Here is a 288,358-nt window from a genome sequence, read left to right as displayed (position 1 = left end):
GCCGACGCCACTGCTGTATTGCTACAATCAACAGGAACATGAGGCCAAGTATGTACTACCTCTTCTGAAGTACTAAATACGTATATACCGCAGGATTGGGAAGCAGGAAGCCATCAGCACCTTTGCATTTTATTACAGAATAAAATGATCTTCATTTGACTAAAAACTACAAAAAATGCTGCAGGTAAGATTTCATGGGGTGTAAAGTGAGTCTACAGTTTCTTTCAATGCCATGAACATAAAGTTTCAATGACTCATAAATACTCCAATGGTAAATATTCAACAACAATAATAATATAGTTAACAAAGTTTAATGTATAATGGGGGAATACCAAAAAATAATTGCACCGAGACTTCAAAACACGCAAGGTTAAGATAAGTATATGTTAATCTAGGAATTCTAGTGCAAAGTCTGAAAGCCTGGCCTTACCACCATAGCAACCAGTGGAATGTTCCTGCACACTTGACAATTCCATTGGTTACTATGGTGATAAGATTTTTACATATTGCATAGTATAACTCGGCTATCGCAGTACATGCTGAAAGAGACATTCATCCCACGAAAATCTGTGCAATAAGTGTAGTGGCACAAGTTCCACAGATGTATTGATCAGAATGCATGGCACAGTTTTCTTTTAGACTTTTGAAATTGTCCATCAGATGCAGCAGTGGTATTTTTAAAATGTAAAAGTAGTCAGAGGGAAACTAGAATGTGCCTGAGAAATACCTGACATAGATCTCTGCGCTAATGCTCACTCACTCACTGTGTTGAGTATGTCAATGCCTTTTTCTTTTTCGAGGGTTGACCTTACTTCACAGTCACTGTGGTTGTCAGAGTAAGTCTGTGTTAGTCTGTGTAGTGTGTGTTGGCGTTTATGTGTGCATGTTTTTTATAGTGGGGCTGGTGGGACTCTTTGATTGGCATACCTCTTGGTCCAAAAAAGTGGCAGCCCTCCCCTATAGGTAGCCTTGCGTGTACCACCGCCACTTTGAGACCCTTGGTTTGGAATGCTTAGTATGAGAGGTGTACTGAGCAATAGTGATAACCAGTAAAATTTGGGTAGTTATTTACATTTCCAAAGGTGTAATAAAGCAGCAAGACCAATGCATATCCCAGTGGTTAATTAACACATCAATGGTATGCACCCTTGTGTAATTATTCATCAACCTACCTTTAATAAATCATTACAGAGTAAAACCGTTACTCACCAAAGCTTACATTTTGAGACTTGAGTTTGATGTTGAACGGATCGCGAGAATAACTTGTATTGAAATCAGGAATGCCCGTTTCATACTGAAAAAACATGTTAGGTGCTACAATAAAACTTTTATCTATAAGAAGCCAGTCACAGAACTATGAGTGCCGCATACATATGCTGTAACTCACAACCTTTATAAACACAGCAGGCACTGTAAACCTAATGTAAAGCTCTTTTTAGCTCTTAGGGAAGCTAGATGTCAAGCTCAATCAAACAATCAAACCTCCTTACTACTGACATTAAGATTGTTACTTGGTCAACAATTGTTTCAAGCTTTTTTACATGTATTTCCTACATGACGTTTGCACATGTTTAGTAGACCAATGTTAGCATTTTAACACAAAATGAATTGCCCCACCAGATAGTCTGCTTCATTACAAGACCTCTTTTGATCAACATGTATAGAACCACTGAAGCTTATTTATAATGTCTGGATGTTATTACACTTTGGATACGGTATATTAGGACCTATGCTTTTTCATACAGGTTTGGGCTGCATAAAACATTATTAGTTATTATTATTTATCGTTTTATATAGCGCCTTCATATTACGCAGCACTGTACATTGGTGGCATTAAAGAGGCAAAAGGGATCATGCAGAAGTAGAATATTTCACACAAAGTAAGGATACTTCAAACTTTGCCTGTTATGTCATCATTGCAGTATTCAGTCAAAATCACTCCATCATATATCAACTTTGAGATGTAACTATTAAACAGAAAGCCCCCACAAACATTTCTTGTACTTACCTGTCTAAAATCGTGAAGCTTTGGGTCTTTGTATTTGTCTTTAGGGTATTGGCCATTTTTAACAAACATCAAGGTGTCCTCGAACTGTCCAACATGTTTAAATTTTGTTTGGAATTTTGGGAACTTCTCTTTTCTCATAATATTAGGAAGCTGGTCATCCAGTATCACTTGTAGACTGTTCACTTGCTTAGGTGCTTCCATTTTGTTTGTGTTTTTTTTGCCCCTTTTATCTACTTCTACCAATTTTCTTGGCAAATTTAAAGATTTGTATAGCTTGACACTGAAGTCTGGAGGCCGTTTCTTCCAGATAACTTGCTCCAGTATGAATCTTGGTTTCACAAAATGGTCACTTCTTTCAACTGCCAAATTTTCATTTGCAGTAAATTGCAATTGTCTTGCAAACAAGCAATGATGCTCATTTGTGGTATGAAGTTCAACGTTGGCACACATCTTACTGTCTATTCAAGAATACTAATGGGAGGACAGAAACAGAAGTTTGGAAAAATGGCATTATGTTTAGTTATATATCGCCAGCAGATTCCATATCAACTATTACAATAGAGGATAGTGAATATATTCCAAAAAACATTAACACATTGAAACATACTGGTACAGGAGAAGAGGGTCCTGCTTTTGCACACTTTACAATCTATTGGCAAGAAGTATCATTGGAGCTTTTCTTTGGATTGTAGCATTTAATATGATATGGATTATTGCTTGATAACTACCCCCTTGCATTGGCAAATACATTAAAAGCTGGTTGTAGGTCGGTTTCACATTTATATTCTGATTTTGTAGACTACTATATGAAAACAACTAAACTTCATGCTGCACGAGCAAGGAATGCATTTCACAGTTCTCGTCAGATAAAACATATTAATAATCAATTAACTGTTATTATATAAAAAGATCAAAAGCATTACAACTAACATATTACAAGGATGTATATTATGTAGGCACAACACTATAGGCAACTGCTAACTAGTTGTTAACTTTCTCTTGCTTACACATATAATAATATTCTAATAATTTTATTATTACATGAATAATATCACTTACCTCTTAGAATAAAAAATCCTCATGTTTATTGTAATTGACTAGTCTTTAGTCTTTAAAAGTTTGATAAATTACCAGGCGAAAGATGGAACACTCTCCTTTTTTGGCAATGAGACTAAAGAAATTTGCTCTTCAAAACTGAGTTGCTATGAGACAAGGTCATTTGCCTTATCCACCTTGTAGAAAGGTAAACTGGAAATGGTGTCTTGTGTTGACTGTAAAATGAGCATTGACTGACTCCTAGCAACAGGCCAATAGTATTGTTGCAGTTTTTAAAGTCTAAGAAAAGAATGAAACAATGTTAAGAATAACAGGGTGGCTGTTAACCGTTTCTCCATATATATGGCAAAACACATTTTTCAACTTGTACGTGTTGCGAACAATAAATAATAACATAAAGAAATGTACCCAGCATGTTAAATTATAACGATTTAGACATTTTGGGTTATATGTAGCACGTTTTGAATTGAAGCAGGAGTCTACAACTGAATTGTCAAATTTAATGCAAGTATAGACAACAGGTTTGGCCTATAGCCATGTAACAACACAAAAAACCCAATGCCTTACACAATAAACACACACATACACCGAATTGTGGGCACTCCAAACATCACTCCAAGCCTGCCTGGACCAGCAGTTCTTCACTATATTGGTTGGCCTGGGACAGAAAAAGACTTTGAAAGCCATTTGGACCATCTAGTCTGCCCTGTTTTCCTGTTTAAAGACACAAACATTAGCTTCTGGCACTTCTGCTGGGTTGCTGTTCCACTTATCTACTACCCTCTTAGTACAGTAAAACTTTCTTACATTATAGCTAAACCTCAGACCTGCTAGTTTTAGATTATGGCGTCTTGTTCTAACATTTCTCCTCTTTTGAAATAAACATTTCTTTGGTACTTTGTTAAATTCCTTTATATATTTAAATGTTTCTATCACATCTCCCCTCTCCCTTTACATAAATTGCAACTAACAACCTTTACGTATACTAAAACTTTTAGTAGCAGTATCAATGTTCTTAAAGTCGAAACAATATCAACATAATTCTTGGTATTTCAAGTTAATTCAGTATGTTTCATTTGTCTGTCCATGGCATTAGTAAGCAGACTCCCGTGTGTTTTGACCTGCATTTGTGTACTTACTGTAATTATCAATCAGTGACTAATAAATGGCTAGACCTTTTTATCAGGTATAGGTAGCAGACAGCTCCTTGCAGACAGAGTTCAGACACAGTTTGAAAGTCTACTAGTCTGCACAGTGGAATATGATACTTTCGAGTAGGGGGACTTTGGTGTAGAGGCATAGCTTATTATATTTTCCTATACAGGACTTACTAGATCAGTAGGACCCCAATTTAGTTTTCTATTATTGAGTTACTCGCTAGACAGGCATTTTAGGTAGGACTGTTCTAATATTTAAGTAAGGCAGAGTTGTTGAGTCTGTTGACAGCTATAGCACTGATATGTTTTGGAAACTAGGGATTCTTTCTTCAAACAACCAATCACTATTTTGATTTTTAATAGGTTAATTAGTTCATTAGTTTCTCAGACTTTTAATAAAAGTTATGTTTTTATTTTTTATATTCTGATGACCAAACATTCTATGTATTTGAGAAGTAAGATGACTTCTGTACTGAACGTTATAATATATATTTGCAATACTAATAAGTGAGTTTATTTAAAAGACTGCTTTGCTTTAATTTTAAATGTGCAGACATGTGCCAGAAAAAGGCTCTGAGACAAGCTATTTCATTTCATACCCGGGGTTAGTGTGCCAACTTGTTTCACATGCCTGCAAGTTGTACTATGTTATCACTTGTTTAGAGAGTGTTATGGTGAGTTACAATATACAATACATCTACAATCATAGGAACAAGGCTTATATAATATTTCAATTTAGAGCATACAACAGAACTGGATAAAAAGTTATTTTATCAATCATTAGTTTAGGTGTCAGGGTTCAAATTAAGTTGATGCAACCTACAGTTGGAATTGACTTCGTCGCCATCTAGTGGTTCAACGCATTTCCTACATCTACTATTTTCATCATAGAAAATAAATAAATGTGCTGAAAAAGAGAATAAACAGTAGATGGCAGAATAGCACCAAGTAAATTATCATGTACAAAGAGGGATTTACATTTTTACTGTTGTAGGGCCTTGCACAAACAGATAATTGGAATTTCAAATTAATATATTTAACCCCTTCTATGTCTCAATCAGCTGCAGGATCTTTTGTTTTTTTTCTGGTCTAGGGACCCTTTAAACGGTCTACGAGCATTGAAACTGTAACCACAAGATGGGCTAATATTTAAGTAAGTGCCCTACATTTTGTCTGTCAGAAATTCATCATATATGAATTCAACATTTGTGTGATGAGGTTGTTTTGAAGGAACCAGGTGAACACTTGCTTGACAGGTTATATTATATCCTCCCAATACTACATCTATAAGAAAAGCAATCCTGTTACTAGATCAATATATGATGGTCCTATATAAAACAATAAATAATAATTTAAGTGAAAATGTATAAACAATATAAAGTTAAGTGATATAAAACTTGCAGGTTATGTTATGTTGTATTAATGCTATCCTATTTGATGTGTTTATCTTACACTTACATAGGGACTTCCCAGGGCTGGCACCGAGTGGTTTCCCTCAAGTGCTCCTTATTGGAGAGACACGGCTAGCCACACATGAGGCAGGCTAGCACTAAACAGAGGGGTTATGAACGGGCAGAACTCATCTATTTTATACAATTTACAACTTAGAATGAGAATACATCACATATTTAAGTGCATATGATCCATAACATGAGAAGCTGAACTGAGCTTGTTACATTTTTCTGAAAAAAATGCTGCATCAAATTGCCTCTTGAGTGTCAAGAAAAAAAAAGCTAAAAAAATCACCACTACACCATTCATGGTGTATATGATATGGAGTTTATTTCCTGTTGTTTTATCCAGGTCAAGTTATCCACGACTAAGCATTTTAATCAGCATATCTACACACGCATAACCCATCCTGAGAGAGCTATTTAAGGTAATTGAATGTTAATTAATCTGGAACACATGAGAAAACACAAGATCTTCTAGCCCTTCTCTAAACTATCTAGGATTTTCCCATTTCTAAGATTATTCATTTGTAGTTGCTAAGAAACATGTACAATAAACAGTAGAATAAACCAATGGTTGGCCCAATGTTCCCTTGAAGCTGTTTGTGTGTGCATGCACATATGTGCGCACATTGCTGCCAATGGAGGAGCAGAGCTTGTTGGGAAGATCATGGATCTTCATCTAATTGTCCCAAAATAAAGGAAGCATGATATGGGATATGATGTCACATCTGGTGCTCTGTATCACTTGCCAGCAGCATCTCGAGAGACCAGTAAAAAGATGGGGTCTGTATGAACAGACGTGGACTTCCTTGCTCACTTGTGTCTCGAAGGATACCAACTGATGATGCCCTGCTGGGCACATGCCACCAGAAGCGAAGCTGTGCTGGTTATATAGTGCACTTCTTGGTTTTGATACTGCTGTTCAGCACACCCTACACCACTGGATACTTCCAAGCACATATCTGTCAGTAGTTCCAGCCTTTTGGCTATGTGGTGGAGGAGACAATTTTATGCTACCAGCATAAAGGGTAGACCTATAAATGTACTGTTTTTGTTTGCACTGTGCACATTTGATTGTCTTTTTATTGAAATATTTAATTAAAGTACATGGATTTTTTGAACACTGGAAAAAGCCTCAGATGCTCCAGTGGTCATTCTCTATATAGAAGCACCAAAAAGATCCAGCCCTCCTTTAAGAAGGGACGAGAAGAGGTTGCATATCCCTTCAGGGAGTGCAGCCTCTGAAGATGAAATTGGGAGATTTGGTGTCCATCATGGCCCTTAACAGACATTTTGGCACAGTCCACATTTTTTTTTCATCAAATCGAAACACTGAACCCCAATGTTTCAGAAAAAGAAACGTACAGGATCTGACTAATATGTTGATGGACATTTTTCCTCTTAACTGGCACAATAAAATTAAAGCTCAAGACACTCCTGCGTGAGAATGCACTACAAGGCAGGCTATTAAGCTGCTGTCCAAACTCAGTCCAAGCTGCTGTCCAAACTCAGTTGAGGTTTTTTTTGGTTTTTTTTACTATAGCCACACAGGAAACAAACATTCTTTTTTTGCCATAAGATAAAGTAAAATAACACAATTCATTGAAAATACGGCAACAGCTTATTAAATTAATATATAATTGTACTGTAGTTATTATATCATTTTATATAGTGAGCATAATTTAGTCCTAGTAAACACCTTGGACTGCTAAGAACACTACTTATAGTTATACTTCCTGGCATCTGATTAACATGATAAAATATGGTGGTCATTTCACTATGTAAATCAAATAGGAATATAGTAACCAGGAACTTAAGGAAATATTGTAGCTGGAATATTCTGGTGTCATCTGTTACTTATATCCACCACTTCATTATCTTTTACATAGCATCAAATTCCCAAGCTAACAGTCAAATTCATATGCAAACAGTTTTATTACAAAAAGATTCAGGGGAAAACAGGACAATATATTGCTTGCTCACACCTGTACACATTACTACAAATGTAAATAAATATAAATTGTAGTTTGGGAATCATACATCTGGGTATCATACAATAAAATTACATATATAAAAAAATTTATTATATAGCACTTGCTTTATATTTAATGTGGGAATATAATCCTGCAAATATTCTTGTATAAAAGTCCCATGCTTTATCAGAGGCATTTATTGATTTGTCAGAGGCATTTATAATTATAACCTGATTTGAGACCATCCGCAAAATACTGTATGTATGCAGGTGTTTTCAAGGAGAGACTGAAGCCTATAGGCTAATAAAATGATATATACAAGTCAAGGCCAAAAACATAATAATAGGTTTTGGACTAGATGCTGAATATTTCTCAAAGACTACAAACAGAACTGTGGTAATGGACGACTGAGACTTCCTAACGAAAGCCAATAAAAACATGTAAGTTAGGAACAGCCATGGACAACTTGTTAATACAACATGCATTTCCCAACACTATGACTAGAGAGCATTAACATACATTATTCATATTACAAAACGCAATTGTATGCCACATGACCACCCCATGTCAACCATGGTGAACTGTGGGCATGTGTCCGATGTCTGTAATCTCTATTTCATACGATCGGACTGATCAGCAAGATAACATCATAAACAATATAGCAATCGGAAGAAGAAAACAGAAAAGAGAGAACCCTTCCAGACAGGGACGTAGAAACCATGGGGGCCTGGTGCGAAACATTGGCCCGGGACCCCCAACTTCAACAGCTGGTCTGTGTCATCATTGCCCCCACACAACTGGTCTGTCCCTTCGTTGCCCCCTCCTTCCAACATACAACATATGTAAACACACTTACACAAATTACACACACTTACTCATACTAACACATGCTCCATCTCACCCCACGTACACAATTACACATCCATGCTCACACACACGTACACATCCATGGTCACACACATACACATCCATGCTCAAACACACACACACGTACATATACATACATAAATATACATATATATATATATATATATCCCACCTCCTGTCCCCGCCTACCTTTCACCGCTCCTGCAGCTTCTCTTTTGGCTGCGGGCAGCCTTGGTTTCACCGTGTGGTCATGTGACCCAATGTGACCCCGATACGTTTCTGTCTCCCCATGCCGGTTTCTAAATAGTTTAGAAAGGGCCCTTCCAGCCTGGATTAGTGTGGTCCAGGTCAGAAAGGCCCTTTCTAAACTATTTTGAACCGGTACAAGGAGACAGGAAGAAGGGGTCGCACCGGGCCCCCTAAAGGCATGACCCCTGTAGTTACCCCAGTGCTTCCAGACCATACCTATCTCACTAACTTCCCATCCTGCCCCCCGTCTTGAGTCCTATTCCTGACTTTCTGTGCCCCTTTATACCCATGATCCTCACATTCTGAAAACAAATTATAAAATAAGTTATCAACATTATTACAAACTCTGGATGTGAAATTTTGATCTTAACATCTAACTAGAATATGTAGATTTTGATGTATACAGCAATCACTATGTCGAAAAGATTGATTTAGTAAGTTCTAGGCCACCAAAATGTGGGAAATATATATATATATATATATATATATATACGCTGTACATAGCTGTTGTTCATTTTTAATTTGTGTATTTTTGTCTTTACCTTTTTTTACTTATATGACATCAAAACAGAAGCTATGCATGGAGAACTCATACATTCCCTATAATTGTAACCCGAATCAAAGTAATTGTGCCTTTTTGACAAACAGTGATTGTCATAGCAACTGTCTGTTTTATAGTTTAGTCTACAAAATAATTACACCAATTTTATGAAATTACTGTTTTTGGACTGCAGAAGGCTGTTTCTAGAAAGCTTTTTCTTTACTTAAAAAATCCATAAAAGATATCACACTATCCCCAATAATCCACTCTTACATTTCTGGTAAATTACTTGCTTTTGTTATTTTTAACTATATCTGTGCCAGAGGCACTAACAATGCTGAAATTTAATTTATTGTAAGAAACATAACATATGTAAAATTACAAAAATATCACATTACTGTTTACTAACTAAGCAAGGATGTAAACCTACAATAATCACTCAGTAGTCTGATCCATCATTATTACCCATATCTGCTCATCTGGCAAATTAGGCAAGTGACGCAGGTCACTACCTTAGTGTTCCTCGTGCAGCAAATGTGATCCTTCAGTGTGCAGCCGTATGCTGTGTGACTGTAAATTACAGTCTGCCACTGCCCTTAATGTGCCAATTTTACTTTAACTGAAAGATATTGTATAGATAGAGAATGGAGTATTTAGTAAGAGTTGATACCTTTTATTTGACCAATATATTTATATAATAATAATAATAATAATAATATTTGACCAAGAAAAACTTCTGAGGTTATCATCAGTTATCAAAGTTAGTTTATTAACATTTCCTGGCGCACAGTTTATTGTCAGGATACCTGGTTAAAATCCTATAGCGGCTTATTCTCTATGGGTTTGAATTGTGTGGGTTTGAGTCCATTGGATGACTCTCACAATTCAAGGATGGTGATGTCCTCTAAGGACATATTTTTCTATGTTGGCTTAATGAAAGGTGAGATTAACTAAAGACTCCCATTCATTATTAGGGTCAATATGACTTCCAAATTAGTTAAATAGAGACAGACTCAATACGATGGAATGTGTTCTACTGAATTTATAAAACATCATCCTTTTAGGAATATGCTTTATGGGCCTGGTGCTTGGTAGCATACAATTTCCTTTCATGACCCTCATGGACAAAAATATAATTCATTTCTCTTTAGAGAAGAAAGAACACTGTAAACTATCTTTATGTGACCTGGAAATCAACTTATTGTCAACTACAGCACTTCAAATATAAATAATTTATGTTAAGGTCAAGAACTACATTTTTAGAAGATCAATCAAAGGACTAAAATCTAATAAATGATATCTATTGATAAATAAACCTTTCTTTGGTCTAGTCCTGGCACCATCCTGATGTGGGGATCATGTTGTACACAAATGAACAAAAATATTCTCTATAATTTAAACTCATAGGGGTTTAGACACCACACAACAACCTTTCTACCAGGAGTCCTAGCAATGTGTTGTGCCCCTCAGAGAACATTAATGGGCTATTTTATACCTAGGGTACAAGTGTATGGACCAAGTTGGTTCTTTACATAAGGCATGTCTGTGGGGGCAGAGTGGCAAATAGGGGGTGAAAATGCATGTTAGGGAGGCAGAGTGGCATATATGGGTGTATAAGGCATATCTGGGAGGCAGAGTGCCAAATAGGGGGTTAAAGGCATATCTGGGGGCAGAGTGGCTTATTAGGAGGCAGTGTGGCATATAGGGGGTATAAGGCATTTCTTGGGTCAGAGTGGCAAATAGGGGGTTAAAAGGCATATCTGGAACAGAGTGGCTTATTAGGGAGGCAGATTGGCATATAGGGGTATAAGGCATATCTGGGGAGCAGATGTGCATAACTGGGGGCAGAGTGGCAAATAAAAGGTAATAAAAACAAAAAAATCATTTATCTCAATCATAGTTTTTATTAAATATGAAAAAATAGCATTAATATTTACTAGTAAAACTTTTTTTTCCTATAGGGTAGTCTTATATTCAGGCTTTTTTTTCCAAAATTAATAATCAAATTTTGGGGGGTCGTCTTATAATTGAGCAAATACGGTAATACGTTATTTGCGTTTTTTGTGGTTTAGCAAACACAAACCCCACATAACTACATCCTTACAACAAAATACAGCATTAAGCATCATTCTTAGTAATGTGAATGTAGGGAATGCTTTTTTGTCCCACAGAAGCATCCATTGATGAACTTGTTGCCATAGAACTTAAAATAACAAATCATCTGCAGATTACATACTTATGGTGCTAAAAAGAGCAATTCATGTTTTGTCTGTGTAGAACGGCACAGACATTTTTTTAAAACATCAAGTCTTCCGTATGTATAATAATAATCTGACACAGAAAACAACAATATAATTGTATGATTTTGTTATTATTGCTTTAAAGGAAATTAATTCAGAATTTTTAAACTGCAGTTATTGTGACAAAATCTAGTTGAAAAAAAACTATTACAATATAATTAAGAACAAAGAATTTCCGTCGGTGAACTAACCTTTTTTGTCTCCTGGGATCAAAGAGAATCCCACTCAAATCAAGCACACATTTTCAAACAGTATGATACTTCCTCTCTGGAGTATGCTTCAATCTAACTGATTAGACATATAACCTATCTCTGGTCTTAGACATGTCAACATCTAGAAACCTTGATAGATCTGTAAACCACACATTGTTCTTATATGTGTATGTGTTGATAGGATTCCTGGTATGACCTTAATTCCATCAAGATGTCGAGAACTTACAGCACTAGACAAGACACGTTCTTATTCATTGTTAGTAGTCTTTTATTGAATGTTAAACTGCCACTATTGATTATTATTAATAATAGTACATTATTAATCATATCTTTTTTTTTTAGCTCTATATATATATATATATATATATATATATATACCGTATTGGCTCGAATATAGGCCGCACTTTTCCCCCCCACTTTAAGTCTTTAAAGTGGGGGTGCGGCCTATATTCGGGGTCTAGCGCCCGACGCCCGGGACATGCAGTTCCAGGCGCCGGGCAGGCAGCAGGGTTAGGATACAGATCCCCCGCAGCGGTGCAGGGGACCTGCATCCTACTCTCCGATAAGCTCAGACAGCCTCCCCTGCCAGCACTTTCAATGGGGGGAGTGCCGGCACAGACGTTCACCAGCAGTGGCGATGTGCGTAAACAGCCCCCGCTGCCGGCACATCTGCACAATGTGATTTAACAATCTCCCTTGCCGGGAATTCCCACAGGGGGAGTCCCGGCAAGGGAGATTGTTAAAGCACATTGTGCAGACATGCCAGCAGCGAGAGGTTGTTAACGCTTGCATCGCCGCAGCCGGTGAACGTCTGCGCGATGTACGCTAACAATCTTCCTTGCCGGCACTTCCCAGGCGGAAATGCCAGCACCGGAAGTTAAATACGCGTACTGCGTAGCTGTCCCCCGCCGGCCCTGCAAGACCCCGGGGAGTCTGCACCGGTAAGTCTAGGGGGGGACCTCTTGGGGGCAGAGTGGCAGCATATCTCAGGGGGGGGATAGAGTGGCAGCATATCTCGGGGGGGCACATCTCGGGGGCAGAGTGCATATCTCAGGGGGGGATAGAGTGGCAACATATCTCGTGGGGGCAGAGTGGCAGCATATCTGGGGAGGGCAGAGTGGCAGCATATCTGTTCCAATAAGTGTTTTTTTTGTTACTAAAAAAATTTCTTCTTTTAAAAAGCACCTAACTCACTTGTATCTGTGTATTTCTTGTAATTTACAGGTATAAAGAGACCCCTGGAGATGTATAGAAGGAAGGGGTTATACACATGGTAGTAGGGGAAGTTTTGAACTTGGTTGGAAAAGGAAAGAAAAATACACAATTGGGTATTTTTCATGACCTGAAATCAGAAGATTCCTGCCCCCTTCCTTTTTCTTTGAAGGACTGAATGTTTTGTTTTTTGGCCAAGAGGTCCCACTTGTTAAGGTTACGGTTTGAAGTGAATATTTGACTAGGTAGGCAGAGACCATATGACCATATGGGCTCGATGGTGGTGAGATGTGTTAGAGGTTAGAATCTTGCACAATAGGAGATGGGGTGGTTTATCAGGACAGTTAGTGTCCTGACCCACCGAGTTAAGGAAGACCTTGTGACAGGTGGTATCGGGCAGGTGCATAGGTCAAGTTAATTTCCAGACAATACATTTTTATTTATACTACTTCTAGGTTCATAATGTAAAGAAGAACAGTATCTGCTTTAGATGGCCTAGACAGGAAGCTCACAAACTTGTATTACAGGGTCATGCTTTTTGTCTTCTATTAGAGATGTCTATCAAATGGTCTTGGGGGGCTGTTATGAGAATCACAAAGGTAATTCTTAAAGTAGCTTTCACTTCTTTTCTAACACCAGTTTCACACACCTCAGCTTTCTGCATCTGACCTCTAAATGCTCTTGTTAGTTTGTCTCCATTGAGCTGGGTGAAGAAAGAACAGGACATGTTCTATATTGTTTGAAAAATGTTTTATTGTATCAAAAGATGAACATTAAAATAAAAGTATATAGATACTCAGTCTGACCCTTACCTGCTGGCAGTTTTTCAAAAGCTGAAAGGTGGTTAAACCGGGTTACTTAAATCAGTCGGATTTAATAAATCCCGTTATTATCTGTTGTTTGTATATCTGCATATTCATTGTTTAAGTTAAAAGCCTTATTCTCATATAATTTCAATAAAATTACATTCTCGCTGCTTTATATAAAAGATTTTTTTAATCTAAGCACAGTGTATTACCATTTCATACTGACATAATGTACTACTGTTTCATAATAGCTTATGACTCTCACTTTGACCAATATACTTTACTTAAATTATGTATGCGCAAACCTGCTGGTTTTTTGGGGCCTGAAATGTAATTTAATGTGCTGCTAATGTTAACTGCCTGCAACTCATTAAATGTATCTCTTTGCTACTTAATCATGAAAGAGGATTTGTGGTGAAGAACCATTTCCTTTCCCAGTTCCTTTTTACCTAGAACCATCAAAGATCCTGTCATTTGCTGTCTGTACCTTATTTATCTTACTTTCATGTATTTTCTAATCCTGCTTGCTCTTAATTTTTTTAATTTAACTTAGGTTTATTTGTAGCATAAATACTTTTTGTTTAGACTTGCAAGCTTAGAGAGGTTTTAAATAATTATGTAATCTATTGTGGGGCTTTGTGAGTCAACGTTTTTGACTTTTAGTGCTGCTTGGAGCCTTGCATTAAATCATCCACTAAAAAGAAAATAGCTGTAAATAAAGAAATGGTAGCCCTTTTTTAGCTATAAAAAAAATAAGAAAAACCTCCCAATATACAGGTTTTTGTTCTCTTCAGGCAATTGTTCGACATTAAACATGCTCTCATTTAAAATTATGGACAAGCCAAGCATAGTGAGGCTCCCAACTCATTCTTCTCCAGCACAGTGGTGCCCCAAATGTGTCAATGGCACACTTGTCTGCTAGACAAGACAGGCTAATCTACAGGTAAATGGAAAATGAGGCCGCTGTGTCAAATTGTTCAATTTTAAGTAATGTGGGCTGCACTAAGTAGGGTCGATGGATCTTAAAGACAAATTACTCTGCCCCTAATATCCTACTCTCCCACAATGTTCTACACCAAAAAGGCCACAATAATACTGTCAATGTAAACAGTAAAGAATATCTATGAACGAAACTGCAAAAATAAAATACACTTTTCTTCTAAATGCCTTACTCAGTTCAATTTGATGCAAAATCACATAAAATGTCTTGGTAAAGCCCCACCGCTAGCCACACTGCCTAAAATAAAAATTCTCCTTCTTAGACATTTCAAATGTTGGTGATATGTGAAATGACAACTAAGCATCACCGTAGTAATTGACATTCTTAAGTCCTGCTCCATGGCCCTACATGATTACTATCTAGAAATGAAGAGCTTTTAAATGATCTGTAGCAGATGTTTTCTCTTATTTCTGTTATTTACCATAAATTCCAAGTGGGATTCTGTTCTGGCAGGAATGAAAACATCTGTATAATTGTAAACCACACTTTGTCTTGCTTTTGGATTCCTCGGCTTATCCGACTCTCTTCTTGCCTTCAGTCCTTTAAAGAAATCCCTAAAAACCCACCTCTTTAGGATCCCTAAACTAACTCCCTTCCTCCCAACCACCTCTAGCTCATCGTTCTCTCTTCTGCAATAGAAATATATTTATGTCCAGCAATTATTTATTGAACTAATGTGTGCACTGGGCTACACTTAGGGGGAGTACCACTTTTAGATGTTAAGGTTGTTTGAGCAGACCCTTTTTTTTTGTAAGTAAATATTGTTATGTTATGCATTCATTGTTATGTCTTGCCAGAGGAGGTCTGGTACCTTCTGACCTAAAGGGGACATAAAGCCAGGCAGCCCCATCAGCCCCAGGTAACTCATATAAACAATGGCACACATGTAAACACATGCTATCACACTTACACAAGCTTACACACTCAAACTAACACACATTTATACACTCATGCTAACACACTCTGGCTAACACACACTTGCACATTCATGCTAACACACATACACTTTAGCATACACACACACACACGCTCTCTCCTCTTACATTACCCACTTTCTTTCTGGCTGCTCACGTATATTGTATGACCAGCTCTTTTTTTACCTCCGCTTTGTGGAACAGCGTAAAATAGTTTTAACACCACACAAACCATTGTTGGTCAGTGTGTGCATGAACACAATGAAACAAAAAGTTATTATGAAAGGAACATAACCACATTTTTGTAAAACAAGAAATAAATCAAACTTTGTTTTGGACTCGTTCATTGCAGTGTTGTTTATGGCATTTCTAAGATAAAGAATGGATATTTAATCTCTATTTAATTTCATGTGACTCATGTAAGTCAAATTTAAATTCACTTACTAATTGGGAATTTTCAGTAAAATCACTTCAGCCCTAAAATATCCTTTGTGAGCTTTAATGCTAAATGTTCTAACATTATGTGGACATTTGCATTTGACTATATTGAGACTGACTATATCATTCTTCAACATTGGATCTGTTGACACTATATAAGTAAAAGATATACTAATATATCTAGCAGTTCATACTCCATATGCTACCATAACACCATGTTGATTCATGTTCCACTGAAATCCGGTAGTAAGGGTAACTTATTGAAAGTATGTAGGTCTTCATACCAGAGGAAAGCAGCAAAGTCTTTAGACAGCATGGGATCATTGCTCATAATCAAGATATACAACCATCACAGTATACAGAGAAATTCAAATAGATTTTCATTTTTGTCTATCTATTTATCCATCTATCTATCTATCTATCTATCTATCTATCTATCTATCTATCTATCTATAATATTTTACAATGGTGAGCAAAGTATGATCAGGAAACCACAAACCCTGCAGCAACATTTTGCGCTTTTCATCAATTTCTTAAGCTTTCATTACTGTTTGAGAGCCCTCATTATTGTTGTCCATCTGCATCCTCTTCAAGACAAGGCATGTTTTATTCCTGCAGCACATGTAATTACATGTTGAGCTTGAACCCATAATCTGAACAATAACATATAAAGAAAACTCATGATCACAGATGTATACCACACATTAACTGCTTTAACAACCAGACGATTGCTGAGTTATTTGAAGAAACAGAAACGCACCTTCAATCGTCATACCCAGTTACTTATTTTTAACTACCAGAAAGCTTTTTCCTCTGTTAAGTCAGAGTGGACCTTTTCTAGCTGTATAAATTAAATTCTCGTAGTTGTTCCAGTTTTCCTGTAAATTTCATATTCTTTTTCAACGTCTTATTGCAAAAGATAACATATACTCTAGTTCTATAAAACATGTCATTATAATTACCTTTTAGGTTGATTTAGTAGCTTTGTTTTTTTTATTATTTAGCAAATATATCTATATATGTTATATAACAAAGTATTTGTTTTAAAGCATTGCATCTGGAAGATTCACTAAAGCACCACTGTAATTTTTGCATGTTTCCTGACCTGTTACATTTTACTATTTTGTCCCCCTAGGGATACACCATCTTTTGACCATTTTATAGCCAATTAATGTAGTAATAAAAAAGACAGATCTAATAAATGCGTTCTTACCCACAATTTAAAATGAGCATTATTGTGCCTTACAAAGCAGATGACACAAAAAAGTGTCTTTATCTTTATTATTATTATTATTATTATTATTATTATTATTATTATTATGATACTACCAGCAGTTTTGTACAGCTGCCTCATTCCATAACCCATGCTGCATCTTAACCTAGATCACTGGGAGTGGAAATTCAAAGGGTTGTATCCCTAGTTCGATTCAAGTGGCTTGACCATTGGTGCAACTCACTGAAACTTGGGAATACTTTGCTCTACTGATGATGACAAGTTTGGTGGGAAAACTAGAACTTTAGTGAATGTAATTATAGAAAACTGAGCTCACACTTGAGTGACCCTTGGTATCTGGTTTCGCATTTCTTATTATCATTTCAGTTTTTGCTTTCAAATATATTTAGGTTTCTTGGGATTGCACTAAACAATTAAGTAATATAGATTACACAATTGTCTGGCAAAAATGTCCTTTATACAATGGTTGATCGGTTTTAACACACATTTGCACTTCTACTGCACAAAAATAATATTTACCAGCGTAAACCAGGCTTCATTTAATATTTCATGATTGGCTGCTCTCTTGTATCTTTAACATTCTAAGACTGGTGAAGAAAATATGAATGTGGAGGTGTGTTAGACGAGTGTCCAATACTACATACCTTACAAAATTACAAATAGCGAAAGAGGGATGCATTTGTTTGGGGGGAAGCTAGGGGACCAGGCTTTATCAATACTTTTTTATGTGCACTTGCTACTTACTGGTGGTAACTTAATAAATATTATTGTGAGATTTAGAACTGTGGAACACCATGATGGATCCATGTGCACCAAGCATACTGAGCTCCAAGAAAAGAGGGATGTTGGGTAAGGGAAGAGGGACAGTAGGATTTATCTCCAAAAAGAGACCAATCTTCATAAAGAGGGACAAATTGGGACATAACAAAACTAATTAACAACTAACATAACAAAAATGTGAACTGCCAGGTTTTAATTTAACACTTTTTACGTATATTTGTCTTATGAGTTGTTTTTAATAATATTAACGGTACATCTACAGTCTACATCTTACCATATCAGTATATCTACATTATCCTGGACAAAAAATCCTGTAACATGTATTTTCTGACGAGCATTATAAAAATCATGGCATGCTTCCAGATGGTGTTTGGAATGTGTGACTGGCTTGTGCTGTTTAAAAACAGATGTTTACGTATGACTAACAAATGGTAATCAGCACTGTAAATGTTCAAGAAGCTTTGAAGCCGAGAACGAAGCATTTTATTTGAGGTCTTTTTCCACAAACCTCTATAGGCACTTGCACATTAAATAAATTGCCTCTAATTTATCTACTAATTTTTGCTATTTCCGTAATATGGAATGCTTTTACTGTGTGAACTTTACATTTAAATGGTAGAGCTACTGAGCATAAAGTTGGGTTTGAATATATTAAAAATGCAGTTACAGATGAGTTTTCTTTTTTTTGCTGCTTTTTTAAACTAATATGTATGAAATTTCATTTTATGCATCTGATTCTTACATTTGTCCGTGGAATAGAAGTGTTTACCCTGGCTGCGTCCTTCTTCATCTGTTAGCTGTATTTGTTTATACACAATCCCGCATGCATGAAATGGGGAAAAATGTCTGCCGTGCTTGTACGATTTTAATCTGTTTGGTGCAGCAACTGTGGGAACCTGGAACAGGCATTAGCCTATAAGGCCTATATCATTTACACACCAAGATACTGTGGACAACTCTGTTTTTGGACACATCTGGCAATGATGTATTCCAGTACCAGTCTTACCAAAGCAAATACAACTACATAGTAGCTGGCGAGTAAACTGGTAGTCTAGTGCTCCCATGCAGTCTAACCAATGAAGAAATGCATGTTAAAGTCCTTTCTAAATAAATAAAGGGCTCCTGCAACTCTTTTGCAAGCCAACAATACTGTTAAATGGGCTGGCTGCCAGTTGGCTACAGGGGCCCCCCTATGGAGTCTCGTAACCCAGTTATAAAAGAAGTAATGTCAATATGTCTAATCAGATTCCCTTTGAGTGTAAGGTTTTATTTTTATGAGTTTTTTAAATGTGAAATATTTTGTTTTATAAAATGAAGAAAACGATGAGGTTGAGTTTGTTGGCAAATCATGGAATTTCATTGCCATATGGTTATTTTCATTAACTGGAACACCGTGTTTAGATTCATTAAGTCAAGGCTTGAAAAATATGAAAACAAATACATTTTGTTCTGTTCTCTATTTTTATTCATTCTCTATTCTTAAGGAGTATAATTTGTGTTTGTAAGGATATTTATTTAGTTGAAATATTGGATAACATGTTCTCACCAATGCTTTAGAGAGGCAATAATTCCAAATTTCTAAAGAGGAAGTAAGTTTTGACTTTTATGCCCTTCCCAGCACAAAAAATGCTGTTACCACTAATTATCAGAGACAAGGGATACATTTTGGTTGTTTAAGTAGCTGTCTAACCCACCAACAGCTATTCAAAGACTATCAGATGTTATCACATCACAGAGGCACCAAAGCTAAGGAAGTAAATATATCATTAGTGCCTTCTCATCTATATGAGTTAGGGTCATTAATTTTCTCACAAAGGAGAGATAATCTGAAACATGCTGCCTTGATCTGCCTGAACTGCGGGGTTGCCAATTATGTATTTAACTGTTTATTGAGTAAACAAGAATGAGGCGGACAGTGGTGAGTGCTTTATGATTCTGTAGTACTGTTAGGATAGGGGACGATGAAAATATTTAACAAAGTCAATTTAAAATTGACAATAGCATTAACGTACTTTAAGACATATCGGTACAGAAGAGAACTATGGTCTTGCAAGCTTAAAACCTATTGGCTAGTTTAGGGGGGGGGGGTGAAACAGTTTTAAAGGAACTACTTGGGCGAGGTAACAGAAGTGATTTGGAGAAATTTAGGATGAAGATTTGAGGATGTCAGGGGGCTACATTGTATGCTTCTCTGAATAGGTTGATTTTTAGTGAACCTTAAACCAATCATTATCATTAGTCGGAAGGACAATAATGTAAGAATGGAATATACCATAACAATAAACAATTGATTTGCCCAAAGACTGCTTTGTTACTGCAACATGTCCATGTTTCTTTTTCAATATTATATTACCTTAGATTATTTGCAAATAGGGTAAAATTATGAAGCCTATTCTATTAATACTAGAATAGCTGCTAAGCACTAGTGAGTTAATGTGGGGACTCAGATTTCCCAGTCTTGCATGTAGTGCGCACAACCATAGACTGTACAGAGTCTGCGAACAGCCAGTTCACATAGGGTCACTGTGTGGCCCAGTAGTGTTGATTTAGTAAACAATTATACATGTCCCATATATACCACTACATGTATGGATTGAAAATGTAATTTTATGAATTATGACATACTAGCATTTAATCTCAAATTTATGATTGTGTTTGTGAATTCAGTCTAATGAAAAACAATATTTTTGAGTTGATTTAGCTACAGATGTTGATGGGCTGTGGCTCTTATATATTATGTTTGTTGTTTGCTGATGGAAGTCAAATTTCACAAAGATGAACTGATCTTCTAAGGTACTGTCCAAAACGATTCACATTTTTGTGTTTTGGAAATCCACTTTAAAAAATCTAGATTTTAATAAAAAGTTATCTAAACAGAAGAGGCGGATGTGGTGTTAAAACACATGGTATGATATCAGACATTCTCACAGAGTGAACAAGTAGATGAATCACACCATGTTACTGTCCAGCCTTGAAAGAAAGTTGGCTGTACCTTCCATTACACTATGTTGCTAAGTGGTTCTTCACATAGTGATCCATTTTAAGAGTGACTATGGTGGGAATGAAATATTTTGTCTTTGAAAAAGACATTTGAGTACATCTAACCCAAAGGAAACTTCAACAAGTTGTTGAATTATATAAACATTCTGTCAATCTTTGGGGTTTCTATATACCGTATTTGCTTGATTATAAGACAAGGTTTTTTTCAGAGCAAATAGGTCTGACTATGAGACGACTAAGATCCAGATCCCCTGCAGCTGCGATGTTATAATCGAGCAAATACGGTACTTCTAGATATTGGCTCTCCAAAGCTGCACATAGTTATAGATGAGGTCTGACTGGAGATCTGGAAAGTGGCCTCTTTCTGCTACTAATGCCTCTAGCCTTACAATCCAGCACCCTGTTTGTATTTCTGCCAGTTTGTTTCATTGTCTGCCTACCTTTAAGTTCTCTGAAAAAAATTATTCCCTCTCTTTTGTTACCTAACCAGCTTTTCCCCATGCACTATAGACTATTAATTTTACCAGAAACATAGAATTTGATGACAGAGAAGAACCATTCAGCCCACCAAGTCCTTTTTTCTTGCTGGAAAACCATAATCAAATATTGGGCTCGTTGTATATTCAGGATAAACATATGTCTATCTCATGCATGTTTACATTCCATAACAAAGGACAGTTTAGTAGATGAATGCTCTAAATTACACAAATTAACCATTAGAGGTTTTTTTATCAAATGCATGTGAGCTTAAAAGACAGTTTCTCAAAAGACACAGCAAAACTATAAAATGTATGCAATTTGGCTCTTTAAATGTCTAAAGGGAAATGAGATATGCTTGTTCAGGATAACATCCAAAAATAAGGTATTATTATTCAGCTCACAACTTTTAAATGTGTTGGCTGTAAACAATGTGAATAGATGTTTTTTTTATATTTTTCAAAAACAGTTTTTAAAACTTGAGCTTAATTAGTGATAGAGCTGTAAAATGCTTAATTTAGAAAAATGATAAATCCACTGTAAATATGATTAGACCAAGGATAAGCTGCTCCTTGAATCAGTCTATATTTTTCAAAGGCCATTCCAAATGGGTGGACCGCTCACGGAAGATGGGATCTGTGACACATGACCCCATGTAAGTACACGCTACAAGCTGTTCTGAATACAGGCTCCTTGCAAGTTAAGTGATGGTATTAGAATGTGGCACTTGCCCCCCCCCAGCCCTCTGCTGAATTAAACATAACAAAAGAAGATAACATTTATAACATGCATCTTATGTTTAAGCTGTGACTGAATACATTTAGAAGACTGAGGTATGAAAGTAAAATTAAGAATACCTAGTACCCAACATAAATGTCATTGGTAAGAAATATTGAGAAGGAAAGTATTAAGCCAATCGGATATAAGATGAAATTCTTGTATCATATAAAGTTTATTCACTGTAGAATAAACATATTTATGTAGCAGTAGATAATGACTCAACAACAGTAAGTAAATTAGAAGAATGTGGCAGCTGCAACTTAATATAATAAATAAATCATCGGAAAGTGAAGCAGTTCTATAGCTAGAGATATTAGCAGCAGAAGGAGAGAGGTGGTTCTGCCACATTACAAATCTTTGCTCAGACCTCACAGTTCTGGAGACCCCATCTCTTCTGAACACCCCATCTCTAGCAAGGAAGACTCGGCCAACTACAGACCAATTAATCTTAGGTCAGTAGCTGGCTAATTAATGTAAGCCATGCAAAATTATAGAATTGTTAAATACCTGAAAATAAAGGCATGATCAGAAACAGCATGTGTTTACTACATGGGTAACTAAGATAATAGACCAGGGAGGAACTGTTTCTCTAGATTTCAGCAAGTTATTCAACACTGTCCCCATAGAAAACATATAAATAAATTGCAGTCTTTGGAAGAATAAGGCAACGGTTGAGTGGTAGGAGGCAGAAGGTTATAGCTAATGGTGTATATTCAGTCCACGGATGTTACCAGTGGGGTACCTCAGGGATCCGTATTGGGACCCGTACTTTTTGCAGAGGATACAAAGATCTGTAACAGGGTAGACCTTCCAGGTGGAGCAAATCAAATGGCAAAAGTAAATTAGAAGAATGGTGGTGGGTGTGGCCGCTGCTCCTTAATGTTGATGTAAAATAATGAACTTGGATCATAAAAATCCCAAGGCAGAATATAGCATTGGGGATGCTGTTTTGTCAGTGACGATGGAAGAGAGGGACTTAGGAGTAGTTATTTCTGATTACTTAAAGGTAAGCAGACAATGCAATAAACATCTAAAAAAGTAACGTAGTCAAGCTTATTTGAAAGGAGGCGCAATGTTAGAACAAGAGGTCATAGTCTAGAGGTTCAGAGGCTCAGAGGTAATGTAAAGAAGTTCTACTTTACTCAGGGAAGTAGAGAGAAACAGTGTCCCAGCAGAAGTGGGTTATACAGTGAGGCAATTAAAACAGGCAGGGGGTAGACATAAAAACTCTCCTCGCTATGGGAACAGATGAAGGACTGATAGGGGATTGAATACCTAACATCAGGCAAAATGGGCAGACTAGATGGGCCAAATGGTTCTTATCTGCCATCACATTCTTTGTTTCTATGTTTCTTTTTTTCAGAAAAATATTAACATTTTGAGAGGAGTTCATAGGAGCGCTACTAAAATGGTAAATGGTTTACAGGAAAAAAAATATCAAGAAAGACTTAAGACTCTTAATATGTATAGCTTGGAGGAAAGAAGAGACGGGATATATGATAGAAACATTTACATACTTAACAGGATTTCACAAACTATAGGGGGCCAAGTGGTTCTTACCTGCCATCAAATGTTTCTATTTAAAATAAGAGAATGCATGACAGGTCAAAAGCAAACCAAGGTCAGTAAATTTTACCTAGCTATACATTTTCCAAGTATGCTGACCCAGAGTTCTCCTTTTCCATAGATCAGTCTATGAGGAGAAGCTAGTTGTACATAAGGGATCAATTTGTTGAATAGACAGGGAGCATGAAGACTCAGACCTTGAGTAGGAAGAGCACCACCATTCGCACATTAAAGGAGCCCCCTAAAGGCCAGGTAACAAGGTACGATGCCAGAAGTCGCTAGGTATAGCAATAAAAGATTTGTGGAAGAATGGCCATTCAGGTGTATACTGCTGCAAACCTTTTACAGAAGCAGGGATTAATGGCCACTATGAATTAATCATTGTATTGGAGTATACATCCACTTTGTAAAATTTACTCTATAAGTGCACATCACAAGAAATAGTAATGTATTTATGGAGGTCGCTACCCTTGACCGGACCAAGGAGCATGCAGTTCTTTTTTCTTTGTGCAGAGAGTGCAGGGGGAAATTGTGGAGACCCAACAGGTCCATGGAGTGTTATTGTGCATTAGTGACGACAAATGACCCAATAGAGTCCTAGTAAAGTAGATCAACCCCACCTTTATTTGGGACCACACTGTGACAAACAAATATATTGTTTCTCTCTTGGCTTAATGTCTTTTCAAAGGTACAGTGTAATTAGAGACAGCGAGCCTTTGTTTAGGAGTCAGAGGTTCAAATGTGGCCCTAGGGCATCATGTTTGACATACCTGGATTTCAGCACAAAGGAATAATGATATAGACGTTCCTAAAATATTGGAACCTTAAGTTCCAGGAGGAACCAGATTTTGTCACAACCATTAATTTTTTTTTTTTATTATTACTTTTATTTGTAACTTGACACTCTTAAAAAAGTGTTATAACAATAGGGGTCACAAAGAGTGCACAGACAGTTTTCATCACATCTAATCATATTCATAAAGATTTGTTTTCATGTAAGAAAGTTGTTGTAGAGCTAAAAAGTACAGTCAGCCGGAGGGTTTTTGTAGTAGTAAAGAAAATGTGCTTCGTAACTGAATCAAATTCTATATTTCATAGTCACATGGAGTTTTGTTTCAGAAGCTCAGTGAGGCTTACCCTGCATTTTACATAGTTATATGAGAGAGTTAAAATGTTAACTCTATCTTTGGGGAATAGATCAAGACCATGAACCTTTTACTGACCAAATGCTCAAAGGCAGGACGGGTCTCTCCAGTGAAAAAAATCTTTCTGAAGAAAATTTTATTCTGAGAAGCTTCTCTTTCATATTTTCATAGAAACCAAGTGCAAAGAGTCCACATGATATCAAAAGAAACAAGAAAGCTTCTCCTTATACCATAGAATTCTTTCAGCAGAGTGCATTAAGGGCAGAGACATGGACCAATAACTATGCCCACACTTACATCTTCATATCGAGAGTAAAACATTCAAGAACCTTTAAAAAGATTAACACATACTTTACTAACAAGTTGGCTGACATCTTGTCAAAAGGCCATTCGATTTACATTATAACAGTTTCTACGTAAAAAGCTCCAAATAGATCACTACATTTATCGTGAACTTTTTCTGCAAACGTGAAACAGACAATGTAGTCAAAAGTGAAATAAAGCAAAGCTTAACATCCTTCTAGAAATGAAGGATTCTAGGTTCATGAAAATATTTTCCACGTCACACAGAAATGCATCGTAATAACACTGAAGCCTGCCTATGCGACTCTATAATAAAACGTTTTACTAAAACATACATCAGTGACACAAAACAGTCTTGTTCTAGACAGTACAATAAACTGAAGCAACTTTGACCTCTCACAAAGGCGTAAAATTATCCAGAGTTAAACTATTGTAAATTCCAGCGACGTGATAATGACTTATTTTGCTTTACTCTGGAACATTGAAATATTCCTTGCTGATAATGTTCAGTTTGTCTTTTTTTTTTATTTTCCCCTCCGGGTCCCTTTGTTTTTTCCAGAAAATTTAAACTATAAAAAGTTCAGAATTCTGTGAGATCTCAGTGTGACATTAAGCATATCTTTGTTCTCAATGAGTAGAACGTAAGCTCACAAGAGTAAGGCCTATTTCCCCGTCCATGGGCTACAGAATATTCTGGGGCTATATAAATAAAATGTAATAATAATAATAATAATAATCACCTAGCTCCCACATGCCGTTCGGTAAAGTCAGCTGGGTCAGCCACATTCCAAAGCTCCAACATTGAATGTCACCCTAGCAGGCCATCCCAACTTGGACTTGAATTCCTCATTGAGATTATGAAGATTGTTAAAAGACTAAAGGAAATCTGTTATCTATAAGCTTTTCGGAAAATGTATTTCTCTTTGTTCCTAAACAATGCATGTCTGTGATATAATACTTGATACTAATATTTATTTTTCAGGGATAAGCTACTTTGTTAATACCTCTAACGTCTGCAGGTAGTTGCTTAATATAGGAAGGGTCATAGTTGAGTGTTATGGGAGACCACTTTTAACAGTAAAGCAAATAAAACATTTAGACTTGGTTACAAATATTCTGTCTAATCATTGATACTGCAGTATTTTCTTAGTTTTTTTTAAATTAAATTTTTTTAAAATCTTTGTAAATGCATCACAATCAATAAAGAGTATTTAAGGAAAAAAATTGCAAAGGTACGTAGTTTACATCTACACTGTATATGTCTATTGAATGAAATAAAAATAATAAAATAGATAGTAAACATAAACCAGAGTAAGGCTCTATTTTATGGACTAACAAGTTTTCATACTTTTTTAGAATTTACAAAATCAGGAAATAATTAATACTTTGTATTAAATACAATATTTATTTATTCTCAAAGGCAGTATTATTTACTAAGAAAGCAAATAAGGCAAAGTAAGTAAATTACAACATACCATGACTTCTCAGAGTTGATTAACTCTAGCAACTGCTTGCCAATTACATTCAAGGAATGCATGGCCAATTCTTTAACAAGAGATCACTCAGTGTAAGAAAAAACAGTGGTTCCACAGCAGGTGTTCAGGAATAACATTGCCAGTTACATTAACTACATGCAAGGAAAATCCATTTTATGAAAGCCAACCTTGGATTTCATTATTAAAAAATCTAATGTTAGGAAAAGATGCTGCATTTGACTAAAAAAAGTCTATAGGATCACCTTAGAGCTTATCCACTAGACAAGTTATATTTTTAACAATCATGTTAACTACAAATGGTAACGTGCTCAGAAGGGCCGACCCAATAAAGCCAACAAATAATAAAGAACCTCTTGGAAAAGTGCAGTTTTTAGAAATATCTATGATTCATTGTCAACAGCTCTAAAAAAGACTACATGTCTCTATAAGCACAGTTAACCTGATGTATAAACACATTTTATTCCCACGATTGTGCTTCTGTGTAACTTGTAGTAAGTTGCAGGACACTGAGATGTTTTGTTCTATCCAATAACCTACATTAACTACTGCTGTGTGTCAGCAACATCTCATAATTAAGTGACCTTGTACTGTGTGTTATAAAAAAAACACCAATTTGTCAACTTTGCCATCATAAAGTCTACAATCAAATGTATGGTCGTAGACATTAATACAAAGCTCTAGAAGATCTGAGTATTATTAGTAGTGTGAGTATGAAGTATCCACTGCCATTATGCAGGACACTTATAATAAATATTAAAAAAAAGGTATGTGTTGGGACTGACACTTAAACCCGTATTTCCCCATGTATAAGACGCACCTTTTTTAGAAAGAATTGTGGTCTAAAAATTGGGTGCGTCTTGTACAGTGATGGTACCTGCTGCTTACCTCTGTGTTGTTAAGCAGCGTCTCTTGATCCGTTGCAGCGACACAGGAATCCAGTGGAGTCACGTGAACAGGGCCGGCCCAAGGCAAAATGCCGCCTGGGGCGAATTTTAAAATGCCGCCCCCCCCCCTTATCTACCCTTCCTCTCCCTCCGTCCCCCCCCCTTGTACTTACCTTTCAGCAGTCCTGCGGCGAGTCTCCCTGTTCGGTCTCGGTGCCGGCTTGTAATGCTGAGCGCCGGAAATCTTCCGGCACTCAGCATTACAAGCCGGCACCAAGACCGAACAGGGAGACTCGCCGCAGAGGAGAGAGAGAGAGGGGCGCCGAGCGGGTACTGACAGCTTGGGAAGCGAAAACCACTCTGTGCCCCTTTCTCTCTTTCGCTTTAAAAAAAAAAAAAAAAAGGGCTTGGGGCGGCAAAGTGCGGTTGTCCCACTTGGCTCCATTGTCGGGCCGGCCCTGCACGTGAATGTACATCACATCACATGACTCCACTCCGTTCCTGTTCGAGCAACGCAGAGGGAAACAGCGGCCCCCACGGAAGTCTGCGAGCGGCACCAGAAGATCTGCAGTTTAGGGTGGGGGAGTAAATTAATGAACATATGTGTGTGTGATAGCATGGATCCGTGTGTAGGGGGCACAGGGAGGCTGAAAGTTATGTGCATGTACTGGCTGCCTGAGCATGATAGGAGTGTGATTGCTAACAATTGCTAGCAGCAAACATCAATCAATCTCATATCATTCCCAGGCAGCCAGTACAATAACTTTATGTAATATATATATTTTTTAAATTTCGGGCCCCAAAATTAAGGTGCGTCTTATACATGGGAGCGTATTATACTTGGATTTATTCTCTTATGCAACAAAGAGTAGTGAAGAGAATAATCCTACATAAATCTTTATTGACTACGATGCATTTACTGCAATGATAAAATATTGATAGATTATTGCAGATTATTTGAAACCAGTTCTACATTTTTCCTTTGCATTACTGTTAAAAGTGGTCTCCCAAAACACTTAACTATGACCCTACCTATATCAAACAACTACCTGCAGAGGTTAGAGGTCTTAACAAAGTAGTTTATCCCTGAAAAATAAATATTAGGATCAAGTGTTAGATCACACTGCATTGGTTAGGAAAAAAGAGAAATACATTTTCAGAAAAGTTTATAGATAACAGATTTCCTTTAGTCTTTTAACAATCTTATAATGTCTTTGCAGTAATGTAAATGCCAGTAAGAAGAACCTTACATCAAGTGAAGATGTATTGAAGAAATCCTCTAACCTGGAGAAGGAGTATTTAAAAATGTAATAAGATCATGACTATGCAAGAATTATTATTATTATTAGTAGCTTTTATGTTTATAGCGCCAACAATTTATGCAATTTACATATATTCAAGGGGTATGACAAAATGAAAATTGACAGACTAAGACAAACCGATACATTAGGTGGAAAGGGCCCTGCTCGCAAGCTAAGGATCTATAGTATATTAAATGAAAATCTCAAGGTTTTAAAACTAAGTTTTAAACTTTGCAATATTTTTTTGGGGGGTGGGGTAAAAACCATAGGAGAAATCTACTTAGTCATTGGAAAACCAATAACTTGCATACACCTTACTGAAGAGTCTAAAACAGAGACCAGTGTGCAAGGTGTTTCCAATCATTTTTAACTTCATACAGACAGCTTCAGAGTAATTTATTTTCAGAAGAGAGACAGAGAGAAGACTCTTCAGTGGTCATATTGACTAGGACATTATATACAGCTTGTAAACAAACAAGAGGGCCTTCTTATAGTCAATTTGTGGAGTTTCAACACAATGTCTTTATGATTCTCTCTCTCTCTCTTATTGATGAATTAACAATTATACATCCGGAGGAATGGAACATATGGTGTCCTGCTCTTCACCAATGCATATTTTATAATTTCAGTTTTTTTAATTGAATTATATAAAGTCAGTCCAAGTCAGACCATTTTGTGAACAATTTTGGACCAGCCCAGTGAAGCAGGAAGGCCGCAGGGTCACATAATGTCAGGTTACGTGACCATGCAGTTAAACGTGAAGCTATGTGAGCATGGATGTGTATGTGTAAGTGTGTCTGTTTATTTATGTGGAAATGTTTGTGTGTGAGCATGAATGTGTGTGTGTGTTAGTTTGAGGGTTCAAGTGTATGTTAGTGAGTATGTGTGTATGCATGTGTGTTGGCATAAGTGTGTAAGCCTGTGCAAATATGAGAGTGTGTGTAAAAATGTGTGTCAGTGCATATGTGAGTTAGCTGGGGGGGGGGATAAATACTCTAAATACACCCCGTGTCTTTTTTAGGTTTAGGCAAAGACAGTTTAGTCAGACAACCTGCCTTTTCTTCTCCACCTCTTGTTCATATTGCAAAGAAAACATGTTTAAATACAAAAACCTCCTGTGCTTGGCACTCTATTATCTTTTATCAGCTACTTAATGAACTGGCAAGATTTAGTATAAAACCTATTCATTCCGAACTATATATTTCAGCTGCATTACATTTCTTTACATAGCGCCTGCAGATTCTATAACATGTTACAATAAGGAATAGTGAAAATATTTAACAATTTAAAATTGACAATCACATTAACAAATCCCCATCATGCTTAGCTAACCCATACTTTTTGGTTAAAGGGAGAGGGCAAACATTGACTATTTAACCTCTTTCATACCAGTTGTTGATGACTCCCACTCCCATCATGCTCAATCACACTCAGATAAATGTAGTGAAAACTGCTATTCTGGGGTAGTACTGCTGAATTTTTGGTATCACAGTTACTAGGGGCTCTGAATTTCTATTATAGATCTGAGTATGATAGGAGTTGTATTCTCGTGCAGCCAAGTGTGCTGGAGGTTTCCAATTTCTAAACACATTTTCTTTCCAGGATAGTAATTCACCAACTCAGCTTGGGGCGTTTCAATACAGATGAATCCATCTCAGATCTTCCAAAAGCCTTGTAAAGGTTGGTGTGACATGTTTCTGGAGGCGTGTCTGGCTAATATTACAGCCCTGGACACACAGTCCCTACATTCTGACTTCACTAGCCTTGGTCAGTACTTGGAGAGTCTTTACTCGCAGGAGTGTGAGTATCTGATCCAGCTCTTCTCAAAAGTGAAGGAGGATCCCTGTCATCAGCTAACAAACAGGACTTTCTTTCTGCTCTACAGGCTGCTTATTGCAGATCAAGGATTTTTTTTACTGCACTTTTAATACCCTGGAGGGGGCTCAGCAATGACTTCACTGCAGCCATGCCCCATAGCCTGGATACTGTTAATCATTCTGCAACTAACCCACAGTCAGCAAGGTAAGAATGACACGATTTTAGATGATTTAGAATATAATTTTCAAACTTGTAATGCAAAGTTTCTTTTTACTCTGCAAACTAGTTTTTATAACCAAATAAACCCATTCAGCTGTTATAATGTAATCACTTAAAGGTGGTGATATTAACAATATTTGAAAGATGTGATCTTTAATATAGTTATGTTGCAATTGGGTTATTCTTTTGCCTTATATGATAAATTATTGTGACCCATAGATCTGATTACTGTTATTATTGTTTATATTAACAACAGTGTATCAATGATAAATATGGACAGGATACCTGATAAAGTGATTTAGTAGGGTAGTCATTTAATGATAATGGGAGTGAGTATTGCTCAAATTAGTTTGCATGGACTGGAGTAGAGTGGATGTTTATTGCTCTTTAAACATAATGGTGGTGTATGCTCTCTTATCTCAGCATTTATCTAACACTTTGAAGTCATCTGGGATGTTTTGACTTGTTACAGATTTAGGTGAAACATCTGTTTTTACTACTGTGATAAGAGATCTATATTGCTCTTGGAACCACACACTTAAGTATCAATATTTTTCAGTGACATTTTGCAGGTATAAACATACTGGCTGACAAGTTCCTATTCATTATCAAAATATTTTGAAAAAAATAAACAGTATGGATTATTATTTATTAATCCTTAAAGTGACAGAGAACATGATAATCGTTGATGCAACTTTGTTCTTCCAGATTGTTAGCTCATTTGAGCAGGGCCTTCCTGGACATTTTTGTCAATATTGTTAGGTGATGCACTACTTGTTATGTCTGGTTTACCCCTTGTACAATGCAGGGGGGTATGATGACGCTATATGAATCAATACATAATTATAGTAATCATTTTCCACTAGGTTAGGCCAGGTTGATGTGAAGGGTTTCTTTAGGAACCAGCAGGAAAAGGGTGACAGTGGGAAATATTACCATGTTATCAAGCAGGGAGCCAGATCCTAGCCTAATGCTGAATGAAAATTAAGTGACCAAAAATCAGGAAACCTGCTACTATTTGTTACTGCCCACCAAGCTCCAATCTCCTTACTACAGTAGTCTAGATGGCTACCTCTGCCATGTCACAAGTGGTAGTGAGGCAGCTTTATTATCACATAAAACACTGGGTGGCCAACAAAGCTTGTGTGCAGACCCCTAGTCACAACCCTAGAGTGCATAATAGATACTTGAGTGAGGAATGTATTGCTTTGTAATAGTGCATCATGTAAAAATAAGACACTTGGTTTTACATAAACAATTTCTTATAGAGTTGAGTAGGCAACAAACCAAGATAGTTTCATACAATAGTGTGTTACTAGATATGATACACAGTAGTATACAAAGCCATAGCTAGCTCAATTTGCACCCAAGACAAGAACAGAAAAATGTGCCCCCCCCCACTGTATTTTTACAGAGGTTATATTGAGGAAGGTAGATAAATACAAAGATAATTGATATTAGAACTGCAGTTAATTTAAAAAATAGACAAATTTCCCCAAACCTAGTGATTTATTCTCATTTTATGCTGGTCTTGGGATATTAAGGACATTTGGATGCTATAGTATCTGTTTACACTCTAGAGGCTGTGTACTATAATCCCCATTATGTATATGCAGGTGTTTGTATTATCCTCATAAGCATACAGTTAGCCTGACATAGATATGATACAGTGCAGCATATAGTGAGCATAAGCACATTGTGAGCCTGGCATATGTTATGCAGCATAAATCCCATTACTATATATTGAGCCAGACACTGACAAAGGTACAGCATAACTCCCATTATTATATAGTAAGCAGGACACCGAAGGTGTCATTATATACTGAGCCTGACGGTGGTAGACCACAACTTTAATTATATAGTAAGCAAGATCCAGACTGTGATACAGCATAACTCCCATGATTTTATAGTGAGTCAGACACTAACACGACTCTTCTTCTGTATTTTGTTTCAAAAGGGCAGAGCTTTCTTGTCCTAAGCAACCCTGTCTCCCGATTGGAGGAACAAGGGAGAGGGTATTCACGTGGTGCACACCATGGCTTCACACTTTTGCGCCCCACGTGGACTTCCTATCCCCCTGTACCTCCAATTGGAGAGGCTTCACCGTTTTCAGGACCTGCTTTCTGCTCCCCCTCACAGCTGTGCTTAAGGCGTGTGCATCACTCACCTTACACCTCCTACCGCTCTGTTCGTAGATCACATATTAACACAACATAGCTGATAAGATAAATCCCCCCAGAAAATGAGAGACTGTTTACCTAGGGTGTCTGTGTAATTTAGAAAATAGTGAATATTGAATGTATGGACATTTCTGCCCATGCTATGCTAGTTATATAGGCCAACACACAGCTTTTAATAAATTGTTTACTCATTTGACCAAAAAAACCCAAACAAACATATAAATGAAAGAGATCCACAAAGGGTTCCAGGGGAGTAAAAAAAACGGCCAATAAAACCTTAACGTATGTTATATATATCTCCACTCCATAGACTGGGATTACAATATGTTTCTACTTCAAATGAACAATTCTATTTCTTATAGTCTTGTAGCTGACATTGCTATGTCAGTAACCTTATAAACCTATAATCATTAAATTGATTTCAATAAGAGTGAATTCCTGCGACTGATTGGCTGCTGAAGTGTGTACAGTAGCTGCACCCTGTGTGTGTATGAAAATGTAACGTGCAGCCACACTTATGTCATTTGGCAGCCACTGGCCTTAAAGTGCCATGGCCACCTCATCTTCCACAGGCCAGGCCTGAACAGAGCTATGATTCTCTAACACTAATAACTAAAGAATACTTTCTCCAATTTGCATGCAGCAAATGCATTGGGGTCCAAGCAAAACATGCATCAAAAATAAAAATAAAATTTTTATCACATTTGTTTAATATGTGCAAATGCAACATTGCCTGGGTATATAGTGATTGCTTGGCAATTGAACCAGACTTTACATGTCCAAAGATAATTTGATTGCCTTTTCAAAGAAGTACCTACATACCTTACCAGGGCCAGCCGAAGACTTAACGCCGCCTGGGGCGAAGTTTAAAATGCCGCCCCCCGCCGACGCGGGGGGGGCGGCATTATCTACCCCCCCCACACCGGTACTTACCCTTAAACAGTCCTGCGGCGAGTCTCCCTGTGCTGCCACGGTGCCGGCTTGTAATGCTGAGCGCCGAAAATTCACGTCACTTCCGGCGCTCTGCATTACAAGCCGGCACAGAGACCGAACAGGGAAACTCGCCGCAGAGGAGAGAGAGAGGGGCGCCGAGCGGGTAAGCGAAAGCCACTCGGTGCCCCTCTCTCTCTCCTCCGCTTCAAAAAAAACAAAAAAAAAAACCCTTGGGGCGGCAAAGTGCCGCCCCTTCTGAAGTGCCGCCTGGGGCAATTGCCCCAGTCGGCTCCATTGTAGGGCCGGCCCTGTACCTTACTTTGAAATAGTAAGGACACCACAGAGTGGCTATTAAACTCAAACGGTTTGTTAAGGGAACTCATGATCCTACCTGGAAACTTCCCGGGTTGGGCTGACATAGAATTTGATGGCAGATAAGGCCCATCTATTCTGCCCATTTTTCCTGATGCAAAGTCTTTATTAAGTCCTTGTTCTTGTCTTAGATTGGGGATAACTTTATGCCTATCCCATGCATGTTTACATTTCCTCACTGTATTAGCCTCTGCAACTTCTTATGGGAGGCTGTTCCATTTATCTACCAACTGAATAAAGTTAAACTTCTTTACTTCTCTCTCTTTATGAGAGTGCTTTATTGCATTGCCTGCTAACTATTAATCTCTCAGAAATAATTATAATAATAAAATTACAGAAATACAGAACTAATCAATTACTAAGGACTAACAGTTTTTTCTTCTTTTGGGGAGTGGCTTTGTATAGGTGTGGAGCTAGCCATGTGTAGGAGCAGATTAGCCCCAGATGGTGGGAAACTGGGTAGGGGGATAGCCAAACTAAACTGAAGGCTCTGGGAAGCAGAGTTTTACCTGGAGATGCTGTGTCAAACCTGGAGAGTTTCCAGTTATGCTTATGATTTTTTTGATATCTTGTTTTGGACACAGCATTATAATCTGTTTCCCAAATCATTGGTTGTTTGAAAAACACTGATAAACAGTTTAGTTTCTTTTAACCCAATAAAAAGAAAAACACATACTATACCCTGACTTGACATATGACTGGCACCTGTTTGTCATACACTGACTCCTTGCTTTTATCATGTTTACCCAATGTGCAACTCTTCATAATATGATGGTGCTGTATAAATCAATAATAATAAGATAAAATGATATACGTGATAATGCTTAGGAGTTAACATGTTGATGATAACAATTGATGTTTTGTGTAAGAAGACCAGCACCTTCAAGTGACTACTCATTTCGCTGACAGAAGGATATTGGTGTGGCATACCCTTCCCTGATCCCTGTGGAAACAAAGGTAATGTTTCATGTCCCCAGTGTATATTCACATCCAAACCACTTTACAAGTACATCAGGTGAAGCTACCCGCCAGAAAGTTGGTAGCAGCTGCTGGTGAAAGTGAACAAGTGGTGTAACTGAGTGAAACATTGCTAATTCCATGAAAGAGGTTCAATGAGGCAGTTTTTGCCCTGCCTCTGCACAGGAGAGGCTGTCTATTGACAGTTCGGACTTGCTGGCTTGCTGCTGACCGATCGTGTGTTAGCACCGGTTCAACACTATATACGTAATGCCCGATCATGAGATCAGGCATTCCCTTCTGATATGCATCACTCCTGACACCCATGCGAAGGACATTGAAGAAAGGAGACACTTAGCAGGGTTAGACCCTGCAAGGATCTCCATTTTCTCCCCCTGATTGCACACTTTGTGATCAGTAATGCAAGTCTATGGAACCCTGCTTGCTAATCAGTGTGATCAGTGCAGGGGAGATCAGAGAGAAGATAGTGAGAAACAAAGTTCCCCCCTCTTCTCTCAAAGGGAAAAGTAAAAAAAAAAAAAATAATACTATAAAAATGAGAAATATAGTGAATTCAGTGATGTCATTGTGACATTAGTGGCATTTATAACATGTGTATTGAGTTGATAACAGTGCAAAAGATAATGAAAAATGTAAGGGATGTATGTGGACCTCTAGGACATCAAAAGTATGTCTGTAATCATGGGATGTTGCTGAACATAAATTGGGTCATTATTCATCAGTGGCATGTACTGTGTAGTAGAAATTTTAAGCAAAATTGCAAAAAAAAAGGTTTTATTTTGGTAAAGACTTCTACAAATAGCACTGATCTTTTTTTTTTGCATGTATCTATGGTTTCAAATGAAAGCCCTATTTTTCCTGCACAAAAGGAATTTGTGTGGATACATCAAACATGGAAAAGGAGAATCTTGATTAAACCCACATATGGTAAAAATAGCAAAAACGTACGGCATGTATGGCACTAAATAATCTTGGTAAGAAAATAGTTAAGGGCTGTTGAAATTGTAATAGGAAAAATTTGGTTTGATGTGTTTTTTAAAGAACATTTTAAAGAACCTCTTAGAGATCAGATGATGTCTGGTTAACTTCTTGGATAAGCAAATACAGATAAAATTGTCACATTGCAGACTTATTTATTCAAGCAGCGATAAAAGGGTCTGGAAAGTAACTTAACATTGTTTTTACCTGTCTTGAAAAAAAGATATGTGGTAGATGATAAACCCTGAATGAAAACAATTTCCTCATAACTTACCTGCACGTATAGATTGAAAGTGGTCTTAGGCTACTTTAACTTTTGAACTGTAAATGTGACTATATATGTGAGAGTATTAAAAAAATAACAATTAAAAAAACGCTAAACAATCAAAACTAATGTAACAATTTACAAAATGACACAAGAGGTACAGAAATATTAATGTTAAAGCAGTTTTGTAAAAAATGGTAAATATTGGTGTTTCCAGGTAAAGATTATATATAATATATAATACATATAAATATATAATATATCTCATCTGCTATCGTTTAGAAAAACAACACATGCAAGCTATTGGTAGTTTAAATATATGAAGTCTGTAATGTAAAAAAAACCATGCAGGCAATAGTATGAAAAGTATGAAAAAGTCAAAGATTTGGGAAATGCTGTATGGTTAGCTCCGATCTGTTCAATAATAAACAGCTGGGTGTTCTCCATAAGAGAAAAAAGTCTGAAAACTTTACATCTTGCCAGTATTATAACACAGCTGGATTAGTCTGGACAATACTTTGGCAGGATCAAAGTGGCCCTAAAAGGACTAGTAAGACAAAGTATTATCTTGTATTATCTTACAATCATCTTTCTGGTTACAGTTCAAAAAAAATATTTATATTAGCTCGCCAGAATTACAATTACTTTAGTTCAGTTTGGGTGACCATGCTGTAATACAGTTATTGGCACCATCTGTAAAGCTGCTTCACTAACACTTTCTTGACACAGTCTATAAAGGAAGCCTTTTGATGACCAGGTACTGCATATCTCTCAACCATCCTGTTTTCCACAGTACAGTCAGGATTTGGACACCATCTTGCAGTCCTGTTAAGCTGCCCCACCGGCCTGCTTTGCAGGCAATGGGGCTCATGGGCTGATTGGGGCGATCCCCTGATCTTCCCTGACTGGCCAGTTGTTGCAGGACGCTCCTCATTGACATGATGACTTTTCTTTCTAACCTTATATCCTTAGACCCTTGAAGTAATAATTCCCTCGTAGCCTCAACTGTTTTACCTTCTCTGTACTTTCTAATTCTTGAATCTCTTTCTGCGCTCTGTAATACTTTAGGACCTGTCTTCTACTGCTCCTGTAAGCTTACCCCTCTTCTTAAGTTAAGATGATCATCTATTTTTACCTGAACTGTTTTCCCACTTTCTCTAGACACATATGTAGAGACATGGAGTTTAATATGATCTGCTCCCTTATGGTCCTTTGCTCTGCTTTACTGTGCAGAAAGCTAATCACGATGTTTCTTGCAAAATACCACTATACCAATCCTAGGCCCTAATTCCGTGCTATCATCAATGGCCTTATTTTGAGCAAGACACAACATCACAAATAGTAATCACTGACAAAAATGTTACAGATGCTAACATAACACATATCTCGCAAAAATACTCAATTGTATGTTTGTCTCTTCTTCCTATGTATATCCTGTTAAAAATGATAGATAAGTAAAATAAAAGGATTGCCCTGAGGACAATTATTGAACATATAAAGCTCCAGTACATCCAACATGCGCCTGGGTGTATTTAAAATAGATGATCTTTATTCTTGTGATTTGTCATAAAAATGTGTTACTTGAATTGTTATATAGGGTGCACAATATATTCCTTTACATGCAGTGTCTTTATACGTTCTATTTTGTCGTTATTAAGGATTACAGGAATTCACATAACAAGGTTTTATAGTTAATTTTATATTCACAAAAAATATATTTTTAAGAAGATAAAAGATCCAGACACTTCCAATATGTGACCTTTGCCCAAGTCAATTTATCTTTGAGACCTGGCCTTAGAGCCCATCATTTGTAAATAGTTTGCTAGAGCTGTAAACTATCTGCTGTTAGTTTACATTTTTGTATATACTGTCCCGTGTTTTGTCGGTATGTGTCCTGTGTGTTTTCATTTGGGCTCTTACATTTCATTCTTCATCATTAAATACCTCCCAAGTGTCATTCTTTATGAGGGATAATATTTTTTGCACATTATACTGAATAATATGATCATCCTTTTTCAGTTTCGATGTGCAAGTGGTCATTTCAACTGTGATATTGGTTGTGCATATACCTATTGTCAAACCTGTATAGAAGGTAAGACCAATAGCATTATGTTTTATACGATTATCGTGTGATTATCCCCTTGATGACAATTGCCGGTCCGGGCACGTCTTTAAACGAGTGCAGAAAGCGATCTATTTTTGCTTTCTGCACCGAAACGGCGTTGCTGTAATGCCTCGACCTTGAAGCATTCAGCAACGCCATCATCGGCACAAAGGGGCCATCTCTGGCCCCTCCCCGGGGGGTCAACATCCGCCATTTGTATGGTGGCGGACGCCCGTTTTAAAAGCGTTTAGGAGGGCTGAGTTCAGCCCTGATCAAGCTCAAACATAACCTGATCCAGTTCTGCAGTGCTCTACTGACACCAATTTCCAATTAGTCAATTAACTTGTGTGATGAATTAATATGATTTTTTTTTTTAAATGTTGTTAACAAGAACTTTTACCCTTGTCTGGGTTGGAGGTGTCAGATCGTTGTCTCTGGTAATACCGCTTGTTTAATATGTTCCATGTGTAACCCCACACCCAAGGGTAACATTCCCTGAGGTCCTCTGACCTCAGACATTTTGGAGTTTACTCATTAAAAGTAAAGTTGACAGCAGGCTTTGTATGGAAAGTGGGGGTTCAACTCCTTGACTTCAATATTCATTATAAAGATCCAATCCCATGGAGCTCTGCAAAGTCTCAGTCGGACACAGCTCCTCCATGGAAAATAGCTGGGGGAGTGAGTTAAGGAGAAATGCATATGGGGGGATTCTTCAGAGAATAACCACCTTTGATATACAAGGGTCACTGAAAGAATCATTTACGCCGTAAAAGAAATCTGCCTTTCACAAGAACACCCACAAATAGAGCTTAATGATTTTAGTTCATGACCTTGGTAGGCTGGAAACGTTTATAGTAAACAAGGATCCCAGAAACATAGGAGCCTGAAGCACATTTGGTGGGCAGGATATACCAAATAACAGAGGTGAGCCCCTCTCTCCATTTATGTACCTCTTTTGTTGTGTCTGATAACATGGTAAAATTGGTATTCATGTGCATGTGCATTCTTGCTAATAAATAACTAACTGAAGCTCATGTCTCTGCTAGGCACCATCAAGAAACATTTGGGGCCTCTAAAACCTGGGGTAAAAACCTAAAAATTGGGGCCCCTAAAACTGTATACCCCCTACCTTACTTAAACGGGGACATTGCAGCGCTCATGCTTAGAATGCTTAGAGGGGGCCACATGGCAGCTTCTATGGAGGTTTGTGCAGCAACAGCAGAGACCTCCACTGATTTTACAGCCCCGTCAGAGAACATCAGGGACCCCAAATGTTTCCATACACATGACAGTTTTTGCCAGAGCACAGTTATGATCACTAACCAGGAGTGCGATGAAAACAACTATAAGGCGCACATATTGTAAAATAACCAGTCAATTTACAAATACTGCTAAAAATCATTGCTGCAAAGAAACATGTGGATTTGCATGTTCAGAGAAAATAATGTCTTATATTTGCACAATTCACATTACAAACACAATTGTTGCTGCTTGTATAGTATTATTGTAAGTTTTAGGCTTCTAGAACACTTATACCCACCAAACACCTTGCATTCTAAAAGAGAGAGACACATGTGGAGCAAAGAGGGGCAAAGGGATTTAGGTCTCAAAGAACACAGGGGTATAAAGTTAGTTTTCCAAAAACAGATGTTGGCACATAATATAAAAACCTGTAGACATCAAACTAGTAAAAGTTAAATTTGGTGCCCTGTGCTATAACAATGACTTTTGTAAACTTGCCTTCAAAAAAATTACATTTATAAGAGGAAAAAGTGATGCATGGGAATTAGTCACACACTCTGGTTCCAGTTTCTTCTTCGGTTTATTAAAAACAGATTTCATTCTACTATTGTTATTAAATTAAGTTATAAGAAGGATTGTGTTGTAAACTCCAGTACTGGAAATTAGGCTTGATTATTTGTTCAAAACGCAGAATGGGAAGTAAACCTTTGATTTTGATGCATATTATACCTGCCGTGAAACTAACCAGAATACATAAAAACATATTAGTTGGATTGTGGCTATATTTTTCCTTTAGAATAAGTTTTGCATTTATTTTTCCTTTTCTGTGTTTCCCATCAGTTAACTGATCTAACTAAAGAATGTTGCTAAAAGCATGAAATGAAACAGGCGCAGATTTGAAATGAATGCTCATGCACTGATAGCATCCTTTTTTTAAAATGTTATCATCAAAAACTATGATGCAATATTAAAGCATTTCACTGCTACATTTCAAGATTCTAAAATGTATATAATACGCTCTCAAAATAATCAGCGTTTCCTAATTACCTACTGTAAAACAAAGAGAACATTTTCTTCTGCACGCAGATTGGACCCCCAGAGACATTGGTTAGGAACAAAATTGTCTACAAATTGTCATGTACAGTGGTAATAAGTGTGAAGCCACTCTAAAAGGGGGGAGAATACATTTAAAAATATTGGGTAAAACATAAATAAATGAGTCGAATTACACTCCACATCACCTGAGGCTCTAGCTCCAGAGGTAAGCCAGAAACTTCCCAGGAATGCTTAGTATTTTACATAATGGCAATTTCACCTTTAAAAACAGGTGGTGAATTATAGTCATTATCCACCTAGTTCTATGGATGTCAACTCGTTTATTATTCAAGTGTGTCATATTTCTGAAATTACTAATTATTATTTGTGTCTTGGCAGCTCCAGAATGCTCTTCTAGTGGACACCAGATCCTACAGAATCCCTACCGAAGTCTAGACTTTGACTCAATGAAGCTCCAGCAATCTGCTATTCATGACTTAATTTGTGATCACTCATTGGCTCCAGGATGGTACCGCTTCATGATCTTTGATAAACCAGCTGAGATGCCAACCAAGTGCGTGGAGGTATTGGTGCAATTAGTCTTGACTATGTATTAACAAATATTAGATATGGCAAAAACATTATGTCCGTAAGATGTCCATGAGATAAGTTGGGCTATGTCTTATAGAATGGGACAAGACAGAATAATTCTAAAGATACTGTGACAATGGAATAACTTGTGGAGTTGGGTTGCCTTGGGCTGTCTAGTATATTGGTGTTTTGTCTTGGGGAAAAAAATCGAGTGGAAAATAGAAGCCTTCAGCAATGAGTGATAGTCTCCTTCACCTAAATGTAGAAATACTGTTATATTTTAATTCAACATAAACTACATTATACAAACAGTTCTTCAAATAGATTCAATTACATTTACAACGGGTACATGGACAAAGAGTATAGTGCTTTTCTATCAATATCAATGAATAATGTTGCTAATTGCTATTTTGTACTTAAATATAATTAAAATAATAGTTGAATAAATGTACTAGTTAGAGATAATTTTCTAGTTCACATTGGTCAAGAACAAGCTTTAACATTGGAGGTTATGTATAAAAAGAAGTTTTTTGGTGTAATATTTGTTCTATACCCCATAGCTCAGTTGCTATGATGTATAGAACAAATACTACACAAAAGACACTTTTTATACATAACTCGAAATTATATCAATGCTGCCTCTCGAAGTGAACTAGAAAATGACCTAGGAATGTGACGTGTTGCTGCTGTTACGGTTAAATGACAACTAATATTCCACATTGTCACCTACTAATTGGCGAGTGAATCCATTTGCTTAGTGGAACCGTATAGCCGGGTTATGCTGCCAGCTACTGCCACTAAACCCCAAATTAAAAAAATCCAAAACCGCAAAAAATATATTAAACACACAAGAATATCTGTAGGATTCAAGTGCCAATATCTCTGAATTAAAGTATACACAAATACAACACATGTTCTTTCTTTAATGCCTTTTATTGATGTAATAATGCAATTGAGTCTCAGTTAAATATAAGAAATAAAAGGCAATGATAATAGAAAGCCAGTTTAAGGAATCTATATAAGCACTTTAACAAAACCTTTTCAGTGAACATAAGCGTAACAGAATGTAACAATAAAACTTTAGCACGGTATATAGATATGTGGGGGAAGTAAGCTATAGCTGATATATATATATTAATAATATTATTTCCCAACAGATGAATCATTGTGGTACCCAAGCTCCTGTTTGGTTGTCTTTACGCGACTCAGAATCTCTCCCTCCACCTGGGGAAATCAGACAACTCACGGCCTGCGCAACATGGCAGTTTTTCTTCAGTAGCACCAAGGACTGTTGCCTTTTCCGCATCCCAGTGACAGTCAGAAATTGTGGGGATTTCTTTGTGTATCTGTTACAGCCTACACAAGGATGTATGGGTTACTGTGCGGAGGGTTAGTAACCATTACTTTCTTGTACAGTTTAGTGCAGCTACAAATGACAGATGGACGTGTTTCTACTGAGTATCTGGAAGATTGTATTTCCTTTGACCAACGCAGCTTTTAGTCAGTGTAATTGTTTTGTGAATGTTTGTATTAGTAGAAAGGTACTACTTTTGTGTAATGGAATCTGTGGCAAACCGCTATTGCCGGTGGGTGACGCCGGTAAGGGATTCCTACTTTTCTTTTGTGTGTGACCAAAGAGTCACAGTAATAAAAATAATACAAAATGTTAAATTGTGAACTACACACGAGGGACTGTATATTCTTAATACTATTTTAATGATGTACTGACATCTGACGTCTCTAGTGAGAAATATTATTTTTCATTTAGTGTGACTAATGCAGGCCCCATATAATGGTCACAAGTGATCATAAAACATACAGAATTTTAAATTGTAAATATATATTTGTATATTTTGACCTATACCTAACCCTTACCATACTCTGTCTCTTTTTTTCAGCTGTCCCTGACAACAAATCAAAATGCAATGAGGGGGAAACTGAAGTTAACGGTGTGTGTATAAGTAAGTAACACATTCTAATAGGTTACATATTTAATTACATTTTTATATAAGAGATTATGCGCAGGACCGCTATCAGAAATATTGCAGAAGCATTTTCACACAGACTAACATACTTCCACACACTATGACACACATGAACTAGCATACTTACACACGCACACACATAGTGACATACTGGTTGGGTAGGAGTCTCTGTGCAAGGACAGGCTGGGGTGCCCTGTGTGGGGCAGGCAGGTGTAGATGCACATGGATGAAGACTACTTTCTGCTTCAGCTCTAGACTTCTTCCTTGGCACCATCTACAGGAACAGGACCGACACTGCTTGGGAAACTGGCAGCAGACAGACTCAGGATACGGGCAGACGGAAGTGGAGTCTCGGGAGACTGGCAGATGGTACTGCAGTCTAGGGATACTGTCAGACGGCAGCTGGGTCTTCAGCGCTGTCCCTCCTGTCTGTGACACACAATGAGGGGCAGGACAAGCTCAGCACTGGATTTAAAAACCTGGAACTGCTGACCTGATCTGCGTACCGTACCTGACTGTCCTGACTACCTCCTCTGTGTACCGACCTTGGCTCTGTCTGACTACTCATTTTGTGTACCAAACCAAGTACTGGCTGTTTACCTGTCCTGGGTACCTGAACTGGCTTTGGCTGGCTACCTGTCCCGAGCAACTACTTGTGGCATCACTTATCTACATGTATTCGGCACTCCAGCAAGTGTTTTACGTTCAGTTTCTGTAGTAGTTGCCTTTCTCTGAGCCTCCACACTGTTGGGATCCTGGTTTCCTCCATTAGTACTCAATCCTTTGATAGGTTATCCAGGGTGGATAACTCTTGTGGTGTGTGATTCTGGAGCTGGCATTGTGATACATACAATAACATACTTATACAGACTAACATTCTTACTTACACACACACATACACACATACCAACATACACACATACAGCAACATATCTATTTACACTTACACACAGGTGAGAAAGCAGGGTGGCTGAGTCTACTACACCAGTACCAGTTGTACCTCCCTGATGGCGGCCCTGATTGTACATTACAGTGTTGTAGTGGTTTCGTTTTACTAGAGTGCCTTCTAAACGGTATTTCTTTCTTTGTTTAGATATAGTGAACAAAGAAACTGTATTGCCAGACCCCCCAAGGAACCCAGAAATTGCAGCTGAATTGGTTGGCAACAATGTTTACCTCAAGTGTTCCTTTGATGCCCCTGATACCAACCTCTCCATGGGATTTTTAATAAAGTGGTCTAGACTCTCGGCTGAAGGAGTAAAGCTAGAACTGAGGCAGGAGGCTGTTATCCAGACAGTTTCTACTGTAGAACTTGATGGGATAAGTGTGAGACTCGGAGACAGGGTAAGAACAACCTGAAGTAGTCCTAATACTTAGACGGCTTCCAATCTCGCACGGCGTGAACAACGAGTAAATCACAAGTGGGAACACTTCCCAATTATACAGGCCTTAAAACTGCTTGCTATTAATGGGATTCAGTTTAGCGTTTTTTAACCTGAAAAATTAATAAACAACAAAAAAAAAGTGGTCTGAGATCACTGCTGTTTAGTTTGTTTTCCATACAGCTATGTAATATATGAGATTTTCAAGCAATTATAAACAAGTCAAGTTATATAATTTTTTCTATTTTGAAAAATCCCCACCGTTTTATTATTTTTATTTGTTTACGCTGCTTTAACGTTATATAGTTTAGTTTTTTTCCCTTTCAAAAGTAGATAGGGGTATTTCTACTTGATTAAGTGACCTGCATTTAATCATCCACATGTAATCTTGATTAGCACCTTACCATCCTTTACACTTTCTAAAGACTGGTGCTAATTGACTGGACCTCCATTATCAACTAAATCGCTGTAACTGGTCAAATGGAATGTGACATTTGCCTAAAGCTAATTTGCCCTTATTTAAAACTTTATTGTGATTAAATATATTGTCCTTTTTTATATTAGATTGATTTAAACATTTAAACAGATAAATAGATAACGGTGGTTTATTGTAGGGTTTAGAAATTAATCGTTTTTATTTCGGGGGTAATAATGATTATTTAAGAAAATAATGTGTACACCTTTCCTGTGATGTGATGTGTTTGCAACTGTGCAACTTTTAAGCACAATTCTGGTGCAAAATTTTACAATTTAGTAGGTAACGATCCCATCAGCAGTAAGATTACATTGTTTGCTGTGACAATTAGGTCACTTTTCAAACTTTCCACCAAAATGGTTCTTTCTATAGCAAAAAACAGCTTTGGTGTCACATGACAATTTAGTGTCCTGAGCAAAATAATACTAAAGAAATAAAAGTTTACATGATTAAATATTTTTTTCTTGCTGGGGCATTCAACAGTACCAGGAAAGATGCTTCTAATGATGTTACAAAAGAGTTAGTAAGTGGGACAATACCTTTAAATCCGTTCTCGGAACTTGACCGAATCTACAAGAACACCTTTTTAATAGAAAGAAAACATCAAAATATTTGTTAGGAATGTTTACATTACCTTAGGCTGTTCTAGAAGCACATAGATGATTATTATTTCTACTAATTACGTCCCAACTGCATTTATTATTTTACACCAACAGATATATTGCAGTGTTTCCAGCTTTTTACTAGAACAACCAGATGTTCACAGCACCATACAAGAAAGCAAGGAATTTTTCGCTGGCATTCAGGTATATTGTATACACTTTTACTGTCTATTATTACTGAAGTACACCCTTCTGAATACAGCCTTTGTACTTGAATAATGACATAGCCAAGGTTGCATTCCTGATTCCCCTACATCTACAGAGCTTAATTAATGGTCCTTCAAATTCTGTTTAAGTACTTATGTATAGTACTCACAATATGTCACTCATTCTAAGAAGGCTTGAATTGTGGGTTTCTATTACGTATGCACAAAATTGCTGCACCCTTCTAGAATTTGGGAACACACAATGCACATATTTTAAGAAAATGGGAAAATGTTGCACATTGCACAAGGTTACAAAATGAGTGTGAATGTTTTTTTGAAATTAGATTTAAATATTTCCATATTTGGTCTGTCCTAGATCCACCCAGAAGCCCTCACCATATCAGAAGATGGAAGAAGATACCGTTTGACTGTAGAAAGTACAGTACCGATTTCATGCTCTGGGACAACTGAATTGCAGAATGAATGTAAAATAACCCTGAAACTCCATACTGCAAATGAAGGTATGAGAATCTGCAGCATTCTGTCACATATGTTCTGCATTTAGGGGTCTTTCTCATGAGTTACGCGCATTTAGCACTGTGTCATGGCTAGACCAAAGCTTTCATGCCTTATACATTTTACAGGGCCAGCTAAGACCTCAATACAGGGAGAACATTGCTTGTGTTGGGCCTTCGTAATGATGTGTGGAGTAGAGTGATTCATGGGATATGGTGTGCCATTATAAAGTACACTGACCTTCATATCTGATGTTTTTTTCATTGTGAACTTCATTCTTTATTAAAAAAGAGCCTTTAATTAAAATAGTTTGATTCTCTAATTAAACAGATAAATATTGGGTTTAGTGATCTTGAGTTGTCTCTTTACCAGCAAACACATGGGATATTGTTTACAATCATTGACAAAAATATATTTTCCAAATCATGTTATTGAATTTTCAGATTTAACCAGGCTCAAAAAAATATATGCCGTATAATAAAATCAACTTTTCGTGCAAGAAAAACATATTTTATTTTCTTTGGATTACCCTGTGTAACAAAAGTTATCTTGTAGTCGTGAACTATGTTGTAAGCCTTATGTTTCTGTTTTGGATTTAACAGATGAAGAAAAACATGACTCTGATTTGGCACTTTCTTCCTGCCAAGTCGACCTCCCGCAGTCCGCCTGCCATAGTGGAAAGTGCAGTCAAGCAGTTCTTCATTACACTGCAGTGACGGACTTTGTAGCTGATGGAGACAAAGTTGCAAACATTGTGGTTGACGCCATAATTAGCTCAAGCTTTCTATGGAATGGTTATTCTCCATTAAGCACACAGGTAAAACAATCCATAATCCTTATTCATTGTGTATACTTATTACAAAACCAGCGCTAATCAGATACAACTCTACACACTTACAATTTTCTGTAGACTGGTCAGAGTCCAAGACATTTATTAATGACCTTACTGTTGAAATGGTACAAGCTGGTCAGAGTCCAAGACATATATTAATGACCCTAGTGTTGAAATAGTACAAGCTCCTAGGACTGTAATGTCTGGGAGATAGCCGTGTTGGCCTGCATGTGTGTGGGAATGCAAAGAAATATATCAGTGAGAATGTAAAGTATTAAAAAGGCAATATGAGATTTTAATAACGTCATATTATATATACAGAATATATACAATAAGTATTATAACTATGAAAGCACATTTCTGTGTGCTCTTCAGAATAGATTATAAATGAGGCTTTAGTATTCATTAAGAAGTTGAGTGGTCAGTCAAGTTAAGAGTATACTTGACTTATCAGACTCCGTCCCTTTTTCCTGATGTGAAGACTCAGTTCATCTGTCCTTGGTCTCTTCTTTGATTCAGGATAGCCATATGCCTACCTCATGCATGTTTAAACCCCCATAATGTATTAGCCTTTACCACTTCTGCTGGGGGTTGTTTCACCCTCTCAGACTCAATGGAGTATACATACTCTTCCAAAACAACTTGCTTATTCACTGATAATGTGAGTTTGTGAGTGCATGCAAATGAAAAATACACACCCCTTACACATACGTGTGTGTGGGTACGTGTGTCCACTGTACAAGACAGCCTTTAGACAAAACTTTGGAAGAGGTGCAACAGCCAGATCACCACTCATGGATAGCTTTTTGTATTTAAGTTTAAGTCCACTCATGGACAGCTTTGGTGCGTGCTCCTGGGTGCTGCAACTGTGCTGTGGGCAGCAGAAGCCAGAATACGATACTGAGTTCCCTTACGGGAAACCCAGACAAATTCCTCTCCCCGCCCATAGGAGGGTCGGATCTTGAGTCTCACCCCGAAGGGTGAGACTCCTTTGCTGGCCTTCTTTGAAGAGAGGAAGGGGCCAGAAGGCTCCCAATCCTCCTCTAGCAAAGTCCAGGCTTCACTGCCTCTAAAAAGAAAACAGTGTCCAAAAACAAGGTGACCGAATCATGTGCCAAATCATGGTGAGGGCCTCACCGTGAATTCAAACAAAACGTGAAATCAAATAAAGGGGAAATTAGTTGGCACTCATGAAAAACAAAGTGATATATAAATGAAAGAAGTGAAGGAAGACCGCCAGTGAGATCGTGTGCTCACCGTGTGACTCCAGCGCTTCTGCAGGGGCAAATCAGCACCTCAGGCTCCTTGGCTTGGCTTGGCTTCCCCCCCCGGGATTACACTTGATCTTAGCTAAAAGGCCAAGAATCAATGGACAGCTTCCTCATCCTTAACGGGACCTGTCAGCATGAGGCTGTGATACTGATTTAATACTTGAGGCTTCGGGTAGCCAAGAAATACCATTACATAAGTTATGGTGGGTAAAGGTGATGGAAATCCTTCCACTTAAATTCAAAGGATAGTAGAAGTATTATTAAACACTCATCCACAGACACCAGACAAGCCAGAAGGCTTGTTTTTTCCTGAGAAATCTCATGGTGCTTCCACAATCACAGGGGATTCTGGGTAGGCGCATGCAAATAAGGCTAACAATTATCACCTTTTGCCTCTATATTAATTTTATACATGGATCCCTTGAAAGTAATTGCCCGCTGTACAAGACAGCCTTTAGACAAAACTCGGGAAGAGGTGCAATAGCCAGATCACCGCTCATGGACAGCAGTTTCAGGTTGTGATACTGGCTTAATACTTATCTACAAAAGTAATTTTCATATTTCAACTTTCCGGCATAAGTGCGATTTAAAGGGAAATGTTTCTGTATTTTAAGTTATTTTTGCTTAGATTACAGTAAAGGACCTCCCCACTGCCTACTGCTATTCATTTACGGATCCTCATGTCATCACATTTGATGGAAGGTAATAGTAAAAATATACGTTTCTTTTTGTTTCAAAGGCTATGATTACACCTTATCCCACCTGAAATTGCTCAGGTGCAATATGATTTCTCACAAAGCAAAGAAATAATTTTATTGTATTTATTCTTATTGTGTGGATTCAGGGTTTATGATAATTTCAACACTGGGACCTTTGTGTTATACAAGAGCGTGTCTCGCGATTTTGAGGTGCATGTCCGGCAGTGGGATTGCGGAAGTGTTCACCACCCAGCCTCGTGCAACTGTGGCTTTGTTGCTAAAGAAGAAGGAGACATTATTACATTTGATATGTGTAGTGGACAGCTCCATGAATCCCAGCCACATCTGTCAGTGAAGAGTCAGGATTCCTCAACAACTAATTTCAGAATTACTGAACATTATCTTGGAAGAAAGATCACAGTATGTATTACACTTTATTATTGGGAACTATTTGCATATTACAGTTGAGGAAAAGTGGGTTTTATTTTATAGTGTTTCAATAAATGTCCTTTATCTGCTGACCAGTAGAAAGTCAAATTGTTTTAAGAATGTCCTTGACATCCAATACAGGTAGTAGAATATTTTCAAAGAACACGTCTCCTTAACTGGGGGTGGCAAAAAGGGGGCACATTTCAGAATCCCCCCATCATGTAAGTTTAAAGGGATCTCTCAGGTATCACAGGCATTAAAGTGCATATGATGGCTGTAGTGTCCTTTTAATATTGGTAGAACTGAACATTCAGTGCTAGGTTAGAATTCTTAGAACTTTCTTCCATGTTTTACTTTGTTACAAGTGATTTTTTTAAGCAATTTGTGGGGGGGGTATGTAAAGTTTTGTACATATTCATTCCCCATCAGGTATTTAAAAGAGAAACAAAAATGTTCTCTCTGATCAGGCCATCAATAAACTAAAATGTTAAAATAGGAGGCGATAACAACAAAACCTACTATTATATGTTCGGAATCAGACTTATTAGAAATCTTGTGTTGAATACATAAACTATTAATCACTCAATTCTAAATTAATTTCTAAACCACTGCAAGGATAAGTGGAAACTGTCAAAAAGGAAGTCATAACATGAGTATCGGCAAGTGATTTATTACTGCAATATGGTGCTGGAGGGCTCTATAACTCTCTCTAATATGATTCATGACTTCCACCTATTAAGGGGTTAATTTAATGGCCTGTGGGAAAGTATTAATCTATATGCCAGAAAACAGATGTTTTCAGCGTGTCCTAGAGGAGAGCCTTCCTGGAAGCTGGTCAAGAGAGAGCATTGTTATATTAAATCAGCAAATATATGTTTCAGCAAATGGCTTTTCTATCACAAAGAACTAATAAGAGACTCATTCAAATTGTTGCTTTCCAGTTTTTATTGCATAATAAGTCTAAGACACCGTCTGAATATAAATCATTAGATAACTGCTCTGGTATTATTTCAGTATGTCTGCTAAATATGATCAGATATATACCGGTATTTTAGTAATCCAGTGATTACTTAACAAAAACTACATAGTGGTAGACAAATCTACACTAATACTATTCAATTAAGAAGTAGCTTTGTTTAAAGGGGAACTCACTAAATGTAAAAAAAAAAAGTCTTCATAAATATTGGGTTGTTTTCTTTTTTAAAACAGCTCTAACTGCATAATATAATGTTTATATGGCGATACATTTTAGCCATTTGTGTATATTTTAATCTTAGCCCAATCTGCAAGGCTCCATAATCATACAGCATGTGCTATAGAATGTAATGGGTTCGCTCACTCAGCCTGATACTCTCTCTTATAAACGTCTACGGCGGAACATACTTCATTAGCGTTGCTGTAAAGAATCAGTTCAGGGAAATCCACCCAAAATATCTGCAGTTTGATAAATCACTGTATACAGCACTGTACAGTGATATTGTACTCAAAGAATTAATTATTTTCCCCATAAAAGCTATAAGGTATTCTGGGAAATGTTGCATATTTGCTTTTTGAGCATGGGCACCAAAACAGATATAAACAATATTAAGGCATTTAAAGCAGTTTGAGTATAGGCCTAGGCAGTATAACCATCTCCTTTATGTCTCAGTATGTTTCTAGCTATAACCATCTTGTAGTACCAGCTGGGCTGATAAAAGATTTTGGCACTGAAAAGGAAATTACATATGCCTGGATATGGGTTTATGAGTAAATATTATCTCGCTATCTTTTTCTAGATCACTTTCTCATCTGGAGCCTTTATCCGAGCAGATGTGAGTGAATGGGGGATGAGTTTGACTCTCCGGGCTCCTGGCTTAGATTTTAACAATACCCTTGGTCTTTGTGGTACCTTTGATGGGAACGCAGAAAATGATTTTCATAACCGAAAAGGAATTGAACTTGAAGACACTTCACTCAGCCACCTTCATTTCATCAGTCAATGGAAGTAAGTTTTCTGCTTCCAGAAGTTTTTGGTATAAAAAATGGATTTAGCAGAACAAAAATGTGATTTCCCACCTTTTTCTACTCTTACAGATATGTACAATCATTACTTTACCTGAATCCTACACAGTATGAGAGAGAGTTGTATCCAATTCCTTATTAACCACAAGCAATGAAATGTAGTTCATACAATAATTTCATAATTAACAATTATTATGAATACATTATTGTGTAATAATAGCTTTTTTATATTTTCTCCCTTTGAGAATGAATTGAGATACTAAATAGTATGTTTAAACAATAAATTGTGTCTACTAAATACTCACTTAGTGTTTGGTCGCCAACTGGATAAATGCGGCCTCATAAGTGTAAGAGCAAAATGTGCGGCCGTGTTTATCCAGCCAGCGGATATACCGGTATGTACATAGTTCATTGACTACATAGTCATTCGTATGTAAACATAATAAAAGTATATTTTGATTTACTGATATAAGATATACTGATGTTTTTTGGACACATGAGAAAAAAATCACCAATTCAAACAGAACAATGTGAAATCCTTCTATCAAAGAGTTTCAAAAGCAGTTATGTTATCTCCATATCAGATAAGACTATATGGCATTCAATATACTTCAAAGGAAAATAATTTAACACTGATTGCAGAAAACAAGATATCATTTAATGGTGGATGGAAATGGTTTGAAAATTCAGCTCAATTTAAATTAAACTTACTATAGATATGATAAAAGTGTTTAACCAATTTAGTCATTTAACGAAGGACCAGGGCCGGCCTTTGGGGTGTGCGACCTGTGCGACCGCACAGGGCGCCACACTCCAGGGGCGCCGCCGCCACCGTAGCGTACCGCTGCCGCCAGCAGCGTACCTAGCGGGGGGGCGAGCGGCACCCGGTGCTGCTCATCAGGGGGGCACCCGGCACCCCTCCAGAGACGGACAGTAATGTCCGCCGCTGGAGGAGCAGGCTCGCAAGGGAGCGGTATCGGAGGTCTTTAACAGACCTCCGGCTCCCTTGAGTGATTTTAAGCCGGTTCAAGGATCTCCCTTGAACCCGGCTTAACATCACTCAAGGGAGCCGGAGGTCTGTTAAAGACCTCCGATACCGCTTCCTTGTGATCCGCGCGGCAACAGCTGCTGTGCGCCGGGGTTTGTTGTCAGATCCCGGCGCACAGCACTGAAGCCGCGCCCACCGCTGTCCGTGCCCTCTGACCCGGAAGAAGACAGAAGAACTGAAGAAGAAGAACGAAGAGGAGGAAAAGGAGCTGTAAGGAGAAAAGAGGAAAGGTAGGAAAGCATTCAGTGAGAGTGGATTGGTATGTGTGTGGATTAGTGTATATGTGTGGATTGGTATATATGTGTGGATTGGTATATATGTGGATTGGTATACATGTGGATTGGTATACGTCTGGATTGGTATGTGTGTGGATTGGTATATATGTGTGGATTGGTATATATGTGCGGATTGGTATACGTGTGGATTGGTATACATGTGTGGATTGGTAAGTGTGGATTGGTATATATGTGTGGATTAGTGTATACGTGTGGATTGGTATACGTGTGGATTGGCATACGTGTGGATTGGTATGCGTGTGGATTGGTATGCGTGTGGATTAGTATATGTGTGGATTGGTATATATGTGTGGATTGGTATATATGTGGATTGGTATACATGTGGATTGGTATACGTCTGGATTGGTATGTGTGTGGATTGGTATATATGTGTGGATTGGTATATATGTGCGGATTGGTATACGTGTGGATTGGTATACATGTGTGGATTGGTAAGTGTGGATTGGTATATATGTGTGGATTAGTGTATACGTGTGGATTGGTATACGTGTGGATTGGCATACGTGTGGATTGGTATGCGTGTGGATTGGTATGCGTGTGGATTAGTATATGTGCGGATTGGTAAGTGTGTGAGAGTGATGGGTGTTATGCTGTACCATTTCCAATGTCTTTTTCATGATCTAATTATGCTCTAAAAGTACATCATAACTCCCATCACTCTATACTGTTCCATACAGTGGCAGAGCTGGGAGGCAGAGGCTTTGCACCCCCACCGCAGGACTCCTGAAAGGTAAGTGAACTTCAAAGAGGGAAAGGGTAGATAGTTAGGAGGCCGTATATAGGGAGAAGGGAGTGAGACAGGGGAAAGGGGGTAGATAGGGAGAAGGGAGTGAGAAGGGGTAGATACGGCAGAAGAGAGTGAGAAGGGGGAGATAGGGCAATCATACTCCTATCATGCCAAGTCTGCGAGTAAATCCTGGAATCTGGGTATGCCTGGGCATGATAGGAATGTGATTGCTGTTAATCATATATATATATGATATATATAGACTTGAAAACCGAAGTTGTTTGTGTGGTTATTTGGAAAGTCCCTGGAGTGCCGGTAACTATTTTTGGACTTTATATATATATCATGTCCTGATGAAAGTCAGTAATGACTGAAACGTCGACTTGACTTTGAATAAAATGAAATTGTCAATTTAAAGACCTGGAGTGCTGACCATCTTTTTGAAAGTGTTTTATATATATATATATATATATATATATATAATATTATTTAATTGTTTTCTCCTATTTTGGTGTGTTACTTACTTTAAATAAAAGTGTTAGATTTTTTACGGTGTTGGGGGGGTCATATTCGGTTTTGGCCAGGTAAATGCTGCACTTTCGGTTTCAGTCCAGAATTTGTTTCGGTGCATCCCTACTACTAAGCCAGACAATTAAGTGGTAGGCCTAGACCACATCAATGTTTGGCGTAGTATATAGTGATTGGGGTTTTGTTACAAGTTTTTATTCCTTTCTTTTTTTGGGATGGGGGGGCGCCAGAGGAGTAGTCCGCACAGGGCGCCAGAACACCTAAGGCCGGCTCTGCGAAGGACTGTATTCTTATTGATATAAATTATAAAATTTGGAAAATTACTAAATCTTAGAGTAGAAAATGTGGATTATTAGATGTATGCAGCAAAAGTTTAAAGTAACTTCAACACAAATAAAGCTCCTGTCTATTGGTATACTGTTATAGGTATATATTATACAACATAGTATACAACTGAAAAATAATTTTGAAAAAACATAAAATCAGTGTTTGATTTGTTTAAACAATTTGTTTTCATTATATATCTGTTTCAAAAAGTTTAGTTTAGCCAAGGATATTTTCACCAATAATTAGACAAACTAGAAAATCAAATTGCCTTTAGTGGACCGAACTTAATAAATGCAGTTTGATCAAATAATTTGAAACGCTATCTATCAGGATCTATCTGGAAAGAGAAAATCTTTTTCAGAGACATTCAGAGTCCAGGATTGTTGTCTACTGAGCGTTGGATCCCTTTAGGTTTTTGCGTTCAACTCAACAGGATCCAACCAATCAAATGATCTTGTCAGTTCTTTTTATGGTTATCAAAGTCAGAAAAACTACAGGGTCATTAGTAACTTCAAAACTTAGCAAGATAACCCTCTGGAGCTCACATGTTTTTCATTTCTCTTCAGCACATAATTATCCAAACATGTTTTAAATTATGCAATATGCGAGATATTACCATGTTAACCATCGCTGTTACCATTTTGTCATTACAGGATTTCTGCGGGAGAAAGTTTTTTTGATAAAGTGCCATCTTTTTCACAGTCCTCAAACAATGTGAAGTATTGTAGATGCAAAGAGAGGAATCAGATGTATCAACCTCCTAACACACTCTATACAACTTCTCACACTGAGTCCAGTCTTTGTAAAGAAAATGATAATGTTCTGTTTCCAATACTGATACCCGGTCTGGACATTACCACTGAGTACGTCAACACACCAGATACTCTCCGGAACCTTAATAAGCGTTCTGTTGTAGATAGTTCTCTTAAGACAACAACATTTAATGATGTGGAGAATTCTACTGGACAAATACGTAAAACAAAGGAACACACCATAGGGAAAACAAAAATAACATATGTAAAAAAGAACACTCAACACAGCCATATTTCTACAGAGAAATTTGTTAGAAACAGAATGAAACGTCAGAATTATTATGAATATCTTTCTACATTCCCATATCAAAGCCTAAGCCAAACTGACTTGGAAGGATTCAGCTACTTCTTCCCTGAAGACCACTCTACATATACCCACCAGGACTTTTTGCCTTCCTGGCCTACCCCATCAGGCCTAAGTCATTCATATGTTTTAGAATTTTGCCAGCACTCTGTTTTGAACTCCAGCATAGGGAAACTGTGTGTTGATTTCCTTGGAACACATCCTAAAGAAGTAGTCGATATGTGCATCACAGATGTATTATTGAAGGATGACCTAAGCTGGGCAGAAGCTGGTGTGGCGCTGTTGGAAAATGAATGTGAAAGAAAACTCTTAGAATTAAGAAGTCACAATACAGGATATATGGAACAAATGGTGGACCACATTCTCTTGGCCTTAAAATGTCCGAATCACTGTAGTGGCAATGGGCAGTGTATGGATTGGGGATGTTCCTGTTTTCAAGGTTATGGGTCCTATGATTGTAGCATTTTGATTGGTAAGTACTTAAATTATAGGAATATAAATACAATCAAAGGAAATGTAAGAATGTTTTCTGTCATTGGTTATGGCTTTGTTGTACTGACTGTGCTTTAACTCTTTTGAAGACCAGGTGCCTGAGATTTTGGAGCTGGAAAATTCTGGACTCTGTGATGTTCGGACATATGACTGTACTACTGTGAGGGTGTTTGGACAAGGGTTTAAAGAGGTGCTTAATCTCAAGTGTGAATTTACCAAGATGCAGGTATGTGATTGTACAAGTTCAGTTGAAAACGTTATGCTATATTATTTTTCTCTATGTTCATAATCATACTGAGAATGTTATTCAGACCTTTTTCTATCCATATGATGTCTTAATTGGATTAATCAGCTAAGCTATACTATATGACCAAACATATGTGGAAACCCATTTCATAAAGCTTCTGATGCACGGTGCTTGCACTGATGTTGCTCCAGTTTGGAACTGTAGTGTGTGATGCTACATAGGAGGTTGATTTTTTTGTGTGCTTCGGCACTCAGGAGCCCCACTTGTGAGTGTGTGGTCTACTGCTTTGAGGCTGAGCTAATGCTGTTTTTAGACGCTTACACTTCACAAGGCTTGCGCTTACAGTGGAACGGGGCGGAATTCACAAACTCACTTGTGGCAAAGGTGGTTTTCTTTGACAGCCAGAAACACCTAAACTTAATAATTAGAATTAGTAAACCAAACATAATTATTTGGAGAATTTATATAAAAATAAATATGAAAGTGTGCCTGTGACGGAAGCCTCCATCACTGGGACCACTGGAGAAGCCTGACTGCCAGCCTCCTCCCTATTGACTATGGGCCCTGGGTTTGTAAAGGCTTCTGTGGCTACCCCCAGCAGTATCCTCTCATCACTGGCTGAGGGGATTATCTCCAGCAGACAGCCAGGATCTGCCACCAGGGAGTGACCACCATTCTTTGATGTTTAATGTTGTATAAATCAGTCTCCCCCCACCTATTGTATTGTTAATCCCGTTACTGCCCCTGTTGTCTCTGAGAGGCAGATTAAGGGGGCGGTTTGTGTCCCAATATCTTGTTTTATGTTAATGTGTGTTTTGCTGGATATATCCAGCTCTGTGTGTGAGAAATAAATCAGTCTTCGTTTGGTTTTACCCTACACTGAGTCTCGGCTAGTGACTGGGGAACCGGGGAAAGTGTGGTGTCCCAGGCTAAGGGAGCACAAGACAGCGGAGGTAGTCGGCCGGACTAGCCAGCTCCGTGACAGTGCCTTAATGTTGCTTTACATATTGTTTACAATTCAACTATTCTTTACAACTAAACTGTTGTTATATCTTTGTATTGTCTTGCCTTTCTCCCAGTATAGTGGTGGCAAATGGATCCTTACTGAACCAGTCCTGATGGATGCTGCTTTCAGGAATACTAGAACCATTGATTGTCAGGTTCCTGTAGATGCCCATCAGTCTGAGGGCATTGGCCTGGTGGATGATAAGCCAATTGCCAAGTGGCAAGTAAAGGTATTACTCTTATGTTTTGTAATTATGCTCCAACTAAACAATGGGACACATAGAAATGATTACACATACCCATTTACCTTGATAATTTTGTGATTGCGTGCTTTATTCGCAGGAAATTAGCAAAATATTATGCGTTATCCATATGTATATAGTCTGATGATTTGTCCAGCTATAAATACTCAGATCTTAATCAGTCCTTGGCCTTGTCTTATATTCAGGATAGCCATATGTCTATCCCATGCATGTTTAAATTTCCTCACTGTATTAGCCTCTATGACTTCTGATGGGAGGATGTTCCGCTTATGTACTACCTTCTCACTAAAGTAAAACTTCCTTATATTACATCATCTAAACCTCTGACCCTCTAGTGTAAGATTGAAATCTTGTTGTAATATTTGTACTCCCCTGTAGACTTCCCTCCTGTAGTTTGTGAAATCCTTTTAATATTTAAATGTTTCTATCACATCTCCTCTCCTTTCTTCCAATCTATACCCTATTATGACCCCTTAGTCTTTCCTGGTACGTTCTAATGTGTATTCCAAATTTATTAATCCACAGGTATCTAATGATGGTTATACCTTTAGTAATGTTAAAGTAATTACTTTATATGATGGAGCATGCCAAACCTGTGACCCAGGGTCGGATGGACTATGTACGTTAAAGGTACAGTGTGTATTACATGGGTCTTTACTTTGTTGACAAAAAGATTTTTCTGCACTGGTTTATTGTTTTTTTGCACAGTCAGAATCATATCTGGTTACAGCGTGTAAGTCTGTATAACAATACTGGATAATAAATCCCGCGGTAACGCGGACACATTGGATGGGATGATAATTCTTACGCATCGAAAATCTCTTGGTAAACAACATTTGGGGTATAAACTGTGCTAACATTATTTGTTTTTAGTACAGATTTGATGTAAAATGGATGTATATAATGGCCAAGGTTGCTTTTATGTAGGAGGTAGTGGGCATTTTAATTATCTGCATTTGTGGATTATATGTAAACGAGGAGAAGGTCTACTTAATGCAGCTGTTTTTTTCCCATTTTAATATTTATAAATAAGCCATACAGGCAAAACACGTATGGCAGCGATTGCTGTGATTGCTTTTATCTTCTGCACCCCAATATATTTATATTTCCACCTGGAGTATTTTTTATTTGAGTTCCGATATCAGTCTCATCAGAAGCATCATTTGTTTTTCTGATTTGCTTAGTCTGACCCTGACTTTTGTTTATGCTCATTGCAAAACTTAAATGTACTGTTTCAAAATGAAAGGACCATTTCATAAGTTATGGTGGGTAAAGGTGATGGAAAACCATTCCACTAAAATTAACTCATCTACATTCACCAAACACCAAACAAGCCAGAAGGCTTGTTTTCCCTCAGAAATCTCATGGTGCTGCCACAACCACAGGGATTCTGGGTAGGCGCATGCAAATAAGGTCAATAATTATCACCTTTGCCTCTATATCCACTTTATACATGGATTCCTTGGAAGTAATTGTCCGCTGTACAGGACAGCCTTTAGACAAAACTTGGGAAGAGGTGTTTTGCCGTTAATTTAGCTTGGAAAGGCTGTTACTGAGCTCTGCCGTTTGCAAACAGCACGATGATGTACTGTGTTCCTCGTCTAGTTAGTTAACCATGTCTGTCTTACAATAGAGATACAGTATAGTGTGGATGTGGACAAAACAGGAGTAGGGGTGAACAGAGTATCCATACAGGAACAGCAGAGTCATTTGTTCTAAATGTGGCTTTTACCGTTACTGCCTACCCTGAGCAATGACTAAGAACGGCATAGCAATTCTCACAAAACATGGTCGAACATAGAAAAAAATACACGTATATATATATATATATAAACAAATTTATTCCTAATGAATATTTAGATGAATATATATATATATATATATATATATATATATATATATATATATATATATAATGCAAATGTCTCTGTTAAGCTACTGAGCCATTGAGGTGCATTTCTTTGAAATAATAGGATAATATATTCATCTAAATATTCATTAGGAATAAATTTGTTGTTTTTGCAATAAATCTCTTAATATCCACCTTGACTTTTTATTTGTTTTTTCAGGAGAAAACATGTAATATAGATGGACTTTGTTATGGCGAGGGGGACCCCAATCCTACCAGCCCATGTTTAGTCTGCAGGCCAGACATCTCAAAACTAACATGGTCAATTGCCGAAAGTAAGATTTTTTTTTTTTCTAACGTAGACTGCATTTCTTTTTTTGTTTTCAGACAATATATTTGGCTATTTCAAATTCTTGAATTATTATTATATCTTATTTATATACATTGACAATGATTTACACAGCATTTCTTACGATACATATTTCCAGGGGTATGACAAAACTAGAAAAAATGACAAGATACGGCAAACCAATACAAGCTTACACTCTAATTTAAATCTGAATTAGATTTTTAAATATATTATATTACTGTAGTATATAGTGCTATATTATTATTATTCCGTAGTGCTGTACAATGGTTAAACCGGACATAACAAGTACTGTATAATAAAACAATTTGACTTACAGGAACAAGAGGTAAGGGCCCTGCTCAAACAAGCTTACAAGCTAAATAAAAAATACAACAAAATACATTACCCTAAAACAATCCTATGACATTTTATTAGTCTTATTTGACATTAAATAACAGCAAAAGGCTTTGTCAGAAATCATTTTGAGTGTATGGTCATTCTAAATTGCAACATAATGGGTTTAGTTTGTCTCTACTTGAGGCAAATTGACAGCTAATGGCATTCTACATATAAGTAAGAATAAAAATGGGTGTCTTCAGAGGATTGTGAACATAGTATCGGTAGAATGTAATCAATATATGTGCAGCTAGGCAGGTCTGCAGTTTAACCCTTTTTGACATAATAGCATAATGGTCCTATAGTGTGATGGAATCCACAATATCTCCACCGTAGATGTGTTTTTTGAATGGTATCTACTGGGTATGCGCTGAATTCTTGCTTTGTTTTGTGTACTTATTGGTCATTATTATTCGGCAGCAACCCGGGAATCTGAACGTGTATGCCTTTTATACTTTTGTGCGTTACCCTTTCTATTTATTTTTTCTGCAGTTTAACCTTATTGCCTTCCACAAAAAGTTAATCCTGAAGGGGGGTTTTGCCTTCAAATACCCAGGTCCCGAGTAAAGTTAATTTAGCATTTTTTACACTAATATGAAATAAATACATTTTGTGAATATGAAAATGGCTGACCACAGTCTCATAATGTCTTATTTCAGATAACAAACCTCCTGTGGTTCATTCCTTGCCTGTTACACTGCAGACCTTCTACAGTGAAAACTTTGTATACCAGTTCATGGGCTCCGACCCGGAAGGCTCTGCCGTCCTCTTTACATTAGACTCAGGTCCGGAGGATGCCAGTTTATCACCGGCAGGGCTGCTAATATGGAAAGTAATGTCTCAGAGTACGCAGAAATTTGTATTTTCCGTAGCCGATGATTGCAATGCCAAGACCAACGCAACAGTAGACGTAAGTTTTTATTTCAATAAGCTTTTATAATTACATTATGAAGTTTATTACCTGCAGGGAATATTATTAGCTTGCTAGCTACTTAAAAGCTTTATTGTATGAATGTGTCCTCTCGTATTTATTTCTGACATCTAAAGTAGAATGTCCAAAAGGAGAGCAACATCTTGAAAAGGAGATTTTTTCCATCATTCACTGGCATTACATTATATTTCTTTTGACATTTCCTGAACATTACAGGCCAGACACTCCAGATAACTGCTTGGTAATTGGCAAGATTGTTATATATCCTTATCGACATCCTTTAGGAGAGAATTATACATGCCGTATTTTTTATGCAGCATTGCTTCTGAAGTGGCACAAATATTATCAAATGGCAAAAGTAAAATAATCCGGTAGATGAACACTGTATTGATTTTAATCTAGAGTCTATATTCAATGATGGGAATATGGCAGCTAAGTATTGAGCATGCTGCAGTTTTTTTTAATGAATATATGCAATTTCCCTTATTACTCTCTCCATTTTTTAAACCTCACATTCAAAATGTGGACAACATACAAGTGTTTTGTGTTTGCATGTGAACAGTGAGTAGAGCACCTTCATGTTTCATGTTGCTCCTATTGAAATATTGCTAAAACTACCCATATATTATTTAGGCATGGGGAATGGGTTCTCGTTTTGACATCTTGTAAATAGCCCAGCAATGCCATGACAAGATCAGGCAAAGTGAGATAGCCCCACTAAGGAAATTCACAGGTCCCTTGGAGCTCTCCCCTTTATTCTTTTTATTGGTGATGGGGACAAAGCTGGGAAAGATCCAACAGTGTAGAGATTGGGCAGATTTGGTACCAGGCCTCACCAAGATATCACAAGTTTAGCTGGAGATCTGAAAATCAGCCGTGATTTCATACCCTGAAGGCCAAAGCCAGAGATGTCACAGTTATGGAAACAGCATGAAAACATCCAGTATTAAACATGTGTGTAACAGGGAAAGGTATTTTATTCAAACTTATCAGTGCTGTGGGTGACACCGTGACACCCCAGCCATGATAGCCACTTTAATGCATATAAAAGCTATTCCCCTCTCCCCACCTCCGAAGGAGATGTGCAGGAGATGTGTTTAGCCAAATAAACCTCCCTGCACATGATATACTCACCTCCACTCAGCCCCAGCACTAGCTAGGGGTATGCTGTGGTTGGGGGCATATTCAATGGGAGAACTTGTACATTACATTACATTACATATAGTAATACATTAATATAGTACTTTCAATGTTACATTACTGTTTTTATGTATTCTTTTCCATGAAGGTTGTTGTGAAACCCTGCGGTTGCTTTAACGGTGGGTCATGTGTAGCAAATGTCAACTATCCACCAGGAAAAGGGGAATACCTATGTGTTTGCCCTCAAGGTTTCAATGGTGAATATTGCCAATTGGATATAGATGAATGCCAGTCTAATCCGTGTGGTCCTGGAAAATGTGTGGATGAAATAAACAGTTACCACTGTGAATGCCCTCTAGGTCTTAAAGGTAAGAAACCAACTCAAAAGCTTATTATTATAGGTTTTTATAGTCTCTATAAAATAAATTAACTCACTGACATGAATATTCTTGGTTAAGCAGGTGCAAGGCAAAACCGGATGACGTCTGTAAGGGATAAAATCTTATTTCTAGAAATGGGTTTACATTTTAGGCACCTTAAGGAAGCTACAATAGGCTTCCTCTGATTTAATCCAAGAAACCTATTACTAAAGTCCTTGGAGATATTACATCAATGGACTGAACATGTGCGGGTTAAGATGGGTGTGATTAACATTAGTCTACATCCCACTCGGGAGTTTGTAGTGAGTTGAACGAAACTTGCCGGCTTGCCAACCCCAGCAAGCTTCTCTTGTAAAAAGGGCTGAGCTGGCCCTGTATACTGTATAGTTCATCCAGGGAGATTTCTTGAACGTCAGCGCTCATATTCAAGCATTGTGCATGGCCGCTTTAGACCTACTTAGCAAGACAAGCTCACTGAGGGTGTTCTTTCAAGCTGCATAGGGGAGTCAGAGGATTGAAATGTTCATCTCTCCTGTAAACCCCTAGTTTAATGAATAGAGCCCCTTATGAAAAATTGATTTTTATCCATGTACGTAGTACAAAAGGGGTACATTTATCCATCTACATACAGTCTATGCATATCTATAAAAAATCTTTAGATAAAACACTGATATTGCCAATGTTACTTGTTCATTTATTAATATGTTGATGTTTGTTTGTAGGAGTTACTTGCCAAGAGGATATTGATGAGTGCTCATCTAATCCCTGTTTTCCTAGTGTTCCTTGTACTAATACATTGGGTTCATATACATGCGCTCTGTGTCCACAAGGATATGAAGGGGATGGAGCCATATGTGGTAATTATTTGCTGTTAATGTTCTTTAAGTGAAAACTGTAAAGCTTTGGTAAAATAAATGTCATATAATCTACAGTTTGTGGATGTGTTGTCCTAGGTCAGTGATGGCGAACCTTTTTGAGCCCAAGTGCCCAAACTGCAAACCAAAACGACTTATTTTTTTCAAAGTGCCAACACTGCAATTAAACCTGAATAACGAGGTTTTAGTTTAGAAAAAAACGCACATATACACAGCTGCCCTATACACACACACATATGCCTGCCCAAGTGCCCATACATATGCCTTACCATATGTATATGCACACACAAATCTACCATCAGACCCCCCCACCCACCTTCATTCTCCACATCAGACCCCCCAACCCACCTTTGTTCTCCACATCAGACCCCCCCACAACCTTTGTTCTCCACATCAGACCCCCCACAACCTTTGTTCTCCACATCAGACCCCCCCACAACCTTTGTTCTCCACATCAGACCCCCCCCAATAATCAACCACCCACCCACCTTGGTTCTCCACAAATCTTACCTTTTCTTCCTCCTTTCTGCTTCCTCCTTTCTGCTTCTTCCTGTCTGCTTCTTCCGTTCTAACTTTCCTTGCCGCTCGCAGTCTGTGCAGTGCGGCTGCGCACAGCTGTTTATGCTGAGCGCCGGGGCTGGATATAAACGTCATATCCAGTCGCCCGGCGCTCAGCACTGAGAACTGTGGGAGATGTAGTCCGCGGGACGCCGTGACTACAGTGTATGACTGTAGTCACGGCGTGCCCACAGAGACGGCTCGGCGTGCCAACAGCGGCACGCGTGCAACGCGTTCGCCATCACTGTCCTAGGTTGTGGATAGTGGATGTCAATGGAAAATACGTGTTTATAAGATATGTAACATGAATGCATACTATAAATAGTGAATATATATAGTGTATGTATGATGTTCTGCTGTGGCTTTAGTGGTCTCACTCTGTAACCTTTGAAGAGTATAAGGAGTGGCAATTGGCGTTATGTACTGCGACATGACTGCTCCGAAACAATGTAGTCAGTTTTACAGGTAAAAGAAGGGAGATAAAATGGTATTTTTTTCCGTTTACTTTTTTATTAATTTTTGGGCATGATGAGCGTAATAATTGCCACAGGATAGACAAAATCGTTTTAGGCGATGTTCCAGAATATTATTTGCACTTTTTAGTATGTTCAGCAAAAAAAAAAAAATCCCTAGCAGATCTGTCATTTTATTCTTTCACCTTAAGGTTTAATTACATAAAAACATCACAAAAGCTTTTCAGGAGCTTTTTCAATTTTTATTACAAAAATAAATTAGTTCCAGCTTTTGGGTAACATTATAAGTGTTCCTAGCGAAAATTATTAACAAGGTACATTTTTACATGATTACAAAATTATTTCTAGGAAAGGTTTGGGTATTTAGTACTAGGAATAATGTTTCTAATGGTGCAATTGGTTACAAAGGTGGAACAGAACTATATATATGTCAAATCAAGTTCTTTTGTTTTCTAACTAGTCTTTTTCATCTTTATTTCTTTATTTTATACAGTCCAAATGGTTTTGACAACTCAGATACCTTCAACTGTACTCCCTGTAGTCTTTACAGAATATTATGATTATAAAGGCAATGACAAGGTTGATGTTGGACATGATAAATACAACAACCAAGGGGTTGTTCAAACCGTTCTAAAACCAAATACGTCTGGTAAGTATTCTTTAAAGTTCTTAATAATAGAATATTTGAATAATACATTGTTTGGATGTGGTAAAATATACATGAAAGCATATTCTTTTTAAAGTTCTAATGGTTCTTTGGAGTTCTAATGGTTATTATATGGAGATTTTTTTCCATTGTCCCTCAACCTATAAATGATTTTCCAAAATGTTATGTTGAATATATGAATATGTGAATACTACTGGCCTTCAACATTTTGTTATAGGACATTTCCTAAGGAATTCTTCCTGTCCTTTATATCTAAGGCAATGGGACTTCTTATGATACCGAATGGATGTGGCAGGAAGTAATGTTCTTCACAACCCAACATTTTTATTACACAATGTTATTTCACAGCTGTTTGCTGTCCAGTTATTAAATGCGATACAGATATCTGCTGAAAACAAGCTTAATCAGCAACCACAGAGGATATTTCATTAAAGTATAGTTCACGGTCTTTAAGTATGATGTACATTTTGTAAAGTTTGAAATAAGAAAGCATAGTGACATATATATATATATATATATATATATTTGCCTTTTGTGTTAACAAACTGTAAGCAATACAGAGATAGCATTTGCCATAATCCTGTCTTGATCTGAGATATTTCTAATCTTCAAAGAGGATTATCACAGGCGGTATGTTTCGGACAAGACATTTACTGATGTCTTTGAAGTCAAGTAAAACAGTTCCATGCTGTCTTGGATGGAGCAGAACAAATTGTAATAACAATGCTTGCCGTATGCAGGATACTCACAGGGTTTCAGTAATTGGCTGTTTTACTGCACATGCTATGAAGAATACATATTGCATTTACATGATCTCAGTGGTGTACTGCTTCCTTTTATTTAAATCCTTGTATCTCATATTTCCATTTAATTGGTCATAAATGTCTGACCCTTTCTCTTTAGCTCTTGCTTTGTCACTATATGTGTGTGTGTATGTATGTGTGTCTGCATGTGCTGTTTTGTCCTTGAACATCATTTCACCACCTAGAATTGTAGAATGCTTAAAGTTCTAAGCTGGCTAACCTATGCGCCGAGACATACCATACACCCATCTTTCCTAGTTTATATAGTTTTAAACTGCATTGCTATTCACCCCAGCTTTCAACATTTTGTGTAATGTGTAATATTTATCAGTTACCAAACTTCATGGGTAAAAAAGGATTTATAATAAAGGTTTATGTGCACGACACAGAGCACATCTTGTGTCTCCCATAAATCTATATAATTACCATGTGTAATGTATCTGATTGTGACCTCCTTGATCTTTCATTAAAACACTTACAACTTTCACAATTGCACTTCCAAACATTTTGCATCTACTACATAATTTTCATACCGAATTACACAACATTAATACCTTTAATAACTGGGTTTTATTGGCACATATTTCAGGTTCTTCAATGAAGCCCATCAATCAGCCAACAATCTCTGTAGACCCCAATCCAGCAGCTAATAGCAGAAGTACGGGAAGTGTTACTGTAAACACTTCTATGTCACTATTGTCGGATGCTCGTCAGACAACTGTTTATCAACCTCGTACGGCTTGGTTCAAAAGTCACTTATCAAGGTCCAGTTACACAGGAACTAATACAAACTTACACCCCAGTGCAAAGAGTGGGATAAGCCTCTCTCGGTACAGGACAGCATTGATGGAGAGGACAAAGGATGCTATAACAAAAAAGACTGAAGATAATATTGTTCAAGACAGAGTTAATGATTTCAAATTCAATGAGACTTTTGCAACACATAAAAATGGAACAGACCACAGAGGAGAGTTGAGGAGTGCATATACAGTGGCCCCAGTGAAATTAACTTGCGCTGATTCTCCTTGTTTCGCTGGTGTCACTTGTGAACCAAGCCAAGATGGAGGCTATAAGTGTGGGCGATGTCCTTTTGGCTACTATGGAGATGGTGTTACGTGCAAAGGTACGATATGGTGGATTTTTCACTACTAATGTTTGCCCACTGTCAAATATTCCATATGGAGCTTCTGTATATATGCCAAGTTTAACAGTAAGCCACTTATAGATTATTAACATTAAAGAAACTGTGGCAGAGATTGGTCATTATCTTTCTTTCTTGGGGAAGAGGAGAAAGAGACGGTTAAGGATATAGATTATAAGATGAAAGTGGATGAAGTCCTAGGGGGGCCGAGAGTGAGTCGGTGGGTTAGAGTATGACACAAAATCAAAGAAGTACGTGTTTTAATTCAAATCTCTTTGTACATTGTTCACTCATTCGTCATTTTTTTCTGGAAACACTTATGTGACACTTAAGCAGACACTGATTTGGCAATGCCATGGAAACTGAAATGGACATTTTAAATGTTTCTGTATTGTGTTTAGGTGATTAAACCTTCAAAGGAAGGAATAAATGACATGTCTCCTAAGGTCTTTTTGCTTAACATGCTCGTAAACACAGTTGATATTTTGTGTAAAACACTATTAAGTTCTAGTTCTGCTGATCTTTGTGTCATGTGCTAGAATGTTTAAAATGTGGCTTTATCACCATAGAAACCAATGGAATGGTGGGAGAGTTCCCACATTGTCACCCCCCACTCTTACTCCCCAAAATGTCCAAAATAGCCTTTTGCCTACACTATGCATTTAATCCTAAATACATCCTTGAATTAACCTTACTAGGAGGCTGTTATTGACTACTCCTTTAGCAATATTTACTGGCATTAAAATGTATCTCTGCCCCTCTTGTTTCACAATATCACATTTTGTCTTAGCCTCCTTTATTCAGTGCTGTCTTTACGCTATGGCAAACCCAGCGTACCTCCCTAATTAACCGCATTAACGTCTGTACTGCTGGCTTTTACTGTAGCTTTAAATGTCACATTAATAATCTGCCTTTTCTTTAGCAATATGCCGGCACCCGTGTGGACGAAACTTGGAATGTACAGCGCCGAATGTGTGTAGATGTAAGCCTGGCTATTCTGGATATAACTGTCAGACTGGTAAGCTCTCCCGCATAGTAATTTGAGTAAATGTTTACAGCTGAAAATAACATACTTCCTAATAATTACATTTGATCCCCTCCAGCTGTTTGTCGTCCAGATTGCAAGAATCGTGGGAAGTGTGTCAAACCCAGTGTCTGTGAATGTGCCCCAGGGTATGGTGGAAGCACTTGTAATGAAGGTGATAACACTTTAATGATGATAATGCATTCCACAACATTAACGTTTATAATACTTGGGAACATGTGATGTCACTGCCTCTGGGTTATGGATTTAATGAGAAACGCTTCTAAGTTTGTTCATTCAAATTTACGTTTCATATCATGTCCTGTTGTTTAATATTAACCCCTTTGCATCTGGTGATGTACCAGGTACGCCATGCCCAAGTGGGCTCATGAGTTCTGTGACGTACCTGGTATGTTATCCAAAAAATGACCCCACATCGCCAAAATCGTGGTAATCGCGGGTGCACTGCTGCTGCTTCTGTCTGCCCAGGTGTCTGAGCAGACCAGCACAGCCCCCCCCGAGCCTTTGATCACTCCTACGGGAGCGATTCTGAGGCCTCAACATGCAATCGCTGGTGAACCAGTGATCGCGTTTTAATCTCCATTGTCAATTTCAAGGCAGTTTTGGCTATTTGAGGCAGCCAATCACTGGCAGAAATAGGGCTAGCATTCTTGGAACTCTTGGTAAGCCAGCTATGAGTATAGCAATCATGTAATCACAAGCCATCGATGTGTCCGGCCAAACACATCTACTGCAGGCCAAGGAGCTGGGGGTTGGTGGATGGATGTAATTGTACAGGAGGAATTCTTATGAAGCCTTCATGTACTTGCAAGGGAGGGGAAACAATTGTTTAAAGGGAACACTCTAGTATCATATGCATGATGTCCCATTAATAACTATAAGCTAATCACACAAATAATAGAGGTTTTTAGGCATATACTGCATATTAAGAGTGTAATTGGCAATCAAGCAGTAAGCTGTGTCTTCCAACAGTGTATTTAATTATTTGCAGCTTATTGTGATCCTCCCTGTGAACATGGTGGGTTTTGCCAGGCTAGAAATGTCTGTACTTGCCCGTTTGGCTACGTTGGACCAAGATGTGAAACAAGTAAGTCGTCTGTGTACCTTAACACAAATAAAACTGCCATGCACACAAGACAATGATTTATTATGTTACATTGCTAATGCGTATAATTTTCCACTGACGGATCTACTTATTATACTTAAATGGATTTGTGCTGACCCTTTAAAAAAGCCCAAGGTGTGTGGCACTGAAAGGGTTAGTTTCCCTACCCCCACAGTTATCGTTTTATGGTTTTTCAGGGAACAGTGAATTTTGAAAGCATTTTTCTGTGTATTTGAAATTCATGAATGACCTATTTTAAGGTGTTGAAAAGGCAAAAAAGTAATTTGCTGTACAGAGATCAAAGCTAAAGAAAAAAACGAATCTATATGCAGGTAAAATATATATTAAGTACTGGGTCTATTCACTGGTACCTTGGTTACATCATGTATATTTTTGCTGTTCATGTTCACATTTAGACGTGCATTTGATATTTGATAGTTAAGCTTATGTTATTTTCCTATCCTTGGTGTAGTGGTTTGCAATCGGCATTGTGAAAACGGCGGAGAGTGTGTTGCTCCAGATGAATGCAAGTGCAAACCTGGTTGGTCTGGACCCACGTGTAGCACAGGTATCTGCTCCATTTTCCGAAATGAATACAATATAAAGCATGTTTTTAGAACGCTGCAAACATTGCTGCATTATGACCCACGGTTTTCTGTTTCCAATATTACTAAATGTTTCGTGCTTTGAGGACCACTTTTTGGGAGAATAACTTGAGACAATGAGATGTATTCATTAAACTTTGAGTTTAAAGGGGGTCTGAACATTTGAATTCACATACGTTTTTCATTTACATTATGAAGAACTAACCCCAGCAATCTCCTCTTTCCATGAAAACAACTCCACAACACCTGTTGTTCCCATGGCTAGGTGGTGGACATCTGTAGTTGACATTTAGTTAAAGCAGATGTAGTCAGCCTGAGGCTCTTGCTGCTTCTGACCTACAACTTAGATGAGTAGCTCGGAGACTACCTGGCTGTACTTGCCATATAGCCAGCCTAAACCTGACCTGGGACTTCTCTACAGGTCCCAGGAACTACAGTCCCATGAAGAGCCAATGTACACAATGTAATGTATAGTACCTACAAAACTTACCTCAAAGTGCAAAAAGCATTTACTACTTTTATCTCATAAGACCCCAGGATTTTAGATTTATATTTATCATAATTATAAGTAATTTCCAAAGTTAGATTAATTTTGTTTCATGTATTTCTTTTTCGGCTAGCTGCTTGTCACCCGGTCTGCCTTAACGGTGGTACTTGTATGAAGTCAAATATTTGCCTTTGCCCAAATGGATTCTTTGGTGCTCAGTGCCAAAATGGTAAGTTGACTATTACTTCTAAAACAGTTTTCTTAATATTTTAATTCACAGTGCAGCGGTATTGGACTGCGGCAATAATGTCAGCCCTGGTACTTTAAGGCCAGTGGCCAATATATCACTTGTGTGTAGCCACCTCCTGAATAAGCATGGATGCAGGGAAAAATAAGTGAAATGTTGGAAACCAGCCCACCTGGGATTTGCTCGATGTGCCAGATGGCCAGTCTGGACTTGATGTAGAGTGAAATAAACTGATACTATTCTGCTAAATAATGTTGTACAGTTTAGTGTGGGCTGAAAGTCTTTTTTAGATTTTAAATAACAATACGTACTGTCTGCTGCTACATGTATTTTTGCATTTTTTTATTTTATTGTAGCTGTCTGCAGCCCTCCGTGCAAGAATGGTGGTCAGTGCATAAGAAATAATGTGTGCGGCTGTCTAGAAGGCTACACTGGGAAAAGATGCCAGAGAAGTAAGTGATATTGGCCAACATTTTGTATGATTAAAAAAAACAATAGAGTAAGTATGTAGTATAGCAATCACAATACATCACTGTATGAATAAATTGCAGTAAATCATTTAGTCCCAACAATAATAACTATTGACAATGGTTCAGTAGTCTGAGATAGTCCGTCAGCAAAAACTTGGACTGAGTTCCAAAAAAAAGCTTCCTCTGATATTGTGAAGACAGAAATGATTGGCACCCAATGCGAAAAAAGAGAGTAGCACACACGCACAAACTGCAGATTGACACAAATTGAAGGTATCACAACAATATTTTGTACATAGCTTCCAAATGTAAGAAACTAAACACAATATCTCTTTCATCTAGGTGTTTGTGACCCCATGTGTGTGAATGGAGGCAAATGTGTGGGGCCTGATATTTGTTCTTGCCCATCTGGATGGAAAGGAAAATGGTGCAACACACGTAAGAGCTTATTACTTTTTTTTTAATTCTCCATTTATTGAGCAGTGTAAAAAATACAGAGATCATGAACAACAAGCATACACAACAATGATATGGCAGGTGAGTAGCGTAACAGACATGGCTCAGATACAAAAAGTATACATAAGCAGTCCAAATCAGAAAATGGTTAATAAAGACAACCTGCTATCACGTAAACGACGGGTCAGACGATGTGACATGAATCTCCGAACATGTAGTAAAAAGGAAAGGCGCCACCCGGCAGACTAGCGCAGCGACAATACGCAGAGAGTTGCGCAGGAGTAAATCCGTGGAAGGAGGCAGCGACATAAATCGAGTATAAATGAACAACGGAGCTCAAAACGGAAAACTTTAAACAATGGAAACGAAAAACAAATAACGAACAAAAAGCTCCTACAGTGGTTGCTCCAGGTAAGTATTAATACTATGAGACATCAGAATGCCATCACGACAATGGATAAAGGTGGAAGACATCAGACAAAATTTACCCTGCTGATGTATAGTGCCGAAAAAGAAAAGGCCGAATATAGGGAGAAAAATCATAACAAAAAAGGAACAGAAAACAGAAGCCCAAAATGTGAACTGTCGATCGTCCCTACCGGTCCCAAGCGTAGTATGTAGAGCAGTCCCTGGGAGGACTCGGACTGGGGGGGATCCGGAAGGAAGAGCTTATTACTTAACTCTCACAAATACAGTGTTTTATATATATACTATATATTGTTTATTAAAAAAACATTTAAATACACTTTACATGCTCTGGTTTTATCCATAACTCAGAAAAAGCCTACATGGTTTTGCATAATGTTTCATGGAACTTAAAAATTTCCGTCCAAGGAAAGTACCAAGTCACCATCCAGTCTTGTGATTTATGTTCAGAATTTCCAGTTTTAGTTGTTATATATTTGTTTTCACCTCAACAGCTGTATGCCTTCAAAAGTGTAAGAATGGTGGTGAGTGTATAGGTCCAAACACATGCCATTGCCCGCCAGAATGGGAGGGGAGTCAGTGCCAAACACGTAAGTGAAACGCTTTGTCTTGGCAGTTCTTCAGCTAATTGAGCTGTTTATACATATTTGTACAGTAACAGAGAAAGCTATTCCGTTTTCCAGCTCAATTAATTCTTAATTCTTTCAGCTGTTTGCAATTACAAGTGTTTATATGGAGGAAGATGTACGTCGCCAAATGTATGCTCCTGCCGTCCTGGGTACACTGGAATTACGTGCAGCCAGAGATTACAGGTAAGAAAAATAAATATAATTCCAGTGATTAATTAATGCTATACATATGTTCATGCCTGCTACCTAGAAATGGCCCTTAAAAGATCGGACCTTCCTAATGCTACATTTTATTGATCCATTTGCATATTAAAATAATGTATATAGTACGTTATAATAAATATGTTTTACAAACTTATTTTAACTGTATTGCTCCCAGTTAAGTTACTGTTTTCTTTGAGTTGATCGTGATTGTTTCTGGTAGGCTTTGAAAGATAATGCAGTAAAAGGGATGTGGAGAAAAGTATAGTTAAAATGATACCATTTATTGGCTAACTGAGAGTTTAATTGCGAGCTTTCGAGACCAAGTTGTTAGGTCTCTTCCTCAGGCATTAAAAGGGATGTGAATTCAGGAAATGGAAGACAAGTAATAGGCATACCAGGGAACTACCAAACTCTAGTCCCCAAGAGTTCTCCCTCTCTTTATGTGAGGTGGCAGGGTCCTAGTTGGCAACAAGGCCCCCAAATACACTTGAAAAAGGGGTTGGATGGACAGAACCCAGAGACCAAACACTGCCCCAGAACCCTGGTAATCAGGGTTGCACTCCAGTATGTCTGATGTATAGACTCATGGAACAAAATCAGTTTCACAGTTATACATTTCACACTGCAGAGCATAATTTTAAGTGTGCCGGCAAGTGTCCTGGAAAACATGGTTGATGTGGTCATCCTAAGCCGTGACACAGAACAATATTTCTGGACCCACCAGCCTACTTTATAACACTGAAGTTTGACATCACTGTTTTAGGGTTTTATCATTTTAACAACATCTTACAATAGTTTGCATTTCATTTACAGGTACTGCGTGGTTGAACATGAACTTGATTGTGTGAAATGGACACTGATAGTTGGAACAAGCAATGCTGGCATAGGATGCCATTCACATGGAACATCGAAAATCAAATACAAATTTAGGAAGCCAGATTTTTTTTTAAAAGTAAGCATTATGTGCAAATATAACACTGAAGCAATGTTTTGCTCATTTTTTGTTAAACATGAGATTTTTTTTACATGACATAGGAAGCTGTTAATTTACCCTTCTTTCCTTGTTGTGATTGTGTAGTTTTGATATGAAAATTATTCATGTTTGCTACATATGTTTGCTACATATGCAACTGATCATCTGTACTATTTTAGCACATTTGATTTCCACCAACTATTTTCAAATACCATTATTTATTATTTATCTGGCCTGCACTTATCTAAAAAATGTAGAGCTTTTTAACTTCCATCTTGAAAATATGAATGTCAATTACCGGTCTATGTCAATATGTGTATAATTTAAATATGCATTTTACTTATCTTGTAAAGTATAATGAGCTGCAAAGTCATTTTGATTGGATGATATGATCTGTTATGAATATACATATTTGGTGATTGTCATCTCTCTAACACATTTTTTTTTTTTTAGAAAATGGTTTACATAGCAATTTTGTATACATAGCTGTATTTTTCCTGAATAAACATACCAATTTAAATTTACATGAACTAACATTGTTTAACTATGCTTTGGTATGATAATTTTGTATATTAAAAGAAAACAATTTTTTATTTAAATAAAATGTTATAGGAAGCTAAAGAGTTTTTTTAAAGAAAATATGAAAGTAAATATGTTTCAGAGGCAAGAATATGTGAGGGGCTGAGCCTTATCAGTAAACATGATATTTCTTCATTAAATACTTTAAATATAGACGTTATTATTGTTTTCACTGCTTTCATTGTCACATAATAAGTTTCAATTCTAAGAATATCCATTCTAAGATCAGTATATTTTAGCAAATACTGTATATTTAGATAATTATGATATTATTACAGTTAATGATTATTGCAGCATCTTCTCTCTTCTTATGTCTGAATAATATCTCCATACCTTCCATTCTGTGGACTGGTAATTCTGGATCAACGTGGGGCCATCATAGCATTTGTTGCCAGGGAGGTTATTATTACACTTTTATAACTTTGTAGCCCAGTTGTTCTATATTTAACTTCCTCCTTATACTTCATGAAGATTGTAGTGGCTTGGCATACATTGGCTATCCACTTTATTCATCTGCTACTACTAATAATAGTGTTTCATTTATTTCAACCTTTTATTTTACCTTTTGCCATTAAAAAAGTATAGTTAGGTCAGAATGAGTGGACCAGATATATAATGTCATCATGAATTAAAATGTTGTGTATTTATTTACTATTTAGTTCCTATTAATAGGACTTTTGGATTGTGTTCCCGTCTTGTTACTTTTAAGGAAAAGGAAGAGTGAAGTTTATACTCGCATTTCACTCATCATTGCTTCCATGGGATGCGGATGAAAAAAACTTTTCACTATAAATCCCCTGGATGTGATTTTAAATATTTCGCTCAGTTCTACTTATAGTCTAGATCTTTCCATCTAGTGTAATAAGGTGCAGGAAAGGCGATGTGTGTGTATCTATTTACAATGCAAAAAAACCAACAAACATCATAAAAGAAAAAAAATCTTAGCTCCCACTTTCCTTATTCAAGAAATGATTTACTGGTCCAGACTAGCTTCTGGAAAACCTCCTCCCTAATTCACTCTGCAATCCAGATGGGTAAAGTGTAACACTTGGGATCTTTACAGAAACGAGCCTTGTGGCCCTGGAATCACAGCGGGATATTTAGGGCGTTTTAATATTCATGCCCTGACCCTGGTTGCTACTTGATCAAAATGTTCCAGATCTTTAACGTGGTGTGGACTTCCAGAGATTACTGTAATCTGCTCTTTGTTAATTCAACCCCAGTTACTGAAATTCCTTCTTCTGAATATCAAAATGTTCTTTTTAATGCTTATGGATAATTAAATATTGTAAATATTCCTGATATTAATGTTATGCATAGAGTTTTATAGGAAAAGCCTATTATAACTCTGGCTACATGAGTTATATTTACAGTTCTCATTGTAATTGTTTCCATGGAATATCTGAAGTGTTTACCATGTGAAATTTACTTCATTTGAAAATGTTATACTTAATTTTATGAGGTCTACTTTTTCATTAGAATTCTTTGTTAAATACGCAGTGACTGTATTATTTAAAAAATAAAACACACTGAACTGTGTATAGTTCCTTCTGCGAATTACCTGCCAGCCACCTAAGCAACTATCTATTGACGTTAGTGAAGGAGTAATATTTTCTTGTTTCTAACTACCAGTCCTCAAGACTCACGGGAGCACCTGATTGTTTTCTGATTAACAATTAATTGAGCATTTAATAAGTAATGTTTTTGTATGTATAATTGTGCGTATGTTAACATGAATGTGTTAAGTGTTTGTGTGTTAGCATAGATGTGTATGGGAGGAGGGAAAGATGGCAAGGGCAGGCTGTTTGGGGACAATGATGTTTGGGGTACTAACAGAACTGGCAATCTGGGGGCAAAGATGGCACAGGCAAACGGGGGTCAAAGATGGCATTGACAAGCTATTTTGGGCGCAAAGGTGGCACTGTGGGACATATTGCTTGTGAAGTAAAAAACAAAGGATGTGTATAGAGATGATGAGAAGTTATTGGGGCATGATTGTGGTGCAACATGGGGTGAAAATGGTAGGGGATGGAAATGACGGTGGGGAGGAATATGATAATGAAGGTATGAATAAACTGGGGGGAAATTATTGTGGTTCGGTATTTTGAAATTAAATAAGATGTTGGAGGTATGATGACAGTCAGGGCAGCTTTACACTAACAAATACGTACACACAGCCACTTTAACACCATAAACATTCATATATACACACATACCCAAAAACACTTTACACATACATGCATATACACACTCTTACAACATACACATACATAAAAAACTAACAGCCACTCTAACACCATACACGTACATATACATACACACACAGCACATCCAACATTATGCACCCAAACATAAATACATGTAGCCACTTTAACACCATGCACTAACACATATAAACATACACATGCAAAAACACTAACACCATACACTTAAACATAAATGCATACACACTCTAAACCATACACTTACATATACATACACAGCCACTCTAACAATGCACACGTACACATATATACATACACACATTTACCCCTCTGATAATTCCTGCAGCTCACACATGTCCCCTTCCCTCAGCCTCCCTCTTACATTTTTAACTTTTTAGGAGAGCCAGTTTATTTGCGCCATTTTTTTTACCTACTGTGAAAGTAATGTGTTTTAAATTACTGTGGTTTTGTAATTTCAATACATTTGAAAACTGTTAATGGGGCTGGACTATGTGTTTTCATAGGTATCTTATTTAATACCACTGTTTTTCATATTAGAGTTTGTCCTTGTTCTGAACAAAAATGTGCCCAAAAGCCTGGACCAGCCCCTAACCTACCTATAGTCATTCCTGCTTATACCTCAATCCCTGCCTGCCTTTGAATACACTCCCCGTAAAGGTGTCCCAGTTTGGCCAACTGGTATGCTGGTAGGTAGGCTGTTGTAACCTTTGTGGCTGAGATATCTTTTGGAACTTCCTATTTAAATTGTAGCCCAATGAGTAAATCATTAAACATAGAGATATGTTTGCTCCTAGTAATTTATCTCTGTAAATGAAAAGATAGCTAGACACTGCGTAATTTGACATCATGCAGGTCATTTCAGTTGCTTATCACTGGCAGCAAAGTGAATAAGAACTCTGCCATAAATGATTCTTGTATTTAATTAACCAAAGGCAGCAATGGAAAGAAGGAGTATTAATGCTGGATTTAAGGCTATGAAATTAATTAGAAAGCAACGTAATAACAATTCATCTCTCTGATTAAACAAATGCATTACGCAGGGCTAAATAAAGAAGTTGCCCTAATTCGCAATTCATAATGCATAGTTAAGTTAGTGAGATGATGTTTTTGTTCCTATCAACTAATCTTTAAAAATTGGCACAGAAAAACACCTACCTCTTCATAGAAACATCTATCTGTGCATGGCTTTCAATAATATGCTTGCACCAAATGACATTAAAAAAACACTCGCACAAAACATTGCATTTCCTGCTTGAACATGTTTGCTTTCAAACAAAAATTACTGCTTTCAATTGGGTTTCTCATTGTCCATCAAGAACATCATGCTGCGTTACCACATCTGTTTGATCAGTTGGATTTATTTAATGCTAGAAACTGTATCATATTTAAAATTTGCTGTCCGAGGAAAACAACAGTAATATCTGGTATTCACATGCTTTTTTTGAGTAAATTATTGTTCTGTGTAGTTATGAATATATGTGCTGTAATGCATTGAGAGACGGGTTTCATTTAACTCGGGCTGGCTCTTACCCTCCAAAGTCATGTAAGTATATAAACAGGGACGTATTAAACTTTCATGCAGACCTACAGCAGTGGCCCCAGCGGCCCTCTCGTCGTCAGCTTCTGCACTGCATTAAAAGGCGCCCTTGACCCCATCTTCTAACTTCTTTTTCCAGAGTACTAACAACTACCCTAATGGAACATGTTATTGAACATTCTAAACACAATTTTGGGTAAAATGCGAGCCGGTGATTTGTTAGCAATCACCATGATGACATTTACAACAGATGGGAAATAGCATCAAAAGGCCCATTGACAAAGCAAGAAGCTTTGGGCCCTCTCACCTGCACCAGCTGCAGGAGTCTGTGTTATATCCATGAAATTGTCTCTAGTAGTCCTTTCTTACCATCACATCCAGTTACTCGCCAAATCCAGCTGTTTCTCCTGTTCAGAGAAGAATACATTCTATCATTCTAATACGCCTGTACTCTGGAAGAAACATTAGAGCACTTGACCTGCATGTAACATTTGTACAGGTTTGTAACTTTGCAGAAGCAAACTACTCCTCGCTTTCTCTATTAGTATGTGTTATGTTTGTTCATGTTATTGCAAATTTTGTGTATTTTTTTTATGCTAATGTTAACTTGGTTTTCTCCAATCATACTAATAACGATATGGAATCTGATTGGGCTCTAGAAATAATAATAATGCAAGTGATGTCTTTCAGAGAAGTATACCATTTTATTTATATTAAAACTATCTTTCACAGGTTCTGTCAATTACTCTGGCTTCAAAATCTAATACACAATATTTTAAGCAAACAGCATACAGACACACAATGAGTAAATAATCAGAGGCAGAAACATGTTGATTTTTTTATATCCCGTATTAGAGTAGGCTATGAAGGTTTCATTTCCTGCAGCTGTGTGTGTTGTAGCTTTACAGGATATTTTGCTTTCAACAGCATCAAAATTCAATTTTACTTGCGATCTGGATGAATAACAAAAGATACCATCAGTCTTTCTAGTTTAAGGAGAGTATTCAACAGAAAAGGAGAACTGAAAGGCCCACATGAATGAAATCTTGCAACATAACCACTCTAGAGTGCAGAATCTCTCTATACGTATTTGACGCTTGCCCCACCTGTCAGCTATTTGCCTGCAGGAGATGTGTTAAGCCAAACACGTCCTTAGTCATGTGATATGCTTGCCTCTATTCATCTCAAGCATTGTGCTGCGACGGGGGTAAATGTGCGAACGTACACCATTGATTTCAATAGGATCACTTTCCTGCCATGGATTGGCTGCAGACAGGAAACTAACCAGTGGTAAACGTGTTAAAAAAACATAGCCAATAGTTAGGAGAAGAGCAACAATCATGAAAATTCCCAAAACAGTGCTTAGGCTCGGCAAAGAGGAAGCCAAAACAACATGGAACTCGGAACAAATAGTAGAACTGGATTGGGAAACCCAGAATGGTATCAATGGGCCTGAGGTGGAAGAAACTGCTTTGCTCTACATGTCTTTTTATGTGACAGGACCAGACTTTGTAAGTTAAGTATCTTCTCGACTTCATCATAAGCTATTAACGACCAGGATTTGGTATTGGTGCAAACACAACTTGAAATCAATGTTTAAATGTATTAAAAATACTAGCTAGGGTTACAAGAGAAAACGTATATGCTTTGAGATAACAAGTCTATTTTTAAATTATATGGCAAGACTTAAAAAACAATATATATATATATATATATATATATATACACACATTTTAAAGCAACCTTCCCAATGTCATCATGTACAATGCATTACATCATGTGCTATCTTGTTGATCTTGTTGATCCTTGACATGCTGCATCATGTTAATTATATTCTAGGAAAATAGTTTTTAAATGGCATAATTCCCTGCAATGCATTTGACTGTTTATTTTGGAGTACCTTGTGGCCTTATCCTTCAAACACAAATTTCAGAAAAACAAAATTAGGCTAATTTTGCAGCAGACATAAGTAGTTTGTTGAATATATTTGTTACATTGCATAGTCCAGAACTGGCTTATAGTTATACAATCAGGTGCAGCTTGTGAATTTTCACTTGAAACCCTTACAAAGGGCATGATCAAAAAATACTGTATATAGGCAAGTATTGTGAGAAAAAAAAATGGCCAAAGGGGGACACAGGTTTTTTTTTGGTGGGGGGTGTACAAATGGCTGATTTTTCTTTTAACCTATTAACTATTTATATAACTAAGATCTTTTTTAAAGTGTTTAAAATTGTATTTCCTGTTGTTTAACATTTATTATGGTCTTTAAAACTGCAGAATACTCATACCCACCAAATATGTATTCCCCGAGAAAAGAACTACAGATGATTTAGGTCACAGAGGTACTGTCCCTAACAAAAAAAAAATGAGGTATGTATTAGGCTGAATTATTTCAGGAATGGTGGTAAGCGAGTCTGGGAAGGAGGGCGCTTTCAGCAGTGGGGTCTTCCTTCCAGAGGTGTGTGGTTACCTGTGCCCACTGATGGGAAGTGAAACTGGTCTGGCTCAAGCCCTGCTCATCCACTTCTACTTAAAAATACAAAATGATTAGTCTATACACAACCGATGAACATTTTTCACAATACAAGTGAGCTGTAAAATAAAACCAGGGTATCGATTTAAAAAAATCTTTAATGGTGTTAATTTCATGTAACTGCACAAACACAGAAGCCTTTTGGTGTTAGATTCAACAAGATGTCACAAAGTACATAACAATTTTGAAATGCATAAACCATCAAATAGTACCTAATTGCACACATCCTCAATGATGGTTTGTGAACAATATAGATGGAACATCACTTTGCTGCATATCAAAGTTGAACCAAGATGGATGACATTTCTTCTAAAAATCAAACATTTTAGCATATATACACAGATCGGAATCATTATCTAAACACCCTATAGAGTGCACAGGTTATTAATAGCAGCTATGTTACTCGGGTACAAACCAAGTGGTTTTCTTTTATGCAAAAATAAGTTGTCACAAATAATTTCCTGAATATCATCAGAGTATGGCAATTTGTAGCTAAAATACTAAATATAAATTAGCTCATTTTGAGCTAGTCTACTGATCTTTCATCACAAGCTTGCCTAAAAATATAGGCAAATCAGTTTAAAAAGCTAAAATGTTAATCAGAAGTGATTAATGGTGATCGTGCAATATTTTAATGCAAAAACAAAAATATAAACCAACTCACAAGTTCTCATTGCACTGGCATCGGGAAAAAAAACAAACATTTCAATCTATATGGTTTCAAGTTTCTTTACAGAATGCTATCAATCTATATTAATGGGTTTGGTGGGGTTTAAGATGGAGATTACTATGAAGATTATGTAAATGGTTGATGGGGTGTGAGATTACCCTAATGGTGCTAAAGAGGGTAAGAAAAGTGATGGGGCTGCATAAAAGTATAGGACTGATAGGTCATTATCACCCTGCTTATCTGCCCTATCACCCTCTCACTTATCTGCCCAGGTATGAGAGGGCTTGTTTCATACAGAAGCAATCATGGGTAAATTCTACCCGGTAGAGACAGTTCCGGTATCCGTCACGGTAACAAGGGGGCTTTCTGCACAGCAGTGTCTGTGGGCATCTCACACAGGAATGTTTAACAAAGGGCTCTTCAAGTTTGATTTGCTATAAATTTAATCTAAGTGATATATATTTGGCAATTAAAATACATAGGTGGCAGTGGAGGAATCTCGTGATTCTTCAGCGATTCCTTGTGTGTCTTATGTAATGACTGTCTAAGGATTCTTTCTCTAGGCTCCTCTAGGAGACCAGATCTGAAAAGTGCTTAATTGTGCATGTCTTGGCAGCTTTTTAAGGGTGGCAGGGGGGTGCTTCATCTTTCATTAATCTCAAAATGTCAGGGAGGGTTAGAAAATCCAGAATGTCCCAGAATTACCTAATAAAATCTAGAATACTAAACTGGTAGCTATCATAAAACTAAACAATAGAAAAAGGAAAAAAAAAGGAAAGCAGCTTGTGCTAATAAGCAATCTTTTCCATTGTTTTTATTTAAATATGCCCAAGAATTATGTCCTGTTCATAATGCCCTTTTCCATGCATTTCACCGTATAAATGAGAACATTTGATACCGGGGGTTGAAAATGTTTTAAACTTGAACTGTATAATGTGTTAAATACATAAGGTTTTTCACTATAATTAAACCATTACTGTTTTACATCTGCCTGTACATTTTGAGTAAAATATACTTATTCAATACCTTCTACTACTGACTGCTGATCATTCATACAATGAATGCACTGTTTCCACCGATCACGGTCTAGCAGTATCACATCTACAGTAAGTACTCTATATAAAGCATGTTTGCTTAGCCAGTTGTAAATGACTGACTAAAAATCTGGGTCCCATCAGATGTAAAAGACGAGCTGTAAAAGTCTGCTTACAGGAAGACAAAATACTCCTAATGTTTAGTAACAAAGGATGCACTTGTTCGCACTACTGTATCCATACTGGGAGTTGAATTGGGGAGGTTCCCAGCAGACAGAGGATTCAATTAAGAGACATTATGGGCAATACCTGTACTGGGAAAGCGACTCAAACTTACTGGGAGATAGACATACAAAGTGGAGAACATGGTCACTCAAAGTGAACAGACCTAGAATAAATAGGTATCTATGACGAACTCTCAATAACCAATGACTAATTTAAAAAAGGGTAGTAAACAGATATTTTGTACTTATTGATATTTTTTTAGAAAGGAAACAAAACCCCAGCTAGTAGCGTCATTTTAGTGGCCTCAGGAAGAGTGATCAGTAGCATTAAATAATCCTACTGTAAAAGGGGGGGCGTTGTAGAGTATGTTTCCTGTACATATGGCGATTGAAAGTGCAAACTATAATATAAATAACAAAATAATGATATTTTTTAAAATTCACACTTTTGGTATATTTGCATTTTCTTAACACCTTTTCAATTCGCTATAGATGGTATGGGGTGCAAAGAAAAAAAACCCTCCAAATTTCTTTAAAATTCACCGTTTGGTACGTATGGATTTTCCCACAGAAATCCAGGCCTAATAGTATTTAAAGCCAAATTAAATTACTTTTACAGTTTATTTACAGCGGTAAATGTGACGTATTCTCTAACAATTTTTTAGCAATAAACAAAAGACAATTTTGCTAAATTGTAAAATTATGCATTGCACAATTATTAGTAAAGGGAACAAAAACATACCTAAAAAGATTAACATAAAACATAGTCAAAGAACACAATAGCAACTTATTAAAATCAAACAAAATCCTACTTAAAACATGTTATATTAATCATTCGTTATCTAACCTACGGAGAACAGATCAACTGCATTCCTAAACATACATGGAAACATTTCCTATTTACAGGTGTATTTACATATACTGTAATTACTAAAGTAACAAGCCCCACACATTTGTGTTTGTGCACTCAAAGCTTAAATATCTTTTATACAGAATTATAACGCAGACTACCTCTATCAATACCTCTGGTTACAGCAGCAACCTCCTAAACTGTATACAAAGCAAGCCTCAATGCAAAGGCCACATTGGAATTTTGGCCTAAACATGCCAAAAAACAACTGTTTTTTTCCCCTCAACATTTGATATTTCACGGCTGTTTGAAAATAGTAAGACCTGATTGGACAAGATTGTGAGTTACGTTTCCTCCGCAGTCTACATACTGGTAAACTTCTTGGGATAATTGCTCTGGGTGTCCTAGGTAGGAAATAGTCACCGTAACTCTGAGAATAAGATAATTTGTAGATTAGATTCCGAAAGCATGCTCATTCACATATCAACCTCTACACACTGTGCCTCTAAAAGCTGTTGTAGAACGGATAAACGTTCCCAATTAATAGCTATACCTCCAAAACGATTCAGTTTAATGGTTAATGTGCATATGTGTATTTTTAGTATTTATATGTGCCAGTATTGTACACAATATTTACAATGTAAATAATAATTTCCCCATTATGGATAGTTTTAATTAAAAAAAAATATATATACATTACATGCTTCTGCTATGCAATAAGACATCTGACATACATGTGCATGCTTGGCCAGGATATTTGCCTTTCTCGAGCAGTGTTAAAACAAAGTCCTATATTTGGCACTAAACACAGGGCATAGGGTATGGTTATACATAATTATTATGTTTCAGTCTAACCCTCTTAAACCCTAATGCAAACATTGATTTTTTTTCCTTTCTTTGGCTTAACACACATAACAAGTTAGGATTTACTCACATTCTTACTTATGGCTCAATAATCCACATAAATTTGTTTGCCATGCTTACATACTACAAAAACAGTATATCCCTGTTTTCGGTATAAACATACTGTGTTACATGAGAGACAGCTATATCACTAGTGCATTGGAGGCGTCAGGGAGAAATACACTAAAAGAGTAATATTAAAAAAGACGATGTTTATATTGTCATACAGAAGTTACAAAACCTATAGCATACTGACTGGAGACTTGTATATTGAACAAGAATACTTACTGCATGTTTACCACAATGTTATGAACTTTTATACTTGGAAGGGTACAGTAGGTGCTGTTAAGAAAATGAGAAAAATAAGTGAGCATTCTGGAAATAAATTTATCGCATTTTATGTTGTTTAGCACATAACAAGTCACCTGACATACGCATAAATGTATATATTTTTATTGTTCTACTGCATGTTTTGTGCAACTTAAAAAAGATGTAATGGAAAGCCTAAATCCGGCATTTCAACAAACAGGGTTCAGTGCTACAGTGAAAACTTGTGTCCAGACAGGCCTCTCCAATCTTATCTAAGTGCACCATATTGTGGTACTGGGCTTATGAAGAAAGTCTGAAAGTGAATTTTGAGAAATCTAATTATTGAAGCTCTTGAAATAGGGGACCATGAAGTCGATAGAATAAGTCTTGGATTCAGTCAGCACTGCAAGGATAATCTATAAAAAGAATTCCTTCTGCAAAAACAGAGCAATCCGCAGCAACATTGGTTATGATGATTGCAGCACAATTACCATCAGAAATGTTTGAAATAGTGTTGTCAGTACAGGCTAAATCTTGGATATGAAAGTCAAGGCTGTCTGAATGCTATATGGAAAGTAGAAGATCTATTTCTATTTCAAATTATTGTCAGTATAATCGGGAAGATATGATGGCCTTCCCAGTGCCATTAATAATTATGTAAGGGAATGAACATAGTCCCAAGCTTTCCACTGCCACTTTGCATGGATGACAGGGCTTTAATCTTCCAATTTGTGTTTGACTCACTTTCAGCCTATACTAGGTTTACCTGTAAAATAATAATAATAATAATTCCAGATTCGCAAGATTCTAAAAGTACTGTGAGGTTAGGCAGCCATGTGGTACATTCTATAACCTCACCTAAAATATTGCAACGCTCATTGCTCAACGTTGATACGTATGAATGGTGAAGAAATTATGATAGATGGGGGAAAATAAAATAAACGAAGATTGTGCTAGTGGCAAAATTTATGGCTGGACGATGAAGCCTATCTCACAATAAACCGTACCAAATTAAAGATGTTTAACGGACATCTCTTCTTGCGCATCTTTTTTCTCAGTCTCACTTCCCTTTAATTGTTTTGTTTCTTCTATTATGCCACCCACAAAGATATTAAACTACATCTTTGTCATACATATACAGTGTAAATGATTTCTTTACCGACTATTGTGTTTCTTAATATCAGAAGGTTGCACAATACTTCTTATTTTTAGGATTTTTAACTAGTAAATGCACTTTGATATCACAGTAACATTTTCCTTAAAAGTGTGTTTGATGGCATTAGCAGAGAATGTTGCAATACATTACTTACTACATATAGTCAAAATCTTTTCCTATTTTGGCAGGCACCATATAGTCAATCTGCCAACAGAAGAACACAAAAACATGTTTAGGGGTTACATTAACAGAAAAGAAAAAATATCTGCTTTAAAATGGTCTGCCTTTTATTTACCTGTTTCATGTCAAGAGGTCCAATCCTGGTAACATTGTTTAGTTTTGCTTTTCCAATAACCGTTTTGAAGTACTGAACTTGTCCTGTAACATTATCCACTTCAATGGAATAAAAATTGTTGTTTGTTATATTAAGAGTACTCTGGGGAAAAAAGAAAAAAAACATCAAGACGTCAGTCAGCAGGGATTTGAGAAATCCAGCTCACAAAAGAGCCCACATTAGATCAATAATATTAAAAAGATAAAGTACCAGGACATTGACAGGTTGTTTTAAAAATTGAGTATTTTCATTTAAAAAAAAAAAAGGTATACATTTTTTTCTTTCATTCCTGTTTTAACTTAATACCCAGCTAATACACTTCTGGGTTATTCTGGTTATCTTGAGGTGCAAAATATGGAACATGCTTATCCAATTAACAGCTATTGCTACATAAAAAGCAAGTCAGAAACCTGGAAACCAAGAAACGTTTGACTGATAAATGTATTTTTACTTCTTCATTTCTCGTGGATCAATGAAATTAAAGATAGTATCTATTCTTGGCTGAATTGAATTATTTAGATTTTTCTAACTTATAACGGCCATCACTCCTGGAAGACTCATGCAAAAAGTCAAATGAAGCAAGACAAACATACATACATACATTTAAATAGCTATAAACCAACTCAGATTATAAGAATTTATATATTTTATTATAGTTGATTTGTAGACAAAACTTACAGTGATGTTCAAATATACCGAAGAGCCACTTTCATCGTAGCCAACATAAACAGACTTGACTCCAATGTACTGTATATCAACAGAACGCGGAAAAAGAAAAAATAAAGCCAGGCCAGAGAGGAGTAAACAGACTATGACAGAAACCATGACATAGAGTTTTCTAGGAGAAGAGAAAAAAAAAAACCAAACAGAAAATATTCAGTTTCAATACATTTTTCAGAAACCAAGCAATGTCAAAAATGTAAAAAAAAACTTTTTAAAATTAAATTACTATAGATATATAAATATTTAGTTACAAAAAAAGTCAGATCTACACAGTTGATCACCATTTAAAAGCACAATTGTGCTCCAAAAATGTTATTTACTTACGTCCGTCTGGGGCGCAGTCTCTGATCACTGTATGGAATCAATGCTACCAGCTGGTTTTCTCGACCTACAAAATTGAGGAGCGATGTAACTTCAGCCAAAAAAAAAAAAAGACAAATAAATGTAATCCCTCAATGTATCTTGTCTTGTTTTTTTATATTTTCTTTCTTACCTTTGCATATCAACAGTGACTAAGGTACTACAAGAAAAAAAACTACCATTGTCATATTTAAGCTGCACTGTTATATGAGTTTACCGGGGTTATAGGAACGACACATTGGGTTTTGCAGACAAGTGCTATTCGCCAAGTAATTTTATTGATCAGCAGATTGCTAACACTTTAACAATCAGGGAGAATACAAAACAACACTATAACAATACATCAATCAAAAATAAAATGAACAAACATAACACATATTTCTACAGAAGATGACGATGGCCTCACTGAAGACCTATTAGGAGCTTGACTGCAAATAAAAAAAAATATCTGCTCTAATTCTATTGGCTCCTATCCCAAAATGTTTTGGTTTTCTGAATTAAATATGGCTAGAAATTAAAGTCTAAGAAACACACATGTACCAGGTGAACTTAGTTCTTCACAGTGCACAAAAAAAAAAAAAAAGGGATCGATCCAGCATTTGGAAAAAAAAAAAAAACTTCCAGCTTTATTTTACTTAATGATTAAAAAGCATAGTTCACACCTGTGCATCCAGTACACAGGAAACCCCAAATCTGACGCGTTTCAAGCGGTACCCCGCTCTTTATCACAGATAACTCACCACTGAATTTGTTTCCCTTAAGTAAGGCAACAAAAAGGGGGGAGTGGTGAGATTACTCGTCATCAACACATGTGCAATTAAAATCCAATTACAAAACAATTAGATGCAATAAGATGAAAAAGACTAATGTAAACAGCGTGAGCACAGCAACACAACCTACAGCAAATATATAAACACTATTGATCCACAAATAATATGTATATATGTCAATGAGGCTATTACATGTATATTGTGTGTTTTTTAACCTGCTCACAGTGCTTTAGTATCACAGGGAGGTGCATAAACATATAGGTAATATTTACCACTTGCATAAGGATCTTAAATAATTTTTGAATAAAAATACCTGATTTGACCAAGACAAAATTGTATCAAATAAATCTTAATCATAATGTAACAATAATTCCTGTTTAATGTTAAGTCCCATTGGTATACAGTACAGGTACGCAAGCTGACCATTGGATAGATTAAGCACACATACAATGGTACCGGAGACCCTAAATCAACAGGAGCGTACACTCAAAGAATAACTAAATGATAAAAAAACAAACTTAGAAATAATTCAAGTATTGCCAGAAAATCGCATTACATGCATAGCAAAATGATTACATTTTCCATTTAAGATATGAAAACGATTCATGCCTTTGATACAGACATGAAATGTGAATGCATGTGATGTAACACAAATTATATCCGATTAGTAGTTTGACCTCTGCGGTTTCATGCAGTGTGGAGCTACTGAAATCAAGTTAGCCATTTCTAATCACTTTATTTTCATTAAACACAATCTTCACAGCATGTTGCTTTCAATAAAATGCTACACGAGTAGATTTGATAAAGTTGTCAGAAGTGGCTGCAATATTAGCAGATTACACGCTACTGATAATTGTAAATCTTACAAGCTTTTTGTGACATACATAACCCATAAAAACAGACACATTTTGATAAAGCAAAAACATGGGGGGGGGGGTTAATATGAATCTGACATCCCCTCATGTGCATTAATGAAGATTTAGGTTGAGTACTGTAGGGTGTTAAAGCTAACAAAAATATATCAATCAGATGGGAATGCGGGGAACTCATGCGTGCACATGCTCTTTAGGTGTTTGCTCCCAATGCACCCTCACATAGTGGCTAGGCTCAGGACAGAACCCAATGGCACCCTATGATGTCACTGGCATAAAAAAAAAAAAACAGCTTGACAGATTGATGCGCATTCCATGGCAAGGGGAAGGTCTGCCACATACAGGCAGGTTATTTCGCCGTTTTACCTAAGAATTAATGAAAGGAATGAAATGACATCAGTTAAAAGAACTTAACAAATTGTGAAAATTGTTTCCATTCCTACTGTTTCACTTCCCCCCTCAACCAAGCTAAAAAGAGCAGGGCCCTCTTCTCCTTTTGTTCCGGTTTGTTATTGTTTGTGATTTTAACCCCTTAAGAACAATGGACAGTCCCTAAACCCATTGAAAACCATGCATTTTGAGCCCGTACATGTACGGGCTTTGTCATTAAGGGGTTAGATTTAACCTGCCGAATGATTAGAAAGCGCTATGTGATCTGCTGGCGCTATATAAATGAATGGAATGAGAAATAATAGTCACTTGTTAAGGTTAGTTAAAATAAAATGAAATGGTTCAAAGAAACTTCTCTGCCATAAAACCACCAACAACTTAGCTTTGCATGGTTTGCAGAACTGTGATGTACAAACAGACACAAAATGAATCAATGAACGTTACAAAGACTTCCGTTATTAATATAATTCCCCTTTTCAGCTTAAAAAACTGCAGTAAGCGCACAAAAGGCATGAAATGTAATGTTTAGGTGCTACAGAACTAAACCTATAATGACTTATGCCACCTAAGCAGGTCAGTGCCGTTTATATACGCCAAGAAACAGCTATACGTTGATGAGCTGGAACAGCTGAACTCTAATATCATTAATAAAGGACATCCGATTCTCAGGAGAACTTGTTAGCCATAAATGGACCACAAACATGGAGGTTATTCTAATGGTCCATTTAAAGAAACACACCATCAATATGCTATATGAGAGAGTTTAAAAAAAATAAAAACAGCAAGAGGTGGGGGTGGCTTCAATGAACCAACGGCACTGCATAAGGTGACAAATTGCACATTAAGTAAACGTTTTAGCAGTGTGAAGGATGCCATGCATTGCTTTGCCCCAGTAACACAAAATGTTTAATGATTGTTATGAAAGTCCAACTATGAGCATGACGATTTGTATGCAAAGTTATAGTAACTTTATTTGGCCTCCAACACACAACAGCCTGAGCCTGCTCATCTAAGTAGTTTGATTGTGAGGACATTATTGGTCTGCTGACCCCACTGAGCTGAGCTAAATTAACATAGAAAACAAGATGACACCTTGAGTATTCTTTGTTTGTTATTTTATATATTTTAACAGATAAGCCACCCAGTGGAAGTAGTAGAGGTAATACAGTGAGGGGATTTAAACATGCATGAGATATATAAAGATGTCCTGAATCTAAGATAAGACCAAAGACATTAAGAGTATAAAGAGTTTTTACATCAAGAATAAATGGGCAGACTAGATAAGCCGAATGTCATCAAATTATATGTTTCTTTGAATGTAAGCAGGACCTCCCATGATACAGGAGGTAGAAGCAGAAAGAATCCTAAACGATTGCAGTAAGAACTATCAGAAAACTTACATGTGCAGGAAAAAAAAACAGGCATTATTTTAAGCATCAAAAGCGAACATCATTTTATGAGCAAAGTAATTATAGGTGTACTCACCTCTTGGTATTCGACCAGTTCCTTGGCAAGTGGCACAAGTTACACTGTCTTTTCCAGTGAACTCCACGTATGGGAAATGGGATACATCACCATTCTTGTTCTCCTCACTGGCTTCTGGATTCATCAGCCTATTTCTATCTTCAGATGGTGAATTTCCTTCAGTAAGCCCGTCTTTTAAAGTTTGGGGCGGATTGCGAGAGAATGACTTCCCCATGGCAGAAACTGCAAGACATGAAAATACTATGATTTGAGGGCTTGTAACATTCAGCCCAGTAGACAACCTTAGCAGCCCAGCATCATAATATTTTAGCAGGAAAAAAAACATTATGCAAAACATAAGAAAGAGAGAGCGTGTGTGTGAGAGAGTGTTAGAGCGTGAGTGGGACAGTGAGTGAGAGTTAAAAAGCAATGAAATGTCAAAATGAAAATGAGGATGGGAGTTATGATGTATCACTGTCAATCTCTGACTCAGTATTTAGTGATGGAACCAGCTGTACCAGCATCTGTTCTGCATCACTATATAATGGTAGGAGTCATGCTGTACTACCATCCAGGTAGGGCTTGCTATGTAATGACAGGACTCACGACATAATTAAAGGTGTCATGCTGTATATTTTCGGTCAATAAAAAGTGAGCGTGGCCCACGCACACATACATTTCTGATGAAGTTGCCCACTGCAGAAAATACTTGGACACCCTTGCTTTAATCATGAGCAGCTCAGGGCACAAAAAGCCCTGCTTCTTTTTTCTATAGCTCCCTGAACTGGCTTCAACGCTAAACATTAGTTAAATAAAGAAGGCTGCATGAAGACAGGTAACTGTCTATCACTGATGGTAATGAAACTCATTGCACGCAGTAAAACAGCAGAAAATAGCTCAGCCGTTAAACAGAACAATGAATTTGCTGTTACCTGCATGTTATCATCCCAATAACTAAAAACAACCTCTTTATCTCAGTTTCAATTGCCCTTTAGATAAGCAAGTTGTCTCTCATACTTACAACCCTAACCCCCGATACTTAAAATAAAAACTTAAGTTAGGTGTGAAAACAAAAAATAAGCCTTGTACAGAGCTATATATCAGTGAAAGAGGTCACAGGGCAGCAACGGCACAATAAAAAAAATTATTATCGTATTACTATTGCACAACATTATTTTAACCAGCCAATGGTCGCTAGTTCCGGAATAAACTGAATAAAACAGGATCACGGACGATGTGGCAGTTAGTAAGAATACCTATTAAATATTTCTTACCAGCGGATATAATAAAATCTAAACCGAAGTTGAGTATCGCGCAAATCCCATAAATCCTAAAATATGAATTTATCAATGATTTCCATGCTGGACAAACAGATATAAGAAAAACAGCCACATAAAAGGTCCGTACCCCACGCACGGTTAGATTCTTTTACTGTGCTAACCACTACCAGCCTGTTCCACGTATCCACCAACTGCTTTTATACCATGTGCTCATGTACAAGAAAACATAAACAATCAATGCGTCTTGCTGACGACCGAATTTGTGGCCAAACAGAACGAATTGATCCCTAAGAATGCAGCCTGATTTATAGCAGGATATAATTTTGCGTCATCAGAGATTATTAAGTAAAACACAGCTATTGTATTAGAGCTTTTCGTCGTCATCGTCATTTTATTTCATAACATGGAAACGATTGTGCTTAGGTTACCCGACCCAGGCCAAAACTACAACTACCTGTATTTCACAGAATGACAACATAAAGGCAAAACATATGTCAAAGAAAGTGCTGTACACGGCTGTAAAATCGGGGTGACAAAGTCACCTTGCGCTATTAAAGCCTTAAACCAGCAATTAATGAAATCATGGACACTCACGATATGAAGGCAGCTGCAAAATCGAATCAAGTAAACACTCGAAACCAGCCTCTCTTTTCCTCTGTTGCCAGTGCTCGACAGAGAGACGCAACCAATCATGTCCCTCGGTTTAAGTCACATGACAATGACATCATGTTGTTACAGGAAGAGGTCTAGGACAAATCTATTCGCCCGCTTTATTCTGACTAATACTCCGGATGGTTAGCCGGCGTTCGGAATATGTATATGATATAATACGATATCGCTTTGAGGCAATATGCGCCGTAAGTTAGTGAATAACACTATAAAATAACTAACAGTGAACGTGAGGTATTCAATATGCTTTAACGTGTTAATGAGCAGGCCAAATGATATTAAGCATGGCTACCTGCAAAATATTCAGAATTCAAGGTAAAGTTCCTAGGTTTTGGACAATTGCCTCATATAGTAATTGTGTACATACCTCCAAATTGCCCCTCTTTAGGTGCCCTGATCTTCACATTCTCTTTAAATTTGTGAAGGTGCTGTAAACATGAGCAGTTAGGGTTTGCCTGTCGAGATTTGCACAACATTTCAACATAACTAGTCATGACTAATATGTGTGTTACGGTGGTAAAAACTGAGCAACCAACTGGATGCTAAAGTTTATAAAGACATCTGCGACACGACACATGAATAACAATGATACGCTTGCGTACATTTAGATGAGCCGAATGGTTATCTGTCATCACTTTCTATGTAACTTTTGGCCCTGCTAGGGTGTAATGCATATTAAAGTATTCTGATTAGGGGTTGTTTTCTGGCCCGAAACTGAAAATTCAGCATTCACTTAGCCGAAACCAAACATGACCCCCCCACACACCTTAAAAAAAATGCCAATACATGCTGAAACCTGGTAGCTGCCCCCTTTGTGTAGCGCTGCCAGCAGTATGGGGTCTGCACATGACTTACAGCCTCCCTATGCCGTGCCCCCCGCCGCTTACACATCCATGCTATCACACACAATCATTCATTCCCTCATTCACAAATACTAATCATTCACAGATACTTATTCACTCAATCACGCATGCTCGTTCATAGACCCTCCCCCACCCCCTTACCTGAACTGCAGATCTCGGTGTCGCTCACAGACTTCTGCAGAGGCCCTGCTGCTTCCTTCTGTGTTGCGCACAGTTGTCTTGCCCTGCCCAGGGAAAGCAGGAACGGAGCAGGGTCATGGGACGTGCATTCAAGCGACTCCGTGTACACTTTTTTGGTATGATAATAGATATATATTTGTCGTATATTTTTCACTTCACTTTCAGATTTAGTCAGGCTTTGAATATAATACTTATCTATATATACACATTGGCTATTTTTGCACTTATATATATATAGACTGGTCAGCTTGCACTGTCACTTTAAATTATGTAGGATCGGGAGTGTCCGACCCCTTAATCACTTGTTTTGCATAAATATTTGAGCGTGTGCACTTATGTTTCTAAGGCTTGAGAAAGACCTGTGTGTCAAAACGTTGCCTGTGTGAAATAAACTCACCTTACCATTTGAGTGCTGAGCCTCTGCTTCTTTATTTTGGATTTATTGAAGGACTTGGTGGTACCCTGGCTCGTGCACCATCTCACTACTGAGTGCTGTATACCAATCTTTTTTTCTTTAATCCCTGTGATGCAACCCTCCATCACTGGGACCACTGGAGAAGCCTGAGAGCCAGCCTCCTCCCTATTGACTATGGGCCCTGGGTTTCTAAAGACTTCTGTGGCTATCCCCAGAAGTATATCTTGCTGAGGGGATTATCTCTGACAGACAGCCAAGATCTGCCACCAGGGAGTGACCGCCATTGTTTTAGTTTACTGTTGTATAAGTCAGTTCCCCCCACCCCTAGTACCACTACTACAGACATTTACCCCGGCCATCCCTGGAACTGATTTTGGCCATGATAGATAGTGGAGGTTGGGACCCCTATTGTATTGGTAATCCCGTTACTGCCCCTGTTGTCTCTGGGAGGCAGATTAAGGGGGCCGTTTGTGTTCCAATATCTTGTTTTTTGTTAATATGTGTTTTGCTGGATATAACCAGCCCTGTATGTCTAAAATAAATCAGTCTTTGTTTTGGTTTCACCCTACACTGAGTCTCGGCTAGTGACTGGGGAACCAGGGAAATTGTGTCGTCCCAGGCTAAGGGAGCCCAAGGTAGAGGAGGTAGTCAAGATTAGCCAGCTCCGTGACCAGTGGCGGAACTACCGGGGTCGCAGGGGTTGCGACCGGGCCCTGGAGTTCTGCCAGTCAGGGGGGCCCAAGGGGTGCCGAGCGGTTGCTGAAAACCGCTCGGCAACTCTTGGGCCCCCCTGACTGACAGAAATCCAGGATGCCTCTGCTCCCCGCCGCTGCCACTGCTGCCGACGTCGCCGCCGCCTGCCTCAGCGCTGCCCAGAGTACAGTGTTGGGAGCGTGAGGCGTTTGTCTCGGGTGCCGGCGCTTCACGCTCAGCAGTGAAGCGCCGGCACCCGAGACAAACGCCTCACTCTCCCAACACAGGAGTTGATGGTAAGTGACCTACAAAGGGAGGGAGTGGGTAAATCGTGAGAAGGGGGGGTAGGGAGAGAGAGGGTAGATCGTGAGAAGGGGGAGTAGGGAGAGAGAGGGTAGATTGTGAGAAGTAGGGTTTGGAGGGAGAGGGTAGATTGTGAGAAGTAGGGTAGGGAGGGAGAAGGTAGATTGTGAGAAGGGGGGGTTTGGAGGGAGAGGGTAGATCGTGAGAGGGGGGTTAGGGAGGGAGATCGTGAGAAGGGGGGTAGGGAGGGAGATTGGGAGAAGGGGGGGTAGGGAGGGAGAGGGGAAACTGTGAGAAGGGGGTAGGGAGGGAGAGGGTAGATCGTGAGAAGGGGGGTTAGGGAGGGAGAGGGGAGATTGTGAGAAGGGAGGGAGAGGGTAGATCGTGAGAAGGGGGGTTAGGGAGGGAGAGGGGAGATCGTGAGAAGGGGGTTAGGGAGGGAGAGGAGAGATTGTGAGAAGGGGGGAGGGAGGGAGAGGATAGATCATGAGAAGGGGGTTAGGGAGGAAGAGGGGAGATCGTGAGGGAGGGAGAGGGTAGATAGGGTGTGGGGGGGCCCTTAACAGATTCTCGCACCGGGGCCCTGAGGTTTCTAGTTACGCCCCTGTCCGTGACAATCCTTATGTAGCAGTGTGCCTTGTTTCTCTGCTCTGTGTTTCTGTGTAAAACACCTTTCGGAGCTGCTTGGCTTTGGCATAACTGCGCATGTATATGCAACATTGTGCGTTTATACAGAGTGTAACTTGGGGGGCTTCTGTCAAGAGTGGGGCAAAAATTGTCAAACTGCACAGGTAATAGAAAATGACCGTACTTGTTAATGAAATATTGTCCAGAGTATGTTACAAGGCTTAAACTACGGGGATGTGCAGTTTTGATAAACGCAAACAGTATTTTGTAGTAAATCTTTACCCACCATCTACAGTTAGCTCCCCACAAACACCTTTCACAGCATTTACCAATCTGTACTTGTCAGCAGAAAAAAAGTGCTTTGACATCACAGAGTAATAAGCCATTTGTATTTACTTTTGGTTGTGAAAGTTGTTCCTAAAATTAAATAAACCATAACTCAGGACATGATAATATATAATCAGAGGCCAGTCCATTAAAGGTCAACTCACACAAAGGTGTTTAGTGAGGTTTCCTGTTAGTTACACAATATTAAGGATTCAGTGATAAGTTCTAGCTTTGACAAATCTTTACTAAACAATACATTCACATTCGAGAGTGTGGGAAGAGTAACCACTGACTAGGGTGACTTTCCAAGACACATATACGTTTCACTTGTTGCTGACTAGTGTGTACAAAGTACTATCCATCTTTATGAGACAGAATGGTTTTTATATGCTAGTCTTAAATGAAGGAAATGTGTCATGGCAATTATTAAACAAGAATTTAATTGTTATGAGAAATATACCATATTAATAGAGGTTTTCAGTATTATACCTTATCCACATAAAACAATTTTACCACTGCTGTTTTTTAAAAAAAATTAAAAAAGTTAAAACCACTGTTTTAACTTTTTTCATTTTTTAAATGTTCTTTTCAGATGGATGGCCAGCCTGTATGTGTGCTGTTTGGCATATGTACTGTATGTGTGCTGAAGAAGCTACATAACCATGAATTAAACCAGATATCTATCAGCAAGAAGTACCAGTATTTCATCTACTTGTTCCTGCTTACAAAAAATCAGCAACGCTTTGATACCTAAATTGTGAAGGTTTCCAGTACATAATTTTGACTGATAAAGCACATGGCACATTTTCCATGATATCTGCATACTATTGATAAAGTACTTTACATCTGCACATCACAAGGGATAGCTTTGGATGAGTTAATAGAATTACATTGTTCCATAAAATATTAAAAATAGGCTCCAGTAATATCAGGATGCTATTTGGAATCTAGATGGTGGCAGATTGGGGGCCACTGCCAAATTTAGTTTTAGAATATTAAAATAACAAGCCAATAATACAGATTGGATAGACAGTATGCTTGTGTGCATTATTCAGTCCGACCTAACACAATTGCCAAATGGAACTGCATAGAATGGATGAAAATAACCTGGAAGGGATCTAGTATACATGCTGCCTAAGTTCCTTGTTACCCTGGACCCTAATAGCTACATGTGAAATTGCAAGTCAGATACATAAAAATGTTTTTTTCCTTACATCTCAGCAGACCAGGGGACAATCGTCTTCATTGCCAGTTGTTCCCTACTAACAAATGAGGGATGAAGTTCAAGAAGGAATCACTGATTTTGTCAGAGAACCAAACATAAGGTTCATTTAAATGCACTCACTTTCCCAAATGTTATTTTTATATAGCAGTGGTTGTTTTTTCTGCTCTACCAGCTGAGCTATTGAAGAATTGGTTATTGCTTTAATCCAAGAGCATACCATCAACGCTATGTCACAAATGGGTTACCTCTATTTACCACTTACCACAGAAGGAAACAAAGCAATATAAGCATCCATAAGTCAGTCAATGAGTAAGCAATCTATGCTGACATAATATTGTAATTAGCACATTAGAGCTGCGGTGCAGTGTAACTAAGATTTAAGAAAGCGCTTTGTCGCATCTCAGTGTTTATGTAATATTATATACATTATATATATATATATATATATATATATATATATATATATATATATAAGGGGTAGTAGAAGTATTATTAAACACTCATCTACAGACACCAGACAAGCCAGAAGGCTTGTTTTTCCCTCAGAAATCTCATGGTGTTTTGACAACCACAAAGGATTCTGGGTAGGCGCATGCAAATAAGGTTAAATTTAAGTGGAAGGGTTTCCATCACCTTTTACCAACCATAACTTATGTAATGGTATTTCTTAGCTACCCCAAGCCTCAACTTTTAAGCCAGTATCACAACCTCATGCTGACGAGTCCCATGAAAGACGAAACAGCTGTCCATGAGCGGTGATCTGGCTATTGTACCTCTTCCCGAGTTTTGTCTAAAGGCTGTCTTGTACAGCGGGCAATTACTTTCAAGGGATCCATGTATAAAGTGGATATAGAGGCAAAGATGATAATTGTTAACCTTATTTGCATGCGCCTACCCAGAATCCTTTGTGGTTGTCAAAACACCATGAGATTTCTGAGGGAAAAACAAGCCTTCTGGCTTGTCTGGTGTCTGTAGATGAGTGTTTAATAATACTTCTACTACCCCTTAAATTTAAGTGGAAGGGTTTCCATCACCTTTTACCCACCATAACTTATGTAATGGTATATATATATATATATATATATATATATATATATATATATATATATATATATATATATATATACCGTATTTGATCGAATTTGTGGAAAAAACACACAAAAATCACTACCACAAACCTTGGCAAAGGCTGATGGGGTGTTTGGTTTGATGGGGGTAAATTGAATTGGCTGGCTTCAAAGATGTCCCAAATAAGACACTGGGGAAGATTAGGGGAAAAATGGTTTTGAAATAGCAATACTCTACTCCTACTTATTACCCTATAACTTGCAAAAAATAAATAAAAAACATTGGGTATTTCTAAATACAGGATAAATATTAAAATCTATTTAGCTGGGTTTTTTTTATTAGCTTTAGTAGATAAGTAAAAGATCTTTCAAATAAAAGTCACAAAAAGATTTTCACCATATTTTAATATGTTTTTTTAAAAAATATATGGTATCTGAAGGAAGCCCTTCTTGCCCTAAAAAAAACAGTACATAAATGAGAAGAAAATTACAGCTAAAAATGAGCACCGCAAAAATGTTGAAAGAGCCTCGGTTACGAAGGGTACAAGAAGGAAAAAACAGCTCAGTCCTTAAGGTGTTAAGTCACATGTTTATGTTTGAGTATTGCTGTGAACGTAATACAGTAATTATGCATCATGCTTGCATTTCTTTTATTTCATTATTTGATGACAAACGTTATCAAGTTTAAATGAGATCTTATTTTGTAGCACCCCATAAATATGAACTTTTATAATGACAAAAATGTTAAAAAATATTGGAAACATATACCATAACACATATTTCCATTTGCAATACGTATTTAAGGAATACAGCTTTAAACTCACCATATGACAAGGTCTGTCCTGTTTTTTTCAGGAACCAAAAATGCAGACTTAAGGAACCAGATGGTTAGGATAGTTAAAAAAGAGAATACCGCCAACAAACAGCATTTGCACCGATCCCCTTTTTCAAAGTAAATAGTGAACTCCTGTAGATCGTGAGGTCCTTTGATTGTCCAGTCTTGTCAGTTCCCATAGAAAGTCTTACAATAACTGCTTCCCTTAAGTTAAATACTTAACTAGCATATAATTATGCTTAAAAAACAAGTAAAAGCTGCAGAGAACATGACTTGCCTTTTGGCCACTCTTTTGTGGCAATGTGCCCTGCATTGGTTTCCTCACTGTAAACACTTCCCTATAATTATGCAATACATAACACAATGATATATATTGTCTATCATCTAGGAATGTTTTTATTTAATCAAATCCATAACTGCAAATATATAATCAAAATATTTATTAGTTAGTACAGTATTTTGCCCAAAGTACACAAGCTCAACTGCCATGTCAAGTCACTCCATGAGAGGATAGGAAACTGTATGATTTAGATGATATAAAATGACTGAACTTCCTAATCAATGAGTATTTGTGATAAAGTGGGTAGGTTTTATATGCCTCAACCAGTTAACCCTTAGGGGGCTCAAACCAAAAAAGGTTTAATTTTGAAGTTTAGTGACAGGAGGGTATACAATCGAGTTGTAGTTTTAACTCTCTCGACTATACTACACAGTCCTGGCACCCATATTTCACACATAGGACATGCCCAGCACCAAGATTGCATCCACAGAACTGCCCAGCACCCAGATTGCGCACAAAGGACTGGCCCCAGCACCTACATTGCACACATATGATTTGCCCCAGCACCCTGATCTCCTCCCATCTCTCTTTATCTCTCCCCTTTCTCCTTCTCTCCCTCTTTCTCTTTATTTTTCCCTCTTCTCTTTGATCCCTTCTCTTTATCTCTTCTTTCTCCCTCTTCCGTTCCTCTTGATTTCTCCTCCTCTAACTGGTATGTTGACTTTGTTTGTGCACCATGAATTCTTAAAGCTTTTTTGAGCAGAGAACTGTTTACAAAAGTAGTTGACAGTTTGAACAGCGATATATTATTGATAAGGAAAGCAGATTATTGCCATTGACATAATCAGATGCATTTAGGTCATTCCTTGATCAACTTGGAGCAAAGACTAGTCCTGAATATGCTGATTAAAATTATATTCTTTCTTCATACCATATTTAATTATAAAGTTTAAATATAACAGTAAATTATGTTTATTTTTCAGATGTACTATTCTATCAACATTTTTCTGTCAAAAGAATATCAGAATATTAATGATCTTAAAATACCGTAATTTGTTTTCACATAAAACTGCACAAATCTGTATACATTTAATAAATGGTTCTGTAGCTTTATTGTATCAGTAGCCATTTCCATGAAGATTCTGAAAATCCGGCCTAGTGAATTCTGCCAGAAATAAAGCCGTCTCTATAATAAGCTTCCATTGTTTATTATAAAGCTTTTTAAGCCGTCATGAATGTGATTTACAGTCTCACTTGTATTTACCTACTTACATAATTAAACATAATTCCCTTTTAAAGTAAGATAAATGCCTTCTGTTTGCTGATATTTTGTTTGCATTAAACAAATGAAGGGCACATTTGTAATGTGCATGTTTTGTATCAAAGAGTGCTGATATCATGCTTAGTTTTTACTGTTTTATTGAACAATCCTTGATCTTAAAAACTTTTGCTTTTACGAAAAATTGTATGTTTGTGTATCTATTTCTCAATAGCTACAATTGTTTTAGCGGTGGAAGGATTAAAGGTGTATGTATATTGATTAGACCTGACCAACAATACCATTGTTACCAACAGTCCCGAATTTACAGAACCAACAGCTGGCTCATTACTGGGTGTCCCAAAAAAAAATTAGGACAATGTGGGCACTGTGCATACATAAAAAAGCACACCACATGAATTAATGTCATCACCCACATTTTAGTCCCAGAAGAGGATACTCTAACATTGCTAAAGTTATGGGACTACTTAAAAAGCATTTACAAGAAGTAAAAGATACAACTGCATTTTGGTGTTACTTAATGTAATGGACACCTAGTGACCAGCTCTTTGTGAAGATTATTTTTGGAATATCATTTAAAAAAAGTAAAATGATGGACCTTCACATTATTTGGAGTGATCTGTAATCCATATGGCTCAACATTTTAGTTGTAGTGGTTTAGTTTGAGAAAATACCTGTGTCCATGAAGCTCAACCCTTTTTCTATTCCTTTGTTGTTTATATTTCTATATGCATATATACTGATACATACCTATTTATAGATTTGACATTAAAATATCTATTTTTATATTTACTTTATGTTTATACTAGATAGATACATTTTGGGCATAATCTTAATGATGCTGTTCTTTAAAGTGTAGTCCCAGCACTCGTGCTTGGATCCTTCCCTCTTGTCCTTACACCTGGCTGAGTAAATAACAGTAGAAATGTTCATAGCCATTTGCATTTCAAACAATGCACATTTCAGTTCTTTGTGTATATGAGAAGCACATAAAATCACAGTTTAAGCACCAGGCATTAGGCTGATGATTGGCATTTACACAGCAGGTCATTCAAGGTTTTAGTGACTTTGCTAACACAATGAAGGAGCTGTGCTTTGAGTTCCCTGAACTGTGCTAATTTATCTCCTCTTCACAACATGAAATTATGCAAGCAAGGAGCTTATATGGTTGTAGTTACAGTAAGGATTAGTGGAGGATAAATTACTCTTCCCTTATGAGATGTTCTCAATGCCTTTTAATTCCTAATTTGATATTTCATGCTTTTTACAATTGAACAGATATGAACAAATGAAAAGTAATTATTTTAATCGTGGTTTCTGAGCTCATAACAATACAAAGTATTTATAAAGTAAAAAAAGATAAAATCTTTTTTAAATTCACTGCAAGTTTCACACATTCTTAGTAAGTTTATCTGAAAACATTAATAAATGATGGTTGGAAATCTTTTTGTGAGCGTGTGGAAGATTAGGTCACCCATTGACTCTTTTCAACTATAATATAAAATAGAAATAAAGCCATTAAGGACAGGGTTCTGCATTTGTGCACAGTTTTCTGATGTAAAGCTACAAACCTAAAGCTTTATCATATTGTAGGAAATAGATAACCCCATACGGTGCCAGCTACATACAGCCTACATAGCAATCGAAATAATTGATCAATAAAGCACATTTCTGTAATGTAGCGGGGATTCCATCCAGCTGCTGAGCTGCTGAGCTGATAAGCAGTACTAACTCTCACCTCCAGTTTTACTATACACCTGAAACTTCTTTTATACGCTGCTGGTCAGGGTTCAAAATGGGATGGTGATAGCTGGTACCATTAAAGCCATTAAATGCCGTTAGTGAGAAAATAAGTATTCCTTTGACCATTGGTGGGTATCTTGATTATTCCATGACACGTTGCAGTGTGGTAGGAGATCCAAGAAATGTTAAACTAGTTTATAGCTTGGTATAAACTCATCAATGAGCTGTTTAACACAGACCATTTTTTTAAAACTCATTGATCATGTCAAAAGTAGTAAATGTTATTTCACCAAAATGATGCAAATCTTATATTTTAAGATCTACAAAATGTGTTATTTCTTTATGTTTTTGCCTGATCCATGTTTATCCCATTAACCCTTTGAATCGCAGGTGCCCCACCCCTAGGGAAGCCAGGCCACTTTTCATATTTATATTTAAGTGACAATCTTAAAAACAGCTCACATTTTACCTAGGGAAGCCTTGATAGGACAAGTTAAGCTACTAATGGGTGCCTAGTTGAATGCAAACTTTATGTAACATATTATGATATGAAAATAATGGTAGCAAAAACCAAATCGTTTTCATAAAATACCCAAGTCAGCTTGTTAAGTTTATCATAAACCCCAAAATTGACAGGACACAACACATCGTAGTATATATATACTAAAACACACTTAAATGTTCACTGATAAATTCAGTTCACTTTGAAAATGTTACATACATTACATTCAGTATAAAACTGAACACAGGAGAAACGTGTTTGTAATAAATAATTGGGTCTTTCACCATATTAAAATTCTGTGACAGTTGTGTCTCCATGTACTGATACATTCCATAGAGGGCACTGTTCTCCTTTATGAAGAATGGATAAGCTTTCCTGCAGCCCTCCCCATTACTATTCAAACCTCAGTTCATACCATTCATTATTTAATGCATTGTTCAGCTCAAATTTCTGCAGTGCATTGTAAGAAAATGCGAAAATGTTTGTTACTACAGTAAGTGCTTAGAATATCGCAAACATATACCTGCGCACAGAGAATCAAATACTTTTACAGAAATCAGCATTTAAATGGAAAAAATGACCAGAACAAAATCACATTATAATCAAAACAAAGACCAAACAAGACAAAGAATATCTGACCTGTTTGGTCTATTAGTAACAAAAGATTCAACCATAGTTACCAAAGAGTTTATGGTTTCTGCTTATAGGGGATCCATGAACCTTACTAAATAGCATAAACAAGAGAACAGGGAATCCACTAGTATTATGTTTGCAATACCTTCTCTACAGTAACACAAATGGGCACTCACTGGAGAAAACTCTTAGTAAGGTTATTGCTTATGGAGATACAACCAAAAAACAGCAAATTAATATATTCTTCCATATAGGTGAACTCTGCAAGGACTTCTCAATCCCAAAAGAATATAAAGCAGAAAATGACGCCATCCACTGGGTCACAGGATATGGGCTTGGATGTCTCCTCCTAGACTCTGTTATACATGTGAGGACGTAAAGGAACAAATATAGCATGTAAGTGTGTTAAATAAACTAACAAAATAAACTCACAAATAAAAACAGCTCAAGTGCAATAAATACTTTGGATGCCGGTTACCACTAGCTAATATGATAATGAAGTTCAGACACAGCCACCTCCAGCCAGGGACGCCACAAAGTAACAGCTTCAAAAGCAAACTGAACCCTGGAACCAGCATCCGCATTAAAATGAAATAATCTTTGCCACCTGCACCCTATGCATTTCATCTGAGCTCTTTTGACTTTCTCAGGGGATAAGCAAATGGCACATTAACCTTGAGAAAGCAGACCCATTTTAGCTGCTATAAAATATTTACATTTATTTATATATGTATAATTATATACATTGCTAGTGACTGGTAACCCACATCCAAAGGGTTTATTGCATGTCAGCTGGTTCTCAATGCACACCTCATTTGTGAGTTTATTTTAATAAATTGAGAGAGTTACGCTATATTTGTTCCTCCCCACCTTACGTGTATACCTCAGTCTGGTAGGAGACGGCCATTTCTAAGCTCATATCCTATGATTCAGTGAATGGTGACATTTTCTGTTTTTGTTTTATAAGATGCATTGAATGCATCCTGAGATACAAAAGAATGTTTTATACATAATTGTAGTTTCCATCATTGTTTCTATATTACTGTCTTGATCAGAAACCTTAGCACATTTATGTCCTGCAGTTCTAAATGACAGAGTAATTCTTGGCTAAAGAGACAATGGACAGATTGCTCAGGGTTCTTATAAAGCAATAAAGAGACATGTATTGAAGGTTAATCAAACATTTGTAAAGGACAAAAAATTAACGAAACACTTGACAGCCAGTGGAGTGAGTACTTCATTAACTTTGCAAATATATGAAAAATAATATACGGAGCACTGCAAAAAAACCAATCATCATATTAAAACTGTAGGACAAATATTACTTTTTTACTTCCTATAACTAGAAATAAAATTATGATTATTTAAATGATTGTAATTAGCCCAGTTGGATAACATTATTAAGGGAAATATATCCACCAATATTATGTAATATAAATGTGTGATTGGATTTTTACCATTAAATATTTGTATAGTTATTTTAGAGGGATGACCTTCATTTAAAGCAGATCTGTCACATTACTAAACAATTCTATTTTGTAGTTCAAGACCCTAAACTTACCTATATATCAGAAACCCACATGAACAACATATTAGTAACCATCCTAAACTCTTACATCACCTAAACAACTATTTCTTCCATTAGGTTTTATCTCTGTCTTTAACCCATCTATGTAAGGATGTAAGAAGGCGAAAACAAGAGAAGACATGAAATTAATGGATACGTTAATCTTGGCTTCCAATGTAAAATAACCACTTAAATCAAACATCTTGAAAATAGGTAGTTTTTATAGATGAATGTGTAATATATACAGTACTTTATATGACAAAAAAGGCATTTTCAGAAAGCATATTTAAAATCGTTTCCTTGGAAAGCTGTTTATCTAGATCATCACATAGCACAGGCATCAAATATAGGTCTTAGGAGCCACAACTTCAAAGACAGTTCTATAGCTATAGACTAAGAGATAAAAAACCTCTTCACTTGCAATATTCACAGAAGGGAAGCAGCAGGGGGTGGGTAATTGCCACTTCTACTGCAAAACCATTTTCTCAATATGTCCAGTCAATAAAAAGACTGCATTCACACTTTTTTTCGATCATGCTACATTAGGTTTTGTTCTTAGCACTGTGCTGCTATCATCAAACTTATAAACAGTACTTTTAGTATTATTCAGCATACATTTGATTAAGTACTTTTAGTATTATTCAGCATACATTTGATTAAGTACTTTTAGTATTATTCAGCATACATTTGATTAAGATAGCAGTAAGCCCATTTAAATTCACAGACGGAGCCATAAATAAGAAGTGGTTATTACATGGTTTATATACATTCTGGTGAATCCCAAGAACCATTATAAAATAGTCATTCTCTTTTAAATATATTTCTTATTGTACCAAAATAGTAATAGTTTTGGTTAAGGAAAATACCAGAGAAGATAGCCTTTATCAGGCCAATATAGATAGAAATGAGTCACTCCTAGTGGTGTATTGAGGTCATTGCCCTAGTTTTGACTCGAGGTTGTGCCCCCTGCGGCGTCCAAGACAAACCTTGAGGAGGTTTGTGCTGAGAGCCCATACGTGATATCATTTCCTAGCATTCTGCTTCAGACGGATGCATGTGTGAAGAGATAATATTCAGGCCAGAATAAACAGTAGATTTTACACACAAGCAGATTGAGAAAATATTTAGTTCTTTAACCCCTTCGAGACAAAGGCTGATTTTACTTTTTGTACCCTTTGTGACAATGGCCTTTTTAACATTTCTGCGCTGCTTGTGTTTAGCTGTAATTTTCTTCTTTCCCGTTTACTGAACCCACACACATTAGATATTGTTTTTTTCAGGACAAGAAGGGCTTTCTTTAGATGACATTGTTTTGATTGTATCATATTATTTACTATTAAAAAAATTATAAAATATGGTGAAAAATTTAGAAAAAAATGACTGTTTCTAACTTTTAGTTGAAAAATCTTTTACTCATCTATAAAAGGTAATGAAAAAACCTGCTAAATAGATTCTACTATTTGTCCTGAGTTTAGAAATACCCAATGTTTTTATGTTTTTTTGCTTTTTTCTACCCATTATGGGGCAATAAGTACAGGTAGCGTTTTGCTATTTCAAAGCCATTTTTTCCAAATCTGGTAATTCTTCCCCCCATGTGCCATTTCGGGTATCTTTGAACCCGGCCAATGCAATTTACCCCATCAAGTCATATATTTTTGAAAACTAGACAGCCCAGGGTATTCCAAATGCTAGTATTTTAACTCTTTCCATGCACCATATCTACCACCAGTCTTTGTCAAACTTTATGGTAGTCATTTTTTTGCATTTGTTTTGTCATACACATTTTACTTCAGGTATGAATTAAAATGTTCTAGTTTATGTCACTATCACAAAACACCCCAATATGTGTTCAGCAACATCTCCTGAGCGCAGCGATACCCCACATGAATGATTTTGCCTGGCTGTTTGGGGGCAAAAGGGCCACATTTGGGGCATGCGCATTTTTCAATGTTGAACTTTGGCATTTGGGGATCCACTGCCCATGCCCTATTTGGTACATCTTTGAGCCGGGCCATTTCAGTGTGCCCAATAAACCCATATATTTTTGAAAACTAGACACCCCAGGGTATTTCAAATGCTAGTATTTTAACTCTTTCCATGCACCATATCTACCACCAGTCTTTGTCAAACTTTGTGGTAGTCATTTTTTTGCATTTGGTTTTCCACACACATTTTAATTCAGGTATGAATTAAAATGTTCTCGTATATGTCACTATCACAAAACACCCCAATATGTGTTCAGCAACATCTCCTGAGTACAGCGATACCTCACATGAATGATTTTGCCTGGCTATTTTGGGGCAAAAGGGCCACATTTGGGGCATGCGCTTTTTTCAATGTTGAACTTTGGCATTTGGGATCCACTGCCCATGCCCTATTTGGTACATCTTTGAGCCAGGCCATTTCAGTGTGCCCAACAAAACCATATATTTTTCAAAACTAGACACCACAGGGTATTTTAAATGCTGGTATTTTAACTCTTTGCATGCACATATTTTACCACCAGCATTTTTTCAAAGTTTGCAGTAATATTTTTGTGTGTGTATTTTTCCCACACACACCTACTTTATGTATGAATTTACAGCTCCTGGTATATGCCGCTGTCACACGACACCCCATAATGTGTTCAGCAACATCTCCTGAGTGCAGTGATACCCCACATGCATGGGTGTGTCATTTTTTGGGGGAACTAAAAGGCCACATTTGGTACGTGTGCATTTTTCTAATTGGAAATTAGATGTGTGGCCATCCTTCCCCCCGTGTTAATTGGGACGTTGTTGAACCTGGCCCATTCAATTTACCCCATCAAATCATACATTTTTTAAAAGTAGACACCCCACGGGCATTTAATATGCCAGTATTTTAACTCTTTCCATGCGAGAATTGTTTTAAGCTAATATGCTAATTTTAGGACTTGCTCACAAAAATATATTTTTTATATATATATTTTTTTTATTTTTTTTTTAAAAAAATTTAACATTTTTTTTCAACTTGGAGGTTCCCCTGATAGTGACATCAGTGGGAAATGATTTTTACATTTTACTGTTTTTTTACTATTTTTTTCTAATTATTATTAATTTTATTTTATTTTTTAATTTATTTTTACTAATCACACTGTGATTAGAAAGCTGGGCTCCATTGACTTGCATGGTGAATGCAGTACCTGTATTCAACCTGCAAGTGGAGCCAAAGTTCTCTAGATGGTCTGGACTATCTAGCGAACTTTTAAAATTTGTGGTTCCTGTTACAGGACGGCGGCCATCTTCCTTGATGGCGAAGATTGCCGGCAGCTGCGGCTGTGACCGCTCTCCGGAGCGGTCACAGCCCATCAAAAGGTTAGTGTTTGGTGTCGCTGGATGCCTCCTGATCGAGGCATTCCAGCGACACCATTTAAGTTTAGGAGGCGATCGTCGATCGCCTCCTAAACGCTTTTAAAACGGGCGTCCGCCGCCATACAAAGTATGGCGGATGTTGACGCCCCGTGGAGGGGCCAGAGATGGCCCCTTCGTGCCGATCGCGGCGTTGCTGAATGCCTCGAGGTCGAGGCATTCAGCAACGCTTTTTGGGTGCAGAAAGCGATAGTAGATCGCTTTCTGCACCCGTTTAAAGACGTGCCGGTCCTGGCACGTCAATTGTCGTAAAGCACATGCTTTTCCGTGCCGTGCCAGGACCGGCAATTGTCATTAAGGGGTTAAATATCAATCCCTTGTTTACATCAGTTATGTTTGTAGCACCCCACGCAATATTTATTCAATGTACCTCATTGGAAACCCATTTCATGAAGCTCCTGGCATTAAATCCAACTCATTGAGTTATTGCTTGAGTTAAAACTACTTTGGGAACTGACAAAGTTTTATCGCTGTGTTTATGTTGTATACTGAAGCGTTATCCACAGGCTTTTTTAGGGGTGTAAAATTATTGGGAACAGCAGGTTATACTGAACATGCATTTTGTTCTCTGCACTAACCAAAACTGCGGTTTGTCCTGTCTGTCCATGCATACTTAGCCAAAAGTGTGTTCTTGTTTATACATGAAGTTGGCACACATACAACTTAGCATACTGGCCAATACACATTAGTATTCATCAAACTGCCCATCTAGTATAAAATATATTTTTTTCAAATAGCTAAAACTGTCCATATTTAACGTTGATCGGTATACCAATTCGGTGCACAAGTAGTTACTGAACATATGTGGTTTCTGTGGCAAAGCCCTATGGTGCCTAAAAAATCTAATCATTGTAATTACTACACTTCTATTAGTATTACAGTTGTAAGTATAAAGGAGTAGGAACAATAAAAAGCCACAATCTTAATCTAATTTATAGTCATAAACTGTAGTATTAGTGGGGGTTTTTTTTTTAAAGCAAATTGATATAATGGTCTCTTTGTAACAGATAAAGTTATTAAAATGCATTCAGTAAAATTATTTAATTAAATTAAACAGAAACAATTTAATAATTATGGTTCAAAAAGTTGAATCTGGTGGAAACAAAAACTATATCTTTATCTTAACTATGGAACCTAGAGCCCAATGAGCAATTAATTCATGGGGAAATGGACATCCCCTATGTCTCTACTCATATCTAAATACACTCCTAACTGCCTTCTTTGTTCCTCCCATGACTTTTGTCTCTGCACCACTTCTCTGGAACGTCCTACTCCATTCTCTCAGACTTTCTCCCTTGTACTCTAATTTCAGTTGCTCTTTGTGAAACCTACTCCTAACACTCTCAACCAGCATTCTAAATAAGCCTAATGCAAGATAAACAGACCTCTCCATATCAACCTTGCTTCGATCAAATCCTCATCCAAGCTTTCCTCTCTTACTGTCTCACTTCCCTTGTCAACCACCAAAGTAGATTGTAAGCTTCCAAGATGGGGCCAAAGGGGCCAGTATTTAATTTGGGCAACACCCTTGATCATGAAGGGGTTGAAATGACATCTTTCTGTACATTCTCTATTTACCAATTTCATAACACATTTAAAATCTAACCTGATAAGACATTTTTGTATTTTAAAGTTGTGAGTCAACCAGCCAAAGAGTATCTGCCACGATGGAATGAAGATAGATAGAACTCTGAAAACAGTGATAAGTGATAGCAGGGGATGAAAAAGGCTGAAATAGGCTGAAATCTCAAAGACATGTCCATTATTGGGGATTCAGCAATAGAATATATATTGGCATATGCCTTTTTTACATAATATGTTTATATTTTTAAAGGTCCTTGTCTTCTTCCAAACAATTTCATTGTACATATACAGAAATTCATACTGTATTTTAAAACATAAATATATTTTGGTTGGGCTGTTTTATCAGCACACTTGTTTGGAGATATTTAGTATAAAGTTAGGGTAGAGTTGGTAGGTGACTGTACTCATTTTCTGATGACCTTGCTGTCCAGAAGTTCTTCTACCCAACCCATCTCTCTTCCTCAACCCTTACAAAGGTTGCTTGAACTAACATCAATCTGCAACTTAATAGTATGGGAGAGATAATGTAATATGGAGGAATAATGCAATTTTGAAAAATTTAGTTTTATTTGAATGGTAATAGGCATTTTGTATGTCTTAAAAATCAACTAGATCACATATAATGTGTTACCTTTGGTTCCCATTTGTTAAACTATATGCTGATCTCACATTAGAAACCCCATCAAATCATGAAGTACATCACCTGTATTTAAAAATAGGCTTCCTTTATAATTGCCAAGTAGAAAACCACAATATGACCGCAGCTTTTACTACAGGTTCAGTATGCCTTAGAAATCCTTATCCGAAATCTGAATTTCCCTGCAGTGACTCTGTGCACCATGCAACTGGCCAGAAAGTGAAGAACGAGGATAATAAATCCACTCCAGATAGACAACAATTGAATGTACAACCTAATAAGTAAAACCTGGGAAAGCCGTCATGTTTTTCTTAAGATACATTTGTCCTCTTTTTTTAAAATCCTCTTAATTAATGCTATTAATTAGATGAATGTTCTGCACTCTTGATAAAAAATATGGTATGATCATCCTACCTTCTGTCTAGACTGTAAGGATAATTTAAATGTCCCCCATTATATTTTTCTTCCCCTTCCTCTGTCCTCTTATACTGACTCCCTTGTTCTTTATTCAGCCCTCCCTCCTCTGCCAGCTTTCAGTCCTGCTCTGCCTTGCAGTCGCACTGCAGAAGGTCTCCTCTAGACTTGTCCTTGGCATCAGCTATTTCACAGTCACATTATAAACAGTGTTTGTTGGACAGCTCCAGAGATGCTACATTATCAGTAATCATCTGATCTGACAGTGGGAAATATCGTCTTAAAACCACAGACCACTAAGAGTTACAACTGTTCTTCCTGTGTGAGGGCCTTGCATTGTCTGATTTAATCTTGGATGAGAACAGGTAAGGAAAACTTTGAAAGTTACTTTTCTTTGTATGTTATGGGCATACACGTGCCATTTCTCATTGAAAACACCTACAAAATAGTTTCAAGCACAAGCTTAGTTTCTGTACCCAAATTTAACTCTAGTTACCTTAACTTTGTGTATAACTGGTATTTGTTGTAAGAGATTGACCCATCGACTGCATGTTGGTTGAGGAAACACAAAAATCCACTTGACATCCTAGGTTGCTCAGCTAATTTAATGAGGTGATAGATTTTTATTATCCCAGCGGGTACTACTGAAGGGTTGCCAGACTGTCAGGTGCATGCTTTTATTTCAGAAATGGTTTTCACATTACTAGGATTTTATATTGATTGTTGGATATGTGACTTTATTGATTTTGCTGTTCTGGCAGAATGAAGTTTATTTTTGGGAGGGTAATACCCTTGGGATGTTTGAAATGCATCATCATAAGCTCACTGACTGCCTCTTATTAGTTAACCTTTTAAGCAGCATAGAGGTGAGAATTGAACATTTAAAGGGAGCAAGGTTATCACCTATTGGGATCAGAGGTAGTCACTACTGTATAGAATTGTAGTGTGTATACCCTGCGTTACGAAGTAGCACAAGGTTATAAAAGCTCCATCTGCTATTGATCCATTAACAGAGCAAAGCTTTAGGTGGCCTAAACGTTTACCAGCTCTGGGGTACCTTCATTGATGAACACCCCCTACATAACATTGTGTAGGGGGGAAGGGTAACAGAATGTCATTGTAGATCTCTTGACAGGCACACACTATGCGGCCCATAGGCTCGCTAGCCATGTCGCAAACACACCCATTAAAACCTCTATGTGGATGCCACATAGGCAAGGTCATTTATATTCTAGATGCTGTCTCTTGCTTAGAGATTGTATGTCAGAGTCTTGCAGTTACTGCAGATAAATGGTTAACGCTTCAGAATGTGGCTAATTATTTATGTAGTATAGAAAAAAATTGTCTTTAGTCAAAGTTAATAACTTTTATTGGGACAAAATATGTAAAGTTACATAAGCTTTTGGCACCCCGGAGGCCTCTTCCTCAGAGTCAATGTTTAAGTTGTACATTTTAGAGAATTTTGCCTAATTTGTGCATTCATATGAACCTCTGAAATCGAGGAGGGACCCCAGATGAAACAAACCAAAAAATTTTGGTTTTGGCTGGTGTCCCCTTTACTTTGTTTATCTTAACCGCTTGGAACCTCCAACAGTTAATTACCACTTGTTACATTGTTTTGGAGTCATAAAGGGTATGAAGTGGTAATGAACTTTTGGAAGCGTCCCCTGGAAATCTGGGCAGGGTTCCACCTGTCAGCCTCACTAACGTCATCAGGCAGCCGCCGCCTAAAAGTGCCAGGGATGCCTGACCATCCCCAGTCCAGCCCCGGACAGAGGGATTTGAATCACAAATAAAGACTATGAGAGGCACATTATGAAGGGTAATCATTTTACCTAAGTACATTTGGTCTGTAATATTTTTTTTATAGTGTATATCAGTTGTGGAGCCTTTTTGTCACCTTCATGTTTCTCACTAATGAGATACTCCACAGGCAGAGAAATGCTGCTGTCTCTAATGGAGAGAGAAAACTACATTTTTCTATCCATGGCAGCTTATTTGGAAAAAATGAATGCCTGATGTAATTGAAAGAAGGAAAATTCCATTGTTAATATAACTGCAAATATCAATATGTTACCAGGAGAATGTTTCACATGCATCTAGATATATTTTCAGTAATATAATAGTCTATTACATTATGTTTACTTAAAATAGAAAAATAACAAAAAAATGAACAATAAAAAGTACACAAGGAACAGTTATGTAATTATTTTTGTCATGACGGTTTCTTTAGTTTGATCTGCAGAGTGTTTCTTAGTGAAACACTAGGCAGGACCTATTGGCATACCTGAGAACTTCTGAGCTCCGGCTACCCGGAGCCTTCACTTGTGGGATGCAGCCAGAACTGCTCACTGACGTTAGTGGCTGGTCCCACTGAGGTCGGTGGGCAGTCCCACTGGTGTTGGGGGTGTTCCAGCGGATGTCGGCAGGCGTTCCTGCTGATGTCAGTGGGTGTTCCCGCTGACATCACGGAAAATACCCCCACTTTAAGGGGAAATGGGCGGTGAGCGGGGCGCATCAAGACCCCCGCTCCCGCGACCCGGAGGATTCGGGTGTTGCCCCGGAGAACTGGAGAAGTGGTGCTTCACCCGGAGAATTCACAAGTATGGCTTTTGGCTCTGCACCATTAGGCTTGTTGGTATGCAAGCTCATTTTTTTTCTGCATTCCAGGTGGCACGTAGTGAAAAAGCTGTGTTTCAGGGTAAAACCCTGTATTCTTTGTTAGATTTCAAAAAGGGTGCCTTAAGAAAAAGAAAAAAGGTTACTGTCCCCGACAGATACACCAAAAAAATGCATATTAAAGCGACTATGCTATCATTGTATGCACCTTAATATACTTGCCCTTCTCCTGCCCCTAGCTATTTTCCATGGGGAAGATGTGTTTGATTAAGCACATTTCCTTGCCCGTGACATACTTACTGCCAGTCAGCTCAAGAGCTGGATTGGTCTATTGGTGTACGCGGTATCTTTGAGCTCATGCTTGGAAATATGAAAGATGAAAGGTGTTGGACGAGAAGGCCTCCGTTCCAGTTCATCTTAAAGGTGTTCGATAGGGTTATGGTCAGAGCTCTGTGTAGGCCAGTCAAACTCATCCAACCATGTCTTGGTTTGATGCACCTTGCCACAGAAACAATCTAAAATCTTGTGAAAAGCCTTCCTAGAAGTGGAAGCTGTTATATCTGCAAAAGAGGGGGGGTTATATTAATGTTTATGTATTTAGAATGCGATGTCATCAAAGTCCCTGTTGGTATAAGGGTCAGGTATCCAAATACTTTTGTGCATATCATGTTTGGCATTGAAAAAAGGTGGGGGTGGGAAAAGGGGCTAAGGCAAATGAAAGGATTCTGTAAAATCCCTTATGCATTTTTAAAGAAAACTCAACAGTGTCCTTTTGGGGAGACTTGACCTCACAAGTTGTTAATACATAACTTGTTGCAGAAAATAATAGTTAAGTCAATGATACAGGTATGTATACCAACCCATTACACGTTTCATGCCTAGGGAAATATTCATTTTGTTTCATGTTAGTTTGCTTCACTGATATCTGTACATACTACCAACTACAGAATATAGTTGAAAGGTTTAGAAGTGATTTTAAAAGCTATATTCCTATATTATACCAAAATGCTTCTAAACTGGTGGACACTGGCGCCAAACTCCATAAATGCTAATGCTTATACCGGACAATCCAATATGACCCCTGTGGCTGCTTTTGGCCGTCATACATTCTTCTCTCTATATATTTTTCCCTTTCACCAGCCAACGCATTAGTTCTGGCCACAGAAAAAAAAGAACATATTTACACAGAGTTGTTCAGGTGCATCATCGTGCTTTGTGTTCCCCTATTTAATGGCCTGTTAATGGATCATTGTTATCTGCATTCATTATGCATCCACTCAGGTTGCAAATATGAAATGCTGAGTGCACCTGCTGGTACTTCTGTTTCGAGCTAATTGACAGTAGCTGTTGCGGAAGTTTCTACATGGTAATATATATAAGCATTTATAGCCCTGTCTGCTTGTCATGTTACACTTTGTTCTAAATAACCAATTTCATTGTTGTCTTCTGAAAATAACCTTTGCATTTTGAGACCTGATAAACGATTTGCAGGAGGATAAACTACTTTTTTTAAATTATAATTTCTGTATTTTAATGTAGATTAAAGATTCTTAAATGGGTATTGGGAAAATATCTAAGGATACTAAATTATCTGGTACATACAGTGTGTATATATATATATATATATATATATATATATATATATGTATATGTATATATGTGTGTGTGTGTGTGTGTATGTGTTCTAACATCATCTTTGACCAAGGGCATCTACTGAGGCATTTATCTGGGCTGCTCCTGTAGGCCTGACCAATACCCCAGGGACTCACCTGCAGGGCCACTGGCCTTACTCCCTGCCGCTTTTAAGAACATACAGTGTATGCTACAACATACTATGGGGACTCTGTCAGACAAGGCACAGCCCTCCCCTCTTTGGGGGAGACCAGAGATCTCTTTCATAGCTGGCCTATTGAGCAGCAGTGCACCAAAAAGCATGACTGAACCATAGGATGATCTCCTCTCCCCTGTTGGCTTAAGTCAGAATACAAAGCTTCTCCCATACCAAGATACCTCCTATGCAGTAAGCACCCTAGACCTGACCTAGGGCAGCGCCCCAGTCACCTCTTCATCCATGGTGGATGTACAGACCTCTGTTGACTGTACAGGGAGCTGTGATTAAATTGATTGCTTTCTGAGTATATAAATCCCATGTATTGCACTGTAGTTCTTCACATAGGCAGCATGTATGTTCTGGGTAAAATGTGCCATGTGGCAACCCATTCAACCACATTTGTGGATGCCGGTTGCACTTTTAAATCTCATGCTTTACTAGTCTTCTCTGTGTGTGTCAGCCAAACCAGGACATAAGGTTCAACTAGTATTTTTTTGTAGTAGGAATAAAAATACAGTTATTATTAAAGCACAACATTACATTCCTACAGCAACTAGTCTCATGTTTGAAAACAGGCAAGAGAAAAGCTGCTGAATTTTTACATGATACCACATACTGTATTATATATTAATCCACACTATAAACGGTTTTGTTTTGTGAAACTGTCTACATTTGCAAAAAAAAGTCCATCTTAACAAATGTGAATTTTAGAGAGACAATATTTCTAAAGTGCATCTCAGCTATTGCTGTCTGGTGGGTCTTTTAGTCGATAACATACTTAAATAAATATTGATAGTTTCACTGTAAACATGTGTTTTGCCATAGCTAAGCAGTATGTCTCTGAAGTTGATTTTGTGTTAGTCAGGCATTGCCTACATCAGCAGGGCTGTTTCACCGATGTCAACCTCTGTATTTTCTTATGATTTCATAAAATGTCGACATTCAAATACGAAAATAGCGTTATTGGTTTTATATCAGTTTTTAATGCTTTACAAGCAGTTGAAATCACTCATTGTATAGTTTTGCTTATGTTGGCGTTCTAGAAAACTGCACATACCTTCAGATGAAATTACATTGTTTTCAATGCTTATAAAACATTTTAAAGTAAATATTTTAATAGCCAAGACCATATGGAGAATGTCTTGCAACTTAAGGGTTGTGGGACTTTTTCTGCTTCATTGCATGGCTCACATACAGTAGCAACAGGGAAGGGGTGTCTATTCTGGCCTGGGAGGATGGTAGCCTAAACATATTTACTAATACATGAAAAACTCAGATTGCAAATATTCCAGAAAGACTCTAAATGTTGTATCAAGTCTTGGTTTGCCTCAACATGGAGCCATCTGCAATAACTAGTAATAAATATTAGCAATAATTAGTGAAATAAACACAAACACCTGCTCATCCTTGCCAACCCTCCACAGATGGAACAGCACCCTCAAATGTTGCTCTACAGCATTGATACCATCTTAAATAACTAGTATATTCTCCAGTGCACCAGATACTAATAATGAAAAGTGAATAAAATAGCCTAATCCTGATTAATTTATTGATGCCACATGCTTGCTTCTGATGTTGTATGGGTTTATTTCATATATAGATTTGTAAAGTGTTGGTAAGGTGATGCAAATCATTGTTTACTGTGCTTTCTCTATAAATTTATGCATTCACTATTCGTTTAACTGTTTGTCATAGTTTTTATAAGGTTAATTGTCCTTTTCAAGCTAATGGAGTTTAGTTTTTGGAAATGAAAGGTATGGATTTACCCCAAGCACCACAGCCAATGCATACTTGTAAAAAACCAAAAGAAGCTATATGTACTCTCTTTTCAGACATATATTTGCTGCCGTCTCCCGCGGCGTATTACTTATTTACATAGTTGAGCTGCATTATTTACCAGCTATATATCCATCACAGTCTGCTGGAAGTTCAAAGCATGCCGTTAATGATAAAATGGTAATGCACACTAGTGTCTGGGCACAGGTAGTTCATTATATCGTACTTTATGCTCTTAAACAAATGTGTTCTGTAGTCTGAATTTTTGGATTGACAGTTGTTATTTAGATGTAGATGAGGAAGAGGTGTTCCTGCAAAACAGGATCAGTCATGTAGACTGTAACTTGACATAAAATTTTATACAAAGTGAATATTACTACAGGCCTTACATCCATGTTCTATGAATAAAAATAATACAAGATTACTCAAGCAAGTAAAATAAATCATTGCTGGCAGATTCACTTCAAGGAAGACCATCAGTACATGACTGGAAAAAAATGGGCCTAAAAATATAGTTATAGTGGATGAAGAATGTACTGAAATTTTTTCATGTTTAATGTCTCCATTGTATGAATTATATTTATTGTTACAAAGGTCACTCTTCAATGAGGCAACATGATTGATGGATCTGTACTTCTGTTCAACCTTTTCAATCATCAAGCATGTAAATATGTAAAAGACACATTTTTACACACTTGGAAAAGGGAGATTTTTCCCAAACCTACAACTATTCTATATTATATTACTATCTGGGACGTAACTCAGAATTCAACAGGCCTCCCTTTCCTGATTGGATGCTCATGTTACAATTTATTTATTTTTAACTATTTGTACAAAGTTTTATAAGAACCACAGAAAGCATGGATGAAGTCTGATAAGTACCCAAAGGATTTGTATTACAAATAGAACCCTTCAATACAAGGATGTTAAAAAAAAAACACCATACAAACATTTTGTCGCCATTCATGACATTTTTAGGTGTCAAAGCCAAATTTATTTTCAAGTAATAAGCAAAGATTTTGCACAAAATTAAAATTGCCAACCAATTTCATATTCCTCTTTTCAGTCTTTATATATTTTAACACTTATTATAAACAGCACATCCACATACGTCCCAAATGTTTTTGTGGGACAATATAGATTTTTGGACTTTTTTTTTTTTGTTTTATTAGGCATCTTCTGGTTAACGTTATATTACGTGATTCCAGACGTTATATTACGTAAGTGCATGTTGAAATACGAACTTGTGCGTTGACATGAAATGTATGTTATTAGACAGGAATCTTTTAACCAATATTATGGTTGCTTAATTAGACATTGCAGCCACTCCATATTCTTTAGCAAGTCATTAATTAGAACTTGTTTCCATCAGAGACAATTATGGCTGCCTTCACACCATCTCAATAAAGTATTTATGAATTAGCTCTGCAAAAGGGGGAAAACTGGTTCAGAGGACATAAAATCAATCTCTGCGTTGTGAATGGGTTCAAGGTTTTTAATTCATTACACTACCTAAAACATTATTCATTACACTTCCTAAACATGCAGAATCATGAAGAAAGGGCACAACAAGCTAAAATACAAAAGTTTATCTAGCTTGCGTGATGTGTGACATGTTTATGGTGCTGGGTGACATGAATTATAAAAGCTCTGGTTTTAAAAAAAAAACGGATCCAGGAAAAGTTTTCCTGCTTGGTCAAAATCCATGCAATCAGCAAAATTTCTTAATAAAGTATGGTGGAGAAAAGCAAAGAAAGAAAAGTTTCAGAGGATTTTATTTATTCCATTATTGTCAGGGGCTGATTACCTGAATTTCACTAAAGCCTTTAAACAGCATTTACATAATATCTGGATTACTTATTTGCTTATTTAATGCTTTTCATATTCAATCCCTTTTTGTAAATGTGTATTGGACAGACCAGGGAGCTTGTTGTCTGCCTATTGTATTTTGGGGTGTTTTATTATGGGGCTGAACTTACTACTTGGGCTTATCATTACTAGCCCTCTTCCTCCTCCTATCTCCTACACGATGAGTTGATTACTAGGAGCAGTTTTGAAAAGGCAATTTTACTTAAAATAACTTGAGCTGGGTTAAGAGGCATCATAAATGCAGATGTTGCCATGGCTGGTATTAATGCGTAGTTTGAAATTACTCCTTTATTAATAAAATGTAAAATAAAAAGCACAATTTCCATCTGATGGTTAAATCTTGTAAATCTCCCCCAAAATTTCCCCCCAAAAATATACAATTATATTACCAATGTTTTCCCTAAATGGAGGTCTATTAACAGTTTGCCATCACAAGATAGAGTTCTTGAGTTTCTTAAAATGACTGCATATTAAAGAGGCTGCAGCAATTAACAGTAACGTAATTACATGTTCCACAAAATAATGTAAATGTAAAATAAGTGTAAATAGCTCTGCTAAAGTAATAAGCAAATGTGCTGCTAATTAATTGTTAATTAAAAGCTATTTACTCCCCTCTAGAATGAGCCTATACTGCACCATTTAGCACCGAGACTGCTAAATTAGTTAGAATTAAGAAACGGTTATCCCACACATGTACATTAATGTAATGTGCGCTATATCTCATGTGAGAGTCTTTGCTTTTCTACTAACATCAAAAGACTATCAAAAATAACTCTTTATGAAGGACAAAAAATGATACCACAGTGACCATAGCACATTTCGAGGAAAATAGATACGGGCAATGTTTTTTAAGCTAGCTCTGTTTATGAATAATTGTTACAGCAATTCTACATGCAAGACTTAAACAGATAGATTATTACCTGATCTGACAATTTTAGGGTGGTGGTGCATTTAGCTGTAACATGACCACTGGGATCATGTGGTTAAGGGAAAACAGAATGGGTAGAGGGGAAAAATGTTAATAAAATGGCAATGCTATGTTAAATAAGGAGGGGAGAATGGGCAAGGAGTGGTCAGTATGGGTTGTTAAAAGTAATGGTTGTCGAAACAAGAGTATCTTCCTTATAACTTTCAAACAGAGAGGTATGAGAGAACTGAACGAGATTGGGTAACGGCATTATTTTGGGGTGTTGCAACACCTACGGGATTTGGCAGAGAAGCATGCAAATAGGGAATGAAACGGGAAGGCAAAGAACCAATATTATCAATATTAATGGGGGGCCATCCCTCAGCATATCAAACTTAAACACCATAGGTTACTGGGGTTCCTACTTTTATCTGTTAAAGTAATGATTGCAAGAAACAGAGACAGACTAATCCACTTGCTATTCGGTAAGTATTGGTGACAATCAAACATATTTATTAGATGGAAAGGATGATCCCGTCTATAAACGATACAATGGTTCAAATTCGATAAAATATGGCATTGTCGTGGCACTTACTGGCACTTAGCATTTTCTTATATGTTTCAAATCTATACTTTGATTACATTGTGTATGCTATACTGAACAAAACATAAGTTACAAATTATGTGACATGTTTCATCTGGAATACACACAGTGGACATTATCTCATAACAAGATTCTTGCAACAACAAAACTCAACAAAAAAATAAACAAAAACAATGAGTAAAAGAAGTGAAATGCAAAACAGAGGATAATGGGAATAGGAGGAATATAATGATAGAGGATAGGCTAGAAGATTAAAAGATACAGACCTTGGGAAAAGGGATGGAGGTAAGAGAAAAAAAACACAAACTGCAATTCAGAAGCTAAAACTATTTATATCTCTACATGTAAAGAAGCAACACAATTCTCTGAATAAAACTATGAGACAGGAGATTTTGAACTTACCATTGTAGATAAGCATAATGCAGGCTCAGCTCTGTCCATAGTGGGCGATTAAGTTACCCGGTTTAGTTCAACATAGAAATCCAGGTGCTCCTCTCACCTACACATCCATGGGTTAAGGGGAAAAGCAAAGATAAATAGATGGGCTGGAAACCTACCATGTACAACACCGGGGTCTGTTCAGTAAAGGGCAAGTTTGTTGGGGTCTGTGGTTTGATATACCCAGAAGAATATTGACATATTGGAGAGAGTTCAAAAGAGGACTACTAAAATGACCAACAGTTTGCAGCATAAAAATGATCAGGAAAGACAAAGGAATCTCAATATGTATAAGTTTGGAGGAAATACTTCAAATCCTTAAAGGTATTTGACAAATCCCAGGAGGGATGCTTGTTTCAAAAGAGGAGAAATGCTTAAACAAAGTCATAAGATTACACTAAAGGGTCAGCAGCTTAGAGGCTTTACTTTGAGAGTGGTAGAGAAATGGAACAGCTCCCCAGCAGAAGCGGTAGAGGCTAATGAAGTGAGGGCTGACTCCAGCAACCAATCAGCAGCCAGCCCTGACTCACTTCTCTCTGATTGGCCAATGCTGGTCAGGTGACACCACCCACCAATCAGGAGGCTAGGACTCAGGGCCAGCTGCTGATTGGCTGAGCCTAGTCAGCTGACTCCAGCAACCAATCAGCAGCTGCCCCTGACTCACTTCTCTCTGATTGGTCAAACCTGGTCAGGTGATACCACCCACCAATCAGGAGCCTAGGATTCAGGTGCAGATGCTGATTGGCTGAGCCTATTCAGCTGACTCCAGCAACCAATCAGCAGCCAGCCCTGACTCACTTCTCTCTGATTGGCCAATGCTGGTCAGGTGACACCACCCACCAATCAGGAGGCTAGGACTCAGGGCCAGCTGCTGATTGGCTGAGCCTAGTCAGCTGACTCAAGCAACCAATCAGCAGCTGGCCCTGACTCACTTCTCTCTGATTGGCCAATGCTGGTCAGGTGACTTCACCCACCAATCAGGAGCCTAGGACTCAGGGTCAGCTAGAATGGGAGCTGATCCTGTATAGTGCGTAAGTAAAAGGTCAGGGATTTTCCAGTGAAATCTCATTGACTAAGCTATGCATTATGCATGGCAGGCCAAGCTCTTTCAGCAGCAGGAATGTATCAAGAAATAGCCCCATATAACGTAGAGCAAAGTCAAGGCATTTAAGCCACGCCTCTGCACCAGACTTGCTTAAGACAGAGGGCAAGAGCACACTCTAGGTTTCTGATATTGAGGTGGTCGGATTATAGTAACAATTCATACATTTCCAAGACTGTTTCGCCCAGAGCAGCAAATTCGCAAAGCTGGTTCACTAACCAAATTAGCATTTTCTATAGCCTCACTCTAAAGGTGCAGAAGCTAACGCTTCCTCCAAGCTCTAGGTACAACTTCAAACCAAAGGAATATAAAAAATAAAATAAAATACACAAAGTGAAATTTTATTTCCATAAAAGATTAAAAATGTGAGAAGTTCCTTCATGTACCGCTCCAAATCGCTTCCTAGCTGGAAGGTGCGTCTCTATTGGCTCAGCAAGATTTCATTTGAAGTTGGGTGTAGCCGTTTCCACAGCAAATAATGCCACTCCACCGAGCTGTTAGTGTGACAAAATAGACGGGGCAATTCAAATCTAGCCTTTTAGCATTTGTAAAATTTTTACTCAAGATACATAGACTGTGGGGGACCAACTTATAACATGCTGTTCTGACAAGCGTAACGCGGTTCATAGATCCTTTTCTCATCCAGCTCCTCATCAATCTGTACGTTGCCAAAGGATTTTGTGCAGGTTCTCCAAGGCACAACAGTTCCAAATCGACGTAGCGAGCATCCTCCATTGACCCGCGAAAGAGGAAAAAGAAAAAAGTTAACAAGAAAGGGAAGCCCTATTCCAGTAAGATTTAAATACCCCCAACCACCCTGAAGGGGGTGCTGGCAGAGGGACCCACATCCCTTTGACTAAATCATGCAATTCAAATGCATGAACTGGCTATCACACCTGCACTACTGAATACTTAAGAAATGTTTAATATTGTATAATTATAGATTCTAAAGAACATAGCAGTAGCGTACACAAAGGGGGACAGGGCAGAACGGCCCGGGTGCAACTAATTAGGGGGGCTGCCCGGTGGCCCGACGACCCCCTAACACAAGCCCTCAGCTTACCGCTGTGGAGCTCGCCCACAGTTTTCATCTCCCCCTGGGCGGGGAAAGAGTTTACTCACACAGTGCGTGGGCGCCAAAGCTGTAAGCTGCAGGCCCGCGTTGGACAGCTTTCGGGCCTCATAGACGTCATAGCACCGGTCGGGGCAGAGGTGGCACCGGGCGGCTGCTTCAGGGGCAGGGGTGACACCGGCCGACTGCTTTGGGGGTAGAGGTGGCACCGGCCAGCTGCTTCGGGGGCAGAGGTGGCACCGGCCGGCTGCTTCAGGGCAAAGTTGGCACAGGAAGGCTGCCTCAGGGGCAAAGTTGGCACAGGGAGGCTGTTTCAGGGGCAAAGTTGGAACAGGCAGGCTGTTTTATTGGCAGAGTTGGCAGGCTGCTTCAGGGGCAGAGGAGACAGCAGGCTGCTAAAGGTGCTGAGAAGGCACAGCAGGCTGCTAAAGGGGCAAAGGAGGCACAACAGGCTGCTAAAGGGACAGAGGAGGCACAGCAGGCTGCTAAAGGGACAGAGGAGGCACAGCAGGCTGCTAAAGGGACCAAGGAGATACGTGGAGATAAGTGGTACGCGAGGTACGCGAGGCCGGGGATGCGGCCTAGGACGCGGTGGTGCTGACCCCCGTCCCGAGACCTAGAGGACGCGGGGTCCTCATGGAAGGTAGGGACCCCCTGCGTGACACGGCTGCGGGACCAGGTGCCTGACACCCTGGTTTCCTTCTCTCGATTGGTCAACCCTGGTCAGGTGACACCACCCTCAATCAGTAGGCTAGGTCCCAAGGCCAGCTGCTGATTGGCTGAGCCTAGTCAGCTGATTCCAGTAACTAATCAGCAGCTGGCCCTTGCTCACCTCTCTCTGGTCATCCCTAGTCAGGTGACACCCCCCCACCAATCAGGAGGCTAGGGCTCAGGGTCACCTGCTGATTGGCTGAGCAACCAATCAGCATGTGGCACTGAATCACTTGTCTGTGAGTGATGGGAGTTATGCTGTACCACTCTCTGTCTTTTCACTTTTTTAGTATATAGGGATGGGAGTTATGCTACACTACCGTCAATGCCTGGCTCGGTAAATACTGATGGGAGTTATTCTGTACCACAATCAGTGTCTCAATCACTATATAATGTTATGAGTTAAACTGTACCCTGTGATGATGGGAGTTATGCTGTACCACTCTCTGCGTTTGGCTCACTATATAATGATGGAAGTTGCGGTGTACCACTGTCAGGCTGAATATATATTGATGGGGAATTATACTGAACCACCGCACTGAAACTTCAGTTTCAATATCATTATTGAGGCTCTGTAGTTGCTCTAATTCCTGTCTCCCCCAAGTCCCCTGTCATGCTTGTTTCAGGTTTCTGACATAACTTGCGGCTCATCCAATAATGAGAGGTATATATACCTTTGGTACTTTGCTTGCTTGTTCTGGATCCTCTGGAATTTGACATTCGGCCCCAACTTTAATTATCCATATTAGTTAGTGTTCTGTACTTTGTCTCAGTCCCCTGCTACCTGCCAGACCCCACCTCTGTATCCTGCTGTCTTTCAGACCCCGCCTCAGTCTCCTGCCATCTGCCATACCTTGCATCAGTTAATCCTGTGCTTCTAGTAGATACCTCCCAAAGGAGGCTAAGGCTGCTGCCTGTTCTCAGAGATGCTTGTCCCTTCTCAGAGACTCACAATAAAAGGCATCACCTGCAACCAGGCCCGGACTGGCCATCGGGCACACCGGGCGTTTGCCCGGTGGGCCGGGCCATGGCAGGGCCGCATTGACTTAGGGGCTGATGGAGCTGCAGCTCCAGGCCCCTATCCTACCTACGGCCGCATTAACGCAGGGCATAAGGGGCACCTGCCCCTTAAGCCCGCCGCAACTGCGACCGGGTCCGCCACTCTAAGGGGCCGGGAAGTCCCCACCAAGGCCGACCTTACGGGTCTGCGGCCGCACAGGGTTTAAATTAAAACATCGGGGTTTTTTTAACTTTATTTAACATCCTCCATGTTAAATAAAGTTTTTTTTAACTTTATTTAACATGGAGGATGTTAAATAAAGTTGAAAAAAACCCCCGATGTTTTAATTTAAACCCTGTGCGGCCGCAGACCCGTAAGGCCGGCCCTGGTGGGGGCTTCCCGGCCCCTTAGAGCAGGACCGGCCTTTGGGGTGTGCGACCGCACAGGGCGCCGGAGGTCTGCTAAAGACCTCCGATACCGCTCCCTTGTGATCCGCGCGGCAACAGCTGCTGTGCGCCGGGGTTTGTTGTTAGATCCCGGCGCACAACACTGAAGCCGTGCCCACCGCTGTCCGTGCCCTCTGAACCGGAAGAAGACAGAGAAGACAGAAGAACTGAAGAAGAGGAGGAAAAGGAGCTGTAAGGAGAAAAGAGGAAAGGTAGGAAAATATTCAGTGAGAGTGGATTAGTATATATGTGTGGATTAGTATATATGTGTGGATTGGTATATATGTGTGGATTGGTGTATGTGTGGATTGGTATATATGTGTGGATTGGTATATATGTGTGTGGATTGGTATATATGTGTGTGGATTGGTATATATGTGTGTGGATTGGTATATATGTGTGTGGATTGGTATATATGTGTGGATTAGTATATACGTGTGGATTGGTATATACGTGTGGATTGGTATATACGTGTGGATTGGTATATACGTGTGGATTGGTATATAGGTGTGGACAGGGCCGGCCGAAGACTTAACGCCGCCTGGGGCGAAGTTTAAAATGCCGCCCCCCGCCGACGCCGGGGGGGCGGCATTATCTACCCCCCCCGGTACTTACTCTTAAACAGTCCTGCGGCGAGTCTCCCTGTGCTGCCACGGTGCCGGCTTGTAATGCTGAGCACCGGAAATTCGCGTCACTTCCGGCGCTCTGCATTACAAGCCGGCACCGAGACCGAACAGGGAAACTCGCCGCAGAGGAGAGAGAGAGGGGCGCCGAGCGGGTAAGCGAAAATCACTCGGTGCCCCTCTCTCCTCCGCTTCAAAAAAAAAACGCTTGGGGCGGCAAAGTGCCGCCCCTTCTGAAGTGCCGCCTGGGGCAATTGCCCCAGTCGGCCCCATTGTAGGGCCGGCCCTGGGTGTGGATTGGTATATATGTGTGGATTGGTATATATGTGTGGATTGGTAAGTGTGTGAGAGTGATGGGTGTTATGCTGTACCATTTCCAATGTCTTTTTCATGATCTAATTATGCTCTAAAAGTACATCATAACTCCCATCACTCTATACTGTTCCATACAGTGGCAGAGCTGGGAGGCAGAGGCCTTGCACCCTCACCGCAGGACTCCTGAAAGGTAAGTGAACTTCAAAGAGGGAGAGGGTAGATAGGAGGGGGTAGATAGGGAGAAGGGCGTGAGACGGGGGAAAGGGGGTAGATAGGGGGAAAGGGGGTAGATAGGGGAGAAGGGAGTGCGAAGGGGTAGATGGGGCATAAGGGAGTGAGAAGGGGTAGATAGGGCAATCATACTCCTATCATGCCAAGTCTGCGAGTACATCCTGGAATCTGGGTATGCCTGGGCATGATAGGAATGTGATTGCTGTTAACAATCATATATATATACATATAATATTGTTTTTTAATTGTTTTGTCCTATTTTGGTGTGTTACTTACTTTAAATAAAAGGGTTTTTTTTATGGTGTGGGGAGGTCATATTCGGTTTCGGACAGGTAAATGCTGCATTTTCGGTTTCAGTCCAGAATTCGTTTCGGTGCATCCCTACTACTAAGCCAGACAATGAAGTGGTAGGCCTACACCACAACAATGTTTGGCGTAGTATATAGTGATTGGGGTTATGCTGCACTATTGTCAATGTCTGGCTCAATGTATAGTGATAGGGATTACGCTGTACCACTGTCAATGTGTGCCTCAGTATATAGTGATAGGTGTTATGCTGTACCACCGTCATTGTCTGCCTCAGTATATAGTGGTAGGTGTTATGCTGTACCACCGTAAATTTCTGCCTCAGTATATAGTGATAAGTATTATGCTGTACCACCGTCAATGTCTGCCTCAGTATATAATGATAACAGTGAGAAGAGGCAGAGGTGGTAGATAGTGATACAGGGGGATAGATAGTGAGAAAGGGGAGTTTTGTTACAAGTTTTTATTCCTTTCTTTTTTTGGGATGGGGGGGCACCAGAGGAGTAGTCCGCACAGGGCGCCAGAACACCTAAGGCCGGCTCTGCCTTAGAGTGGCGGACCCGGTTGCAGTTGCGGCGGGCTTAAGGGGCTCTGCCTTAATGCGGCCATATAGGCCCAGTCAGTCCGGTCCTGACTGGGCCTATTTTAAGGTAGGAGCCTGGAGCTGCAGCTCCATCAGCCCCTAAGTCAATCCTGCCCTGCCACAGGCGCGGTCGCAGTTGCTGCTTGCTCTGGCAACAAGGTAAATAGGGTGAGGGAAGGGGCTGCAGTGAGAAGGGGCAGAGGGGGGTTAGGTAGTGAGAAAGGGGGAGAGGGGATAGATAGAGGCGGTACATATTGAGAAGTGGGGAAGGGGGTTACATAGTGAAAAGGGGGAACATAGTGAGAAGGGGCAGATAAGATGATGAGAGGGGGTAGTGTGAATGCGTATGAGAATGAATGAATAAATGTGTGGATGAATTGTGTGAATGCGTATGACAATTAATGAATTCATGTGTGGATGAATTGCTTGAATGATTTGTGAGACTGCATTAATGAATGTGTTAATGATTTGTGTGAATGATTAAATGCAAAGATGGTACATGAAGGGTGGGCTTTAACAATAAATAAATAAATATGGGCTGCTCAGGCTTAAATGCCCGGGCCTATTTTTTGTCCCAGTCCGGGCCTGCCTGCAACTAAAGACAACACCCTCTCTTCACCGCTATGGGTCTATCCATTTTCCTTATTATACCCTTTAGGGAAAAGCTATTAACCACCAGAGCTCTCTATATTTTCACAAAAAAAGATATTTGCCTGTCAACAATGCCTCTCTGATCTTGGACATCTGCACATCATATGCAAACTTGCCTAAGGGCTTGACAAGTTCATGGTCAAGTAATTAACAGCAAAATCATCATCCATTCAACATACAACATTTGCTAATGATTTTTATTAGGCACCCAAAGATGAATTATTTGACAAAACTTAACAATATGTCAGAGCCACCAGTACCTCTCTGTGACTTTACATTAAATTAAAAATCTGTTTTTCTATTTCATATTTTTCTGATTATTCCTTAAATATATGCTATTTCATAATCACTAACATTTTTGATTTTAGGTAAAATATAATGCAATATGCCTTTGCAGTTTATGTTTTATAGTATCTTCCATAATAGTTTCCCAGCTGGGCAGTTTTCCTGAAATATCATCTCCTTAAATGCCTATGGTTGCTTAAGTCTCTAAACTATCACTCTGGGACCGTATTATAAATAGTAATAAGATTGCATTCCGGGTTCAAAGTCTCCAGTGTGAGTACAGTAGACCAATAATTCACACTCATTACCTTATTAATTATAGCATGATGTGAACAAACATGAATCCCAAACCACTGATGAAAATGTCAGTTTTTAGAGGCTGGTTCTTCTTTGGATTATTACCCAAACTTTAACACTTCTATGGCACTGACATCTACAAGGGTTCTATCAGATAGTATGTGGTTGCCTTTTCTGTGTATTTTTTCCATCTATGCCTCATGTTAGACCCAAGTGCCTAGTGCCTAGTGATCCTCACACAAGAGGTGTGCAATAAAGTGGGGATCTCTAAATGTTCATTTCAAAGTCATAATTAACATGCAACCAAACTGTACCCATAATAAATCGGTGCATTCCTTCTCTCAGTGACTGAAAGCGGGGAGCATTCGTCAGTACACTTCTTGAACATGCTCAGTAGCAAATGTATCTCATCTGATCACTGATGTTTTGCTAGCATCTACGTGATTGATGCTGCTTCATTTACTTTAATTGAAGTGTTACTGAGTATGTACAAAAAGTGTACATAACTGGTTTAAGTAAAGGCAGCCAGGGGAGTTGAATGAAATAGATGTCTCAAGGACATAACTAAAGAATACCTGCACCAAATCGTATCCAGTAAAATGCAATGCTGCAGAACCAATCTAAAGTGGGCTGATGATGATCATCATGGCAGCCCCTGGATGACCCTTCTCTAGAAAGAGAGAGAGGGGTCATCTAAGGTAATATTAATAAAAATAATACATAATTATTCTTACCGGATCACTGTTCAGGTCACTGATTATTAATCAGTCTCCTGGATCAATGTCAGTGGCCTAAACTTGTCACTTACAAGTGATCTGATACATATAAATATATATATAAAAATACAATATATATTTAACCTAATAAAATACTATGTGAACATTGATTAATGACCTTTTTGGTCGCTAATTATTGATCTGTCTCACTTTAGCATACCACATTTAAAAAAAAAATCTTGTTTATAAACAGCAATATGCATCATTCATATTTAACCCTGTAAGTGCAGGCATTTGAGGTGTTTCCAAAAACAGGACAAATACCTATATTCACTTTTGAAGCTTTTTTTCCCATTTGCACTGGTCATATATAGTTTTTACAGGCAAAACTGTGAAAATGTTTTTAATTTTTTCCCTTATTTTCCCCATATTTTTAGATATTTTTCATACTAAATTATGATTTATATATTCAGTGGCGGATCTACCGGGGTCGCAGGGGTCGCCACTGCGACCGGGCCCCGGCGGCAGGGGGGCCCAAGCCAAGGGGCCGCCCGAAATCTTTTTTACGTTTTTTGTTTTTAAATAAGGCAGGGGCATCCAACATGCGGCCCGCGAGACCTCGAGGTGCGGCCCGCGTAAGATCGGCAGCGAGGGCAACCGATCTTACACGAGCTGCACCTCAAGCCCTGCTACTTACTTGTGGGAGGGTCTTCTGGACAGCACAGAGGAAGCGGAGTTCACGTGACTTCCTCCTTCCTCTGTGCTTTAGCAGAGAAGGCAGAGGGAGGCCGCGCCCCCTGGTGAAGTCTGTGAGCGGCATCGAGGGAGCTGCAGTACAGGTAAGGGGGTGGGGAGGGTGTTTGAATGAGTGTGTGTGATTGAGGGAATGAATCTGTGAATTAATGATTATATGAATAAATGAGTGTGTGTGTGTGATAGCATGGATGTGTAAGTGCTGGAACCTAGGCATGATGGGACTGTGATTGCTGTTAGCAATCACACTCCTATCATGCCAAGTCAGCCAGTACATGCTGAAACCTGGCCAGCTGCCCCCCTTGTGTAGTGATAATGCCAGCAGTATGGGGTCTGCACTTACAGCCACCCTGTACCAGCATGTACTGGCTGACTTGGCATGATAGGAGTGTGATTGCTAACAGCAATCAGAGTCCCATCATGCCTAGGTTCCAGCATTTACTGGATGGATGTGTAAGTGCTGGAACCTAGGCATGATGGGACTGTGACTACTGTTAGCAATCACACTCCTATCATGCCAAGTCAGCCAGTACATGCTGAAACCTAGCTAGCTGCCCCCTTGTGTAGTGATGCTGCCAGCAGTATGGGGTCTGCACATCACTTACAGCCACCCTGTACCAGCATGTACTGGCTGACTTGGCATGATAGGAGTGTGATTGCTAACAGCAATCACAGCGAGCACAGTCCCATCATGCCTAGGTACCAGCATTTACTGGTTGCCTAGGCTAACAGCAATCACACTCCTATCATGCCAAGTCATATTGCTAATTTTGTCCAATTGCGTGTTACCTACTTTTATTAAACATGTGAGTTTTTATTAGTATTTTTAAAGGTGGGGGTCATTTTCGGTTTTGGCTAAGTGAACCCTGAATGTTTTGGTCCAGAATTTTCATTTTAGTTCATCCCTAGAATAAATCTAGGGAATCCTGAATTTGTAGTCGCAAAACTTTCAAGGCCCAGAAATCAGTGAGAGGAAGAGTAAAGGTTTTGTGTCATTTTACTTTATTTTAATCTGCATATTTTATTAAAGGCCATATTTTTTGTCACAGTGAAAAATGAGTGCGGCCCGCACACGTATACAATTCTGATGAAGTGGCCCGCTGCAGAAAAAACTTGGACACCCCTGGATTATGCCCTTTGTACATGCGCCCCTTTTTCTTTGATTATGATTCAATATGTAAATTGAATTTGTTGAATTAGTTGAAAAAAAATTGTTGGGTAAAAATCATGTTTTTTTGGGGGGGGTGAGGGGGTGAGGGGGCCCTTAACAGATTCTCGCACCCGGGCCCATGAGGCGTCTAGTTACGCCCCTGTATATATTATTATTATTTCAAAAGAAAGCCCTACTTGTGATGTGTGGGGTGCACTAAATAATTACAGTTGAATAAAGACATAGCAAAAACACAAAAACTGCTCTGATCATTTGATGCAAACATGGTAAAAAAAAACAAAAAAACTTTTTTTTAACTCCAGAATAATTTGATAAATAGTAAATTATGTTAATGATCAGGCAATTATTCTTTTGCCTTCAATCAAAATGTAAAGCTTCATCATTTGCTGTAAAATATATATTTTGGTTCAACTGGTTCAATTGCAATATCATTTTTTGTGGACTACTGGAAAACAAAAGTTATTCAAGAAACCGTTTAACAACAATGTTGTGTATGCCTTAGACATTGAAGGGTTTAAGTGGCTTAGTGAAATGAGGTAAGGGCAAGTGGACAAGTGGGATTTTGTAAATTCAAAATGCTCATAACCTTTAAACCCCTACAATCAGAAAAAAATATTTAAGCCTTTCTATCATTTAGCAGATTTAAAAACACACATTGAGGGGCAGGTTACAAAACATAGTTAAAGCAAGGTTGTGACATGTGTGTCACCATCGCAATAAAAAATACAAACCTGTTTACCAAGGCTTATTGAGTAGGTAAACAGAAAATAGAAGCTATCACCATCTGCTGTATACATTTTCAGAGTGCAAGACCTTGTTTAATCTTGAAACATGGCTTTTGTCATCCCTGGTTTTCGTGGGTTTGAATTTAATTCCAATTACACCTACAAGTTCCATTTCACATATAAATAATTAAATTATAAAATATGTTTTATGTTGTGATATAATGGGCATAATGATTTCATGCAATTTTTTGTGTCATCCCTTCAGGACCAAGGCTTTTTCATATCCTAAAGATGTTTTGTCATTTTTACCATATGTTTGTTAAACCATGATTTCCCTTTTTCAATATTTGATGTACCCACATAAATCAGAAATACATACATCTTAATAATTATTAGTGCTAATATGTAAAGACCTATACTAAAATAGACAAGTTTACAATTTCACTTAGTATTTCCTCTACACAGTAGATGTCTCTGCTGAACAATGACACATCCCCTACATAATACCCTATGTTTTATGTTTTTTTTTATTTCTTTGTTATTTCTATTTTTTTGCTATGTTCCCAGTGCAATATGAATAGAGATACCTCTGGGATCCCTTTTATATCTTACTAATGCCAGTGATGTCATGGTGACATCAATGGGCTCCCTATGAATTCTATTCTATTTGCTTTTCTTTTTAAAAAAAACAAAACCAAAAGGAAAGATTTTTTAAATGTTGTTCCTTTATCTCCTTCCTCTGATCTCTCTTTTTGCTGATCACACTGTGATCAGCGCAGCAGAGATCAGAGTGAGAAGAGGAGACTGATTGCAAGGTGACAAGTCACAAATCCCAGAAGGGTCTTGACAGGCCACCCTAGGTCTCTCTCTTCTCTCAAGTCCTTCTGGCACACACAAAAAAAATGAGATGCTCAACCAAGAACAGACAGTCACTTTATAGCCTGTCCTATAGTGTGTCACCGCTTGGGAGCACCTCACGTTTTAGCTCTTTTGTTCCATTACTAAGAAAAAATCTCTATCACCATATAAGTTTGATCATGCCCAAAGGGAAATAAAAAAACTAAAATGTGAGGGAACCAACAAACCACAGACTTACGTTTCTGCCTACATTTGCCTCATCAATGGGGCACGGTTGGTATCCCTCTAGTCATTAGAAAGCAAGAAGGTCCATGTCTTCACTTAAGGTGACCTCCAAGAAACCCCCAAAAAGGGTGAAATATCACACAAATCAAATATGAGATTCTCAACCAAGAATGGACATCTGCTTCATAGCCTGTCCTACGTTTGTGTCCCTGCTTGGGAGCATCTCAAGTTTTAGCTCTCTTGTGCCATTACACAGGACAAATCTCTATCATCATATCAGGCATTCATATTGTAACAATGTATCGGCGCTTGCACTAAGCTCCGCTACATGCGATCTGTCAACAGTGAGCCGGTAATTCTGGCTTCTGCTAACAGGGTAGAGTCCAGGCTGTCACTAGAGATTTTCCTGCAAAAAAGAGCATTCTGTCACTTTTTTGTGGACTTACCTGTACATCCTTAGGGGAGTTGAGAGGTTAATAAAACAATATTTTGGGGTGGGCTCTTGCAAGACATCATAAGCAATTATCAAAGAAATATCTAGTTAAATAGATAATTCCAGACTATGACACTCAGTAATAATTTATCCTATTTTAAGTAAATCACATGTATGTGCTGCCAAATTGCCCCTGGATCATATTTCAGCTGGTGCCTCGCCATCTTGTTCAAATCTTATAGGTCATTAAATGTAATCATTGAATACAGCTATAAATCGAATGACATAGAGGCACAAAGAACCTATAATTAAAATCCTTCATGAGTTGGGTGTTGTCACGGTCAGGACTACTTGCCAAGCCATGACTGTGTGGAGGGCGTGGGCCTGAGGGGGTTAATAGCACCAGGCCTCTGGATTTACAAACTTCACCCCTTAACAAGGCATAAGTTATACCAAATTAACCCCCAAATCCTGCCTGTATCCCCCCAGGTAGTCTGCCACCACTCACGATTTTGATACCGGATTTGTGAGAAATCCGAATTAGAACCTTTATCTCTATATATATATCAACCCCCCTGGGCAACCAACATATATATATACCCTGTAGAACTTAATAACAATATGGTAACGTGTTATCCTCTCTTAGGGTTCGTGGATATCAATACTAGAGCCCAAAGACAGACTTAGATTTTGAATATTTTAATAACAAAAAGACAAAGATTACACAGTGCTAGAATTACAAAAAACAAGACATACAAAAGAAAAATAAAACGGCAAACAGTTCTTAAAAACAATAGGACTTAAACACAGGACCCTCACTCACGAGTTTCTCCAATAAGTAGGCCTGTGGGAACTCCTTAAGTCCAGATGGATTCTTACGATGTTGTTCCGATCAGAGTATATATGGAGTTCTGCTTTGAGGTCGTAACATTGTCCCTAAATCAGACTTTTGCAAGCAAACGCCCCTCTGACCACATGACTGATTATATGACACCATCCCCAAGAATCGGGTCCCATCTTTGATGTGCCAATAAGTTATGGTGGGGTAAAGGTGATGGAAACCCCTCCACTTAAGATAGGAATGGAATTCCTATAACTCAGGGTCCTTATCTGTTAGGCCATGAATCACCACAGGGGTCCTTTGGGAAGATGACACCTCTATCCAGAACAGATACAGAGGGCATGCACAAAAACACATTTAAATCAACCTCACATTAACTAATTGAATGCTTAAGCAAAGAAACGAACCACCTCTGCTGGGTTACCCTTCCATGCATCCACTACATTATATGAGTTAATCATGACAGGTGTATCTATAACACTTTTGTCTTTCAGATTTAAAAGGTATTTTTACGCATATAGTGTTAAGGGCATATCTGTTACCCTGGCCTCTATTCTCTCCCTCACCATGTGGGAGACAAGAGGAGGCAGAGCCAAGCAGGCTATGATAAGGATAAATGCAAGTGGACATTGCTAGTCAGATGATGGACATAAAAAGGGTGCGGACATTTGGAAAAAAAGGAAACACGGAAGAGTGCATTGGCACAGTAAAACACAACCCCTTCACATGAGATCAAAAGTCTATCTGGAGGCCCAGTAATCAGCTGCCATTGCTAGAGCATCCACTTCAGAATTTTAGATGTGACCATAATTGATTAAATAAGTATCTTTAACTTTAAAAATGTGTTTTTAAATAGGAATGAAACACCAAGTTTATTATCATTATTCATATTCTTTTTTTTTTTCTTATTGTGTTTATTGGTGGGATGGACTATATAAAAATATCACAGAACATAGCATGTCTTGCTTTCATATAATTTTATTATAATATGATTGAAAGCAAGTCGACGCAGAAAACAACGCACTTTTTCTGATTTTAATGTTCCTATATACTAATGCCACATACTGTATATTGAAAGCATTTCATTTATGTTAGGTTATGCACAATGGAAGGTTGGTAGATGAGTTTGTGGGATACTTGTGTTTTAGTTACTTGACGCCAGCATACATTACAGAGCCAACCCGAGTTAGCTTGTTCTGCAATAACTGCTTGACTGGGCCTGTATAATATAGAAGAAGAATTGTAGGAAGTGAAGTACCAGACAGCATTAAGCAAGGCAGACTGCCATGCAGGAGAATTCCAACAGCTGGGTTTATTCAATATAGTTTGAATGTGCACTAACATTTGAACTTTTTGACAGTAGTATGCCTTACTTATGGTGAACCCTTGCATGGTTTCCCTAAAAGAACACATTGAATGCCCTGTCCCATGTAAAATAAACCAGTGAGAGTTCCTAAAAACCCCCGTGATTGGTTTAAGTATGCATCATAGAGGACAGCTTAGTCCCTGAAATGTCAGAACTCAGTTTAATGAATAAGTCCAATAGCTCTTATTTTCTAACCATCCCTTTAATTACTTCTATCCCTGCAATTGTGGGTTCTGGGCAGAACGATCAATAATAAGATACCCTTTTGCCTAAGGTAGGGTAAAAAAAAAGATGATGGCGTTAAAAGGAGATATATATATATATATATATATATATATATATATATATATATATATAATATATATATATATATATATATATATGATGTGCTCCGGATCATCGCTGGTAAGAAGATTGAAATCTAGTTTCTACAGTCTGAGATAATTATAAAGATAATTGAGATATTGAGATAATTGTCAAAATAAAACATTTCTTGGAAAAAAAAAAAAGGTTAATGCTGCTATAGCGTAAATGTCCTATTTGTTCATTGTATAGTATTTCCCTGCCTTATATTATCCTGGCTTTTAACAGTTCTACCTCAGCTAGAGTGTGTTGGGAAAAAAAGTGAAAAGGCACACAAAGTAGATAGGGTGCAAGTCATCCTGTTACTATACTTTTTATATTGATATAGACTGCTCTTGGTTTTACTTGCCGTCATCCATCAGGAAGTTCAATCATTGTGGGACCTCATAATATTAATTACTCTTCAGCATATATGTGACAGAGTATTTTGGTTTTATACAAATGCAAAAGTACTTGATTTGATTATATAACTGTTTTACTCATACATATGGTAAGGTACTTCAGTTCTTCCAATTATGCATATCAATTCTAAGGAGATATAAGCATATTTACAATTAGTGTTCTGAAAACCATCTGCACTCAATTAAATCAGGCAATTGCGTGAGTGAATGTAATAGTGTTGTGTACTGTTTTTGTTTAATGAGGCTTAAATTCAGTGGCTGATTAGGTTAACTAATGGATGTGGCTTGAGAATTCCTAATGTTGTATAGCAGAAGAGTAGCAGGCAATACTGATGGCTACTTTGTTCTAAGTGAAATGAATGTAAGGACAGGTCTGTGTAAAAGGTGTTATTATCAAGGTTTCATTTTATAAAGATATCAGTAGATCGTTGTTTGCCAATTGTCCCATGATCTGCACGCTGACTGTAACTCTGCAGATACTAATCGACCACCAACATAGGTGAATAGGACCCATTCCTATTTTAAAACATATTTTCACATCTTAACAATAGGTGGGTTAAAAACTTGAAGCCACTTGAGAAACCAGCTGTTTAGAATATTTACTTCAACATGACTATAAAAACCTTCTTGTTACTCTATAAGCAATGTTCATATCAGGCTTATTGTCATTCCTGGGAAATTACTCCAAATTTTTCCAAAGTTAAAATAGTCTAGCTGTTGCTGGACTATAATTCCTAGTATCCTCAACCGCATAACCATTAGGCAGAGCATGACAGGGAAATGGAAAGCAAACCAGAACCTCTACTGTGAAGTTTCATATAAACACCCATACTGTGAAGTTTCATATAAAAAACAACTTTTCTAGACTAGATGGTGCTGAAATATTTAATTATACTCAAACACCATGGGCACCTACCTCAAAAATGTCAGAGAGCAAAAACAAGTTCCTTACACTTTCACAATTTATAATTTGTTTGTACAACCCCTTCTAACACACACTTCACTCAACAAATTATAAATGTGAAAGTTCATTACAGACCAACAATTTTCTCAGGCTGTGTGAAAGACCAACGGTACACTAATGTGATATTTTGTTAGCAAATTATTTGTTTAAAGTTTTTAAGACAATGTATCTACTTATTACATTTCTGTATGTACATACTACTGGAAATTTGGCCAAACTTCATTTCCTTGCATGAGCTCAGGATTTATTTTGTTTTTTTTCTGTTATTGTAAGTTTTCTATTCATTGTGTGTCCTCTTTTATAATATATAATTGTACTTCATAAGAAAGATTTTTATTTGTCTTACTTTAGGAGCCAAACAATACCATAAGTGTTATTAGCATATTGAATGCATTGTTAAGGATAATGCTAAAGTTCATGGGTGATTAATGGTATAATATATATGCAAATAATTCCATTGTATGGTGATATTTTACCAGGACACCACATTTGTAGCTCCCATTGACCGCCTTATAATTTTTTTTCTATAGAAATATAGAATTTGACTGCAGATAAGAATCATTTTGCCTGCCTAGTCTTCCCAATTTGGTCCTACTATAAAAACTCAAACCTTAATCCTTGGTCTCGTCTTCAGGGTAGCAATAGGTTTATCCCATGCACATTCAAATCTCTTACTGTTAACCTATGCCAATTCAGTTAAGGAGACTCATCAGCTCTAGCACATATATATATATATTTAACCAAGATACTTGAGATATTTTACCTATCATCAATGAGACCAATTACACGGTAAGGAATATATTTGGTTGCAAGAATTTGAGCTGCTTCAGCTACTCCCATGCAAAGAAAATTGTTGACCTATTGGTATCACAAGCACAATGCATTACCATAAAGGATAAATAAAAAACAATAAATGCCAACAATTAACACTTAGTAACATTTGCATAAGTCACAATATCTAACACCACTGATAATTCAAGTTCTAGAATTGCTATTGGTTTATGCTTGTTCACATCTGCTAACTAGTTCCTTAAAAGAAGGATACCCTCAAAGTGTGAACATGTGCCAGATATGTCCCACACATTAGTGTTCACCATATGGGACTGAATAGGAAGGCCACACAGGGAGCAAATATATTATGCATCCAGATTGCTACATTGTGTGGCGACAGTCCTATTGAAAACTTGTAGGTTTCTTCTTCTTGTGCTTAACTCAAAGGCGTACCAAACCAAAGCACACCAAGGGATGTACAAGTGACCTAATAAAAATCGGATTTTACCATTTTGTAAGAACAGAAGTTCAAAAAGTAAATGCAGATTTATTTCTAAAATATATCATATAAATAAACATGTTTTAAAACACACCTGCCAATATGTGAATAATATTTAATAGGCTCAATTGTTAAACATAAATGTGGAGTTGTGGACACCTCAAAATGTTTATTAAACTTCATTTAAAACAAATTGGGTCTGCAACAGGACAGGTCTTATGCAAATGGAGGAGGTGATAAAACAGTGTATAAGGAATCGGTAAGTGACATACCTAGTTTCAGCCACTGGCCTAATGGAGACCCCTGGAGCACCTTCACTTTGATGGGCCACCTGTCAACTTGGAGCCCCCAACACCAGCTCCTCCACCCCCCTGCCTAGACATAGGGTGTGTGTGTGAGGACCTTGAGGGGACAGAAGAGCTGTCACCAGCCTCCCCATCTTGAGCTGAAAAGGTGTGTGCATGTAAATAAGTATGTTTGTGGGTGTAAGTATGTTACAGTATGTGTGTGTGTGTAGGGATATTAGTCTGTGTAAGTATTTTACTGTATGTATGTGTATGTTAGTTTGTGTGTATCTTACATACAAACTAACATACACATACATACAGTATGTGTATGTGTATGTATATGTTAGTGTATGTTAGTTTGTGTGTATCTTACATAGTACATATGTTACTGTATGTTACTGTATGTGTGTGTTTAGTATGTTACTATATGTGTGTGTTAGTATGTTAGTGTGTGTTTGTGTGTATGTTAGTATGTGTCTGTAAATATGTTAGTGTGCAAGTATGCTATAATGTTAGTATGTGTGTTTAAGTATGTTAGTGTATACATGTGTCAATATATATGTCAGTATGCCAGTATTTTACTGGGTGTAGGAGGAGCTTCGGGCCCTGGAAATTTTTGTAACGCCACTGGTCTCAGACAGAAATCGTTTGTGAAATCAGAGCAGGATTGTTTTTACAAGTGTATATTATTTCGCTTGTCTGTTCTTGCCGTAGGATAAGGAGTTTGTTTTCTGTCACCATAAATATACAAAATCTGTGGTAAGAGTAGTAAAAGAGAATGCAACAAGTGACTATACAACTACAGTAAAAACCAATATACTTCACCTTATAGAGCAAACCAGTTATTTATTGAATCCATTAAATCTTATTAAAGTTTATTGATTTTTACGGAGACTGTCACTGTGTATTCCTAGCCAGGGCCACTGAAAATAATTTTTCCTGCTCAGGAAATTTCTCCCCTAAGCATTTTCTGAGCCCCTTCCTGTGGAACAGGGCGGGGGTCATTCCCAGTGATAATCTGAGAATGAGGCGGAGATCTGTGCCTCCATCTGCGGTCTCTGGAGCTTTACTTTAGGACTGCTTGAATCTGCAGGATGGAGGACAATGGTCATGATGTCATTCCTCTATTTCTTTAGACCTTCTCTGAAGTGGGGGAGGTAGCAACAATGGGCACAATTCAATGACCCCTCTAAACCTTAATTGGTTTTACCAACGAAAAATATTTAATGTTTTTTTCAATTAAACTTGTCTTAACTAAAGTAATTTCAGGTGAGCTCACATTAACTTGCCCACATTTTTCTTTAACAAAGCATTCAATGTTTAAGTACTATCATTTACGTTTTTAATAATTTTTTTTTTTTTTTAAATGTCATCAGGATGTCACCACCCCATTGGTCTGTAGTCTCGCTTAAGTGCTGTGAAACAGCCTGCACACTTAAAGGCAACCAGGCAGCAGGGACACTCATAGGAAACTTCAGGTACCATTACCTTAGCAGCTCCTATGTAAAGCAGCTCCCTCTTATCCCTATTGCTTCCTTGATTCCTATTGTTGCTTGAACCAGCCAATCAGTGTCAGGAACACACTGCCTGAGTGTATATGTAAGTGCTGGAGTCAGTCTGTGAGTGTGTGTTTACTGTAGTATTAGTGTGTATGTGTGTATATGTATAGTGCCAACATAAGTGTATGTGTAAATGTATAGTGTGAGTCAGTAGGTCTACTGTATTGCGGTGCGAGATTCAGTATGTATGTCTGCATAGCTTTAAAGTGTATCTTTAAAATACCCCTTGTCATGAAGGGGTTAACTGCAGAACTGCAGTGCAGCACTGAAGAAGGGTCTGTTTCATGTTGTATTGTCCCAGTAAAACCTTTAACTGCAGACCAGCGGGTAATAAATGAAAATAAAAACATTATTGGGGAAGAAAAAAAAAAGTTGGTTCCTAAATTTTTTGGCCTGCTCCTAGATCCAAACCAAATTATAAAGGCTGTATTTGTCTTGTATCAGTTTTAGTTCATACCAAGGGGATACGGACATTTTTATGGCTGGTTTAACATAATTGAACCTATTTGTTCTCCGATAGCCGCACAGGATTTTGTTTTTCATCTGCTTAGACGGGCAGTGATTAAAAAGAGAAAAATAACATTGAGGAGTTTCACAGATAAATGTGTGGCACTTATAACTTGACTATGCATCCTGGGAGTTGTAACATTTACTAATCATTATAGCAACTTTTTTTCTGCCATTAGTCTGGATGCCAATACCTGTCAGTGATAGGGTTAAATATATTTAACTTTCCTTATATTTTTCCAGCACAGGCATAGTTGCAGTTCGTGCCTTCATGTAATTCTGGTTCTGTGGATTTTATGATATTGTATCGGATAACTGTCAGGATTAGATTGAAGCCTCATACAGACTGTGAATTTGTGAGGTCTTAATGTTCCAGCTTCAGCACTTTGACTTTTTTTCTGTTGTTTGTTTTTATGGGTCACGATAGTATTTCTTTTGGGTAGGATTTCCCAAGAATATGTGCCTAGGGTTGTGTGTGACACAAAACAGTCCCTTTCGCAAATGATCTGTGATAAGCTATTTTGTTGCCTTGGTCAGTTCATATTGTCATTATAAAAAAAAACTTAAAAAGAAAAGCTATGTGCAAATTTTTTATTTATGAATGCATTTCATCTGTTTATAGAAATGCGGAAACAAAACAAAATTGTATGCATTTACCCAATAAATAAGCACAGATTCTAAGGTATAGTAACACTTGGTAGTTCCCCTATTTGATTCCCAGTGCTCCCTAAAACCATTCCTGCTCCATAATTTTACTTTCTTGTGTTTAAGAACGCTATGTCCTGTCTCTCTTGGTTTAGCTGTTAAAAGTGTGTATTTCTAAAACAGAGTGTACATCGTGGCTGTTTTCCAAATCAATTCACCCAAAGTGGAACATTTTGGCCCGGCGGATGAAATGATTTGTAATCCTAACCACAAGTGACTAGCGTACTTACACTTTTAGTGATAAGCAAAAAAAATGTACTTCCCTAGCCTGATGGAAAATATATTTTTTTGCTAATGCTGTAATCATTTCTATATATTTTTATGAATGTTTCAAAATGTTCTCAAATAAAGGTGCTGTTCTACCTATTCTTCTAAATATGCAGTATTTTGGTTTGATCGTTCTTTACTATGTGTAAATTTTGATTGATATTTAAAGTTCAACCAGGGCAATTGTAATTCTTAAATACATTTTGGCTATGTACTGTTTATGCACTACCTGTTATAGTTACATTGTTTTTACTCTTTATTGTTCAAGATTAAGTATTTTTATTGCTTTAATTTGCTAATTAACGCCTACTTTTGGCATTCTCCAGGACTCTTACAATTATTTGTTACTTCATTGTTACAGAGTTCGTGAAAAGGCCAAAGGATTTAAAAAGAGCTTAGAATAGCAGTACAAGGAAAAAAACAAGATTTGGATTAATCTTGTCACATTATAAGGATTTGTAAGAGAAGAGCACGACACTAAAAGCCTCATTTGGAGATAGCGGCAGAATGTAATGCATCATTCTAATTGCTTAAAGCTGTAGACCTGATTGTTAAAATATATTTCAGTTGTATTGAAGGTGCTTAATTTAAGAATGCAAATAAATGAGTTACTGTTTAATTTTGACTTACATCTCTGATGAAATATTTAAGGGTATACACAAGACCCAAACCAGGTTTTGGGTGATTAACCCAATATCAATCACTAAATTCAAATCTTTACTCTTGCTATGTTTAACTTGCAATCTACTATGTGCTTTAACTTGACAAAGTTCGGTAGGATACCAACGGTTTGTACAAGTTGCAAAGTTATCTTAGTAAGACTAGTCAATGAGTATAACCCAACCAAGAAAAAAATGATCACACCAACAAGACAATTAGATTCAGACTAATTGAAGATTAAAGTTATAAGTTATCTATCTATATTACATGGATGGATATATAGATAGCTACTATGTATATTTCGTAGCTTGAGTAAAACTGCTTTGCAGCCAACATAAAATAAATACCTAAAAATCATAGCAATCCATGACAACTTTACACCATGTAACAGTGTTGATTTATTGCAGAGTAGGGCAATCCTTATAACCTAGCCTTATCTTGAACCAGAAAGCTTTGTCAACGATTATATACCGTATTTGCTCGATTATAAGACGACCCTGATTATAAGACGACCCCCCAAAATCTGAATATTAACTTAGGAAAAAAGAAAAAGCCTGAATATAAGACGACCCTAAAGGAAAAAAGTTTTACCAGTAAATGTTAATTCATGTAAACTATTTTTTTTAATAAAAGCTATGATTGAGAAAAATATTTTTTTTGTTTTTATTTCTTGTATTTTCCAGCCTGTCCCCCAGTTACGCACATCTGCCCCCAGGCTTGCCACACCAATATGGCACTGTGGCCCATGATATGCCTTTTAACCCTCTATATGCCACTGTGCCCCATGGTATGCCTTTTGACCCCCTATATGCCACTCTGCCTCCAGAAATGCCTTATACCCCTATATCCCATTCTGGCATTTAGGGGGTTAAAATGCATATTATGGGGCAGAGTGGCATATAGGGAGGTATAAGGCATTTCAGGAGGCAGAGTGGCATTAAGGGAGTTAAAAGGCATTGTATAGAGCACTCTGCCTCCAGAAATGCCTTATACCCCTATATGCCACTCTGGCATTTAGGGGGTTAAAAGGCATATTATGGGGCAGAGTGGCATATAGGGAGGTATAAGGCATTTCAGGAGGCAGAGTGCTCTATTAAATGCCCCCTTAACGCCACTCCAGAAATGCCCTATGCCCCCATTTAACTAACACACACACACACACACTCTCTCCCCCCCCCTCCCCTCCCCTCTCCTCTCTCCTCTCTCCTCTCTCCCCTCTCTCCCCTCTCAGCCCTCTCTTACCGGTGCTTCCAGCCGGGGCAGCGGGTTGACGTCGCCTTCTGCTGCAGCCGGAAGGAGGTGGAGTTGGCAGCGGGGGTTTGTATGCGTCCGTCGCGTATACTTTCCCCGGCTGTCAGAGATCAGAGATCTCTGACAGTCGGGGAAGGTCTACGCGACGGACGCAGACAACCCCCGCTGCTAGCCACACCTCCTTCCGGCTGCAGCGGACGTTGTCTACGCGGATCGCGTAGACGTCAACCCGCTGCCCCGGCAATACAGCAGGAAGCACCGGTAAGTGTGTGTATGATGGGGGGGGGGGTGAGACAGGAGGATCCAGGTCCCCTGCAGCGGTGCGGGGGATCTGGATCTTAGTCTCCTAATCAGACTCTATTTGAGGTCTGATTAGAAGACGACCCCGATTAGAAGACGAGGGGTATTTTTCAGAGCATTTGCTCTGAAAAAACCTCGTCTTATAATCGAGCAAATACGGTAATTTATTGATATACCATTTCAGGGTAGTTGAAATGTAACATCCAGAGACTCAGAAATAAGCAAGGCATAAGCAAGGCATTAATGTTATTGTTAGGGTTGTTATCATTAGGGTTGTTATTGTTAATATTGTTAGTATTTTTCTTATTTGACAAAGTAGATTTTGTAGTACTTTGGGATTATAACCTAAGTGGAATTAGGCTTGTTTGACCACATATTCCTAAAAACCCTGTTTCGCCCTCTGGTACCTTGGCAATGGTATTTCCTTGTTTGACACATTGGCTTCTCCTTACTACACTTCTGTCTCCTATTGGGTTTCAAATGTTAATAAGGAAACCAGTATGTTACCAGTAAGAAAATGTATTGTATATGAGCTATTTTAGTTGTCCCCAGCTGTTATACCACAGTGACCATTACTCAGAACATTCTCTAAGCATAGGATGGTTTAAGTCCCATTGGGAAAAATGTATGAGAATATTGATGAGTGAATATTACCAATGAACTCATATTTGTATACATTAATTATTAATATGACCATTACATAACATTAGATGAAACACCATGAATAAAATAAAGTAACCCTATGCTATTTAACAATTTTGTAATAATGTATTATAAATGTTATCTTTATATGATGCCTGGGGCAAGCAAACCATTGGTGCAGCTGAGTATCATTTCTGTAGTCCTATAGTCTCAAGAGGTTGTCTTGGCGCTGCTAAACTTATTCCGATCATTTTTCAGCGAGGTTATCTTATGTCAAACAGGAAAGCTTTTGCACCTGAGCCCTACTATTAATGTTCTCTGCCCCACACCTTTATCATGCATCAGGAAATTAATGGGCATATTCACATAGGTCATCTGCAGATCACCACCATAAAAAATATACTGGTAAATTTGAAATGAGATTTTCATACATAATGATTAAGGAATAAGAAATATGCAGAAGTAGGATTATTATTCTCATAATTATTATTAGTATTAGTACAGTATTTTTCAAAGCTGGTATTAGCCCTCTTGATAAAAAAAAACTCATTACTCATTTATTTTCTTAATAAATACAGATAAAGCAGGAGAATATTTTATATTTATGTTTCTAGTATCATATTTGTATTGGTACATATAGTGAATATTTTCCTTAAAAAAACATGTTTCTCCTGCTAATGTTGTTTTCTGCATTCCTATCAAAATATGTCCATTTTTGTTTGAGCTTATCATTATAAACCCTGAAGAAAAAGTCTTACACTAAAAACAGAACATAAAATGAATATGGTCTGTGAAAATGTTATGTATTATGTAATACATAATTAATTATATAGTTTTCTATAACTTTTCTGTTAAGGTGCTAAACTTAAACATAGTGAAAGCTATACCACTGAAAGGTGCTCTTTCACACAAAATATTAATTGCACTCTCAAGAATTCTAATCGAATAAACCTGTCCTTGCAAAAATAAGAATGACAAAATGTAATTTAAGTATTTTATTTAAAAAATTTGATACTTTTAAAAGCTATTCAGCAGTGTCAGGATTGATTTTTAAAATGCTACATTAATTTAAGCATTAAACTACATAGGGTAATTGGCACACTAAACAAGGGACCCATTAGGCTAGGTTTCCACTTGGGTTTTTGTCCTGCGTTATTTTCTTGAAAACGCCAGAAAAAACGCCAAGAAAACTGCCACTGCATTTACCTGTGTTTTAGCATTTTTTTCTGGAGTTTTTTCTGGCGTTTTAGCCTTTCTGTGGAAATTGCTTTTTTTTGACCTTAGGCAGTTTTTCCAGCCTTTACAAGTTAGAAGTTTCACCCAGCTAAAAGGGATTCGGATAAATGGCAAGTATCTGCCCCCTCCTGATGTCATTTCCACGGTAGAGTTCTACTTAAACTCGCCCCGTCGGACCCTTTTGTCTCTTTTCTGTGGTTTGTAAGGCATGCTTTATTCCGAATGTCTGCTCCTCTAGGAAGATTGGCCCCAAATGATGGTGCAAATTGTTTGCTGTTGCTTTTGGCACGCAGGATCCAGTTGATGCGTCGGGTATGTTTGTTTGTAATGGCATGTTTGTTCCAAATGTTGTAAAATTCAATATGAACTTTGTTTTGTGTGAAGCTGTTTGTTTCCAGCCTATTTCTCGTAGGACACACAGATACTGGGTCCATCCTCTGCATTGTAACTGTGGAAAAAAAACGCCATAAAAAACGCCAAGGCAAAAAACCCACATGACTTTTTCATGGTGTTTTTTCTCTCCCATAGACTTCTATTGGAGAAAAACGCCAAGATTTCCTTGTCAACATGCTGCGATTTTTAAAAACTGCCACAGAGCCCAAAAAAGCAGAAAAACGCCAAAGAGGACTGAAAAAACGCCAAACAGAAAAACGCCAAGTGGATATGGCATTGTGCGATTTCCTATTGAAGAACAGCTAACATCTGGCTGCAGCGTTTTTTCACAAAAAAAAACGCCGTGTGGCTGAATTGGCGTTTTTATGGGCGTTTTTAGCAAAAAAAATCCCAAGTGGAAACCTAGCCTTAGGATATCACTTTCAGGAATGCACAAAAGAAACAGAAAACGAATGTGCACAATCTTCTAAGTTTGTTGCAATAGCCACCAATTTAACTACACTTGTAGCCATTTTTTTTTCTTGTTTCCATGGCAATCCAGACAGATGAATGGGATTTCTGAAAACGAAAATAGTGGACAAGTTCATGAATACGAAGAATCCCCCCCCCCCAAAAAAAGGAATAAAAACCTTTAACCGGCTTCTATATATTGTAGCATATATTTCATGTAGGTATTTGTTCCGCATTGTTTATCATTGTTTTGTTGGTACAATAATTACCACATGGCTAATTTTGCAGCTCTCTACATCTTGACAGTACATATGTTAAGTACAATTTGCAATGATTGTTAGAAAGGGGTTTGTGTCTCTTTCAACAGAAAATGCTGATATTTGCAAGTACAAATGTGAATTTATGTGTTGACGTAAGGTCACATTGCTCAGGGCTGCATTGAGTTAAGGTGTCAAACCAATTGACGTTAGTCTCTACTCAGCCCAAGGTAACACTTTGGCTAAATTGCTTATTTTTGTGTGAATTATTAGAATGTATCTGTCTCTTTATATATCCTGCGAAATATGGATCAACAATGACCCATGCTTGTCCAACAAATGTATTATTAACTTTCATCATCAACAAATTAGTGTCGACTATGCAAATAAGTTATGTCTTCTTGTTTTATGTCAAGATCCTATGCCTATTTTTAAAGATAAATAGGAAAATTTTTTTAAAGACAAATAGGAAAATTAGTTTCAGTCTTTTAGCATGTGTTTGTTATCAGAAATCCTAGCAATGTCCTTAGTATATGTCTGCAAAATAACTGATATTATAATTAAAGATGTCTTTTAGACACATTTGTTATACTAAGTCTCCACAGACTGTGAGACATTCAAAGTCTTAGCCTTAATACCCCTAGGAAATGTCTGCTATACACTCATATTAAAATTGTAGCGTTTATATGGACACCATGGAATACCAAATGTCTAGATTATTGTTTAGTTAATAAAACCGAGATAAATGTTAGCCGTAAACTGGCCACCTCTCGATTAAATCTAATAGACTATGCTTTAAAACAAACAGACAACATTAATATATTTAAGGATTCTGCGAAAACAACCCTAAGCTTTCACACTAGAAAAGCTTTAAAATAATTTGGAGCTTTCAAACTTGGTAGATTTGTTTTAATAGCTTGTATAAAAACCAAATCAAAGACATCCTAAACATTTCTGTTAATGAAGCTTTTATTTACAGTATCGCCTTACAAAGGTTTGACATCAGAACTGAGCCACTTGGAGAGCTACTCTACTACTGATGGCCATGCCTCAATCTGCTCTTTTTGCAGCCTACATTAAATAATATTAAAGGTATTCTTGAGTACCTACACATATACCTGGGAACTTCTCCAGTCTAATCATTCAGAACAACTGTTTATGATCTGGCTTGGGGTAATCATAATTCTCTTTACAAGTTGATTTTTTTCATATACAATATATTTAACTTTTCATGAAAGTACCAAACAGACCACCTGACACCTGAATCTATGAGTGGTACACATTATTGTTGGAGACATGGGTGAGTTCTGTGTGCCTCCATCCACAATGCATTTTCAGAATGCATGGTGTGCCACTGTTTTCTGTGAAGGTATAAATCCATTTCTCTTCATAGGTGTAAGCCAACCACAAGTTCTATAAATGGGTTACATGCTGAATTGTATTTACCATGATGAAGAAATGACTATTATTATTATTATTATTACAACTTTTTACTTATTAAGTGCCAACAAATTATGCAGCGCTGTACTATTTAAATGGGGCAGTTAACACATACATGATAAATATACATTCATAGATAGAGACACATCAGGAGTTCAGAACCCTGCCCGGGAGCTGGCATCTAGCCCTATGGTACTTTAACACCTGGCAGAAATGTTGGGCTTTGAGGGCACTGCTCGTGAGTTTACAATCTATGTCAATCTTTGCTTTATTACTTTGCATTATTTCAGGATTAGTACCTTGCATACAGTGATACCCTCTTCTATCGAATATCTCCCCCATGATGATACCAGTAACCCTTAAACCTCTTGAATTGAATTTAACCCAATCTTTGGTTAAGAGTGTAAATTCTCACGTTTATGTAGTCTTGAGCTGACTCCTTCGTATTCTGTTCCCAGTCAGTGCATAAGTATTTTACAATTGAAATCCCTGCTTCACTACAGGTGACTTCAGAATATGTTTATCTACTGACAAGTTATGGTTTTCAGAACATTATTAGACCCATTTTGTTGCCACCATTAGTGAGTCACTGCAACAGAATATTTGATGGATTAATAGATGCTTTATGTTTCAGACCTGGGTCAGCTCATATATACAGTTTCAGGCTATACCCATCATAAGCGAAACCCAGACTGTGTATCCCTTATTAAAAGTTATATTTCTGAAATACTATTGTGTTGTTTTGTATAATGTATTATCATTAGTTTTGGTCATTAGTGGAGTAAAATGTTTCAAACTAGATTGGAGACGAGCAAAACACAAGTCATTAGTTGCAAGTTACCACCTGCCTTATATCCTGATAATAATGAAATATGTTTAAACCTATTACAATCAGTGCCAGTCTCTGCCTTACTGTCAGCCAATTATAGACAATTACTGTATATATATCAGTAATAGATGTGGAATACCCCAGTGTTCTGTATACTAATAGAACAAAAGCTATTTGTACTGTACTGACCATCTATCTGTAGAGATTGGCAATACTAGCAAAACATCTCAGTAGCTCTATTAAAGTTTCTTATTACATCACTCAACTTTATGGGGTTTTATTCATTAACATTATTTCTACATGTTTTTTTTTTAGAAACCTAATATGCTGGTTATGTGATTATAAAATAAAATCAAATAAATTGACTCTGTTAACCTCTTGGGAGACATCTTGATGCTGTATCACATGATTAAACCTGACCCTCCCACTATTTGTTTATATATATATATATATATATATATATATATATATATATATATATATATATGTATACATTACATTTATTTATAAAGCACCGGCAGATTCCGCAGCGCTGTTAGTAGAACAAATTTCACATACAATATATATATATATATATATATATATATATATATATATATATATATATTACTGTGCAAAAGTTTTAGGAAGGTGTGAAAAAATGTTAGAGTAAACTTTATTAAACCAATATATGGTGTGACCACCCTTTGCCCTCTAATCAGCGTTAATTGATATAGGTACACTTGCTCAGCAGGTAGGCTGTTCCAAGCACAAGCATCTTGAAGAATTAACCACAGTTCATATTTTAATTTAGGCAGTCTCAGTTTTTTATCTCTTCACGTAATCCCAGATAAACTCAATGATGTTGAGATGGCCTCCAGGACTCCTTGTTCTTCTTTATGCTAAAGGTAGTTTTTGTCTGTTTGGTGTCATTGTCATGCTGCAGAATACATGTGGCGCCAATCGATGCCTCCCTAATGGTATTGCATGATGTATCTGCCTGTACTTTTCAGTATTGAGGAGACCATTTATTCTATCCATATCCCCAACTCTATTTGAAGAAATGCAGCCCCAAACATGCAAGGAACCTACACCATGCTTCACTGTTGCCTGAACTCATACTTCTACCGCTCTCCAGCCCTTCAGCAAGCAAACTGCCTTCTGCTACGGCCAAATATTTAAAATTTTGAGTCCAGATAACCTGCTGCCATATTTCTGCACCCCAGTTTCTGCGTTTTCATGAAAAGTAGCTTGACCTTGTTTCATTGTCAGAGGCTTTTTGGCCACAAGTCTTCCATGAAGACCACTTCTGACCAGACTTCTCTTGAGACAAGTGGAGTTTGAATGATACCTTTATTGGCTAACTCAGTAAATGACTTCTCTGGACAGCAGATGATCATACCGGGATCCCCATCTTCAGATTGTGAAAGGAAGTAAGCATGATGTGTCTTTCATTTGCTCCACTAAGTTTTCATGGCCGACCACTGCATGTACAGTCAGCAACATGGTCTGTTTTTTTGTGTTTCTTCAAAAGAGCTTAGACAGAACATCTAGAAAGTTCTGTCTGCCTTGAAATATCTACCTGGGAGAAACCTTGCTGATGCAGTATAACTTCCTAGTGCCTTCTTGTTGTTGTGCCTAGTCTTGCCATGGTTTATGACTTTTGACAATAAACTGACTCCAGCAACCTCACCTTGTTAGTAAGTTTGGCTGTTCCTCATATAGTTGTATCCCCCTATACAGCTGTTTCCATTTCAGTTAATGATTGTGTTTCAACTAACATTATCACCTAACTGTATAACTACAAAATCCCTGACTTACCTTACAGCATTTTAACTAATATATTTTTACATGCATGCTGGTAATTCCTAAAGTACTGTATATACTCTGTTGAAATTATGATGAGCTGCTAACAGTGAAAATCATCAAGTGTTAGAAAAAAACAGGATACATCATAACAGTAGTTTGTTGTTTCAAGCACAATAATGTGTTGTAAATTAACAAGTAAATACTTGTTAAAACTGCTGAAACCTAGTAAGGTTGTTAATGAAGGTGTCTGTGGGAATTATAGTCTTAATAGTACTTGCTTGGTCCAAAGTAGAGTCCAGAACCTGTTTTAAAACAATAGAATGCAATGTAACATTTATTGCATTAGTATGGGATTGGTGATGCTCCTACGTATGAGTCACCCATACCCCCTATAGATTTTAATCAGTATCTCAGGAGGAGACAAACATCAAAAGCCTTTACTTAGCTTCCTATAAATGAACTCCTGCTGGCTTGCGAACACATTCCAATTTTAAGAAAGTTAGTGATGTTGGGAGTCTAATGTCTCCCACTTTTAGCCATTTGATAACTTCATAGCTGGCAATTACACAGCAAGATCCTTTTTTTATCTATGCCAAAAAAGTAGTTTATACTTTATACCATGATTAACTTCATTTAAAATTGGAATTTAAAAAATGAGTGTAGGAGCTATACAGAAGATTTTATTGCTGATTTATGTCACACATTCACGAAAGTGGAGTCCCCCTAGCTTCACTATACCCTGAGTGGAACACTCTACAGATTTTTGCTAATAACATTGTTCTTCCCCATGAATCCCTGAATATTATCCCTTAATAGCCCTTTAAATACTTTCCCAGCCCCAGAAGTTAAGCTTGCAGGTCTATAATTTCCAGGCAAAGAGTTTGAACCCTTTTTGAATATAGGAACCGCATCTGCCTTCTTCCAATCCTCTGGTACAATTCCTGAAAGAAAAGAATCCCGGAAGATTAGAAACAGAGGTTCACCTTTTTCCAGACTCAGCCCCTTAAGTACTCGTGACTATATACTGAGCCTTATCATAAGCTTCCACATCTGGTAAGATGACTATTCATAGTTAAGTTTTATAAGCATTTTTCTATTTTCTCACTGAATAGAGTTGAGCCTGAAGGCAAAAAAAAATCATTGATCTTAGGAAATGTAAGTAGCGTTCACAAGTATAATAAATGCAATAAGAGTCTTATTTCCAGCTAAGATAGAGACTCCAGTTAGAATGTGTCTGTGGTTTTGACACATTGACCTTTGCATTGACAATTGTAATATAATAAGCTAGTTGGACAAAAAAAATGTTAAGAGTGTAATTTTCCACATTATATTGTTATTAGAAAGGGATGGCTAAGGGTCATAGCACTATTTTATATTTAGTCAGTTGACTCTACAAATTTATCTAGGGGGAATGAGAACTCTACAGTTATAGTTTACACATATTATTTTATAGTAGTTAAGGGATTTATATTATGAGGAAAAAATAGTTTTTCAACACTGGCCTTTTGGTTTTTAAGGAAGAAAAATGACCACTTTCCCCTTTGATCTATAGTTAAAATGTTAGATGTATACTGAAAAAAATTCACCGATATTCTAAATAATGTGATGACCGGATTTTGACTGACACTGGAATATCTCTATTCATTCTTTCATAATCAAGCTCCTATGTGTCTTGTAAGACTTTCTGATTGTGGCATTATCAGTCTCTTAATCAGATATAACCAGATAAAGCCTGTGATATTTGTTATTATTTTTGAAATAAAGGTTTCCTTGCTGGCTACAAGGGAAGACCATAACAATGATACTCATGGTTATCTAAACATAAATGCAATAATGAGTAATTATTTATATAATTTTAAATTGAACTAATAATAAATAGGTTGATATGAGCTACAGTAAATAGCTGTACTTGTGTATAGCAGCATGTTGGAAACACTTGGAAACACTTGAAAACACATTTTAGGCTATATCTTTTGGGATGTTTTTTAGCTGTTGGTTTATAGTGGTGCAGTTACTTGAAACTGAACTTTAGATTTTATTTTTCAGTATACTATATAAACTTGTGCTTCCAATAGGGCAATAAGATTGACAAAGGCCTAATTTTTTTTTGCTTAAGAGGAATAGTCCTTTTTAGTATAGTTGCAAGGCAGGCAGTTATTTCTTGGTAGGCATTTTCATTTCTACCTGTCACTGTTTCCACACTGATACTGTTAATAATTGCTATTATTAAATCAGTGTAAAATACTCATCCATTGATAAATACTTTGTGTTGTTTTTCTAGTTATTGGTGACACTAGTTTACTGTATCTCTCCTATGGTTATGGTTATTATATACACTATACATACAAATCACTCAATTTGCTTCTGTATTAATTATATATATATATATATATATATATATATATATGTTTATTTTAAATCATGTTACATAATGTGGTACAATGATTATTTTTCATCTGTCTTCTGCAATATGTGTAATGATTTTGATGTTTGAATAGTGAAATTGATGCTCCATCTTCTGTAACAAGAACCTGAATTCTGAAATGATTGTGAAATTGCCTACATCTCAGCACAGAGCAAATGTGAGGTCCTTGGGGAAGAATAACGCTGACGACCGTTGTTGTCTCATTATACTGGTTAGATACACAAATGCACAGCACATATCCCACTGCTAAAACAGACAATAGAATCACAAATTGGAAACAAATACCTATTAACGCATAATGCCATGGGAAATTTAACATTGTCGTAGTATTTTCCAAACAATATTGCATTTTAATTATTTCTACATTATTTCAACTCTCAAGGAAACAAGTAAACAAGGTAATCATTTATTAAGTCTCACTTTCCAATCTGAAAATTCACAAATTTGTTGGTATAATGATTTTGATTAAATTAAGAATATAATATGGTGGACAGGGCATCTTTATACCTTGCAACCCTCCAAGCCTAATAGTATCTAAAGGCCAGGTGGAGCTCTGTGCAACCATCTCCACAGACCTCTCCATCTGCATGCCACCTGGGGGTTTATTTCCAATATGTTATATATAAAGAAATATGCAACCTTAGATATCACACTATATTCTCTATATAATCAATAATAAAAAAACAGTTCACCTAATAACTTCACACTTATACGTCTTTAAGTACTGACACAACACAAACAATTGTACACTGACATAACTCATAGTACATAGAAGCAACAACCATGACAAAAAAACAATACATATAGAAGAGCTGTTAGGAATGCAATCTATGTAATGTTTGTAAGTTTATATATATACATAGTGCACTTGTATTTTTTATATTACACATTTTTCTGTATTACAAGTCTTGTTGCTTTTGTTTGGAGGTCTTATGACCCTTGTTCTTGCATTTTGCATTTTATTGGAACATTGGAAGTATCTACTGTCAGCACCATATTACCTTAAAGGGAGTACTTTTGTTAGGATGTTTTGTTTGCTGCAATGATGTTAGTGACATCATCACTGTGATCAGAAGGACAAGCCAAACGAGGAAGAGGACTCTCTATTTAAGGTATTTAAGGTCTGTCGAGTGGCTACAGGTGCTGCTGTAACTCAGGCCAAAACTAGGCAAGAATTGAGTGTGGTCACGTAACGCAAAATCACATGACCCCACAGGTAAAGTGAAGAAAATCTGCAGCTGAGCTGCAGTTGAGACGTGTGCAAAGGAGGACCTGATGGAGAACTTTGTGTGGCTTGTTGTGTCTATTGAAATGGAAGAGATAAAGAAAGGGTTGGATTAAGAGGCGACTCAGAGGAGACTACTGAGGCTGCAATCTAGGTGTGGGGTAAATCCTTTGTATGAAATCTGGGCAAATTGTGTGGACGCAAGCTGGGTGCTGGGGCAAACCTTGTGAGTGCCATCCCAGTGCTGGGGCAAGTCCATATGTACATATTACATATTCTAAGATAGACTTGGTTGCATATTTCACAGAGGTTGCTGGAAATGAAGAAATTAATTTTGTTGATGTATTATTTTTTATAAATACGTGTGTGTATTATATGTGCAGTGTGCGCAGCGACCACTACCAAATCGCCTTTTGGAGACCTAGCAATGCCCCTGCTGGTTGACATCCTCTAGAACTACAGATTTCAGTTCCCTTGCAAAATAATTACAAATACAGTATCTTAGACAGAGCCCAGTTTATAACATGTGAAGAGATTTTTATGAAGAGGAAATAGTTAATATGTTTTATATATGTTTAAGAACTGGTGACAAAATGTCACAGTTCCCTTTTAATACTACACGATTTGCATACACTTCTTTCATCTTTCTACCGCAATATTTTATAACCGTTATAAATATCATATCCTAATTATAATACATTTTACAAAATATTATCCTTAAAATTATGTATCTGGATTTTAGCAAAGAACTTGAGAATAACATGGATTCATCTGAGCAGATCTACTAATTTATTCCGTATTTTACTTGATGCAGTATTAGAAATTGTGGTTATGCAACTGAACTCTTCCTGAACTGATCAAGTACCCAGGTAGAATTAATCATTTAAAGATAAAATGGGCTTACAGGAAAGTATAATTTAGTGATGAGAAAACAGGGAATCTTAAGAAACCTTCCGTTTAAGCACAGCAGCACTGTCTGTTTGAAATGTTCTTTCCCCCCACCAGATAAAAGCTGGTGAAGCAAAAACACTAAAACCCAAAACTGGCTTTAATTGCCCATCAGCACCAAGGACAGTGGCTGGAATATACTTTTCCTTTTCATATACTTTTTATATTGTTTATTGCATATGGCAATGTATTATCTCTTATCGAGAATACCAGTGCACTGCTGGTGCTGAAAGCACATAAATAAATAATTCAATTATGATAATATAAATTATTAAATTGCTTGACTGAATTAATAATTTTAAGAATTTGTGATAAAACTCTCAGTAAAAAATATAAAAAATATAATTTATTCTGATCAGATACACATAAAAAAAACAAGATCAGAAAGGATTGGTTTTTCTTAAATATAAATATAAAAGGGGGATATATCCTGTTTTGAGTATTATATAGTACATTCTTTCTAGAACTCATCTAAATTTTCATTGCTGTGCTTTTTTCAATACTGATAGACATGCAGTTTTTTGTGTATGTTCAATAACTGATTAAAATATTCCCAGCGAGTTAAAAATGTTTACAAAATAAATGCAGATATACAAATCATTTCTGTTTGTGTTAAAAATAGACCAATTATTTTATTGCTAAATCCTATATTCAGAAATGGCATTATTCACAAAATATATTATCTTCTTTTCTCACCTATAAAAATGATTTAAAAAATCATGACTGCACATTTTTATGTTGTTGTAACCAACATACATTATTGTTTCTAGCCTCAGGCCAGTAATATCTGTTTCCTAACAACTAGACTTTACCACCCTCTGATTCTGCATCTTGTTCTAAGCCTTGAGCTAAGACTCTTGCACAGTAACTGCTGCAATTGTCTCAGCGTGATGAGCATAAAACCCTCCTCGCTACATAGCATGTGACCTGGAGCACTAGTGAGCACGAGTGAGCTCTATTTTATCTATTATTTATTTGTTTTAAAAAAATATATAGCAAAATTTTCCTTACTGTTGAGATTCTGATATGATGGTGTGAGTTGTGTGTACGCTTATACATGTCATGTTCAACATTCCTTAACTATATTTCTTCCTATGTGTGACCACGTAGTATTTGTTGATAACTGATGAGTTAAAATATAATTGTAAGAGCTAAGTACATCTGTTGAGACCTAATAAATAAAAATACATGTATAAACTCATAAATGCGTGTGCTAAGCAGGAATTATCACACAGGACAACATTATAAATCAATTAACACATGTACCTAAGTGCTTATCCCGTTGTTATTTATAATTGCAATGTCTTTTATGTCATCCCTAAAAAATGAACAGGCATACTGCAGTTTTAGGATAAGTGACATCATTATTCATAAGGAAATGTTATTGTGACAAAACAAAAAATAAAGAATATCATCTTTTATGTCATTTTAAATGAATGTATGACATAGGCTATATATGAACCCCTGGGGAAGAAAATTGGAAAGTAGAAACATCATTGCTAACAATTAATTAGAAAGCTTTCTCTAAACTTTAGCGGGGGGGGGGTGTGTGTAATGGAGGTCGGAATCTAGAAATGTTCTTTAATGATGTGTTGTCACCGCAGGGAAGTAGAAAAGCTACTGCCAATTTCTTATGCATCCTCATAGCCTCACTCTTATATCCACACATTATTTGTCTTCTTTCAAGGTAATTTAAAGGATGAAAACATAATATATTGTTATAGAATGTTTCTCCCACAATATTATTATACCTTCAGTTGTTCATTATTCCAGAACCAATTATATATATAATGCAAATAGGTTAACTTTGCATAGTGAAGAGAAATGTTCATAATTCATTTCATAAAGATATTATTATTATTATTATTTCATGAACAATGGGAGTTTATTTTGGGTTTTTTTCTATTAATTAAATATTTAAATTATTTGCTTTCATTTGGGAACCCTAGGTACTATATCTAACTAGATTTTGGTGAAGAATTAACTTACAGAAACTTCATAGTGATCACAAAAATAAATAAATAAAAGTTGTCAGACCTGCTCCAATTTTTAAATTAATTCAATCCAAGCGCTCTAATTTTTATTTCTGTAAAGTGCAGTATTAAATGCTTCTTTTTAAGAAAGGGTAGGTTAAAGTTTACTTTAGAAGAAGAACCTACATAAAAAGGATATTTTGTCTTTTTTGAATCAAATATATTAAAAAAACATGTCACTACAATTGAGCTTTTGCACGTCAGTTTATGCTCTCGTTGGGTTACCCTCTAAATCAGGTTGAGGGGGCACTTTCTCCATTGTCTCCTTGTTAGAGCTTTACCCCACTACCCCCCAAAGACTGGACACATGATCTGGACATTCATTACAAAGGGTCTATGTGCCAGGGAAAATATACATAAACCAAGCCCCACAGATGCACTTTTTTTTTCTTCTTGTTTGTTCCACTTTCAACTGCCCCTCTGATTTTGCCAATGTTTGCTTCACAGGTTTCTGCACAGTACCATAACAAACACCTGTCATAACAAAGCTAACCTCTCTAAAATTCTCATTTGAAATTTGTCAGCCAAACATGTGAATACCTGTGCAGCAACCTAGGGTCTCGGAACAATTACCATTTATCTCCCCTGGAGCAACAAACTTTACTTTGACTTTTGTTCCCAGAGAAAACAAATTGTTCCTATGCCATTAAATGCATGGGCTGACGCAGAGCTGTTATTTTCAAATTTACAAACTTCTTAGACCAACTTAAAATCCTTGCAGGATTTAGATTGAGACACTTGTCAGAATCAAAACATACACTCCTTTTTGTCAAGAAGAAATAATCAACAAATCCTAAAGATCAAAACCGATTTAGAAGTGTTGCTGTTGATACATTAAATATCCAGGGGAAAAAGTTTAAAACGTAACTTTTTGGGGGTTAAAAAAAGAGAAACAAAATTATAAAATAATGGTTGACCTTAAAATATTTAGCTTGTTTCTGAATTAATCATTAGTATATCTTAATTGGCACTACATTAGTCTTAAAGAAATGTATAGCTAACCATGAATTTGTAGCCTACCTAAAATACCTACTGTTGTGTGGACCACAAAAGGTGTAATGTGGTCCATACACAGTGGTAAGCCCCCGAAACATCACTAAGTATGCCTACTTCTGAACACAATAAAAGTTAAGATTTAAAATGCTCCAGTTTCTTTCTTATTAGTCATTGGGACTTAACTGTAAATATCACAAGCATAAGGTACCCCAGGACAAGACAAAAAGAGTGGTCTGTGTCATAAACCACAGGTCTGTAAATAAGGATTTTATATCAAAGTGAGGTTGGCAATAACCCGGATCAAGAATAGCTGGGTCTAGCAACAAAGCATAAGGAAAAGCTCCACCAGAGTAGGTATACTCCTTGAAAGGTCAAGAACTGAATGAAGAGGCAGATATAAATAGGATGCTAACAACCTAGACAGTCTTCAGATTAGGCTACAAGGATAAAAAATGTAAATCACATTCTCATGAATTCTATAAGATACAACAACTTCCAGCAGAAGTGGCAGAGCAGACAGATATACACTACAGGACCCTAACAGGCACCATCCTACTGAGCATTGCCTAGTTTTCAGATGGTCAGTCCAGGCTTGGTCAGTTGCTGTGAGTGGCAAATAAGTCTAGAGCTATTGAAGGCTTTCGAGTTACTTTTGGAACAAACAATATATAGGCTACTCATACAAACACACAATACTTATAAATAGACATTGTATTTGTAGGTCATGTATATATTATTATTATTATTATTATTAAACAAATATAAAAATAAAAATTATTGCATATTTTTTATTTACATAATGCCAACAATTTACACAGCATCTTTACCTCTCCACTTTCTTATTTTATACTGTCTATCGCTCTCCTTTCTCCTCATCTCTTACCTTACCTTTCCAGAATGGAAAGCTCTGTTATTGTGTTTTTCTTTTTAAACAAAAGCTGTTAATTAGTTTGAAAAACTGTACGAATTGTTTTTTCTAAACTAAAACCTCGTTATTCAGGTTTAATTGCAGTGTTGGCACTTTGAAAAAAATAAGTCGTTTTGGTTTGCAGTTTGGGCACTTGGGCTCAAAAAGGTTTGCCATCACTGGGTTAGACGGCGATCCATGATATCCCCAACCAGCCCTGCTCTTCCAGCTGCGGGCAATCCAGTCCTCCGGAGAGAGCTGACAGGGTGGTGAACACCAGTGTACAGCTGCCTTCCCCCGCAGAGAAAGGGATTGAGCAGAGTCGCAGAGGAGGCGCCCTCTGATGTGTTGCCCCTAACGTCAGCCCTGGTGGCCCCCCTGATGACTGGAACTCAGGGCAGACCCCCCCAAGTATGCCAATGGGCAAATGCCTTAGTCTATAATGTGATATCCTGAAATGAGAGCATTGATCTATGTTTTATATTTTGGTGCCTCAGTGGCCATTTCAGTTTTGTGACCACATGCAAAAATATACAAAACTTGCCTTGCATGGCCATCATTGTCACGAGGAGCATGAGGATAAATAATAGAGCCAGTTCCGTCTATATCCTGCTTCCTTCCCCACCGCAAATGCATTTAATTGCTTGAACATTACCTGAAGTGCCTGTGCATCAGTTCACCTAAGATGTTAACCCTATTCTTGAAAGGGTCAGAATATGTGGTAAAAGGCAGTGTGGTAGGCATTTCACTAAATGTCCTATAGCCACCTAGCCTTGTAACAGATGCTGACATTGAGGTAAATTCCTTGAGAAAACGAGTCGTATTAGTCTTTCTTTTGTCATGTACTACACCTCTCACTGTCTAGACATTTTCTCTCCACTACAGTATATTTATAATGTATGTCATTAGGAAGCCCAACTATAAATAAAAAAAAGGACCACTAGTAAGTAAAAATCCTCTTCAGTGGTTGCTGGAGGAATCTACCCATTTGTTAAGATTGTGACTTTCTATGGATCCCTTATCAACATATAATCTTCTGATTGCTGCCTGCCTTTCAACAACTGAAGCACAGTAATCCACACTTGCTTATCGCTCTTAATCACAACCTCACATTGCTAGCAATGCCCTGAGCCTTTAATTCCCTCTTAAATGTGTAAGAGAGTGGAAAGTAAACACAAAGGGAAGTTTGCAACCTTGAACATCGCTAATTTGCCCTGATTTCAGAATATTTTAACAGGATAGTGCTTGGGAATCATTTGATCAAGGCTGTTCCTCATCTATTGCATGCGAAAAGGCATGATATGTGCAGGTTCTGCAGTACGACAACCATCCCAAGAGAGATTACTGATGGTTTCCCTTTTTTTTCATATTTAGCTCACAAAAAGGTATGTCATTGAAGCTATTTGATTTTTATGATTCTATGAGAAGAACCACTAATGAGAAGACATCTTTTGTCTTGCGTATCAGATATAACATGTAATGAATACACACTGAAACAATTATTTCATTATGGTTACAGTATAAATAGGCTGAATAACATTTCCAGGCAAGTGTGATGCATTGCTCTGCTTCACAATGTATTGCACCCTCCTCAGATAACAAAGTGGTAAATAATGTTTTTATAATTCTAGAATATATAGTCACGGCTTGTACATGTAAAAATCCGCAATTCATAAGCATAATATATAATAGGGGATTCTGGGGCAATCCCATGGAAACCTATGGAAAAAACACTTGTTGCTATGGTGATTAGACCACTTCTCAATCTTTGCGCATGAAATTACACAATTATTCTAGACTCGATGACCGAATAATTGGAATTTTAATAAAGACAGGAGGCGAATATTTGCTTGACTTTCTTTACTGTCACCCTAGCAGCAAAGTAAAAATAGAACATTGGTAACCAATCATAAAAAAGTCCAACAGTATAAGCTTGGATGCAGCCCCTCCTACTTCCTCTTTCTGCAATCTGCGAACCATGGAACGGAAGACGAAACAGTTAAGAAACCTCTGAAGAAACTTGATCGGAGCATCAAATTGAAGCCCTGGACATCAGGTAAAACTGGAACCAGGAGATCCCACAGAAATGTTTAGACTGAAAAAGAAGAGAGACACGTGACAGCATCTGAATGCCATAAGCATCAAATAATCAATATACCAAGAAAAATAAAATATATATGTATATATATATAGATATAGCGAAGGTAGAAACCTTTCACCAAAAGGCAATAATACAGGCAAAATATATATAAGAAAAAGGGTGGGAGGGAGGGAAATATTCGCCTCCTGTCTTTATTAAAATTCCAATTATTCGGTCATCGAGTCTAGAATAATTGTGTAATTTTATTGCAAGACAGGAGGCTCATATTTGCTTTTTTAACGTCGGGTCAATAAAGGCAATACAGCCGAAGATAAGGGCTGAAAATAAAAGGACCGAAAAGTGGATGCGCGTGACCAATCAGCTGTGTGGAGAATGTCGGAGAGAGAAGCTCCAGCGAAGAAAGCACCCGAGGCCGCTGCACCTCGGACAGAATGAGCCCCAAAATGAAGATCAATACCCGCTAGCGTGAGAAGCCAACGAATCCATCTCGCCAAAGTAGGAGAAGAAACCGGAAGAAAAGGATTAGAATAAGAAATTAAAAGTTGAGAAGCTGAAACTGGACGCAGAGGACGAGTAACAGCAAGGTAAGTCTGAAGACATCTAGCGATACAAAGTTTGGGATCCTCGGAGAGGTAAGGATAAGAAATAGAAGTCGAAGAAGTTTTCGTACGTCTATGAATAGAAAAAATGACTCCTTCAGGAGAAAAGGAAATTGCTCCAACCTCCAAAGCCCTAACATCTGACACACGACGAAAAGAGAGTAAACAAAGTAACAAGGTAAGTTTTGCCGATAATTGACGTAAAGTCAAAGAATCATTATCGGGCCATTGACGCAAAAAATCAAGGAGAATGGAAACATCCCAGAAGGAATCGTATTTAGCAGTCGGAGGTCGTCGTAACCGAATACCTCTGAGAAGACGACAAACTAAAGGATCCTTTCCAATGGGCCCTTCCTTGGATCCGACATGACCACTGGAAATGGCCGAACGGGACAAATTAATAGAACTATAAGATTTACCAGAAGAAAACATGTCTGCCAAAAAATTTAATACGAAAGCTACAGGGGCAGAATGGGGATCAGTCTGTCGTCCCACACACCAAGCAGACCAGGACTTCCATGCGGCTCTATAAGCCTGGTGTGTACCCGGAGCCCAAGAGTCTCTGAGCAAGTCTCTAGCGTCCTGCGATAATCCCTGGACAGGGTGAAATCCCCGGAAATCGTCCAAGCAACCAAGGAGAGACGGCCTTCGATAATCAGAGGATGGGATTGACCTTCTGGTCCCCTGAGAAGAGATGGGAAAAGAGGGAGAGCTAGAGGATCCTGGATCGACATTTCCAGAAGAGCTGGAAACCAAGGCTGGGAGCGCCACAATGGAGTCACTAGGACGAGAGATATTCGCGTCCTGAGGAGGTGTTGGATGACTCTGGGAATGAGAGAAAAAGGAGGGAAAGCATAAGCTCCCGATGGTGGCCAAATTTGTAAGAAAGCATCCGTAGCTAGAGCCTCCGGATCTGGAAGCCAACTGAAAAAATTTGGAGTCTGATGGTTTATGCGGGATGCAAATAGATCCAGCGTAAGAGGACCTCGGAGGGAATCGAGGGAACGAAAGACACTTCTGTGGAGCATCCAATCGCTGGCATCTCGCCAATTCCTGGAAAACCAATCCGCGGTTTGGTTCTCCACTCCCGGAACATATTCTGCCAACAGGGATATGTTTCTTTCGAAACAAAATTGATAAATTTGTTTCGTAATCTCCGTCAGACCTTTGGAACGAGTTCCTCCCAAACGATTTATGTAGCGGACTGCTGAAAAAAGGTAAAGACGCAGACGCACGAGGAAAAAAACACAATGCAGAGGAGCCAGGGCAAGCTCCCAGCTAAGTAAAAAGGTAAATAAGAACCGGAGAGGGGCAAATAAGAAAAGAAAAAACGAAGGAGAAATAACGGAAATATACAAATATAAGTACCTCACAAAATATGAGAAAATGGGTACAAAAGGACCAAACACAATAATATATACAGACAAAAAACTATATATATCAATTAGAGTGCAATAAACACGGAATATATATAATTATGCAATATATCTGCATAACACAGAAATTACAATGTAATAGGGCTGACCTGACTTCATGGTGAGCAGCAAAGAAAGAGGAAGTAGGAGGGGCTGCATCCAAGCTTATACTGTTGGACTTTTTTATGATTGGTTACCAATGTTCTATTTTTACTTTGCTGCTAGGGTGACAGTAAAGAAAGTCAAGCAAATATGAGCCTCCTGTCTTGCAATAAAATTAGTTTTTATACAAACCTTCTATTTTTTTGAATCCTCCAATTGTAGGATTAAATGCAATTTTATTACTTGTGAGATTTATATGTTTTAATATAAATGAATACTTCAAAGCTATTTTTTATTTTATGCTGTAAGGTGAAAATATTGTACACACAATGTTGCTCTCTCACTGCCTCATAAAGAGTTAAATCTTATTTGTTACCCACTTACTCCTGGCACTGCCCCCACCTAGAAAGTTCTTAAATGTTTCCTTTTCCACAATTATTCTACAATTTCTTTGTAAACATGGCATTGTTCTGAGTTTATGTGCTCAATTTCAGCTCATTATCTTTTCGGCTGGTACAAATTTCACAGCAGAGAATATTTAACCTTTTGAGCACTGGGGCAGAGCATTGTACAAAACATTGACACTTAAATGGTCATAAGAGAAATAAGGACTTTTTTTAGTTCAACGCAAATTTTAGTGAAGGTTAAAGTAACCCAATATCCTCTTCGACCAAAGATTCAGATGAAAAAGGGATCTTTGCATTTAAACAATTTCAAGCAGTCAACAGTATACATTTTTTATAACTCCAGTTAACCTTTCTTAGCAGCCAAATTACCATATTACATACATCTGTTAGTTTTTGGTTATATGTGCAATATAAGGGGCTGCTTGGGTTGGTGATGCATGAGAAATATGACTCCAACTCATTTTTTATTATCTCTTCAATTGACACAGAGGAACGCCAACCAAAAAGGTTTTGCAATTGTAAAGATGAGAGGTAATAAGATAATAAACCATTTTTTAGCTTCTTGTTTTTTTGATATGCAAGGGTCAGGATATTGCAAAGGATTGAATGTGTGGGATAAAGAAGAGGTTTGGTCTAAAATGACCCCAAGCCATTGGGCCTGGTTAGTAGGAGAGATAGTGGTGTTCTTAATGGTGCTTAAGAATTCAGGTACTGGTGTGGAGATGGAAAGGTGGGAAGATAATGAATTAAGTTTTAGATAGATTCCAGGTGGTGTTGTGAGAACCAGGTAAAAAAAAAAAAGGAGACAAGCAGTTGGTGATAAAGGACATGAGAGAACGAGAGAGGTCAGGGGCAGACAGGTAGATTTGAGTATCATCCGCATATAGTTTGTACTAGAAGTCAGATTAGTAGATTCGTGTTCCAAGAGACAAACTGTAAAGCAAGAAGAGCATAAGGCCAAGGACTGATATATAGAGTCTCCTCTAGACTTGTGCATTCGTCTTCGGGCAAACATGAAAACAAAGACGAAGAGTGCGTTTTCGTGTGCGTTCCGAAGACACGAAGAAGAGAAGACAGCGGCGGTAAAACGTAGACGAAGACGAAGACACACACCACGAAGATCTTCCGGATCTTCTTCGTCTACTAATCTCCCCATTCCCTTCCCCATATAGCCTACCTTATCTTCGCAGCATCGCGGTAGTTGACGGAAGCGGAAATCCGTAGGTTTGCCGTCAGGGGTTACAGGGCAGTGCGACCAATAGAGTTGCTCATACGGACATTTAAACTCCTGGTGCCAGAGCTGCTGCTGTACGCGTTAACTCCGTATTAACCCCTCATAAAAAACGGAAAAAAAAACCGAACACGAAGAATGTCCACGAATATTCGCCCGAAGAGAAGACAGGAACGGGCGAATATTCGCGGAATACGAAGATTTTTTTTTTGCCGAAGACGAGCATGAAGACGAACACGAAGAGCCCCATGGTGCCCAAGTCTAGTCTCCTCTTTAGTTCTACCCCATGTTAAAAACACTTTTGTTCAACTGTATTTTATCTCTAAAAACTGGGATCCTTGTGATCAGCACTTGACCTGACACCATACCGGAAAGCTGTTTGATCACATATAACTGTATCTGTGTAAGGAAAAGCCCTGCATAGGATGGAAGGGTAAAGGCCTCAATCTATAAAGCGATATCCTAAAACTAGAGTGTTGACTTATGTTTTACATTTTGATGCCTCAGTTGACGTTTCAATTTTCCTACCACATGCAAAACACGCAAAACTTGCCTTGACTGAGTACCATTGTTGTTATTGTCATGAGGACTATGCAGCTATGTATAAGTAATAAAGCCACCCAGTTCTGTCCATGACCTGCTTCCTTCCCTCTGCAGCCCCACCGCAAAATGCATTTCTTTGCTTGAACATTACCTGCCTGTGCATCAAATCACCTAGGATGAAATTTCAGATCTCTAGAGAGGGCCCGGATACGTGGTATGGTGAACAGTTCACTAAATGTCTTACAAAAAGCAATAATGTCCACGAGCCTTCTCACCAATGCTGGCATTCAGGTATAGTCCCTGAGAGAGAGTCATATTAATCTCACTTTTTGTCATGGACTATACATCTCACTGTCTAAATATTTTTTCTCCACTACATATACAATGTATGCTATTAGAAAGCCCAACTATAGAAAAAAAACCTGAACCACCAGTAAGTAAAATAATCGTATCTGATTTTATTAAGATTGTGGCTTTCTATGGATCCCTTATCAACATTTAATCTTCTGATTGCTGTCTGCCTTTCAACAGCTAAAGTACAGTAATCCACACTTTCTTAATGCTCGTAATCACAACCTCACATTGCTAGCAATGCCCTGAGCCTTTCATTCACTCTTAAATGCATAAGAGAGTGGAAAGTAAACACAAAGGCAAGTTTGCAACCTTGAACATTGCTAATTTGCCCTGATTTCAGAATATTTAAACAGGATAGTGCTTGGGAATTATTTGATCAAGGCTGTTGCTCATCTATTACATGTGAAAAGGCATGATATGTGCAGGTTTCACAGGATGACAACCATCCCAAAATAAATTACTGATGTATTTTTTCAATAAAAGGTGCCTCATCACTTTAAGCTCACAAATGCTGTTGAAGCTATTTGATACTCTCTATTTTTGGGCCCTCCAAATCTACGTTTTAAATGCTTATTAAGTTATTAAATATTTCCTTTCCCACAATTATTCTTTAATTCTATTGTAAACATAGCATTGTTCTGAGTTCCTGAGCTCAATGTCAGCTCATTATCTTCTGGCTGGTACAACGCAGGGAATATTTAACCTTTTGAGCACTGGAGCAGAGCATTGTACAACACATCGACACGTAAATGATCATAAGAAGAATTAGGCCTTTTTTAGTGCAATGCACTATTTAGTGAAAACACTAGAAATGAAACAGTCCTTCAGTATACATTTTTCATAACTGGTCAACCTGTCTCAGCAGACAAATTCAATGTTTTCCACCTTAGAAAAGCAAAATTACCTGTTTTCTCTGAACCACATACATGCATCTCTCAGTTTTTGGTTATGTGTGCAAGGTTATGGATTGATAGGGTTAGTGTCGCTTATGATGAATGATAACTATGTCTTCAAATGTATTTTTTTAATTCTGTTCTAACATTATTGCTATGTTTAGAGGCAGAAAAATCTTGTAACCCCTTCAGTGACATACAGGAATGCGTATTTCATTTAATTGTGTTGATCACTCTCTTGGCACTGAATAGGTTAAGAGACTTAGTGGGGGGGAAATAAAAGGAGATTGTGGAAAATGTGATAATGTTATATTAATCACTATACAACATTCACATTTAATTGTGATCAGTATGAGACAATCCACTTGCCTTTTTGTTTTTTAAAAAAAATATATAACTTACATTTTAAAATATAGCTCATCATTGAAGTGTGGCATTTTTCGTGTCTTAATAGACTGTATAATTTGTAGGTCTTTGCGGGCAATAACAGCTCCATTCAGTATTCTTTAGAAATGAAATCAATGTGTACATAATTATGTGACTATAATAACAACGGTCTTTGTAAAAGGAAAGTGTATATAATTACATTAAACTGGATTAATAACACTTGAACTCCTAATTCTTCACTGATAATGCTTGTCTTTTCTTTTGACGTATTGTTTTAGATAAGAGGCATCTGGGGTCTTCAATTATATGCAACTGAGTTTTTTTTTTTTTCTTTTCCTCTCTCAGAATGTTTCTTTCTTTTTTCCCCCTTTTCTCCAGCTGGTATAATTTATTCGCACTACCTCCCAGACCAAGATAACCTGCTCAGTCAGCTGGAGCCCCCTGTGGACAGCTGTCTCTCTTTTAGCTGATGGAAAACTGCCACTAGCCAGTGAATGGGAAGTGCGAGGTACAGCATCTTCAATACATGCAGAAGCAGCACAAGCAGGAGCCCTGGGCTCTATTGTTCCTGGGTGTCAAATGGTTTTTCCTTCTCGACTGGCATGCACAATAGCTGGAAAGAGGCTTCTCTTGCCTGTTACCTAAAAAGAAAAACAGGGGAGAAAAGCACAATTTGAAGTGGGCTATTCATTGTGTTCTCACGGTGTAAAACATATATCTGCCTTTCGCAAGGCATGGGGCTGGCAGAGAGACACACAGGATTTTCTGTTGTTCCTGTTCGGTGTATTGGAGTGATTGTGGTTGTTCTTGCTGGGATCTGGAGAGCTGATTCGCAGGGTGAACCAGAAAGCCAAACCATATACATATGGAAGACTGGTAAGTCAATTGAGAAGCTTATATATTACCATATTTATTTTTTAATATTGATGAATAGTAGTTAATCTGCTCATAAAAATTATTTTTTTTATTAGATAGCAGGTCTTTAATAGATGCTTACTATTTTAATAGCATGTCCTGTGTGTGTGTCTTAAATAGACTAAATCATAATCAAATAATAGATCGACCGATCTATCTATCTATCTATCTATCTATCTATCTATCTATCTATCACACAGCACAATGTGTTGCCCCAATACATTTGGCTGTAAAGATGCATTGTCTAAGGGATGCCAGGTTATGTAACCCAAGGGTCAACGGCAAGTATCATTACTGCTGTAGCAAGGAGTGGGCAGTTTTTTTAGGCATAGTCCTGTAACTTTACAGATGACCTGATTTACAATAGAAAATGGGATGTGCATGCATCAGCAGTGACATATATTGGGAAAATGAGAATGTTCACCGGCACAGGTATTGGCGAAATCTCATAGCGGTAATGTTTTATTTATTATGGAAAGAAATTTCTACTTTTAAAGAATTAAGGGTTAAATGTGACTACCAATGGTATTTTTCAAGTACTCCATACCAGTACCAATTGATTTCCGTTCATTCACAAACCAGTATTCCAGTTCTGGATAAATCCAAATCTAATTGTTGATTTCATTTGTACAACCTCAAATAAGAAAACAGAATCTTTCTGGATGCCAACTTCCTCTGGCTGAATGCCATGAAGACAGATCAATGTACAATTACACTGATATCCGGAATTTTTTAAGAGCCTGCCGCATTTATCCGGAAGCTCAGCGGAGAGATTAAAGGCAAATTCATTTAAACCAAAGAACGCATTCTGTCCAAATAATGCCAAGCTAAATGGATTTGGTTTGAGGGAGGCATATTACGATGCTTTGTGCAGTCTGGCTGTGAAGATTTTCAGATGATGGCCATAGAAAGTGAAATATTAACATTGTTCACAACTATAAAAAGTTAATTATTATTACAAATTACAAACAATACATCTGTTCCCTGGGTAAGTTAAATTTAACCTACCATCCAAACAATTGAAAGTGAAACAGTGGTCATCAGATACTAGGCTAAATGAATCTGCTTCTTGTGTTATAAAATACGCCAAGAATGAATCGTTTCTGTAGTTGTTGTTGTGATTAATAGTATGTTCAAACCCAAATAGATACAGAATATACATGTGTGTCTATAAATTACACATAACCCTGACAGCTGAGATTCTGGAAACTGGGTTAGTTTTCCATCTCACTGATAGCTTAGCTTATCACAGTAATGGAAGGAACTGTTTCTTTCATTTGTCTTCACAAAGATGCCTGGAGGAGACAGACTTGTTTTATATGAGATGTGATTCCGATTATGAAGTTCATATGAGAATTAAATAATAGCTAGAATATATACCCGATATGTTTACAAAGGTACATGTCTATAAAAGATTCAGGGCTTGTGCCACAGACCATGACTGTTTATGAGATTTATTTGATTTTTATATTCCATGGCTGTGTCTGGCGGTGCTTGGCTCCATTATTCTTCACTTTCTCCAGTATTCTCTCTTAATCAGATCAGTCCACTTTACACCCATAAGATGACTTGCTTAACCATAGTTACCGCTATTACCTCATCCAAATCTGGTTGACCTCAGCAAGCATGATTATATTGATTGGCTTGTTTCTTTCTAATGGTACGTTTCAGGCCTGGAATGGCCATCTGGCACACCAGGCAAATGTCTAGTGGGCCAGTGACCATTAGAACCTGATACTCACCAAAAGTGTCGCTCCAGAGACTGATCAGGAAGTGCAGTGGAGGGCCAGTGGCTGGATACGTGTGGCTGCACCCTGCGAAAGTATAAAAATGTTATGTGAATCTGCACATACGCTATTTGACTACCGCTAGTCCTGCCCTGGCAAGGATTTTGTGTTGTATAGAGTGAATTTCAACAAATATCTGCATATTAGGGTCAGGAGTTTTATGTATATTGTCTCTTTAAACACTTAAAAGCACACCTGTCTGAAAGAGCCCCTAGCCACTTTAGGGCCCTGATGCCCCATATGTACTATGGATAATGTCTATCATTGGCGACAGAACAATAGGAATATTTGTTGACAGGCTGTACCAAGAAGAGTTCCAAAAGTGAGTTTTTAACCTTTGCAATAAGGGTGGGTCCGAAGAATTACACAGGAGAAAAATGACTTAACATTTTACTGCAATGTTGATGGAGATGCTGAGACATCACAACACTGCCACATTTCATAATTTGTCCTGACAGAAAGGGATATAATGTTCGTACTTTGCCAGCATACAACCTAGATAAAAAACTGACTCCCATGCCCACAGCCTGGGACACGACAAATCCATACTGGTATATAGCTGTAAGCTATATTCAAAGTTTTCTCATCTCTTTGTAAAGTTTATCAGGTGCTTGATAAATGTATTTAATTATTTTTTTGGTTTGATGATTGAGTATTTATAATGTCCACTCTCTTGATTATTTGCTACATACGTACACAATATTTGTACCATATACCGCTAACAGAAATCCATGTCATGTTCTGGACAGACACATCATTAGTACTTTAGTGAATAACATCTTTTACGCCATATTTTCTCATTGTCCTTTATTTGAATGTGTCTAAGGTGCAAGCTGAAAACCCAATTATACTTGCTTTGTTTTCTCACAAGATACCGGGCAGCCGATCTATAACCATCTGTCACTGTTTAATCAATTTAGAAGGTCTTGTGACCACCAGATATCTAAGTGTGTTACTATGGGTTATGCTCTCTGCACTTTAACTCAAGGGTCATCAAGCTTTTTCAAACAAAATACTTAACAGTTTTGTTGAAGACAGCTGTGTGTAGGTAAAAATGCTTGTTTGAATCCATTATCAGTTCTAGGTAATATTGTTAAGCAAAAAAGGTATGACTGAGGGGATTGTGATGGACTGGAATGGGGGGCAAGATGCAGTAGTAGGATGTCCTAAGATGGAACCTGCAAATATGGGAAACGGCCATGACAACACTCATGGGTTTGAACAAATCAATGGAATATTAATTTATTCTGACATAAAGTTCAAGAACAATTTATAAACAATACAAAGTAAATTAGTTCTAAGGAAATCAAGTGGGTAACCTTGATTGTTTTGCAAAAATTCTATGTTAATCTAATGACTTTATTATACATTTTATATTAGTTTAAATACCAAATTTTATGTTTGTTTTTAATAGTCCCAAGGTTCTTGTTCTAGAATGAATGTGGGGTGGAATACGGTACCATTTATTGTTGCTCTACGCGTGCAATGAACTGAGCAGAATAACAAAAGGCTATTTTAGGCACAACAAATTGTGACTTCAGTGCAGCAAGAAAAGCCCTTCTACTGTTTTGCCAACATAACAAATGGTTGTTATCCCGAGAATAAATATTTTATTGTTTGTTATTAGGGACAAGCTGTCACTTATTGGCATGTGCAGCTTCTTATTCTTACGGAGTATTTTCTTTAGACTGGGTAGAAAAAAAATCTGTATGTTAAATTATAGAATTAAGGGTGTTTTTCCACTTAGACAAAACATCAATTGCAATGTCATTATGTGAAGCAAATACATCTTTGTCGATTTGTTGTCTTATTCCTCCTTATTAAGGTTTAATCACATAAAAAGAACAAACATTAGAAGAATTTTTAAGTTTCCATGGCAACAGCCTATAAGTGCCTGCTTTTGTGTCACATGACAATTAAGTCTTACTAACAGAAATTATCAATGGAGAACATTTTTACATAATTAATTGGTTTTGGAAATAGTTTGGACATCTAATGGTGCTAGTAATGATGTTTCTATTACAAGAATATGTCATTGTAAAATAAAAGCTATAGTGCACAATATTTGTGTTGCAGCAGTTTGTTTCCAACAGGGTTGGATGGGCCAAAGGGGCAGCTGTCATGGGAGCAGGCATATTTTAGGGGTCTACGGCATCTACTACTTAAACAGTCACTGTCCTGATGAAAGTCTACAATAAATAGACTGAAACGTTGATTGGAAAACTGGAGTTTCTCAAGTAGTTATTTAAAGAAGTCCCTGGAGTGCCGGTAACTATTGTTGGATATTGTATGATTTACTGTTACAGCTACTTGGCACCGGGCAGAAAAAGTGGTGATTGGAGTACAATTGTTAATTTTGGACTTTATATATATATATATATATATATATATATATATATATATATATATTAATATCTAAACACGTTTATATGATAAATTAGGAAACACTATTCATTTTTAGATAAAATTTAGGCAGGTAGAAAGTCCAAAATAACAATTTGCGATGAAATCGATTCGTTTTTGTATAAGCAATATCTCCTGGCTATGTACATGCATGATTGTGAAAGTGTATTTTATGACTTGTTTATACAATTGAAATGCTGAACAAAACATTCAAAGGTGCCACATTTTCTCGTTTTTTGACTTTGTACAGATGTGAACAAGTAATAATTTGGAAATGTGTTGCATGATGCATATATATTACATAAAGCTCATTAGTTATTTGGTACTTTGAGGATCTTTTTAAGTGATTTATTTTATTGGATTTTTTTCATAACTCATATTCATTCAGGTTATTATTGAAGTTTGAAGAGAGAATGTGGAATTTAGATTAACACACTAAATAGTTAATAATGCATTTCCAGTAATAAATGATTTAGGAATACTGTACAATGTAGAGTTGTACTGTGGATTCTTGCCTAAAGACCATTCAATAAACAACATAGGCTGCAGCAGGTGCAACAGTGACCTGTCCCCAATTCTCTTTTGCCTGTTCAATACTTCCTATACCTTTGTTCATGGTTGTCTAGTGTTAAGCAAAGAGCTATTTTTGTCTTTCTTATGGCTTCGATAGAGGGTGTCAGGGTGTCACAGGTGTGACATCATTATACCTGAGACTTCTCTAAACTTGCCTTGTCTATAGGTACAGCAGCCTATTATGAAGCCTCTGAGAATGATTTTGATCTCTGGGTTTGGGGGATGTTGGTTTTTATCTCCACCTGCTATATATCTAGTGAGACAACCTAAGCACAAGCATCTTGCCATTGATTGCCATCAGAGGGGAGTGTGTGTGTTTCAGCTTCTCCTAAAGGTAAGTATGTTGTTTACTTCTACAGGTAACAAATGCAAATCAACGTAATTAGATACTAGACTGCCAATTTTTTTTATATTTTTAATGGTAACTTAAAGGATATTCATGGTTACGTCTGAATGTAGTTTCGTGTCTGATCTTACCTGCTGATGCAATCAAGATAACTGAATATGAATTGATGTCTAAATGTAACTATAGGGCTTAGGATACACATTTGTAACAGAACTTAGAGCCTAAAATGTTCTAAGATCCCACTCATGATGATCTAGCAGCAGAACACAATAAGATCTAGAAGATCGCTTATCATTTCTCCCTCAAACTGATAACTTAGACCGTGGCACACTGCGCTGGTATGTTCAGAGCCCCGTGCTTTCTCTCCTGCGATTGATTTGCTGCTTCAAGCGGCCAATCAGTGACCAGAATTATCAGAACATAGATAAAGGGGACAGCTTCTGGTTTGTTTTTGTTTATATATTTTATTTTTTTTAAGAATGTTTACTAAAGTACTTACAGTGTAGTTTAATATGCTTTCTTCTGGTGGGGCTGTCAGGTAGGGTAGGAAGTGTGGCCAAAGCTAAGATGGATAAAATGCCATCTTTTGCAAAAGAAAAATTGTACTGTAGGTAGAAAATGTAATGCAGTTTCTAAGTTCTTGGCAGGCAGTAATTGAAAGAAATGGCCAGGGTACATATTTTCTGAATCAATTTATTAAGTGTTTATCTCAGATTACAACACAAGCAGTTTCCAGTTCTAATAAGGCTTAATATAGCCAGTAACTCATTGTCATCTTGAATAAAGTCTGAGGGTTCTCTCTGTCCAGCTAAGTTTACATTGATTCACTAATGGATGTTTCATATGTTTTTTTTTCCTCTATAAAAGTCATAGATAAAATGTATTTCTATCCAAAAGAATGCTGTACAGTTAGGTAATTTAAAATATTTATTGTTTAGTGCTGTTCTTTGTACAGAAGAAAATGAAGATAAATGAAAGTGGTCTTTGACATTAGCTACTTGGTAGTAAGGAAATAATGACAGAGACCGCAGTGAATAATTAAATATAGTGCAACACAAATTCTTTATGACACCAAATGCTTAGAATATGGTATAGATTTTGCAATGACTATGTCAGGTCGAATTTTAATGCCAGGGCTTTGTTGACCTATGGGTTTTGATGACAACATTGGCCAGTATAGTTGAATACTGTCTAGCATTAGAGGCTGCTGTATGTGCTATAGTAACATTTAAGTTATGTGCAAGTATGTTAGCCAGGCACCCTAGCTCTTTAATCAGCACTGGTAGTGGCGCGTAGGTATGGTCGTGCCAGGTGCAAATCTGCCTCCTCTTTGGCTCCCTGCAGGTGCTGAGAAAATATGTGACAAAATTGTTGATCAATAAGGGAAAAGATTAAGTTGACCCAATTGTACGTAATGAACACATCATCAAAGTTTGTTTTAAAACCATACATAGTAATATAACATACTTCACAATACCTGTTTCACAATTCTTATACCCTCTCAATGGCTGGCTTAGACCAATGAGGAGCCTAAGCATTTATTTATTTATATTGTAGATCTACCTGTGCTGACATGTTTTTCCAATATCAATACTTTAAACAGACATCAGTACAATCCAGACGACCTGTCTACTTAATCATATATTTCCTTTATTGAGGCCTCAGCCCTGCTAGCTGTTTAATCTTAATTCTTCTTAAATGTATTTGAAGTCAATCTAAAACCCTGGCTACATCATCCTACACTATTTAACCCCTTCGTGACAAAGGCTGATTTTACTTTTTGTACCCTTCGTGACAATGGCCTTTTTAACATTTCTGCGCTGCTTGTGTTTAGCTGTAATTTTCTTCTTTCCCGTTTACTGAACCCACACACATTAGATATTGTTTTTTTCAGGACAAGAAGGGCTTTCTTTAGATGACATTGTTTCATATTATTTACTACTAAAAAAAGTATAAAATATGGTGAAAATTTTATAAAAAAAATGACTGTTTCTAACTTTTAGTTGAAAAATCTTTTACTCATCTATAAAAGGTAATGAAAAAACCTGCTTGCTTTTTTCTACCCATTATGGGGCAATAAGTACAGGTAGCGTTTTGCTATTTCAAAGCCATTTTTTCCAAATCTGGTAATTCTTCCCCCCATGTGCCATTTCGGGTATCTTTGAACCCGGCCAATGCAATTTACCCCATCAAATCATATATTTTTGAAAACTAGACAGCCCAGGGTATTCCAAATGCTAGTATTTTAACTCTTTCCATGCACCATATCTACCACCAGTTTTTGTCAAACTTTGTGGTAGTCATTTTTTTGCATTTGTTTTGTCACACACATTTTACTTCAGGTATGAATTAAAAGGTTCTCGTATATGTCACTATCACAAAACACCCCAATATGTGTTCAGCAACATCTCCTGAGTACAGCGATACCTCACATGAATGATTTGGCCTGGCTGTTTGGGGGCAAAAGGGCCACATTTGGGGCATGCGCATTTTTCAATGTTGAACTTTGGCATTTGGGGATTCACTGCCCATGCCCTATTTGGTACATCTTTGAGCCGGGCCATTTCAGTGTGCCCAACAAAACCATATATTTTTCAAAACTAGACACCACAGGGTATTTTAAATGCTGGTATTTTAACTCTTTGCATGCACACATTTTACCACCAGCATGTTTTCAAAGTTTGCAGTAGTATTTTTGTGTGTGTATTTTTCCCACACACACCTACTTTATGTATGAATATACAGCTCCTGGTATATGCCGCTGTCACACGACACCCCATAATGTGTTCAGCAACATCTCCTGAGTGCAGTGATACCCCACATGCATGGGTTTGTCATTTTTGTGGGAACTAAAAGGCCACATTTGGTACGTGTGCATTTTTCTAATTGGAAATTAGGTGTGTGGCCATCCTTCCCCCGGTGTTAATTGGGACGTTGTTGAACCTGGCCAATTCAATTTACCCCATCAAATCATACCTTTTTTAAAAGTAGACACCCCACGGGCATTTAATATGCCAGTATTTTAACTCTTTCCATGCGAGAATTGTTTTAAGCTAATATGCTAATTTTAGGACTTGCTCACAAAAATATATTTTTTATATATATATATTTTTTGTTGTCTTTTTAAAAAAAAAATTTTAACATTTTTTTTCAACTTGGAGGTTCCCCTGATAGTGACATCAGTGGGAAATGATTTTTACATTTTACTAGTTTTTTACTATTTTTTTTCTAATTATTATTAATTTTATTTTAGTTTTTAATTTATTTTTACTAATCACACTGTGATTAGAAAGCTGGGTTCCATTGACTTGCATGGTGAATGCAGTACCTGTATTCAACCTGCAAGTGGAGCCAAAGTTCTCTAGATGGTCTGGACCATCTAGCGAACTTTTAAAATTTGTTGGTTCCTGTTACAGGGCAGCGGCCATCTTGCTTGATGGCGAAGATCACTGGCAGCTGCGGCTGTGGCCGCTCTCCGGAGCGGTCACAGCCCATCGAAAGGTAAGTGTTTGGTGTCGCTGGATGCCTCCTGATTGAGGCATTCCAGCGACACCATTTAAGTTTAGGAGGCGATCGTCGATCGCCTCCTAAATGCTTTTAAAACGGGCGTCCGCCGCCATACAAAGTATGGCGGATGTTGACGCCCCGTGGAGGGGCCAGAGATGGCCCCTTCGTTCCGATCGCGGCGTTGCTGAATGCCTCGAGGTCGAGGCATTCAGCAACGTTTTTTGGGTGCAGAAAGCGAAAACAGATCGCTTTCTGCACCCGTTTAAAGACGTGCCGGTCCTGGCACGTCAATTGTCGTAAAGCACATGCTTTTCCGTGTCGTGCCAGGACCGGCAATTGTCGTTAAGGGGTTAAATTTCACAGCACATTTCTAGCACAGAGACAACCATGAGAAATATCTCTGATGACATAACTGGCAATAGAAGCAAAAGACATCATTTGATTTTGTAATTATAAGATAGATGCCATAAACAGAAGAGCTGACAATAACCTTGACTTTTCCATTACGTAGATATTATTGATGTCTGTGCTGAGCTCCTCAGTACGACCCATTCTACTGCCAATGTTTGTCTATGGAGATGGCTGCCTATGTGCTTGATTTTATACACCTGTTAGTAATGGGTGTGGCTGAATATTTATAATTGTGTCCATTAAAATAACATGAAATGGGCCAGAAATACTGTGTTAGATGTTGTTAATGTTGTAAATGACTATTGTAGCAGGAAACAAGTGATTTTTATTGGAATATCTTCATTGGCGTACATGGGCTCTTTATCACTCCCATCACTCCCAAGTTCCAGTGGCAAGTTGTGATCGCTAATCCAAGTTTAAGTTTAAAAGACTAATTCATAATTAGAAAACTAGAAATGTGCTTGTTTTCATTGAAAACAGCTAAGTGACCCCAAACATTTGAATGGTAATGTAATGTGCTGGGACACTGACACATTTATACATATATAGATAAGTTTTCTTCTAGGAAATTCTAATTCCTAATTACATTCTACATAACTACCTCCTTACATGTTCATGCCTATCTCACTCTATAGCTGAAGTGAAAGCCCCAGAGATGTCATAAAATGTATGTTTTCTATTCCCCCACATCTGACAGTTGTCAAGACCAACACAAGAATTTGGTCTGTGACATTAATACAGTGTGTAGAGCTTTACAAATACATTGTCTTATGCGCTTTCTGTAGTAAAACATATAATAACATATATACTATACATAGTAATAACACTACTATTTGGTTTAATTTTCAGTCTGTCATCAAAATAATCAATAAAATATTTTATCTTCATTGTGTATTTTTAGTATACATATAAAAAAAAAAAAACTAGGACAAAAAAATAGCCTGTATTTATTGATAATTGCTGTCTATGCACTTGATAATCATGAAGTGGTTCACTATTATTCTGTACACTGTCTCTAATGAAATATGACCTTTTACCACATCCCCCATCTCAGTTCCGATGGAATTTACTGCTTCAAAATGCTTTTCTCATTTTAGTTTATTTATAGTTATCATAACATCTGACTTCTCCTGATATATGCAATTATATTTAATAGTGAGGAACATAGCAATCAAAGCTCACTATATATATATATATATATATGTATACCGTATTTGCCCGAATATAGGCCGCACTTTCCCCCCCCACTTTAAGTCTTTAAAGTGGGGGTGCGGCCTATATTCGGGGTTTAGCGCAGGAATGCAGTTCCGGGCGCCGGGCAGGCAGCAGGGTTAGGATACAGATCCCCCGCAGCGGTGCAGGGGACCTGCATCCTACTCTCCGATACGCTCAGACAGCCTCCCCTGCCGGCACTTTCCACGTGGGGGGTGCCGGCACGAGAGATTGTCTAAGTGCATCGCGCAGACGTTCACCGGCAGCGGCGATGCGCGTAAACAACCTCCGCTGCCGGCACGTCTGCTTGGTGTGCTTTAACAATCTCCCTTGCCGGGAATTCCCACTTATTGAAAATAAACCCATTAAGTTACTGATCGGAAGTACTTTGCAAATACCATACCAAAGGCAGTCCACACCGTGATTCCATAAAGCAGTGAAACCAACAAAACCATTAACCGGTATGAAGAAGAGGAGAACTGATTAATTGTTTGGGTGTTACTGAAATCTGTTTAATATCACATAATTTAATAAAAGATTAATAAAATATACTTCCCACTTTACTGTAATGTAATAGATTGAGACTTTTTGTTTTAACTGTAAGCATGAATTGTTGTAGCAATATGCGAATGACATTACACATTGGAAACCATACAAAATGACATTTATATGTGGTATGAACTAGGTAGTGCACTTTTAAACTCACTTTTGCATTGTTTAATCAGCAAATAAAAGAATTATTATACTTGTAACCAGGAACACCACACTTAATACAACACTTTTGAGGAGGATACAATTTAAGCAGTTCTTTGTAATATATTAATAACATGGGACACTTGCATTTTGACTGCATAACATCTTTTAAAATCATTTTTCCTTGGGGCTTTGAGTTAAATTGTTACACTGCACAATATGGTGGACAAGTAACACAAAATAAGGCATCTCGAGATAACAGTATTGTAGAATAATGACCGAGCCATCTGTCCTGTCAGTAAAACTTAACATCATTGTGTGGCTTCAACTGCGTATCTATCTTCATGTGTTTCCCGTTGTTCATGTGGAGTTAGTATAATAACATGCCCCAAACATCCTTCAGGAAATAACGCTATTGTTTCTGTTCTTGTATCTCTTGTGATCAAGCTATTATTTTTTGTCTTTATTTTGGTTGTTGTCATTGAAGTTTGGACTTTAGAGTTTAATCATTAGCAGCAGTCAGGGTCTATAGCAGATGGTCTGAGCCTCTTTAATCAGGAACCAGAAGCACAGGGCCCCTTTTAGTCCAATGTATATTGAGTGACATCTGGGCAGATAGTTGTCCCTCTCCGAGAAAAAGTTACATTACACCTTCTTGATTTCTCTCCTCAACCATAAATGTCACATGAATTTATTTCTGCTGCTGCCATAGCCCTATGAATCACACGCTAAGAGCATCATGAAGTTATTCTTGTGTTAATGGAAATAGCATGGAGACACATGTGCTAATGGAAATAAGTGTCACTGTTTGTGAAGTATAAACATCTTAATGTAGAGGATGGCAGAACACCGCATTGCCTATTGTATGGAGTCTTGAAGCAGTTAAGAGGAGCATCAGGAGCCAACTGCGTTCATAGATTAATCCATCAGCTTCCGTAGCCATGCATCATCCGCTGAAAAATAATGTAAATCTCATTAGGGGGTTTCTTATTTCAAGACAAGGGAAGACAGCAGTTACAAATGGAAGCCTTAATGCTTTGTGTTAAACTATATCATGGTTCAAACCTCTGTCACGCACGGCAGTATGTAAATGGAGACTCGAGAAATTATTCAGTGCTTTAACATGAAATCTGCAAATGGAATCCAATTCGTGTCACTTAACCACTGTAACTCTAAAATATATATATTGTTTGTCTGAGCATATTTGCATCTGGCTAATAGTCTATATGCGTACATAAATATTTCTTTTATCTTGTGTGCGTATGTGAGTGCATATGAAATATGCATACTTGCAACCTATGCCTACCATTTATTATTTTTATTTTATGTGAGAAAGATAATGTTATCATAAAGCACTGTCATATAAAGATATGTTGCAATACCTTAGCAGGAAAAACTACTTGGTTATAAAATGTTGTCATCTGCTGTAAACATAACCATTCTCTGCCTTCTTGTAAGCAAAATCAGTTTTATAATAAATATGCATCAATTTTAACATCCTATTTTACACACACACACACACACAAAGCATGCTGTTCCTCCCAGGCATATTGTGAGGAAAGCACAATGAATGCAATTACTAGAGCTGATTGTTCATGTGCAGATTAACTCCCAGGGGCCAAATTTCATCTGTGAGGTCTGGTAGCAGTTTCTGTTACTGAATTTAATATTGCCTTAAGGAGAAACCGTACTCCAGAGCTTCCGACATAGTGGCTGCTTTGCCACAGTGCCCCCCAAAAAATAAATTCCAGTTATCTTTATTAGTCATTAATGATAAAGGATATGGCATATAATATTTTAATATATATATATATGTATATATATTGTAAACGATATTAATAAATAAATGGATTTGAGTAGATTTGATATGTTACTTTGGAGTGGTGGAATCGTGGAATCTGAGGTTTTTTGGTCACTAATCTCTTTTTGAATGCTATTAACAAATCAGTATTTAAGGTTTAGAGTTCAAAGCGGCAGCTATTTCATTAGCAGGCACTGAAAAGGTTAAATATAGGTAGCTCAAGAACTGGATGTTGGTACCTGTGTTTAGACAAGAGGATTATTTCCAAGGGTTATTATTGTTATCTTTAATCGTAATAGTGCTAACATAAATAGCAGCACGGTACAGTTCCTTATAAATTTACCAACGCCCAGCATTTTATTTGGGAGACATAATGCCTTTCTATATGAAATTCATTAATAGCAATGGCTATGCACAATGGAAGCATATAGGTTACAGCATTTTAAATACATTACAATATTCAGTCCAAAGCACCACGATGTATTTATCTGATGAACCTGGTTCATAGCGTTATGCAGGTACTGGGGAAAAATGTGAATGCCTTATTTTATTTGTTAGCCAAAAAAGCAAAATAATTCTGTCTTTGTTTTTTCTACGTTGGCAACCACATTGTGCTCTTCTTCCTCTTAAAATTATAGCCTGGAATGCATCTCTTTATTAATTCATGTGCTTAATTTCCTTCAACCTCATGGGGATGGAAATAAAACTTAATTGCATGAATGTTGTTAGCGGGTAAATAGGTGTCATGTAATGTTATTATGCTAAACAATGGATTCTAAATAAATTAAGTTTGCATTTTCAGCATAATTTAGTAAATTACCTACCCTTAAACAATTTCAGTGTTTTGTTCACTATAGTCATACAATCTAACACTATATTATATATATTATTTTATATAACAAATAAGAGTCCTTAATTGGGAGGTTAGAAGTCAAAACAGAAAATTAATCCAATTCCCTCTTGAGGTGTATGAGGTACAGTTGGTACATGCGTATCTGCCATATATACATCTAAAATCTTGTCGCGTTAACTGTTTGTTATAAAGGTCCATCCCAGGTAAGCCTCCTCTGTAGTAAATAGTTAAAGGTGTAGTTCAACTTAAATTTTATTTCAACCAGTGTTACAAACTAATAGCTATAATATGTGCCTCTCATTTTTCAATAAACTGTTCCTCAGTTCTAGAATTCTTCACCTTTGTACTGTAATCTTTTCTCCTGAGAACACTCACTTCTGTCATTAAAATCCCTCTACTCCCATAAACCCCCCCCATTTTATAGACAGTGTCATTGCAGTAATTGTAGCAAGGTTGTATGAGGTCTCAATACAGCGATGAAACAAACAGGGAAAGCTAGGGTTGAAAGACAAGGGTCTGTTGCTAAGCAGCACAAGTGTCTTGGCAGGACCTCCAATGATGGTTTTATGTAATTTCTTACATAATTTCTGAGCAGTTGAGGAGGAAATCTTAAAATCATAAATATTAATAAAAAGTCTTTTACATAAAGCAGTACATATCTGTTAAGATTCAGCTTAACAGTACCTTTAATACAATAATGTTTTAGCACACAGCTCCCCAAACATTTTAGACCTGGAGACCACCTTAGGAATGTGTTTGATCTTTACACATCGATGGCTCAAAATATACATATAGATTGCCTAAAATACTACTAAATGAACTACTCCCTTTAATTACCATGTTTTGCCCTGTGCTCATTAACTCATTTACCCATTTTCTTTAATGATAAATACATACCAAGCTTTTGGCAGCTGCCAAGGAATAGCTCGTGAGAGAACAGTGCACTCCATGTCTTCATATCAACAACTAGCCATTAGAATGAAATACAATTAGACAAATAAATGCAAAATATAATACAATAAATAAACTCAGTATAGAAAATATATAATTAATCCCTAAAGTACACTTTTTAGGACAGTTTCATAAAATGTCGTTATATCCTTGTTAAAAAATTGTTTGTTAATTTCAAGCAGCTCTCATTAAATAAAAAGCTGGAGACCTCTGGTTTACATATCTTACACAGTTTATTAATACCAATAGTGTGATTTTTGTTTAATAAAATGTTGAACATTTTAGTATATTTCTATGTTTAGCAATATGCCCATGGAAATATCAAAATTCTAACATATTTAAATTTATGGAAGATCAAAATATGCCTGTGGCATACTTAGTGGGTCATGAGACATAACTTTCATCTCAGTAATTATTTCTGGTTCTTTATTAAACATAGTTGGCAGCAAAACTACTTTGCACAAGCTTGTATAATTAAGTATATATGGATATGGTGTTCATTTGTCAAAAGTGTTCACAAAAAGCATGAGTGGAAGATATATAATCTAACATCTAGTAATGGCACTTCTTTTAATGAAAACTCTGATCGCCAGCACTTCCTACATATTTATTAAGAGAGCCGTGGTTCCAGAATTACTATATGTTTTGTATGTTTTCTACGACACATTATTATGAAAGATTAACTAAAACATGAATCTAGGGGTTCCTATTCTGTTCCCTTTTTAAACGGAGAAATCACATGGGAAAAATGTTGACAAAACAGGGTGTTATCTCATTGTATCCAAATAAACTTCCTTTATCTGCAGACCTTGAAGCTCCTACTGTTGTGATATTGTGAGTGCATTTTCCTGCTCAAACATCGCATTGAACTCATTCTTTATGTCAATGATAATGAGTCCATTCCTCCATAGACTTTCATTATTCAGAGTATCCAGAGTGATTAAGACTGAACCATTCTATTATTTACTGTACAGTATGATAAGGAAATAGGGTGTTTGCGTAGTACATTGATAAGAGCGCCAATACATACAAATGGCTAATATGTAACTGCCCGAGAACATTATATTATGCAAAAGCTACAGCTGCTTTATAAACAGAAAGCAGCACAATATTCTTAAAGAGACTTATTTTTAATCTGACACTAGTAATAATAAAACTCACCTGTACACATAATAGTCCTAGCCACAAGCAGTAACTTCCCCATGTGCTTGAATCCAATCAGGTAAACAGTCTATGGGTTCAACCACCCAACTTCAGCCCGCATACCAGTTTCTCTCCAAAGAGAGGATTAATTTATATGGAAAGAACTCATGGGTTCAAAAACAGGTCTATACGAGCTTTAATCAGACATTACATGTAATAAATGAAACAGGAATAATCCTTTGCATACATTTCGATAAATTAAAATTGTTCCCAGATAGCTTAAAATGATAAAATATAAAATATATAAAATATTATAAAATAGCCTATCGGCCTACACAATATTTATATATACATTTTTTTATGTGTATGCAATGACAATTGTACTGTGCAGCATTTAGAACAAACTCTCTCTCACAAAATAATCATAGCATAATACTACTATAAGTATTTAAATAGCAAAAAATCAGTAGTAGTAAGGAATGTAATCCCAGTATGAAATAAAAATGTTGCCATATTTTATTTCAGGATCAAAATGAATTATCCCAACACACAGATGTATGAGGCAGATGATTTTATAGAACCAAACATGCCAGAGGAGTTATTAAGGCAATGCTTTGCCAACCCACTTTGCGATTCAATCCATCAAACACTAATGAACTTATATGTTTACTAGTACGACTTCTATTTGAACACAAGGTTTCTGTTCCCAGCATACTCTGACAAAGCGATTATACTGTCAGGTATGATGGTCATGCCCCATGTGTACTCATAAGGCACAGAGACTCCCTAGAGCTTCCAAAATTACCTTTGTTTGTGGGACACAATACATCTTTTTTTATAGAATACAAGATATTATGCCTGTCATTCAATTGTATGTTTGGGTGACTACAAATTCATCTTCTACTGATGGGGAGGTCCATGTTAGTGGATAGAAAAGTGGATTTTAATCAAAATAGACCACATCTTTTATTAAACTGGATGCCACAAAACATCATACAAGAAGGATCTTCACAAGAACAGACCAAAAGGACAAACAAATCCCGTCCCATCAATGTAAACCAGATAGTGGGCCACTAGTAGTGTTAACAATCTAGCAAAAATGCTGAATTTCATAATTGATTGAAAGGTTTTTTTCTTCTCAGTCTGATTTGTTATGCTACTTATGTTCTGTGATTTTCTCCTAGAAGATGAAATTGTTGCTGATATTATACTTGAAATGTATATATTATGTTGAAATATTTTGTGTCAGTCCATCTATTGCTGTGCAGCAGCCCTCACTATCTACCATAATTCAAGAACCAAATGATACAAATGTACTAATAATATAATGTAATAGGTTATAGTGTCGATATATATATATATATTTTTTTTTTTCAGAACCCTCAACATTTCAATGGTTACTCAATTTATCAATGGTATGACGCCTTAATAAGAGGTCATACTTAGAAGGCTCCCCTCATTTATCAAGATAAGGTCCACTGGACACTGGCAATAGGAAAAGCTCACAGGCCATTTGTTTTAATAACTGTTTTATTGTGAGCGTTATTGTTAAATTCCAGCCTTTTAGATCAATATTTACTATTCTGATTAACCCTTTCAATGACAGAGAGGTAATTGGAGAGTGGACCCATCTGGCACCCAAAGGGCTAAAGTAACACCTTTGCATATACTTTATATAGTTCTGGATGCCAGTGATTTCTATGGCACTTCGGGGAAGCCTCAGTCAGTGGCTTTGGCATATCATGATCTACTATTCTAGAAGAAATATTGGTTTATTTATTTGTTAATTCATGATCAACGATCAATCAATCTATGTATTAAGAGGAGTATCTGCCTACTATTTGTTAACGCAAGCGTGGAAACTCCCTTCATCATCATCATTATTATTATTATTATTATGCTTAATATCTTTATAAGACATTAACATTTGTAGCCAGAGAACCATTGGTAGTATTGGCCTTAAAAACAGTAATAGTAATAGTGTTAAGCAAATGTAGATACCATGTTTTCATTACTTTTGGATATATCTTTCTTCCTAACAGTACTAGTAAAGTAATACTATCCCCACAATTATATGATGATTTATATGTTAATTACACGTGTAAGGTCATTTTCAACACAGAACAGAATAATTTGCTTACATTTTTTATTAACATTTGCTAATCATAATATCACTTATTGCAGCAAAGCCTTGACTAGACGCAAACTAATTAGATTTTATTGCCACTAGAAATATTAAGGTAATTTGCCCTTTAGATTAATTAGTTGATTTTGTGTTTGTGGTTTTTCCTATAAATTAACATAATAAAATGCGGAGTACTGTGTTACCGTCTTAGAGAGTGAGCTTTATCAATGAAGAGTTATTTATATTTGTGATGGTAATCTAGTCATTGAGCACATGGGTAATAAAGAAGCCTGGTTGACTCTATGCAATCAAGCTTGTTGAAGTCATACTATAGTATTGGTTATATTCTTGTTATATTTTACACTATGGAGAACAGAGAGATAGGACATGTAAGGAGGGCATAACCAGGGCAGTGTTATACATATGGATATTCAAAGGCGGACAAAATATCTATATACCGAGCTGACATCGTAAAATCAAATTGGTGGAATTTCTAACATGTAATTTTCTCATATTTATTGTTGATGACATCATTTGACGGTTTGTTCTATCTATTAAAAAGGTTGGTTGGTTGGACATTTGTGTACATTATGTAAACATACCATTAATAATTAAAATATACATGTACTCTATTGTAAAACAGCATGTCATCCGTCTTCTGGAACATAGTGTATTAATATGGAAGAACGTCATTCCCAGCCTAAAATCATCTGCATCTTGCTTAGTGATATATGCTCTTTTTGAAAATGGCGCAGTTAATGAACATGCAAAATCTCCCATCTGTTTCCTTTATGTCAATATTAATGATATGTAATCAGATGAAAAAGATGTGTAGGTATATGTAACTGTCTTCAAAGTAGGGTCCTGTGAAGATTTGATCATTAGAATTAAATTGAAAAGCTACTGCAGATTTTAAATCGATTCAAACAAAAAACTGAGATTCACAGGGCCTTACTGGAAACGAAAACTTAAAAACAAAAAATTGTGTGTTCATAGGTCTTAATATATCTGTATGCCATTACCTTTGGGGTAAAATATGCACTGTTTATGGTACATATACAGTATATATACTTGTAATATATTTGCTGGTAAACATTATTGAAATGTTTATAGCAATCTTTAGGTTCTGGACACAGAAACACAGAATTTGTACTGGATATTAACTATTTTTGTAACACAATTGTCCACAGATATATCAAAGGAACTGCAGCTTCTGGTCAGGACAAATGCTTTGATATAATTAACTAATTACATTTCAGTAAACCCAGGCACATTAAGATAAAGTAGGCAGCTCAAGGTCACATTGAATAAACTGCACAAAGCCATGGCAAGTGTTCATCGAGCCTTGACTTTCAGACTGTTTGGCCCTCACCTTGTCACTAGAGATAAAGGACACCAATTTGTTAAGCTTTTTTTTTCCAGATGTAGACACTTTAATCTTATACAGGATTAAGCAAAGTAAAATTATAATAAAATATTATATATATGCACACACTGGCATTTGTGCTTGTCATTAAAACGACGTGCAGTTCTTTCTCCCCTCTCCTCTTTTCTTCCCTTCCTTTTTTATCTCACTCCTTTATTATTTCCATTTCTTTATTATCTCTCAACCCTTAACTTTTTTCTATCTTCTTATTTTTTCACTTCCTCTGTCTTCCCTCCTTCTCTGTTTATTTTCCTTTAGTTCTCTCTCTCTCTCTCTCCATATATCTTTCTTTTTGTTTTTCTCATTCTGTCTTTCTCCTCTCTTCTCTTTACTCTCTTTCTCTTTCTTTTTCTCTTCTTTTTTTCATTCTCCCTCTCTTTTTATAACTCGCATTTTCCACTCTGTCACTCTTTCTTCCATCCTTTCTCCCTAATTTCCCTCTTTTTCACTCTCCTCCGCTGTTTCTTTGTTCTGTCTCTTCCCTTTTCTCCATCATATCTCATACCACCTGGCACACAAACATATTTTGATTACAGTTAGGTGCAATGATGTCTTATGCCTATAGCAAGCACACACACAGACACATTCTTTGTCCACTCCTCACCCTCTCTGTTCCCCTCTACTGATGTGCTGTTGGCTACTCTCCTGTCCTCTTCTCCCCCTCCTTTCCCTCCATCTTCTCCCCTCCCCCTTTCTACTTGTTACCTTGAGCAGAACTATTTCTTCACACACACACAAGTACACATACACCAGCTCTCTCTGTTCACTCCTCTCCCTGTCTAATCCCCTCTACTGCCTGCTGCTGCCCTCCCTCTCCTTCACCTTACCTTGAGGAGAACTATGATGTCCTGTGCACCAGGTGTTAAAGGGGCAGGCTAAAACAGAGGGGATCGTAAAGGGTGGGAAGCAACAGGGAAGAGGAAATGTGCAGGTCAGAGCAGAGAGATACTGGAGGGAGCAGGTAAGAACATGGTGCAGGAAGTGTTTTGAGGATAAGAGGGGTGCTAAAGAGGCTGCGGGGAGGTTGCTGGGAGCAGAGAGTCAGGGAAGCCACCAGCAGACACTTGTACTTTAGGGAATTGTAACGCTGGACAGAACAGGGACCAAACAGCATGTGCACTCTGACTTGACCATACTTTAAGCCCAGTCCAGTGTCAATGACATTTCTGACACTCTGTCACCTCCAGCATACCAAGACAACTTTGTGGAAACAGTTTGGGGAAGGCCATTTTCTATGCCAGCAGGACTGTGCCCCAGTGAGTTTGGTGCGGAAGAACCTGACTAGCCCACGCAAAGCCTTGACCTCAACTCCATCGAACACCTTTGGGATAAACTGGAATGGAGATTGAGAGCCAGGCCTTCTCATCCAAATCAGTTGCCGTCCTCACAAATGCTCTACTAGATGAGTGGGCAAAAATTCCCACAGAACCACTCAAAATCTTGCGGAAAGCCTTCCCAGAAGAGTGGAAGCTGTTGTAGCTGCAAAGGGGGACCAACTACATATTAATGTCTATGTATTTAGAATGTGATGTCATGAAAGTCCCTGTGGGTGTAAAGGTGTCCCAATACTTTTGTCCATATAATTCATATATAGTTTCTGCCAGTTATCTGATATCTTCTCATTTATCTTCAAAGGGCTTTATTTTAGGTGGCAAATTAGTTATCTAATACGCCCATTTATGTCAGTATGATTAAAAGATATACAGTACTGGAACGAAACATGAGTAAGATGTAGGAAACCATTACAAAGCTGTTGATCTAAGGGTTATGCCAGATCGGCAACAAATTGTTGTTCGGTTACTTGTTTTTTAGAAGAAACCTAGGAACTAAAGCCTGGCCCATCATAGGGCCACTTGGTGTCTCCCTGTGCTACCGATCTAATGGGAGCCCTAAATACGAAGCTGTGGTTTGTGGATCAGAGCTGAATGCATTTGTACTGATATCCTATCAACCAAGACGATAATGAGAAGAGGGAGCACCCAAGGGTGGAACAACACACAGCTGAATATCATATGTGGGCCTTATCAAGCTCCTAGTGAACATGGACATTAGTGATCAAGCTGAGCTCCTAAACATAAACAGCTCTGAATGAAGACCAAAGTCCAGGTGTACGGGAACATTTTGTTTTAGTTGATTAGCCATTCTCCAGCACTAGAACTTTATGGGTTTTTTCCATCAAGCAAGCTCTAAAGACACTGAACTGAAAATAAATGCACGTTATACTTCCCCATTATCCATAATTATTCTTAGAATAATCTGAGTGCTGCAATTATAAAATATATAACTTATAGATTTCCCTGTTGTGTTTCATCACGTGTTTTTTGAGGTGTTAATGAATATGACACTCCTTTGTGACTTCCCCATTACCATCACATGTAATTTAGTACATCAAGCTAGGCTTACTCCTGTATTTCAAAATGGTGTAATTTATTGCAGTGTTAATATGGATACTAATAGCACAGCTGGGCTCTAAAGGACTCTTGTAATAAACTCTACATGTTGTATGGAAACATCTATTGAGGTAACATTCAGGAGCAGATGGCAGCATTCATTTTTTCTTTTTTTTCTTTAACAAATGATATTTGTGCTTAGTGCTGATGTGCAAACATAGCGCAATCAATCCACCTTTTCACATTGAACATGTAGTCAATAGGCAACATGTATCTTGCAAGCTAGAGAATTCTTCTCTGACAAGCAGAAATGGATACAAATGGATATTGTGTGTCGAACATTGGTTATACTGTAATATTTTCTGGTAGAATTTTTGGTTGCTTTTTAATATAAAATGTGTATGTGCTTTATTCACATTAATTTTGCAGTACTTTTTTAGGCGACTCATGCTTTTTCATACATTCTATTTTTCCTCTTTTATCACTTATTTACACTTATTTATGCTTAAGACAACAGTCCATAAAAGTGGCCTGCGGTGGTAAAGAAAAATGCACCCTTTTTAACTTTTACACCTATCCAATAAGAACCTTCCCATTGACACCAACATATGGGTAACTACGGCAAGTATTGGTATCAGTTTACATAATTAGACAAGTTTATTTTTTTCTTTCTCTCTCAACTTGTGGTTAAGTATATAGAACATCCATTGAATGCACTTTTATATATGAAAAGCGTTCTCATTTGGATAAAGACAGTAAAATCTACTTTGGGCTTTTACATACTGATAAATTACTCTAAAGTCTCACCTGTATTACCTTTTTTCCCCCTATTTCGAGAAGGAAAAGGAGAGAAGGAGTATTTATATAGAAAAGTACATAATAGCACTCTTTTGTTACAAATTAAATTTGGGTGTTACAGGACAGTAAATATTTGCCAAACATTCCCTTGCGCCAACGGTTTATCCCAAGTTCAACAACTGGCCAGGTTTTCTCCCAGGGTTGACCTTGGTCAAACTGAAATTGGTTTAGTAAGTGTAATCCTGAAGCTATTCTCTGACAATTTGCCAATTTTGAATCAACACTGTCCAGTAGAATACTTGCTATCAAGATTTTTATATATATAATATATGTATGTATTTGTGTGTTTAATTCCATGTAAAAATATGTATATTTAATGTGGTGTATATTTTAAACCAAAATCGGAATATGGTTCCAAAACCCATTACATTGGAAAAGCTCCAGAGACCTGTACATTATTGCTGCGGTATATTCAGCTTAAGGCATTCAGCAGCTGAAGGATGTCCCTTGATTTAGAGTGGTTCCCTCTCAGATATAAACCATAAATTGAAGGTCAGACTATTCACTTTGCCTTAAGGGAAAAAACATTAAATTTAGTTATAAATATTTACAACTATTATTTCTCAACAGCAGCAATTGACATAGAATTATACACAGTAAGTTAGACTGGGACATCAAGTTGTATTATAGGGAGGCCTGGCTGCCAGTGGTTACATAAATGTGTTTTATTTTATTGGAGTTAACTAGCAAGGTTTATAGTTTATATCTTGTTCATGGTCTCATGAATAAATATCTACTTGAAAATCTTGCTAAACTTTAATAATAATTCAGCTTCAGATAAAGATAAGAAATGTTTATGGTTTGGTTTGAGTGAATTAGGTTATAATAGGGGAGTGCTAGGAAGGGAAGAAGTGAGCAGTTGCCCCTTATGCTCATTTCAGTTGTGGAAACAAAGCTTTCCTTCCCTTTTTGTGTTCTGGTTGCAATCCCACATGCAGCCAATGGGTTATCACCCACATTTAGGTTCCATCCTGTATATGCTCCATCTATTTCCTCTATGCAAAAGAGTGAGCGTCTTTTTGGTTTCCCTCTGGAATGCTTTATACATACAGGCCATTCTTTTTTGTTTTACAAGACATATGGTTGGTTTTATCCACTCAAAGAGAACATTTTTTAAATATTATTCCAATGATCCAGTATCACTATAAATGGTTTTGTTTGTATTTGCTAAGGGGGAATGTGGCTTTTTCCTCTAGGATCATCTCTCTGAAAAGGCACATATGTAATACTGTTTACATTATGCATCATAACTTTATAACAAAATACATTGCAAATGTCTAGCTGGATGAATCTAGAAATTTGTATTGGCAAATGCTATCCCATCTTAATATGGTACTCTTAAAGTCTGGTGTATTTCTACAAGGATTGTACATTTAACGTTTGGATACATAGTTAACCCACTTTATATACAGATATTTACATATCATGACAGTCTTATAAGCAGGAGACAGCATCATTGGCTCATCATTGAGCCCTGCTGAGGAAAAAGGGAGATAAAGCCCTTCCCTCCTAAGAAAATGAAATAAATATCAGCATATAAATAAATAATCCAAAAAATAAAACAAAAACAAATACTTAAAGAGACCCCAGTTATGACATGATGACACAATTAGGAGTCCCTTTAGACATAAAACAGTACATACATTTTAATGTTTACATGTATATGTTAAGACCTTTTTTCCCTTTAGGGGTTAAAACATATGAGATTTGTTTTACCACATATTTATTATAGGTTTGGATACAACAATATAGATGTAGATTAGCATCTAGAGAGAACAGAATGTCCTTTTTTTCTCATTCTTTTAACATTCTAAAGAGAATTGAATTGTTTGAAATTTAGGCTACAAAGCATTGTATTGATTGTGTTGTAGAGTAATAAAAATGTAAACTTATTGTTCCTTCAACAACCCAATATCACAAGAAAAATTAGCACTAGTGACAGTTGTTAATCCCAAATTCTTCCTTCAAGTGCTTGTGAAAGATAACAGAAATTATTAATGAAATGTTAACCATACCATACATCAACACACAACATCATTTATTTGCTCTGATTTAATGAGCAAAAGTGTCAAACACAGGATACCTACTGTAGTGATAAGACCAAAGAGATACATTCAATTTTTCAACACTAATCTATATAAGTGAATTATGGGATCTTGGAATCCATCTTGGTCTGGATGAAAACACCAGATGTGTTAAAGTTAAAAGGGATAAAATAGAGATTCCTAATTGTAGTGATTCATATCTATTCTTATATTAGGCTCCTGATGAATGTGACACCCAATGAAAGCTGTTTTTTGTTGTGGACCACAAAGAACATGATCATAAAACCACAGCAGAACATCATTAATTATGAGCAGATTACTTTTTGTGGCATCTTGCTCTAGAATGAGTAATGTCACCTCAAATGAATGGCTTCCCCTTCACCCTGACCTTCTGCTATTTTTGCATGGAGGTGATAAATCAATGACTGCAGTAACAGCAGGAATCCTTATTAATAACAACCTTCACTTCTCCTAGGTTGTAGTGTACACACCCATCTTCTCTTTCTGTTTTATCTAAAAGAGATTTTCAACTCTGATGTTGTTTGTGCTTATTGATCGGAAAGAACCAAAGTCTTACATGACTAGCCAGCATCCATCACCTATGGTAGCAATAGATTTCTGTCAAACAATTGCCACGCACAAGCAATCTTATGTAGCAATGGTTAAAACCTGTGAAAATAGGTGATAGAGAAAACAATTTATTTTTATTTTATGGATCCTCAGTTTTACGTTGAAAAAACCTTATTGTATGTCACTCTGTTTTATACCGACAACCATAGATTTATCAAACTGACCAAACCATGTTTCTTTCAATAATAAATGCTTTCTATTTATTATAATAATTGTATGAACTGTAAAGATATTTTTGCCTTAGTACTTTGGTTTTCGGCATTGCATAAATAATATGAAAAAAATGGAAATAATAGTGCATTGGGCTAGGGGAGAAATTATTTAGTAGCCTTTAGCTTTTAAGAATCAAACCATTTTACTACACTATTGGTTCAAGAGAAATGTGATTGCACAAAATGCTAACAGTAGATTCTAGTGAAGATGTGTTGGAATGGCCATTCCACAAATATATTTGTAAATGGTCTTATCCAGCATGCAGCTCTCGCAAACATCCAAACCTTATTGGATGACAATTACATTGAATGCAACATGGGCTTTAAAATCATTTTTGTAAAGAGGTAGATTGACTGGAAAGGTGATCTTGGCCCTGCAGTGATCTGACCTTTTTTCTTCTTTTCACCTTTTTTTTTGCTTTGAATATGCTATTTGGTTACATGGAGGTATATGCTTATTAACTCAAGGAGAAAATATCAGTGTACTCTCTCTGGTAGGGCAGTCTTCATGTCATACCTACCAACTGTTTTGTATTATTTTGGACTTGGAGACTGCAGAAATGCACACATACAGTTGAAGCCATGTCCCCAGTGTCTTGGTTTGGACATAGTAGATCATTATATGTTATGGGAATCGTATTTGGCACCTGGTGTGCCAAACTGAACATCAATGCTCTATGGGTTAATGGGCTTCCTGTGAAGTCTGATGTAGAGTTTGCTAGTGTATGAGAGCTGACAAGGATGCATTGAAAATGATCCAATGTCTACATGCCAAATGTGTTGCTAGTCGGCTGAATTACTGTTTGACTAGGCTTGCCTGTGCTTCGATAATCACAGTTAGTGGTAAAAAAGGGCATTTACCCACAACAGAAATAATCACGCTGTGCCATTTGCAGTGCTGGTTGACTAACCAGGTTCCTTGTACAACAAAAAAGGGTAATAAATAAAGTCATGCTGTGGGGATTAGACAAATTACAGACACTAGACAAGCCAGAAGGCTTGTTTTTTTCCCTCAGAAATCTCATGGTGTTGCCACAACCACAAGGGATTCTGGATAGGCGCATGCAAATAAGGTCACATAGTGATTATTGTTGACCTTATTTGCATGCGCCTACCCAGAATCCCTTGTGGTGGTGGCAGCACTATGAGATTTCTGAGGGGAAAAAACAAGCCTTCTGGTGTCTGTAGATAATAAAGCTTCTACTACCCCCTTAATTTAGTGGAAGGGTTTTCCATCACCTTTACCCACCATAACCTCTGTTATTGGGACTAGAAAAAGGGGTGAGATGAGTAGAGTAAAAGTATCAGGTGGGAAATAGTTAAGATGTTGGTTTGATCCCATTTTCATTACTCCATTTAGGAGTAATTGCTCAGTCAATGCATATATGCACAGAACACGTAAACAAACATTAAAATACATTGTAACAACATGGTAGCTTAGAAAGTGATCAAGTAATACAACAAAGACTAAAACTGGCATTTGTATTATTAAATTCTGCACACTAGAAATTATTTATGAATGTGTGAAAACCAAAAAAGGTAGAAAATTTCCATTGGATCAATGTATAAACAGATTTGCAACAAGCAATTAAGGAATGTATCAGTCACTTTTATTGAGGAATGTCTGTGTACAAAAAGACAAGGAATCACAGCATCAAAAGTGGTACATGTTATGTATAAATATAACCATCCTAAAAGTAGCGCATTGAATAAAAAAACAAAAATATGTGTAAAAGCTGGAAAATATATATATATATATATATATATGTATATATATGTATATATATATACAAGCATGATTTTGGGCATTGTGCTTATCATATGCCCCACCTCCACTGTGTCCCTGATTTGTAATAAATTTAAGTTCTGCCATTTAATAATTGGTCAAACAAATTCTGAATGTGTATGATAAACTGATTCATTCAGGAGATTAGAAAGAAGAAAACCACTACCTTTAATTACAAATCAATACAAATAAAGAATAATGTTGAAGTGCACATATCCTTAGTGCTTAAAAGGGTTAATAGCAGGCCAGACATTGTTCAGAATAGACATCCCATTTCAGCAAAACAGTTGGCTTTGCTTCATATTTAAAGTAATCCCGTGTAAAGACTGGAAATGAATGTCGTGTGCCTCACCTCAAGCAGACTCTAAATTAGATTGGAAATCAAAAAGGAAGAATTCTTTGTTCCCATAACAAATGCTGCTGTGCGGCTCCCATTATGTGCCCAATGAGCCTTTCAGTTTGAATGACTTGGTTCTTTGCTTTCTGGAGATATTGTAGATTATCCTCAAAACAATGGATGACACAGCTAGTATGAGATTGTTAAATGAGATTCTTTAATTAACACTTTGCTATTAGTGACTGCATCCATCCATTGTTTTGAATTGAAATATGTTTATACTTTATTGTAGTAGACATTCAATCTGGAAATGTAAATGTAGTAACAATTTTTAAAATCGTATACTCCGATTCCATTGAAAGGATATTATACGAAATTGTAGTAAGTGGCAGTGCCTCAGTGCCCTAAAAAAGAAAAGAAAAAAGAAAAAATAACTAAAAGAATGAGTGTAGGCAGAAATTGGGGGAACATGACAAATAGGGACAACAAATGCCAATGAGGTCGGGTCACAATGAAACAATCACCTGAATTTCTATGCACTATAGAAATTCAAGTGATTGTTTCATTGTGACCCGGCCTCATTGGCATTTGTTGTCCCTATTTGTCATGTTCCCCCAATTTCTTAAAAAAACCCATCAAGCTCAGCATGTCTAGTCTGTTTTATGGTAAATCCAGCATGTAGAGTAAAATGAGCCACAAACACTATTGATATCTGTCTACTAACATTTCATAAAAGGCAAAGTGTGGATTTGTTTAAGACTGGGATAAAAACTTAAGATGATGCATCCTGGAAAGTAATTTAAATGGCATCCTGTTTCTTTAATACAAAATAATATTGATTTCATTCTTTTTTTTAGCTGTTAGACACCATAAAGTTCCCCTCCCGTTAGCTCATTTAAAATTCTAGTGTTTTGTAAAGCCAATCTTTAGAAATAATAAATTTTATTTCATCAGCTACAATAATTTCATGCTTATCATGTCGAAACAAGTACCCTATTAATCTCCATGAAAGCACAAGGTCTAAATATGCAGTGAGTGCATATTTCATAGTTTTACTGCTTAGAATCTCCTTAATTCAGTGGTCCGTGTCATGTGCCACATTAGTGGAATCATTTTCACCTGTAAACAATATGGAAAATGGTTTGTTTTCCTAAAAGGAGAATTGTGTGGGTTTTATGTATGATAATTATATGTTTAAGTACAGATTTTGTGAAATTCATGAACTGCATTTCTTAGATTTATAAGATATTTCAAGAACACCTATGAATACAAAATACCAAATGTTGAGACATTAGTTCACAATATGTAAAGCATGAATCTTAAAACTCATGTTCTAGAGGGCTTTGCCTATCAGGATAATACTTACATTGCTCAGTAATTAACATGGTTATTTTAATACATATTGTTGGGAAAAAGATATTTTATTAGATCAACAACAACTTGATGGACACATGTCTTTTTCAGCATGTAACTATGTAACTATATAACCATTACAGCTCTTCAGAAACCATCTAGCTGAATTGAGTTTAGTTAGGAAGAGCCAACTCCAGCTTCTGTGATAGGTTTGATAATCCTGCATAAAGCGTATTATATTCAGTTCATGAAAGTCATCTTACTGAACTATTGCCAACGATGACCATCTTCACCAAATTGGGGTTAGTATGCCATACAATGAAGCAATATGCTTTAGTAAAAGTTGTTGAACAAAGCAGGGTATTTTTTTTAACTAATCATCACAGGGCTGCCCATGGACAGGGCAAGTGGGACTCTCTCCCCAGGCCCCACAGTTCTGCTGCTCACGCTCATGGTCTAGTCATTTCTGTGTGAGGCAGGGAGACCTGAGATATGACTTTTGTCCTTTCCTAAGGACAAAGAGACCCCACAAGCCCAACTATCCTGGGCCATGCAAACCAGGGAAACCTTAATCCTCCATACAATAATATACGCTAACATTTAAAAAAAAAATAGTAGTTATGAAATGTATTAACATCTGTCCCCTTGAAATTAGAGTGCTTATTCCATATTGTGTACGCAAACTCTTCACAGCTGTTTAGCACTTTACAATTTGCAGTTTCAAAAATGCAGTTTGTTTAACCTTTGATCAAACAAGTTCTAAAGTGTGAAAAAGTGTGTCTAAAAGCCCTGAGGCATTATTTTTTAATAGTAAGCAACCCAACTCCTAGGACACATTATTATGTAAGAAGCACTCAGTATGAGCAAATTCTGAGCTACTTCTTCAATTTAAAATCCCTTATCTAAGAAGATCAAAGCAAACCTTTGAGTGGCCAATTGGAATAAAAGTTCTGGAACTATTTTACTCTCTGTCTTCTTCTATTGTACCCCATTACACTTCCCTAAACCATTTGATATTATTTTATAAATAATTATAAGCATCACTGTTTTTGCCACAGTTAATCAAGTTTAGTCATATTTTGTAAATTGTTAGTTATCAGTGATGTGTCACGAATGAATGATCAGATATGCTAAATTAATTATAATAGGAGAATAATGTGTCTATGAAGTAATTCCTTTATCTGAAAAGAGCAGGCGAGTACTAAGATTAGCTTATCTAAATATATAATTAATTCCAAAATGCTTGATGAATAAATGAGAAATTGTTATCAATAGATACATACTGTTCCAAGATATTATGGTTAGTAAGTATCGGAGGAAACTGTTTGCCTTTTTAAGTATGTCTTTATGTAAAGGGATAGGGAGTAATTGTGTCCTATTCACAAACCGTGAGAATGTTGCGATTAAATCTTCCTATATAATGATATTGCAGTTGGGAAAAACAAATAAACTAAACATTGTAAGCTTTCTCCCTAGCCCAATATTGTATTTTTTGGACAAAGTTTATGCAATTTAATAGCAATCAAAGTTGTCTCTTCTATCAGTGGTAGTATCTTTTCAGTATGGCCTAATATGAAGCTCTGGAATATGATATTTTATCCCAGTGCCCTACACAAACAACATGGTAGTTCTGGGCGCGGCTGCCCTATTTCTGGCAAACATTTTTGCACAAGTTCTACATGGTTTAAATCATATTATTCTACATGTAATTGTAACAGAGAAGGGTTAAACACGTTTTGACAGACCAAGAAGAGAGCTAAATGAGAATAGAGTCAACATATTGCACATAATAAAGTTTAACACTGAATGCCTGAGCTGATCGCTATAAGTAGCTCATATTACATCTACTGTGTTACTGGTCTTAATGCCTAATCTTCCCGTTGGGGGACATCTATGTTCTGCAATTGGTTACCTGTTTTTCCTGTCCCACTTCATTACCGTTCTACCCTGAAGCCTCATTTGAATGATCTATGTTAATGTTCTTTTATTGCTGCTCTCAACTGCCACTTACTGCTGTCATATAACTATACTAATCAAACATTTTTTATACAGTGATATTGCTTTGGATCTACAAGTCACAACTTGGGGTACATTACAAGCATAGGATATGGGATACATTATAATAATAATAATAATAATAATTAGCCAGTGCCTTCAGTTGAGTGTGAGGAAAATACTAATTCATATCTTAAGAAAATTATTTCTTATAGCTTATTTCTTTTTTTCAACACGTAAGTGATGTACACTATGCAATCAATGACATTTATAGCAGGGCTTCCTGGTTTGTGGTACTGTTATCCTTTGTGGAGGAAACCCAAACTACTGTGTCTATTACTTTTGATGTGTTTCGTATTCTTTCATTGTGCCTTCGGGACATATTCTCATAGGCCTAATATTATGTCTTAAAAAGGCCACTTACATTTGCAGAGGTTTTCCCTTAGCCTTAAGAGCCAATTTTTTAACCACAGTTCAGTCAATTTACATTCCTATAGTGTGAAATTGTATAGAGAGGATACAGTTATAGTCCTTCATAAAATCTGTTACCTTAGATGTATTAAATAACAAACGTGTGGAATCCACATATTAAAATGTTATTAATTTCATTTCATTAAATTTAAGATCGTATTACATATCTAAGCATAATAGGTAAAAGGTAAATATCTGACCAAAAACATATTGCATAATGTTATATTGTATGCATAATGAACATATAACAATTTTACATCCAACTTTGTACAAATTAATTTTAGTCTATATGTAATACTTTAGTGACGTTAAAAATATGGAATGGCCTTTATTTTGAAATTTAAATTGCATTACAGATTTTCAGATAACGTTTTCCAGAACTCCAATTAAAAGAAAAATTATAATAGTAGAATAACTAAACTAGTATCAAGTAGCCCATAAATATTCAATTTCCTTCTTCATCCTACATAAACTGCTTGATTAGAAAAAATATTCCAGCTCTGGGTTTAGTTGGAAATTTGTAAACAAAACTATTTAAGTGAATAGTTTTTTGCCATTGATCTGACCCCAAAAATAGCTATAAGAATAGCTATAAGAAGAGATTACTTAAATACAGTGGACACAGAATAACTAAACATTAGACATATCCAGTAATTCAAAGGGATGCTGTGTTAGACTCAAGAAAATATATATTATTCCAGAAAACTCTTGCAACAGAATTAATTTATTATCATTGATACAATTAATAACACATTGTATACAGCAAAGATCAAATCTCTTGTTATGTGTTGAGTATTGACTGTAAACTGGAATGAAATAGCTGAAACTGGGAAGAGGCACCAAAACCAGTATAGCTAGCAAATGAGTATCTACAAATCAATAAAAATGTCTTGTAGAGATTAGGGCATGACTAGATAACTGAGGCTCCATCTGACAGAAAATAACACTCTTCCTATTAGTTTTTCAGAGAAAGAAGTTTCCAATTATTGCTTTTCAGACCAACCAGGGAATAGGAGAACATGTTCTTACACAATGTGAACGCTACCAGATACTTGGAATTTACTTAAAATTAAATTGTGCTTGCATCTTGCCCGTGTTATAGCCATGATCACAAGTTATATCATACAAAAAAACAAGGCTTACATTATTATGTCTCCTTCATAATGTGCAACTTTATATCTTGATACTGATATCTGATTGGCCTGGATTGTTTATCATAGAGAATTAAGGCACCAGGTTATGACCTCATAATTTGGCATCATTTATATTTAAAGGAAAGACTAGTGAGGTGCAGAAAGCAAGAAATGTGTGTTCACAGCGGTACAGCTCTTACTACTCCTGCCTCCAAGTACCAATAAGTACTGCTGTACGCACCGTCACCTTTAGTGTTACACCATTACTAAAGCTTTACATTTTTTTTTGTTTGCTATACTGGGTTATACTGTGTGTTGTTATTATTTATAGAGCTTACAATCTGGTAGTATGTATTGCCTTAGTGTTGTAGTAGTATGTATATAGTAGTATGTATGTAGTAGAAGTATATTGTAACATAACTCACCTAATGACCATTTGCTCATTCAGTGCCTGGTATCTTTGCATCTCAGGGGCATGGTTATTACTAGTCTATAACCCCAGTCAATTGCCCCCAGAGTTATTATGCTTCCCCTTCATTTGTACAAGCTAGGCCAACCAACCTTATATTTTATAAAGCAGAAATAGGGTTAAATGAAAAACTGAAATTGCTTACGCTCGATGACTTACACAAGCAGATACATTTCTATCTTAAAATTCTCCTTTAGATACAATGCCCGAGCATTCCCAGTTTACCAGGTATGCCCTTTGTGGAAGAATTTATAGGTCGTGCACAAATTGGCAATATGCTCTTTCTGTTTCTGTATAAGATTATCTTTGTAATGATTATTCGAGATTGCTATACACTGGATGTAGAGCCGGAGGACTCGTATCTGTGACATAGCTTACTGTTTTGACCTCTTCTTCTCATATAGCCATTATATGCTTCTGTCTTAGGTCTTATTCAAGAAACCTTTTTTTTACATTTGGTATATCTATTTTCTCCTAACATTGATAAAACAGATCAAACACTTGCACAGTTCAGTGAATAGATGAATCAGTGCCACACACATTGGAAGATCACTCTTTTTTTGTTCTTCTTCTAGAAATCTGTATTTATATGGCATTTGTCCAAGGCTTAACCTTTTGATTGTCGAGGTTGAGATATATTTTTGGTGGCTCTGATATAGTTAGTTGATGACAATTTTGGTGGTTCTGCTATAGTTAGATTTAGAGGGCAACCATTCTTGCAACATCTTACACTTTTATAGGAAACCAAAGAGAAAAACAAAACAATAAACCCAAAAGACACAAAGAACATTTTGTGACTATTCAGTTTCCCTCACTTTCTTTACTTGAGTAAAATGGCATCTGATATACACTATAGACCCCCAAAGCAATGGATGTATATCTTAAAAACATTAACAATCATGGTAGGGGGCTAGAACAGTGTTTACCTATTTACTTCCATCTCTAACACAAAGTCTCTTACATGTAACTAATGTATCGTTTGCACATATAATATTCATGTTGCCATATTTGTGTATAATGGTGTAATAATTACACCATTAGTTAAAGTAGGTGTACCTACTAATCAAGAGAGAATAAATACTAAATGTGTCTTGGGTTAAAATACAAAAAAAGAAGACATTACTGTATTCTCTTCTATTAGCCAGCTGACTTCAACTGTCCTTTAATCCGTTCTTAATGACCTTCAAATGTATTCCTCTTTTCCAATAGAATGTAAAAGAAATCCTTTATTGTTATTTCAGCATAAAATATCCATAGTTCACATTACCTATATTTTCAAGGCATGTTCTTGTTACTTAAACATGGTTTTTCAGGTCTTTAAAAATGTATAATTCTCTAAAGTGAAGATCTGCCCAAGAAATAAATCAAATTTATTGCAGATGGGTCAATAGGCTTTCTCAGGGTTTGACACACAGTGTAACATTATCTGCAAGTAAGATCACTTGCACTTCTTATTAGGTTTTCTTGAGTCCCTTGACAATGGATTATAGCTAAACTGAAATGCTAAAAGATTTTTTTTATAAAATACAAACTGAAATGCTAAAAGATTTTTTTTATAAAATACAAAAAATATAATCACAACAGAAAGAGCATTCTGTTGAGATTTGATAATGTTTTAGGATGATGCCAATACAAAAATAACAAGAAACACATTTTATTTAGAAAATGCTAAATTTGCTTAAATAGGTCAGGTTCTTTAATTGTTCTAGTTCTGAATTAATGCTGCCAACAGTGACAGTATAAGTCAAAATAATATTTATTTGGAACTCAATAACAAATTAGGGTCATGCATATTTAAATATCTTCAAATATCTTTGATAACTCAATTGTATTAAATTCACTATGACTATGTAAGTGTTCATACTTTAAGCTCCTGGATATGTAAAGCTCTAATAAAAGAAACAATTATAGACAAAAGACTTAAATGTATTCAAGATTTCAGTGTATGTGCACAACAGTAGATTACTGCCATATGTGGAAAATAATATTAATGACAATGGCAATAATATCTTTTTGCGACTTCCATAGCTTCACACGGCAGTAAGTAATATGGGTCATCTGAACCCCTTAAGGACAATGGGCGGTCCCTAAACCCATTGAAAACAATGCATTTTGAGCCCATATATGTACGGGCTTTGTCATTAAGGGGTTAAAGGATGGTTTTACTGTTCCTGACAGCCCAAACAAAAAATAACACATATTAAAGAACTCTGAAATAAAAAAAAAATGTTCTTGTACATTTATACATCTCATGCAGTAATATTTAATTGTCTGTGGTCATTTTGACATTTACATTGTCCTTTAGTCCTTGCTTAATGTGAAGTGTCCACTGGGTTCTCAATATAATCAATGTCACCTCTAATTCCGGATAGGCATAGTGACAGACCATTCAATTTAGTATTGATGAGAGTTTAGGCTTATTACTGGTTTCAGAATATGATCAGGGGTTTTTATGGGGGAGGAGGGTTGTCCAATGATATAAACTAAAAGCTGAAGAACTGATATAGAAGGGAAACAGAAAAGAGAAAAAACGACAACACAAGCTTTGACATAGACAGTTCAGTTTCCAACCTGCAATGTAGATGATCATGCCCCAAGGCTTTGATATTTTAATTGACTCCAGATGATCAATAGTAAATTATTGCCAAAATAGCTTAGTAGTTTCATTTAAAAGTGATTTTATCAGATGTAAATGTCAAAATTTGTTTGAAAGTTTTAAGTGACCAGTGGAGTTCTTTGGCAGGTAGCCATGCCTGTTCGATTGGCCTTTGGCCCCAATGGGTTCCATATTTTGCAGCGGAAAGTTTCCGGCGATGGAGATATATATGTCTTTGTGCTATTGGGAAAACGATTTAATCCTAGTGATCGACAGTTCAGGATTTTGAAATGTTTTATTTAAAGGTGAATGTGAGTCTATTAAAATATAACAGGAGTCATGTGGAAGATATAATAGTATTTTTTTTCACCTTAGCAACCAAACAAATGGTCCAAGTATCAAGAGAACCCCTTTAGTTTCTATGGTAATATTTTTTTTAAAACTCTGTACCAGAATCCATTGTTAATACATAAAGTTATTGCTAAAACCAATGAAAACCATTACTCTTAATTCGAAAACCTCTTTTAAAAAATCCAAATGTAACTTTTTGATTTCTTTAAATTTGATTTTTATAATGTAAACCATTTAGTAACATAGAATTATTATTTCTATTGAATTTTTCATTAACTATAACTCTTGTTCACATATTTAATTTATAAATTTGCATGTAATATAATAGATTAGGGTTTTTCGTAGTGCTAGTTGAATGTATTTCACAGAAGTGGTAGATAGGCAGGCATAAACCAATGCTGGACCTAAGATGAAGCCAGTTGCTGATTAAGGTCTGAGTCTTTACACCAGGAACAATGGGCAGACTAGATGGGCCGCATGGTTCTTACCTGATCCAACATTTCTATGTAAACTGTAATGTGTATCATTACGGTTAATTTAAGTGCTATTTTGATACATTTAATGTGTTGGCTCAGCTTTCAAGAGTACAGAGTGCATGGCGGAACAAGTCAACTTAGTCTGAACCACCTTCTCCCCTTTCATACTTATACTGTCAGTGAGTCTGAATTGGTGGGCTTGGCTCATGCCACATCACTGGCCGGCTCAACCACCTCTGCTTTTGCATGTGTGTACAAGTCTTCCTGTATTTGTAATTAGTAATTTTTCATATGCTTTTATTTGCCATTGTTTAAAACATAGGCTTGTCCTCATTTGCACTATATGTATCTTCACTGTTTTAAAACTATACATTAGATCATTGTAAATAGACATATTCAGTTGTGATATACACATGGCATCTTGCCAACATGTAGCAGGTTTCTGTTACAGGCTGACATCTCCAGATGCCTGAGTTCAGTGGTTATGCATATGCATAAGTCATTTGGTGTGACAATAATTGTGTCCCTTGCTTATTTGCATATGTAACAATAAAATGATTGCTGACATACCGTCATGTTAAAAAGTCCCTCATTGCAGATGCATCCCTGGTATTTTCTAACTCATTACATCAATGTATTAAACCAGCTTTGAAATCTGATAATGACCGTCCCTGGCATTGAGTTAAGGAAAAACAGCTCAAAATAAAAGCAATGATTCTTAAGTCTGATCCTTTGTTGTGAAAATCTCTAATAGCAAATTGGTATGCGGTGCCTTGCTAGCCCATCTGCCACAAGATAAAATACAGACTTGAGGGTCTCGATAGAAAAATAAAATTCACCACATATCTTGGAAGTAATTACAACCCAAGAGGGCGATCTGCCCCTCCAGTTTTGGGGCAAGGGGACTGCCACCCTTCTATGTAGCCGCCTTACCCAAACATAGGTCCAAATATGTTGGTGATTATTAGTGTTTCTTGGCTAGTGAAAAGTCATCAAGTACAATTGTTAAAAAAAATACCACTGTATTCTTTTTACTCTGTGAAGTCAGTTTGCTGGAAAAATGTTTCTAGCTGATTCCATTGTTTCTTTGCATCAAAGAGTGTAAACATTTTTTTACCTTGTTAGTGTGACTTGGTTGACTTTTTTCATTATTCAAGCTGGCAGTGCTTTTCATGATGTTCCACTTTCACGCAGTTGACAATGTCATATCAGATTGGATATAGTTAAACATTTGGAAAAAAGATGAAAAATGATTAACGGAAAACATAATAAAACAAAGAAAGCTTTTTTTTTGCATAATAAACTTTTCCTTCAATCCCCTTCCTGAATATATATATATATATATATAAATTGCGGCCTGTATAAGAACCATCTTCACGAAACAATATTGTCACTATCGACACTATGCAACTTTGGACTTCGTTTCATAGAAATTGGAGAGGTCTTCATAGTTTAATGACTGTTTACTCCCCAGATAAGTAACTAATAAAGCTTTGATTTAAGTCATACAAGTTGAGCATAAGCCCAAGAACATGTTGATAGAACAACAATGGTATCACTAATGTGTATTAGTCAAGTTAGCACTTCGTGCCTTCATGCTTTGCAATGCATGTACAAATTTGAATATGCATTTTGTTTTCTTAAAACTCCGAAACATTATAACTCCTCTTAAGATTGTATGTAGTTACAACAAACCTGAGAACTATAATAATTGCTATATCACTCAGTTGTATTGTGTATTGATCTTTAGTCCTCTACTGTGACATTCATGAAACCATACACGTGACATTTTAACAATGTGTTACGAGCAGCCAACCCCAACGCCTTTCTTGTGGAAGGGCTATGTTGTATAGATAATGCAAATGTTTCTTGCTGCAATTCAGTGTCCTGTGAATAAATCCCTGCTCTAATTTACATTTAAGTTTTGTGTTTGAAATGTGTGGTGTAATTTCCATAATGTCAAAAACAGCTTTCATAAATTGATGTATTTGATAATTTAAAAACCCCTACCATTGAACTTCCCAGAGTAAATGTACACAGAGCTCTCCCTCTTCTAAAGGGTGCAGCTTCATGAAGGGGCAGGGTAAGCCGTTAGTGAGAGCAGGCAGAAGGTGGCAAGGAGTAGGCATCGCCATGCACCGATCCCTTGCCTGGAGAAAAAATAAACTCATTCAGAGACTCGGGGAAGCAGGGCTTCACCCGGAGACTCCGCGTTAAACCTGGAGAATCCCCAGGTGTCCTTGCCACCCTTTAAAAAAACAGATGAAAATAATAGACACCCTTGTAACAAACATAGTTACACCCCATCTATCTGTCACAACAGTAGCAGAGAGTTGTATTAAATGCAATTTTTATCAAGCATATCAAGAAATTATCTATCTCAGTTCAGCAGGGAACACTTGTCACTTGGACTGCTTTGATTTAAAGATTTTCACAAAGGTTTGTTTTAGGATTTTACTTCAATGCTACTTGTGTGCTTCCTCCTTGGGATAGCAGTTCTACAAAATGCTTTTTGAAAAAAGCAACAAAAATATTGAGTGAAAGGCTCTTGCATTTACAATAAATAAAATTCCTACATTTCTGTTCTCATGAAGGCTATTGAATGCTATTGAAAGTAAAGAGAAGTATGACTGAACTTTGAAAAATAGCAAAATTATGCCAAAACAGGTTACTGGAGGAAGGTTCTCAGTGGGAAATAGTGAGGCAGGAGATGAAGGTCATGCTGCATGAAAACACCGGCTTTGATGTTAACTACAGTGAACATTTTTACTTTGATGTCGGCTTCTGGCTGCATTGGTTCCCTTGTGAGTGATCTGAAATATGGAATGACTGACTTATTGGCAGCTGCACTGTTCAAACTAATCATCTATGATTTTATGTAGGAATATGAATGTACTCCAGTTTTGCACACCTTATCACAACACACAGTGGCTGGCAAATTTTAAAAATCAAATAGTTTATTTTGTAAAAATAATTATCCAACTATTATTTCTCACGAAATTACTAAATATCTTTGTATTTTTCTTTATACAAAATCCACAATGGTCTAGATTCAATGACAGATATTAATTGATAACAAATTGTAGTTGGATAAAATGAGATTAAAACGTAAAATATTGACCAACATTGATTAACCGACATAAAATATATACGGGTCTATCACATTTTTTCATTGTGATCTATGTAATGATCCGTATGACAGGTTCATGTCCAATGGATGATATCCATTTTTAAAAAAATCATATTTTTTTCTCATGCTATGTAAAGCATCTTTTTGCCCCATTGTTTATTTATTGAAATATAAATGGTACTAGTGTATCCGACCATTGTTAAAAGTATAGATTTTTTATAGCATGTATTTACGAAGGCTCTATACCGGAGTTGAAATGTTGACTTCTAGTTAAGTAAAATATTCTTACTTTTCTACCAAGTCTGGGATGTGTTCTTATATCACTATCTATCTGCCTATCTATCTGCCTATCTATCTGTCTATCTATCTGTCTACATACACACACAGCAAATGAGGAAGGTGAGAAGCCTCAGACCACCAGCATGAGGTTTCCCTTTCGTTGCCTTCACTCTGCAAAACACTAGAGAACCCCTGATGTAGATGTTATATTTACTGTGCATTGTATGAAATATCCAGGGCCGGCTCTACCATTTAGGCAAAATAGATTGATTTCTAGACTGATTAGAGGTGCTGACAGCAGGTTATCTATGTTAGGAAGTACGTAAATGAAGAAGGGGCTGACACTCATATGGCAGTTCGACTAGGGAGTTGAAAATCCTAGTGTCGGCCCAGCAAGTGTCAAATCCAGTAAACAGTAAGCGGTTGCAATTGTTTTTATAATTATTTTATTCCACCCATTGTTTTGGGTGTTGGTGTTTTGGTTCATCAGTCTAATTGGATTTGATTTCCCCATTTGTTGTAATCCATTCTTTTTATGGTATATTTGTTCATTATTTCATTCACTGGTGTCGAGAACAGCAGCCAAGATCTAGTTTATAAAAAAGACGTCATTTATTAGATACCTACTGCTATAACCAATGTGCAGGCTTGTGATAACATAAAACTGCAATAAACCTTCCCCAGAATAAACCTTGTTATTGAGGATTTTCATTAAATTGAACTTTACTTAAATGTCATTTTACTACTCAGTCTCTGTAGGAGTTCTTAAACTGAGCAATATAGAGTTATTCAAAATGTAAACTGCATTTGTTTCAAGTATACTCTTGCTTGAAGTGTTATGATCATGTTATTTGTGAAAAGTTCATGGGAGATTAACTAACTTAGTGAAATAAAAAACAAATAGCATTAGTATTTATCATATACTTATTTTCCCGAAATGGTGGAATCTATCTGGCAAGCTGTCATTTGAAAAGTAATCTGCATTGAACACTGATGCTTAGTGAATTTGTCACTGCATTTTAGTTACATTTATCTGTATTGAATTAATGATAATTTTTTTTATAGGTCTTTGGGGCCGATGTATGGGAGATGAATGTGGACCTGGAGGAATTCAGACTAGGGCAGTTTGGTGTGCCCATGTTGAGGGATGGTCAACTCTCACTACAAATTGTAAGCAGACTGACAGACCAGAGAACCAACAGAACTGTTTTAGAGTTTGCGACTGGCACAAGGAGCTTTATGACTGGCAGCTTGGCAGTTGGAATCAATGCAGCCCCATCTTATCAAAAACATCTGAGAAACATACTGAATGTACTAAAGGTGAGGAAGGGATTCAGACCAGAGAAGTTACATGCCTCCAAAAGGCAACTGGAGCTGTAGCTGATGATAGCATATGTGAATACTTTGAGTCCAAACCCCGTCTGGAGCAAGGATGTCTAATTCCTTGTCCTCAGGACTGTATTGTGTCAGAATTCTCTCCATGGTCGGAATGTTCCAAATCGTGTGGCAGTGGACTGCAGCACAGAACACGCCATGTAGTTGCCATGGCTCAGTTTGGAGGATCAGCTTGTCCAAATCTGACAGAATTCCAGATGTGCCAGTCTGCCCCCTGTGAAGGTGAAGAAAGCGTATACAGCCTAAATGTTGGACCATGGAGCTCATGTTCCATACCTCTTTCAAGGCACATAAGACAAGTTGGGAAGAGAGGAAGGAACAGGGAACGAGCTAAAGAGAAAATAAAGGCAGTAAAGGATCCGGAGGCCCGAGAGCTCATAAAAAAGAAGAGAAATCGCAATAGGAAAAACAGACAAGACAGCAGGTACTGGGATATACAGATCGGTTATCAAACAAGAATAGTGACCTGCATGCACAGGAATGGAAAGACTGCAGCACTCAGGTAAAACATTTTTTTTACCAATTTTGACTTACATTTGTTAGCTGTGACTTTTTGTATCTGATACGCCCTACATGCATAAAATCACAATTATGACACTAAAAGCAGGATTTGCATTTTTTTCTGATTGTTTTGGTTAAGAAAGGCAAGTTACCTGTTGTTTCAAAATATGAATACAGATAAAATCAAATTGCACAATCTTCAGGCTGGGATAAAATGTATTTAATATTGAATTTTATTTCTGTATTCCTAGTAGAGGCCAAGTGGTTTTTCAGAAATTGATCAGTGTGCATTCTAGGAATAGATAAAATTATATTTTAAACAACCAACGGTGTCATTTAACCTCAATTTACAAAACACATTTCCAATTAGACTTTTAGGAAATTGCCAAGTGCATTCCAGGAAGTATATTCGCAATCTGTGAAAATGACTGAATAAAATAAATTGAGGTACTGTGAAACTGGAAATGGTATGGATATGGTCTCTATGAATGTAATTGTGTTTTTATATTATTAGGATGTTATAGTATACTTTCTGTAATATAAAAAAGCACATAGGAATGGAAATTATATTAGGATGGAGTTGCAGGCGACTGTGAAAAGGTTTCATATTACTTCAATTTTTGCCACTTATCTGGGCGTTTAAATATTTTATATTTCTAGGCCACTTACCACATTTATTGCCATGTTCATTACAGATGATGTGCATTAAAATTGTTCTTAAATGCATTTTTGATTATACACTAATTTGGCATACATTTATGGGAAGAAAATTGGGATTTTTAACTAATATCTATTTGGGGAATGATCCACTGTTAATGTGTATGCTATGCTAGCTGAACTGTAACATAGAAAAGACTAATTATTTTGAAAGGTCCCACTTCCCTTATAATTAGACAGCAATTTGTAATAGGTTTGGCACATCTTGTCAGGCTAGGTTTGCTCTGGGAACAGTAGAGTAAACAGATTTCTTATCGCTAAAAGAGTACAGTTGGCATTAATCAAATTTTGAGCTCGGCTATTACATCACATTGAACATTTAAAACAAACGCTTAAAAAGAGGGAAATTCAGGTACGGTATTTCTCAACTTACATTGTTTCAACTTACAGCAATTCACACTTACATCTTGTCCTCATTTTGACCTGATTATCAGTTATCATGGGCTTAAAATGTATTACATTCATAATGTTGTGGTTATTGACCATTTAATAAGATGCTATGTTCTACTTAAGCAGCCTCCTTTTATTGTGCTGCTAAGGACACGCTCCGTATGAACTTAATTATAAATGTCTTGCTTGTGTGATCAACCTCATCAACACTGGACAGTGGTGTTGTGGCCCCTTCTCTCTGTGTCACAGATGTGTCACCTCAGTGTTTTCTTCAGTATATTTCATCTAATTGTAGGTTTTGTGGGTTTTGCACTGTATGTGTTAGATACAGTAAGAATAACCCATTTGACAAACTAGACCCATACCCATAACATCAATTTTGGAATGGGATATGGATGCGGTGTAACATTTAAAATGTTCGTTTCCAATCATATTGGAGTGCTTGAAGTTTTCGTTTAAATTTTTGTTGTGAGCACTGACCACTGTGGCAATAATTGTTCTTTTATGAACTTGAGCTTTTGAAGTCTACAGTTTGTATAAAATCCTTACCAGCAGGATTTATTTAACATAATTAAAATTGCAATGAAGGATTTGGAGGATCTATAAAGTATCTAGTTTCCAAAGCTTGCCAAGTGGAAGGACTCACTTGAAATATATTGACTCAAATAGGAATACCAGGATCAGAGTTTAATAAATAGGACCAATCCCCTCTCTCTTACTACATCTGTACCTTTACCAGCTGGCAAAAATATAGATATTTAGAAGGAGGACATTAGGCAAACATCACATCTAGTTTTTTAAGCACTGGTAAATACAGCTGATGCACCTCCAAATAGGTAAGCAAACTAAACAGTCAATAAAATGTATAAAAACACATTAAATGGTTAGTAAAAGAACAAAAAAAACCCTGCAACATAACAAAACAAATAAAATATGGAGAATAATTGTGAATGGCTTGCATCGAAAGACTTGAGAGGTGCAGTTGTATTTTGCTCAAAAAGAACAGCGTTGGCTGATTGTTAAGAACCAATACCAATCATGATCCGTCTTAATCAATTTGCATTTTGTAAGATGTCTTGAATTGTATCAACGAGGCAGTTAGACTGGTCAATTAATCAATAGATGTGATTCATCATTTGCTTTAGAGAAGACCTTTGAAAGTACACTATAGATGCTGTGAGATGAAGAACATCTGTCTGACACAGTATGTTTCAATATGTCATACCCAAATGTTAGAATGTATATATGTATAGTGCTGTCTTTGTTTTATACTTTATATAAAGTGCCGTATTTGCTCGATTATAAGACGACCCCCCAAAATCTGAATATTAAAGAAAAAGCCTGAATATAAGACGACCCTAAAGGAAAAAACTTTTACCAGTAAATGTTAATTCATGTAAACTATTTTTTTAAATAAAAGCTATGATTGAGAAAAATATTTTTTGTTTTTATTTCCTTGTATTTTCCAACCTGTCCCCCAGTTACGCACATCTGCCCCCAGGCTTGCCACACCAATGTGGCACTGTGGCCCATGATATGCCTTTTAACCCTCTATATGCCACTGTGCCCCATGGTATGCCTTTTGACCCCCTATGTGCCACTCTGCCTCCAGAAATGCCTTATACCCCTATATCCCATTCTGGCATTTAGGGGGTTAAAATGCATATTATGGGCAGGGGCGTAACTAGACGCCTCAGGGCCCGGGTGCGAGAATCTGTTAAGGGCCCCCCCACCCCCTCACCCCCCAAAAAAAAACATGATTTTTACCCAACAATTTTTTTTCAACAAATTCAATTTACATATTGAATCATATCTGTAAAAAAATCAGAGAAAAAGGGGCGCATGTACAAAGGGCATAATCCAGGGGCGTCCAAGTTTTTTCTGCAGTGGGCCACTTCATCAGAATTGTATACGTGTGCGGGCCGCACTCATTTTTCACTGTGACAAAAAATATGGCCTTTAATAAAATATGCAGATTAAAATAAAGTAAAATGACACAAAACCTTTACTCTTCCTCTCACTGATTTCTGGGCCTTGAAAGTTTTGCGACTACAAATTCAGGATTCCCTAGATTTATTCTAGGGATGAACTAAAATGAAAATTCTGGACCAAAACATTCAGGGTTCACTTAGCCAAAACCGAAAATGACCCCCACCTTTAAAAATAATAATAAAAACTCACATGTTTAATAAAAGTAGGTAACACACAATTGGACAAAATTAGCAATATGACTTGGCATGATAGGCGTGTGATTGCTAACAGCAATCACACTCCTATCATACCCAGGCAACCAGTAAATGCTGGTACAGGGTGGCTGTAAGTGCAGACCCCATACTGCTGGCAGCATCACTACACAAGGGGTTTCAGCATGTACTGGCTGACTTGGCATGATAGGAGTGTGATTGCTAACAGCAATCACAGTCCCATCATGCCTAGGTTCCAGCACTTACACATCCATGCTATCACACACACACACACTCATTTATTCATATAATCATTCATTTACAGATTCATTCCCTCAATCACACACTCATTAAAACACCCTCCCCACCCCCTTACCTGCACTGCAGCTCCTCGATGCCGCTCACAGACTTCAGCAGGGGGCGCGGCCTCCCTCTGCCTTCTCTGCTAAAGCACAGAGGAAGTAGGATGTCACGTGAACTCCACTTCCTCTGTGCAGTCCAGAAGACCCTCCCACAAGTAAGTTGCCCTGGCTGCCGATCTTACGCGGGCCGCACCTCGAGGTCTCGCGGGCCGCCTTTGGCCCGCGGGCCGCATGTTGGACGCCCCTGCCTTATTTAAAAAAAAAAAAATGGAAAAAAGATTTCGGGCGGCCCCTTGGCTTGGGCCCCCCTGCCGCCGGGGCCCAGTCGCAGTCGCGACCCCGGTAGTTCCGCCACTGATTATGGGGCAGAGTGGCATATAGGGAGGTATAAGGCATTCCAGGAGGCAGAGTGGCATTAAGGGAGTTAAAGGGCATTGTATAGAGCACTCTGCCTCCAGAAATGCCTTATACCCCTATATGCCACTCTGGCATTTAGGGGGTTAAAAGGCATATTATGGGGCACAGTGGCATATAGGGAGGTATAAGGCATTTCAGGAGGCAGAGTGCTCTATTAAATGCCCCCTTAACGCCACTCTGCCTCCTGAAATGCCTTATACCTCCCTATATGCCACTCTGCCCCATAATATGCCTTTTAACCCCCTAAGTGCCAGAGTGGCATATAGGAGTATAAGGCATTCCAGAAATGCCCTATGCCCCCATTTAAAACACACACACACACACTTACTTACCTGTGCTTCCAATTTCCTGCTGTATTGCCGGGGCAGCGGGTTGACGTCTCCTTCCGCTGCAGCCGGAAGGAGGTGGAGTTGGCAGCGGGGGTTTGTCTGCGTCCGTCGCGCATACCTTCCCCGGCTGTCAGAGATCAGAGTTCCCCGCACTGATCTCTGACAGTCGGGGAAGGTATGCGCGACGGACGCAGACAACCCACGCTGCTAGCCACACCTCCTTCCGGCTGCAGCGGACGTTGTCTACGCGGATCAGACGTCAACCTGCTGCCCCGGCAATACAGCAGGAAGCACCGGTAAGTGTGTGTGGGGGGGTGTTAAATGGGGGGGGGAGACAGGAGGATCCAGGTCCCCTGCAGCGGTGCGGGGGATCTGGATCTTAGTCTCATAATCAGACCTCTATTTGAGGTCTGATTAGAAGACGACCCCGATTAGAAGACGAGGGGTATTTTTCAGAGCATTTGCTCTGAAAAAAACCTCGTCTTATAATCGAGCAAATACGGTACATTTGTGGATAATCATGACAGCGGTAGCAGCAGCTGTAGGTGTACTGTAGCTGGAAGGTGGTGGTGCTCAGCTGAGTCATGTTACATGACCCTACAGTACTAGAGAGGCAAGAAAGAGAAGTGGAGCCAGGCTTGTAACAGTACAAGTAAGTAAGAGAAAAAATAGTTTGGGACCCTAGAGGGTCTTAATCCAGGACTGTTTTTGACTTAAGTAGAAAATCAAATAATAAAAGCAATGCATAAGAAATACATTTTTTTCATTGTAAGTATAAATAATACTGGGGTGTTGGAAGAGGGGATGTGGATATATATAGCAGGGAGATTAACTAGAGTAATCTTTTTCATTTTAAGTATAATATATTAATCCAGATTACTATGCACTACAAAAAAGACTAGAAACAATTTTCTCCTTTAGCATTTTTAAATTTTGTCACTAAATGTCAGCATAGACATTTAAAGCTATTCGGTTTATTTTTGTTTAATCCAAAATGTATGAAACATGGCAAAAACATTCCCTACCATCATTTGTTTGTCAAACCAGCGATTATTATTATTATTATTATTATTATTATTATTATTATTTTACTCATGGAGATATTTCTTCCCATTTCATATAGTTCAGTTTTTTTGTTTTTTAATAGCTACAATTTTCTAATGTCTGGCATTCACAGCAATAAATAAATGAAGTAGAACATTTTTTTGTTCAAATAAAATATGTATAGTAATTAGGAAATGAGCTACTGCATAGCTGGCACATGTTAACAATTACACTGATGAGTTCCAATCTTGTAAAGCTAGATTTAGCCGCAATATGCTGAGATTAAACTACCACCTAGGAATCCAAACAGGTGAGCTATACATTCCAAAATCATGCATTGCTCCCCAATTTGCCACAATGAAGGTCAGATTTCAGTATTATAGTACCAAATTCATTATGGAGTGAGCTATTTTAGAAAAGATTCCACTCCGCCATGAATATTATTATTATAGCGCAGGTTACGTCATACCCTTATAAATAAATGTATTTTTTTAGCAACAGTCATATTAACATCATATTGTAGAGTAAAATTGGTTGAAAATATAAATTTAAGTTAGGATGAAGTTAGTTACTATGAAAGCAGGGCTGGATTTTCCTACTGCATTGTTAGGGGTGATTTAAGAGTAGACAGATGTATTTTATTAACAAAAAATGTCATGTCCCACTCCTCTTTCCTGTCCTTCAATACTGAGTGCAACCAGTGGTGTATTCCATATGCCGTATACATGGCGGAGGGTGTGATTGGATGTAGTATTAATGCCTAAGTTGGGTCCCCTAAACCTTGCCCTATATGTTAGAGTTACTGTGTTAGGCTGATGCTGGAGCACAAAGCTCACTTCACTGACTTGCTGTGGACAGAAATTTTGGTTATTATTTCAGCCCTATTAGATACATTGGGAAAGCAACGGTATATGTTGATTATTATTAAGATAAATATCCTACTTGGCAAGTTGCATACCACTTAACATTAACCTTGATAAATGCTATTTTTCCATGTAACCAATTAACTCTAGCAAAAAATGCTACGTTAAAAATATGAAATTGTACAAATGAAGAAAAAGCTCTAAACCAGAAATTGACGATTCTCTTAAGCCATTATTCAGTTATACTATAACTAGTCCGGTTATGAACGACTGTCATAATGGAAGCTATTCATTAGATGGAAAGCACATACTATGAAAATGATGAAGGTCAATTATACGCAGCCGTTAGAAGCACAGAGGTATGGATAGCAGTAAAGTAGAAAGGTGCAACAAAGAATTGAATATTTTGGGTTTTATTTTCTTTTTCTACTATTCTAATTTCACTTTTCCATATAATCTTTAATGTGTGCAGGGTAACAAGAAGGGAGCTTTTACACCCAGACTTCTCTTATGCATTTTTGTGGCTTTTTGTTGTATAGTACTGGACTCAGGGCCGGCCCAAGGCAAAATGCCGCCTCGGGCGAATTTTAAAATGCCGCCCCCCCTTATCTACCCTTCCTCTCCCTCCGCCCCCCCCCCCCCCTTGTACTTACCTTTCAGCAGTCCTGCGGCGAGTCTCCCTGTTCGGTCTCGGTGCCGGCTTGTAATGCTGAGCGCCGGAAATCTTCCGGCACTGAGACCGAACAGGAAGACTCGCCGCAGAGGAGGAGGAGAGGGGCGCCGAGCGGGTACTGACAGCTTGGTAAGCGAAAACCACTCGGCACCCCTTTCTCTCTCTTTCGCTTTAAAAAAAAAAAAAAGGGCTTGGGGTGGCAAAGTGCCGCCCCTTCAAAAGTGCCGCCTGGAGCGGTTGCCCCACTCGGCTCCATTGTCGGGCCGGCCCTGACTGGACTAAGCTACATTCAGAAATCTTAGGGCCCAGGATCAGCTTGGGCCTCCTACCTTGTCACAGCACATCATGTTAATTCCTAAGGTGCCCTTCATGTTAAAGAAAAGCCCAGCTTCTCCTCCCCAAGATATTTCCATGTAAAAAAAAGGCAACTGGTTTTATTTTCCATGGCTTTTAAAAGGCAAACCCCACCTTCTTCCCCAATCAGTTGACTTTGTTAATTATGTTGTTCTGTAGGGCCATGAAACCAAAATATAGCTAGGCAACCCTAGGGTAAATAACCCTGTTGTGATTGTCTTCTTTGGATTTTAGGAGATATCAGGACCAAGAAAGATGACTATGATCCTGGTATAGGAGTAATGCAAATGGCCTGACAGCTCCACTTTAACAAAATGTGTTCATGCATTATTCACAAATTTCAATATAGTGGTGCATAATTGCGTGTCCCTAATTCTATTGTGTTTTATTATTTCATACATTGTAATTTAGCACACACAAAAGATTTCACTGACCTGTCAATCACTTACATTCATTAGTACAATTCTGGTTGCTTTTGAAAAATTATGAAAAACGGGCAGGGAATCAATGGTGAGCTATATTACAAATACTAAGAAAATCTATTTAAAAAGTATAAGTGACAGTATCAGATTACATACTACAAAAAGATACATGTTTAATGTTTGTGTGTTTTGTGTGTGTGTGTATATATATATATATATATATATATATATATATATAATTCCCTTAGCTATTATGTATTTTTTAGTATGTAAAAAAAATAAAAACACTTAAAATGTTTTTTTATATATATATTTTATTTCTCACATGATTTATAATACTTTTTTATATATTAAAAATATTTTATATATTTGCAAATTTGCTTAAGTATATTGTAAGCTATGAGTATGTTTACTTGATGTATGGTGAAATATTATCCTGAATGTATTGAGTTTCTCTGCTTTACGCGTACCATACTATACAGGCCAAGAGTTAAGCAAAAATAGATATAATGTAGAAATGTTAGCATGGCGTTAATATTGGTACTGTATGTAGTACACAAAATAATGAAAAGAAGATTTGGTGGACCCTTAAAACTGGGTCCTTGGGAATGTGCAATGACCTGATGGATATCAAAACAAGTTAATGTTAATATAAATGTTAATATATTCTGAAATACCATGGCCTACTGTCTCTTGGCCAGTATGGCAGATTTGACTTGCTGTGCAGGGCTATAATTTGAGCTTGTAATTATATCCACAGAGATGAGCATAATATCGGGTGCAGATAAATGTCTATGTAAGGCAGTTCTTGTTAAATGTGAATGTTTAAAATACTGACTAATCCTATGTCTAGCAGCTTTATATTACGATGGATAGCTCTATGTAATAGTTTACCTTTTTAAAATATTTTTTTCACTTATATGACTTGTCAGTCCTCTTTTTCTGTTGTACAGAATTCAGTTTGAATACATATAAATGTTTATATGAATCCAAATTACACATTATAGATACATTATAATTATGAGTATTGCTCAACTGGCTTTCCCTTAAAATTAGACTTGGGCACCAGGGGGCTCTTCGTGTTCGTCTTCGTGCTCGTCTTCGGGGAAAAAAAAATCTTCGTATTCCGCGAATATTCGCCCGTTCCTGTCTTCTCTTCGGGCGAATATTCGCGGACATTCTTCGTGCTCGTTTAATCTTCGTTTTCCTCCTGGTTGCCTAGCAGGGGTTAATACGGGGTTAATAACACATCACAGCAGCAGCAGCTGCCGTGAAGGTACGTGTGTGCAGCTCTATTGGTCGTTTCGGCAGGGGGCTGGTCTGGCATCAACGAGTGAATTGCAGAACTGCAGAATGCACTTCATTCGTTGATGGCAGGCGAGCCCCCTGCCGAAACGACCAATAGAGTTGCACACACATACCGAGGTGTACTGTCCATAGATGTTTAATAAAAGAATAGGGAATATTTTACATTTTTAAATTGATTTTGGACCACTTTACATGCCTAACATTTGCTACCTATTTACAATGGCATACTTTGCAACAACCCAACTTACTTATTGGACAGGACTGGAAAATAGCAGGACTGTCCACCAAAATCTTGGGTGTGTTGGCAGGTATGCTGATGGAAAAATGTTGGACAAGAACTAAAAAATAGCTTAGGGTTAATGTACGGTTATGTTTAAGATTAGTAGCAGTGCACTGGTTTGGTTAAAGATGGATTATGTCTAAATAATAATAATTTAATTTTAATGTTTTTTTTTTAAAAAAAATAGGGGTTTATTTAAATGTATTTTAAAGTTAGATTTATTATTTAGTACTTGATTATATTTATTAAATGTTTATAGTAGCGTTACCTACCGAGCTATAACTACCTATGTGTATTTGCATTTTGCATACCTAGTTTAGCTAAATTAGATGGGACAGGACTGGAAAAAAGCAGGACTGTCCCTGAAAAAGTTGGGTCTGTTGGCAGGTATGTGGATGGAAAAATGTTATAGGGTGAAGTGTGAGTTATAGTGTTAATGTAATGCTATTAGTGAGTGAAGGCCAGGGCAAATAACAAGGAAAAGGTCCTTGTGTTTTGTGCATTGTAAGTGTGTGTGTATGTGTGTTATGTGTGATGTCACTGTGTGTTATATGTGTTATATGTGTTATTGTGTGTGTTATGTTTGGTTGGTTGTGTATCAGAAGGAAAATAATGAAATGGAAAAGGAAATGGGAAAGGCAAATGAGTGGGCAATTGGCGACCCGCTCACCTGTTTCACCCCAGGGCAAAGCACCCAAACACTGTCAGTCTTAGACGTTTGGCAGCAGACTTCCAGAGCTCAGACACAAGGCCCTAGCGTAAGCTGGCCACTCCGGCGGAGGTAGCAGGCGTTGCCACACCGCAAACAGAGGCAGCCAGGGGGGAGAAACTGCCCTTACCATTAGGGACATTTTGGGCATGACTCTAGCCAGGAAGCGAACTGGCAGAGAAGAGATGCTGGCACCACCACCAGCAGCAGCATTGAAAAGGCGAATGAGTGGGCAATTGGCGACCCACTCACCTGTTTCACCCCAGGGCAAAGCACCCAAACACTGTCAGTCTTAGACGTTTGGCAGCAGACTTCCAGAGCTCAGACACAAGGCCCTAGCGTAAGCTGGCCACTCCGGCGGAGGTAGCAGGCGTTGCCACACCGCAGACAGAGGCAGCCAGGGGGGAGAAACTGCCCTTACAATTAGGGACATTTTGGGCATGACTCTAGCCAGGAAGCGAACTGGCAGAGAAGAGATGCTGGCACCACCACCACCACCACCACCACCAGCAGCATTGAAAAATTGGAAAGGCGAATGAGAGGGCAATTGGCGACCCGCTCACCTGTTTCACCCCAGGGCAAAGCACCCAAACACTGTCAGTCTTAGACGTTTGGCAGCAGACTTCCAGAGCTCAGACACAAGGCCCTAGCGTAAGCTGGCCACTCCGGCGGAGGTAGCAGGCGTTGCCACACCGCAGACAGAGGCAGCCAGGGGGGAGAAACTGCCCTTACAATTAGGGACATTTGAGGCATGACACTAGCCAGGAAGCGAACTGGCAGAGAAGAGATGCTGGCACCACCACCAGCAGCAGCATTGAAAAGGCGAATGAGTGGGCAATTGGCGACCCACTCACCTGTTTCACCCCAGGGCAAAGCACCCAAACACTGTCAGTCTTAGACGTTTGGCAGCAGACTTCCAGAGCTCAGACACAAGGCCCTAGCGTAAGCTGGCCACTCCGGCGGAGGTAGCAGGCGTTGCCACACCGCAAACAGAGGCAGCCAGGGGGGAGAAACTGCCCTTACCATTAGGGACATTTTGGGCATGACTCTAGCCAGGAAGCGAACTGGCAGAGAAGAGATGCTGGCACCACCACCAGCAGCAGCATTGAAAAGGCGAATGAGTGGGCAATTGGCGACCCACTCACCTGTTTCACCCCAGGGCAAAGCACCCAAACACTGTCAGTCTTAGACGTTTGGCAGCAGACTTCCAGAGCTCAGACACAAGGCCCTAGCGTAAGCTGGCCACTCCGGCGGAGGTAGCAGGCGTTGCCACACCGCAGCAAGTGCAACCAGGGGGGAGAAACTACCCTTACCATCAGGGACATTCGAGGCATGACACTAGCCAGGAAGCGAACTGGCATTGAAGAGAGACACTGGCACCACCACCAGCAGCAGCAGAATTGGGAAAGGCGAATGAGTGGGCAATTGACGACCCGCTCACCTGTTTCACCCCAGGGCAAAGCATCCAAGCACTGTCAGTCCTTGGCGTTTGGGAGCAGACCTACAGAACTCAGACACAAGGCCCTAGCATAAGCTAGCTACACCGGCGGAGGTAGCAGGCGTTGCCACACCGCAGCAAGTGCAACCAGGGGGGAGAAACTACCCTTTCCATTAGGGACATCTGAGGCATGATTTCAGCCAGGAAGCGAACTGGCAAAAGATACTGGCACCACCACCAGCAGCAGCGTTGGAAACGGAAAAAGGTGAATGAGTGGGCAATTGACGACCCACTCACCTGTTTCACCCCAGGGCAAAGCATCCAAAGACTGTCAGTCCTAGGCGTTTGGGAGCGGACTTACAGAGCTCAGACACTAGGCCCTAGCGTAAATTGGCTACACCAGCGGAGGTAGCAGGCATTGCCACACCGCAGCAAGTGCAACCAGGGGGAGAAACTACCTTAAACATTAGAGAGAAAAAATTTAACTTTCCAAGCTAAGAGCTGGGTAACCCAATTTGGGCAGATTGAATTTAAGAAAGGCAATCTGCTCCATCAGATGAGGTGCCATGCGTGAGCGCTGTGGACTCAGTATGTTTCCAGTCATAGAAAACACGCGCTCACTTTGAACAGTGGTTGGCGGACATGATAGAAGCTGCTGCGCAACCCATGAGAGTGCAGGCCACACACTCTTCTTTTCATCCCAGTAGCTAAGAGGATCAACATTAGGAGCAGAAGGAACTTCACAGAGGTAAAGTTTGACCATTTCAGCAGCACTACTCTCCTTTCTGCTGCTAGCTCTGTCAGATGGTCCAACTATACTGCCAAGTGCCTCTTCCCAAAACGCAGCTGCTCCACTCAGCTGTGTTGTGCTGCTTGTGGCACTGCTGCTGATGCTGCTGCTAGGGGTAGCAGACCACATCATCTCTTCCTCCTCCTGCACCTCACCCTCCTCGGACAGCATTCCCATTTTACGCTGCCAGTCACGCACCTTGTTGACCAATTGCTCCCGGTAGCTACTGAGAACATTGAATTTCAAAGCTAGCTTTCCCTTAATTCTTGGATCACAAAGGCACGCTAGCATCATTTCGGGACTCTCTTCCATTCGCTTGCGAAGGTGTACTTTTAGCAGATCCTTCAGCTTCCTGACTATGGCTGCTACGTCAGGATGTAGAGTGCCACCTTGAACAGCCTCACGGTTTCCAAGGAACACATCCATCTTACTGCCTAGATGGGAGAACACTGGGATTACCTGGGCCAGACTGGCAGTGTTTGAGCTTAAATTTTCTGTGGCATCCCTGAATGGTTTAAGGACTGCCACTAGCTGGGCGATCACTGTCCAATCCTCCCTATTCAATGGAGAGGTAATCCCAATATTGTGCTCTGAGGCAAGATTATGGATTGCCCTCTGCTGCTCCAAAATCCTCTCTAGCATGTCTAACGTGGAGTTCCACCGTGTACTGACATCCTGACGTAGGCAGTGTACGGGAAGACCTGACCTCTCTTGCTCTTCCCTCAAAAGTTGGCTAGCCTTAACACTATGGTGAAAGTGCCCAGCGATCTTTCTGCAGCGGGACAGAACTACTGCTGCCACATTAGTTCCTTCTGACATTGCTGCCTTCACTACAAGATGGATGATGTGGGCTGCACAGCGCACACCAACAATATGACCATCTCGCAGCGCTTTCACCATATTGGCACCTCCGTCAGTTACCACAAAACCAACTTCAACATTGGTGCCCGCCTCTGCTCCCACCCAAAGGCTAAACATTTTCCTAATCGCATGCAGAATATTTTGGGAAGTGTGCTTTTCATCCATCACTTCTGCATGGAGAAGGAATGATCGGTAGCCTGCTGCAGCAACTTCCTTAGACACACCGGGCTGCCACCAGTGTGCTGTCAAAGAAAGAAAGGCATGCTGGGCGCTAGGTGCACTCCACAAATCTGTAGTGAAATGAACACACTGACCAGCAGCCTTGGAAAGCTCCTCTTTCACTGCTGCAACACAGGACCGATACAGCGAGGGGACAATGTTCCTGCTGAAAGTGGAACGTGACGGAACTGTGTATTGTGGAGCCACAGCCGCCATCAATTGTTTGAAAGGCTCCCCTTCAATCATGGAGAAGGATGCCCCTCCAACAGCAATGAACTGACCAATAAGTCGCGTTACTTTATTGGCCTGCTGTTTGGGCATCGTTCTCTTGGAGTGGAATGCCCCAAATTCTTCCAGGGTGGGCTGGGCATGCAGTGCTCCAACCTGCCTTGGTCTCTGGCTGCCAGCACTAGTTGCTGCTGCTGCTGCTGCTGCTGCTATTGGCTCAGAAGAAGAAGCTGTTGGGGTTTTTCCACGGCCACCAGCTATGCTGCCTGCACTAAGTTTTACCTCTGCATCTTTCCCCAATAGCACAGCGTTGTGTTGAGTGCTGAGGTGATGCTTCATGCTAGCACTGGTAAAATGGCCAGACACTTTCCCTCTGCTTATTAGCTTCCCACAATGTTTGCACTTTCCATAGCGCCCTTCTTCAACATTTTCAAAGTGCTCCCAAATTGGGGCGCGCATAGCCTTGGAGTGTGCCTTGGGTGCTGCTCTTACTGCTCGGGGTGGATGAACAGAGGCAGAACTAGTGGTGGCGGGACTGGTGGTAACAGTACTGGCCATAGTGGGACTGCTAATTGCTTTAGATTTGCTAGGTTTTGCTGCTGCTGCTGGTGGTGGTGATGGTGATGATCGTAGCGGAGAAGGTGGAGGCTCAGGGGAAAATTGTGCACTAGTCATTTGGACACTGCTCCCTGAGGAATCTGATTCCTGACCACTCATCTCCTCTACTTCCTCTGGCTCATAGTCTAGCTCTTCATTAGCCAGATCGAATGGAATTCCTGCTAGGCTGGAGCTAAGACTGATATCGTCGTGAGACTCGTGACTAGTAGTAGTGCGAGCAGGAAGAATAGACTCTGCACTTGGCCTCTCAGTCTCAGGCTCCTCTGCTACCTCGCTAGGTGGAGTTCCACTATGTGTAGCCCTCTCTCTAACTGTCTTTACAAAAATTTTGTAAGGACTTGGTGGCTTGCTAGAGGTACTAGGAGGACATGGCGTGGCGGTACCAGTGGGAACAGTAGGCGCAGCACTAGTGGTGGTAGAGGCGGGGGTGGTGGTGGTGGTGGTTTTCCCTACAAAGGAATGAGATCGCTTTGGTTTGGGACCCCTCTGAGTCTTGCTGCTAATTTGGCTCTGCTTGGTACCTTGCATGCTGCTGGTGGATGGGGAAGATGCTGCTTGGGGCAAAAGGCACTTCTTTTTAGTCACTGGGCTGGTACTACTTGTGCTACCCTTTAACTTTGAACGTGCTTCTGGTGCTTTAGGCTTTCCGTAAAAAACCATAGAGCTTGTGGGCCTAGCCGCACTACTACTGCCTGCTTTTGGTGCCTTTCCTTTACTTGATGATCCTTCAAGCAATGCTTCCCCAAATGATAAGCGAGAGCTTGGCCTACTTGGCCGACTAGACTGACGCAAAGGCTGCATCTTAGAGCTGGTGGTGGTGCTGGTGGTGGTGGTGGTGGTGGTAGATGGAGCTTGTCCCTCCTTAGTCCCAAAAGGAGGATCCATTTCAAATTTTGTGTTGTGTGTGTAGTGTAGTGTAGTGTAGTGTAGTGTAGTGTTTAAAAAACTATAAAAAAAAAAATAAAAAAATAAAAATAAAAAAAAGGAAAAACGAATTAAAGACAAAAAAATTAGAGGAAGTTCTCTTCAGTGCTACTGCTTAAAAAGTAAAACTATGCACTACTGCACTGTGCTGTGTGCAATCTGCCAAAATCCTAAAGTTATTGAAATTATTAACTCAAGATTAACTATTTAATAACTAGCAGTATTTTATTTTTAATTTGAATTTACACGGGCCTAAGAGCTTAGCCTACCACTATGCTAGCCTAAAGCTATATTTCCTTACTATAAGTCTACCTCTAGGCAGACGCTCTCAAACCCACTAAGCTAAAGTGAGGTTAAATCAGATTCAGTATATGATTTATTAATTAATATTAAGTTATATAATATTAATAGATTAGAACTAATTTACTTATATATTATGTATTATAGATAGAAGAATATAGATTATGAATTAGAATTTAGAATTAGAATTACTTATATTATAGATTATGAATTAGAATATTATTATTTATAATATATTATAGATTAAGATTAAAGAAGATTAGAATTATTTTAGTACTACAGCTAGTAGCTTGAAGCTTTGCTTAGTACAGCTCGTCACAGTCAATTTTTCTTGAAAAGAATTAGAAATAAAATAAAATGTCACAGCAAAACGGTTATCTTCACTGCTTGCTGCACTCACTAGCCCAACAAGTTCACTTCACTGATGGACTGAGGTGAGCAAAACACTAAGGGTACTTTTAATAAAATTGAAATAAAATGTAAAATAAATGAGAAAATCTTTGCAAAACAGTTAACGTCACTGCTTGCTGATCAAAAAAAAACACAGCACTTATGCGGCTGCACTCACTAGCCCAACAAGTTCACTTCACTGATGGACTGAGGTGAGCAAAACAAATGAAATAAAATGAAAGATTAATTAAGAAAAATTGACTTGGTCTCTTACTGTTGCTAAAACAAAGCACAAACTATAGAGCTGCAGCACCAGTACTAATAAGATTAGCTGAACTATACGCTAGTAGTAATTAATTAATATTATTACTTTTATTTATAGCTAATTTAATTAACTATTAAGATAAGAAAGAATTAGAGAATTATTGATATTACTGATTTTAGATTAGACACTAGTAGATGTTCTGAATGTCTACAGTACACTCTACACTAGTATACTATTACTAACTATAACTGACAAATATATATATAATTTTATAATGAATTCAATTATTAATTATATTAATTAATATTACTGATTTTAAATTAGACACTAGTAGATGAATGTCTACAGTACACTCTACACTAGTATACTATAGTATATATATATATATGACTGACAAATATATATATATATATATAATATTATAATGAACTATTAAATTATAGATTCTATTAAATTGTAATTTATAAATTCTATTTAATTTATTTAAGCAGGACAGGCAATAGGCACTAGTGCCAGCCCAGGGCAAGGGCACCCCAGTGCCACTGAGGCACTGGGTGCACTGTCAACTCAACAGCACTTACACTAAAGTTGATGACAAATTAATTTTAAAAAAATTAAATTAATCAAATTATTATTATTAAATATATTAATTAAGTAGCACTGAAGTGAGGATGAAGTACACAGTGAGAAATGGCAGGCTAAGGCTTACCAGTCTCACACAGAACAGAACAATCTCTCTCTGTAACGCTCGGATGCAGCACAGCAGTGTTGCCAAAGCAGTCACAGCGAAAAATGAATGGATCTCTCAGGCAAGCTCTGGTCTTATAAAGGCGCCTTCAGAATTCAAAAAACAGCAGCACAGGCATTGGACGAGACCCTTAGCGTTACGTCACAAGAGTGAGCTGATTGGACAGACGAGGATCAGCTCACTCCTGTTTGAAATTTTGGCGGTTGCGCGGCAAAAACGAAGACGATCACGAAGAATCTTCGATTCTTCGTGATTGTGAGTCTTAGTCTTCGCCTACGGTTTGCCGGCACTGTATTCTGTTCTACGTTCCTTCGGAACGAACAAAAAAACGGCCTCTTCGTGCTCGTTTTCATGTTCGCCCGAAGACGAATGCACAAGTCTACTTAAAATTACCGTTGATATACTGTATTATTACAGGAGATTCAATACAATTTATCTGAGGTTTAATAAGCTATTGTAATAGGAAATGTTAATATTACCATGCTTACATTTCCTCGAAGTTCAACTTAATAAATGATGATGATTATGATTAAAAATGTGGAGTTGGGTTCCCCAAGTTTGTATGTATATTTTTTAATGCATATGGCAGTTGAGCTTACATGGACTCTAATTAATTAAGTCTCAAGTTAGAAAATTAGTTCTGTCTCATTTTCCTCCTTCTTTGGTTACCTGTACTGAAATTAAGAAGAATTAATATGCAAACCTCTTGCGTATGCTCAGTAACCCTTAAGTCACTGGAGCAGCACCCTAGTGCATGCATGCCAGGAACACATTAGTGTTTAGGTAACATGCAAACAATTGGTTCCCACACCCATTGACTCCTTTGGAAGCTCTCATTGACTAGAAAGGGGGGATCAATTGATCATGTGCAGAAAGCATACTGTGGTGTGCTGTCTGCTTTTAATAGAAGCATCTAGGGGAGGAGTTAAATGGTAAAAAGAGATAGAAATCTAATTTTCTAATGCCAAAAACTATAGAAAGCCTGAATTGATTCACATTCTCTACTTCTAGTAATATTTAACCTGTATATTTGTTAGCACTTTACTGTGTGTGTAATGGCTACATTCGTTTCTTATAGCACTTATTGTGAAAAATGGGGCGCATCAGATATACATCATTTAAAAAGTTAGGCTGTCTAAATTATCTAAGCATGCACTAACAACAATTTAACATGTTTTTTTTTTTACAGTTTTTGCCAACAGGAGAAGCTGCCGATTACTTTCCAGGCTTGTGTTATTGATAAAGATTGTCAAGTTTCAGAGTGGTCAGAGTGGAGCTCATGTTCTAAGGCATGTGATGCAGTTTCTTCTAGTGGACATCATACTAGAAAAAGAACTATCAAACTGTTTCCAATAGGTAATGGGAAAGAATGTCCACAATTAGATGAAACGGAACAGTGTACTCTACCACCAGACGTTCCACACGATTGTGTTAAGTAAGTAAACATCAAATAATAACTATATCAATATCCAGATATATACTGTACCTAATATACAGATAACAACGTCTCCTCTGTTGCAAAAAGCGTGAGCATGAAATATGCCTTAGGATAAGTAAATTGTACCTATTCTGAGTATTTAATGTTAAAGGGAATATGTATAAAAGGCAACTTCTCAGGCAGCACACACCATTATCTACAAATCTGCTTTAATATCTAAAAATTATTATTTTTAGCAAGCAGCACAAATGTGCATTAACCTAATCCCTAGCTCGTCAAGAGTAGAGGAGTATAAGCCAGAGATGTGCTTTTGTTAACTTTGGTTACTTTTACAGACACTTATGGGTTCCTCCTTAACTAGTAAGTCTTGAACCTGCAGAGCTCTACAGCTAGCTACATCTATTGAAGTTGTGGAGCATCCACTAGGGAGAAATCCCTGGAAGTTTTTAAGACCTCAATGCTCTACAGTTTACAGATACACTCTGGGTCCTCCAACTTCTATTATTATTATTATTATTATTTTTTATTTATATAGCGCCAACAGTTTATGCAGCGCTTAATACAATACATAAATTCAATGCCCAAGAGCCACCTACTTTAAAAACAAAATTGACACCACCAGGGATATCATCCTCCCCATGGTGTTAATCATATAGCACCTCAGCCTCCCTCATCATCTCAACCCACCCTCACCTGCTTCAGTCCAGTCATACCTGCTGAAGTTTCTGAGGTCCTCTCGTACTCCTACCTCACCACCTGTCCCCTCGACCACGCACCTTCACATCTCCTACCATCCCTCTTTAGTGTCCATACCCCAACCCTAACTAACATCCTAAATCTCTCTTTTTCATCTGGTGTATTCCCATCCTTGTTCAAACATGCCATCATCTCTCCTATCAAACCTTCCCTTGATCCCACATCACCATCAAACTACCTTCCAATTTCACTTTTCCCACTAGCATGAAAACTGCTGGAACGAGTAACTTGTAGTGCTTGACACTCTACAATCTGGTTTCCGTCCACATCATTCAACAGAGACTGCACTCACTAAAATTACTAATGACCTCTTCACAGCTACAACAAAAGGTCACTTCTCACTAGTTGTTCTCTTGGACTTCTATGCAGCCTTTGACAAAGTTGGCCACCCCCTCCTATAAACCCTCCATGCTCATGTCATCTGTGACACAGCTCTTTCCTGGGTTAAATCCCACTTCTCTGACCATGCTTCATTAACAGTGTTTAGTGTTCCATTAACAGGAACTTGCTCCTCTCCCCTAGCGCTATCTATTGATGTTCCTCAGGACTCAGTCCTTGGGCCTCTACTATTCTCGATCTACACTTTTTCCTTCAGACAACTCATATCATCGTTTGGCTTCCAGTACCACCTATATTTAGATGACACCTGAATCTATATTTTTGCTCCTCACCCTCTCTTCTTACTTGCCCCATTACCTAAAGCTTAACATCTTCAAGACTATGGTAATCCCACCATCTGCTATGTCCACAATTCCTGACAGCTCTGCTATCCAACCAACAGACCAAGTTCACTGCCTTGGTATCACACTTGATTCTGCACTCTCCTGCATCCCTTACATCCAGTCCCTCATTAAATCCTGACACCTTCACCTTGTGATATCCTGTCTGGATTATTGCAGCACCCTACTAACTGGTCTCCCTGTCTCCTGCCTTTTGCCGCTCTAATCCATCCTCAACACTGCTAGATAAGTCTCTCTCTCTCTCTCTGTCACCGTTCTTCATCTGCTGCTCCACTATGCCAATCACTTCACTGGCTCCCCATACCCTTCAGAATCAAATTTGAACTTCTGACTTACAGAGCCCCCCCCCCTTATACCCCTACCCTCTTATCCAAATACACCTCTAACCAACCTCTTCATTCCTCTCTCTGCTACTGTTATTACTTCGTCCCACTCTCGTATACAGGATTTCACCCGTGCCGCACCCCACATTCTCCCTCATATGCAACTTTCAAAAGCTCTCTGAAAACCCACCTTTTTCGAGACATGTACAATCTTTCTTCCCAATACTCTTCGCCATCATTATAATTAAGCGATCCGAACGATCAACAACTTCAACAGATCATCCATACCCAATCAACAAATCCCCATCCAAGCAGTCCTCTCCTATTGTTTCACTTCCCCCAACCACCAACTAGAATATAAACTCTTCTCTTGTTGTACTTGTTGTTATAATGTGTGACTTTAATTTATCCCATTGACTGTAACAACGCTATGGATTCTGCTAGTGCTTTATAAATAAATGTAATGCATGTAATGTAAAAAGGACCTAAGGAGTCAATAATCTGAGTATGTGTACGTATATACAGTGGCGAATCTACCGGGGTCGCAGGGGTCGCGACTGCGACCGGGCCCCGGCGGCAGGGGGGCCCAAGCCAAGGGGCCGCCCGAAATCTTTTTTAAGTTTTTTTTTAAATAAGGCAGGGGCGTCCAACATGCGGCCCGCGGGCCAAATGCGGCCCGCGAGACCTCGAGGTACGGCCCGCGTAAGATCGGCAGCCAGGGCAACCGATCTTACACGAGCCGCACCTCAAGCCCTGCTACTTACTTGTGGGAGGGTCTTCTGGACAGCACAGAGGAAGCGGAGTTCACGTGACATCCTACTTCCTCTGTGCTTTAGCAGAGAAGGCAGAGGGAGGCCGGGCCCCCTGCTGAAGTCTGTGAGCGGCATCGAAGGGAGATGCAGTGCAGGTAAGGGGGTGGGGAGGGTGTTTGAATGAGTGTGTGTGATTGAGGGAATGAATCTGTGAATTAATGATTATATGAATAAATGAGTGTGTGTGTGTGTGTGTGTGTGTGTGTGTGATAGCATGGATGTGTAAGTGCTGGAACCTAGGCATGATGGGACTGTGATTGCTGTTAGCAATCACACTCCTATCATGCCAAGTCAGCCAGTACATGCTGAAACCTGGCCAGCTGCCCCCCTTGTGTAGTGATACTGCCAGCAGTATGGGGTCTGCACTTACAGCCACCCTGTACCAGCATGTACTGGCTGACTTGGCATGATAGGAGTGTGATTGCTAACAGCAATCACAGTCCCATAATGCCTAGGTTCCAGCATTTACTGGATGGATGTGTAAGTGCTGGAACCTAGGCATGATGGGACTGTGATTGCTGTTAGCAATCACACTCCTATCATGCCAAGTCAGCCAGTACATGCTGAAACCTGGCCAGCTGCCCCCTTGTGTAGTGATGCTGCCAGCAGTATGGGGTCTGCACTTACAGCCACCCTGTACCAGCATGTACTGGCTGACTTGGCATGATAGGAGTGTGATTGCTAACAGCAATCACAGTCCCATAATGCCTAGGTTCCAGCATTTACTGGATGGATGTGTAAGTGCTGGAACCTAGGCATGATGGGACTGTGATTGCTGTTAGCAATCACACTCCTATCATGCCAAGTCAGCCAGTACATGCTGAAACCTGGCTAGCTGCCCCCCTTGTGTATTGATGCTGCCAGCAGTATGGGGTCTGCACATCACTTACAGCCATCCTGTACCAGCGTGTATTGGCTGACTTGGCATGATAGGAGTGTGATTGCTAACAGCAATCACAGCGAGCACAGTCCCATCATGCCTAGGTACCAGCATTTACTGGTTGCCTGGGTATGATAGGAGTGTGATTGCTGTTAGCAATCACACGCCTATCATGCCAAGTCATATTGCTAATTTTGTCCAATTGTGTGTTACCTACTTTTATTAAACATGTGAGTTTTTATTATTATTTTTAAAGGTGGGGGTCATTTTCGGTTTTGGCTAAGTGAACCCTGAATGTTTTGGTCCAGAATTTTCATTTTAGTTCATCCCTAGAATAAATCTAGGGAATCCTGAATTTGTAGTCGCAAAACTTTCAAGGCCCAGAAATCAGTGAGAGGAAGAGTAAAGGTTTTGTGTCATTTTACTTTATTTTAATCTGCATATTTTATTAAAGGCCATATTTTTTGTCACAGTGAAAAATGAGTGCGGCCCGCGCACGTATACAATTCTGATGAAGTGGCCCACTGCAGAAAAAACTTGGACACCCCTGGATTATGCCCTTTGTACATGCGACCCTTTTTCTTTGATTTTTTTACAGATATGATTCAATATGTAAATTGAATTTGTTGAATTAGTTGAAAAAAAATTGTTGGGTAAAAATCATGTTTTTTTTGAGGGGGTGGGGGGGCCCTTAACAGATTCTCGCACCCGGGCCCTGAGGCGTCTAGTTACGCCCCTGCGTATATATATATATATATATAGATATATTATATGTTATATACAGTATATCATAATGCTGTATAATATAAATTTGGTGCGTTACATTATTGGTGTCAGGAAACATCTCATATCCTTCATTATTCATCAATTCTCAGCACTACATATACTCTGTTCTGAAATCAGCACTATGCCATAAAATACCTTACAGTGCAACTTTTAAATGAGGGTGATTATGGATTTACTGTAAAAGGAGGGGGAAAATTCTTTCATGCTTTTTTCAAAGCATGCATTTCATGCAGAGCTGTCATTTTTTCAAAAAGTCTGAAAATGCACAGTCTAGCTCATGTTTAAGAGACACACGGATGGGGTGATAGCAATTAAAATAATGTAAAATTATTTGAATTTCTTGAGCAGATTTTACTGTCAAATAAAATATTTATATAGAAGTTTCGTTATTAAAGAAGTTGGACGTGTTATGTGATTAATTATGCATGCAACTGAAGTATGTTCAGTATGATTACACACAATATTGAATTAAAGTGAAGATACAGTAATTCCAGTCTCTTATGAGTAAATATACCTATAAAATTAATTATAATAATTAATTATCTTCATATTACATGGCAGTGACAGATTTTGCAGTGCGTTACAAGGGTGATTTATGCATATTAATGCCGATCTATATCGTAAGCTTGCAAGCAGGCAGTTGGTATGCGGTTGTTTATCTCAGTCTGTAAATTCTAATTTTGCTATACTTTGAATGTATGTACTATAAGAAGTTTTGTGTTTATATAATAAAAACATACTATAGTATTTATTAATATATTAAAAAAATTATTCTTTAGTATCCCAAGTATATCTATCTACTGTATATATATATATATATATATATATATATATATACACACATATATATCATATGGTATGTCCTGATGAAGGCTCTGTGTAAAGTCCCGCGAGTGCTCCTATTTTCTCCATAGATGTCTATTTGTGGTCGAGGATCAGCACTGGGGCAAGTAAATTTTTCGATTAGAGAGTGCCTTCCATTCTAGAGGCAGATAGATAGATAAATATACTTGAGATAATAAAGAATTTATATGTAAAATAAAATAATTTTTGTGATCTGCCACAATATGCAGAGTTGTTAACCTGGAGTCTCTGGGTGAAGCCCTGTCTTCCCGGGTCTCCAGGCCAGTTTATTTTTCCCTGGGAAGGGTAGCAGAATTTAGCCATCCCCACTCTCTGTCTACTCCCTACCTATTCCCTTCCACACCTACTGTAAATAAAGGCTGCCCCTTTCACAAAGCCACCCTCTCAAAAAAAGGGAACACTCTGGATAGCTTATTCTGTTAAGTTCCAAATTATGACAATATGTATTTAGCATTGTGTGCTATGTGTATGATTCATGTTTGACTTCATGGGCACCCATAACACATCCTGCCTCCACCTCTTTCAGCATGAATTCCTTGATTGAGACACTTAACTTTAACATCTAACATATATTATTTTTAATAATAACCCTCATTTATGTGTGATTTTGACAGGTATGCCTGGAGAGCTACAGAATGGACAGAATGTCGCATAGACCCCTTGCTTAGTCAACAAGATAAAAGGAGAGGTAACCAGACGGCCCTGTGCGGGGGAGGAATTCAGACGCGTGAGATTTACTGTGTGCAAGCCAATGAAAATCTTCTTTCTTATCTCAGCACAGTAAAGGATAAAGAAGGTATATGCCATGCTTACTCATATTTTGAAAATGGTGTAGACTTCTTAATGACATGCATTATGCATTTAACAAAAAATAGCAAAAATCATTGGTTTGTGTATAGCCTGTTGGGTTCTCATAAAGCACAATTCCCATAATGCCCAGATGTTGACGAGAGTTCAAAAACAGCTGGTTATGTTACTATTAAAAGCTAAAATATAAATACAGTACATTTATACAATATAAAATTGTCTTAAAATGTGATATGATCTTCATCTAAATTACAATAATGAACAAACACAATTAACTAATAACACACAAAAGCTAACTGGAGTGAGGAGCTAGCAAACCAAAGTCCAATCAGACATCGTAGGAATATGGTTGAGCTTAAGAAGTTCTGTAAGGAAAAATGGTCCAAAAAAACCCCAAACAATCCTGAATGTTTGTGGTTATTGCTACTAAAGGGGGTTTGACCAGTTATTAAACCCAATGGTTCACTTACTTTTTCCACCAGTACTGTGAATGTTTACTGGAAGTGTACAATAAATACATCAAAGTTTAAATCAATATCTATCTATCTATCTATCTATCTATCTATCTATCTATCTATCTATCTATTTATCTATCATCTATGTATCTATCTCATGTAAAAAAGAACCAAAGCATCTAATAGTGATTATTAGATGTTACATTAGTTAGGATATTCATAGCAGGTGAGTAAAAATATGACGAGAGTTTAATTTGCTCTACTAAGCCCTTGAGCATGGTGCTCTTATGGGTTATGTATCTGGTGAAGAATTATCTGAAGTGACAGAAGAAACTGGCTAAATGTGCATCTTTAAGATGTGAATCCTGGTTTGCCTTTTTATTCTATAAAATATCTGCAAATCTGCCTTTGTAGGTATAAGAATTTGACAGGTGGCTGTTTGAAATGTTATTGGAATTGCAAAATCCACCTCAACTATTTTACTTTGTTATCTTTGATATTTGTTTTCAACATTTAATAAAACTGTAATTCACCATAAAGGGATGCGTTCCTCCTTTCACATAATACCATTGTTTATGGATTTTCTTGTCGACAGTAAACAATTGAATGTGATTGATGAGTCTTATATATAGATCTCCAGGTTTCAATTCCTTATATTTCAGCTTCTTGTACTTGTGATATTTCATATTTCTGACCTGAAAACGTCAGAATACACTTTGCTCTGCTCAGTGAGCTTGTCACACAACCTATTGACATACCTTCTCTATAGTATATTTTTGAAAAGAAAATATTTCTTTTTTTGTGTTCCCTGAGGCTAATGTACTCTTTTTTTCACATAAATTGTATGCATTCATATGGCTGTTTTTGGAGGAGGTGCGTTTAATGAAAAGAGAGCTATACTGTTACCGAATGGATGCAAGAGTGCTAGTATAGGTCCATATGGACTGCCTACTTCAAAAACTATTCAAGGAATTAGCAACACATCTTCCGAGGCATAATCAGGATTATCTCTCACATTCTCTGATCTCTCTTTCTTTCTCTATATCTTTACACTGGATTGTGGGTACTGGTATTAACCTCTTGTTAAGACAGACATCCCACTCAACAGAGAACCCAACCTTAGAACATCTGAACGAGGGCTAGATAGGGTTATTGAGGAGTGCTGTTTTCAAGAGGAGTTGTAATATCATGTTGAAATGTTTTTCAAATTGTAAAAAATTGTATTGTATTGTATTGAAAGAAACAAACAAAAAAAAAAAAGTACACGAAACGTGGCTTTTTGTTATTAGCAGCTGTATTTCATAACTTATTTTAACAATGCAGAGGATTGATAACACAGTTGGCTGTATTTATGACGGGTTAAGTTTGGGTTATTTATTATGTCCTTTTGACTTTGTTTTCATGGTACTTTATTCCTATTTACAGCATTATCCAATATGTGCCTCTGCCAAAGGTGGCTCATTGCTCTTATTCTTTGTTTCATTTCAATGGTACAGCTATATGAGGAACTATTTTATATCATGGTATGCTAAGTAATATTTTTAAGTTACAGAAATGCTTATTTCCAATATAATTTTTTCCAGCTGTAGCTCAATTAATAGAACATTTTTTGGCTCATTTGGATATTGTTTGCAATTAATTATGGAATTAAATTGACCTTAAAGCCTTAAAGATCTTTTTTAAATCTACTTGGCAAGCAGTTCAATAATTGGTTATTCAACTGTATGGTTCCACACTATAAATGTTGAAATCAAACACAAACATTCATAAATCTTTACTCCCATATAAAGAAGTCTTCAAAAGAACCAGCAAAATCAGCCTAGAAAACACATAAAGAAATTGTCAATAGCTAGAACAGCTGGAAATTGCAAAGCCAGCAAAACACATTATTGCTGAAACTAGGAGAGGGTAAATTAGCATTTTCAATTAAACCATCAATTTTATTTCCTTTCAATGTGTTTCAGCAGCCATGTGTGAAAAATCAGTTACTGAAGCCTACATTTGAACACAACACACGTTAGTTGCTGCAAAAATATGAATTCAAATATTTTTTGTGAAACTATAAAGCATTGGTAAATTTAGCAAATGTGCAAGCAAATAAGTAGTCTACAATACTATATACTTAAAAGTGATATTAAACAAATATTGCTAATTGTTTACACAAGTTAACATGTAATTCACCTGAATTAAAAAAAAAATTACCCATGTTAGCTGGAATTAGCATATGGCAAAATGGGCAACACTTGATGAAAACACTTGAGAAATGGTAGATTTGGGGTTAGAAAGGGTAACTTATAGTCATAGTAACCTCCTGAACTTGTCAGGGGCCTACTAGCAAAAGCCAAAGTCCATATTCATACCCCTCAAAATTTCCAATGGCCAAAGTAATACACTTTTGTTTAAGGGGTTTGGTTGGAGATCTATCCAGGGGCAGACATGACTTAAATGTGTATGTGTCTTATTCATGGCTATTTATGTACTAAATTAGGGCTTTTAGTATTTATGCAATTTAATTCATAAACATTTTTTTTCTGTTGTATAACACATTATTGTGATTATTAGTGCAGCACTATCATACACTCATACTCACTAAGTGTCGGAAATGTCTTTAAAAAGAGGGATATCAGGAAAGTAACACAGAGGCATTTGGGTTACAAATAGGTGGTGCCTTGAAGACCACTGACAGTTTATGAGATGTTAACAGAATACATATTTATAATGGAAATAAATACAAATAAGTTGGTTTAATAAATTATCATTATTTATATCATCTGGTTGCTGAATCATAGAAGATCTAAGAAAAATCTTTAATGTAAAATGTGTTCTGATTTTAAAAGTTCACAGATGTATGTAGAACCTCAATGGGAAAGATCTAACGCATCGAGGAGACTAATAAAAAATGTTTTGGAATAAATAAATTTAAGATTAGATACTCATAGCTAGAATGCGAGACCATGGAAAATAAAAGTCAAGGAAACATTTTAATAAGAACAAATAAAATGAAAAATCTATAACATTTTAAAGAAGCAAGAATATCTGTTTTCTTCAAAGGAATCAATGAGTGGTGCTTCACTAGAAACACATACTAATGGAATGGTTCCCAATGCATTCTTCCCCAAGTCAAGCAGCAGGGTTTAAGACAGAACCTTGTTAGCAGGCTATAAAAGCCATTGTGCTAAAAGGTATGGAACCAAACAGTTCTGTAGAGTGTTACATATGCAAACACAGCAGAGCAACAGAACACTGTGGGACACAAATATTTAGTATAAATTAAACAAACAGTAAAACAGTAAAAAAAAATCAGAGGCTCCCCTTGCCCTACAGAGTCTTTCTGCGTGAGTCCTTGAAATAAAGACATGGCTAACCCTTTAATAACAAAAATCTTTCAATATTCTCAAATGACTATTTACCTAACATTTGCATGAACTAAGTTTCATTTTTGAACTATATAGTGTTGTAAAAATGTACATCCTTCTTTTCATTTCAGACAATCATGCTCAGAGTCCATCGAAGTCTAGTGCAGCACCATTTTTGTCAATCACTTTTGAAATAACAGGTGGGTTGAATAAAACCTTGGAATTGATTTGTTGTTTGTTTGGAAACCCTAGAACCCCAAATTAATTAAGAAATATTTTTATGTTGTGTTAAGTAATTCATTTGATTGCCTCTTCTCTGTTCTTCGACATTCTAGCGTTGCTCGGTTTTCATTCCCTCTACATCTGTTTACCTCTGTGCGTGCCAGTTGTCACTCAATGTTGTCCTGGAAATATGGCTATTTGCTGGTCTTTCTTGACTGAACAACCCCAGTGATGATTCTATACTACTGTTGTGTTAACAGCTATGTTCTGCCTGTAATGTGAAGTAACCTAGGAGTTTTTTCACGGTATGAGTGACAACAATACTTATGTCACCACAACAAGCAGTGACACTCATGGAAGCATTGTAGGAGAATAGTGTTGTATATACTGTTGTAAAATATTTCGACAGGTAGATGAAAAACAGATTGTGAGAACCTTCTATTTCTAAACATGTACAGACAATAATGTGAAATGGTGGTCAATGCTAACCTGACAGCTTGGATGCCTCCCTGATATTCCTTTTTACCCCCCATATGCCACTCTTACCCTCCCCCGACTTACCAGTGCTTCCCTAGACTTCTCCCCATGCTTCAGATCCCTTGGTGTGTAGTGGTGGCAGCCAGTGAAGGTCTGTGCGATGCGCGCAGACACCCTCCACTGCTGCTGCCGGCACGTCCGCCGTGGCTTCTATAAATAAGCACCGAAAGGTCATGTGACACCGGCGCTCCATCATAGAAGTCCCGGCAGAAGTACCGGCAGCAGGGGAGGAGCATCCAGGTCCCCTGCAGATCTAGATCTTAAACAATGGCTATTTTTTTAGAGCATTTCCTCTGAAAAAACCTTGTCTTATAATTGAGCAAATATGGTATATATTTTTAGGTTTTTGTCACTATGGTCACCAGCATCAACTTGATTGTCACAAATTTTGATCTCTCACATTGATAAAATAAGATTTTTTTTACTGATAGATCCGCTTCTTCTTTTAAACTATTTAAATTCACTTAAATACTGAAATTGAAATCCTTGGCTGAACAAATACTCATTTGTTTTGCTCTCTTAAGTGCCTATTTTAGTATTAACTTCCTAAATATTTTTGCAAAGAACTATAGCTGTGTGAAGGTAACCTTGTTTGAAGGACTGAACATGTATCATTGGCAACACAATATTAATATCACAGCAGGTCAAGTTACAGTAAGTCGTATTTCTATACTCATGTTTCTTCTATACTCATAGCCTCCAACTCTGCTTAGGAAAAACTGGCGAACATTTTTTCTCTTCTCCATTTTCAAGTATGTTTCTTGAATTAAGCACAATGTGACACCACTGTTTTGATAAGCATTTTTCTAAGTATAGGGACTTTGCTGATATGTATACTTATTTACAAAATCCTTAGAATAACTTTATCCTATTTTCAGGAGTGTATAGTTTGAAATATGTAACTTGCATAAAAGGAAGCAATTGTTTTCTAGGTATTATTGAAAACATAATGCTATCCATGTGTTGGATCTCTTACAGCTTCAAAACCTGTGGATTCAAAACTATGCACAGACTCCCCATTAAGTACCAGCCAGTTGTGTCATGTCCCATGTCCCATAGAGTGTGAAGTGTCTGCCTGGTCAGCTTGGGGACCATGCACATTTGAAAGTTGTGATGATCAACAAAGCAAAAAGGGTGAGTAGAGAGCTGTACAAAATCTCCAATTTGTACCATATATTTAAATATAATTTATTTATTACATTATCATTTTTAATTATTTATATAGCTCCATCATATTCTGGATTAAAATGCATTATTTCTGTTTGTATAGGTTTCAAGCTTAGAAAGCGGCATATTATGAATGAGCCAACAGGAGGTACTGGTAACTGTCCTCATCTAGTGGAGGCCATACCATGTGAAGAGCCTTCTTGCTATGATTGGCGGCTGGATAGACTAGAAGAATGCATTCCTGATAATGGAAACAACTGTGGAACAGGCACCCAGGTGCCCGTAGTTACATGCATTAATAGTGATGGTAGGTTAATTGACCCTACGGCATCATATGTCTCAACTGTCTCATTTTAAGTGTCCTAATTTGTTTGGCATTGTCCTGCTGAGCTGCTCTGCTGTTTTGGTTTGTAGTGGGCAATGGTGATCATCGGTCATTGGGGAGATCAGACCCCTGACTTCAGTCACAGCAATCAGATGCCACTATGCCACCTATTGAAACAGTGTCAGTATATGAGGTTTTGCATCATTAGACCACATTGAGGTTGTGGGAGCTCTAGAGTCATGTCCCATATGCCTCTAAGCATAAAAAACATGAAATGTGAAAATTCAGACTAACGTGATGTTGTCAGCAGCCTCTGTGCTCCATAATCATATCACTCAACAAAGAAAACCACCAACTGGATTATGGGAAGAACTCCTTTATTAAACACTAACTACAAGCTAGTTATTAAAAACAAAAGGTTACTTAATTCTAAACACGTGGTAATTATAAACGGAATGAGTCATTTATAATCATGAAGTAGATCCAATGATTTATTTTTATTTTTGGATAAAACATACAAGAGCATTTTGTCTTAGTGTTACTGCAGTGTCAGCTTAGTAAAATGTTTACAAACATAAATTGGCCCTAGAACATTTTCCCCATTTACTTATTAATGTCAAAAACAATATGGCAAAAGAAATCTGTAATCTCTATAAACCTTTTAACTTGACTGAACCTAAGTAAATCTAATACAGTATAACAAGAACAGCAAATGTGTATATATAACACATTTTAACATCTGTTATGCAGCCAGGCAACAAGCTGAATATATCAGTGTCATTATGTGACGTTAATTAGTATTTTAGTTGACAACAATATGTTAACGGAACCTTTTAGCCATCACGTGGCCATATCAACTATCACATCATCTATCTTGCACTGTCTCTTCTCCTTCTAAACTGAAGGAATCACAGATACTGATTCAATTAATTGGTCAGGAATATCTGTAACATTTTCCTGAAGGCAGGGATCAATGTTTGTGTTCCTGTAAAGAAATCACAAAATACTAACATTTAATTGGTGACCTGAAGTAATACTCTAGTTTTTGAGGCATTTTTAAGTAATGTTTTATTGTTTAATTAATATTATTGCAAATGTATTTTATCATCCAGTTTTACTTCTTTCTAGCTATGTTAAAAGAGGATCCGTCATCTTCCCTTCATCCTACATTTTTCAGTTCAGTAAACGTTTACATAGTGTTTACAGATTAAAAATGAACTCAAGGAGCTTTTTGAATTTCTGTTCTCAAGTTTTGCATGATTATTCCTCCTCGCTGTTATTTCTCCTTTTTTTTAAGTTACTGTCCTTGGGATTGGGCTGCCTAGTTGAGGCAACCTTTGTAAGGTCGTCAAGGAGAAGGTGGAAGGGACTTTGGGAAACTCATATGCCACATCTAACAAATCTATAAGTAACTATAATTAGTTTTAATAAATTACTAAAATTTACAGGAAAAATTAAGATTACTCATCATTTTACAGATGAATCAGATATAATTCTCACTTGAGTTACAAAAGAAGCATAAGTAGAACGATAGCCCCAAGAGTGAAAAAAGACATTTGTACATGAGATATAAATAATAAATCATAATAATTTAATGGCCATGTAGTTTTATTTAAATTAGATACAATATTTGCAATTGTATTCTTTCCCAGGAGAAGACGTTGACAGACAGCTATGCAGGGATGCCATCTATCCAATTCCCATTGTTTGTGAGGTTCCGTGCCCGAAGGATTGTGTTCTCAGTACGTGGTCTGAATGGTCCTCCTGCTCACACACCTGTTCAGGAAAGACAACAGAAGGACGACAAACTCGAGCACGCTCTATCCTTGCTTATACTGGTGACGGTAAGTCCACAAATTCTGTTAGACGGAATTGCCAAAATGCGGTGCTTGCTGTTTTTTTTTCTTGTACCTTATACCTAATGCTGAACATGAACATTAAATTCTTCCGGATCAGTAAACTTACATTTGTTTCACATCTTCTTCATTAGAGAAAAATTGGAAGTAAAGTAGACCAGCGTCTTAAAGCATAAACATATATGCTAGAAATCAGAATTTGTTGAAGATTAGGCATGGAATTAGTTTTCAGGCAGAATTTTTTTTTCTAAGATTTATTATCCAAACTATTATTTCAATAGCTATATAAAAAAATAACATAATAGCAATAGGTAACATACCTCAATAAAATATGTGCATGTTAGGAAACAGTGGATGTCAAATTGGCATTTTATTGGCACAGCAACTCAGATTTTGTGGTGAACACGATAATTAGTGAGCCATTATAACGAGACAAAGCAACCACCATTCAATTTAATTAACCAGGGCAGAGAAGTCGATTGGAGTAATTTCAAAAATGGTTACAGAATAAGGCAGATAACTTGCAGGGCTCTGGCATGGCACATAGAGTTGTTATAATCTGGAGCGGGCTAAAGTAGAGCAAATCTCTGTATCCAAAAATAATGGAGATGCATTTACAAGAGCTACAGTTACAAAATATTGTATAATATATAAGTGAAAAGCAGATTTATTCTAGTCACGTTCCACAAAAGAAGAAACAAAAGAACATTCAGAGGGCACACGCCGTAGAACGTCCTTACAGGAGGTAAATTTAAATTCAGAATGGACTGACAAGCCACCAGACTTGGAACATGAAAGCAATCCAAGCTGACAGACTGGCTCTCTCCAATGCTTCAAGGTGAAGCAAATTTGTATTCTAAGAAGACAAAGTCCCTTTATAATTGCAGACCTTAAATCTAAAGTTCTAACAAGCAGCGCATTTAGCTGAGGCTGAATTGGTCAGATGGATTTTTTTAAAAGCTGATCAGTCATGAAATAGAAAAAAGAACACTTAATTAATTAGATAAACAGGTGAACTGCAGTAGATGGTGAAAAATCAGCAGCTACACATCTGTAAAATAGTTGCTGCTATATTATACAGTCTTAATATGCAGGGCCGGCCGAAGACTTATCGCCGCCTGGGGCGAAGTTTAAAATGCCGCCCCCCGCCGACGCCGGGGGGGGGGCGGCATTATCTACCCCCCCACCGCTACTTACCCTTAAACAGTCCTGCGGCGAGTCTCCCTGTGCTGCCACGGTGCCGGCTTGTAATGCTGAGCGCCGGAGATTCACGTCACTTCCGGCGCTCTGCATTACAAGCCGGCACCGAGACCGAACAGGGAAACTCGCCGCAGAGGAGAGAGAGAGGGGCGCCGAGCGGGTAAGCGAAAACCACTCGGTGCCCCTCTCTCTCTCCTCCGCTTCAAAAAAAACAAAAAAAAACCGCTTGGGGCGGCAAAGTGCCGCCCCTTCTGAAGTGCCGCCTGGGGCAATTGCCCCAGTCGGCCCCATTGTAGGGCCGGCCCTGTTAATATGAGACTGTTATGATTATTTTATCATTAAATAAATGGAAGGTCAGTTTTAGTTTAAACCTTAAAAATATTCTATAGGGCGGTCTATTAAAAATCACTTTTAGAGAACCATCCTGGTTTATTTATGTTCCCCTTGGAGTATAATTTGGTTTTAGGACCATTGCTCTAGATAACTCTGTATGTTCCATATTGAACATCAAGAGCCTAATTCTGTTAGGAGCACAAAAACAAGATATTTACTTCAATTCATCTTTTAAATCTGTATTTGTAACCAGCTTACACAGCAATTGCTGTAGCAGTACAACACGTGTTACAACGAAATTGCCCCTAAGGTCTGCATCTAAACCACAACCATGTAAGACTGATACATTTATTGCATGGATCTTAGGCAAGTAAGTATTCTAAATTGGTGAAACCTCACTTTGCAGGCAGTTCTATTTTATAACCTTTGACGTGGTCTATTTAATCGAGAAGTGATATTTTTCTCATAGAAATCGTTGACCTATGAAGGCTAAAACAGACTAACAGTAAAGTATGTCTTAAAGTATAGGAGCATCTTTTACGGCTGATATCATCGAATTGAACTTAATTTGTGAATTATGTTAACTTAGCGGATGCACAGAGTTTTACTTTGATCTATTATGCTCACTGTGGAATCGGTTGTTATGGTATTCACTCACTAAACGTGAGTTTGTAGTATTTCTGCCCTGGAAGCTGAATTGGTTAATGATGAGTATATAGTTAGCGGCCAATCTACATTTTCATGGAAAGTCTGAATTTAACATCTTCTTTGGCTCATTGAGTCAAGCCAAAGGACCGCTAATTCCGACCCAGTCTGGCAATGTAATTGGAAAAAATGCAGAGAAAAACAAAACCAACACAGTCATGAATGCTTATGAGGGAATAGATTTTGGCTCCTTAAGAATGCTGAACTAATCTATATATGTATTAGAAAATAACTTATGTATTTACTAAAATGTTGCCAATATCACTATAGAATATCATTCTGTTTAACAAAACTAATCGAAAATATTTCTAGCATGAATCCTGCCAACAAGAGATTGTTGGTAATGATGTTTTCAAAAGGAGTGCCTGATAGAGCTCCCCACTTACACTTTGCAGTTGCATTTGCAAGTAATTTATCAGCTACTGCCCACAACCCTGGGTACTGACCATTAGAATTTCTTTTATTGTGATTTTAGTTTCATTTCAGATTTGTATATGTGTACATAAATCAAAATATAAAATAAACTGGATTTTCCATCCAAATGTACTATTGGCGGTACTCCACAAAATTAAAAGCGTACAATTCTAACATGTAAGATAATAAGGTCCTTTCACATGTGCAATGGTAGAAAAAATAGATTTTTTCATAAGTAGATTGCTGCATATTTATTCTGTATCTTCCAGTGATCCTAAATTGATAATGACAATTATAATTACAGTACCATTACCTTCGGGCTACATGGATGACATTACTTGACTTAAAAAAGGTCAATACTCTGGAGCAAACATTTAAAGTCAGGGGGTATTTTATGACATTTACAAGGATTTATACATAAAAAATATATGTTACAAAGGTTCCTTCTGCTGCTGGCTTGATGCCTATTGTATAAGTGATACTTATAATTTAAACAACTATTTCTCATGGTTTGGTATTCTGTTTATTTGGTTTCACAATGTAAAAGTACAAAAACAAAAGTGAGAGAAACTGTCCTGTAGATGAAAATAGTATTTTCTGGAGTCAACAGTCAAAAGTTTATTAATTTGGAGATTAAAACAGTAATTGTTGGTGAGTTGAACAATTTTAAAGAACATTACAAATTGGGATACGGAAGCACCACAATGTTCATACAAAGTTACACCTGTTTGGAAAAGCTGGCCCTAAATAACTTGGATTCTTAAGTTTTGTAGAGTTTCTCAGCTAGTAAGGACTAAATCAAGGGCTTATGAGGTCCAATATGAAGTAATACTCCATGATGGATATTCTTTTTTAGACTTTAGTACAGGATAGTCACTAAAAGAGACACTTGTAGCCTTTTATGGCATTTTAACATGCTAACTTCACTGTGTATTGTAAAGGGTTCTCAATGAACACATATGACCCTGGTTTAAAAGCATTTATTTTTACATTTCTGATGAAGTCATAAAAATCGTATCTATTTTACTTTCTGTAAACAAGAGAGACTAGGTTGAGCCTTTTGTCTGTATATGACAAAGTGTTTGAATCACCCTGTGCCTTCTTGACATCTATGTAATCATTACACAGTAAGGTCATAAAATAAGATCAGGCTGTAATTTTAGCAGAGCGGAATAGAATTCATCATGAGACTGATTGGGCTCCATAAACCACTGTTTTATAAGTCTACCTTCATTTTTGGAGGTTATCATACCTGGAAACTTCCCAAGGTTGACCAAATGGAGCACACCATATCCTGCTAGTTATAAAAGGCAGCAGGGAGGTGTGGCCAAGTCAGTGTACCAAGAATTAGAACAGAGACACGAATACAAGTTAACAAGTTTTGGTAAATAAATATAAGGCAAGTAAATAATAAGCCAAATCAGAATCCAAAAACATAAGACGAGCCAAGGTCAGGAACTGGAACAGGTAGTCATACACGCCAAGACCAGGAATGGAGAGGTACTCATAGTCAGGAACAGGCCGGGTCATTCACAGGAAGCATTGCAGATAGGCCCGACCCTGACAAAGAATCTTTGTATTCGTTTACTAATCTCCTTGGTCCCTTCCCCATCTAGCCTACCTTATCTATGCAGCATCACAGGGGTTAACGGGAGCGGAAATCCATAGGTTCGCCGTCAGGAGTTAAAAGCCGTGCGAGCGACTCTATTGGTAGCCTGCAGGGGCCTCCTCTGGCATCAACCAATAGAGTTGCTCGTATGGACCTTTAAAATCCTGCTGCGTAGTGCGTACTACGGTAATCCCAAATTAACCCCTTCTACAAAAAATGGCAAAAACCAAAGGAAAAAACCGAAGACGAAGAATGTACACGAATATTCGCCTGAACCGAACACAGAAAGACAAACACTAAGTGTTTGCCGGCACCCAAGTCTACTAAAAACCTATTCTGAAAAATTCTACGTTTCTGTCTGATTTGACCTTGAAAAGGGAAAATTGCTGTTATGTCCCAATTTAAGTTATATTACATGAACTGCAGCTCTCGTTGTTCATATCCACAAAGGTTTTTTCCCCATTTTTATTCTCTCACATTAAATTAATTTATAAGGAATTGTCTGCGCCTGGAGACTATTGAACCAAGAAAAAAGATGATTCTTAAGAAATAACTTTTGTCCCTGAAGCTCCAGTCAGCTTGCAGAACCATCTATCTCTCTTGACATTCCTGATTTGGGAAAATAAATAATTTAATCCTATGACATTTTGCCAAAGGATTTTATTCTTTTTATAGTGTGTAGTATTGCTACAGATATTTTTTTTCCTATGATGTTCACACCAGTATAATATGATGACTTATTTTTCTTTTAACATCTATCTGTGAAAGAAACATAAAATATAATTAAATTTAGTTGTTTTAGGTGTAATAATATAAACAGTGATTTAAACTGCTTAGGCTTAGTCATTTTTACTAAATCTAGGTCACTAATGTCCATCATTCCTAACTGAGTAACATATATCCCAGTGGGAGAGATACATGAACAGCTTGAGATTTCTGAACGATAAAGGATATTTAAATGCATTAAATTCAACTGAGTTAGAAGGCATTTTGGTTATTTCCATGTAAGCCAACTCACACAGGGATTTATACAGCGCTGGGCTTCCTACTAGGTACACTACATAGCAATATAATTTAGAGGATTTAGAGTAGGCTTGATTAAGCATTAATGTGTTAAGTATGACTAATTTCAATAATTTCATTTTTGCGTATAGACATACACAGGGCCATCTTTAATGCAGGACAAAGGTAGGAGCTGTTCGTTAGGTCCCCTACAACAGCTGCCATAGTCCTGAGGTGGAGGACTGAGCAGCCGCCAGCACAGACCATACCTAATGCTTCCTCCTATGAGTTCTGCTGGAGGCCGGTGGTATGTAGACTGAGAGTAGGGGAGAGGTCTGTACTGGTAGAGGCACAGATCTTCAACTCCACCCAGGTATGATTAGGGGAGTTGCAAGGGACCTATGAGGGGAAGCTTGCCCTGGACCCATGTATCTTTAAAGATACCCTGACCTTACCCTATCAATACTGTTTAAGTACAAATTAAGTTTCTCTTGGTACTTGAGCTTTGGTCTGGAAGTCCTTAAAACTATCACTACATACATTAACCATAACAGTGCTTTATTCCACAATGTCCTCTTATTTCCTCTCATTTAAAGTATTTTACAGCAATTATATACATTTTACATTTTCTGTAGGATGCATATACATATGTGTCACTGTTATTCTTATTTGCTTATTTTTATATACTGCATGTTACAGGAGGAGTTCCCTGCCCAGAGAGTAATACACTGCAAGAGATAAGAAGCTGCAATGAGCATCCTTGTACAGTGTATCACTGGCAGACAGGCCCTTGGGGCCAGTGCACAGAGGATGTCACAGTGTCAGGTTTTAACTCTACAAGCTGGAACGGTGAATCCACTTGTGCTCTTGGAATGCAGACAAGAAAAGTCATATGTGTTCGTGTCAACGTGGGACAGGTTGGACCTAAAAAGTAAATATAACAAAATTTGTTTTTAGGCTTTAATCTGCTTAAGAAGTACTATTTATGTGTATCCTGTTACATGTTTATCTTGAGTATAAAAAATTTAGTTATTTAGCAAATATCACTTGCAAGTAAACTAAAATCAAGTTAGTTGAACAAAATCATGTTACAATTTAAGAATATTTCCTAAAACCAGTTGTAGGTTTAATTTATTACATAAAATCCATTGCATGCAACCTTTCTAATGACCTGTATTTAACAATCCAGCACAAGAAAAAACAAACGAAAAATAAAAACATAATTGACACTTTATTTTCAATTCATATAGGCAATATTTAAATTTAAAAGGTTATCAGATTGGTATTAGAACTATGTAACTTACTTTTTCAAGGGGGTTATCCAGCTACCCTTTAAAGGCATTGACTGCTATGCTATAAAAAATCTAACCTTATAAGTGAACTCCAAAATGTAACTGAAGAATAATCTTTCTGTGGGCTTGAATATGAAATCCTTTATATACTGTATATCTGTATATGAATAATTACTTATATGTAGAGAAGAAGCTAAATGTATATATCCAAAGCAGGGCAGCACATGCTTCCATTATTTGACTTAATTTGGAACCTTGGGCTGACAGTTGCCCAGTTGTCCAGAGGTCCAAAGATAATCTCCCTATGACTTGTTATATACTCAAGCAGCCTTAGCAGTAGATGCTGTAAAATGGAAATGGCAACTTTATTGTCTTAAATATATAGTTATAGATATATCAGAAAATTGCCAGCACATCCATCAGTACAACAGCTGGCTGGACTCTAAACATTTTATGAAGGTAATTATGCTGAACCAATTTTGGGATATTTGAAATTGGATGTGCTGGTTTTCACAGCAGGAACTCAGCACAAAATGATGAGTACAAGCCAGGAGAAATTGCTTTCCCATTTTAAGCAGCCAAACAGATTTCACATATCTACAGCTATGTAAAAGTATCAACTTCCTTTGAAAAGGCTATTTTATACACAAGAAGCTATGTGTCCTTACACAAACACTCAAATAATAGAAATGTTGACTTGTTCATAATATTTTGTGAAGTGCTATGCATCATACACTTGAGACTTCCAAAAATTATTTCTTAACTTTGATATTGCACTGTTCATTTGTTTCATAATTATCCTATGTATATATTTTTAACATTCCTTCGACATTTTAATACATATAAATAAATGCATCTTTGATTCCAAATTAATTAATATTGCATTCTTTAGATGTCCCGAAAGTCTACGACCAGAAACAATGAGACCATGTTTGCTTCCATGTCGAAAAGATTGCATTGTGACTCCATATAGTGACTGGACGCACTGCCCGACCTCCTGCCAAGAAGGTAAAACTACTGCTTACAATTATTCTACTTTTCATCTATCTATCTATCTATCTATCTATCTATCTATCTATCTATATTATCTTGTTTGTCAGTGAATGATATATATGAGTTATTACAAGAATTCATACCTTTTACAAGTATTTTTGTCATTGTTCCACAGTATGATTATATTTCCATCCTGAATCATGTTATCTTTGATCCCTGACTGAACCTGTGACCTAGAAAATGCTTCCAGTGTAAAAAATCAACTCCACACAGTAGAATGATCATGAGATGTAGGTCAGCGTTAACCCTGACTAAGCACTATGTGAAATAACTCAGGATCTCATAAAGCATTATTAAGCATACTACAGAGAAGTGAAGAATATACACAATATGACAAAACACCCATATATAACTTCTTCAATAGGACTATTTCATATGACAATTGTTTGTTTTTTTTATGTATTCACTATTAATGAAATACACAAAGGGTTCTAAATCTCTCTATTTTCAAATTTAACTACTTAAAATATCAAGTCTGTCCTGCTTAAATAATCTTTATCTGAAAAAAATATTTAAAGGGGAATGACTATTTATTTTTGTAAATATTTTTTGTAGAACTTTACATAGTCACTGTGTATTGGCTAACCAATGTTCTTTCATTATTGTTACTCATTAAACAAATTAACTATTCCTGTAATCTTTCTATATAACAACATACATTGCTTGATGTCCAAATAATATTTCCAGCACCTGTTCCCTCTCCTTAAAGACTCCAACTTAGGTCTAATTTAGGATGAAAATGACTAGGTATTTTATTCTGAAGGCATTCACACCCAGAATATCTCACACCAACTCAGGAACAATACTCACAGTGCTTCCTCAGAACCTTTTATATTTGCCATTATAATCCTTATTTAAATATTTCATCAGTTTCCCAGCTCGGAAAATCATGACCAAAACTTACCGTAGGCCTCCCAATCTTCCATTTAGTTGACCTCCTGAGCTAGACATTATTGGGAATGCTATGGGGTAAACTAGTGAAAGTTCCAACTCCATCTTCCGGTGCCTAATGCAATACTTTTATACTTATGCCTCTCAACCCTGTCAGGGTATAGGCCACCAACTATAGATCTCCAGAGTCCTCTGTCCTGGGCCATTATCTTTAGCTGGTTTCTAGGTGTAGCCCATCTTTTTGGTGTCAGTCTCAAGGTCACTGTTGCAGGTGTTCCTTGGACAGCCTCTTTTCCACTTGCCTTGAGGTTTCCACCTCAGTGCCTTTCGGGTGATGGCCAGACAACACACCTGCTCCTCTTCTAACTCTAACATCCTGCATGGATGTTGTGAACATCTTGCTTATACAGACATGGTCTTTCTGGTTCTCTGATGTGCTGTTTGGCGATATCCAGGTACTTTTGTGGATCTGCTTGTGAGGAAAGATACTGCTGCTGCAATACATATATAATACCTGTATTTTATTTTTAGTCTGCTGTGACAATATTCAGTTTTGTGGTGAAGAAACCTCATTGCCTGTTTTGCAGAAGTCTCTTTGTTGCTCCTATATCCTCATTTGGCAAGCCTTCCGTCCCCCCTGACAGGTCTATGTTTGGTATTTTTGACCCATCTCTCACTTATCCCTAATCCTATGCATCTAAAATTAACTGACTCAGAACCACACCAGGAGTTTCTGTTCTCCATAGCTAAACCAATGCCTTTCACAATCCCTGTGCTGTTTCACTACCTGTCTTTTAGGTAGTTTCCAGTGTCTGGTCTGGCGTATGGTCCTGTGGGATCTGGCACTAGAGCAGGAGGTAGTCCTCACAGGGAGGGCTGTTAAGAGCACTAGCCGAGGGGCTATATTGCACAGTATCCTCATTGAGGGGGGGCCCCTGCGGTGTTCCCGGTTTATTGCCCCACCGTGCTAGGAGAATTGCATCTGGTGGTTGAGCTTTCATGCACTGTTACACTTACACCTAGGCCAATTTCTCATGGGATCTTGCTGAAGGTTTTCTAAAATTTGTGCTAAAAAAATGTCATGTCATACCATGAGTATTTTGATGCTAACGTTACAGTGTGTTTTTAGAAACAAAACGCTGTGGCCTCTTCGAACCCTAACTCTGTGTTTTGTCTTTATTGGGTTATGGGTGGGTAGCTTATGGTAGGTCCACCTGATTAGATGGTGCCCGAGTCATGTGTACATTTTCAGACTGATTAAAATAAAAGAAGCCACAGTGCTGTGAAATCCACTGTAGGGTATGCATTATCAACCTTCCAAATTAAATCTTTTCTTTTATATCTTGCAGACTTATCAACTAAGTCTTTAATATTTTCTTAACATAAAAGAAACATTTTTATTTTCAATTTATATGCTTTCATTCAAACACCTTTTATCTTTTTGTCATCCTAGCATTTTAGTTCCTCTTACGCAGGCAAGCCCCACTACAGGCATCAAAGTATTTAGCTATGTTCATAAATGGCATTTACATTATGATGAATTTTAATTCTAATAGAACTAAAACAAAAAAACCCTAACCCATTGGCAATATAAGTTAATTGTATTTCTGATTATTTTGCTCTCTTTTCATCTTGACTGTAAGAGAAAGGGGAATGATATGGGATAAGCACTCTGTTTAATTAATTTCTTTACCCTCTGCACTGATCTCCATGTGGAAGCGTTAATTTGTTTGCATATGTTATCAAAAATCATGAAGGTTCAGATCCAGAATACTGTGCTGGTAGTGGTTACTTTGAAATATATGAAACTGTATTGATGCATGTGTCTAGCATAGTTTAATATAATATTGGAATGATTCTGGTGGTATTTGTTTAACATGTATCCTGAATAGCTCATGTGAGTTATTGTGACCAGCAGAACACAAGCATATTTTAGAGAATATTTAATTAATAGCTGGAGTTGAATGCTCTGGCCTTGGGCAGTCTTCTGTACATATGGTGTGCTACCCTTATCGAATCTGAAATATTAAAGCTGATTTAGTGTGTACATAGTGTAAGTACAGTGTGAATATGACAAATGTTTGAAATTCTAAGGTTTTGGAACTTTCACGACTTCAACATGTAGATTGAGAGGGTTGTGGTTTAGGCTGCTTAATAATTAATTAGAAAAAAATATACAATTATTTTTAAAGTTTTATTTTTTTGCGGTAACTTTACAGTGAAGTATGACAACCAATGTGAAAGGTTATGAGCGTTATGAGCAAAATCTGGTATCTGATAAGAAACAACCAAACAACCGGATACTATAATCTTCTTATTCTCAATCCAATTCAGCTCCATTTTTTTATTCTCTAACAATCAATACCGCAATATAAGTTTGTTTATTTGTGAAACAGTGTACTACGTGTGCAAACAAACATCCATATCTCTTTCCCCATATGTATTGCTTAGCACAGGGTTGGTTTGGCTCGGCTCAACAGCAGGAGATCATCATTGACTGCAATTTGAAAATGTAGGATGGAAAAACAGAGGTGTCAGATTCATCAACAGAGATAAAATGTGTCACTGTTTTTTCTAAATCTTTTTTCTATCATAGTCTATTGAAAACCAGTTATTGAATTATGAAAGGTGAGATTTTCTCCAGATATTGGGTACAAAAATGATCTGATGATCAGAGGCGTATATAGGGTATGGCAGCCATGGCACGTTCACCGGCATTTTTTTATTTTTTTTTGATGCGGAGGAGAGAGAGGGGCGCCTAGCAACCGCTCGGCGCCCCTCATTCTCCTCCACGAGCCCTCTACCCCCATCCCGGTGCCGGCATTTCATGCAGAGCGCCGCAATATGCCCAAAAAAGTGATGAGGGAGGGGGTTAAAAAGTGATGAGGGAGGGAGGGGGTTAAAAAGTGATGAGGGAGGGGGGTAGATATAAGTAAAGAGTGTGCATTAATGTGTGGATGCATTGAGTGAATGAGAGAGAGCATGAGTTAATGTGTGGATGAGTTGTCTGAATGAGGGCGAGCATGAGTTAATGTGTGGATGAATTGTCTGAATGAGGGAGAGCATGAGTTAATGTGTGGATGAGTTCTCTGAATTAAAGTGTGAATTAGTGAGTGACTGTAAAAGTGTTTGTGTGTATCATAGATGTATAATTGTGGAAGGGCAAAGATGGCACTAGCAGGAGGTTTGAGCCTTGGGGACCGAGATGGCACAGGCAGGGTGTATATGGGACAAAGATGGCACTGGCCGGACTGTTTGGGGACAAAGTTGACTTATGGTGGGCTATTTGGGGACAAAGATGGCAAATCTTATGTGTGTAATCTGGGTGCTGGCCAGGTTCTATGTCGGCAGTGTGGACGCCAGGGCTGGCTTTGCGGTGTGCAACCTGTGATCTATGCCTGTAATTTAGGGGGTTTTAAATATACTTTTAATGCCGTGTTTTTATGTGAATTCCAATTGATCTTTACCTGCAAAGCTGGGTTTTTGTGTTATGCTGTAGATCCATATCTGCTATGCTATGTTTCCATACATTATGTGTACCTGCAAATACAGGGTTAATATGTCTTATTCAGTTGATCTATACCTGCGATGCTACGTTTCATATATTATTATTGTATACCTGCAAATACAGGACTTGTATGTCTGATTCTGTTTATTTGATATATACCTTCAGTGCTGAGATCACAAGTGAATTTCAATTGATCTGGGTTTGCGTGTTGATCTATACCCGCTATCGGCAGCAGGGACTAATATATATATATATATATATATATATATATATATATATATATATATATATGCAGCAGGGGCTAGTAAATGGGTTTTTATTTGGACAGGGGCGCAATTTCAGTGCTTGCCATAGGCGCTATTTTCAGTAGATACGCCTCTGCTGATGATATTTACTTTTCAATATCCTTATAACTTTAAAAGTGTTTATATGGTCATTTTTTTTTACCAATCACCTTCCGGAGAAAGGATTTATTTATAGTAATCAGCCCATGTTTTCTGTTTTAGGTGAAACTGCCATTAAGAAACAGACTCGACATCGGGTTATTATTCAGCTTCCTTCATATGGTGGCCGGGACTGTCCTGACACATTGTATGAAGAAAATGATTGTGAAGCCCCAGCTATCTGTCACACTTACAGGTGAGAAAATTCACTTAGCGGAGTTGTACCATTTGTACGCAACTACTTTCAGTCATTAAATTTGATCTTGTCATAGCAAGATGATGGATTCTACGTTTCAGCTTCTGAGCTGACAGCCTTTGTAATTGTATTGTATTTCCTCAGACATTAAATTACCTGTAATGATTTTATTATTGCATTGCACATTTTGAGTCATCTGAAGTTATATATATTTAGTTACACTTGTACCAGGTCATCTACCTTTCTGTGTCATATTTGTAGCCATCTCCTGTTTTGTTTTTTCTTTTATAATTGGGTCTAGGGCCCATTCACATATAATGATATACAACAATAACATACATTCCTGTCATTATATAGGTTATTGCATGACAAATATAAATGGGCAATTCCACTGAATTCATAGGAAAGCTAAAATTTAGCAACTACAAATAGCATGCAGGAGACAGTATCATTTACCATACAAATCCAAATTCTCTTGGAATTTCTGACTAGTAGCCAAGTTCATTAGATCGTAGTTTAGAGGCAATTTTTATGTGGCATACATATGAATATAAAATATACGTTGACAGGAGGTGACAGACTCTAAAAGAAAGAAACTGCATTAATTGGCCTGTTATAGTAGGTCTCATTACATAGAATCTGCAATGGATTTCATTGTGTTGAAATTGTTTAAGAGGAAAGAGAAAAATAAAAGATGACTCCATAAGTTACAGGTTGTTTTCCTAACATATTTTTTTCTTTTTTCTGTGATTCTTTGCGCACTCAAATGAAAAGTAATTGGAACACAGTCATTAAATAAATCCTCCCGATCTTTTTTTTATATAGTGAAGTAAAGTCCTGCTAATAAATTGTTTGTATCTGTTATTCTGGAAGAAACATGTGAATAATGTAGTAGAACCCCACAGACTGGAATAACTTTCCTTTTTTTTTTTATTATAAATAGAATCCCTCAAACCCTCTATGGGAAAAATAGAGTGTCTTTGGAGACCCTAAAATATCTCCATTAAAAGGATGGGCCTATTATGGTATCATGTAGGTACTATAACACAGCATGAAAAACAGACACCGCGGAAAGGCACTAGCTACACTCAGTCCCGAGGGCAAGCCCAAAGTGGCCCATTGATAAAGCAACGCAAAATATATTTGGTAGACCATATACTAAATGTGCATTATACAGTCTTGTTTGAAACACTTACATAAAGGAAATACATAGAAAACCCCAAAAAAGAAGCGCAGTGCATCATGTAAATTACCCTTTTTTACTGTAGATACCCTGGTGGCTATATGCGGAATCACAAGTAAAACACACAAAAAAACCTATGCTTAAAAAAAACCAAACTAAAATCATATGAGTCCAAATTGGGAATTCCCCCTTTCCAGCGCTCCTCCAAAACTCTACAGGCAGTTGTACTGTAAAAATCCAAAGCATATTGAAAAACAGCCGCAGCACTTTAGTTGCATAGCAAGTGATATATTAATTTGTGTAATTTGAAGAAAAGATCTCTGGGGGCTAGGGCCTATTTTATCATCATGTTCTATAACTTTAGGTGTGCTTCCTCTAAATAGGCAATTATCTTGCTTATATTAATGGTAGTTCCCATTTTTTTATGTATTAACCTTTTTCTTTGTTGAACCAGATCAACCTTTTTAATACCAGAGCCTCTTTAGCCTACAAAATATATATAAAAAAAAAAAATCTTAGGAATCATCAGTATTACTATCCCTGGTGATTAACTATAATGAAAAGAGTTCAAAGGTCCATATGCTAGCATTAGACATAGAATCAAGATTTCCCTGGGACACCTCCGGGAAATAAAAATAAACATCTGCTGTCAATATGATGACATGGTAGGGTCTCAGTAATACATGCTTAGGGCAGATTATTTTTGTTATTGTAGTGCAGTAAAATGTCAATATGGCACCCCATAGTTTTCAGATTTACAAACAAATTATATATGATTTCTAAGTTTGAATGTTAGGTAGTAATGGGCTATTATTAATTTGATCATCATTAACTGTCACTCTTTAAAAAATACACAAACCATCTACCTAGTCCAATAAAAAAACATAATGTATATATATATATATATATATATATATATATATATATATATATATAATGTTACGAATAGCATTTAGTAATGATTTGGGCAGTATGTGTATGAATAAGGTATTGAATTGTCATGTTATTGAGTACAGGTGGAAGACACATAAATGGAGAAGATGCCAAATGGTACCGTGGTATGTCCGTCAGGACAGTCCTGGAGCTTATGAGACTTGTGGCCCAGGACTACAAGCCAGAGGTGAGACATTCTGCAATTATATATCCTATGCATTATTACTAAATGAAAAAAATAGATAAACTAATATTAGTGTACTCTACTATGCTTTTCAACACTCGCATGACCATAGTTACATTCCAGTTGCCCCAGGCACAAACACTGCTAAAAAGGAGGGAGGCAGGCATAAATAGGACACGATCAGAATTAAAAATTGGCAAAAGTTGGAAGCACTGTGTGGGCATGTGTAGGGATGTGTGGGCATTCTACAGTTAAAGCCCTCTCCCTTTTTGGCCCTTCTACCAGAGAAATAGTTCAGGGCAGCATGGATTGGGGGTAGAGGATAGGATGCAGCTGTCACTTCACTATTTTTTATACTCACTGATTAAAGTATCTGATGTGAAATAGATTTGTAACTGTTGTTTCTGTTTCATAATTTGATTTGCCACCTGTCTTATGTCTTACGCTTATGCATCATTCTGCTGTACAATTATGTATCACAATTCATTTGCAATTATGATTTAATTTAAGACGTTATGTGAAAATTGAAATTAAACTAAACAATCTTTTTTATTCAATCGATTGTATATAATGTACCCAGGTTTCAGAAAATGTATCGATAAACATATTTATCATTGATGGTTTATAGTTCTGCAATATTTTTAGCAGCTTGAGATGATAGTTGATATATAATCAATCTTCAGGTTAAGCATATTAAGACTAATATTGTTTGGAATAACTTGACTGCATTCTGGTTGATCTTGCATGATGGTCCACATGACTGCTGAGTTTACCCAAGCTGAAAACCCTTTGACTTTAGTGTAGACCAACTCTACAGCCCAGCTCTTAAGCAACTCACCACAGCTGAGTTTGCATTATGTTCATATCAACCTAATGGCTTGAATTTGGAGATGAGCATTGCAGCTTGATATTCTGTAACGCCATGTCAAGTATATTATTTGTCAGTAGGGCTGAATGGGATATCCAACTGTCCCTACTGACCCTTTAATCCTTTTCTTTTACTTAGCAATTACATGTCGCAGGCAAGATGGAGTTCAAGCAGATGTCACAGATTGCCTCAAACATGCAGGTCCATTTCCAGCTTTAACCCAACACTGTCAGATACCATGCCAGGATGATTGTCAATTTACCAGCTGGTCGAAATTCTCACCATGTAATGGGGACTGTGGAGCAGTCAGGACAAGAAAGCGCTCACTTCTTGGTATGTTTAAAAATGTTAACCAAACTTCCAAACCATTTCTCTCACCAGTCCATCACACTAAATATACTAAGCAGGAGAACCCACAGCGTAGCTGTACCTAAAACAATACTGATGATTTATACTATTGTGTTTGTAGAACTATAGATTATCTACAATTCTGTAATATTATTCCTTGAAAATATAGTTTATAAAAACCATAAAATGCTACATTGCAATCACATTTTTATGCCCAAAATGTAACTGACCGCTTTGTTTTGACAGATGAATCTAGATAATGTAGCCTTATTACAAGAAAAAGTGAAAGTTAATAATAACATGCACTCACATTTAGTCGTATGAAGATAAAAAGGGGCACTGCTTTTAGGAGCTTACAATCTATTATAAGATTAAAGGGAATGAGACAGAAAGTGACTTTATTATTTACTTTTGCTTGTTATGGTAAATTTATAAAAACAGACCAAGTAGTAACATTTCATTACAAGGCAAACAACATTCTTCCTAGTTTTGAAACTCGCCTGCCTGATAATATAGTAATAAAATGTAAAACAAAGGAATGACAAACACTAAAATGAACTATTTTCTTATTGGTGCCTTCCCTTTTTATATGTAATATAATAAACAGGATATTGAATAATATTATCTGTTATGATAAAAGAGCGAGAAGACATTTTTTAAATATTATACTTCATATTCGGGTATGAAGAAAACATAATATGAAAAATATTTGCATCAGTAAGGTTAAATTAAAACACTCACTTTTTAAATAAATCATACGTTTTGTTAATATTGATTTTTAATTTAAAAAAATGTAAAGCTTTTTTTCTCTCTCTCATAGGTACATTAAAAAAAAAATCTAAAAAAAATGTGTAGCCTTTGGGGTTATCAAAATGTTGTAAAATCTGATTTAAATTTGTTTATTGTGGTATGAGGGACCGAAGAATAATATTTCAGACACCTTTTTAATGCTATTTTTTGGCTCTGTGTCATTACTGAGGATTTTTCAAATCTTATTGTAAGTCATTTTTTGAAAATCTCATAAATAACTTTGCAGTGAGACATGGCTTTATAAAATGTAAAAAATGACTTCAGATTAAGTGTCAGCTTTAATATTAATCTTATTTTGCATTTCTTTTGCATCCCTTTCATGCTGAGAACCCAGTCTCTGTAAATGGGCAGCCGCAGTATGTGCTAAGTGATTTTTCTTCATATGCCATCTCCTGTGCCAGAATCCATATCTTGGAGCGTTCTGTTCAATTGTGATAAAATAACACGTTTAGTAATCCATGTTGGAAATGTCTTGGCGTAATACAGTCTTCAAGAGATATCTGTGAAATATGCTTTGTGTTCTTTCTTTATAGTATTGAAATTAACTATTTTTTTTAAATATTCAGGGAAGAGTAAGAAAAAGGACAAGTGCAAAAACTCCCAGCTATATCCATTGATTGAGACACAGTTCTGTCCATGTGACAAATACAGTGCTCAGCCTGTGGGTAATTGGTCGGATTGCATTTTGCCAGAAGGAAAAGTGGAGGTGTTATTAGGAATGAAGGTTCAAGGAGACATCAAGGAATGTGGTCAAGGATATCGCTACCAGGCCATGGCATGTTATGATCAAAACAACAGACTTGTAGAGACCTCAAGATGCAATAGTCATGGTAAGCAAATATTGTTTTTACTCTCTTAAGCTGTAATTATTTTCTGGTAGTGTAAGCAACTAGCTCAGTTGTGATAACCTATAAAGCGTCTTGATCCTTGGTAATAAGTCTTGATAATTTCAGATATTCTTTAATACTATTCGCTCGGTCGCCCTAAGTTTTAGAGCAGGAAAAAAAGATATAGGAGTCCCATCTGTAATGCAGGTGATACGAAATATTATATGTTAATTAAGATGTCCAAGACTTTATTTATCTATTATAATGAAAAGGATACATTATAGTGATATAACTTTATGAGGGATCTAGGGTGCCCCCCACATCCTGAGATAAAAAAAAAAAGAGCGATGATCTTTATAGGATTATTCTTAAAATCATCTTCACATGTGTTCTGTAAGGAGATCACATTTCAAAAATTTCTTGGGAAAAAAAATCAATATGCATCATTATAAATGCCCAGAAGAAAACAGCCTGTTCCCGTATGTGGTTTTTCTTTTCCAAGCCGATGACCATTTTCCTATTATGTTCACTTTAAGTGCAAATTCTCATCATTTTTTTGTGGACGTTTCTCCCTATGGGGTATATCTGTTAACATTATCTGCTGTTGATGCAGTAACAAAACCGGGGAACATTTATGTAGAGACTACTAGGTAGTTGCTATGGAAGTATCCCACCTTAAATAACACAAACCTCAGTGTTTACTAAAATGTAATGGTGGTGGAGGTTATATTGGTATTGGTAAGTTTTTCGGGGGTTAACCGTAAACCCGCATACCAAATAAACCTTGGGTAAAAAAAGTGGTAACATAAGAAAAAAACAGTCAATGCTGGACAATAACTATATTTAGAGGCATTAACGATTTATTATGTATTAATAACATTAGCTAATATGTTAGCACATATCTAGCCAATGACAAACCGTATGATCATTAACTATCACTTTACACTGTAGCTAATTAATGAAAATAGTTTCCTCAGCTAATTACACATTTAATTGCACATTTATCCAGACATGTTATAGAGCTATTATAGCTAATAACCAATGTTTATAAATGATTATTATTATTCAAGTGTGTTAGTGTAAGGCAAATCTATATTATCAGCTAGTTTTTATAAGAGATAAACCAATAACAGGATAAAGGTATGTGGTTTTGTAGTATTGAAACAGAAGTTGTTTCCAATTACAAATACAACTTTCATTGTAAGATTACCTAATTAATTTAAGTTTTAATTAAGTGAACACATACATCATTCCATGAATAAGCTTTGTAAGCTTCCCTTATCTCAGCAGAATAGTCAAGAATATATAGGTGCCAGTAGTGGCATATTCTAGCCACTAGACGACTAGGCTTAGGCCACAGGGGGGTGACATCCCTACTAGGGGCCAATCACCCACCCTGATGCACATGAGGTCTTAATAGACCTGTTAGGATCTCCCTTTAAACAAGCCCATTTAGACTGTTGAATTCTGTGCGGACCTCCGTAGTATCTTTTCTGCATGAACCAAAGTGGAATACTGGCATATGACACCTTATTCCAGAACTCTGCACAAAGAATACTGGAGAAAGGAGGACCTTCTCAACATTCTAGGTCTGAGGGCTAGACCTAGGGCAACAACCCCGTAAACTCATCACCAGGTGGCAGATATCTCAGGGTTGAGCCCTTGGTCACTGCTTGCAGGATATTTTGATCTAGCTTTTGTAGCTTTTGCATGAAAGACTACCCCATCCCATCCCTGCCCCTTCTTGTGGATGTTTCTCCTATACTATACATTATTGACCAAGGGAACTCTCTAAACCATTGATCTCTGTATGTTGCTTCACCAACCCCCCCTCCTTACTGGTCCCCCTCCACCCATTCCTTAGCTGTTCATAATGCCTGTTGCCCACTCCACTCCTACCTGATCCAGTTTCTATAAAGAATAAAGAAAAGGTTGGTAACCAAGTTGGCCAGCTAACCAGATGGTCAACTAGACGACATTATAAATTAACATGTAAAGAAATAGTTTATATATGTAAAAAAAACCGCTACACTGACTTAACCAGCGTTAGTTAAGAATAAATCAATTGTTATTTAAAATTAATGTGATAGTTTATGCTACCAAGATAAATTAGCAGAATAATCCTGGCCTACATAAAATTCAAAGTTATGGGTTTCCAATTAATAATAATGTTTGCATCTGTGTAAATGTAATACTTTTTCCTGCAATAAAAATCAAAATTAAAAATTACATTGGAAAACAGTAGTTTCTGTATATATATTCAGTTCTTGTTTTATAATGGTACAAATTTACAATTTACATTATAATATATATGATACCCAAAATTCTACTGAGATAATTAGTTAGATACATAGATAGAGAAATTATATTTTTTGTCAACTTTTCACAACAAACACAGATATATTATCAAATATGTAAGAAATGAAAACATGTGTGTTTTGGACAATTCCTAGAAAATGTGAAGCTCTAATCATCTCGTTACCAGCATTCCACTTTACACAATTGTTTCTACTCACCAGCAGAGGAGTACCAATATCTCAAGAGAGAAGCCATTAAGTTTTTATTATTTCACATAACATGTTCTATGTTTAGAATAGATACCCAGGTGTCTCCAAATACCAGCCTCTGTCAAATTATGAGGTCTGTTTTATTGTGTCGACCTTTTCTGTTGACTTTAATGTCTCAGCTGTACCTTTCATCTATTTAATTTATGTATAGTAGGAGCCTTTCATTTATAGTTTCATAAATTATTTATATGAAAATACCGTAGATACGCTAAATCTTTATTATATCTTATAGAAGGCATCATAACAAGTTTCATTTTGTATATATTGTATAGTAATTTACTGAATGAATCTTTTAAATATCCATAAAATATCAGAATTATTGGTGAATAGTTTTGTTTTCTTTAACTAAAATGTATTTTTTTTTTTATAATCCAGTGGTATAATTTTCATAGCTTTATGTAGGTCCTCATTAATTGCCTAACATTTTTTCTTATTAGGTTATATAGAGGAAGCATGTATTATTCCATGCCCATCTGACTGTAAATTAAGCGAGTGGTCCAATTGGTCCCGATGTAGTAAATCCTGTGGGAGTGGTGTCAAAGTCCGTTCCAAATGGCTCCGGGAGAAGCCTTATAATGGTGGAAGACCATGCCCAAAACTGGATCATGTAAATCAGGTAAATGGCCTTTGATGTTTATATTAAGGGATATTTAGTTGACTTTCTGAGAATATGGAGAATGTATTAGGTTATTAAGTCTCCATAAACAGCCTGGGGTGGCCTGATTATGACAACATGCCTAACGCAGCCATCTAGGCAGCTATAGGTAGGTTTTTACAGAATCCGTGTCTGCACTCCCTAGGTAAAGCTTCTAGGATAAATTCACATTTTTTTCAACAGACACTCAAGGTTCGGTCCTTATTATAGGTATGTGCCGAATATTTACTTGGTCTAGTGCCTCATTTGAGTAGGAGCAGTGTGTTCCTTGGACCACCTAAACTGAGTTTCATGTACAGTACTTAAGGTTTATACTCAAAGCTTAGTGACTAAGGTAACTGAGTACAGTAACAGAGCACAATATATATTAAAGACTCTGAGCTACAATATGGGCATTTGTTATACCTCAAGACAAGATGCTTAGGAAGAATGAAAGGCTTTTGGGAAGTGGTTGATCTACTTTAATAACCTCTGATCTAGAATGAAAAGAAATAAGAGAATAACTAAAATGCTGATTGATTATCATATAACAGAATGTGGAAACTGAGAGTGTGCTCTCAGAATATTAAGTAACTCTCCGTAGGACTGCATCATCATCACCGGGTTGCATTTCGCTGAAACATCATGTACTCTTCATCATATAACCACTCTATTTTATTATATTGCTGCATAGAGGAAAATGGACAGAAAGGTTTACTTGTAATCTAAGACAGATTTTAGTATCAAATTCTTCATTTTGTTAAAAGCTTAGGATACTGTCCTTTGTGCTCAGTATGTTCCATAGTATGTGACTGTGCTGCCCTCTCGTGGAGTTCAGGTTCAATTACTAAAATAGAACTCAATGTCAAATTATTCCATTTAACATCCAAATTTATATTAAATGTTATCATTTAAAAAAAAATTGTCTAACATATATGTATGTATGAATTAGGTATTCAAGCATAAATATATATATATATATTTCTTATTGTTAGGTACTATGTATGTAACATATAATGTAACTTACTGTGTTGCCAGAATATAACTGGGGGATCGCCTAAATCAATGAAACCATTTTCCAATCAAGAACCCCTAGTAACATATTTTTCTATCCATATACCCCTATTATGACACCTTCTGATGGTAAATAGGTGCGATGGGGACTAAATTGTGGAGGCAATGGTACCTGCACATAGACATGCCTAGCCCCCAAAAGCCTTAAAATAGGTAGAGAGTGGACAGACTGGGCGGTTAGTGACCAGAAATAAAAGTTTACTCCCACTATAAAGCTCCAAACCTATGTTTATAATAACCCTACATGTAACTTTTTCCTACCAATTACTATGAATATCAGCAATGAAACAGATACTTAGGTACTGAAACACCATGAAATACTGGGATTGATGCTTCCTACACATATTGAGAAACACTAGCTTAAATTACAAAATATATTTTTATGATATAATAATAATATAATTGCATGTTTTAATTCTCTTTTTCTTCTTTTTTTGTGTTTTCTGCATTCAATAGGCTCAGGTAAGAATTTCTGAATGTACTAATGTTGAACCATATTAAATATGTTTTACTTGATGTATAGTTAAATAAGAAAAATACAAATTTCATTTGCAGCCTCTTCCATATGGGAATGCAAATGTTCTTGTAAGCTCCTATCACATTTTCTTTTTGATACTTTAAATATATTAAATTGAACCTTTTAGTGTGTGGGGTGGGGAGCTAATGCAATCAGATGGTTGCTGATTCCATATATCTATACAGGTCAGCATAAATAAATCATGTTTCCTCAATAACCTTAGAGTGGCTTACAGCATTCTCTCCTGTGGTATAGGTGTATGAAGTAGTTCCATGTCACAGTGATTGCAATCAGTACATCTGGGTCTCAGAGCCATGGAGTATATGTAAAGTAACAAATGTTGATCTGAAACAGAACTGTGGAGAAGGTGTTCAGACCAGAAAAGTAAGGTAAGAATAATCAAGAATACATGAATTTAAACTATACATATATTACAGCACAAACCACCGAGAGGAAGCTCATTACTATTTTACAAAAGCGGCCTCCGACCAGAACTGGTACCTGGGAGCTCTCCCCAACTACTCCTTATGGGAATTGAGGGGGCAAAACTTAGTTAGGGTGGTAGGGCAAGCTGCTAATGGGGTAGAGAAGCCTACCTACCTTTCTTTGTTGCTCTCTCATTAACGGTCCAAGGACGTGAATAAAGTCTTTTATATGGACATTGTTTCATCTCTTAAATTATTTCAGAGTTCAAGCTGGTGTTTTCTATGTGCTTTTACTGGGTAAATAGGAACACTTATTAGATGCTAATAGTCACAAATAAGTTGATTATTTGGCATAGAAGATCGAGAGCAATAAAACTTTATAAATCAATGTTCTGTTGCTGAGATAGTAGTCCTTGTTTCCCTTGGCTTTAGATGCATGCAGAACACAGTAGATGGCCCGGCAGACGTGGTTGAAGACTACCTCTGCGAACCAGAAGAAATGCCTCTTGGATCAAGAAACTGCAAACTGCCTTGCCCCGAAGATTGCGTAATGTCTGAATGGAGTCAATGGAACAAGTGCTCTTTGGTAAGACCCTTCAATCATTAAAATGTAAACTGGACCACAACTAAAGAAATGGGCCACGTACGCAAAAACTTACATACATACTTTTACATCATTATATGATGGTAATGCATGTAACTTTTTCAGCCTCTTAGAAAAGAATGCTTATTGTTATTAAAAATGAGTTGCTTCCCGAAATACATTAATGATTGAAGTGTATATGTAAAAAATGTCAAATGTAAAGTAAAAAAAACATTGACAGAATATTAGATTATTAGGTCAACAATACCATATAGCTTGGTAATAGATCGGAAACCACTGATGGGCAGAGAAAGATTGTAAATTGGGCTAATCTTTATGACTTAAATATGATAATATAGACATATACTTGGCTCCATAACAAGAGTATGCTGAAAAGGTTTTCATTATTATACAAATCACATTTCTGCATGGATAATGATGTTTAGCATTTTAATCTCTTGTTCAACTTTCAAATGGTTGTTTGCTTAATCCGCTTGTCTAGTATGTTATCAGTATTTGCAGATTCATCACAAAATGCTTATAAAAGTAATAGCTTACATTCCTAGCTTTGGCAAACATATTTGCAGAATTGAAATATGTACTTTTCCACCAAACACTATTTTTCTGTCTTAAGCCGTGTGATGGAACCACCTATCGGGAGAGATCAGCAACACCTATTCGACAGTCTGATGACGGCAAAGCCTGCCATATTGCCATTGAAACTGAGCCGTGTAATTTAAATAAGAATTGCTACCACTACGAGTACAATGTAACAGGTATGGAAAACAAGTTTTCTAAATGCTTATAATAAGCGAATTGAAGGATTCAGCCATTAGCTATGTACAGTAGCTAAAATACTTGACATTCCACATGCTAGACTACATGGGTTAAAGGGTCTCTTCACCACAATAACCAATGAACTGTTACTTGCACCATTCCGTTGCAAAGCGATCACTTCAATCAATTTTTGCACCTGAATAAGTTTTTATATGCTTCAGGGCCAATAAGCTCACTAGAACCCTTTCTGGTACTAGATAATATGAAGCCATTTTGTGTGCACAATTATTTAGTTAATTACTTGAACATACACAGTGAACACCATTATACACTATTGTGTAGATTTTCTTATGAACTGTAACTCATTCTAAATGTGGTGTTAAAGCCAACTCCTTGATTTATGCCCAACCATGTATTTAGATTGGAGTACTTGTCAGTTGAGTGAGAAGGCTGTGTGCGGAAATGGCATCAAAACAAGAATGCTTGACTGTGTTCGAAGTGACGCTAAATCTGTTGACCTAAAGTACTGTGAAGAGGTGAGTGTGAGTATATAAGACTCTATTAACCTTAATGCACTCTGGATGACATCTGTTAACACTGTCGCATGGCTGTAGAATATTTTTTAGAATTTTTGGTTAATGGGGAATGAAGATTTTATTTATTGATTTATAGGTTTAATAATCAATATACTTCCAAATCTGGTGAAAATGACTGACATAGCCTCAACAATACTGCATCTTTAATGGGTTTTTTTTTACCATGAGATACTATATAGGAATTTTATCAAAAATACATTTTCTGGTTTATTGGCAATAGTGCTCCTAAAAGGCTTAAATAACAGTTAATCTGTATGGTGATAATAGCACAGTTCAACCATGTTGCGTGTTTGCAACTGATAATCGAGAGGGGTAGATAAGGCCAGGAAGGATAAATACAGTAGAAGATATTGAAAGACAGGGAGAGGTGGCAAATGAAAAAGGACTCCAGTTGAATGGAGATAGAAGAATAAAAGTTCCCTATGATTGAAAAAAAATGGGGGAGGGGTATGTTGTCACAACAATAACAGCATGGAATTTGATCAACATTTCTGAATAGAAGGGAATGCTTTGCTTTTTAGAGAGGATTTCCTTTGATGGACAATCGTATTGTCATAAACTCTCAATTTAATTTTGACTTGATGGGAAAAAAAACCAAATGCTTTTGATTCCTCTTGTTTTCTATGGATTATCCTAACTACAGTATGTGTCATCAATCATATACTAAAGTAAAATGTATCTTTCATATAGCTTGGTTTGGAGAAGACATGGCAGATGAATACCTCTTGTGTGGTGGAATGTCCTGTGAACTGTCAGCTCTCTGATTGGTCTCAGTGGTCTGAGTGTTCCAAAGAATGTGGTCTTACAGGTTAGTTATGATTGTGAGATCTTTAAAAATAAAATGGTATGCCATTGCTCGATGGGCGCTTCCACTGAAACGCTCAAAATGGCTGATCCTTTAAGGTCAAAAGCTTTTAAAGCTACCACCAATAATTCCAGCAATTACTGGTTTCAGCTACACAATTGTAGCCAAAATTTCTGGTACTGATCCTTTTGACATGTAGTCAAGGCGACAAAAAAAGTCAAACGTTAAAAATAAGCAAGACTGTTTTCATATTTCAGAGGTAGATATTTAATTTTGTGTTTTTGTGTGTGTTGGGGGGTTTAGGAAAAATGATACGTAAAAGAACCGTGATACAGCCTGCACAGGGAGATGGGAGGCCGTGCCTCTCACAAGTGGAACAATCCAAGCCATGCCCAGTGAAGCCTTGCTATAGATGGCAATATGGACGTTGGTCTGTCTGCAAAGTCGAGGTATATGATTTCATTCTTATGCTGATGTGATTTTTTTAGTTGCTCAAAAAATTGCTCAAAAAAGGTGGGATATTATAAAGGCTTAAAGGGGAGCTACTACTTTTTTGTTTTGATTTCTGTAAATGTCATATTTGTATTGTCAGCAATCCGTGCTAGGTATAGTTTTGTTACTTGCTGCAGAAAAACTTACATAAGGTTATGCATGGGAGTCTCTTAGTTCCTGATTTCCCAGTGTGATCTTGCAATAAATATTGTGTTCGCTTCAGCTAAGTTTTACCTTTGACGCTGTGCTAGCCTGAGCTAGTATGTGAAAAGAACCATTTTGCTATTATTGTGACAAATGGCTCGCTTAAAGACATTTGGCAATATATGCATCATAAAAATTTGCACAATTATGTAGCACATTGTGTCACGTGGAACACAATCAGTGCCATGTTTTAATCTTCAAGAGGCTACCAAGTCCCTAGAACTTGCTCTTCAAATAGCAGAGAATCATGGGGGGTGAGTACTTTCGTGAAACATGGAAATAAATGATAACTTAATTTACGAGACTTTTTTGCGACAAGGTCCTTAGAACTATAGAACAGTAACCAAATGATATAAAAGTATTGTGGTTTTCTTTGTAAGATGAGTCACGTGCAAATATGGGAGCATCATTTTATTTATGTATGCATGCATCCCTCTTTAGCTTTTATGTTTTGGTACTTTGATTTATAAATTAAAAAGACTGGAGCAGCTTTAGGTGTGCAACTTGTATTGTTTATTTCAGTAATTGATTTTTTTGCTGTGTAGGGAACACCTGCTTTCACTGAATTAATTTCTAGTTTTTTCTTAGTGCTCCTCTATATGATGAGTACCATTTAGAAGACTTGTGCATTCAAATTCATACAAATTGCAATTGTAACGAAATTTGCCAATTTCGACAATTCATACAAATCCCTGAAAATGAAGAGGGAACTTCAGCAAAACAAACAGAAATGAAGCAAAGAGCTTAATTCTCACTCACCCACACGGCTTGTGTAGTGATTCACTCTGAATGTCTTCTTTCTGTTCTTCTTTCTTCTGTCTTTTTTATTCTGTCTTCTTTTACCACTCTAAAAAGTCTTCACAGTGGCACGACCCCTCGGTGAACATAGATGCAAATAATTTCTCAGAGTATGACTACATTTTAAATTATAAAGGGAAAAAATTTGGGAAATGGTAGAAAAATATTGTATGTAGTTTGTTACAAAAATATTTTCAGAAAAGTTTGCTTTACACACTTTATTTCTTTATTATTTCATTGTTTTTTGTTAGGATGCTCAATGTGGAGAGGGGACACGATTCAGAAACATTTCCTGTGTAGTTTATGATGGATCCAAGGAAGATCCTGGTAAAATTGTCGATGAAGAGTTTTGTGCAGATCTTGAACTCATTGTAAATGGTGAAAACAACATTATCCTTGAGGAATCTTGCACTGTTCCTTGTCCAGGTAAAGTCATTAATCAAGACAACAAATATATGTTCTCAACATTATGTTGCGGGATGGATTTTGTTATTGTTATTATTAAACATACTTGGAACATTGTAGCAATCATTGTTGACCTTCAGAAGGTTTGTGCAAGTTCCTTTCATGAGACTATCATGGCTAGGCTGGGGTTGAAGGACATCACTGTCTTTCCATGTAACCTATCTAGAGGCTCACATGTGCTCCCTAGCATGTACTTATTACTTATAGGATATCAGATGCCTAAATACACCCAACTCTGTGTTGGGGATTGCCCAACATCTATTTGGAGACAAATATTTGCAGCTCATTTTGGTTTGTTTTTTTTTGTCTTTAGGAGATTGTTACTTGAACGAGTGGTCTGAATGGAGTTTGTGCCAGTTGACATGTGTTAATGGGGAAGATCTAGGCTTTGGAGGAGTAAAAGTACGATCACGTGCAGTGGTAATTCAAGAAATGGAAAATCAACATCTCTGCCCAGAACAAACTTTAGAAACTAAGTCATGTAATGGTAAGTAACAGAATACAGCTGTGTGAAACAGAAAGTACAGTACACCCTCTTTGAATTCCGTGGTTTTACATATCAGGGCATAATAACAATGTGTCATGATTGTTTAAACAAAAATAAAGCCATCCAACATTACATTTTGAGTATTTGATAATAAATATGTTATTATTTCAATATGTAATAATTATTTTATGTATTTTTGCACAGATGGGCAGTGTTTTGAGTACAAATGGTTGTCTAGTCCATGGAAAGGATCATTCCGATCTGTTTGGTGTCAAAGGTCTGATGGTTTAAATGTGACAGGTAAATATTTGACTAGTTACAACAACGCTGGGCTGGATTCAATTGATTGATTGAAGTCATCACCTAGATTGCAGTGGAGAACAGATCAAATTTTTTCGAGATTTTATCTGAGTGGGTAATAAAAGAAAAATTCTAAATGCTATTAAGCAGTAAGTAATGACTGATCATAGATGATCAATATATTGAGTACACATATTAATACCACTACTTACTATGTTTCTATAGAGCTGTCTATTTGCAAAGCATTTTGGTTTGTGGTTTCTCACGGAAGCCTAGATTAAACCTAATGATCTCTTTGCATAGATATTGGGTACTGTGGATATTGGACAATTTTTGTACAAAACAATAAAAAGTGACACAATCCCCATAGCAATCAATGTATATGTTCTTGCTGATTGCTCCACTTTTGATGACTTTGTACCAGAATGGCCCATTTCTTAAGTGGACAGATGATCATAGCTGGAAATAAGAGAGTATGTGCCACCTAAAAATCTAATCTGTGTGGGCTCACTATATGCTCATGGTCCATATGTCGTATGGATCTAGTATCACCCCTTCCCTCATATACCTTTTCACTGAATTTCATGTATGCCGTGTGAACCTAGTTCCTACTTTTGAATCATTACAAAGTTTCATGAAAAATATCTTCCTTTCTTTGAATCTTTCTATATATTTACAAAATGTAACACGCTGAAGAATTGTTTACATAACTACCTACGGTATTTTACAGTGCAGTATTATAGTAAAATTATAATTGTCTCTTTTCACAGGAGGATGCTTAGAGGTATACCAGCCAGAGAGTGAGAGGACATGCACTCCTCCCTGTACTCAGCCTCACTCATACTGTACAGAGGTATGTACCAATCCACTTGGGAATATAAAAACAAATCGTTAAGAAGTTCCACTCCATTTATTGTATATTCTGAAATAAATACAACATTCCGTTACAAAACTGCTTTGAGTCAAGTGTGACTTAAGTATGATAAATGAATTGTTGTGCTCTTGCTGTGAAAATGTTAATTTGTAGGGACTAATGTAATAGTTTCCACACATTGTCTCTGTTATTTTATTGCTTTTCATATTAGCCTTCTGCTATGCATAAAATACTCCCTGGTGTTTGGTAGAACATGTTTAGAATGATTTAAAGCCACAGTGTTACAAAGTAATGAAGCAACCTTGGGCTAGAGGCAATGGTAGGAGTACTGGATGATCTATATAACTAAATTGATTAGGCTACCAAATATTAAGCAGAATGTGAAACACACCCAGGGATGGAATACTGACTTTTGTAATAACAATGAAAAATTAAACATATGCGTTCTAGGGTGAATCATGCTGTTTTCTGTTTTCTTAAAGACTGGCTTCTGCGGCTGTGAAGATGGCTACACTGAAGTGACATCATCAGACGGCACACTAGATCAGTGCACTTTAATTCCTGTTGTTGTTTTTCCCACCATAGAAGATAAAAAGGGTGATGTGAAAACAAGTAGAGCTGTTAACCCCACCCAGCCCTCCAGCAGTCAGTCAGGGTATGGTGGAAGGACATGGATCTTAGAACCTTTTGGATCAGGTGAGTTAGACGTAGGTGATATTTAAAGCCACGTTAGAGATTGTTTCCAGATGTGAAAGGTAGGCTTCTCTGCACAGAAATGATAAGATATACATAATTATATTATTATTATTATTATTATTATTATTAAAACATTAAAGTAAAACCATCATGCTTATACAAGTCTGACATTAACCAATAGCACATATAAAAATGTGTTGGTGTGGTGAAACAGACCTGTATTACTATGCTAATCTCAGTGCTGCTTTAACTTAGTAACACAAGCCAATGAATCATCATTGCTCTTTAACTGGTATCTGTTACTGCTTCTCTAATTGAACTAACATTCACTCTTTTAGATGGGAGATTGAAAACCTGGGTTTATGGGGTTGCAGCAGGTGCTTTTGTCTTACTCCTGTTTATTGTGTCCATGATCTATCTGGCCTGGTGAGTCTTCTGATTTTTCACAATTATCACAATGATCTGTCCTAACCTTCACATCGCTTTTCTAACAGATTCCTAACTAATCATTCTGTTTTCTTACAGTGTTTTTCATTTAGTATATATGTGCTCTAAGACTGTCAAATAACTTGTATTTTATTGTGAAGTATACACATAGTTTTACCTAATTTTAGAACTTCTGTAGACATTTAAAGTAAAAAAGAGATCTCTGTGTAGATTCTGCCTAAGCTCGGTGACCTACATTACCTATATATAAAGTTATTAACATCTTGGGAAGTCACCTAGTAAGAGAGATGGTTAGGTTTTGTTTCTTTCTATAAAACCTCAGAAAAAATAGTGATCCTTGTTGGCTATTTTAATTGATGAAATGCATAAGGTTTCTGGTGGATGCTTTTCTGTGATTGAAAATTACAATATGTATTAATTCTTTAAGCTTTCACTTGAGTACTACAATGAGCCGATGGATAGAACCTAAAGAGGTATCCCACATGCACATGAATGTAGTTCTGAACATTAAATGCAGGACTGTATGCAGTAATATATTATGGCACTAAAGAAGTTGTTTTAGTATTAGGATGATATTTTCAGCTCAAGCACAATAACGAACTGGTCGTTTTTGGAAATTTCATGAAATCCTAATGATGTCCTGCTTATTCCAACTGACTCCCTTTCTCTATAGACCCGGGGTTTGGGCCTGGGGGATCTTGAGGCTAAAAGGGGTCTGCTCTACTGTAAATCAATACAGATAGCAGAAAAAAATCAGAACAAATTAGCCACATGCATTGACCACTTCTCAGGGTTTGTCTGGGATTAAGATTAACTATACATTTTAATTTGAGGTATTGTTGTTCTGGCCGGCCTTGCAGGTAAATGTCCTTTTGGGTAGGTGCCTGTCAGCGGCTCCGACATACCTTTAGTGTGCCTGTGAATTATCTGCTGCTGGTCTTAAAGTGGAAGGATGCATTTTGCCACTCCAGTCTGGTACTTCTGTTGTTTTAAGCAGAAGTTACGCAATAAATTGCATTTAATCTTTTCAAGATTAATTCACAGCCCCCTTAAAACAGAGGTGTTTTTTTTTTAAATACTGTGATGTTTTTTGTAAACACATATGTGTTCCTTTTTTTCTTTAAAGCAAAAAGCCAAAGAAGCCGCCAAGAAGACAAAACAACCGCCTGAAACCTTTAACCTTGGCATATGATGGAGATGCAGACATGTAAACTACATTTAGTAATATTCCTGGAAAAAATATACCGTCCAAAATGACCACTGATTTAACGGAAGACTTGTAATCTGAGAAATGCATTATAAAAAAAGAAAAAGACAAGGCGAACCATACTACATCAATGGATTATTGAAACAATAACTGTAAATTGCGAATTTCATGGTAGTTTAACTGTACTTTGGTTCTTCCAGAATCCTACAAAGAACATGCAGGTGGAAAATCCATGTCTATGTAAACACACAATTTGAATAACCCAGATAAAGGTTTGGTAGGTCAGCTTGACCCAACAGGTCCACATGAGTTGATACCACGCTCTGATTTGACTCTCGTACCATTTTTCTTTAATTAACAATGTGTTTTTTGTCAAATGAGAGTTGTATATAACAACGCACAGATAACTGATCTTTAAAGACATTCATCGACTGGACAGCCTGTCTCTGAACTTGAAGCTCACATATGGAACCGCTAGACTCACTGTATATACATTTGTGCCACAACTACAGCATACATGAACATTTTCCTGAAATGCAGTATTTTCTAGCAACTACTCTCTGATAAATCACTTGTAAATGTTACAATGTTTCTACTTTCTCTATCTCTCGTAACTTTGCCTACATCTTTTTTTTTTGCTACATGTAAGGCAAGATTTTGCACTATATTAGTGCAGCATGATATGCACTTAACTAGGATTGCCATAGAAAATGCCTCTTTTCATAAGGGATGGTGTGTCTTGTGCTAGAAGGGTCATGTAGACATATGAGCAAAAAAGTTTAAAATAGGAATGAGAGTAGAGTTTTGGGACTGAGAAAAATCAACAATTTCATGTGTACATATATTTCATTACTTTTGTCAAAATAGCTGTTTTCTAGTTAGATGAGTGGATGCAATGTGCTTCTCAAAAAAAACAAAAACTATGATAGCCATTCTTCATATCCATACATGGTATAATTTTAATACCCACTCCCAGAAAATATTGACGTTTTTGCTACCTTGTAAAATACATCTTGTTCAAATATGGTTCCATCAAACCTGATACAATATAATTTGTGAAACCTTTAGAAAATTAATGTTGTGAGGATTCTTGAATCAGGTTTGAATTACTGCAGTTAATTATTGTGCTTTCCTCATGATTATACATGTCAATGCAGCGTTTTTCTATTGTCTGTCACCGGAATTCTGAACCTGTGTTTTTTTTTTTCTATATGTCTTTAACTAAGGAAACTATTATGTCCCATATGGTTTAAACAGCTGTTAGTCTTTGTACATGTTTTTTTACTGCCAACTCTATACTTTTGCATATAGCAGTTAGTAATTCCTTGTGTATTTCACCAACTGCAAAAATTAATAGTAACAATATACAGCTAACACGCTATTATTTGATTATGAGGAACAGAACAAGATCCCAAGTGATATAAGGAATGCTATTTGAGTTTTATGATTTTGAGAACCCATCCCTGTGTTTCTTAACATAGTAATTTTGGTTAAAAAAGACACAGGTCCATCAAATTCAACCCCACTGTAGATCCAGAAGCAGGCGAAAACCTCACATTGTGCCTCAAAAAGGGGAAACGCTGCTTCTTGACTCCAAACCGCTTAGTCTTTATAACCAGTATCTTCTTTGCTAAAAAAAAAACTTATCTTGTACATATTTAAAGGCATCAATTGAAATTCATAGCAAAGCCTCCGTAGGTAGTGATTTCCAGATATTTATTGTTTTTACCGAAAAGAACCCTTTTCTCTGTTGAAATTTTCTCTTGGTAAAATTCTCTTTCTTCAACTCTAAATAGGTTGTTCTATGTTCAGTCCAATTAATGAACAAGTTATGTGAGTGGTTAGCTTTTTAAGTTATGAATGATGTATTATGTTGCATAAAGAAAATGCATCACAAGTGACATATCAAAAGCCTTGGAATTTCATACTTATAGATGCTTGTTGCTGCTAAGTTTATTTATCGATTCTTTTGCCAAACACTAATATAACAGGAACATAATATCTATACTCAAACAACACTTAAAGGAACAATATAATGCATTGCTGCTGGCGACTATATATTTATGTTCTTTGATTAAGTATGTATTAATTGTGTCCTGTTACTTAAACATTGTGTGTTTTCTTGCCTTTATGTTTTTAATATTGACATTTTTCCCTAACTATACTGTCATTTGTCAGTTGTAACCATTATTTATTACATGTTTATGTTGATAATAACCTATATGCATCATTAGAATAATAAGAACAGCTGGTATCTTGTCATATATATATCTATATTAATCCAACAATATCTATCACATTTCTTATCAAATATAAAAAAAATATATCACTAGCTAACTAATGATTAGAAATAATATAGGATTATATATGTTATTGTTTATTTGCAGTGGTGTTGAAGGAAAAAGCAGTGATATCTTGTTAGGAAATAATAATGAATGAAAAATACTGAAAAACAACATTGATGACAAAGAAAAAAAAAGGGAAAAAAATATATCTAAGTGTCATGTGTTATGGGTAAATTATTTAATTTCATTATTAATATAACGGATCTTATCTTGGGGAAATTACATAATGAGTCAGTTTAAAGTTTACAATAAGAAACTATGAAAATATCCCACAAATTGTTCAAGCCCAAAAAATAAATATTTAAATGAATGATATAAGCCTTTTTATAAAATACATAATGAGTTTTGTAGTGTTTATGTCTCAATAAAAAAGGTTACCTTTGGAGCCCAGGTGACCAGTATAGACCTAATCAGTTTACTAAATCCTAAACACTATAGATATGCTATCTAGTGAGGTTTCCACCAAATGAATAGCTGGCCCAACTCACACTCACAATAAACTATAAATAAGTTTAAGGTTCCTTAGTAGTTCCTATATAGGGATAAATCCACTCATAGCTGGAATTGGAGTACCATAAGAACTTGTTATAGGCTAAACCACTGGAGTGCATTGTTAATTGTTACTTTTGTTGTGTCTGCACTTTCTTTTCAATGGTTTTTTACCCATATCCCCGCAGATAAATTCCACATACACAATTAGATGGTAAGCAATATGCCAAAGTGTACAATTTCTATAAAATGTTTTTACTTTTGTAATTATTTGTAGAAATGTATTTGTATGTAATTTTCTTATTCTAACCTATTAACCTTACTTAACCTTACTTCAAACAAAATAACTACAACTATTCTTGTTACATGAGTCATTGACAAAAACAACAACTATTTCGCTTTTGCAGACTACATAATGCATTTTTCTGTGAGTTCAACTGAATACATCTTTAGATTAGAACAAATTATATATATATATATATATATATATATATATATAGGGACAAACCCCCATTAAGACTGATATGTTGTATGGGATTTTGATGTAACGGCACAGTATTCTAGGGTAGGAAGGACTCAGAACCACGCCTGGATTAATAAGACAATGGCTGTTTTATTTTCACACTCATTGGCTGGGCTACATAAACAAAATAAATAAATAAACAACAATTTGCTCATTACCCTTGGGTAGCTTGACTTTAAAAAATGCTCTTTATAGCCTTTAATAGTGCACAGGTGGCCCCAATCAATTTACAAGGTACTTAAGTCACAGTCCTAAGAAAATATGGACTGGATGCAGACACCCTGTTAGTAGAATGGAGAACCGGCCCACCTTGCTCTTCCAGATACCCCAGGGACCAAAAATGCACAGAAGAAACCATAACAAATATCATACTCTACTCACCCTGGGGATGTTCTTTCCCACTATACAGGGAAGGAACTGTAAAACCCTGGGTCCTAAATACATACCTGTTAGGAAAACACCGCTCACTGTCATATATATTTGTGTGTATCTCTCCTCTCTCTTCTTCTCTCTCTCTCCCGTACAATTTCCTGTGTAATAAAATGGCTACATTTATCATTTTACTGGTAACAACCAAAATGGCTTCTCTTTACAAATGCAGTTGTTTGCTCAAATTGAAAATTAAAATGATTGAAAATCGGATATTCTAACTGCAGCTGCTGGTTATGGGTTGTATATTTTTAAACTCCTAAAGATGGTGCAGTTATCTGCAGTGTTGTGTATCGCAGCCCATTCAATTGTGGTCCTCAAGCCTAGGTTTCAGAGACAATATTAGAAGAGCTGGATGACCAGCAACCAATGGGCACAAGGCCAGAACCCCCATATGGTATAGTAAACACTTGCCTAGAAGGCCACATTGAAGCACATTGCAGCGAAGTAGGTATAAAAAAGTGTTGGCACCAATATCCTTCCCACAAAGAGCTTTTATAAAAATGCAATTAGCTTCTGGGGCAGAGAAGGTAGTATTTGTGCCTGGGATATCAGTCATATCCAGAAAATCAAAGGGCTACACACTATTTAAAAAAAATATTATTGCATATTTAGCGATATTTTGTCCAGTCACTTTCCTTTTTGGTGTAGAGCCATACATACATAGCACTGCTATAAGCAGGGATTGATTTGCGATCTAGGGGAAAGATACACAGCCAAAAAGGTTTTTATTGTGTGTTAAACAAAACAATGTAGATGGTCTATAGGAAACATAATTTGCCAAGGTTGCTGGAAAACCCTAGGGTTGGCCCTAGCTATATGTAACCTAGACCATTGATTTTGGTAGAAGTCCACTGCATTGGGCACTGGACTCTAGTTAATTCCCGGTGATGTTTGGTGTCATTTCTGTTATTTAAGTAATACCATTTCTTTTTAGGTTTTAAATAATTTATTTAATAACAGAATCCATTTCATTGTATGTAAAAGCAACATATACAACTTCATTCACCTTTAATCTTTATCTACCTAATGATAATTCCGTATTAAGAAATGACTTTGCCTTCTTTAATTTACTTGAATGTTAAGGCAGCTGTCTATGGAATGTTTACTTTTTGTTTATTTGTAAATTATGTATTTTTTTTAACATACATTTTTGTAATGCAGAAAATGGTAAACGCGTTTGTGAATATTGTATTTCAGTTCTTTAGGTAACACATGAAAATGGACTTTTGGTTCTTCAACATTCTCATGCAGCTAATTTGCGCATAACTAATGTGATGCTGGCAATAAAGATCATTACACATCTTCTCTTTGCTTTTATTTCTTAGTTTGGAGATTAACCACAATTTAACAAAAATGACTGCCATGAGATTTAGGAGTTTGGAATAAAGTATAGTTACTATTACTCTCACTTAACCCGCTAATTTTAACTTAATACGCTCCCACATATATATTCTAATTAACATAAACAGGTTATTCATAGCCTTCTCCAGCGGCACCTCTGCCAACATTAAATGTACAGGAGCAATGAAGCATGAGAATAAGATGGACAACATTAGGTTGACTCCTGCCTCCATGTGGGAGGTTGTAGATGAGTTGAACCTAAAACCCCTGTTTTAACTTCACATTATGATGGACCAACCCAAGTGGGCTTTACCTACACGAAGCACTGAGTTGGCCCTGCATAATGCATGGTTTATGTAAGAAGATTTCTCATTGACCCGCTAGTAGACTTTGCATATGAATTCACAACAATTATAATTTTAATTCACTCTCTCACATTTTCTCTCATACTCTCACACTCTCAATATCTCACTACCTTCTCTGCGTTACCTTGGCCTCCTGGATCACTTCCACATTGTGTACCCTGGAGTTCTGCCCTGATGTGGAAGCGCTGCAGGGAGCTGAGGTAACACAGTGGATCTCTGGAGAAGAATGAAGAGGCAGAGAACAAGAAGTTAAGCTGTAGAAACACTGAGAAGGTAGGGAGACATTGAGAGGTGGGATAGAGTGAGAAAGAGTATGACAGAGCATGAGTTAAAGTGAGGGTGAGTGGTAACGAATTTAGTTTCTGAATAAAAAAGCCCTCTGAACTTTGTCAGAACAAAAAAGGAAATAAACAAAATTTGACCAAATGTTTTATGGTCCATGTGCATACATCTACTAGCTAGGTCCTCCTTGCAGGTGAAGCTCCTTGGTCTTATCTTTTTGTAATGCATAGTGATATCAGTGAGTTCAACTATCCTACGACAGGTTAGTGAATACAGTGATGGTGTTTATAGAATGTTTTACATTACTGTTATTTGTGTCTCTTTAATGTTCTGATAGTTGACTTGATGGTCATGCAACCATAGCTAGACAGACAGAGTTGGAGGAAGCTGAAAATAACGAAGAACATATTCTGCAAATGCCCCATTGTTTCTAAGTAAATATAATACGAATGCAATTTTTCTTTGATTTCTAAAATGTTTTTTTTTTATCATTATCTCAACCGCCACCCCCTGACATTGGTCCTTGTAGCTTCAGAATTTGCATGTATTATATAATAATGACATTAGGCCTTTTGGTAAGACAGAATTATTTATCAGCAAACTTATATCTTATAGAACAATATATCTATTACATAACCTCAAAGCACCTATACATATTTGACTGTTTATTCATTGCATCGGTACATGCTATTGTTATCAGTAATTGTTATGTGTGGTCCACAGGGGGTTGCAATTCTCTTTTACACATGTAGGTTGCTCAGAATTCTTAACACTCCTGCTGTGGATGTTGCCAAAGTAGATGCAGACACTTTTTAATTTGATTAATGAAACTCATTTGTAAACACTGTATATATGTGGGAAATAATTACAGAAGTAGTTTGTAATTTCCTTGATAAATTCCTTTTATTTTATTTTCATTTCCTGGACACTATATTTTATTGATATCTAGAAGGTGACACAATCCAAATTTTTCGAGACAAGTGCACTGTACATTTTAGAATAGAATATTCATCCAATCATCATCATCTTAATCATCTGTCCGCACAAATGTCATCATCTTCTCCCAATCTCCATGAACTATTGACATATGCAAAATAAGCCATCGTCTGTTTACAGCTTTGCTACCACTTCTTCACAGGAGCTCTGATGTGTATTCAATAACACTTTATTGCATTGCTCAATGCAGTTTGTTCTTTTTCAGTGTTCCATTGTAGATTAGGTGGTGAACTCTTCGATTTTTTTTTCTCCTGGTCATGAAGCTAAATCTCCTGGTTGTGGGAACAGTGCTTAAACACTTCCACTCCCCATCCTATTCTCCTGTCCTTACAAATTTAGGGTGTTTGGAGCTAGCCCTGTCCAACATATGTTAGTCCTGCCTTCTTGACTGGCTAACCCCACCAACTATGAGACCACTACCTCTGAAGTTCCCAGGTATGGTGGTGGCTGTACATTTTTTTTTACTAGTTCTAAAATAGAATAACAGAAAACCTCAACATAGTTCATACGAATCATAAGAATGTGGTCAAAACCAGAATGTTCAACAAAAGTTTTGAAAAATGAAGGGTCAACTCATCTCCTATAAGAAGTTGAGTTGACCCTTCATGATCTGCAAATGTTAATGATTCTCAAATGAGATCTCTACCGTTTCGCTTACCGTTTAACACATATTAACCCCTCTATAAACGATCACCGATATTATGGGCCTATCTAATCTTGGTTAGTCAAGGCAACACCTGTGTAAGTATAAGTATAAGCATGACATGGAATAGCAGTGCATGCATATACTAGGACTCATGCATTTCTCCCCTGGGCTGACTTCATAGATTCTCTGAAATATGCCCTTACATGCCAGCAGTATGTGAGCCAGGACTTCACGTCTCTTTCTAAAACCAAAGTTTTAGAAAGAGTTCCTCAAAAAAACATATAAAAAAATATATAAAATTGTAGAAAAAAAAGAAAAAAATGTGCTTTAGTGTGGGTCAAATTCTGATTTAAATACCACATTATGTGACCATGTTAATACAGATATCAACTAATCTTGACCCCACAAGCATATTTTGTGTGTTATATATTTTGGTACAATCTCAGGATTTATTTTATGCTATACACCACATGCTCTCAAATCTTACAAAATATTCCCAGATATTCCTCTAGAGGGCAACACAGACTGAAACAATAAAAATGACCAAAAATGCATATTTCTATTCTAGGCTGTAACATATTGAGACTAGAGTGCACGGTAAAATACCCATGCATAAGAGTAATGTACATCCAAGCTGATATCCACATTAAATTAAAAATAACACCAGAATGATCTACTGGAAGGAAAGAAAAATACACTACACTTTAGTAAGATTGTCTGAAAAAAAATGTATTATCACTGTAACTCAAATTAAATAAAAGCTTGACTAAACCAAAATAACTGTAATGCTACAGTTTAGTAAAACAAGACTTCTTAATCTGGAAAAGTAAGAGATGCACACACAGGACATTGTGATAAACAGAGTTTGTGGTTATATGGTTAAATATTCTTAAATCTTTTAATTCTTAAATATATTTTGTATAAGGAGGAGACAAAGCATTATAATAATGTCTGGCAAATAGAAAAGATAGTTGAATACTTAAGACCTTTTTTTACATAGTCTTACATATATTTCTCACAAATTTGCTATAAATTATGCTTTTCCCTCATTCCATGTATTGTGAAATATATTAGTAATGATAGATACAAATATCGCAGTGGTCTCTTGTTAATTACAGATTTTTTTTGTATTATTTAATTCTAGTAGATGATCTGGATGTTATTGTATAATACATAGTACTGTTCCAGGCATGTGTGAAAAATGCTGTAAAGTAACAATGTTTGAAAAAGTATACATGATAATAGCTTATTTTTGTCATTTTACAAAATCCAAAATGAGTGAACAAAAAAAAAAATCAAATCAATCATCAATCTAATATGTAGGTTCAAACACTAGGAAGTCCAAGAGTTTTAGTTAAAGTGCAGTAATTTCTTGAGTGAGCCCAACAACTTGGACCCATAATGCTTTCATATAGGGACAGTTCCACCAGACATGTAACATTGTCCTGAGGGACTTGGGTTGATTTTCTGGATTCTCATTGGCACCAAGTACCATCTATATTGGATTTTTCTGCTCTATTTAATATAGAGTCAGTTTAATATATGTGACTCATGTTTCATTGTTAGAATTTGGGGTGGATGACAATATCACCTCCCCTCATGTTGGTTGGAGAGTGGACTATAGCACAGAAGCAAGAAGCTAAACAATTTCTGCAATAATCAAGATCCACATAAAAGGAAGATCCTTCAACCAGCAGACTTTCTAAATTAAGTTTGGAACTGTGACTTGAATGCTTTAATTTGTTATATTACCCAGCTGCAGTATTTGAATGTAAAAAAATCTGGAAAATTTATCCCTGTATAATTGGTGAGTTTAGATGCAAGAGCAGGATACATTTTTCTCAACTGCTCTTTGAATAATAGTAAATATATATGCTCCCAATGAAGGACAGATACCATTCTTACATAAGTGCATGAACAAGCTGCAAACATTTAGGGATGGGCCTATAATCATGGCAAGATTACTTATTCCCAGAAAGAAAGGCTCATGCAGTTCCATGCTTCTACAATGTATAGTGATGCATGGAGATGCTCTAAAGAGTTTACATACAACATCCATAAATGTTTCACAAGAATCGACTACATCTTCGTGGAAGCTCAACAACGACAAAATGTGCAAAAAAAAAAAAAAAAGACAGCATAGGTAATATCATATGATAAGACCACACCACGGTTGAGGAGACAATTAACGTAAACTTTCCCACAAGGGGCAAGGGCACTCCTTCATTTGGTTTCCGATGAGCCATTCAGAGGTTGACTTGCTTATGTGCTTCAGATCATTGCTGCTGATTAACCCCACTACGCTTGAGCTTTAGGTCACACTGATGGGTCTTTTCACTAATAAGTTGAGTGATATTATCTGTATTGATGGCATTTTCACATACCTGTCATACCTTTTATAACCTGTGTTCCCCAGTCTAGGGTCTTTGAAATTGTGATTGACCAATCATTAAGTAGATGATCTGTACCTGCTTTTTATGCAGTTTGTGGAACCCACTCCCATGAGCCGACTCAGCCTTTGCATATGCTGAAATGCAAGGGGACTAACTACCAGAATAAGGAAGGGCAACTTAAGATGGTTAGAACTTCTGTTCTAATACTGCGCATGGGCCAAATCACACACTGTGTTCAAACAAAGCTCGAGTCTGCTGCTTGTCCTAACTTTATGAGAATTATTCTGCTGAAGACTCACAAAGTGGCCAGTGGACTAGAAGATGATATATACATTAGACAAGTAACAAACTAAACATTCTCTTGCACTATATTCAAATAGCCTAGGATTTTCTTTTTCGTATCCTGTACAGTTTTTCCTTGTAATGTATCATCATTATGAAGAGAACTGTATGAAGGTTTCTAAAGAAATTTCCTAATCATCTGATAACAAATGTAGTCATATAAGAACACTGACTTGTCTACAAGCTTGTCCATCGATCATAATTACCGTACTCTTGTCAGCATAGGACATAGGGTTCTACAATGTTGTACTAAAACATTGGCTTACTTTCTAGTGATCGCCATCTGGCATGTGTTTGATCATTCATTTAATTTAAGGCAGGTTTTATTAAATTAGGAAGATCATACCTATTTGGAGGAAAAAAATCTCTCCATCTGGCATCTTTTCTTCTTTCTTTTCAGTAAGGTCATACACATACAATTTATTTTTCAGTACATTCCTAATATAAAGTGTGATTTTGTTACAGTTAAATTACTACTTAAATGAAAATTCTTAAAATATTCATCTATAGGAAAAATAAAAAGTAAACCTTGTGGTGAACAACTGACTGTGTTATTGGAAATAGTTTTAAAATTAGTTATTCATCTAAAAAACACACAAAAAAACAATAAGCATCTAATTTTTAAGATTTCACAAAAATAAGTCCCCAGTGAATGCCATTCTGTTTCATTTAGAACAACATAAGGCAACACCTAATTAGCAAATGGATGCTCATTGTCTGTATATGTTTACTGTAATATGTCGGGTATAATAAGCACAATATTCCCCTTTTTTCAAGAACCCTGAAAAGGGGGGCACTTATTATACCCAAGTACGTAAAAAAAGAAAAAAATGCTTACTTGTAAGCCATGGTTATAATGCTTACAATGTCTCATTCCTCACACGCACGTACCTGGGCTGACCGATAGTGGTGAGCACAGCAGCCGGCAAAGCCCTCTTCATTAGGGTCCCTCAGTCCTGACATTACGTAATTTCCCAGCACTCCAAACAGCTTCCAATCTTTAGGATGCTTTATTTAGAGAAAGCAAAAAAGCAACGTTTCGGCCTTTGTCAAGCTCACAAAACGTTGCTTTTTTTGCTTTCTCTAAATAAAGTATCATAAAGATTGGAAGCTGTTTGAAGTTCTGGGATTCCTTTTCTTTGTTCGTATGCTTCAAGAGGGTTTATGCTGTCCCTTTTTTCCTGCTAGCACCCAGCTTCTTGGGAGTTGCGTGCAGAACCATTTTTTCTTTTTTATGACGTAATTTCCTGACACTCGGACACAGGACTGCAAGGGAGAAGAAGAACTGACCATTTACCAACCATGGGACTAAAACGCACGAGCCTCTGCTGAGCCTACAAAGGAAGCATGGGCGGGGGTCTTAAATGTAGGTGTATGTGTGTGTGAGGCGTGCAATGAGTTTGTATATGTGAGTATATGTAAATGTGTGTATGTTTGAGATTGTAGAAATAACCTGTAAAGCTAGAGTTATGAGTGTATATAATACACACGTACTTAGTTTTTCCTACAAAATTGAGTGTAAAGTTACATAGAAACAAAGAATTTAATGGCAGATAAGAACCATTCAATCCATCTATCAGTCCTTGGTCTGGTCCCATAATGAGGATAGCTTTATGTATATCCCATGCATGTTTACATTTTCTTACTGTACTAGCCTCCACTTCTGGTGGGAGACTATTCTACCATTCTCTCATTAAAATAGAACTTCTTTACTTTACATCTAAGCCTCTGACCATCTAGTTTTAGACTTCTTGTCCTAACATCCTTTCAAATAAGCTTGCCTCCTTTAAATCCCTTCAAGTATTTAAATGTTTCCATTATATTCCCACTCTCTCGCTTTTTTCTCCAAGCTATACATATTGAGATCCCCTAGTCTTTCCTGATATTTTTTTATTCTGCAAACCATTTATCATTTTAGTAGCCCACTTCTGAACTCTCTCCAATGTGTCAATAACTTTCTGGAGATGGAGTTTCCAGAACTGAACACAATGCTCTAGGTGAGGCCAGAACCACTTCTATCTTCCTCCTACTAATGCTACTAACCCAGCACCCTACTTTCTTTTTCCGATGATATATTGCAGTGTCTGCTTAGTTTTAAGTCATCAGAAATAATTACTACGAAGTCCCTGTCTTCCGTTTATTGTTTAAAAACCTTTTCTGAGGCTCCTCATAGGTCTTTGGCCAATCAGAAGCACTCACTTTACATTATTGGAGCATAACTTTCATTGAAAACCCAATGCATCCATTCATAAAGGTCACTCACAGCAATTCAGCCTGCTGCTGGATAACTTTTGTTTTACTATTTTCCCCTCAACAAAACAAAGGTAAATGAAGGAAAGTGCTCCGAATTTTCATTTGAATTTATTTTGATCGCATTCACTCTCTCTCACATTTTATAGTAGAGACTCCTTTTTTAATACTTTAAGCTATGATGCATGTTGAATCTGGAAATGTGAGTGGAAATTATAGAGAGCAAACTAAAATTCCACAAGCACACAAAAAAAATGTAAAGCTCTGGCAGGGGAGGGTGGAGGAATTAAAGTCTCAAAAGCTCATTGCTTTATCAAAATGGTTTTAGTTGTTCGGTGGGTGGTTTAGTAGTGTACTGTACCTAAACCAAAAGGTGATTATAGTGTACAGCCAAAAGAAAAGAGAATCAACAGGATTCACCGAGAGAAAATAAGACAAAATTATATAGAATGAAAAAATAATGAAATCGTTTAGTGGCAGATGTAGGAACAATGTCAAACAATGAGTTTGGTTTTTTCCATTGCAAAATTTTATTCATGCAGTAGGGGTTCTGGCCTGGATCCTTTTACAGAAGAAAGGTCAAGGGAGTCTAAACACCTACATGTAACTATTAATCAAATCCCGCAAATTGCCCTCAT

At 37.3% G+C, this 288,358-nt stretch overlaps 4 protein-coding genes across 4 annotated transcripts in view; 2 read left to right on the top strand and 2 right to left on the bottom strand.

Annotated features, from left to right (window-relative positions):
- Window positions 1-2,458, bottom strand: part of LOC149282547 (putative uncharacterized protein C7orf78) — a 4,854-nt gene extending 2,396 nt beyond the window's left edge. Inside the window, exons 1-2 of the mRNA XM_089498116.1 lie at window positions 2,009-2,458; window positions 1,210-1,294 (exon numbers count right to left, since the gene is read on the bottom strand). Of these exons, the coding sequence (XP_089354242.1) occupies window positions 1,210-1,294; window positions 2,009-2,458 (535 nt within the window). The remainder of the gene's footprint in view (window positions 1-1,209; window positions 1,295-2,008) is intronic.
- Window positions 2,459-23,353: 20,895 nt separating this feature from the next.
- Window positions 23,354-73,565, top strand: LOC149282546 (von Willebrand factor D and EGF domain-containing protein-like). The gene is made up of 32 exons (XM_089498115.1): window positions 23,354-23,464; window positions 25,341-25,481; window positions 38,916-38,988; window positions 41,677-41,861; window positions 43,026-43,236; window positions 43,767-43,829; window positions 44,947-45,197; window positions 46,427-46,516; window positions 46,895-47,039; window positions 47,637-47,851; window positions 49,766-49,839; window positions 49,982-50,255; window positions 52,040-52,248; window positions 55,845-56,779; window positions 56,889-57,025; window positions 58,126-58,281; window positions 58,840-58,944; window positions 60,384-60,498; window positions 61,568-61,818; window positions 63,128-63,236; window positions 64,082-64,216; window positions 65,759-65,914; window positions 67,325-67,858; window positions 68,799-68,894; window positions 68,980-69,075; window positions 69,913-70,008; window positions 70,499-70,594; window positions 71,252-71,347; window positions 71,722-71,817; window positions 72,178-72,273; window positions 73,212-73,307; window positions 73,426-73,565. Exons 1-32 carry the CDS (start codon window positions 23,354-23,356, stop codon window positions 73,563-73,565), a joined length of 5,583 nt encoding a protein of 1,860 aa, XP_089354241.1.
- Window positions 73,566-84,475: 10,910 nt separating this feature from the next.
- On the bottom strand, window positions 84,476-91,694 carry LOC149282545 (transmembrane protein 106B-like). Its single transcript, XM_089498114.1, has 7 exons — window positions 91,481-91,694; window positions 87,928-87,991; window positions 87,559-87,718; window positions 86,842-86,982; window positions 86,701-86,750; window positions 85,370-85,423; window positions 84,476-84,608 (listed from the first exon to the last, which is right to left on the bottom strand). Exons 1-7 carry the CDS (start codon window positions 91,692-91,694, stop codon window positions 84,476-84,478), a joined length of 816 nt encoding a protein of 271 aa, XP_089354240.1.
- A 77,900-nt stretch (window positions 91,695-169,594) lies between these two features.
- LOC149282544 (thrombospondin type-1 domain-containing protein 7A-like) lies at window positions 169,595-275,320 on the top strand. Its single transcript, XM_089498112.1, has 28 exons — window positions 169,595-169,736; window positions 210,583-211,414; window positions 229,435-229,680; window positions 235,459-235,640; window positions 239,594-239,662; window positions 241,200-241,355; window positions 241,492-241,695; window positions 243,366-243,557; window positions 249,532-249,763; window positions 251,017-251,132; window positions 256,083-256,215; window positions 258,415-258,518; window positions 259,522-259,716; window positions 261,108-261,371; window positions 264,373-264,551; window positions 266,416-266,549; window positions 267,018-267,171; window positions 267,803-267,944; window positions 268,366-268,481; window positions 269,232-269,349; window positions 269,650-269,795; window positions 271,092-271,266; window positions 271,619-271,792; window positions 271,997-272,092; window positions 272,863-272,945; window positions 273,449-273,662; window positions 274,001-274,088; window positions 275,236-275,320. The coding sequence occupies exons 1-28, from the start codon at window positions 169,595-169,597 to the stop codon at window positions 275,318-275,320; spliced, it is 4,971 nt and encodes a 1,656-aa protein (XP_089354238.1).
- The last annotated feature ends 13,038 nt before the right edge of the window (window positions 275,321-288,358 follow it).

This window comes from Sceloporus occidentalis, unplaced genomic scaffold (genome assembly GCF_023333645.1).
Source record: "Sceloporus occidentalis isolate IW3139 unplaced genomic scaffold, rSceOcc1.0.p SCAF_113, whole genome shotgun sequence".
Lineage (NCBI taxonomy): Eukaryota > Metazoa > Chordata > Lepidosauria > Squamata > Phrynosomatidae > Sceloporus > Sceloporus occidentalis.
Note: the sequence above shows the minus strand (reverse complement) of the source record. Positions and strands in the feature narration are given on the sequence as shown.

What these genes read in the sequence shown, in the direction of transcription:
- LOC149282546 (XM_089498115.1), top strand. Translation starts at nt 23,354, where the DNA reads ATGAACTTGGATCATAAAAATCCCAAGGCAGAATATAGCATTGGGGAT. An exon ending in GTGTGAGACTCGGAGACAGG is followed by an intron (nt 45,198 to 46,426) that starts GTAAGAACAACC and finishes TTACACCAACAG; the next exon opens with ATATATTGCAGTGTTTCCAG. An exon ending in TCTAAAACCAAATACGTCTG is followed by an intron (nt 65,915 to 67,324) that starts GTAAGTATTCTT and finishes CACATATTTCAG; the next exon opens with GTTCTTCAATGAAGCCCATC.
- LOC149282545 (XM_089498114.1), bottom strand. Translation starts at nt 91,694, where the DNA reads ATGGGGAAGTCATTCTCTCGCAATCCGCCCCAAACTTTAAAAGACGGG. An exon ending in AAAGATTTTGACTATATGTA is followed by an intron (nt 85,424 to 86,700) that starts GTAAGTAATGTA and finishes TTTTCTTAACAG; the next exon opens with CACCTACTGTACCCTTCCAA. An exon ending in AACATTGTGGTAAACATGCA is followed by an intron (nt 84,609 to 85,369) that starts GTAAGTATTCTT and finishes TCTTATTCTCAG; the next exon opens with AGTTACGGTGACTATTTCCT.
- LOC149282544 (XM_089498112.1), top strand. Translation starts at nt 169,595, where the DNA reads ATGGGGCTGGCAGAGAGACACACAGGATTTTCTGTTGTTCCTGTTCGG. An exon ending in CCCAGGACTACAAGCCAGAG is followed by an intron (nt 258,519 to 259,521) that starts GTGAGACATTCT and finishes TCTTTTACTTAG; the next exon opens with CAATTACATGTCGCAGGCAA. An exon ending in GTTCAGACCAGAAAAGTAAG is followed by an intron (nt 266,550 to 267,017) that starts GTAAGAATAATC and finishes CCTTGGCTTTAG; the next exon opens with ATGCATGCAGAACACAGTAG.